The sequence below is a fragment of the Epinephelus lanceolatus genome, chromosome 8 (assembly GCF_041903045.1).
Source record: "Epinephelus lanceolatus isolate andai-2023 chromosome 8, ASM4190304v1, whole genome shotgun sequence".
NCBI classification, from domain to species: domain Eukaryota; kingdom Metazoa; phylum Chordata; class Actinopteri; order Perciformes; family Serranidae; genus Epinephelus; species Epinephelus lanceolatus.
In genome coordinates this window covers 13429720-13673512 of record NC_135741.1, presented here as the reverse complement: position 1 = coordinate 13673512, position 243793 = coordinate 13429720, and the positions used below count along the sequence as shown (strand labels likewise).

The following is a 243793-nucleotide window of genomic DNA, read 5'->3' as shown; positions in this document are numbered from 1 at the left end:
AATGTGCTCTGCTGCTCTGAGTATGATATCAATTAAAATATGGAGAGTGTGACATAGCAGCTTGTCTCCCATCCCCTGACTTAAGTTGGACTGTGTTGGAGGCTAATACAAGGCTGCACTGAGCTATTGTTGCTCTTTCTGGTGTTTCCTTTCTTCTCACACCTCCTCTCTCTTTCTTTCAGGAGCCTGCAGAGGAACCCGCTGGGTCAGCTTGTGACTTTCTTCCTGCTTGAAGGACCAAAAGCAGAGCTAAATGCACCCGAGTGATCCTGGAGAAGTGGAGAAGAGAGGCTAACTTTTCACCTTTGTTCTTGCCTTATGAAAGCACTCTGTGTGGACTCTGGCTCAGCTCGCCCTGTGCTGTTTAGTTACTGCATGTAGTCACTCTCAGGTGCAGGAAAAAGAGTGAAACACAAAGAGGAGAGAAGAAAGAGATAAAGAGAGCAAGGGCTGCATAATTAGTATTACCCAGTTTGTGTCAGAGCTAGAAACCATGAGAAGAGACTTCTGAAGAACAACTGTGCTCTGAAAAACATTGCGGCTAACCTTCAGGACATTTGTATGTGTGTGTGGGTGTATGTGCGCACACCTCTTTCATTTTCAAAGGACTTGAATTTGTATTTGGATGCGGATTTAGCCTTTCATTATGACTCTGCGAGGAGGCTTTGAGAGAGCGTGGATTGGCTGCAACAGAGGTGTCTGCTGCTGGGTGCTGCTGCTGCTGGCTTGTTATTTCTCGATCGCCTTGGCAGCCAAGCCCAAAATGCCAGGCCACACACACCTCAATTCAATACGCATTGATGGGGACATATCTCTGGGTGGGCTGTTTCCAGTGCATGCAAGGGGAAACGACGGCAAAGCCTGTGGGGAGCTGAAGAAGGAGAAAGGGATCCATAGGCTGGAGGCCATGTTATTTGCCCTGGATCGTATCAATAATGACAATGAGCTGCTGCCTAATATCACTCTGGGGGCGCGCATCCTGGACACCTGCTCCCGGGACACCCATGCACTGGAGCAGTCGCTGACATTCGTTCAGGCGCTGATTGAGAAGGACTCAACTGATGTCAAGTGTCTCAGCGGAGGGCCGCCCATCATCACTAAGCCTGAGAGAGTGGTGGGAGTGATTGGTGCGTCTGCCAGCTCCGTGTCAATCATGGTAGCCAACATTTTACGCCTCTTCAAGGTCAGTTTCTCCCACAGCATCTTACTTTACTTTTCTTCACTATCTTTCTCATCATGCTTTTAGTGCATGGGTATATTAAAAAGTTTCCTGCAGGATGTGGATCTTCCTATAGGCGACACAGTGTGCCACCGAGAGGGGGATAGCATAAAAATCTGTCCCCCAAACAAATTTAAAAAAATTATCCAAAGACCTAGAATTGGGGGTGCCTCCTCAGGCCCTGGCAATGCAGTCACCTTAAAGTCCCTGTGAAACCTGTGACATGCCTCCCAGTGAAATATAATATTTGAGCGGTGCACAGTTATAAGAGGGATTTAAATCAAATTTTTCTTATTTGAGTGAACCGCTAAAACATGGGCAGGCTTAGGGTGCTTTCAGACCTAGCATTGTCTTGCTTTGGGAATGATTTTGTTTTAAAGTTGTATAATTGCCTAGAGTTGGTTTGTGTTCTCACGGCAGCATTTACAAGCGGACCAGATAAAATGTGTTGCACGAGAAAGCTGCTCCTGATTGGTCAGAACTTCTATGTGGGAAAAATCCAGGAAGTAAACCAAACGTTGAAGAAGAGTACACTTGCAAGATAAATGTGACACTTTGTAATGTCACAATGGAGGGACAACTACGCAGGTTGATTTTAGCGCTGCTCATCGTGGACTATATTGCTGTCATTGTTCATTTTGGTCAAACCATACAGTTTGAAAACGAGGCGCGGCCCCAACTAGAAAACAATGTTTTGATGCATTGGATGTGCTGAATGTGCATATTAAGGCAGTACAGGAGGAGGTGCACATTAATAATCCTCCAGGACTGTAACATGCTCATGTTTAACCCAAACAATGTGTCATGTGACTGCAGTTGGTTCAGATCCAGGTCGGAACACGTTCTCACCACAAACGAACTGCAGTTTGTTTGTAACCGGGAGACCACCTCTTCAAGGAGGTCTCGGTCCGGTTGTTTAGGTGCGCACCCAAGTGTGACTGCTGTGTTCACACCTGCCCAAACGAACCGACTTACAAGGCAGACAAACTTGAGTTCGATTGAACCAATCCAAACAGCTATGGAGCTCGCTGTTAGTTTTGGAGGAGGACAGGAAAGAGATTAATGAATTAGACCTCCACCACATTGTTTTGAAAATGAAAACAAAGCTTTTGCCCACTGATATCCAAACACAAATCTCCTCCTATCTCTCTTTGTACTGCTCTGTGAGCTACTACAACCCACAAATAGTGAGGTGGTGAAGTCTCTTTGATTTTTTGAACTTTTGTAAACGCCCCTGAGAGCGGGATGAGTCATCAAACATTGAAAACCACTTAACCTGCTTTAACAGAAAGAGAAAAGACAGGAATTTTGATGTAAAAATACTTTGTTACTGATTTTTTTCCTAACATATATTTTGCACATAACAAGAGATGGGACCAGGGGAACTTGCCTAGGGCACCAAATGTGCCGGGTCCGGCACTGTGCAGGAAATTCCCCACAACATATTTTTGCAGATCAGACTTTTAGTTGAAAACAACATAAAAGGGGAACTTTGAATTTCAATCTGACGCTGCCTCCATATCACCACACTGTGACCAAAGTTCACTTTAATGGAATAAACATACACACACAAACACATACACTCTTCATTCAGCATTTGCCACTCTGTGTTCTTACTGCTTCTCTTATGACCTTTTTTTTTATTTTCCTCAGAAGCTTAAACCACATTATTTTTCTCCCACTGTCCAGAAAACTAGGCACTGATCATTATACCATAATTCTCCTCACTAATGACATTAATTTGCCAAGACTCCTTAGTGTTGCCTTCTTCTAATTAATTCAGGGAAGCCATGCATGACATCATGAGCTCACTGCGCCTGCTATTGGATATAGTGCATAAAATGAGCCTCAGTGTTGTGTTGGCTCAGCAGATGCAAATATAATGTGCAAATGAGAACAACACATAAACAATATATGACAGGACTTTTGTAATACCTGCTCAGGGCTGTCAAACCAAACTACAGGCCACAACCGAACTAATGAGCATAAGGACTGTGTCAAAACAGGTTGTCTCTTTTTTATAATATCCCAAAATCCATGGCAGCGGTGAGAAGACAGTGGTTATGTGTTGTAACCCCTGCTCTACAAACACAAATGAGGAACACTTACAGGCTCTTTAAGCTTGGAAAGACTTGATTTAATGAATCATCTGACTTAAAAACGTGCATGTATGTAACTGTTTAACCCATGTGTCGGATTGAATCAGTTGTGGTTGTCCTTTTTTACGTATACACTTTAAGAGTTTGAACAGGGTTTGACGAGATGTTCAGGGTGACTGTGATGTTCACATTATATTCTAAACAAGCCAAGTCAGCCCTCCATTATGCAAACGACAGATCGAATATGTACAAATGCTTTTTTCTTTTTTGCCGACAACTGATAGCAAACAAAGCCAGGGACTGTGTGATATTAAGTTGTTGTAAGCTGGTAAATTTACCACTTATAAGCAGAAGGCAGAAGATAACATTATCTCAGAGATCGACCAGGCAAAGCCTCTCCTCCTCTGGGCAGCAGCCTCCATCTCACTCAGACTCACCCTGGGTCTGGGTCTCTAGCTGCCTGTACAAGAGGGCAACCTGAAAGTGAGGAGTGCTCAATCTGCAGCTAAATCTGGGGACCGAAATGTACCAAGAAGTGCACGGCACACTGACTAACAAAGAAACAAAACCCAACTGATCGACTTGAAGGAATCTCAGTGGACTGAGGGGTCTTCGGCTGATGACTTGAATCTCCGACTCTCAGGGGTCAGCCCTCGCATATAACGTCCTCACCTTCCCTGTTCGTCATCCATTTAGCTTTTGGAAGTGGAGTGGCAGAGAACACTGCTAGAGCTTCCATTTATCTTCAAATAGCAAGAAATACCATATGAAGCCATTGTTCTATTCACACAGGTTTCATCTTTTTAAAAGGGTCCTATAGAAGAGGAAGACTGAATTCCCCGCTATTACACTGATTGTCTCTCACCTGACTGCCGCCATTCTGTGGTCGACTAACTGCTCAGCAGAGGCCAAGAGGATGAACAATACAATACGTCACAACACAAACCTGATTGACATGTCACATTTCAGCCAGAAGAAATGCTACATTCCTACATCCTTACTGCTCTTTAAAAGTGAAGAATGAACTACCTAACACAAGGCTGGCGTCGGTATCCAGCCATCACAAAGCATAGCAGTGCTTCCTCTTTATGCATTTAGCAGTGTTGCTCCGCCCTGCTAATTAATTAGCAATGTAGCTATATAGAAATCTTCCAATACACAATTAATTCACTATCACTACTTCAAGCAGCCAGAGTCGGGGATGAGCAAGGATTACTGAACACCCTCAGATAAGGGTGCTGCAACTGATCAGCCATCGATTATATTGCCTAATGTTCCTTATGAAATAGTTTGAAGGCTGATCAGAGGAGCTGATCAGATGACGCAAAACACGGTAAGCAAATTCTCTACATGCCGCTTTAAAGCTTCACTGACAAACTGTAGCTCACACTGAACATTCACTGTTACATTCATGGTTTACTGCCAACCTGACATCCAGCTCACCTGCCTGTCCCGAGTGCAGACACACGACTCTCACTCCACACACACAGACACACCGCACTGAACGCTTATGTAGAGACTGCAAAACACTGCTGTATTCTGACAGTGTTTACATTTAGTTGTCCAAAGAACTGAAGATACCCCGTGCATGCTGTGCTTCTCTCCTGGTTGCCAGCCGGCGCAAGATAAACCACACTGAACCAAAAGGAAATAAAAATTCCGACGCACACCAGGATACTCAGGTTGACACTTATTTTATTGTCAGTGGCATTTAAAAAACAAAAAAACCCTTTTTTTCAATGTAAGCTAACAATAAAAGAAGTGTCAACCTGAGTATCCTGGTGGGCGCTGGAACTTTGATTTCCTTTTTAGTTCACAGTGTTTACATTTAGCTTTGTTTGTCCTGAGTTTTGCCAACACGACCAGCACAGCATCTTTATATACAATATCATCTCTATTTCTCCAGAATTTGAGTTATTTTGTTTCTGCGACTGGAAATGCAGGGTTGATCAGGAGAGACCAGGGGCAACTGTATCAATTTCTGGTTCTGATATCATTCCTCAAAACTTCTTGAACTATTTGGATACATTTTTTATGAAGGTAACCTGCATCTGCATTTCATTTGTTAACAGTCATCAGTTGTTTTTACAAGTAATGTTAGAGTCATAACATTCATACACTATACACCTTTTACTCTTAGTAAACAGTATGACCTTTTTTGGTGGGCGGGGCTTAACTAGAGGCAAAACAATTCTCCACAGGCATTAGCTACCACTAGCTAGCAAGTTCTTTTGCCTTGTTTTAGACAATGTAGGAAGAAATATTCATTGCTAGTGCTGGAGCGCACTCTGGCACAAACTGTACCGTTCATGGTCTCTAGGACCATGAGTGTTACTTAAAAAAGTAAACACTGACCAACAGGACCAGATTGGCCGACCTGTATGCTCTCACTCAGTGGATGGATGATGTCACAGGAAGCTTTGTGGTTGATTACTATGCCAATCTTACAAAGGAGGACGACACTTGAATGGTTTCCCCCGGTTTGTTTTGTTATCGAAGCCAACGTTTGCAAACACGCTAAAAGGTTAGCGTTAGGGAGAAATCCAATGTTCCTCTTAATACCTCCCCAATTTCTGATGAAGTGGACACGATAACCCTTAATACACATAAGGTTATTCACCCCTACAACAGAAAATACTTTTTCCCTCACCTGATATGAAGTGGTGCACATGAGCATTTTTGAGGATCGCCTCCGTCCAGTCCTTTCATTTTAGCGCATTTAACGTTAGGTGTCTTTGTTTTTGTTGACGGGCAGTGGTGGCTGGTATGCAATAAAATTTAAGTTTTGAGCCATGACTTCTATTCTGGCTCCCAATAACACAACAAGATGACATATTAAGACTCCTACATAGCCTAAAGCCCTGTGGTGGTTAGTCGTGTTTTGCCTCCAGCTAATAAATTGACATCATTGTAAAGTCAGCCCTAAAAAGGTCTTTATGTCAAATGTCACATCTGTCCCAACCTGCAGGTGCGATTGTAACAGCATATGGGATGTGGAGCGCATTTTATTAAACGTAATACAACATCTAGTGCTGTTTACAAATATGTGTCTAAAGCCCGTCTCGTGTCAGAGGAAATGCTAAATATCTTCCGGTGGCACAAAATAAAACTTGCATACTTCAGCACTGCTTCTGGAAAAATCCCAGGGGAATCACTGCACAGACCTCCATGTCTTCTTCTGGTGACCTGTCACACCATCAGGGGAATGCATTATTATTAGTACCACTGAGCAAAAAGGAAGCTGGTGACATATCTCACACAGTCAGAGGCTGTCTCACTGCTCAGTGCAACAAACACAGTTTGGTCAGTGCACTGCTCCAGCACTCTGTGTCACATGCCAACATTTTCTCAGCCTGCACAGGACTGTTTTATATATGCACTGAGCCTGTGGGAGGTGTTTCCACAGCAGGTCATCAACAACCAGTCCACAATCACTTTCTGCTCAAGCAGAGGGTGTGAGAGACAGCAACACAGTTCAGGAAAGCCTTGACCAAAAAAAGACCAAAAAGTAATTATTAAACTATCCTATCTGTGCCACCTTTACATCTCTGAAAAAAACACAGCTTGCAGCAAAAACAGTCCGCACACAGGTCTCGTGACAGTGTTGAATGTGTATTTAGAAAGGCTCAAAACCCAACCCCAAATGTTCCACCACACAAGGCTGTTAATACTGCCAGACTTCTTGTGGAGGGCACATTAAATCGCCAGAGGAGTTTCTGTCCACTCACTGGCTTGCAAGACGTCTTCACACAGTTAATTGGCAGGCCCTCTGTTTGGGCAGGATTTTGCCAGTGAGTTGTTGTGTGTTCCAAATAGCATGCCAAATCCTGCAGTGGGAACAAATTATTTAGTTTTTGCTTCTTTTTTTTTGCTCTCTCTCTAAAGGGCATTGAGCTGCTCCATCCAAGACTCAGTGTTCTTGGGCAGAGAGTGAGTTTTGTGTGCGTATAGTGCTACTCAGATTCAGATAGGCCAAATAACTGAGATGAACTTAAAGCGTGCAGGAGTTATTCTCCCTCGAGGCTTAGGTCAGAGCAAGCAGGAATCCTTTCTTTTGATGGACAATGGCCTTAAAAGATATCTGCCCAGTGGGCCTGAACAGTCTGCTTGAGAGGGCCTTGAGCACGATGGACAAATCCCACTGAGGGACAGAGAAGAATGCTACAGGATGCAGCCACTTCACTCCGAGCAGGAAGCACTACATTTCAAAAGAGAGATACTAAAAACCACCTTTCTCCAAACCACTCATATTAAGAGATAGCTGACACGTACACTTTGATATTTGGAACTTGCACACGTAGCAGGAAACTCGAGAGTTTGTGCTTCAATTTCCTTTACTTACAGTATCGCGGATGGTCACGCAAGCATTGAATGGTCCGCACCATTGCTGGGCACAATTCTAGAATCTCAAGTATGTCTGTGACATGATACAAGCACTGTGAGGTACCGGGTGAGCAGCCATTAGCTGAGCATGTTCTGCATATCACAGTGCTGCAGCAGAATAACCATGAACTGCTCCTGTCTGACTCTCTGCATCAGCAGTGGGATCAGATGGAAGAAGGGAAAAGCGTTAAGAACAGGCTTTTAGGTAATAGAGTTATGTGCAAATGCATCCACCTCCAATGTGGATGGGTAAAAAAAAATCACAGGGTGTTCAGTCTCTACATGAACAGCTCACATCATTCCAGCTTTTTAAAAAGTAACAGGAAGTCTTGAGTCAGTGGATGATGAAATATTTCTGACACATTTCAGGTTTATTTTGCAACACCAACACGGCACGGCAGCACACCCAGGATAAAATGAGGATGGTAAACAGGCAGGTTGGTCCTAGCGGTGCTGTTTAAAAAATCTAACCCAGAAAAACCCAGAAAACACAAGCTTGGAAATGTAACACTGTGGTAATTGCACAACATAAATGTGTGACCCCACCTTTCTTTCTTCATACCTATAATCAGCTAAATCAGGGGAAGGCAACCTGCAGCTCCGCAGCCACATGCATCTCTTTAGCCTCTCTCCAGTGGCTCCCTGTGGCTTTGACAAACATTATATGGAAATGAATAACAGTTATTTCTTATGATTTTGATTTCCATAATCATTGTTGTAGGTCTGAAGTCATTCTTACTTGAGATGTCAACAGTTAACCGTTAATCAGTTAACCTAACAACCAAGATTACATGTCAGTCTATAGGTTCATTTTGCTACTCTGTAAATTACTGCACTGCGCACCACCCGGGTGTGGTGGGACGTAAAAACATACGGAAAAATGTAGTGCCCACTGCAGTACCCATAGGTTGGGGGGGGGCTAGCAAGCGGTGCCGCTCATTCAGCAATTACCGCTTGTCATGCCATCACGAACCAACAGCGTTCCTGTGTGCATTCCCTTGTGTCCACCCTTTGGCCTCCCCTCAGGTCGCCCTGGTGAGTAAGCAGCTCAATTTTGAACCGCAAACCCCCTTTAGCATTGTTAACTACTATTAGCTCTGCTGGCACAGTTAGCAGTGTGTAGTGGTGCTAACATTATAAACAACACCAACAGGGGTTTTGTGGCTAAAAATGTAGCTGCTTCTCACTGGGGCGACACTGGAGGTGGCCAAGATGTTTTCACATCAACGTCGTCCCTACACCGAGAGGCATTACCAGCAGTAATCGCGAATGAGCTGCACTGCTAGCTAGCTCCTATTCAAAAACAGACGCCTCACCATGCCACTAAGCTAAAATGTTGTATTTTATCTATTGCAGTATTACATATTGTATCTAACAGACAAGCCATGTCAGTGTGGCTTCATTCTTGGCTTGTCTTTGTCTTTCTTCCTTTTAAATTCTTTCTTTGTTTGGTGTTGGTTTTCATAATGTTACACCAAATGCCAAGTAGATAGCATTACTTGCAAATAAAGAAGCCATGCCACTCACAACACTGGTGGCAACCTTTGTTAAATCTTCTTTTGATGCTCATCCCTGTAGCGTTTCAAATAAACATTGTAGAGAACGGAAGCTTTTAAAGCCTTTAATTGACTTATCTTCTGTTTTGCACTCGACAACCGGAACGATTTTTCATGAATCACGCTGATAGGGAAACAAGAAGCCATGGAAATGTGATTTGTCTGGGGCCTAGAAGTGGCCCCAGGTGAAAAGAATATTACTGTGTTTAATATCTTTAATAATACTAATACCACCAGAGTCAGAAGATGACATTGCATGTGCATGAGGTAGACCCGGTGCTTTGATTTCTTGTCACGAACCTGATGCATATCAGCCCCTTGTTTTAGTTAATTTGTGCCCTTGTTTCTATAATTTTCTCTTCAGGATTTAATCTTCATGCCAACAAATTTAATAATGTAAACAAGTTGATAAAATGTTCCCACTGTGCTTAATTTAGCTCATTATCGCCAACATCCACCATCCTGTGTTTTACACAGTTGCATTATACTCCAATCTACTTGATTGGATTGTTTGATTTAATACTGGTGTTTTGTTCAGGTGATTTTTTTTTTTTTTGATGAATGAAACTTTTGCAGTAAAAAGAATCAATTTGTTGATTGATTAAATCTTACTTTGGGTAGCTTATCATCTTTCTCATAATTTTATGTCTGAGGAAAATGTTAGTATTCTCAAAAGCTTCATCTTTTTCCTCCATCATTAGGCCTTTCCATGCATGATCTGCCTCACGTTACCTGCTCACTAGCTTACTAAATTATTTGCCTTGGTGGTTTCTAAACGCAAGTGTTGCCATCACCTAGTAGCAGTGTTCTCACAATCTGACCACTTGAATTCCAAGCACATCATGTATACGACATCCCATGTCACAAGTTCCATTTTAAGGCAGTAACACATATGGAACAAAAGATACAAGAGACAACAGCCGAAGAAAATAAATCAGTCAGAGAAAAGTCCACCAAATCGCCTACTGAGTATTTCAAAAAACAAAACAAAACTCTGCAGCATATTAGGAGCCTCTACCACAGTTAAACTGCAACCTAGAGTGAAGTAAAGTGTATTGGACACTAAGGTGGCCGAGTTTTCATTTTGTCTTGGTTCTGGTGGAAATTCATGAACTTCCAGTGAGTTGGGAACAAAATTATACTCACTGTCTGGCAAATGCAAGTAATGAGTAACTGAAGCAGAGGGAGATGAGTTCAGGAAGCCTGGGTATATTCAAAATTAAATAACTCACGAACACAGATAAGAGATACAGAAAACAGATTGATGCTATTAAACAATGTAATAATTTCCTGGGGTGCAATTTCTCCTGTAAATATTTGTCACTTTAAACTTTTAGTGTGGTCTTTTTTAATTTTAGAGTGTGAAAGTCAGCAAGATCCATCAGGAAACTACTCTGCTATAATTACACACAATCCTCTATGCTTTGCCATGAGGATATTGACTAATAATTAATGCAAAGGTTGTACTCTCGTACGACTCAGCTCGGCTTGTCAGGCTCCGGCTCTTTTTTCTATCATTAAAGTCACATAAAAACGTGAGTAGGACGGGAGGGTTTCACTGCTCACCACTTCCTCTAATGACTTCAAAAGTCGGACTTGGCTTCCTTCAACCTCTCAACCTAGATTTCTTTTCGTCACCTTAACTGCTGGGTTGAGATGATGATGATGATGAAGAGTCTTTTTTTTGCATATAATACAGTCTCTAGATTGTTTTGTAGAGAATCCAGAACAATAATTAAAACATTAATAAGCTGTTAGGAGGTGTTTTGTTCTGATCAGTCGTTGCTTGTGTCTTCACAGTAGGTTTGCTGGTTTCTTGCAGCTCCTCTTTTCTTTGCATGCTGTTTTTCTTTCATCAAATTTTCATGTGTATTTGATGGTTTAATAAACACAAAGAGCTCACACATGAAAGCATATGATAAACACAATATAATTTTGGCAATGATGCTGTTAATGCTGCTTGCCTTCCTCATGAGAGAAGGAATTTGCTCCCTGACTGTTACTGGCTTCATGCTCGCAATTGTTTTTCAGCTCCTTACTTTTGGGCTTTTCCTTATCCTCCTCACAGTCTCAGAGTGGCTGAGGGCGAAGTGTTTGCTCAGCACTTCAGAGCAGGCAGGATACCGTCCCCATGGTGTGTCATGAATATTTTACTATATTGTTACGTAATTTACGCCCAGGGATTGGGGTTGAAAGCTCCCTCTTTGCATCCCCTCATCACTGGGTCCAGGCAGCTCGTCTGTTCTCATCAGTTGGGTTTTTATACTGCTATATAAGCAGGAGCAAAGTGCACCAGCACTTGTGGTAATTAGTGGTTGGTTGCTTATAATACTCAAGACAGACTGAGTGTAATTAAAGCCACGGGCTTTTGATTGTGTCTTATACATCACTGCAAACTGCCACCCTGACTGGCTTGAGGGATATTGCTGCAGCAGTCAGAAACTGCAGGAGCATGCACTGTTTCAGGTATCGAAGTTGACTTGCTGAGACAATCATAAGCTTCCAGACAAAGAGGGGGGTAGCAGCCTGGGCAACTTCCACACAGCAGCTCTCTAAATTAGGTACAAGCAGGCACAGTCAGTCTGCAGGACTAAGTCTTCCTCTGTGGAGGAGTGAGCTTGGAACTGTGGAGACAGATGGAGTGAGGAGAGCAGAGGTGGTAGCCAGGTATAGGCCGAGCGGAAAGAAGAGGGTTAACTAGTTGCCTGTTGTTCTGTCTGTGAAGAAGAGACCTTGCATCCGCCTCCCTCTTCTCTCATTAGAGACAGAGGCAGAGGCCCTCAGGCACTGTGCCTTACTCCCCCTCAGCATTTCACTGTGTTGAGACAGTGCTCTTATTGGATTACCCCATCAGCCTACAGTGAAGACACACTGAAAGCTTTAGAGGCTCAAATATATGCACACATCTGCCTTTTACTTTTCCGTGTTCATGGTCAATCTATTCATCTGGCCATAAAGGTAAATATCACTTTCAGTTAATGTCGGACCTGAATAGAAATTCAGCAGCATTAAAATAAAATGTATGTTAAATGTCACTGTGAAGCTACACAGATGTGTTGGAAGGGTTGAACCAGTGCACAGTGTGGCTACGTTCCATTTTGAGGCCATGGCATGCCCACTGTTTTGATACAGCCTAACTAGCTGTTAGCCATAGCATATATATTTGTTACTGTTAATGTGTTAGCACAAATAGTTGCCTATTTACGCCTCATTTCCACACAGCTTTGTGTACATATGTGAGTAAACCGGAAGTCTATTCATTCTAATGACAACCTTCATGATCTTCTATGTGGTTGCGAAACTCCTTCTTCTATTGTTGTTGTTTTTTGGCATCAGTTTGGAATTTGTCTTGAGTACTTTAAAAAGTAGATTTCGGACAGTTCGCAAGCACTGTGCCAGTGAGTTAGCATAAAAGTGAATTAGCTGACAGATTGTTGAATGTAATAAATAAACTTTTTTTTTTTTTGAGGTGAAAATTCAAAGGCATGTTTTGCTAACAATGTTAACATGCTAGCTTTGTAACATATATGCATGCATAGTGGATTGTACGTGTTTTAACAAAATGTTTCACAAAACTGGCTACACACCTTACACAATAGGGGTGTAACAGCTCACAGAATTCACGGTTCGGTCCGATACAATACAGTGGTGTCATGGTATGTTTTTCATCAATACATTCTCCGACCTCGCCACGTATTGATGCTTGGTCGTGGACTTTCCATGTCCACATATGACATGCAAGGTACCCTGGGCGTGTTGGTTGTTAACGTTGTGGGACACTGTGTCAACTGCAGCCTATTACATTCATTTAAAATCTTTTTTCAATGTACACTTCCATTTTCACAAGAAATGTACAGTCTGCATACTTTCACAATTCACACACTACGTCGCTACAACACTGCAAATTAACGTTTCTTCTTCAACAACAAATGTATGTGGTTACGTTAAGCAAACAAAGACACATGGTTTATGTTTAGGTAACACAAGCACATGGTTGGGTTTTGGAAAAAATAACAGGGTTTGGCTTTATATTCATTCGTGAACCAAATACCGGCCTCCCTGGTGAAAGTCGGTGATTGTTGGAAAGGTTCAACCGCCTGACCTTGTAAGAAGTTACAGTGTAGTCAGATAAACCCTGTCACCAGAAGAAAATGCTGGCATTGTACGTTTCTGCAAACCACGAATACTTTATCATATCAACATTTCTAAAGTGACATAGTATATAAGCCGACGTTTTCATCAGGAGGTGGAAGGGAGGGTGGATGGTATCACACCCAGAAGATGCCTGCCAAGCCGCAGACCCGTGTTTGAGACCAACAAACAACAAAACCACCTGTGATTTAGTAAGTCATTGCTATATTTCCAGCAGATTTTTAGGCACCAAACTTGGGTGTTGTACAGCAATCCATTGCTTTCATACCAGCGGAGATAGTACCATAAAAAGTGGTTGTTTTTTACTGAGACATTGCTGTGTTTCCTGCTGGGACTGTGCTCCTAATACCAGGTATTTTCAATCAAAACATATTTTCCTAACCCCAAAAACAAGAGTTTTTTTTTTTTTTTTGTGCCTAACCCTAACCACGTGTTAACCCCAGCATTGTGGAAAACAACTTTCAACATATCTGCTACATAATAATGTGCAAATGTAATGTATCTGCCTGTTGCAGAAAGTAGTAAAAGTAGTAGAAGTAATTTTTGTGCTCAATGGGACTTCAGTCCATCAGCGTGTAATGCAGCTAGACGCTACACACTGACTTGTTAGTGTTTTATCACAGCTGGACAGACCTTCCATGGTGTGTCCTGTCACCTTCACAGAGCCTCAACAACGTGGAACTGGGTGGTAATTGAGGAGAGAGAAAGGTCTGAACAGGGGAATTGATTCTGACTAAGCTCACTCCCATTCTGGGCTAAGTGTAATTTGGTGCACACCACGCTACATTAGCTCATTCAAGCAGCCCATTCCCTGAAACCCACCCACCCATGCCCAACAAACTCCCATGTACTTGCTCGAATCCAAACACCCAGAGAGTCCAAGCGACATGAACAAACAGGGAAGCAAATCAAAAAAATGCCTTTAAAACAAGCAGAAAGCAATTGTTTTCAGTGCGTTCACAGACCAGTGGGCTTCCATGTTTTTATCTGTGCCCCTCAACTTGACTTTTACAACTGAGCGGACCAAATCCATGAAGCTGTCTCTCTCGACCCCAGATTGCAGACGTCCCCCATCTACCATGCTCTGGCTACAAAGGAGCAGCTCCTTTAGTTCAGGATTAGTTCCGACTCGACTCACTTTGCCCACCCAAGCCCGGGCGGTCAATTCTCAGGACAGTCATGAGTGAAGGCTGCCCAGAGCCTTGCCTCTTTATTCTTGGCACTATTTTATCCCTCTTTCTCCTGCCGTTTGCAAATCCCTCTGCAGGCAATCCGAACCACTGCTGGTAATCACCAAGCACAGCGACAAAAAGCTACTGTGCGGCTGTCTCCTGTGCCTTCTCTTTCTTGATATGTTAGGTCTCACTCAAATTAATTTCTGGCATTTAATTAGTGTGCACTAGCAGGCCCACTGAGGGGATGCTGGCAGGAGGGGAAAAATGTCTTTTCTTTTTTAAATGTATGATTTCATTCTGCTCTGCATTGCTGTGAAATTATCAAAGCCAAGAGGGGACAACGAGGAGAGAAACATAAACACCAACAGGGTTTGCTTATGTTTTCTGTGTTGGAGCTGTCACTGTACCACAGTGGTTGCAATCCTCCAATCTCAAACATTTAGATCTGGTTCCCCGCTTTGACTTTTCTCTAAAAGTTTACAAAGAAGGAGAAAAAAAAGTATTTTCGGAGCAGAACAAACAGTGCACAGCCATCACATAGTTTCCTTGAAAAGAGCGTGGGATTAAAGGCTTGGAGCTGTCTCACCTGCATAATCTCACCATCAACCCAACAATCCATCACTGTCCTGCTGTGTTGAGGCTGTATGGCTTAAAATTTACTCAGACTTAAACAAAGGTTTGATGCCGCAAGGAAGAGAAAACAGAAAACCTCCAGTAGCTCAAGCAGATTTAAATTAGAAGTAATCAATGGAGCCATGACAGCTTCCGTATTGATTGTGGGAGAGTGATTTTTATTTTTCCTCAACTTGAGCAGTCAAAGTGACAGTGTCAGCTGGAGATAAATGACTGATGAACTGAGAGCTCAGATATTTATTAATTTCGGCACAGCAGTTTATGTGTTCAGCTCTTCACTAATAAATATAAAACACTGGAGCTAGGGAAAGGTCAATACAATAAAGATTTCATGTGGCCACTGTAAAGTTGCCTGAGATCTTAAAGGGATTGTTCTGTCAGCCTAATGCCAGCCGATATCCTCAGCCTACCCTGCAGCGGGAACAGAAAGAGAAAGTTTGGCCGCCTTCAGGCTAAGCAGCTTGGACATCATCCAGCCTCCCAGCACATGAGACAACATGGAGGCTCCCATGAGTCACTGCTGTGTCACACAAAGGGACTCGCTTTCTGGTCAGAGGCAGTTGGGATTCACCATGAAAACAACATCCAAGCTATAATTTTGAAATAAACACAACAGCAGCGAATTGATTCTATACTTTTAACATTTTGTTGTGTGCCAAGCACTGTCATATTGTAAAGGGATGGGCATTATGAATGATACAGTTTTCACGCTCCAGTAAAGACAGAAATCTACATTTTATTCCATATGCAGCAACTGATGTGAGAGAAAGACTGTTATTGTGGCAGTCGGAATGAGATCCTTTGCTATTTCCTCCTCAACTGTGTATTCAGTGGACCTGATCGTCCATACAATGAATTTTGCCACACAGCCCGACAGGAAATAGAAAATAGGTCTGTCAACCTATAAATCAGAGTATGGCTTCTAAGTAGCCTCTGTGTACCTGTGTCCAACACTGAATGTAGTAGGAACAATTAAACTATTACACTGCATCCACTTTGCATAATGCCCACTGTGATCTGTTGCTTTTGCAGTATAGTTTTGTTGTTTGGTTATATATTGTTTTGTATTTTTGTGTTCAAGTGAAACAGCTGATGTCAAGAAATGCAAGACAAATGTCTGAATTTCTTTCTGACAGTTACTTAAAATCTAATCAAATTGAGTAAATTAAAAAAAACAGGATAAATGTTTATCCACACCCACAATTAAAACTACAACAATAACTATAAATATATTGTTTTAAAAACCCTTTGAACTCAAGCGGATGGCAGAGTCCACATCACAACCACAACGACAATGACAGTGACAATCATTATCACTGGGATTACTCTCAGAGCGATCTGATGAAGAATACAAACCACAGAAAGCCAATTAAAATCCATCTGAATTTACAGGGTGTCACATTAAGCATGGCAGATGACATTATGTCATCATTGCGGTTCAAAAAAATTCACCCCTGTTCGATAAAACATTCTTTATAAAGACACTATTAAGAAGAAGGACATCTAGGATTTTGGGCTAACCTTCAGAATCAGTGGTAAGTGTTATCATTAAGATGAAGTGAAGAAAAAGGTCATTAATATTCATTTTCCTAAGCTGCCAACACAGCGGGAGCGCACATTGCATGCTTGCCGCCACTTTTCCACAATGTCATCGCTCATCAGCATGGATGCTCAGATCTTTAAAGTTAAAATCAACTTATCCTCATACAACGACAGGCTACAGGTTAGATTAAGGAAAAGAATCATGGTTGAGTGTCGTCATGTTACTAAATTAACCTACTTAATGTAAAGCTACCTACTTAATGTGGAAATGTACCTTAAAATAAGTCAAAGGACACAAACACCAGTCTTCTGGGGGCAAGTTTTATGTTTGTTTGACCCATGTACAACCCCAACCTGCCTCCTTATGTAGACTTTTGCTCTTTATACGACTTCCTTCTTTACTCTTGTCAGCGCATTCGTCACATGATGGCAGTCTTCACAATTATGTGGGTTTTATGTGAATTACTGGCTCATGGTTACTTGAATTATATACACTTTGGTGCATTATTTTTTTGAGGTATAAATACAAAGTGCATGAGAACAGCCTGTTACTGTTAATGTTATTGTTATTGGTCTTGGTGTGGATGGCTCACATACTGATATTTAGCAGATATAATGTTTACCATTTTACCATGCTATTATGCTAACATTCGCAACATTTGCTAGCTAAGGGTAATGGGGATATCATCATCAGTAGTAGTAGCATCATTCAGGGTGTTCTCACAGACGGTTCAAATGTTTTCCCACAAAAAGTAATGCACCCAAATTCATACATATCCCATGAATTTTGAAAGGCTGCAATCACGAGACAAATATGCTGACGGGAGTAAACAAGGAAGCAGTCCTGAGCGGTCTTATAAGATATTATAATAATCCATTCGAAACTGTGTAAACTTTGAGTCATTTTAAGTTACGTCCTTGCCTATTTCTTTTCCTAAAGCTAACCTCAATAACTTTACTTGCCTAAACCTAACCTTCATAACTTCACGTTAACTACATAACTGTACGTTAGGGATGTAACGTCATTTTTGGGGGGCTAATTTTGTAGGATATCACACAAATTATTGTGCATGCATTTTGTGTGGAACATCATACAAACCATTCTATGAGAAAAAGATGCATCATTAGTTTTGGAAGTATTTACTTGTTAAAAAACAAGTATTGGACAATTGAAATTTTGCCCTGATGATGGCACTTGAGGAAAAGTTAAGGGATCAACAAAGTCATATCAGTTCACCCTGAGGGGGACATGAACTTCTGAACCAAAAGTCACTGAAATCCATCCAACAGCTGTTGAGACTTTTCACTCAAAATCACAAATGTCAACCTCATGGCGGCACGTTAGGGAACTGTTTGAGAGCCATGAATGTATGGACAAAATTTTGTGCCAGTCTTTCCAGTAGATGTGAAATATTTCACAGGATAAGTAAAATCTGACCTGCCGTTGGTGCTGGAGAAAAAGTCAGTAAGGTTCATCCTTTGGGAAACACTGCACCAGTGTTCACTGCAATACATCCAATTGTTGTTTTTCAGCCTGGAACAATGTGGTTCACCAAATGACCAACACACAAACATTGCCAACCCTTGGAAAACAACAACTTAAAACCCACCAGAAAAGGCTGACAGCAATAGTCAAGCACTGATACTGGACATGAGGGTTTCTGTGTATCAGCAAGGCTGATAGTCATATTGCTTTTGGAGAAGATAAAGATAACAAGTACTAGCTGCATTTTGCTTTTAGGTATGTTTAATTCAAAAGTCACACATCTTTTAATTAAACAAATACAAACTCTATGAAATGCCAGAGACAACAATACCATCATTTCCCACAGTTCCATCTATGTGCAGCAGTGAACACCAGCACGACCTAATGAGCATAATGTGTCATGAATTCTACTGATGCTTTTCTACATTAATTCCATTGGTTATTTTGTCAGAAATCATTGAAATTGATTGACCTAATCTCACCCAGCGCCTTAAGAAATATTTAAAACAGGCCCCAGAGACATAATTTGGCTTAAAAAAAAAAAAAAAAAAGAAGTAGCTGTGTGCAATGATTAGGGTATTGATTAGCTCTAAAATATTTGCTTATCCTTCCCTTTAGTAAAGGCTTGATTTTAAGAGACGTGCCAAGAAAAACAATTACGTGGTTGTTTTTCAAAATACCAATGGATGTTGAAAAAGAGCTGACACAAAAAAAGACACATAAATGAAATGGTTGCAGCGACTGTGACAGCTGATATTTATGTATGCCAACAGGCAAAGATGAGATGAGGAAAAACAACTTTATAGAGGCAGTACACTATTCATCTATTCAGATTTTTTAAGCTGTTTAGAAACATTCAAACCCTTTGCTTCTTGATTTCTAAAGCCCCAGTATACATTTCTAATGTTCTCGCACCAGATGGTCGCACTCCTCTTATAAATTTGTTTACATTTTCTTCCATTATGATTCCCTTGAGCACTTCCACTTTCGGTTTCTATAGCAGTGCAAAGGTGGAGCGCTGCCATTGAGGAGAGAAACTATTTGCATGGCTTTGCTGCGGCTGCCATTTTATGAAGTCTGCTGATATTCAAAACCAGCGTCCAATGAGACTGGCTGCAAATACAGAGACAGAATACAGAGGCCAATCAGGCATGCTCTCCAAATATTTGCACACATTCACATTACCAGCTGGCAGAGGGGGGATCAATTCTCATTTACAGGCTAATTATCGTCTCAGAAGCTCCCTCAGTCGGTAAAAACATGATAAATCCTCACAGACTAGCTGTCTGTTTGTCACCACCCCATCACCTTGTTTCTTTAACCTGCAATCATTAAGCTATCAGGATTTGAAGACAAACACACACCTTGATATTGACCAAGCATCTTCGAGCTGGTGTGACAGCATGCCTCATTGCCTGACACGTCCACCTCGTCCTTCTGTGGCTGAAAGTCAGTGTTTGAACGGGTACAGTGCAGAGCTGGAGCACACTGCTATTGATCTCTTCAAAATCTGACATGTGGATATTAAACTTTAGATGACCCATTATGTAATAGCAGCAGACTGCAAAAAATGTCTGCCCTCCTTCTTGGAGGATAATTTCCTGAATAAATTTGTGTTATAAATGGTGTATCAATAATAATTTAATCTGTGCCAGTGTGGGCAGTCTGAATGATTAAAAATTCTGTAAAATCTTTCTACTCATGGCACCAACAGACATGTAGCTGTGTTGAGCCGTCCTGACAACAACAGTAATAAGAACAGTAATAAAATATAATCGTCATCTCTCATGAGGCCACTGAGCTGCAGATTCTTTGTGAAATCCTGTTCTCAGGAACCAGCATTTTGTGTTTTACGTTGAAGTAGTGTTTTGTATCCTGAGGTCGTGTGTATTAGTCACTGCTGATTTGTCTCATATAATACCATTTGTTACACAGTTAAACATGCAGTTTGCCCTGTGATGTAACATATCTAGTAGGTCATCTTATCTAATCTTAGTCGCAAAACATTATAAATGATGGCTTTGTAGTTTTCAGAATTCCCCTGAGTAATTAAGGATTTGACATGGGCCTCAATAATAAAAATGTCAGAGGAGTGTTTGCATAATTGGATCTTGTTTGTGGCTGTAGTACTGGAGGTGGTTTCTCATCCAAAGAAGAATGACGCCAACGGTTGTTTCAGCAAGTTCTCCCAAGCGTTTAAGTGGGAAAGCCCTCTTGCAGCCGCTGTAATTACGACAGGAGCAAACAAGGAAGTCAAGGTTGGTAGAGGTGATTGGTGGGAAGACAAAATGTTGTTCTTTAATGAGGCAGTCAGCTGTTCGTTTACCGTTTACAAGCACGTTTCGTTTTTTTTAAAAGCCTGACCACAATAAGTCCCCTTACTTTAAGGGTTCTATATGCGACATTCATTGCATTACAGCAGCAAACCACTATTTGCTATGTCAAGATACCATGGAGTGATGGCGTCCTGACCAGAGTGTGCGTTATAGTCTGAGCTTCTCTGTGATTTGTTGTAGTAAGCTGGTGCAGCCGAGTGTGAATGTCATGACATATCCCCTGCCGGCAATGCCAAATATGTTGTAGCATAAGGGAGGCTGAGACATGAGATTGCACATTTGAGGATTTACTCGTTAGAAAGCCAAACAATTAGTACATCATGACAACTTACAGTACAGTGTCTGACAAACAAGCAGTATCACTTGACACACCTACGTACAGCCTTCCAATACACATTAAAAGGTGTTCCTGTCACTTAAGCTACTGTTTTTCTATTTTTCAGACAACCTGCTCTGAGAACAATTGCTTCTACTCATAACCAAATTTGTGCCAGATCTTTTAGCTGAAGTCACATCAGGATAACGACAGTCTATATCCAGTCACGCACACCACGTATTACACAGTAAGAGTTTATGTCAGGTAATTTACACTATATTAGCTCCTTGCTGCTGCCTAATGGAAGTACAAAATCCCCAACCTCTGGCACCCCCTGGTTAACACTGTTTGCTCTGTCAGCACTGTTGCAGTTGTTGAGCACCATTAGCTGCTAGGCTCAGACACCTCCATGGTAAGAACCGTGTCCAGACAACTTATGCGCTCTAAATTTTGCAGAGAGCCCCTTTAAAGGAGGCCCTACTGTGTTTGCATCGTATGCTGTGTCATCAACATGTAAATAACTGCAAGTAGTTATTATACTATCATTAAATGTATCATTGATAAATTCCAGTACAGTATTTTGTGCTTTAAATACTTTTAAAACTTTAAAAAACTGTCACTGTCAGTCCAAAAGAATAAAGTTGACAAACAATAACAATCATATGTGTGTGAACACAAACACAGTTATAGCTCTGTTAGCACCGTTGTGCTGTTTCTGGAGTTAGCACCGCTAGCTACTAGCTGGCGGCTCAGCCACCTTAATGTTGGGAACCATGTCTAAATGACTCATATGCCCTGAAATTCATATAGAGCCCCTTTAATGGGAAATTTTGGTTTGTTTCAACCTGTCTCCTATCGTCCTAAATTTGTTTCAAGTGACTAGTGACATAAAAATAATAGTTAGCATGTTAGCTGTTAGCCTAGATACAGCCGGGGCGCATAGTAGCGTCAGACCTGTTAAAACGTAAGTGAACGGTTCATTCATTTATTTTATGAAAGATTTATAGAATAATGGCTGACTTTTTGCCAGACTTCGACTTTGTGGAGGAATTTGATTTTGCAGAGTTTGATGGCCGCCCTTATTTATTTGAGCCAGAATACACTGACGAAGAGCTTCGTGAAATTGAAGAACGGAGGAGGAGGAGAGAAAGAGAGGTGTAACAGGTAGAGGACGAGAGAGGAGGAATGGCTGCTGCAAGGCTGCGTAGCTTTGGAGATTGGTGGTGTACCTGTGAATGCTGTGCCCCAGTGCCCACAGAAGAGGAGTGCCTCTGTTACAAGGAATGGGACTGGTTGCAGCCTTATTTTCAAGGTCTGGATGTGACCGAGGACGAGACACCTCCACCTGGAGTATTATCCAGCTGGGCTTTATCTAGAGCTTGCGAGATATATTTCGGCTGCGCTTTGGAAAGCAGAGCTAAATGGTAAACAAACATGGCAGCACACCGGTAAGGTAAGACAACACATTTACATGTCGTTTTCTATATGTTCTCTGACATTTATCCTAACGATATGAGGCGGTCTTTGTGGAAAAAAGCTTGTTTAGTGGACTAACTTTGCACTTGAAGGTTGCCCGTTCACTTACGTTTTAACAGGTCTGACACTACTATGCGCCCCGGCTGTATCTAGGCTAACGGCTAACATGCTAACTATTATTTTTATGTCACTAGTCACTTGAAACAAATTTAGGACGAGAGGAGACAGGTTGAAATAAACCGAAATTTCCCTTTAACTACATGTTTGTTAATGTCCCCATGAAGAGAAGCTCCCTTAACATTCAAGAAGAAGGTCATTTTAACCAATTCATGATGGTTTCATAGATATAACAAGTTGTTTTTCTTAACCATGATGTTGTTGCATCATAAAATAGATATATTGTTTAACAGTAGCTGCTAACAGTTTTGGAAGGAACAGAAAAATGTTGGGGCATAGGACAAATGACAAGTTGGAGGAGTTGTTGCACAAAGTATAAATGTTACGAGAAAATGTTACCTTTTTTTCGTTTTGCCCTAAAATGATGTCTTTTAAGATACACAGTTTCAGACACTTAATTTGTAGGAATAATGGTTGTTTGTAAACAAGCAGATGATGCAGATAATGTATGCACAAGAGTTTCTGTCAGATTTCTTACGATAGCCTTCAGTTATTGCAACAAGCTCCCAATTTAAAACAACAAAATAAGGTTTTGTTTTGGCACAACAACGACTTGGTTAGGATTAGAAAAAGATCATGGTTAAAAGAAATCAACACTGACACATATGTTTTTAGGACACAAAAATGTAGATGCTAACTTTTTCATAGTTGGACACTGTGTTTCACACATACAGTACGGTGAATCTAGGCCACAGAGCACTAACAGGAGTTTTCATGTCACTCTGCATATAACTTTTTCAGGTTATACATATTTGACTCCTGGAGTTTCTGGGTCATTGCCAAGGATGCTGCAGTTTCCCATCTAAACTACTTTTAGTGCTTTCATATGGCATGATATCATCTCAGGGTGAAGATCTCTACCCTGTTGGGCTTCCTGATGAAACTCTATAAACTGAGACATGATCCACAGCTTCAGCAGTGTTGGGAGCCTCTGGCAGCTCACAACACTGCTGCACGCAGTAAATGAAATGTCAAGAGAGCGGCAGTTTAATCACATTAACAATGTGACATTCCTTATTTTGTCATGCATGACTTTCTAAATCAGGGAGAGGATTTACTACTCTTTATATTGCAACCTGCTGTCTTTGGTTTGACCCCAGATTTACTGTCTCATGTGTCTCAATGACACTGCAAAGTCAACAGTACAGATGGTAAACCCACAAGATCCCTTTGACCCCTGCTGGAGCGTGACCATTACTTAAAACCTGAGCAGTATTGACACGCGGATGAGTACAGTGAGTGGATGGACTTGCTACAAAGTCATTCAAAGGTGTTGTGCCATTAGATTTAAATGATAGCGCAGTTTGTGCGTGAGAAATCGATATCTGTGAATGAGCATAACAAATGTAACTTTCTAGAAATTCTGTCATTAATATGTGGGGAGAACAAATGTGGTTGATCCAAACGATTTCCATCGTGCCAAACAATCTGTTACGTGCCTCAGGAGTAACGTGAAATCACTTACAGTATTCATTCTTTGTGTTTGAATGGAAAGCATCAAGCGATGAATTCTTGCAGCACAGATTTATTCACATTATGTGAACCACACGAGAAATATTCTCAACATTTTTCCTTTTACTTTCCTGAATCATGTACAGTATTTTTGGTGCATACAAATGAGAAAGAAAAACTTTTTCAATAACATATTTCCTGTAAATATGGTAATATATCTTACAGTATAACTAAAAATATCCCTTTATAAGTAATCAAGGAGGGAAAAAAAGCTTTCAATAAGTACATTTAATTAGGGAATACAGGTAATTATGCCCAATGTGAGTATGAAACTTACTTTAGCACAAACAGAAATGAGTTTCAATTCTGCAAGTGTTCTACATAAACCCTGCAGATACTTTGGGTTTAATCAGCAGTTTTTATCTCCTTACAGCTCAAGAGAAAGGTCACGACAGGATAAGAAGGATACGGTTTACATCAATCATCTAATTTTGTCTGAAACCATGAAGTGATGTATAAAATTATCTGTAATTTGAACCGAGGAATAAAATGTTTCTAAAGCAGTCCTCACAGCAGCGGATGCATCCAGCCAGTCACAGCGTGTCTCCTCTCAAACAGATTACCTGTGCAGACACTGACGCTTTGGTGTTAAAGCCATTGCCATCGACCTGCCTGTGTACTGTTCTCTCAGTTAATCAACTAGTCAGTGTTAATGGAGGCATCAGATCCTGACACAGGCACCAGCAGTGAGTCTGCAGCTGCAGCAGAGTGCCCTTTATTTCCGTTTTACTTCACTTTTGTTAAATGTTTTAAGAGCATAAAAGGTAGCTTTGGTCAGCCAAAATGGTGGTGATGCTTTATCTACAGGAAAAATGATGGGAAATGAATTCTTAAAGCAGCCGTGAATGTGTTAGGTAGAGCTCAGCCAAGTTAACAGAAGAGTTTTTAATTGGTAAACAACAAAAGGTGGCAGATTGTTTTTGAGAAAGCTTTGCACATTATTCACATGTGCTTCATGCATGAATACATTTCCCAGTAATTTAATATTGCATTATAAACAATATGAATTGCATGTGACATGGAGGCCCATTATACAATTCCCCTTTGTTCTCCACACATGATGGAAACAACAGAAGGCATGTGGACTTTCTTTGTGCACTGAAAAATAAAATAACATTATGCTCATTTTCAGGTTCATACTTGTATTTACAGTTTCTATTAAGACATGTTTACATGCTTTAATGTTCTCAAAAATACATTATTTTCCTCACACCGTCTGTGCTGGAACACCTGTATTCACCCACTGTCCAACATGCTCTGTTTAGTGTCTGTTTAACACAACTAGACATGTTCAAGCAACAGTATGATTCTAAATCGTCCAAAATCGCGGATAAATTTAAGACAGTGGCAACCAATTTTACATGTTTGCCAGACGTCAGCATGTAGCTACATGTATATTAGCCGTGGACTTGCAGCTGGAGTATGACGGTAACAGAGAATAGCAGCAGTTTCTCCTCTGAAAAATGACCAGTAGAAGCTTCTTAACACAATCAGGGAGACATTTGGCAACCAAGTTTACATGTTTCCCTAACATTAGCATGTAGCTACATGTACAGTTTGCAGTTTTCTTGCAGCTGGGGAATAACTGTAACAGAAAAATGCTGCATTTTTTAGCATGAAAAATCACCAATAAAAGTTTCTTAATAAAACCAGCCATTAGTAGAAATATGATCAAAATCAGGCAGAAATGAACAACATCAGTGGGCGAGATTACATGTGTCCCTGATGTTAGCATGTAGCTACATGGACATTAGCAATGTACTTGCAGCCAAGGACTGACTGTTACAGAGAATAGCATCACTTTCTACCATGGAATATCTTGAATAAAAGCTTCTAAAGGTAATCGTGGAGAAATCTGCAACATTAGCAACCAAGATTTCATGTTTGCCTGACGTTAGCATGTAGCTACATGTATATTATTGTTGGACCTGCAGCCGGCGTATGAATGTAGCAGAGAATAATGGCACTTTCTACTGTGAAAAATAATCAGTGAAAGCTTCTTAACACAACTGGGGAGGAATTAACAGCATCTGCAATCAAGTTTACATGTCTCCCTGAAGTTAGCACATTGCTATATGTACAGTTTGTAGTTTACTTGTGGCAAGGGAATGATTGTAACAAAAAAATGCTGCACTTCTTAGCGAGAAAAAATTTACCGATAAAAGCTCAACAAAACCATCCATTTTCCAGTAGGAATATGATCGATAGTGGACAGATATTAACAACATCAGCAGCCAACACCACTGTTTCCCTGACATTAGCATGTAGCTACATGTAGCAGGGCAGGCAATGTAATGCAAGCACTTGTAGCAGTGTGCCTGGAGCAGATGACCATATAAAGAAATCTCACACATTATGACAGCACACTGTAGCAGAGTAGAAAAAACTTTTAGAAAGTGTTCAGGTCCCCTTCAAGGTAGAAAATGCAAAATACTGTCCACAGCTCTGTGAATTATCCTCAATAACTGGGTCAGAAAGACATGCTGCCTCTGTGTCTTTTAAAGGTAATTTTCCTGATGCTGAAATTCTAGTTTTCATTTCTATAATTATCATTACGTGACATACTGCATGTCACTGTTGCTAAGGGGAATGTGTTGTATATGGCTCAATATGGACCTACTGTGGACAAATTATACACAGCCGTATGTTTTAGCCTCAAAGGCAGAACAGAGAGTAAATGCATGTGTCCATCACCTGCAGCTTTAATGGATATCAGGGTAGCATGAGGCCTTCAATAGCCATGCATTTTTAAATGCTGTGTCATGTCATCAGATACAGTGCCAAGATCTAAAGATTTTAGAAGTCAGCTAAAAGCATTACTACCAGGAGTAAACCACGAACTACGACAGGTTTGTTAAAAATAATTAATCAATTGTAACTTTGCAGTAGTGCAACAACAGTCTGTAGAGTTTCATGATTTTCAGCAAATTTACTGATTGTTCTAAATATTTTATGCTGCCGTCAGTCTTTGTAAAAGCCACATCGAGAGTATTACACCTATGTTTCTTCTTATTTCCATTTGCAGGTCCTAAACATCAAAGATCTGCCTCAGGTGAAAAGCCTGGTTTGCTTACACATGGAGAAGTCGGCTGTCTGTTGGCATCAGTGTCAAAGCGCACACAGGAATGACTAGATTGAAACACTCAGGCAATCAGCCCGCACTGCTTACAGACTTTAGCTAGGCACAGCTTGATTTTGAGCAGGAGCGACTGCAGGCGCACTCACTCAGCCCACTCTGTTGTCTCATAACTGCTGCACACTGTGCTATCAATGCTTTTCACCGCCCCACTTCTCTTTTCTGCAAGTTAAGCTGAAAAAGGAGTAATGAAATATTTAAAATCCAACTATTGGGGTTTGCAGAGGAGTGCCTTTCTTCCTCTCCGAGTCCCAGAGGCGTTGCACATGTAGGTGTAGTTTGACCTTGATTTAATTCCAGATAATGAAACACAACTTAAGGTGGAGCACATGGGTAAAAAAAAGTTAAAGTGACAGTTCACTCTAAAATTAAAGTATTCCCTCTTACCTGTAGTGCTATATATCAATCTAGATTGTTTTGGTGTCAGTCTTGCAAATGTCTGCCTTCTCTTCAACATTATGTAATTGCTATTACATTATATATAATGCTGGATGTCATGACATAGTGTCTTCGTTTTCCATGACTTATAGTATCAGTATAGCAAATATGGATCTTATGCTGTGCTGTGTGTATTGTATTGTATGTATTTTTGTTGGACAACTGTCTGTAAAGCAAACTGCCCCTCAAGGATACTTAAGTTTTTTCAATCAATCAATGGCACTCAGCTTGAGGTGCTCAAAGTGACCAAAAAAAAAAATCAATTTGAAAAACTCAACAGCATTGTCTCTTGCTAGAGATCTTGACCCAGTCACTCAAGATAATCCACAGACCTTGTTGTGAGCAGTTTCATGAAGGAATCATTTTCTTTATACCAAAATATAACCTGATCACTGCACCAAAGAAAGCACTAATCTACTGCTAGCTCATCTATCTATCTATCTATCTATCTATCTATCTATTTATCTAACATTACAGCTCAGGTGTGGAGGATACCCTTAATGTTTACATCCCATGCTGTCATAAACACGAGCCTCTTGTTCGTGAGTAGATGCACACTTCCTTCGACTTGGTGATACGGTTGAAGGGTGTAGTTCAGTAGAAAGAAAATCGTTCCTACATAAAACCACTCACAACAAGGTCTGTGGGTTATCTTGAGTAACTATGTCATGATTTCTGGAAAGAGACATTGCTGCTGTTTTCATATGTTTTTTTTAATCACTTTGAGTACCACAAGCTCAAGATTCAAGATTTAAAAAACTTTTCCAATACCTCCAACACTCACAGTTTAGAGACTGATAAATAGCACTACAGGTACAAGGAAAATCTATCTATCTATCTATCTATCTATCTATCTATCTACCTACCTAGGAGGATACCCTTAATGTTTACATCTCACATTGTCATGAGCACGAGCCTCTTGTCCGTGAGTAGATGCACGCTTCCTTCTGTGCTGTTTTACGGTTGGTGGGTGTAGTTTGGTAGGAAGATAGTTCCTACATGAAACTGCTCACAACAAGGTCTGTGGATTATCTTGAGTAACCGAGTCATGATTTCTGGAAAGAGACATTGCTGTGGGGGTAATTTGGACAATTTGCTTTGCAGGCAGCCATCCAACGCAAATACATACAACACAATCTACACCGCATAGGATACCTATCTCCTATACTAACACCATTAATCATGGAACAAAAAGACACTATTATAATTTGTTTAAAAAACCAATAGCAGTTCCCTTATATTGGAGAGAAGGTAGACATCTCTACGGCTGATATCTCCAACACTCAGCAACTGACACCAAAACAATATAGATTGATAAATAGCACTACAGGTAAGAGGAAAAACATATAGGTTTGATTCTGGGATGAACTGTCCCTTTAAGATGTAAATGGTGCCTATTAGTTGAGGTAACATGAATGGACCGTCTCCCACTTGTTTACATCGATGTTTCAAGTGTTGTGACATCGCTGCCAAAGGATTCTATTGAACTGGTCTCTGTGGGATGGGTTGTAATTTGATTAAACAATCTATGCAAATTAGATGTAATTTGCATTACCTTTTGTGCAGTTCAGCACAGTTAGTTGTCTGCAATTAAAATCCTTTTGAACAGAGGAGATAAGGCCACCCCAGACACACGACATTCATAATACTGTGTCAGCCCTCAAAGTGGCTGAACAAGGGTTTAAACACTTAGTGATGTAATGTCCCTTTTTTTGTGAGGAGATAGTGAGAGGGTCTTGTTGTATAAACTATGTTGCAGTGTTCTATTAAAGTGATGTCATTTGACCTTAAAGAGGTGATCTAGTTTAAATTTAAAGAATCTTTTGCTTTAATGTAACCGCTTTTTTACGGTCTGTCATAGAAAAGAAAGAAATAACCCCATTAAATCTTTTTTTATTTAGGAATGGGGTCTTAATGGCTTGGTAATAGATAATTAAGTGGTACTAATCATCAGTTGCCTTCAAGTACTTAAGGGATATTCAGAAGGGACCCAAATCCCATAATATTAAAAGGACAGATGAAACCTACCCTAGATTCATTTCAGAGTTACAGAATGACAACACATGGTCTACATAAGTTTGAGTTGAGAAACTTGCCACTGGGATATGAGCCTTTAATAACATTGCAATGTTTTTCTCCAATATCAGTTTCAAAGCTTATAACTTTTTTATTTTTCTAACAATCCTGTTCATTTGATTTTGGTTATTCAATACACATCCGATGGGGTACAGCCAAAGCACACAGATCAATAGTGCAGTCAGAGGCTTTAGAAGCTAGCAGGATGAATGGATGGCAGAGTGCTTTGAATTATTCAATGGCGCTGTGGATTTGTCTCTTTTGCGCTGACCGGACTGTTTACGCAGCTACATTCAAAGGAGCTGTGACCGAGATGTTAAATATCAGAACAGATATCATTCACTCATAACTTTCATCTGTCCGAGGTCGAAACCTGGAAGAGAAATAACGCACCACTTATATTTTAAAAATATGTTTTCTCATGGGAGACATCAAATACATTTTATTCCAGTTAAAACACGTAGAGTGATATCACCACCTGTCCAGACTGAAAAAATGAGACTCCTGCCTTTTCTGCAAAACATGGCTGTGGCTACCCTGCATTCAGGTCTATTACAGCATTCAGTCAACACAATTTCCCCCTGATGACATCAACGTGTAAAGCACACCTCTAAATACCAAAATGGACACATGGCTCATCAGTGGATGAACTTTAATTTAGAGTCACATCATATTCTAACTCTGATCATTTGTTATCAATATTATGAAGATCAGTTAAATGGCAAATGGATCTGCACTTGTATGGCATCTTTCTAGTCATCTGACCCCTCAAAGTGCTACGAGTCACATTCACCCATTCACACACATTCACACACTGGTGGCCGAGGCTACCATACAAGGTGCCAACTGCTATTCAGTTTTTAACACACTCACACACTGATGGAACAGCCATCGGGAGCAATTTGGGGTTCAGTATCTTGTTGAAGGACACTTCGATGTTCAGTTTAAATATTTTTATGGGGCACCTGGTGGCTTAGTTGGTAGATCAGGCTTCCCATGTATGGAGGCAATGTCCTTGCCGCAGCCGCCGCGGTTTCAATTCCAGCCTGTAAGTCATCCCCTCTCTCTCCCACTTTCACGCTTAAATTGTCCTGTCTAATAAAGACAAAAAGCCAAAAAACTAATCTTTATAAAAAATACTAAGAAATAAATATTTTCATCACAAATTCTTCCTTCCAAATTAAAATCAATGATATAATCAATGATATTTTTACATATTTTAGAAAAAAAAAAGGACTATTGATCTACTAATTCATGTCGACTTATAATTTACTCTGGTGACAGCAGCAGCTTGTTGCAGCTATCTCCGTTATGTTTTTAATTATTCATTATAATTCGGCAGCGCTCCAGAGCATGCAATACGTTCAGTGCAGCATTTTTCAGTAGCAGTGTCAGCTAGTCAGGTCTCCTCAGCATTCGTGCCTTCAAGTCTCACAGCATACAGATGGCTTCATAACATTTCATTTTCGGGACAAACAGAACAGGATTCCGGAGCATTCGAGGATGTCATGAATTTTCCAGTTCTTCTAGTCACCTTAGTATGGAGGAGTCGCCAAGTATCAATGTTGTGCTGTAACACTCAGTTCCTACAAAGTACACCTTTGAATTCGACCTACTTAAGTGCCTTCACCATGTGTTAATCCTGGAGTAGATTTCGCACAGTGTAACGCATCCATCAGTGAACCGTTCCTCACTTAGTGTGTTTTAACCACCATTTAAAGTCAAGCAGTCATTGCTTCAGCTGTGGAAAGTACAGCTAAAGGCACAAAATGCACTCTAGGAAAGCAGGTTCAGAGGAAATAAGTCACCTAGCACCAAGCTGCTATTGTTCAATTGTTGAGAATTACCGATTGCCTGGCCCGCTGATTAGCTCGATGTGACCAGTGTTCAAAATGCTACATTAAATGGATAAATCTGAGCAGAAACACCAACAGGCAGTGACAGTGACTCATGATCAGACCTTGACCACCAGCCCCCCCATCCTGTTTTTAACCTGTAATGATGTAATCTCAGCCTGTCATCACATGCAGTTGTTGACAGCTACTCAGAGCTAATAGAGCGTCATGATCAAGCTTGAGGAAAAGTCAGGAGCAAAAACAAACACTCCAGAAATGCACAAAATGTATGTGTATATTCATTCCTATAGCCTTAATTATGGAAGTTTAGTTGACTAAGTCTTGAAACTGAAGACACTTGGAAATAGAAATAGAAAGAGTCTGACCGTAACTGTCAAAAACTGTCAATTCTAAGCTGCTAGTTACTACAAGCTACAGTTCTTTAGCTGCAGTGTGTAGGATGAAGATGGCAATGTAACGTGTCTTGATTGTAATAACATTTTAATTTAAATAGCGCATGCTTTACACATACAGCAACCTTCCTTCCTTGATTATTGTTCATGAATCTATGGAATGCATCCTTGATCTTTCACCTTGCCGATGATTGGTATGAACAACAATTTTTTTTTCTTTCTACATATTGTAAACATTCACAATGTGAGCAACAACAAGACAAAGTCACAGGTCTTTTCATTTCCTGTTGAGCTGAACAATCAGAGAGATACTTGAAAACTCAAACAGCTCATGAGTGGAGGAAACTTGAAGCTTTTGTATCTTATTAAGTGCAAATAACAGATCACATTTTGGAGCCCATTTTGTCCCTGTAGCCAATGAACAGCCATAAGTAATTTTCCACTTCTACAAAATGGCTGAAAGTAAACTACTCTGTAGTTGAGGAGAGAAACAAAATTGGTTTTAAGTGTTGGAGCAGAAGATGGAGTCCAAAAAGGCACTGAACAGATTAAATAAATGGAGCAAAGGAGCTGAAATAAATTCCAAACATTGTTGAATTAAAAGTTGTAATGACAAAGTAAATGAGGCCAGTTAGAAAATACAATCTGGACTAAATGTTGAATGTGATGAATGCATTACTCGGCTTGGCTGAATGTATGTATGTGTTTATGTATGTGTCCAAATGTTAGTCGACCAGAGAGGTCATTAGTCGGCAAGATTTCATTGGTCACTTAGTCACAGGAAAAATAAAATAAAGTGAAACTCTTTTAGGAGCTGCGCCTTGTCAAAATAAATAAAAACCTATATGACTGGACCATGAGGGAATTTAATTTGAAAGGACAGACACAGGAAGAGGCCACGCTCAGCAGTCAGACAGGAGTCAGGTTACAAACCAATCACAGCTGACAGGTATCTTTCCCTTCTTCTGTAAATATTCAGTCTGATAAATATGGAAAAGTTGATCATGTTAGTGCAGGGCTACCCAGAGCTTTACATCTGTCCCACAGATGATAGGCCTACACACTTAAAAACAGCTCCTGGAAGAAGATCAGCTCTGCACTCAAGCACCCAGCACCTGACCTTGTGTTTTTCAGGTGGATATTGACGCAGCGGCATGTGTACGACCCCTAATTTCCAGGGCTGGTACCTGCAGTTATTCCACAGGCTAGTTAATAACATGTCTGGCAGGAAATCCAAAGTGTGGGATCATTTTGAGAAGGTGAAGGACGAACCCAAGGTGATATGTAAACTCATCTTCATCGGTCGACTACAAACATGACATATCATCTGAAACATGGAAGTAGCTACATGCCCATTAGCCCAAAGCATCATTAACAGGCGGCTAGCACAGTGTGTGATGTGCACTTGTAGATAAAATATAGGCCTATATTAATGAAGGTTCATTAGTACGGTTTTGTATTTCTCTGTAATGTAGCACAGTGTTAACAGTGTTACTGATACTATTCTTTCTCACACCTTCAACTCAAACCATTGTGTTGCCCCGCCCAAAATATGTAATTAAATTATTACATTAATAAAGTATTCATGCTCTGCTTTAAAATGTACTGCAAAAATCAATCAATCATCATCTTCTTACAAATCTAAAATCTATATTCACTCTTATTAGAAAATAAACAGATTACCAGATCTGTTAATTCATCAAAAAATAGTTGCCTGTTTGTCCTATTACAGTTTCACTTGTGGTACATATGGTTTTAGGAAAAGGATCGTCTTCACCATCATTTTTTCTGCTCATGTGTTCTACAGAGGCACAGTTGTGTTTTTGTCCAGTTATCTATATTAGATGTGTTTCTGCCCAGTGCAAAGAGGAAATAAAAATTTGGGCATTAAATTTTAACACAAAGCTGGGGAAGACAGTGTGAAGAGCATCATAATGGAAACTTTTTAGCCCTGAGTGCAATAACTCAGTTATTTTATACACTGATTTTATGTTGCATAAGCAAACGGAAAGTGTTCTGAGCTCCTGTTGCATCCATATAATTACTGTAACGACGACTGAATATGTTTGATGAAAACCTTTTGAGAGATGACAGCAAGAGAGTGGACAGCACAAAGATGCACTTAGCTCTACTGAAGCCGACACCTGTTCCTATTTATTTCAAAAGACTGACACACGGCAACTTGTCAGACGACGCTCGGGGAAACAAGATCTAATTAGCTTTCGCTCCTTAGCCGGAAACTCCAACCTCGTTCTCCTGAATCCAAACCACAACTATACCTCATTTCCTGACACTCCACAGCAGAACAGTTATTATCAACTTCCACTTTTATTAGCTATCTGTAATGGCTCTTGACCAATTATAAAGTGGTCGGATAATTGGTTGCCTTGAAGAATGGGGCGACTCTCAATTGTTTGTCGCTTGAGGCTATCTTTGAGGAATTATTTGTCAGAAAAGAGAGGAGTGCAATAAAATAGCACAAAAGAGAGGAAACTAAAGTGAATGGATTTGAAGAGACGGAGAGTCTCCAGTGGTTTTAGGGGGAGAAAGGGCGCCACACTCACTGGAGCCAAGTCCTAAAATTCTCCTGAAGTGCTGTAGCAGCCCGTGAAATGGCTTCTTGGGGTCGTGTAACCCCAAATTGTTTCAAGAGGTTGTATATAATGGCATGTATTCTACCACCTCCTACTAAACCACAGAGCGATAATGGCAGGGAAAACATACAGTAAATGTGGGCAGAGTCTTGAGGCTTTGTTTCTGTTTGTGTTTATCAGGCATCCACAGATCCCTTCCAGTGTAGGCGTCTAGGGTAATGGATTAGAGTGCTGGTGCCAGTGATATCATGGTTGAGAAAGAACTGCATATTTTAGACTTTCTTTGTCTCTATGTGAGGCCTGTGTATTTCACTGGTGAGTTAGACTGTTACTGATATGCCCCCTGGCATGGCGGTCCAGTGTGAGTATAATTTAGTGCAACAACACTGGCAAACCCGAGGGTGTGGAAGAATGGTGGAGTAACAGGCCGGCCAGGGAGGATTTAACATTAACCTCACAAATATGGATTGTTTTGCATGCATAACGCAGCCAGGTGCACCAACTTTTAATAAAAAATACTACTGGCAGGTGCTATACACACTACCTGCCAACATTTCAGTGATGACTTTAGTTAAAACCGCATAAAAATATAAACACCAGATGTTTCGGTGCTTGACACAGTGTTGTTTGTTGTCATTGTTGGAAAGTGGCATTCATGAGAACAACTGCTGACCTGTGAATACAACCGAAACAAGCGAGCAAGTTTCTACACCTCATCTCTGAGTCATTCCTGTTTCCTCACCTCACTCGCACACATTTCTCAGCTGTTTACTGAAAGATCCCAGATCCTGTTCCATGTGTGACACATCGTTTTCAGAAACATGTCAGTCGAATTTTTCAACAAAAATGCAGAAAATGTGTAAAATTTCCACTACAGTACGTACGCCCCCCCTCGATCCCCGCCGCTTCCCCGAGTGCATGTTCTGTCACGAGCATTCATTGATAACTGACATCATCTGTCAGCCATCAATTTTAAAATGGGACCTTATGGAAGGAACAGATGCAAAGATGAAACGATGATGAAACAATAATGGGATGCTTACTGACATCTTATTCTTATTGATGCTTCCTGAAATCCTGAGATGCATAAATTGTTCCCGTGTCTCCAGTGGAAAAGTTGCACGGCTTCATCTAATATGTGATGTTGTCAGCTCGCATTCTGCGGCTTTGTTGAAGATATTCTCACATCTCATCAATATTATCTTCATGTCAGTATTACTCGCATCTTAGGCTTAGAGCCCGTAGCCTGCGCACACATCCGTGCATACTATTAATGAGTTGAAAAAGAATCCGCTCCATTGAAAAAGAATCTATTTAAAAGATGAAGGTGTTTTGAAAAAGAGCTGTGGGGTAGCGTTTACTATCCGTCTGTATAATTGCTTAGAAAGTAGGGAAGAACTCAGCAGGGACCTTCTGGTAAGAGCTCGCATGAGTCCAGCTCGTAGCCCCCCATGGCCTAATCGTAGCCCACATAAGTGGACACAAAAAGAAGCCCACGTTGAGCTTGTGGATGATCACTCACGTGACTCCTGTCTGTTGGCAGCATTAGTGACCCACATACAGTTGGAGCTGATGGACACATCTTTGTGAGCCAAATTTGGGAGGCCTCAATGGAGGCCAAATGCCAGACCATAACAAATCCAAACCCTGCAAGCATGTTCAATAAGAGAGACGGTTTGTCTTCATGTGTTCATGCGATTATTTTATAAATCAGTGCAGAGCTTAAATTCATGTCTCCAGAGTCTGTTGGGTAGGAAGAGCAACAGGTCTCCTCCCATATTTTACTGAGTTTTATTTCATAGTTTTGTGTCACATGTATCAACTGGTTACAGGCATGAGTGCTCAAGTCCTCAATTTGGACATCAGTATTTGTTCAACGTATGGAGTAATCACCATCATACCTCCCACATGTGAACATGACTTTTCTTCTTTTTTTTTTTGTAAAGATTATTTTTTGGGGCTTTTTGCCTTTAATGAGCAGGACAGAGTAAAATGGGGTGACACGCAGCAAATGGTTGCAAGCCGGAGTCGAACCTGTGACTGCTGCAGCGAGGCATCGCCTCTGTACACAGGGCGCCGACACTATCCACTACGCTACCGACGCCCCATGACTTTTCTAAAATGTGGTGTTAAAGCACTTTGAGTGTTTAATAGACTAGAAAGGCGCCATACAAGTGCAGGTCCATTTACCATTCCATTTAACGTTACCCAATGGTTATTAACGATTTAACAATGCAGTCAAGCCATGTCAGTGTCGTTGTGAGTTTGTGCAGTCCATTAATGGCTGAGTGTCAGATATTAGCAGCTGCTCATGCCAACAGAGCAGACATTGAACTGAGTGGGAGGAGAGTGGCTACGGAGATGATCTTTCGGTGCTGCATCTAACCTGTGTAAAGGCAGCAACAGAAAGTTTGCTGATTTACTCGATTACTCTACAATGATTTAATCCGAGGTACTTGAATATGGAAACTACTCAAAATGGCCACCTCTAATATCAGAATTCTTAAAGCTGCACTCAGAGTTTTGTTTTATTTCATTTTGTTTTTTGTTTTTTTGTATGTGGGTCTTTATTAACTAAAAAAACAGATGTTTTGGCCAACAAACACACAACAGTAACATATTATAACCTTATACGGCTGATACGTTAAGTAATGCTGAGCAAATAGTTGCTTATCTCCACATCCAGCAGACATGGAGCAACATTAGCATCTAATTTGAGTCGTGTTCTTGCAGCATGATGAATATTAAGTCCAGTTTGTACTCCCTTTTAGCTGTTTTGCTTTCCATCAGTGGTGCAGTGTAAATAATGAGGTGGGTGTACTGGGTAAACTGGCAGGTTACAGAGAGGAAAGTGGGTATAGTATCCTATATATTCAAATGGCTTTTTGCCTGATGGGTGGGTATACTGGGAATGGCCAGAAAAGAGGTGGGTATACCCTGTAGACCTGCGTATACCCTCTAACTAACTCATGAGATAAATATCTGGCTCTTTAGCTGCTAAATGGTCCATTAAGTTCACCACTTATTAGCTAACTGCTTTTTGTTGCTGGTCAGGTGGCGTGCAGAGGGGTTTTTAAAGCGTCTTCGGTGAAAACAGCTGCCTGTCGAAACAATGCTGATGAGAGCTGTGAGAGAATAAAAGCAAAGCGCTGAAAGATGCTGAAAGTTCTGCAGAGCTGAAGGGAAGCTGAAGAGCCGAGCAATAATTCTCCATGGGTAATATGAAAATATTGATTATAGCAGCTTTAAATTGGCAATGACAGGGTTTACAAAGAGCTTTAGTCATACTGTATCAAGCTTTGCTTTGTCTTTTAAATTGCGAATCAGTGCCAGAGCTTGGATTCAAAGTGGGCAGGTGCCGCTCAAATCTAATGCAGTGTATAATCATCCTCCATGTGTGTTTTTGCTTCTCTGGTAATTTGACCAGCGTGCAAATTCTCATAGACAAAGGAACAGTTGTTTCAACTCTTAAGTTAAGAGAAAAGACAAAACAAGATGCCATAGGCTTGTTAAAGTATTGTTTGGAAGATACTGATCTTGGCTATAAAAGAAAACAGTATGTTATACTGAAAGATATAACTGATAACTGAATTTTTCTCCTGCCTGTTCTGTCTCGACCACATTAAGAGAGAAAAGCAGACCATCAATATGTTGGTGCTCAGAGGCAGACTTGAGCGGATGGATCAAAATGAGACAGTCCGCAGTGGGTAAAAGGATTCAGACCTTGGAATGATAAAGTAGAGGCCTTGCTAAGCTTAACAGAATGAAAATGCCGCTATCCCTCGACCCCCCAGACCATGCATATGAGCTGGAGTTAAGCAAATGGAAAGCCACCGTTAATGCTGAACTAATTAACACGACACGACAGCAGCTCACTGCTCGGTAGTTGACTGGGATCATTATTGAATGAAGTGAGGTAGGAAATCACTACTGGCATTAACTCCGACTTAAAACAGCTGCTGTGCTAGCGGATGCTCAGAAGACTGAACACTGAAGTTATGCATCACCTGACCGAACAGTCACCAATCATTCAATTCAAATAAATCAATGAGGCGGTCTTTAAAGCCCTAACAGCATACACTAACTCTCCTGATGCTTCACGCCACTCCTGCTGCTTCTGTTTTTTCTCCTGCATTGCCACTGTAACTAATTAAGCTGCTGCCAGTGTCTGTCGCGACACCCGCTTAGAAGCCGAGAGTCCAAACTTGGATTACTTTAAGCCAATGGCCTTTCATTATATCAAGGCCTCACTCAGTCATAAAGTCCTGCTTCAGGCCTTGGAAACTGCTCATTATCCTGCTCCTTTCACCGCCAGCCACACATGCACTGGGTGTTAAAACACTGGAGCTCGGAGAAGAGAACACTTTCCCTTGAACTCATTAAGACACCAGGGCCTTAACTTCCAAAGGAATTCTGGACACAAAGATGTCTATTTACCAGAAAAGACTGCTGGGACATGCAGTCCTCTTACCCTCATTTAACCTACGCCAACTCTATCAGAAGGTTTAAGTCTGACTCACTCACATTTAACAACAGAATCAGAAATACTTTATAAATCCCCGAAGGGGAACTGGGATACATTACAGCTGCTGTCATATATAAGCAATATGCAGAAGCAATAATAGAAAAAAAAAGTGTGTAAAATATAGACATATAAATGTTTGTCTTTTGCTGGGCATATGTTCCCTACAAATAAAACATGCCAATGTTTTTAGCACAAGCCTATGGTACTTTACATTGTATAAATTAGCCTGGCAGCTAGTGAACTTTTCCTCTACTCATATGAAGCCAGGAACATTTAACAAAGGTAACGTTACAACATTCGGCTTCATTATAACCCACAAGTTTCACCGACAAAACAGCTGTCTTATACTAACACATTTTCCAAACAATTATAACATGCTAACATTATTAGCATAAGCCTATGGCATTTTACATTGTATAAATTAACCTAGCGAATAGCGGAGATTTCCTCTGCTCATATGAAGCCAGGATAAATCACACAAGACTTAAAATCTATTTTAGTGGAGGATTTATTGTCTTCACAATTTATAGTTTCTTATCTGTAAAACTAAAGTAAACAGAAGCTTCATTTCGTCTGAGGGAAATGGTTTCAGCTTACAAAAATAGACAGGAGGTCTGCATCACTGCAACATGTAGTTACATTTCTGGGGAGGTGCACATCAGGCTACAACTCTAAAAAGTGTTGTTGGAGAACTTTTGATCGAGTGAGCGGGGTGGAGCTGTGCCGAGAGTGTGAGAGAGGAGAGATGCACACTGGTATGCATCACGTTGCGCAACTTGACCCTTTATCGATATAAACAGTGTTGTCTAAATTTAAATCTTGCTTGAAAATATATCAATATATTGTACATAGTTGTTATATCGCCCAGCCCTGGTTGAAAATATAAATAATAAGGCAAATGGCCCTATTTAGAGCCTGTGTTTGGTTTGTCCATTTTGGGCTACTGTGGAACAAGATGGCGGACTCCATCAAAAGAGGACCTGCTCTGTATGCAGATATAAACGGCTCATTCTAAGGTAACAAAAACACAATGATTCTTATTTTCAGATGATTAAAATCTAAGGAATATATAGTTCTGAATATTATATATCTCAAGTGCTATATTGTAAGTGCTATATCGTAGGCAATTGGACTTGCTTGCGTTTCTTGAAGACATTTGCCTCTCATCCAAGAAGCTTCTTCAGTTCTGATGAGAGGCGAAACGTCTTCAAGAAACGCAAGCAAGTCCAGTTGCGTACGATATAGCACTTACGATTACCATGACCTGGATGACTGAGAATCTTCACCAATAAGTGCTATATCGTTTGCAGCTGGACTTGCTTGAGTTTCTTGAAGACGTTTCACCTCTCATCCAAGAAGCTTCTTCAGTTCTAATGGACTTGTGCGGAGTTGCAGGCTTTAAACTCTTTCTGGGTGTGAACCCTTACAGAGTTGTTAAGGTCACGTGAGTCACTGACCCATCCAGCCATCATGTGTGTCATTAGGGTTAGATGGGTCCAGGTGAGAATGGGTGTTAAGTCATCTATGGAGGGGTCCCAAGACTGCATTGTAGGTGGGTGATAAGTGGTATCATAGGTCAACTCCTCTGTTTAACAATCTTGTTCCAATTTGAAGTAGATGGCTTCTTTCATACCTTTGTCCTCTCTGGCAAAATGTGAACATGGCTGTCCTTGAAAGAATGTTCAGCAATGTTCACATCTCTGCACCAGTCCGTTAGAACGGAAGAAGCCTCTTAGATGAGAAGTGAAATGTCTTCAAGAATCTCAAGCAAGTCCAGTTGCCCTGGTATATAGCACTTGAGATTACCATGACCTGGATGACTGAGAATCTTTATCAACATTTATTATATACCATTTCTGCCAATGGATGCCCCTGAATCCTATACACTGGACCTTTAATATCACAACATCTCTACACAGACCTAAAAAGTGTCAGTCTAACACAAACACTGCAATTGCTTTACTTGCTATTAGTCTGGAAGTATAAAACTAAATAATTTCAGTACAAACTGAGTGTAAGTAAGACATCATGCTTGCACACACACAGTAGGACAGATTGCCTGAAACCATTTTAAATTCTATGTAACACCTCACTTGCAAACTTGCAGCTTAATATTTAAGCCCAGAAGTTGTCCAGAACTTTTCTCTTATATATAAAAACACTGATGCAATCTTAATCATCTGAGTGTATCCAGTAGCTGAGCTCATACCTCAAGTGAAAAGATTTGTAAGCATCCACGCAGAATTACAACATGCTTGTTCCATCACATATGTGAACAGGATGAAGACTGTGGTGCTGCACCTGTTGTTTGAGGCAAGGTGCTCCTTCACAATCAGGAGACACAGCTTTGTTTTGTTTGGGGTATTTTTTTGTATTATTGCAGCACTCACCACAGAATCTCACACAACTGCTTGGAGTCCTTGGGGGGGGGGGGGGGGGGGGGATCTTGGAGAGCGGAGCCCTTTCTGCCAAATTCAAACGTTTCTGAGTGAAATGGAGCATTGCACTTGTTCAGGCAGAACACTGCAATCATGCACTCCATCAGGCGATCAGTATTAGCTCTTACAGTCACCAATCACATTCAAAAAAGTCAATGGTGTGGTCCTCATAATCTGACAGCACAGACAGCACTCCTTTAGATGATCATTCAAGCCAATAAAACCACCACAAACTACGCTTTTAAAGAGGGCTATTGTCAAGTGGTCTTCTATCCTCATCAACTAGCAGGTGTCACTGATCTATAACTACTGGCGTGGATATTTTGTTGCCGAAAACACTCTTAACATCTGTACTCCTCATTATGGACACATGAAGTGGGTACTTCTCATTCATGCTTTGTGTGAAGCCTTTAGATAATCCAATCAGCTTTAATCTGTCAGTCATTGCCACTTCACAGCAGCAGAAATGTAGGTACTTGACTTTGTTGTGAATTGCTTTGCTTTGGACACTGAAAATATGAAATACCCTGATTACACAAAGGTAAGCATCGGGGCGTTAATTAGCCATTTGCTCCTAATTAGCATTGACATCCTTGTCACCAGCAATACAGCTTCTAGTGGTTCCAACAGCAGACTGTGTGTGTGTGTGTGTGTGTGTGTGTGTGTGTCATTGTGAATGGGAGGCTTAGTTTTACACTCATACAAGACGAACGACATCATTCAGGCACTGAAGTTGATTATTAATAGGATGTAATGTCTTGGCATGGTCTTAAGCCGTGTTCTAATTATGGATTTAATAAACTCGCAGTCTGTTTTGGAGCAGAAACTAAAATTACTGTCGTCTCATGAATAATAGATCTTGTTTTAAATACAGTATGCTTCTCAATTCATCAGCGGGCATCCAGTACACTTAAGAACATTCTGCTTCCACTAATGTGTTTTCTGGATTTTAGGACAACGTGTGAGTTATATTCTGGGAGAGATTTTTCTTTGTTTCATTTATGAAATTCAGAGAAAATTGCACAGAGATTCAGTGGAATGACTGCAGAAGGTGAATGGGAAGAACAGTACAGTGAGGCTGTGTGTGGATTGCTCACTGTTGATTGAGTTCATAGAATCAAAAGGAAGGGATACCCTTTTGATGAATCAGATGGGCTTATCCACAGATGAAGTATAATAAATTCAAATCGCTCCCCGCTTACCAAACAGAATATATGTTTTTAAATCCAGGAAGGAGACATTTTGTTTTCTATTCAAATGCTAATCTTGATTCAAAGTTGTTCAGTCGATCTGCTCCTTCATGAATGAAAGAAAAACACATCGAATAGATGGTGGTGCCAGAATACAGCCAGTAGACGGTACAGTGGAAAGTCTGCAGGAGATGGAAACTTCTGCAGTGCACACATGGCATGACAGGGTCAGTTTCAGAGTCACTGCACGTTCCAATACCCATACTACCATGCTATAAAGTATGCCAGCAAAATATTTCATTAGTTCCAATAGTACGCGAAAGACAGTATGCCAAAAATACCAGGATGTTATACTGTATCTTGATTTTGCAGTATGCAAGCCAGCATGCTCTTCTGGCTATTCTGACCCACAATCCTCTGCACAGTATATACCTCACATCGACTGAGCCACAAACAGATAACAGCTTTAGCAAAATCCTAAATGATTGAGTGAGGAGGAGAGGCGAGGGAGAGATGCTGTGCTGCTGCCAGAGCAGCCGCTGAATGAGTTCCCTCTGAGTGGTAAGTCACAAATAGATTCTGAGAAGTCCGGGGCTGTTCATAAAACATTCAGGACGCCACAGTTTATTCCACACTACTGAAGCTGCTCCTCTTTGTGGAACCACCACAGAGTCTGTAATAATTTCGCTTTCGGCCATGCTTGTTGTTGCCGTGGGTAACAGTATTACATCAATATGTCAACAAGACGAAATATTATATATGACTATACATATATATTTATATATATATATATATATATATATATATATATATATATATATATGTGTGTGTGTGTGTGTGTGTGTGTGTGTTCTGGTGAATAAATCCGCCCACAGACCTTCACAGCAGGAAAAGCAGAATTGTTGGAATAACCTTAACCATTAAAGTGGGCCAATAAGCCATAACAGTTAGCCAGCATGCACAATACAAGGACCCTGAGACTGGCTGAGATGAATGGAATTCAGCCCTCACTACGGTTATTTATTACAGTGGTGCTTTTCTTACCGTGTAATGTCAAAAGTCTGCTGCGAGAAAGGTCTACAGGTAATGAGAACCTACAGGACAGAAATGCCAAAGTTGCTTTAAGGGAACTTAGAAACAGTGTCTCCATTACATAGTGATGTGTTCTTCTGTGTTTCAGGGGAAATGACCAACGGGGAATTTCTAAAGCAGTTTGGTGGGTTTTATATGAAAGCTCATTTCTGTCAGTGTGATGAAAATATATAAATATATCTCTGTTCAGTCATTATAATGAGACATGTTCTTTAAGTAATGACTTATGTGAAAATAATGAGAAACTTTCTCAAAAAAATAAAAAAAAAGACTTAGTATCACAAAAATTATAAAAAGGTCTTACCTTCTCAAATTAATTTTAGGTCAAGTTATTTCAAATTACTGAGAAACTTTCTCAAAAAAAAAAACAACAAAAAACTTATTTATCTCAAAATAATGAGAAACTTTCTTAAAAATAATGACTTGGTATCCTAAAATAATTACTTAGTTGTCTCAAAATAATGAGAAACTCACTCAAATTAATGACTTGGTATCTTAAAATAATGAGAAACATTTTAAAAATAATGACTTGCTATCTCAAATTAATGACTTTATAAAATATAAAAAAACTTACCTCAAAATAATGACTTGCTATCTCAAATTAATGACTTTATTAAAAAAAAAAAACATATCAAAATAATGACTTGCTATCTCAAATTAATGACTTTATTAAAAAAAAAAAAACATATCAAAATAATGACTTGGTATCTCAAAAATAATGAGAAACTTTCTCAAATTATTTTAGGATACCAAGTCATTATTTTGAGAAAGTTTCTCATTATTTTGAGGTACCAAGTCATTTATTACTTAGTTATCTCAAAATAATACAAATCTTTTTTTTTTTTTTTAAATAATGACTTGGTATCTCAAGATACCATGAAACTTTCTCAAAATAATTACTTACATATTCCAAAATAATAAGTTAGTATCTCAAAATAATGAGAAACTTTCTCTAAATGACTTGATATCTCAAATAATGACTTGGTACCCCATAATAATTACTTAGTTATCTCAAAATAATGAGAAACTGCCTCAAAATAATGACAATTATCTCAAATCATTAAGAAACTTTCTCAAAATAATGAGTTAGTATCTCAATATAGCGAGAAACTTAAAAAAAAAAAATACTTGGCATCTCAAAATAATGAGAAATTTTCTTAAAATAATAAATTACCTCAAAATAGTGGCTTGGTATCATTAATTAATGACTTAGTTATTTCAAAGTATTGAGAAACCTTCTCATAAGTAATGTACTCTAAAATTTCCTTAGTTATCTCAAAACAATAAGAAACGTTTTCAAAATAATGACTTGGAATCTCATATAGTGACTTAATTCTGCAAAAACAATGAGAAACTTACTCAAAATAAGGACTTAATTACCTAAAATTATTAAGAAACTTCCTCAAAATAATGAGTTAATATCTCAAAATAATACAATGTCTCAATATATAACGAGACTTTCTCAAAAAAGTTAATTGGTATCTCAGAATAATGAGAAACTTTCTAATGCCTTACTTCAAAATAATGACTCAGTATCTTAAAAATAACGAGTCATTTGACAAATATTTTCATTATTTTGAGATATAAAGTCATTAATTTCAGATACTAACTCATCATTTTAAGATACTAGAACTTTTCCCATTATAATATATTTATTTTCATGACACTGGCGTAAACAGGCTTCCACAGATTTACTTGATGAGGACATTTGTATGACAGGAAGACATCCTGATACTCAGATGGTTATGAGGGAGATTGTCTACAAAATAAATCACTTCAGCATCAAATGCCATGCAAAGGTTGTTTCAAAATTAAGAATGTGCAGCTTGTTTCGTAGCTGTCTCTTTTGTCAATCTGAACTTTCATTTAATTACCTTCAAGCTCGGTGTGAGCAGTGTGTGAATGAAGGGACCAAAGGTACACAGTGACAGCTGCGCTCTGATGCTGGAGCTGCTCATCCAGCTGGAGAAATGAATGATACTCCTTATTGAATAAGAATTGATATGGTGTCATTTATCATGTTTTGACGCCTGCTCGTCATGCTCCTCATCTTTATTACCGTCACTCTAAAATATACCTGCCCTCGGCTCTGGACATCTGCTGGCATGGCGGCACACACACACACTCACACACACACACCCTCTCTGCTGCATTGGCATACGCAGCGGAGCTAATGTTTGCCTCACTAGGGCTCATTAAGCTGAGACGTAGAGTGAATATTGTTAGCAGCAAACACTAGCAGCAGTTGATTCTTTGAAGAAAAAAGTGGTCAGAAATGCTTTCGTTTCTCCTCCTTTTTTGTTCGCCTGTGCCGGTTGAGTAGCTTTACTTTAATTTATTTGTTTGTTTTTGTTCTCCTTCTCTTGTGCAGTAGTAAGGAAAATTAGCTGCAAGTCAAGTGGCAGTATCATGCTAACAGTCAAGTGGAATAGCGCAGTGAAACTAAATTATGTGTACACTGAGGAAGTAGGAAACACAATGCAATGATTTTGGGACAAAAACAAATTATTGTTTACTGTGTGTTAGGCCCATTTATCCTATTGTATTTGTAACTGAGCTTCTGTCTACATATTCTACTATATATTTAATCAACAACGAGGCTATGGAGCAACATCTCTGTTAGCAGCTCTGTGAGAAAAGCTTTGAGGCAAATTATAATGTGAACAACACCCCCATATAGAACATGCTGATGGTTGGCATATATAATGTTTAACAGGGTACAGGCACTGTCTTAGTTTAGCTTAGTTTGAAGCTGAAGATGCAGTACAGCTATGGCTGATGTGACTAGTTTTCCAGGTATTTCGGTCATAAACTCAAGTGGTGAACAAATGATAATATGGACCTAATAATAAGACTAGAGGAAAGGCTTATAACGAGGCTTCTTAACGCGGCATTACGCTGTGGTGGCACATGATGTTTTAAATTATGTCAAGGTGTCACAGTTGGGTTTGTTACGCACAGACTGTAAGTATGTAGTAAAGTGACATCAGTACATCAAGTAATGTCACGTAACTATGTGCATAAAGTTAAAAAAAGTCAATGGTGACTTTTAGCTTCACATGCAACGTGAACAGCTGTCTCCTGGTTGAAAGTCCTATGTTTCTTCGACCCATCCACAACCCCGAACTTCTCCTTGTGTGGACTTTCTTGCTATTTATATTACTTATGCGGTTGTAACAGTAACCACTGCCCATTGCATGACGTTGTTAAACCAGGGAGTTGACCTTTCGTTTAGCCCCGCCCCTTTGTGTTGGTCCGACAAGCCGTCGGAGTAAGCGTGGAGCCCACACTGTAACTAACTGCACTCCCTGAAGAAATATTATCATATTTTTTGGAAAATGAAAGAGTGATTCCAGAGAGAAGCAGACAGAGGGGTCTACAGTCTGTGTTTGAAGGATATATCCAGGATGTCAAACTGACTCAGCAGCAACAACAGGTTAAAAAGACAAAGATAGTTAGAAGCTAAAGCCGAACTATAGGCTACAGATCACAGTGTCAAAGTGAACCACCACATCACTGCTGATCGACACAGAACACAATGAATATAAAGGGAAACTTTGCTGATATTGAACCAGCTGTGTGGCATCACAGTGTGTGCAAATGAACAGTGATGGCTTCGCCCCTGTGTTGCTGCCAGCCCCCGGATCTACGCCGCCGGATGGGCAGGGATCTCCGGGGGAAGCCAAACAATGTTCCCCTGCCCAAAATGCGATGCCACACAGCTGGTTCAATATCAGCAAAGATTCCCTGCTTCCCTTCACTGGTTCCTGTACAGCAGGGTCGGCCTTTGTTTCACTGTTATAATCATTAAAAAGCAAAAGTAGCATGTGTATACATTCAGTAGCTAGCTAGCTAACCCTACACTTTTCAGGGTTTGATTTTGGTTTTGGAACAGGGAAGAAACATATATCTTTTTCCAACCTCTCCAGATAACGAGTATCATTAATACACGACGTGCCCCAGGCACAACATTTAGCTCCAAATCCACAAAACCAGCCTGAAAATGAAGGAAATCTCAAACTGCTGCATTAGAGTCAATGGAGCACAGCTGTGTTGTTGTCAGCCCCTGGTCTGAGATGGCCTTATACTACGTTATGATTGGCCAGTCTGTGTCCAGGAGCAGGAAAACCCCCCCAAAAACAAAAACTTAAGTCAGTAGTTCAGAATCTGTTCCATAAAATGGGATGCTTTGGATGTATACTGTTTTCATCTTTCAACAATGTTGTTATGTTCTTTTATATTTAAAACATAGTACAATACACATGCCAACACTTTGTTGCACCTTCCAGTGATGACCTCAAATCCCCAACTTTTTTCCAAGGGGTTTTTGGGATCTGAGACCCTTAAATGAGAATGTGTACCTTTAAAGTTCATCATTCATCAAGAATTTTTGTGGTGCCACAAAAACAAAAAAAATCTAATTTCCTTTGGTACAAACGCTACTACGCCTCCTCTCGCTGTGTCCCATCATTCAAACGGCAGTAAACAAGTTTGTCATCGTGTACAGTACTGAGTGTTCACCAACAAACTGCTACTCAAAAACAAAATGGCATTTCTCGTCTCTCGTTAATCTCTGCAGGTGTGGGATGTCGACTCATCAGTGTCATTGCTGGAACTTTTTTGGAATTGTTTCTTATGAGATCTTGTTCTTTTATGCAAAAATGCCTGCACACAGTGTTCCATGGACCACTCAGCTGAAGTTCCCCCACATCAGAAAACTTAAAAGACAAACGCCTGCTTGACACAACGGCTCTCAAGATGGCGGTCTCAGTATTTCAGAGGGTGTAACACTGTGGGGCATGGTACAGAGCTTATTTCACCAAATTAGACGCGATTTCATCACTGTTTACACACCTGGGGCGAAGACATGCTTTAAAATTCAGAAGGAGGAGTCAACAGACATACAGTAACCAGTCGGCTAATGAAAACATGCAGAATATTAAAGGAGGGGAGGCTTTGTGAGACGGAGGTGTGCAGAAAAGCTATTGTAAGTGCTGATGTTATTATTTAACGCAAATATAGACTGGCAGATTTTATTGTTTTTGACAAGAGCACACATTTTGTGATTCAATCATTTCCAACTAACGTCCCAATTTATCATCTGTACTGATCTCAAAGGAGACAGAAGTTACATGATTCCCCCTTTTGTTCTGGACAAATGCCCAGAGGAGCTACAACAATGACACTGATGAGCCGACATCCCGCACCTGTACGACCTAATAAGAGACGAGGAGTGACATTTGTTCTCCCAGACTTTGAGCAGCACTGAAGAGGCTGAATATTCAGTACATTGTGACAACATTGTTTATTGCCATTGGAATAATTGGACACAAAGAGAGGAGGTGTGGGAGCAATCCTGCAAAACAAAATCATATTTCTCGTGGCACCTGCAACCTTGCGAAAGCACCAAATCCTAAATGCAATAATTGTCAGCAGATAAACGAGAAAAATCTATCCGCGAAGTCTGAAGAAGGTGCAGTTATCAGAACAACAATAATGACTTGTTCCCGCACAGATAATCAGCTCATTTCCATAAATTAATGTTTCCCTTCTCGTTATTGATGACTGCATAGCAAGGTTCAACAAATGTAAGCAGTGCTGAGTTATGATTTGAAATAAATGCGCAGTCATGCACTCCAAGGGAGGGATTTATATTCTTTACCCTTCAGCAGAAATATCAGCAGAGCTATCATTTGTTTTTCTCCCCTCCCCAGTGCACTATTTACCAGCTGGGAGGAAGTAAATCTCTTCATCTAAATCAATTAATCAAACAACAAACCACAGTTTACCGAAGAAAGATGAAGCCCTCATAATCATAGAGTGTACTCAAACATGAATGCAATGGAAAAACAAATTAGCCTAGGTTAAATATTGCAACCTTAAACATGGCAGAGGAATAATGTTTATTTCTCGTGATTAGCATATTTGTCTAAGAGAGGACCGTAAAAAATCTGAGGTTAAAAAGTGGAGTCGTGACTGACCAATGCTTCGTGTATTTAGACACATGATTTAAAAAAGTATGTACACACATATATCTTTCATGCAACTTGCTGTGAGAAAAACAAATTCCCTGTACAGTCACACACATCATTAGGCTAAATATCTTTTCACATTCACACACCAGCAACAACAGCTGCAAACATACGGTGCAATACAAACAGTGCTGGAGTGTTTGTATTATGTAGCACCATTTCATCAGCATTAGACAAACTTAAAATTCAAACCTGCCAGCTCCATGTAGTGGCAAATAATGTTGGTTAAATACATGGAGACAGTGTTTCAGTCAAAGATTTACAGACAGCTAAGACAGAAGCACAAGTAGAATATTAATATCTGGATTCACATCGTACTTCTACACTTCAAAACTGATCAGCCCCTCACATTAGTAAAGAGGCCCCTGATGGCCATTCGTATTGTCCCATTTTGCAATGACAACTATAAAGCTCCTTAAACCTCCCACTATACAGCACACTGCCACTGACCCAAACCTCCCAGAGTTGAGAGGGGCCCTTGTAGCCATAGATGCCTCACTGTCTGTTAGCTGGTTAAAAGTTGTCTACTTGCACATTAAATTTTATTATATAGGGACGTCTCCACCAGTGTTTATTTTGACAGCTATTTTTGATTTAGTCTTAATCTTTAGAAGAAAATGCTCAATAATTTAGTCACATTTTCGCCATTTTATCCTCCTAGCAAAATCCAAAACATTTTAGTCAGCGAAAATTCATGACACTATAGGGGCCGTACACATGCTGCGTCTCTAACCGCCTAGACTCTGACTTATCGATCTCATTGTTAAGAAGTAGAGAAATAACTTAATTAAAGCCTGAATTCTTTCTTCATCTGCAACATGTTTTTATAGAGGTTTAAACATGTGTCCTCATGTCACAGAGTTGGTGATTTAGACCAAACTATCTCAGTCAGAGAAAAATCTGCTGAGTTCAGACTGCGTGCTTACAACACAGCTACACACACAGATTACCGAGCCTCCTACCTGCCTGTCAAACAGCTTCAACCCACAAACCTTTCCCAGTCCGAACTAAGTGGAGTCCTGCAGGGATCAGATGCAAAGTCTGGCAGCCAGTGGCTGCTTGCTACGCTGCTGTTCAGAGGCTAACGAGCAGAGCTAACTGCTAACAGCCACCGCTGCAACCAACAAACTCAGCTCCGCCATCCACAATCAGGCACACATGGCTGATTATTTACTGTTGAATTACAGCTCACAACTCGCCCGATGGCTGACGCTGCTCCGGTGTGGGTGTTATTGCTGGCTAGCAAAACATCCTGGCGCAGACTATTTACTGGAGTTTACCAGCCTGTTGCTCATGCGGCATTCGAAGATGATTACAAGCACGGCCGTTCTCGCCTTCATTCGTCCACCACTAACATTTTTGTCACGTCTCCTCTTGTCAATGAAAATGAAGCAAAGATTTCGTCACTGTTTTTACTATCAAGATGCATTTTTAGCTCATCATCGTCTCATTTTCATCAAAAGGTCAGTGATGAAAAAGTTTCAGCACAGTTTTTGTCAGCGAAATTAACACTGGTCTCCACAAATATTACCCATGGAAATTAGCCAAATACACGCTTGATAGACGTGAGTTTTAGAGTTCTTTGTAATGATGAGTTATTTTTCACCACAAAACATTAGCGTGAAGTAATTCAGTTCCTGTAAGCCTAACACAAACTCTCACAAACCTGTGAGTATAAAAATGACTTATTGCAATCAGTTACAAAAATTAAACGTGCTTAAAAGTGATTTTCCTACAGAAAACCACAGCTCTCCCATTTACTTGCATTTGTTTCCAGGCAGGACTTGCTCTCTCTCCTCTCCACATCTTTCTGCAATGGGCTGACACACTCAGTGCATCATCTACATATATGTGTCTATGCTTGTAGCTATTATATGACAGCTGGATACCATCAGCAGGCCTACTGTTGTACATGCAATCTTAGAATTAACGTCAGCACAATGAAACCAGGTCTCAGGAGGCGTCATTGCTTTGGACCCCCCAGAGATTAGCATGCACACTGTTTTGTATCTTTATAATAAACATTTTCACACACATATCTATCTATACATACCATATCCATGTAGCCAGCAGCCTATAGAAAACAGGACTCACTGTTACCTTGGAAACAGCCTGATGCAGATTCAACAAGGTGCTGGGTATGTTCCACAGGGATCTTGGTCAGTGCTGACTCCAGCAGATTCCTCAGCAGCAGCAAATTCTCACACATCCTGTTACACCTTATCGTAAAAGTGCTGTGCTGAACTCTGGGGACTGCTAGAGCCATGATCATAGATCTAGCCTGAAAGATACGGTATTTAAACCCCCTTGAATACCGCTGCAGTGCAATAAAATCAGACAGTATGTCCAAAGTTTAATTTCAGGGAAAAATGCATATTTGTGGTGTTCCCAGAAATTATTCAGAGCATGAAGTGCTGCACACTATGACAAACACTGTGGCTTCCTAAAGGGTTTTGGAGGGTGGCTGAGTCAGCCATGATGATAGGCAGAAACACCTGCTAGCCTAGCGGTAACTCATCTCCCTGAAGAATAGTGTAACATGTTGGAAAGGGCTGTTCTGACAGACTGGATATAGACTGGATAAACTGTACAACAGACTGAGTGAGCAGCATTAGCTAATAGTTTATTCAAACTAGTTAACACAAACTAGTGAGTTAATCCTTAAAACATAAACTGTTGTAGCTCATTATCTCTAAATAATTAAATTCTCTTATTTCACAGTTTACTCCCTCTCAGTCTGCTTATACACCTGTGTCTGACATTTGCTCCAACAGCGAGAGGAGGGCTGCATTAAAACTGACAAGGCACATTATTCTGCTGGAGGTGTCCCTATTAAAAGCTTGGACTGTGGCCATGAAGAGATAGACCAATGTTTCAGCAGCACCAAAATGGAAAAGTGGCTGATGGGATGCTACTTGATTTAGTGGCAAATGTCCATTCTTTACTTTGCTTTACTTCACTTTATTTATTTGACAGAAACAGTGCATTTTAATAACATTTCTGAAAGTATGCCAGAAAGACTCATTTTCATCTTCAGTCCCCAGACAGGAAAACATCATGAATAAAAGCATTGAAAATACAATCAATGATAGAAGCAGTAAAATATACAGATTCTGAGTGGTGTGGCGTTGTTGTACTGGCCCATGGTTCTTATGGACTGTATGTTTCTGTATGCTCCACTGTTATATTATTGACATGTTAATTATAACGTGCTGTAAACATCTTCTGCTTAGAAGTGGTGAATTCAAGCTCACAACAGCTTAATATGACACAGCCTGTGGTTTTGTTTGCCATCTTGTGTCAGCAAAAACTGAACATTTCCAATTTGTCATCAGCACAGTCAGCTTGTTTACTATAATACGTGATCTGATTTGACTGACATAATTCTGAGTCGGGTATAGCCCTATTGTATTCTGTTACAGTTACACTTTAAACTGGTGGTATTCTGCATACAGTAACTCTTTTAAAAATACATTACTTGAAGGGATTACTTCATTTGTTTTTACTTTATATGCTTTTACACTCCTAAGTGAATGCAACACAAGCTAGCATCAATTTGATTGCATTGTTTTCTTATTGGAATGTCCCAAATGGTCGCAAGCACTGCTGTTTCGAGCTGAACTTTTGTTATTTATCCCTGTCGCTAGCTTTAAAAGCTCTGCAATGGACGAAGAATGGCTGATTTATGAAACTGAATGAGGAGCACACAACAGCTACTCATTTAACTTCAAAAACCTAAATAGGGTGGCAGCTGGCTGGAGGGAGATCGCCAGGGGGCTTAAAGTTTTTGGTAAATAACCATCAATTAGCAACTCACTTGCTGTTGGCTATACTGTTTGTCATTCCTAGTGAATATCACAATATTAAACATGTTTTTAGTGCAACATTAGAGGCATGCCAATCAGAATCAACACATATCACTCAACAATAAGGGCATGCCCTCCACCACTTTTCAATCTCAGTGTCAATGTAAAGTTTTGGTACACTATTTAACAACTCAGCCTATACTTGATGGGCCATCTACTGCAAGATCTGATGACGTGAATTCTAAAGTTGCAAACAGAACTGAGTAATAATGTCACGATCCCAGGATTTTAAACTTTGATACAATACTAGTAATGAAAAAGAAAAGATGCTTGGTATCTCATTCAATCCCACAGCGAAAAGTAAAAAACAGTGCTAGGCACGCACTACTACTGTTCCCTTTTTACAACAAACATTAGTTCTAGAAATACCATGGCTCAGATTACTGGCCGTTCTGACATCCACCTGCGTGGTGCTGACTGCTTGTGCCTCTGCCTCCAGTCATGTAGTGGGTTTGTTGCTGGAGGGAATGCCGTAACAGCCCAGCCCGTTCTCACTTTAAACTCCTCAGATACTGCTGTTTTGTCTGTGATGCTGACGTCAGACACTGACGCACAGAGGATTCTTCCATGGCGGTATGAGTAGCACCGAGCACATCAATTTTAGAGGCAGCAGAAAATAACATAAATTGTCAAATATCACTGCTTAGTCAGTGGATGTCAGCATCAGACATGTCCAAAATAGATGCAGGAGAGTACGAAGCTTATCATATTTAGGTGCTGTCAAACCAAGAGTTGTCTTGCTTTGGTCTGAATCAGGAACTAACTTTGTCACAAAGTTGCATAATTGCCTAGAGTTGGTTCGTGTTCTCATGGCAGCGTTTACAAGTGGATCAGATACAATGCCTTGTGTGAGAAAGCTGCTCCTGATTGGTCAGAATTTCCATGCGGGAAAGATCCAGGATGTTGAAGAAGAGTACACTTGCAAGATAAATGTGACACTTTGTAATGTCACAATGGAGGGACAACTACGCAGGTTGATTTTAGCGCTGCTCATCGTGGACTATATTGCTGTCATTGTTCATTTTAGTCAAACCATACAGTTTGAAAACGAGGCGCGGCTCCAACTAGAAAACAATGTTTTGATGCATTGGATGTGCTGAATGTGCATATTAAGGCAGTACAGGAGGAGGTGCACATTAATAATCCTCCAGGACTGTAACACGCTCATGTTTAACCCAAACAATGTGTCATGTGACTGCAGTTGGTTCAGATCCAGGTTGGAACACGTTCTCACCACAAACAAACCACACCAGAGTTCGTTTGTAACCAGACCACCTCTTCAAGAAGGTCTCGGTCCGGTTGTTTTGGTGTGCACCCGAGTGTGATTGCTGTGTTCACACCTGCCAAAACGAACCGCACTCAGGGGGCAAATGAACTTGAGTTTGATTGAACCGAGTCAAACAGGGCAGGTGTGAAAGACGTGTAGGTCCACTGACAAAGCAATGGTATTTGACAAGTTGGGATGAGAATGTGTTAAATAGCCAAAGGTTGAGGACCAGCTGAAGTTCTTCCACTGTTGTTTCATCTGTGCAGCTTGGGTTGAAAATCTGATTGTGGATCTGTTTTTTCTCTAGCTTTGGTACTTAGATACTATTGACTGCATAATTAACGAAGATTGTTTTGTTTTAAACGTGTGACTGTAAAAAAAAAAAAAAAAAAAGTATCAAAACTGAGCCTGTGTTTGGACCTAAATTGTCCTCTGTGCACTTAAAGTATAATGTACTGAGATGTTACAATACTTGAATACCTTTTGGTGGCCTTCCTGAAAGCAAAGGTCTTGCCACTGTCCTCTGACCTCCTCAGATAATAAGGCATCCACTTGACGGCAGCTAACTGGATGTTTTTGCTTCACATACTATTAAAAACCCTAAACCTGTGGACCAAACTCCAAAATGTAAAACCTAAACTCCCCAGAGGGCGGTTGCTTCTGTGATCCAGATTTACAACAAATCCTTTCATATTTATCGGCATCTTGGCCATTGTTAACATTCCGACAAATGTCTCCTGCCCCTGTTTACTCAGTAGTTAATATTCATGAGGAGTGGTTATGTACACAGGGAACTCTGCCCAATAGAGAGGTGAGTATCCAGAGGGAGAGGGCTGAGAGCATGAGAGGGAATTACATAAATCTTTGCTGCAGTGGATAATATTATATGTTGTGTGTATCATTTTCTCTATCCGCAGTACTTACCCTCTTACAACAGGATCTGTCACTCTGATATCACACAGATAACATATCAAAAGGAAATGAACGCATGCTTTTCATTTCGTCTGCCCCGGGGATATTCATATCTAAAATAAAATTGCTGTAAGAGACCCTATAATACACAGTATGATGAAAAATGCTGAGAGAAAAAAAAGACTGTATTTTGAGTTGCAGTCATAGTATTACAGAAATTCAGATAACAGCAACTTCTACTCGGGCAATTCTTTGACTCAGCATGTTGCTGGAATTTAAATCTGTGGTGAAGCAGAGATCCAAACCTTTCAGGCAGCAGTGCAGGGACCCTGCGACTCCCATCATTTAGAGGTTTTCAAACTCACATGATTCTGTCTGGGAAGTCCCATTAGCTTGGTTATGCTTGGGATATGTAGCTGAGGGGATGGATGTCCTGGAGCCCAGTATGACACAGTGACGCTTTGATCCAACAGCTAGTCTCACTAGCCCTGGGTCCTGCTGAGTGTAGTATCAGAGCCACATACAGTAACTGTAAGGCCCTGGCTGCTCTCTGTCTCTCTCTGCCTGTCTGTGCCCTGTGGCTCTACACTGCTCCATGCAAAGGCAGGAATATTTAGAGGGCATCAAGGATCACCACGCGGTACAACAAACTGATCCTTCTCCTGACTTCACTGCAGCAACGTGTATTACTTTGAGATCACATGCTCACAGTGAGGTGTGAGTTTCAAGGGCAATTAAAATTACAACATATCTCACAACTCTTGAAATAAATAAACGTCTCAGGCTTCATCTTGCCGTCATTTGGGAGTTGTTTATTTCCTGTTTCTTTGAGAGCCCTTACCAGGCTAGCCTCTGTTCCACCAGCTTCTGTAACATTTATTTTACTGGTCTTCCCATATTCAGACATCTACTGCAATACCTCAACAGGACAGTTCACCCCAAAATCAAAAATACATATTTTTCCTCTTACCTGAAGGGCTGTTTATTAATCTATATTGTTTTGGTGTAAATTGCGGAGTGTTGGGGATATCAGCTGTAATGTCTGCCTTCTCTCTGATATAATGAAAGTAGACAGCACTCGGCTTGTGGTGCTCAAAGTGCCAAAAAAGTACATTTGAAAAACTCAACAGCAATGTCTCTTTCTAGAAAACATGATCCGGTTACTCAAGATAATCCACAGACCTTGTGGGAACTATTTTCTTTCTACCAAACTACACCTGATAATTGTATCACCGTGCGGAAAGAAGTGTTTTTAATTTGGAGGTGAACTGTCCCTTTAAAGTACTACTATTAGAAGTTAAAACCTTTTTGAACAATGTTAATCAATGATTACTTTTTGATTATGCTAAAAAAAAATAAACCCTATAATTCCAAGAAAAAATATTTTCATCATTATAACTTGTTTTGTCCATATCCATAATATAGATACCTATCTTTTAAAGTTGTTTTGTTCATATTTTTTTCCTCCCAACATTGTGTTTATTGGTTTGGTACCACAACAGCTCAAGGGCTAAATAATGCATCAATGTACGAGAATATAATCACTAATCAGCCCACCCCTCCCTCCCTTTAACCCACCCCACCATTAACCACACACGCACAACACACCCACCTACCCCGTCAGCTCTGACTGCTAATTTCTTGGAATAAATGAAAACAGTAGGATGTTAACAAAAGAAAAGGATAAAAAAACAAGATGGTTGCAGAGAGGGAGCAGATAACAGCCTTTGTGTATCAATTGAGCTAAAAGATGGAAAGAAAAAAACAACTATAAAAACAAACATGATGGTTGCATTCAATCCTTATTTTTAAGAGATTTCTATGTTACGGACCATGTCTCCAGAAAGGTTAGGAAACCACCCCAAATCTTTTTAAACTCTCCAGGCTTTCTGTTTAGGTTATCATTTCCTTTGGCACACATGACGTTTATTCATTAATCCATCTAGCAGGTGTAGGTGGTTGTTCATGTGCCACTAAAACAAGGTGTTAATGTTTTCAAGCTGTAATCTCTCCATTTACACCATACCACCCTCTCTGCCCTGCTGTTACTACAGACATGTTTAAATTAACCGTGGCCCCTCAACTCAACCTTAGACTCGCCTCTGTTGTCAAACTGTGACATTTCACCCACAGTGGTCTGGGGCTCAAAGGAAATAATGTACGTCAGATCGCTTTTAAGAACATAGTTAATCAGAAGTTAATCACATGACATAGTGTTGAGTAAGGGTCTGTTCCAAGGCTGGATTTTTACTTATTAGTGTTGTTGAAAAATTCAATGTGATTTTAAATTCTATATTTCATTCATGTTTCTTTGTTTCTCCTTTATTTGAGAAACATGTGCACTGTTATCTGACTGTTTTACAAACTTTATTCTGTTGTATATTAGAGGTGGGCGATATGGCCCTAAAATAATATCACGATATTTGAGGGTATTTTTGTGCTAACAATATTCTTGACGACATGACAAATTAGTTAAAAAAATTATTTAAGAACACAGAATTGCAACAAAATAAGTGATATAGTTTTACAGTTTGCCTTCAAATATTCAGTAAAAATTAAAATGATCTCTCAATTCTTTAGTTTGTGAACAACAACAGTAACTCAGAGTGAGATTCAGATTCTGTATACAGACAATACAGCTCCCAAACACAAAAAATGTCCCCTGGGATCTATATACATAAATCAACAGGTCATTTCCTTCTTTTAGTAAAATCCTAAATGATTGTTTTTTTTCCACCTGGACCTTTATGCTCTGCCATTTCTCCTCTAATCATCACGCTGTAACCTGTGACAGGCTGTGATGGTACCACAACTATCACACATTCACATAAATGGAGTTTTTTGTCGAGCCGCGAGCGTCACATAGGTTTATATTACCAAATGTTTATGACAAAATTACTTGACAACACCAACTCCTGAGTGCGCACTGTGGAAGAGGAGGGTGAGACTCAGTGCTGCTGCCAGAGGAGGCGCTGAATGAGCGGTAAGTCACTAAAAGAGTCTAAGAAGTCCGGGGCTGTTCATAAAACATTCAGGATGCCACAGTTTATTCCACACTACTGAAGCTGCTCCTCTTTTTGGAACCACCGCAGAGTTGGTGATAATGTTGCATTCAGCCCTGCTTGTTGTTGCCGTGGGTAACAGTACAACGTCAATATGTCAACAAGTTGAAATATCATGCGTATCGTGATATGAATTTGTCACATGATATTCAAAATTATACTGGTATATCATAAACAACATGATATGGCTTTCTATCTATCTATCTATCTATCTATCTATCTATACATAGTTGTCAGTGCTTATAGTAGTCAAGTGTTTGTAGTTTCCTTGTCTAGACTTGTTGGCTTTGTTTTCAGCTGTATGTCTATTTTGTCTATATACATTGAAAACAACACAAGACAGGGGTCTTATTCTTTGTATCTGCTGAAACACTTGTCAATAAAGCTGATTCTGATTCTACTTGAAGTTCACTGCAACACACCTGAGAGGTTCTGGTTTTACTTTAACTCTCTTCACTCCACAATTTAGTGACGAGACTTGAGAAATCACCATAAATACAAAAGCTTTAAAACAATGGCACCTTTTCAAAACAGATTTTTATAAAACACTGTATTTGCCCTAAATATATGATAAAAATATGTGTCTATAAATAAAAGGTATACAACATTACCTCCAACTTTCTTATTCTTTTTAAACACAGTAAGTTTCATCTTAACCCATAGCTGGTTAACAGGGGTGAATCTCTATGTGTATAACCTTGACTAATCCATAAGTCAAGCTGCAGTCATCTGCAACACATCCCTCTCTTAACTGAAATCCATTATTCTTATTAAAAAAAAAAAAAAAAAAAAAAAAAAATCCAATCCAGTGACTCTGCAGCCAGTCCCCTCCAGCCTGGAGTCAACATGAAGCAACTGTGAGGCCTGGGCTGTAGAAATGTTTCTGTCAATAGTCCATGCTGGGGCAAAATTAAAATGCTCTCTCTCCCCGTCTCTCTTTATGTAACTCAGATTCACTCACTCTCAGTTTTTTTTGTTCACGCCAACACTTTGCTCATTAAATAAGTAACCATATATCAAATTGGAATCTTGTGTTTTGTAATTACAGCTTGTGTCACTCTCATTTGTTCTTCTGAATTGAATGTATGAGGGACTGCAGCTTGACAGTGATAATAAAAAATAAAAAACTGTAGAAACCCACGGATAAAAAGACAGACATGATGCTGGTAAGTGCGCACCATTTTTGTTTAAATGTTAGCTTCACTTTTTCTCCTCCTCCTCCACTAATGGCTCCAAAACATCCAGCTGAAAGTGCTGCAGTTAAATACACCGAGCCAGAGAGGACCTGCTTAATCATTTAGGAAAAAACAGAAGAGTACTTTCTTGTTGGTAAGAACTGTAATGAAGTGCAAAACCCTCTTGCAGTTTTTTTTCTTTCTTTCTGGGAGTGTCTAATGAGTAGAGGTGCCCTACTTTAACAAAGAGTCTATCTTTTGCAGCGCACACAAAAATCCAGACAAGACAAATATAGATAACATAATTAAATCAAACAATGTGGAAAGAAAATAGGAGCTCAGTTAGATGAGGAGCTCAAAATGGTGAACTGGATACTGAACAGCAAAGCCCTGGAGACATTCAAGACATACAGTTAGAATGATTTCTGGGTGATGGGAGATAGTTATTTTTGTGATGCTCTGAGGGACTCAAATGTGGGTTTGACATACAGAGTTTTTAATTAACACTCACTCAGTGAGAAAAATGCATGCTTCATTCTTGTGTTTTATCTTCTAAAATGTGTATGTTCACTCTCTAATTGGATGAGTTCAAACAGAGTCAAATATTTGCCTATATGTAAATACCTACTCAGGTAAGTGAAGGCGTTTCAGTGTGGAAGATACTGGCAGGCAGTGGGGGAGAATAAATAAGTACATTTACTCAAGTGCAGTACTTGAGTACAGTGTTGAGGAGGGACCTGTGCTGTATCTATTTCATACTACTTTCTCACTCTATTCCACTACACTTCAGATGCAAATATTGCACACATATTGCACATTTACCTCACACCTTTAGTTACTTTGCAGATTCAGATTATTCCTATATAAATCAACTAATATATTATGATAAATTATTATGGGTATTTATTATGCTACCCATCAGCATATAGAGTAACTGAAATCTTCCTCCCCCTCTCTTTCAAACTTAGATCAAACAGTAAACCAAGATTATGTTACTGTATTGTGCTTTTCTTGCCAAAGATGTCTTCAGAAACATATTTCAGTGCACCGTTTAGCTGTAATATGAGAATTGTGAACAGCAAGTGGACGCCATTTTTTGGCCCACTGTTAAGCTGTTATTCAAGATTGGCTGCCATATTGTTTCCTGAGTAAAACTGCCCAAGCTCGCATTACATCACCCACCGGCTGTCCCTTTGTCATTTTCTGACCATACATTATTCAACTCAAATGTTATTTGTGGTCATATGTTTCATTTTGTGGTGCAAAGTTTGTTACGACGACCCTTGATGTTGGCTAATTAATATAATTAATGGGTCAGAAAACCTGTAAAGTGGAGTGATACTTGCATATAGTTAAAAGTGCCAGTGCTGTTATACTGTATATCAGCACTCATGGGATACCTCCTGTCCAATCACAGCATATCAGTAACTACTATTTGCTGTATAAAGATATAGTGGAGTAAAGAATGAAGTCACATGTCCTATGTTTGTGTTGGTGAATCTGGTAAGGAAAATGTGAGTTGAAATATCTTTTAACCCCCGTGTGAATGCTCTGTACATGTTTATGTGTGTATTCGTATCCTGTATCATTATTGTTCCTCCCCAGGCATTGATTAAACCCTTAAAAACTCAGCTCTGTTCAAAATTATGTTTTAGGTTCTCCCTTCATGCCTTCAAATGTCTTAGAAGCAACGCTACACCTTTGCACCATTTAGTATGCATGGTTCAATGATTATGTAAATAAGCCCCACCCCTTAGTCACTCTCCTGAGGCGTACCTGCTTACCCTCAACCCTGCTAATCAAACACACAAACCTCTGCTTGTATACTATAATAGATAACATCAGCCTTTGGCTCGACTACGTTATAAAACAGCTGATAATGTGTTGCTAATGTTAACAACACATTCCCAATCACCAGCTCTGTCAAGCTGCAGTGAAAGTGAAACTTAGCTTGCAACATACCGATACGCAGTGAAGCACAGCGCAACTTCTCCTCTGATAGTTGACAGGATTGGTTCTTTAGCTCTGTGGTGTAACTAATCCAGGCAGTCTGAAACTGTGTTTTTGCGACTGCCATTGGTACCAAGGGGGAAATGCTCCATGGTGATGACTGCTTATTTCACTAATGAAATGTCTTGCAGCATGTAAAAAACATGACCATATGTACATGTTAACAAGGCTAACAACTTGACTTTACTGGAGGGGGTCTTTAAATGTAATCATATATGATCAGTATAATGTTGAACCATGTTATCCGTCAGCTCCAGTTGCTTCAAAGAAGACGTTATAGTTCACGACAAATACATTCTCAAACACCTATGACTTTATATCTGATCACAACTGCATTGTACTGAGTTAGACACCATTTATTAAGGTTTACATGCTTTTTATTAACGGTAAATAAAGAGGTTTGAAGATGTTGTGAAACGTCTTTTGGTGGAAAGCGTGAATATGGGGGACAATGACTGACAGCATTTATATATACTTACACTAAGGATCAAACACAAGCTTATGTCCAGCTTTGAATATAAAGTATACCCAATACTAGGGGTGGAAATCACCAGAGGATCCAGGATACGATATTATCACGATACTTAAGTCACGATACAATAATATTTTTGCAATTTTAAATATGTTCCGATATGCTGAGTATTACGATAAAATATATTGTGGTTTATTTCCTTTATTCAGCTGTAAATAATGTCCCCAAAGAAAAACTTTGTCAACATCTGTTTTATATATCAAGATAAAGTTTTCAGGCTGTCCATCTTACATCAGCCATTTTTTGCAGCAGCAGCAAAATGCATGTGGACTAGATAGCAATTGGTTATATTATTCTAGTGGGCTACCTTAAGTTTAGTTTGTATTTGTAATATTAATTAATATTATTAATTAATTAATAATACATATGAGAAAAAAAATCGATATGATATTGCCACACACAAAAAAAAACTGCAATACTGTGCTGTATTAATTTTTTTCCCCCAGCTCCACCCAAAACCTATTTTCATGCTAAAATACTGAAGAAGAATTTGGAAACTCCAAGACATTTCTGAGCTCACTTCCTTGTGTCACTTCCCCGGTGATGAAATGAGAATTAATATGTAGCATGGCATTGAGAGACAGACTTAATAACAGATTACAGTGAACACCTGTAAGCTGCATGACCTTGATCACTGCCTCTTTGTGGCAGGTGCCATCACAGTTGTTATTAATAGAATAGCTGCTGACTGCACTCCAGCAGGTCGTCTATGTTGGAGGTATTCAAAGGCTCTGATCGCTGCAAACTAATGGCTTTCATTTGGATCTGACAGCTTGGTATTTGCAGGTCCCTCTTGAATTGATAGATTGCATAATTTGGAGTCATTTGTTTACCCAGCCTGTCTTGTGTGAGCTATTTCGCCTCCGTAGAACTGCAAAATAACATAACAGGAATTGGATATGATTAATAGGATGCGTTATAATGTTAAAGCCGATTCCTGTAAAATGATACTTGTGTGGGCTTTGTTTCCTCCCTGAACTCACAGGTTTTCTTGAATAAATGTCAAACGTCTCTCAGCATAAAGGCAGGTTAATTAAAAGTCCTGACATAAATATGAACATCAGGTCGAAACATTATATTAAAGGATGTGAGCTGATGATTCCTCATTAATATCAGGTGATGCTGACGTCTAGACTCGCCCAGGGCTGTTGCTGCAATGTGGTATCATCACACCAACTTGCATGGCCGTCTCCACACAGATGATAAGATAATCAAATCCCCTGCCCAAGTAGTCCAGAGGGAGTTTGTATATGATGGCAATCTGTGAGCATCTTTTGCAGAGAGCCAAGAAGCCTCGGCTGAGACATGATCAAAGAGATCCAAACTGTGCTACTGTAGGGAGGTAGAGGAGCATGAGTAAGGAGGCTTTTTTTTAATGATACCAGTCCTGTAAGGGTTGCTTACTGATCAGTATTTTTATGCTGTAATTGTTGATTTCTCCTTAGACTCCTTTTCATCCATGTGAGGAAAATCTCTGGAGGATAAATGTCAGAATGACTACCACACTGCCGGCAGTGGCACACAGAACAGAAACCCATAACCCAGACTAATGTGTTTTTATGTACGTCCTTCATGTCAAGGTAACCAACAGCATCTGGCTTTATGGGTGGAAAGAGACACATCAGGCCAGAGAGAACAGAGTCAAGTAAGAGGACTGGCAACATGACTGAGACTACACGCCAGTCCACAGCCCAACATGCTATAAGCTTCTCCCGAGAGAGCTGTTTTATTTTTTTGCTGTCTCCTGATATAAGGTGGTCATGCTGACTTCAAAACATCCTTTGATTGTGTGCACAACATACAGCATACAGTGTTGGAAGGGTTATTTAAAAACATATTATACCAAAGATTATTGAATACATGCCCTAAAATGTAATAAATAACAATTCTTTAGATTACTCAAACTAAGTAACATATTCTTAATACTTTGGATTCATTTTGGAATACTTCACAAAGTTTTTAACGGAACTCATCTGTGTGGGTCTAGTACTTCCATGCCATAAACACACTCCTGACAGGGTCCTGGCTGTGCATTTCCTCTGCCATCGTCATGTGGCTGATGCAAGAAAGCCTCATATGGATTCACCAATGTGTCCTAGCAGCAAGAGAGTGCCACTCTCTGTCCACACTGAATCCATTAAATATACACTCCATTTTTACGTCATGTATACAAGCCACACAGGCTCCTTATCAGCTGTGTAGTCAGCTGGAGGCAAAACCACTGAAAAGACAGGCGAGTACTTGCTATCCTCCTTTTTAAACAGAAAACATTTCTTTCTTTGTTTTATATTGTTTGTTTGTTTGTTTTATTTAGGATCCCCATTAGCTGTTGTACAGCAACAGCTATTCTTCCTGGGGTCCTTTCAACAGTCTTTACATTGTGTCAATACAGTTATTCCATTTACAACACATAATCGCACATAACAATACAGAAAAACAAAACAAAACATAAGACAATACACATACACGACAGCTCCTACAGGTCAGCAAAGGGTATATGTAACATTTACATATAAATATATTTCATCTGATATCTATATATGTATCATATGTGTAAAACAAAACTCTAATTAATACCGGTATTCAGTCCAACAATTCAATTTATAATCGATTTCACACATTAATCTCACATGCAATGTCAAAACAAAAACAAAATAAGTCTATGTTCTTCAAATTTCCAGTTTTTTCACTAACCCAATAACGCAAGTCAAATATTATCCTTCTTCATCAATAAGCATGACTCCTGTTTTCCTTGTTTCATTAGCTCACGCTCTCTCAGGACACATCACCCAATCAACTGAACGTTCATATTTTGCTGTTACCTCAGCAGATGTAATTTCAGCTTGCCTATTTACCAAGCATCTCTGGTCAATAGATGTATCCTAACTAACTTTTTGAATCTAATTTTACTGTTTTCTTGTGCAATGTGTTCTGGGAGCACGTTCCAGTCTCGCATAGCTCTATATATAACCATTTGTTTAATTGCGTTTGTCCTTGCTTTTGGTAATGTAAAACTTCCTCTTGTAGCATGTCTGGTCGCGTAGTCATGTCTATCTGAACTAAAAGATATTTTCTTATACAAAATAGATGGTTTCTTTGCTGCAATGATATTTTTAAAAAATACTAGTAATGAATAAGTTAATCTATTTTTAACAGGTAGCCAACCTAAGTAATTGTGCATTCTAACAATATCTGTCCTATAGCCACAGTGTAGCGCTATGCGAGCTGCCCTATTCTGTACTTTTTGCAACTTTGTTATATTTTCCAGTGTAGCACTAGACCATACTGCAGGACAATAGTCTAGATTGGACAATATTAGAGACTGAATCACTAGTTTAGTTGAGCTTTGTGACATAAATGCTGCACATCTTTTAACAACTGAAATACTGCTTCCCATTTTAGCAACCATTTTATTAATATGTTTTGTCCATGATAATTTACTGTCTAAAATAACACCTAGGAGTTTGGTTTCTTTGACCTGTTTAACTGATAATTCATTGTTGTGATATTTACCAGAAATGACATACAGTGCAGCAAACAGCAAGTAGGGTTTTTATTAGCGATTATTAACAGAGTTTAGCTCAAAATGGCAGCAATGCATTTCACGTGGCCAGTTGCACATTCCATCGCCGGTCTCGTATTCAGTTAGGACTATATGGCAACCTAAACACTAAATTCCCAAAAACTGCAGTTCCTCTAATGGCCACTTGAGACTGGCTCCAGAAGCCAGTCAATCCCCATAGACCTTCATGTTAAAATGCCCAACTTCACAGCAGCCTAGTACAAAAAACATTATTGGTCTCCAACATTAATTTTCTCCTTTTTGAGGACAGTACGAGGGTGAATTTTTGTATAACTCACCCATGTACATTTATTAAAGGTTTAAATTATGCAAAATTAGGGCGGGATGCTCTGACTGACAGGCTGTCTGCCAATAGTGTCCTCAGCTTCTCAGTTCGATCCACCCTTCGCTCCTCCACAGCGCCAGCCTCTCATCCAAATATGGTCACTTATAGTTCCCAAAAACTAAGATGACGACAGCCGAAATGACAAACCTGACGCTTTAAAACGGGAGTCCACAAACCGATGGATGATGTCTCTGTAGCTATGTCCATTATTTTCACGGTCTATAGTTAAAACATAGCGTTCAAGCTAGGGCTGCTCCCGACTAAGAATTTTCAGTCAACCAACAGTCATCATTTAAGTCCATTAACCGACTAGTCGCCTGCATGTTTACAGTATTAATATAATTATTTAATTATATATTCTGGGGCAGGGCAACACAATGGTTTGAGTTGAAGGTGTGAGAAAGAATAGTATCAGTAACATTGTTAACACTGTGCTACATTACAGAGAAATACAAAACCGTACTAATGAACCTTCATTAATATAGACCTATATTTTATCTACAAGTGCACGTCACACACTGAGCGAGCCGCCTGTTAATGACACTGTGGGCTAATGGGCATGTAGCTACTTCCATGTTTCAGATGATACGTCATGTTTATAGTCAGCCAATGAAGATGAGTTTACATATCACCTTGGGTTCGTCCTTCACCTTCTCAAAATGATCCCACACTTTGGATTTCCTGCCCGACATGTTATTAACTAGTCTGTGGAATAACCGCAGGTACCAGCCCTGGAAATCAACATGACTCCTGTGTCTGTCCTTTCAAATCAAATTCCCACATGGTCCCGTCATATAGGTTTTGATTAATTTTGACAAGGTGCAGTCCTGCGACTAAGCAACCAATGAAATTTTGCCGACTAATGACCTTTCTGGCCAACTAATGTTTGTTCAGCTATTAGGGGGCAGCCCTAATTAGAGCAAATAAAACCAAAACAAATACAGTAATCCCTTCAAGTACTCTACTTTTAAAAACATTAACTGTATTCAGAATACCACCAATTTAAACTGTAACAGAGTATGATAAATATGTAACGCCATTCTGTTACTCCTCAACCCTGAGCAGGTTTGCTTCTGCAGCAGATGCTGTGAGTCAAATTAAGTGTGAGTGACAATGTCAAAAGCAAAATTTGGTTTCAGCATCCTCCTCTTCTCTTTCCATGTTTAATTAGTACTCTATTAGGTCTCAAAGGAGCTACATGATAGTAACCATAAAGTGGATGTGATTAACAACTTTTTGTCTGCAAGAGAGTAAATAACTTTGCAGAGTGATACCAAAATATGCAGCATGGTAGTATAACATTGATGTGTCTATGGTTCAATAAACTGCACCTGGACATTAATTATCAGTCAAAAGATCATTATGGTTCCACACATAATAGTGTATAATGGTGGAGAGCAACAAAACAGTAGGTCCTCCTGTGTGTGTGTGAGAGAGGGGGAAATGATGCCTAAGAGAGATAACGCCAAAAATGACACAGTGCTGATTTCTGTTCAAACCAGGAACATGAGTGTGTGTAGATATCCACGTATGGGCACTTGGGAGTAAACATTCGACATGTACACAGTTTACCACAATGATGAAACAGTGAGATTCATCAACTGAAGAGTCACTGAACACATTTAATCAGGGTATGATAAAGGACCAAAAAAACGCTGAGTTTTCTCACTCAGTTTTGTACAAGTGTCCTCCAATCTGCAGCCATGCGATAAGAGACAGATGGATGTCTACAATAAGGTTGACAGATTGAGAGCACATACATACTGCCTGATGCAATCAAAGGCAATATATGTTTGTCTTTTGTCTCTGCTTTGCTCCCCTCCCTTCACAGTTCAAAAGGCAGAAGTAAAAGTACAAATAAAGCAAAAACATAAAATCAACACCACTTGCTCTGAAAGATCTTAGTCTCCTTCCCCTCATATTTGCTTTGGCAGTTTCCTCCTCATTTTAATGACAGATAACAGGCTGTGTGAGTGGCATGTGGTATTTCTTACCATTTGTTGGGAGTAGGCTGCCATATTCAAGCTGTGACACATTGCCGCTGCACAGTGAGGAATGTAATGTATTACTGCAACACAGCGGCATGCATTTCTGCTGAGCTGTAAGTGCATGCAGCCTCTCGTTACGACTGAAATTTATGTTGCTATGTAAATAATTAAAGAGCTGTGTTTGTTCTGCAGTGTTCAAGAACACGTGGAGAGCCAGTATCGCAGCATGAGCTGGCTTCAAGGATTTCATTGACTTTCAAGGAATGTGATCATTATTATGTCTTGGTGGCTTACTTTGGTCAGATCAGTGCGATGAGTGGGAGGGAAGTTAAAGCAGAGAGTGCCTGGTGGGATCAGTAAAATTGGCAAAGTGGTAAACTGTATAGGACCTTGATGGATGGCTCGGAAGAGGGATGCAGGGTAATATTTTGGGAGGGGAAATCTCATTTTCTCCAAGCTACCTTAAGGGAGCACTGAACTCAATCAAACATAAATGTAATCAAACATGTCATCGCTCTTTGTAGCCGAGGAGGGATGTCTCTGACCACGGACTTACTGTTCTCTCTCCCTCCCATTCTTCATCCCTCCCCCGTTCTCCCCTTCATCACTCCATAAACAAAGACACAACAGTCAGAGTGGTTAAGGTCACTGTGAGTTTACGCTGAAAAAGTGCACGAGGGAGCCACTTTATTGCTTCTGTTTGATAAAATAATTCTGTTTTATCTCAGTGACTGAAGCTCACATTAAATAAAATGACATGCAGATGCAGCTCACACTAAATAAGGACACTTACTCTTTAACTCTGAACCAGTGTAGTAAATTAAATGTTGTCGTGCGCCTATTCTTAAAGGGAAAATTCTCCTTTTATGTGGATGTCCAATCAGTGATGATATTAAGTATAGCCAATAAAAGCAATGGATTCTTCAATGAGTGCTAAATTGACAGAGAACGCTGAGGTGACAGGTGAAAAAACTGCGCCATCATTTGACGTGACAGTGACACAGTTGGGCCAGTAAGAACAAGGGGTGGAAATCTCCAGGCATGATTGTTTGATTTCAACACATGATTTATTTTTCTCTTCCTTTAAAATATAGCAGACTGTATTTTTGGTGATCGATAATTAAGCAAGGCAAAAAAGGAACATTTAATCGAAGCTGTTTTTCAACCACACTCATGCCATAGAACCACGGCAAAACACACCTCAAAGATTTTCAGATGGGTTTAAACACCTGAACTGTACTGTACAAATGATGAAAATGATCTATATCGCTTATGGAAATAAGGAACTCCGAACGGCACTCTGTCAGAAGACTCTGCTCGCAAATATCCGCATGGGACTAAGCTCGAAATGTGAAGCGTTGTCAATCATGAAGGGGTTCAGCCTTTTAGACAATTCCTCCAATCAGCATGCATACACAGAGCGTCCTCTACCGCCGGAAGCTGAGCCTCCCTGGAAGTGACGATTTTGTCGCATTCATCCAATGACCGTCTCGCTTTGCTGCATGAAAAAAACCTACTCAGCGCTGTCTCATAGGACCGATTGGAGGCTCCGCGTCCACCGTGCTGACACGAGAATGTATGACAGGGAGGTCGCATTTGAAAACTGGTGATAAACAGCTGACGTTTGAACATCATAGTTGTGATGTGAAACACATCCTAGCACACGTTTGATTCAATGTAAATTCTTATTTTAATGTAAATTTAATAGTGCATATTTGACCATTTCTTCTATGGAATTTCAGGGCAAATTCAGACTCCCTTATTGTCTCAGAGCAACTGCGCCTGCCCTCACTTTTGAACTGGGGTGCCAGTTGGACTGTATCCATCTGCGGATGCTCACACTTTTCCATTGTGGGCTATACATATATATGGGATATACACACGCCCACGCAGGGTCCAGCGTTTGCATAGCCTACTGTAATATCCCCTGAAAGAGTCTGCAATTCACGTTCTATTCAATAACATGTGGTCCGCATCCTTTTTATCTTAAAAAGTTACCTGCATTGATGAATGAATGAATGAATGAATGACTTTGAAAGCACCTTACAGTCTCCTGTGTGAAAAAGAGTAACATATGAGGCTCTGCCACAGCTGCTGTGTTATTTACATTATGCCAGCAGAGGAGCTGCGGGCAGCCTCTCTGATCTACAGTCAGTGTTACCTACAGTACAGCTGAGCTACGGTCAGTGTTACCTACTGTACAGCTGATCTACAGTCAGTGTTACCTACAGTACAGCTGAGTTACAGTCAGTGTTACCTACAGACTGACTGCTGACATGTCGGCGTCGGCTCTGTCCTCTGTGCCAGCTGAGATTTAAGAGCTGCTTCGATCAGGGGCTTCACAGTAACTGTTAAGATGTGCTGCTCAATATTATGAGAATTTTAAAATATACAGTAGTATCTTAGTTTCACATGTTCACAATGGCCCAAAACAATCACTCTAAAGTGCTGCCTAAATGAATTATTTGAACAGCATGGTTATTTTAGGATTTGCGGTCTAGAGTTGGGCTGTGGATCTTGTGTCAATGGGTCGTGTTGGGTTGCCTTACTAATTGGTCACATACTGCATGTCCCAGTGCCTGTTTGGGAGCAGGTCTTGAAAATCACACCCGTGCAGGACTCTGCCACGAGCTACCAGGTTTTGGAAGGATTTGAGGATTAGGGGCAATGCATCCTGGTACATGTAGGCACTGCTGGCACGGCTCAGTGAGCAGGAGAACTCAGCCTTCTTGGTCAATATAGCACACAGTGAGGACTTTACTGCTTCAGGTGACTACATTCACAATCAACACTGACTGGACATCCACATAACAGGTGGCGAATTTCCCCTTTGACATATTTAATGTTACAGAGCCTGCACAGAACATGTTTTTTGTTCTATGCCAACATGGCCAAGGACAGTATCAGTTACTGGATAAAAAGCTCAGACAGGCGGCTGCTGTCAATATCTGCTATACGTGCAACGCTTTGAGCACCTCAGCACCGAGCATACATTACATCTCTGGGGAAAACTGAACCATGGCAGCGTATTGATTAACGGGCACTCCTTTCATAAGACACTACTAGCACTGAAGCAGTTTTCAGCGCTCTCTGTAGGTGTGTTTGGAATATGTTGACAACTAGGCGGTGCGTGGAGGTTGCTGTCTCAGAACAGTGGTGTTGTCTTGGTGCTCACATTGTTGGACGGTCACAGAGCCTTACATCTAAGCCACCGTGTCCCCAGTTTCACAGTGAAAGCAGCCAACATGTGACTGGCTTTGACTGTGCAAGCCTGAAAGCATGTCTGAAAGCATGTGTGAAAACATGCCTTGGGATGGAGGGAGAGGTTTGATAAAAGCCCAGTGGCTGGACAGAGGGTAACTGTAGGTCAATGGGCATCATGAGGGACGTCATGTGGACTGGTCTGAAGGAAAACAGTTTCTCAGGCCCACTACAAAAACAGCAATTCATGAAGTGGTGTGTCTTGTTCACCAGTACATTTTTACCATATGTTAGAAGATAATAAAGCTTTGATCAAGCAGAAAAAGTCAGGCTCGACCCTACATTAACCTGCATAGTTTCTGCCTACGCTCAACCTGAGGCAGAACCACAGCAGCAGTTTTAGGCCCTGGTCTGATTAAAAACCCAAAGTATACATATTATAATACATATTATAACATCTATTACAAGCTAAAGTCAACAAAAGTCTTTTCAGTACCGTAACAGACATTTGTGACAAAGGTTGTGTTCGTAAACAGTCACTCCGATTGCCAGGCAGGGCATAAATGGACCATTTGTAAATTTAGGGTGCTGTTGGAATATTCTGTTTGGTTCAGAGAACCACACTCTTGGGTATGGCAAAGCATCCTCTGGAGACAGAGCAGCAGAGCACCAAACACAGCGAAAGCGAAACTTTACTGTTTGATAATTCATACAGAAACAGGAAACTCTAAAAACAGGAAATGGGCAACAATTCGACCTGATTCAAGCCCAGGCAAATATTGAGATATTTCAGCCTAGCTCAAACCCTGTGGGACGAGTCGGTGCTAATAACGTTGGACAGAGAATCAGAGCTCTAGAAGATAACTATGGCAAATATGTAAATGTAACTGGTGGACTCTAATGATGTCTGCCTTGTATAGATATAAAGAGGATATCTTCGGAGGCGTTCTCCGTTTATTCCTCTCCTGACAACAAGTAGCAAAAACGAAATCCTCCATCACACATAACCATACAAACTCCAGCCCCTACACAAGTTAAGCAACACAAGATTATGTTAGCATAAAATAAACTTATAAACATATCTCAACAGTGCTAAAACACGAAAAAATACTGTAAGAGCAATGTCACTTACCTCTCCCACAGAGCACAGTAGCAAAAGGGGAGAGGCTAGATTGGAGACACCCCTTCATAGGTGGGGTACCCCCAAAAGTGAACGTAGGGGTACAGAAACTGGGTATCAAGTGCTCCACATGCTGACTGTGGAGGCCTTAGAGTGTAAGGTAATAACTGAAACAAACAAAGTCAAAATTTCTGAGGATAACCAAGGAAGAATGGGGAATATTGTTTATCAGAATACTTGTTTCAAAGTAGGGTAATGCCTTTTCTGATGTTCTAAATCCAGTGGTGAAACAAATCAGCTAAAGCAAAACAAAAGTGATGTGTTCCACCACACAAATGAAACTGACGACTGAGAAACACGGCTGAGACATGTAGATACCTTGTTATACGTATGTGTCATGCAGCCTGATGATGTTGTCCTGACTAACTTACATAACTAGTTGGGTGGACCTTTGCTTTGCTAAAGAAAAAACACTTAATTTCAGTACATTGGTTGCTGTGTGGATTTAATCAGTGACCAGTCACTTCCATCAAAGTCTAACCACTTGGCAAGCAATCAACAAGCATGAATCAGACATCAGGCTGTGGCACTGTGGCTCCAATACTAGTTGTGTAATCACAAAGCCAGACTTCTGAAAAGACATAAATACATTCTCCGTTCAGTTTAACTCAGTGATTCCTAATGACATACTGATAGGTTGTAACATAACATGTTCCATAGGTTTCATTTCCTTACACTCTTGATTTTGTTCTCTTTTACGAAAACTGCATTTATAATTATATAAGTGCTTGTAGCAGTCCTTTAATGTGTCTATCTGTATTCATTCATTCTCAGCCTTGTGAAATAAAAATCTTCATATGCCTGTAAAGCTGCCACAAAATCCTGTTTACAGTCATGTCGCTCAAGTTTTCTTTTCTACCACAGGGACAAGCTGTAGCTACCTTGATATCGGCCTGAACAGACAGACAGACAGACAGACAGACAGACAGACGGACATCCTAGGTGCATTAAAGGGTTGTTATTTTCAACAGAGGGATGAAAATAAAGACAGAGGAACAGTCTTCATTGTCCTCAGTCCTTATAGATGCAGAGGGCCCTTTTCACTGCGGTTTGAGCTCAGTGGTTGTGTTTCCCCCCCAACAAAGCCTCACAATGAAAACAGATTTTTAAGAGAAGGATTTGCTCAAATTGCAATTTCCCAAATGCAGCCGCATGATAAATAATGTTTACCAATGGTCAATTACCATATCAAGGGATATTACTAGCTGAAGTGTAGTTTTGTGGAATGAATAGCAGAGGGAAACGTTCAGAGGTTCACACAAAGGTCCCTTCCATTAAGGATCAACGAGTTATAAAAGACTGGCAGGATTATAGGTTCTGATTTCTCTTGCAGATTTCCCCATTTGCTGATGGAAACGTGTCAAAAGCAAAAGTAATCCAAATACAATAATCGCCTTGGCTTTCATGACAACATTCATAGTTAATAACCCTGCTTTTGAAAATTATAAATGACAGACTGAGACTACCTCCTTATAATTCATGGCAGTGACTAAACAGTGTGGGACCCACACCACGTAATCAGCTGTATCTTTGACCAAAATCATGCGAGTAAACAACGCACTGCAGCTTCGTGGGTTTTATAATCTCTCTTGTGTGTGTGTGTGTGTGTGTGTGTGTGTGCGCTCTGTCTTAGACTGCCCACATACACCTTAGGAAATGCTTTGAATCACAGATTATCATTGATAGAGATCCCAACACCATGGGAGGACTATTCATTATTTCTTCTACACTTAGTGATTTCACGAGGACCTTTAACTCTTTGTAACATCCATCAACTACAGCAGAACAATGAAAGGCATTACTCATACCCTCCAGACACTTATCAAAGTATGGAAAATACTCTACTATTATTAAAAAACTGTGTAGCATGGTTTTCCCACATAAAACGTAAAAAAAAAAAAAAACCTCTGAAAAAGGGGGTGGAAGCAGATAATCTTTCTCCAACATAGAGTAATTCTGGATCTTCCCCATATTCACTGCTTTCTCCAAGACTCACGTAGTGCTAAAACGCAGTGCAAAGACAGGTCTGGCTATGTGAGACGAGCACTGTGCTGACTGGTGAAAGAGCAGTGCACATCAAGATGGCTAAATGTGGTGCAAGAGGAAACATCAGAGAGATTCAGCCACACATGTTTGAGCCTCAGTCAGATGCAGACTCAGATGAGGCATCAAAATCAAGACACGTACTGCTGCAGCCATCTTCCATTTGCAGCCTACAAGACACGCCCCCTACAAACCATGTCCACCACCAGTACAAGACAAACCCTCGATCTTGTAGTGAATAAGTATGAAGCCAAACATAGCAATAATCCACTTCGTACTTCAATATACAGGAAGACGTGATTCACCTTTTGAGTAACGGCATGTAACCCTTACCATTACCCCTACCCGAACCATAACTGCCTCTCTTTTAAACATACGACTCCATAGCTAGCTTAACGCTAACATAGCATTTTCCTTGGGGCTTCAGCTTCTGCACCGAGGGGCGAGGGGGTTAAACATGGACTGACATGTAGCTATGGTGGCCGAGTCATGTAGCTGGTGGGCAGGTCACCAAGCTCCTCCAGCCACACCTCTACCTACTCACCAAAATTGGCAACTCCTCATCTAATTGCCTAAACTTCCTTCGTACATTTGTACTTTGATTGAACAGAGATCTGACTGTAGCTACAGTCTGAGATCTTAAGACTTAGTTTTGTTGTCTGCTCCTTGTGCTTTGCTCCTCTCACTTGGAATAACCTTCAAAAATTGTTGAAGCTGTGTGCATTGGTCTCTGCCTGATTTTAAAGCTCTCATAAGTACAAGGATGAATGAGTCGGTTGGGTTGTGTCATTGTGCGTAGGTGTTTGTCTGTGTCTTTTATCGTGTGGTTGTTTGGCTGTAACTTTTTGTGTGCTGCTGTCTTGGTCAGGTCTCCCTTGTAAAAGAGATCATTGATCTCAACAGGACTTACCTGGTTAAATATGGATTAAATAAAAATAAATAAAACAAACTAGCAGCTATATCAGAATGGTAAGTCTAGTTAGCATCTTTCATTCGTTTATGTTGTTTGTTAGCTTGTTAGCTTGTATCTGGCAGCAGCTGACACAGTGTTAGCAGTTATAAAACACAATAATATCTGCTAGGATGTTGCAGTATGTTCACATTGGTCCTCCACATTCTACCATGTTTGCTGTCAAAACTTTCTCTATACAAATGCAAATGCAAACACGTCCGCTCTGCACTGGAAATTTCAGGTTTCTTTGTCAGCATTTGCACATTAGACGGATTGGCTTTCATATTAGTGACATACCTACAGTTGTCTAGCTTACCCAGGTACGTTTGAATCTCAGATTTTAGAGAAATGCAGACATCTCCCTCTTCAGTAGAGGAATGTGAAAACACCTCTCTAGTGACAAAATGCACAGATACAAGTTAGTAAAGTCAAGGTCAGATGTTTTAGAGGAGACATAAACATAAAAAAACACTTCCCTGAGTAGAGGAGATCTTTAAATGACACTTCAGTGAAGAGGCTCCTTAAAACACTGCATAGCATCTCTATTGGATGGCACATTTCATTTGGTTTAAGTATTGATAAGGCAAGGCTGTGACTTTGAGGGGATTGATTTTGGTTTGAAGAAAAGGTCATGTTTAATGACTTGCGAGTGCTTCATGCCAGCTTTGATCCATTCCAATATTAGACAAGTAAATATCAGACAGAACACAGTTTAATCAAAGTGAAAAAGGGATTTAATTAAGAGTTTTCTTTCTCCTCTAGATACTCCACAGTAGGTACAGACACTACACTGTCCTCAAAGAGTACAGGAACTGTGGCTGTTTGCAAGAAACTTTGTGTAAATCTCTTTGGTTGCATTTAGATGATACTAATGTCCAGACTGTGTAAGCCCCACTTATGCTACAGAAGGTAAAGTATGCAGAGTGACGAGCTCCACCAACTGCTGACAAAGCCTGTGACATGCTTTAGAGCTCAGTGGTCCCTGGTTTGTTGGGACTCAAAAACTAATTCTTGCTAAGACCTGCTTGTTTTGTGGCTAAAAATAGATATTGAACCATAAAGAAAATACACATGAAAGACAATCCCATCTCACTGTCTGACACCCGTGAATGAAATAAGCGACACCTATTTCATATCAATCAGACTTTTGCTCTAACTTAACTCTACTTTCCATTGTGCCATTTTAGTTTAAATCAGACAGACAAGCAACTCTAATAGGAGTTTATTTTTCATGAATCTGTATGTAGGGCAAAATAATAAATTCAACAAAACAAGAACAAAATAAAAACTTTTCTAAGCAGCCTTTTAAGTTTCCTTTTCTACCAATCTAAATCGACACTTCAATACATTCACAGTATCATCAGTGTATTTAATTGAATAAACCTCATGTTTTTAATGTCATGCCAACATTAATGTTAATAAAACAAATTGCAATGCAAATGCAGTGACCCGCGAAGCTAGTATTCTTTAGAACACAGTTATAAAACACACATTAAAGCCTACACTGAGTTTGTTTGTTTCTGTCTAATGAATGCAGAACGAAGAGTCTCCGAGCGACTTATAGACATGTTAATGAGGGCTGGAGGATATCAGTAAAAGCTCTTGAGTTGCTACCCGCCAGAGAAGGCACAGAAAAGTTGATGCGATAACCTTTCTTCAGGGACCGCTTTAGTCCTGTTGTGCACACAGGGTACAGAGGTACTTAAGGAGACTCTCATTTCACTTTCCTATTAACTGCCAGTCCCCTTGTCTCCGTCCTCCACCCTCAAGTATATTGATTCGTCACAAGAGTATAGGGCCTCAGACTAGGCTGAGATTGCCTAGGATTGGATTCTTTCAGACTTTTTGGGAATGGAGTAGGAAGGGTTCTTGTTTGTGATGTGAGGTATGGCTTAAAAATATGCTTGAAGTACTACAACATAGATGAACTGACCATCCAATACCATGTCTATTGTACTGCTTTGAGTCTAGGTAGTGTCTGATATGGTTTCTACTGAAAACAGATCAGACAGACATAAAACTGTCAGGACACGCAACATGATATGGCTTCTAATGACTCTTTATTCTGAACTCAAATATAGGCAACATATAGCGGACTTGAAACAATATTTACTTAATTACATATAATTAATTTACATATTTGTTTGAGGTCTGTTTTGGTTTAATTAAGACTTTTTCATTATTTATATTATTATTTATTTACAAATTATTATATTTTTTTTTTAATCATTTTGATGTTACTGAATTGAGTTTTGTTGGATATGCTGTAAAGCTGTCTGGGGCTGGGATCATTATGCACTGTTCTGTGTGTTGTGCTGCTCCTTGTTCAAACTAAATAAAAGGATCAAAAAAGGAAAGAGAAATAAAATCAACCACCAGCCTAAAGGCCCAGACTCATCAGAGAGTGGCGTAATAAAGTTCATCTGCAAGTCTTGGTGAATTATTTGTTTCTAGAAAATTAATAACGTAGTAGGGTTGCAGCAATACACCAAGGTATACTGTGATATATAAGCTGACAATTATCATATATAACAAAATTATTTCAAGTTTCAATCATAGTAATAAAACGTGTCTTCAACCAACAATAACCTTTCTGTTTTTATTCCTTTAAGGGTCATTCTGACTGATAATAAGATAAATTGTTTAATGCCGTGATACTGTGAAACCGCAGTCATGACCGAAACATTGTAGTCTAATAAATTTAACGTTTTTTGCAAGTGCAGACAGTGTGTGGGTGTTCTCCTTTTTGAAACCATGAAAATCTTATACTGTTGCATCCCTATTACGTAGTGACGAGTTACAGAGCTAAATGGTAAACTACTGTAGCTGTTGAGCTAATCGCTAACACACTTGCGGGGCAAGTCAAGACATGCTAGTGCTTTTCAGTCACAAGAACTCCCCTTTTGTCTTTATATTTTCTCTTTACTGTACTGTTCATTCAGTTCTGCCATTTTGTTTTCAGGATTATACATTTAAGTGGATGAAAAATGTTATCAAAGAGGGAAAAACATGGATGTATTAAGAGAACTCGATACAGCATTGGAGGTGGGGCCCCCACATTCCAATGAAAGTGTCTCAGTTGCGCATGTCACCTAAAAAGGTTAACTTCCTGGATATAAAAATACCTATATCCTGCACATTGTGGGTTCCATAGAGCAAGAACACTAAAGATTTCACAGGCAGAGTAGCATCTACTTGATAAGCCCTCCGCTAACTTGAGTGGGGATAAAATGATTTAATCATGCAGCTTTTCTAGATTTTTGAAATGTTATCAGTAGTGAAATGAGTCATTTTGCAGGGGTTGTGATGCTCAAAAGATGTATCCACTGATTCAGTCTCTTTCCCAATGTAAGTCTATGAGAAAAAGTCTTTTTGGGCCCAGTGGCATCACATGACAGACCCATAGTTACATGGTAAGGCCACTAGGTCAAATTGGCTTCATAGTCTGGTGCATTTGCTGGAGGATTGGGAAAAACTCTGAGCTAAGGAGTCTGCTAACTGCTGGCTATCTGTCAGTTTAGCAAGCTCGCTAGCTTGGTTGCCAACAGGGCAGTGGGTGATGACTTGTACCATCAACAAAGGCCTTCTCCATTTTAAAATCTCTGGTTCTCCATTCCCTCAAAGATCAACACTGTTAAGACAGCTTTCCATAGGTCAATCAATCACAAAACTGCAGGTCAATGTTCACCAAATTTGAACTTGAGGCAAAAATATATGTGCAGATTTACTTGGCCCTGGCAAACAAATCCAGTGATTGCCAAAATTCTATTGAAAGTGTTTGATTTTACCACAAACTGTTGCCACAAATAACAATGTTGTGATCAGGCCTTGATGTCTAGTCATTTTGTTGATTCAGTAAATGTGTAAGTAAGTCTGTCCATCATCCTGAGATTAACAGCTATTTTATGATTCTTGAGTTGTGACGAACTCTAAGAAACAATACAGCTATACCTGCTTCAACCCAAAAGGAGTTTTTTCTCCCCAGTCTTACTGGGTCGTCTACAATCAGTGGGAGTCACACAGAGATATCACAGACTTTCCATCATACCAGTGCTCTATTTATAAGCCTCCCCATACACCAGCCCTGCTCTCCAGGGAGGTCATTAATTTGCCTCTCTGTCAGTGGTATGCCCCACAAAAAGTCCATCAAAACTTGCAGGCTGCTTATCTATACAGCTACATTTGCTACAGTAGAAATTATAGCTGTGTGAATTCTCATTAGAAAGAAGCCTTTTAATTACCGTGTCATGACAAATGCTGCAGGAAGCCCATAAGACAGATGACCCTCTTTATTTTTGTTTCTTGTGTTTTAGTTTCAGACAAAATAAAATTATTCCATAACAGTGTTCACAGTGATATAACACTTTATATCTGCCTGCTCTGGAAAATAGGACAAAGCCAACTTATCAGAGCCCAGTGCCATGCTTTGGCTCCAAAGAACAGTCTGCTCAGTGTTGCCCAAACACACAGTGTTGATTTTTATTATTTTTTAATATCCTTATTCATTACTTCCCTCCAGTTCAAGTGCACAGCAATAAGATATGAGGGACAGAACAAGGTGTGGGTGCAGATGTTTTCCAGTGAAGATAAAGTGGTCTTAAGATAAATGTAATGCAGGCTGTGACTCTGATAACCTCGGGTTGCTTCTTGTGTGGCTCTTCACTCCATGCTCCTGTCTCAGCATTTATCAGCTGACTTCTATAGAAGGTTGACCCCTTGACCTGCATGAGCTTATATCGTGCTTTTCATTCCAGGCGTAGTGCCACGGTGGCTGTGAAAGGTGTTTAATGAACTGTCTTGTAAGGAGAAGGCTGTGCTTGCCCATCAGCACTCATCCCTCCTCCCTGTTTCTGCATCAGTTTCTTATTTACAGCCATATCTCAGCTGCTTTTTGCTGAGCTAGGGAGTTTTCCCTGAATTGAAAAGCCCTGGAGGGGTGAACAGTCCATCTGTAGAAAGATACATCATTTGTTGGGATTTGCATGTTACAGAGGAGAGTGTGAAGAACACAAAAAATGTGTGATACCTGATACGCGTATTGAATCTACCTGATTTTACACCCCGGATACCCACAAAATAAATCATATCCGAGAAAAAGGAAATGCTTTGTTGATGTTGAAAGCTAAATTGAATGGATGTAATGTAATACCCTAAAAATATTTTGGGTGAACCACATAATTGCATCTATTGGTCCGCAGCACAAGCTACTGGTCAATGGTTCTTTGTTGGAAGCTGCTGGGAGTATTAGATATATTCATTGTTGATTTATTCAGTATTGATCATTCTGCACATGAATGGAGGCTTAAAATAGAGAAAAGGATTTTCATACGTTCATTGTTGAATGACTGTGTGTTGCTAATATTCTTTCTCACAGTTAATGCATTTTTACTTGTCCACAGAGGGATATTCTTTGCAGTCAACTATCTTGATTTTACAATTACCACATTTTTTATTTGCTTCATTCAGAGCTCCACTGTACCGGCTACAGAGGAAAAAAATGTACCAGACTTTTTTAAGTGCATGCAAAAGCACGTAGAAGCACCACTTGGCTTTGTCTTGAAATCAGTTTGTGTGCAATTTACTGGGAAGGACTGCAATTTACTATAATTTGTTTTTACCAAGCATAAAAGTTACTATAATTTACATGTACTATTATAATTGAGTACACTGTAAGTCAAGAGAACACTGGGGACAGATGAATAGCGGCAAGTAAACAAGAGTGCTTTGTATTTGCTTTTAGAGTGGCTGCTTCCCTTTTGCGATGTGTCCTTTTCATGATTAATTTTTTTTTAGTCCCCCACTGAGACAGATTTCTTGCAGTCAGCTGTCTTGACTTTGCAATTACCAGATTTTTATCCTCATTTGGGTGAACTATTTTTTCTCTGTGTCGGATCGACATGTGGAATTTCCCTACCTGCAGAGCTCAAACTGGATCCTGACTGGGATAAATTTAAACTCAGAATGAAACTGTTTTTTGAAGAGGGCTCAGTCATGTATAGTCATGAATGATCTGGGGCTTCTTGTTTTATTGTATGATTCTGAGATTTGTGTTTTTAATGTACATATTTATTGTTGAGTTTATGTTTTGTACTGTCTCTGGTGTATTTGTTGATGAGTTTTATGTATTTCAAAGGCCCGTCGAGGGACAGGCATTGCAAATTAGCCTAGGCTATAAATGCTGTAGTGTAGGGGTGTAACGGTACACACAAGTCACGGTTTGGTACGTACCTAGGTGTGGGGGTGACGGTTCGGTACAGGTTCAGTACAACGGGAAAAAAGCAACAAAAAGTCACACGTGTTACACTAGCTTTTTTTCATTTATTTTGAACAGACACCAATTGACTGTATAAGTAAAAACCATCTCCTGTTATAAAAGTAAAAAATAAACAGAGTAAAACATCACTGCTCCTGCAAGCTTGTAAATGGCAGGGACCATAGACTGGCTGATGTGCGCACTGCGAACGGGGTGGGACACTGTAGCATGGCTCAAGCGCTTTCAATAAATACTTGAAGCCGGGCTCCTCTACTACGGCATATGAGCGCATATGTGGATATGTATATGCCAATTGCTTCTGTGATGTTTTTGGCCCTGTCTGTGTTCATGTCAAGAGGCTGCTTAAAAGCAGTGGGGATAAGTTGTTGCATACTACTCTCGCCACCAGACAATCAGAGATCTCCGCCTTTTGCCTTTCTAAAGTGTGTTTAACACACCGGCGAAAACGGCCGGCAACAAAGCAACGCCTCTTGCATTTTTGAAAAGGACACGCCTTCTCGGAAATGTGCGCTCCCCCTTTTCTCGTCCGCAAGGAAACAAACGCACAGAGAGCTTGAAAATGGATGCCGAGACATTAAATGTGTGCTCATCCGTGAAGAAAATATTTTTTCCAGCAGATGTCTTAGTTACAACATGATTGAGCTAACTGGAGTAGTTTCATGTCGTATCCGACAATGGGAGGCTTTTAACAGATGACGTCCTGATGTTAGCTTTGCTGCTAGTGTTAGCTGTCCCTGTCAGCTGCAGCCACTGATGCTTTCTAGACATTGTGATTTCCCAAAACTGAATAAATACCACACATAGCAACACAAAACTGCTTTGCTAGCTCAATCATGTTGTAACTAAGATATCCGCTGGTAAAAAAAAAAAAAATCACGGACCGTTTAATGAGTTATTACCTATTACAGACACTGCTAACGGCTAAGAAATAGTAATGTTTGTTCAATCATTGTGTTTATAGACTTTACAAACATTGGATTAGTCTAAACGGTGATACAGTGATGGGAAAAATGTGATATATATGTGCATATATATATATATATATATATATATATATATATATATATATATATATAGCTAAAAGCTCTGCTGGTTTTCTACCCGGAAGTATTTGTAAACAACAAGGCGATTCCCTCTACAGTCCAGCTGGACAGATGAGTCATGGCCTTGTAAAAGATTATGTTTGTTTCTTTTAGTTGGCGAGAATGCGTCGCCGCAAACGCGACAAACATCCACTAACTTTGACGGCGTTTTCTGCGAGCGCGGCTGAGCCATTTTGTACCGCTACACGTGTTTCTAGCGGGACTATGTTTACAAGCACAAGAGTTCAGCGAGCCACGAAAGGACCGCCCTGCAGATTTACTATTGGTTCTGCAACGTAGGAAGTTTTTTTAAACTCTGAAATTGTATCCGCCCATCTAAACACAAAATCAGGGAGAAAGTCATCAGTCTTTAGTTAAGCAAAGCGTCTAAAGACTGACTTGTGAGTCTAGTTGCACACAAGTTTTTTTTTTTCCTTGCACCAGTGATAGACATATCTGGGTGAAGCCGTCTTATATGCGTTAACATGTTTGATGTGTTTCAGTGTTTCCCCTACCATTATATTAGGGGGGCAGCCCTGTAATACTGTTACAGCCCTACTGTAGTGTGTTGCATTGGTTTTCGCATGCCAGTCTGTTGCTCAATTTTTCTGCTCTTCAGTTTACTGCACTGCGCCCCCTTTAGCATTGTTAACTTCTGTTAGCTATGTTAGTACTGTTAGCAGTGTCAGTACAGCTAGTGGTGCTAACATAGTTTACAATGCTGAAGGGGTTTTACAGCTCATAATGTAGTTGTTTATTCAACGGGGCGATCTGGGGGGAAACTGGAGGGTGGCTACCATGTTTCTGCAGCCACAGCGGGACAAGCTAGCTCCCACCTGACCCAGGAGGTGGGGAGTGCAGAGCGGCCAAGGCTTACATTAGCTAAGTAGTGGAGACTGGAGGGTTGGCATAAGGCACTGTTTCTGCATGTTAACACTGCTAGCTGTCAGTAAAATAAACTCAAAATAAAATAAATGATATATAAATTACAAAACATCAAAATTTCACCTCCTCTAAATGGTCAGTGCTTTGAAATGCGATGCTAAAGCTCACTGAGCCATACAAGCACCACACTGAAAGGAAAGACCTGTTGTATTTCATGACACTCTGTGTACTTCGCTGAATCCCAGCCCTCGTACATAGACTTGCCAATCATAGCATAGCATCGGCCAGCTCCAGCAAGGGTCCGAGAACATCACGGATGTGCTTCATAGATGCTCATGCAGTCGTTTCAGATTTACTTCATTGTCGAGCTGGTTTTGTGTTTTTGAGCTAAACGCTGTGGCTGGGGCACGGGGTAATAATGATACTCATTAGCTTGAGAGGTTTCTTCCCCGTTCCAAAACCAAAGTGTAGGGTTAGCTAGCTAGCTACTGAACATATAGCCTACTGAATGTATACACATGCTGCTTTTGTTTTTGGATGATCACAGCACTGAATAAAGACCTACCCTGCTGTACAGGAACCAGTTAAGGGAAACAGTGACACTTTGCCGATATTCAACCAGCTGTGTGTCATCGCAGTGTGTGCAGATGAATGGTGCTTGGCTTCCTCCAAAGCTCTCCGCCTGTCCACCGGTGTCAAGGGTCCAGCGGTTAGCGGCACATAGGAAGGCCGAACACTGATCATCTGCACACACTGCGATGCCACACAGCTGGTTGAATATTGGCAAATCTTCCCTTTATTTTGATTGCCATCTGTGGCGATCAGCAGTGATGTGGTGGTTCACTTTTACACTGTGATCTGTAGCCTATAGTTCGGCTTTAGCTTCTAACTATCTTTGTCTTTTTAACCTGTTGTTGCTGCTGAGTCAGTTTGACATCCTGGATATATCCTTCAAACACAGACTGTAGACCCCTCTGTCTGCTTCTCTCTGGAATCACTGTTTTGTTTTTTTCCAAAAACCTTACAAAAGTTCTTCAGGTAGTACAGTTAGCTAATTTGTGGCCTCCATACTAGCTCCAACAGCTTAATGGACATCACAAAGTTGCATTACATATTAACGGACATTCTAAAGGAAAGCCCTGAGATGGAGCCCAGATTACAGATTGATGTCATGCATACAAACATTTTTCTACATCCTCAGCACAAATCTGCACACAGCTACATTACTTTAGATGTTAACATTTCATCTCCATTTTCAAAGGCTGCAGAGTTTCCCATTAAGATAATGTATGTATAATATGAGGCCTGTGCGGCGATTACTAATAAGATATCTAGGGAGTGTCGAAAGGTTAAAATAATCAGATATAAGATTATGGGGTTGGTTAGAGTAATGATTATAATATCAGTAAGCAGCAGAGCTGCAAAATCATTGTTTTCCCTTTCCTATCTTAATGACTGGACGGATTACTAAATGAAATGTTGCAAGTATCTTTCCATAACATGTTAATTAATGAACAGAAATGTTTCACAAACAGAGATGGTGGTTTAGGATGTTCTCTGCATAATAGGAGGGAAACTGATTATGTTTCTTCTGATGTTTTTAAAAGGGTTTCTATGAGGCCAGTGATGTTGGCTAACTATACTGTAGCAGCACATACTGCTTCTATTCAGGCGTAACCACAAAAAGCCATCGAGAAGCATTACAGAATTAACCAAACATCCGAACTCCATACTCTATTAATCAACGAGCGTAGCAAGTGATCTTATGAAGACAAGGTTAGTGGTTTGTTCTCCACTGGTGCTTTTGAAGGCTGCGGCTGTAATAGGCAGCTCCCAGGTCAGAGACGCTTACTGTATGTCAAGGAACTGACCATTTAAAGCTAATGTTTGGACAGCTAGAAGTAGCAGAGAAGGCCCTGCTGTCTGAGGGAGCACTGCAGGGCTGTTATAATAGACAGCATTAGTTTCGGCTGGGTTTACCTGCTGTAATAAACTGGCAAATGACTGCATTTCCAAGTGAAACAGAATATTTCGGTGATGTATAATTATGAAACGGATTGAAATCAGATCCTTCAGATTTGACTCACTTAACAGTTAGCATAGCTTAATATACAGATACAGTGCGGTTGCCCTCCCTTACTCGCATTGTCAACCTCAAGATGTAAGCAAAATATTTCCTACCTGAGATCAAAACACACACATCTTACTATTACATTGTTTAAGTCACTAGCCACAATGGTCAGGTGTGGTTTTACAGTATATGGACAGAGTTAGCTCAGCACTCGAAATTAAGAAGATCCCGCTCTCCTGTGGATAATGAAAATAGAAACTGGTATGTAAAAATAGAGAGCCTGGAACAACTCTGGGACAGCAGAGAAAAGTAAATAAAGTTATTACATTTACAAGTCATGGAATATATATCATTTTTTGAAATTTCAAAAAAATGTGAGGTGACACCGCCCAGTGCAAGCTCTACACTTCATCACATGTGTGCTTATACACACAAAGTCAATCACAGAGATAGACTTAGACGATGAACTCAGCAGTGGTTATCAAATTGTTGAAGTGGCTGAATAACATCAGCAGCAGCAACAAAGCAAGGAAGCCCTCTGAAGAAAATCACGTTAACAGCCAGAATCCAATTTTAGTACAGGGAACAACTAGCAGAACTTCCATGACGTGAGTCAATGAACTAATGTGAATTAACTGGCATGGTTTACAATAAAACTACATTTATTGTGTAAAATATTAGTGTAATGTAACAAAGTAATAATACTTCATTTTAGTATTTCTGGAAGCATCTGTACTTTAGTTGAGCTTTTATATTTCTGCCAACTTTTACTATGACTCCACTACATTTCCAAAATAAAATGTGTACTTTTACTCCAATACATTTCCCTGCTACTCACTACAAAATAGCGAAGGAAGGAATAGATGGACGAATAAAGGACTTATTGCTGAAATTGTTTGAACTGAGATTTTTTGATTGGATTTTGGATAACTCTCAAAAATAAGCTCTGTGGCAAACAAACATTTATGATATTTACACGCTTTGCTCAGCAAGAATTAGAGGGTACGGAAAATTGAATTTTGTTCTTTAAATCCTTTAAGTTGTGAAAAAGAACTTGTTTTTCTTCAAGTGTAATGTATGCTGCATTTTTAAGGTGGTGTACATGTTAAGGGGAATAAACTTCATAATTCTCAGAATTATGGATGTTTGCTTTTAAATTAACAGCATTTACTTGTTCTTTACTTTTAATACTGAAGTACATTTAATATTACTAAATTACTTTTGATTTTTATGTATAGTAAAGTAATATTCTAATAGGTGACTTAAATTTCTGCCAAAGTCATTTTCTGGTAAGATATCAATAGTTTTTCTAAGTTTGGCTTCAAGGTACGTCATTTATCACCTGTGTAGAATAAAAAAATAAATAAAAAAAAAAGAGCTTTAATTTGGGGTATTGGTTGTTAAGTGTGGGATAGCTGATGGCAGATTCAGGACAGGTAGGGGACATAGCATAAAAAAAAAAAAAAGTACATTTTGAGCCCTCGATTTGACTTGCTATAGTTCATGTTTAGTCATCAAAGTATTTTAACATTTTACAGGAGAGGGATTATAATGAGCATTTTTTAACATCTGTTTGGAATATAACAAGAGACAGCTAAATAATTAACACGGGGCTAGAATGCAGAATATGAATTAGTTTTATACTGAGACATTTTTACCTGGTTTCTTCGCAGCCTTAATTGAAAACTCATTCCAAACCGACACCAAAAGAAACAAGTGATATCACCGCGCTGGCGAAACTATTTTCTCAAAAGAGTGTTTTTGTTCTTGCTGTATTCATCTGTTTGGCGCCTCTGAAGGAAATCTAATTTATATACCTCACATGGGAGCTGTTTTATATGTAGACAGCAGAAAGGGGAAAAAAGTGGAATAACATCATAAATAAATAATAGACCCTCTATTGTTAAAAAGCTTTGCGCTCTGAGTCTGGGCTCCTTCCTGAGCATTTAGGTAAGGATCAGAGGGACATACAGTGAACACCACCAGTAATTTAAGAGAGATTTATGGGTACAAGGACTGTGTTGCTGTGATGCTTTTCAGGCATTGCATATTCTTTAATATTTTCAACACCACAACAGGTCATGATTCTCATGGGGATACATTCAAAAGAATAAAATGACCCATATTGTCTAGAAATATGTACACTTAACCAACGCGCTAAGCAGAGAAAGAGACTCTCTTAAACAAAGGTTTTAGGTTGCTGCAGTGCAAAGCGAACACAATTAATGTAATGGTTTAAGGAGCAGGAAGTCGCCTGGAGTAAGTGTTCCCACATTTATGGAACTAAATTAGATCAAAACTATGTTGTTTGTTCCCCTAAAGATGTAAAAGTTGCAGCATACGGCATGAAGTCTACATTAATCTCTGATGATAACAACTTAGAAAATACAATGCACTGCATCACCTCATCGGTTATATCTGACCTCAGTGCAGCCTAGTCCTGCTGGCAGAATTATGTGGTGAATGATATAAGTTTCAAATGTAGGCAGGGAATGATAGAAACACCTGATGTGCTGCTTTATATGCTGCTTCTCCACTGATGGGAATAATTAAGTCAAAGCCCCATCCTGTTTTTCTTCTTTTAAGGCTTTCTGCTGGGGTTTACATTTCCCTGCTGATACAGTTTTATTAAGAGGTGCTTGGGCTTGGCTGCCGGCTTTATGGAACTGAGCTCCAATTTCTGCTCTTCACATCAACAACAACACTTGTTTACCTTGTCCACTTGGGACAAGTCTTCACGTTACACCCTGGATTCAATTTTGCTTGGCTTTTTAGTTTGTCTTTGTGAACAAAACAACCGGGCGGCAGTGGTCTCGCTCTGACCTCTATTTGTCTTTAGTTCTCCCTCTGAAATGAGCCTTCTATCCCCCTAGATCCTTTTTTTTCCTCTATGGAAATGGCTCACTGACACATTTTACATGTTTACCCTGAAGGTGAAAAACTGGCTGATCAAAGCCTGTTGGAAAGCTTAATAAAAACAATATGCTGTCTACAACAAACACAAACGTTTGAACCTGTATATATACGGTGCTCTCTGATCAACAGACAGGTACAGAGTCCACAGAGTTTCTTATTATCATAGTTTCAGCATACCTAATGCAGCAAAGTCGCCAGAAAGAAAGGTTGGCACTGGGGGATTTATACTTGTGTGGCAGACCCTACGCCATAGTCTACACACGTAATGTACACTTGTGTGGTGGTGTGACTGTGTCTGCAGTTACACCTCCAAAACACTAGTCTGCAGCAGAGATTTCTGTGAAGTGCTGTAAAGTTTTGATTCAAAACACACATTAAATATGGCTTACACAAGTACACAATTCGGCTTCACTATAACTCACATTATTCACATACAAAGCATTCATCTTTTGCTGGACACATTTTCCCCACAAATACAACATGCTAATGTTTTCCGAACAAACCTATGGCATTTTACATTGTATAAATTGGGCTAGCGGCTAGTGGACTTTTCTTCTACTCATATGAAGTCAGGGACAACAGCAACATTTAACAAAGGTTACAAAATTCAGCTCTATTACAACTCACAAGGTTAACTGACAAAACAACTCTAAGTCGACGCACAGCCTGATTGGACTTACAAGTATAAATTCTGCTTAGGCGTTTCCACAAACTATATTTTTGCATATTATAGGTATCTTATCAATGTCTCCAAAGTAACACAGGATGTAAGCTGACTTTGTCATCTGGAGGTGGAGGGGATGATGGATGGCATAGTTGAGACGCCTACCAAGCTGCAGACCACTGTTCGAGACCAACAAACAACAAAACTGGTTCTGGTCACTGTTTCTCCAGTGGCTTTTTAGGTACCAGACGTGGGTGCTTTGTAGTGGCTCGCCGCTGTTTTTCCACTGGGGATCCTGGCATGAAAAGCAGGTATTTTAAGCCAAATCTTTTCCTAATCATTACCAAATGGTTTAATGCCTAAACTTAACCACACATTAACCACAGCATTACTGAAACATAAAGAAGTTTCAACATATAAGCTACATAACAATGTACAAATGTAACATGTCTGTGGTTTACAGAAATGTACAATGTCACCACTAAATGATTAGTTTGCCTAATAATTTGGAAACAGACAAGATGGAGGACTTTTCAACATCTGAATTCAGACCTACTGTATCTGCACTGTATTAAAGAGGCAGCTGAAAAAGATTTAAAGAGACTGAATGGAAGTTTATTTAAGGTTCTCCATCCATTGAATATTTTATAGCTGTAGCAGCACTTGACTCCAAAATGGACTTCATGGGCACCCTCCCCTGGGTGTGTCTACTATAACCAGCCCACATGACCTCACCTAGCCTGGAAGAGAATCCCACTGCGTGCATGAAAAATGAGGAAAAATAAAATACATCATCTGCTCACGTGTGGATTAACACTCACTCAGAGAGCTGGGTTTTTGGAGCACCTCAAATGCACAAAAATATACTATCAAGCTGACTTTCTTTGTAAAGATTCAGTATTTTTCCATGATATTATATATGAAAGGTCTGGATGCACATATTATCATTCTCCTATAAGGGAAAAATGGCTTGTTCATATTTCTTTAAACTAATCACAACTGTATTGTATTAAATGTGATTTGATAAGCGATGCCCTGATGGTAAAGCCTGACTATACTTCAGCTCTGGAGGAGCTCATTGGACCCGAGAAAACCACAGACAATTTGCTGACTATATGTGACTTTTGCAGAACATTATTACGACAATATCACAGAAGCTCGTGTGAAGTAGAATGGATTGGTACATTGGTGAAGTCAATGTCACTAACGCATGCCGTTGGGTCTGAGTCTGGGCTTTTCTGAATTGTATTCACAAGTCATTTCATTTGTTGTAGAACAGTTTACCAAACAAACAAAGCAGACATGCCTTACAGCACAATCCAAATCAATGTCAAAACTTGCCATTTGAGCATGTAGGTTGCTAGCTTTAAGTCCTAAATAGCCGGCCAAGGGCAGGTTCATAACCACAGACTACATCCTGTGAGCCAGACTAGTCCATTGTCAACAATGTGGAGCAGTTCGATATGAAAGACACACTATAAATATATAAAAATTAACAAATCTATACCATAGATACAGTATACGAGGTATATCTTCCGTATAAGTAGCCAAAGAGTGTTGTGTTTAAAATACGTCCATATGGCTGAATATACCTCAATGAGCCATTCTTGAGTTTAGAGCCTCCACATAAACTTTCAAGGTTGAATGGCTTGAAAGTTGATGGCAACTTACCTTGATATATATACTGAATAAAATGTTTCTTTTAGAGGCTTCTTAGAAGCACAGTCATCATTAATTGACACCTCATCTTTCATGCTAAAGCAGAGAAGTTATCACCGTCTCTCTCGCTCTCTCATCTGCCTTCCCTTCGTCTCACCCGACTTCATTCCTGAAGCAGAATAAGTAGAGAGAGGAGGAAGGAGCGATAGTGAGAGGATTTGGGACATACCCTCAGTAAATGGAGCTGATGATGCCACATTTTGGGAGAGGCTCCCTGTGGTCCACCTGCAGGGAATACTTATCTGAATTCCCAATCACTTTAGATGTTGATGTCTTTTTCTATTCTAGATAAGATGAATGTTGTCACTTTTCTACATACAAGGTGGAACTCTGAATTATTCATGGAGTTCATATTTCCATATTAACGGATGGTATCATCTGTGTACTGTGTCTTACAGCTGTCAGCTACAGTGTATTTTCAAACTTCTTAGGGGGCACCAAAGTCAGAACATTTCAGGTTCTACAAACAGACTTTAAAACCTGAAAATCACTAAAAAATTGGCATTTTTTCATGTTTTTGAACAGGACTCTGCAGCCATGCTGGCAGCTCTGAAAGGCTGTACTTAGGCACAGCAGTGCTTTGAGCATAATGCTAACCTTGCTATGCTTGCATGCTAACAAGGTTTACAATGTTTTCACCATCTAAGTTTAGTATTTTAGCATGCGACTATTACCACTAACAACGAAGCACAGCTGAGGCTGGCAGAACATAAGCAGTGTCACAGGTATTTAGTCACACACCAAAGTACAGTGCTAGTCATAATAAAATTTTGACCTGATGATGGTACTAGATGAAAAGTCAGAAGATAGCCAAAGTTATTATAATTCATCCTGCGATTTCATGGCAATCAAACCAACAGTCGACTAATGTTAAGATATTTAATTCAAACCAACACTACCAGAGCTACAGGAAAAGTCTGGAGATTACCAAAGTCAGGAGGATTAATTATCTAGAGACCATAAATGTCTATACAAGATTTTATTACAATCCATCCAATATTTGTAGAGATATGTCAGTCTAGACCAACATACTGGTCCAACCGACCAACTGGCAGACAGATGGACTAACGGACTGATGGTGCCATCCCTAGAACCAGCATGGCTACACGCTAGTCTTGTCCCGAAATCCTGAATATATGATTTTCAGTTCTGTCAAAAATGCAGGTGCTCCTCTTTCTTTTTTTGTTGAGTCTTTTTTCATTTAAGAAACAAAGCACATGCAGTCGTCATGGGTGTTAAAAGGTCAAATCACAGTACATTTTTCAGTAACATCCTGGCATACAGTGTCACACTTTTCTCAACAGTGTTTATACACAATCCATTTCTCCCAGTATTTTGTACATTTTTCCATCTCAAGCCTACATTTGGTTTGTAATCCCCATCCATTGGGCCAATGTTGGAGGATCAACTTGCAAGCATTTGCGAGTTATGGCTTTCCTGCTACTTACCAAAAGTACCTTTAAAAAATATTTATCTTTGTGTGGGAACACTTCAGGTATTTTTCCTGAGTATAATGTAACAAATGAGTAGACTAAATCTACTCCAATTATCTTACGAATCTCAGCTGCAATCTCTTGCCAATATGGTTGTATTTTTGAGCCGGCATGCTGCTTTTTCTATTAAACTGATACAGAGATGCTGAATTGAGGCAATGTATTGTTGTGCACAACACACACCACCAGAGGTCAGGATCAGGAACATAATGTTTCTATAAAAATTCATCTCTCGTACAGTTGTCATGAACAGTAAAATTAGCTATACAGTGGAGACTAAATCCATTTTTGTACAATGCTGTAAACATGTTTATTTCTGCTGTAAGTTTGGGCATTTTAACATGGTGTCTACGCGAATTGACTGGCTTCTGGAGCCAGCCTCCAGTGGCTGTTCAAAGAACTGCAGTTTTTGGCACTTTTGTGTTGGCCTCATTTTTCAGCCCTGGAGGTTGCCCCTTCGATGGAGCAGGTAGCTGAGCTGAGACAGATGGCAACTGAGTGTGTGTGTGTGTGTGTGTGTGTGTGTGTGTGTGTGGGGGGGGGGGGGGGGGGCATATACGGAGCAAGACTTGTCTAAGTAGACTAACTGCATATTAGAAAGACATTAGTGTAAGCTAGAAGATGACATACATGCTACAGTGACTGCTGTCACCAGTAGGTCGGCTTTTACCTTTTTTATTTTCTTACACAAATACTGTAATATACTGTATAACCTGGTGAAATGTCAGAAAGGTATGAAAGTAGAAAAAAAATACATACTGCTGATGCCTATGGGAAATAAAGTTTTGCTGTTGTTTTGTTTTTTTACTTTAGTAACGGCACTGATGATCAGTGGTGATTGCTTTGGTGTTTCCCAGTCAGTGTAGGGACTCACTATAATATAATACCCAATACAACTGCTTCTGCAAAACTAACCACACAGAAAATAAAATATATACATGGAATGCAATACTTATTTGTTACCAGCTTAATGATTGCCTCCAGCCCAAACTGAATCAACAAATAGCCTTTTATATTTTGTTTCTGTAACAAACTTTTTCTTCACAAATATTGGAAAACTGGCTATTAAGAGTGCGGGTTACTGATGTTAAGAGAAATATTTTTCATGCAGTCCTGCTGCATTACAAAACATATCTCCTGCTACCTTTCCAGCACAGACATATAGTAATCTAAAATAAATTTCATGCCTATTATGCCGGAGGAAATGGAACTGGTTAAATAAGCCACATTTGAAATAAAATACTGTAAATGAGCCTATTTGAATGTGTAGGAGAAACATTTCTTTATTTTATACATGATATTTTTCATTAAGTAAGGGTGTGTGCTCAGGAAAATGTGATGATGGGAACTCATTATTTTTAATTACCTCCATCCTCTCGGTGCGTTATCACCAGTTTTACCGATAACACTGCTGCCTGTCAACACGTGCTTGTGCCTGCTGCTGGTGTTCATGGCGACTGCTGGCAAACTGGAGCCCTAAATACAAAAACTTTAATGAACTGGCGCAGGCTGAATTTCTTTTAGGTCATAAATCAGTGACACAGAAGAATGAATCAGGCATGTAATTATACAAAGAAATTGTGAATTGGCCTGAAGGTGGAGGAAAAAAACTGCTGCAGCGTCATTGGTTCAACCCCTGGCTGCTTCTGGTGGGGCTCCATCAAACAAAACTGGCAGTGCTCATTGGTGTGAGGCATTGCAATAAATTTTATGTAAAATTCCTCCAGAATTTATGGTTCGTATGCAGGAACATCAGGCAGCCCAATATACTCTAGATGGGTTGGGGACCACTGACCTCATGATGTTTAAGACACTTTTCAGATTGGCCGAGATCGATGAATAAAGTATGAATCTGACATAGCGTGCAAGACTCGTCCTGAATCTTCCCCAGAAATATTAAATCCATTCATATCCCAAGGCACTGTCGAGAATTTCCATTTTTCCCTTCATTGATGTCTTTTGAACCAATGCGGGAGAAAATGTCTGTTGCCTGGGGAGAGGAGACAGAGGAGGGCACCGGTTCAGAGATGTTGAATACAAAAGAGATATCCATTGTGTTAACTGCAAATACATTTAGACATTTCATTATATTTCACGTTTATTAATCATCTGTTGTGAATCTCCCAGAGCTCTCTAACAAGAGTGCTGCTTTTCACAGCTTAGTGATACTACATAAAACTGTCAATTGAGACTGAGAGGGATTTCTACATCCAGGTTTTAAAAGTTTCAATTGTATTTTGATCACACATTGTGTGCTTTTTAATGCTTGGGTTATGACGCTTATTCGGTATAACAGGAGGGAGGATCAGTCACACCTGCGTATTAACTGCACTGTTTACAACTTCGTTTCAAATTCTGTCGTAAACAAGTGCATTATTGTTTATGCAGTGATTCATTAATCACAAATGTCATTTAGTTCAAATCTCACAACACTCTCAACCTTTAGCTGAGATCATTTGCATGTTTAACGCAAGTAATAATTCAATTTGTAATGAGATAATTAATCACAGTTGCCACTGCCCAAATTAATGATTGCCACAGTTTAGGAAATAGAATAAGTGCTCCTGTGTAGAAACAGCACAGAGTGGCTTTCAGAATGGGAGATGAACAATAAGTGCCAGGGCACGTCAAATATTTAATTCAGCTGCATGAGTTTTTCGTGTCGCTCTGTTTTCGCTAAAGCAAAGTAAGAAAAATGAGCCACCTATTTGTGACAAAAGGTTGAAAATGAAATGGAACAGCCCACCCCTGCGAGAAGGGGAAATAAATTCTTATCTAGTATTGCCTGTCTGTTCTCTTTTCCCAGAGATACAAAGATTTATGCAAACTGTAACAATGCAGAAATGGCTGCTGGCTACTGTTTTGCACTGCGTTTGGTGTGTGTGTGTGTTCAATTGAATAAACGAACAGTGACAAAAACTGTTGTGTAGACTGGTTTGTACATCATATCACATCCAGGGCTTTCACAGCTGCAAAACTTGTAAATCAGGTCTTGGAACAGTGAAGTGGAAGAGGCCTGGGGATGTTTGGTGCCAGAATGCAAACCAATCAGTGAAACTGCTGTAAGTCGGGAAGAATAAGGCGGAGCTTACACAAAATCACCCGATTAATCAATTAAGCTCCAACCCCTCAAACATTCAAATGTGCTGTTCTCCATTAAAAATTAAGGCGCAACAAAGGCCAAATTATTTCCCTTGTTTTGCTGAAGGATAAACATATTCACATCAATTTTCCCAATAAACAATCTAGAAATTTCTACCAACCAGGTGTTTAAGACTGTTTCAGTGGGGGCGGCTGTGATTGCACAGTTGGCAGTTGGATCCCTGGCTCCTACTGTCTAATTCTGTTGTGATAATTACGTTCTCTGCTTATCATAGGACATATGGATATGACCTTGATCATTCTGCTGACCTCAATAGTGCTTGTTGGTTTTACATGTGTGTTTGTTTGCAAAAATTCAATTCAATTTTATTGGTAAAGCCCAATATCACAGATCACAGTCTGACTTGGACCCTCACAGCGGATTAGGTCATGTCGTCAACATTTTAGCCAACATGTTGTCAACATAAACAGCATGGTTTCCTGACCATTAAAAAACGTGGGCACAGCGATTATCCCGTTTGTGTTTCTCTCAACCCCTGCCAACACTTGAATGACGACAGAACTTAGCATACTGGTATGTAGCTGCACTTTTGGAGTGGTAGAGGCAGTTCTGATAGTCGTTAGCTTGCCAGCCTCTGACAAAGAGCCAAAAAGTCAGTCATTTGTAGTTTCACCCTCTAACAACTTCATCAACCATTCAGTTAATCCACCAGCAATCCGCCCAGCTCCCAGGTGCTGCCAACTGCAGCACACCGGTCGGATTATGGAGGTAATTGCGGTCTTTCTAAAGCTTTGCTAAGCTTGTTAGTCGCAAGAGGCCTCAATTGGTTTTGCTTTTATTCGTCAGATTTTCTATGGAGTCTCCAAATGAGTAATTCTGGCTTACTTCTATAATTTTATGTATGCTTTCTTCAATATATTAACAGGTGTCAATACTTTTTAAAAAAAAATAGGTTAATTTTTTCATATTCCAGTTCCAGTGTCTGAATAATCTTAAGAGTCACAATTTCTTTACTCTTTAAAAGGGTGTACCTGCATTATTGTGTTTTTATATTGATTAAAAATGGCAATAACAGAATTTATTGCAGTTATTCCTGGGCCAATCTATCGTCCAACAAATGTAGCTATCCTGACAGGCCTACTCTTGTCCGAGTGTCCTTAAAGGAATAGTTCAGCCACAAGGTAACCATTCATAAATCAAGTAGTCACACCTTGTTACCTCGAATCCTTGAATGTTTCCATGGAAACTGGCAACTATATGGATTTATTGTTGATCTGGAACCACACTTAACGACAGCAAAACTATATCAAAATATCCATTTACAAACTCTCATATATCTTGTGTAGTATATTTAAAGTCTCATGTCTCCAGTCGTATGCTGAGTACCTCCCAAACAGATGCATTTTTACTTAAAAGAATAAGTACTGGAGCCTGGCTTTAAAGAGAGCATAGATATGTTTCACTTTCAGTTCAGTTTTAGTTTAAATGTATGTTTGAAAATGTATGTTTTTTGGAAGAAGTGAGCAATGTGATCCCCAGTTAGTCAATAAATCAATATGTTTTCTGTGGAGGCATGCAAGAAAAACAATTGAATTCGAAGTAACATGGCATCTACTTGATTTACAAATGGTTATTTTGTGGGTGAACTCTTCCTGTAAGCATGACACTTAACCTGAACTTGCTCCTGATTGGCAGGCCAGCACCTTCCATTGGTGTGTAAATGTGTGTGAATGGATGAGAGTGAAGCAAACAGTTAAGCACTTTGTCCATTAAGGTAGAAAAGCATTGCATTAAATGCACTTAATTTAACATCTAAATTCATGTGTCACAACTTTTAATCTATGTCTGAGGCTCATTTGCTGCAACTCAAAGCTGTGGGGGCAACAGTGAAATGGATAACACTAACAAACAGTCATACATCGATGTTAATGAGAGGCCACCAACTGCTTTTTAAAATACTGAATGAAAGGATTTTACATTACAAATATGAGTTCCACTCAGGCGGACACATGAGCTGCAATTTTACTTTTGTTCTCAATAATTAAACTGTGAATTTAATATTCTTGGCAGTCATGAATTGAAGCCTTAAAATGAACCACGGCACAAATTGCCTTTATAGTCTTTTTCTAATGTGGTGGTTAAATTGCTGCTGAAATCATTAAGTAGTGTGCCTACTTTACAGAACAGTGAAGACAAGGAAAACATGATAACAGCAATAAACGTCTAGGGAAGCAGTCGACATTCATGTTAAACAGACAGTGTACAGGAAATGAAAAAGTGCCAATTTCCTACCTTACTTTAACCATTTCCTTGCTTTAATGTGATGGTCTCTATAATGTCTCCGATGAATCTCACAGAGTTCAGTTTGGCAGAAGATGCATCAAAGTCCTTTATTGAATACACAGCACATAGGAACATCTGTCACTAGCCGTACCCTGTAAACCTGACTGTCACACTTATGGATCCAAACAACATAAGTGCCAGGAGCTGTGTGAGGAGAGGCAAGCATGGAGTTGCTGAGATGTAGCACATTATTTTTAGTGTTTCTTGGTACATTCATGATGCATAATAACACTGCCACTATGATTGGCTTGTTTGATTAAATGTGTTCTTCTTCTGGGCATTTTTTTTGGATGGACCGAGCTGCTGTATGCAGAGGACATGTGGTCTGTGTCAGTAGAACAGCAGTGATGCAGCAAAGTATTTGGTCATTCGTTTGTAAATCCTGCCTCTGTTTTATTCTGTGGGTGTTACGAGCCACTTTTTGTGAACATTTACAACTAAAAACTCAATTTTCAGAGACTTGACTGCATCAAAGACATAAAATTGTAATGTGAATGTAACATGGTTAAGTGATAAGCTCACTAAGGGATGCCTCGCCAATTTGTTTCTGTTCTTTGTAATTTAAATATACATAAACAAATCCAGTTGTATTTTTAATCAAAACGCAACACAGCTCTCATTTTCATGTGCATGCTGTGAGTGCAGCATGCTCTCACAGCATGTAGTAAAATGATATAGGGGTGACCAACAGGATAAATCATGTATGTCTTCAACACCTTCAGCCAGAGGAGAAACTATGTCCAAAATCAGTCCCTCATTCAGTATTCCCTACATAACAGACACTCAACATTTTACTCCACAGTGAGCAGAAAATTGAGACTGAGACACTAATGAATCATCATTTTGCATCATCACTGACAGGTGTAGTGTTGCATGATGTTCCATGTTTGTATCTATCAAATGTGACACAAAGGACTGCTGGATTGGTGGTGAACATTTTTACCTATTTTACTATTATTTCTATAAACTAAAGTGCACTAAGCGGCAAATAAAACTTTAAAATTTTGTAGACTTTTTCATTGGCATTCTCTTGTTCACAAAGCTACCGTAAAACTTCAATTAAACACCCAGTCCCTTTTACTGGCCCAGTGTGGCTACACATTTTGATAAATAAATGTCTGTCTCAATTAGACGCCCGGTCTGGTTGCCAAGCAGTTCATTTTTTAATAGAAGTTCTTTAGATGTATAAAACCGAGTTGTTGGCAACCTGAAATTATGTGTCTGTTGCTCGATTACCCTGTAAGTTATTCATATTCCTTTAGTCCGTAACGGTCCTCCGGTTAAAAAGAATCAAGCAGGTTTTTCATAATAATTAATCCAAGTTGTAAGTATTGTTTAAACAGGATAAAGTGGTGTTGTGTCGGTATGCTGGGTGCTGTAATCCTCAAGTGCTGATGTGCTGTCTGTCAGAGCTAGGTCAAGTTAATAATTCAAAATAAACATGTCATCTGAAGCCTAATTTTATACAAGTAAAATTCATATCCATTTTAATTAGGCAAACTGATTGTATTTCCTGATTTTCGCTGAGCAACAGTTTTGTGTGAAAATAATTAAAGGCCTGTCCCAAATAAAGACCCATTGATTTCAGTGATTTAAGCAAATAGTAACCTGGGCTATTAATTGAAGTAGAATGGTATTCTTGGCCTACTTCCGGCATATTTATGCGTGTACATTAAACAAAAAATTGAAAAAGGCTATGCTCTCTGTTCACAGAACATGGTTATATTGTTTATACCAAGGGTACATACAGAGTTTGGCAAACAGGCATTTATCTATTTTGCTCCTTATCTGTGTAATCTTCTGCAGAGGGACTTTAAGTTGCATATAATCATCTATGTGCCACTGTCAGGGTGTATTTTAGCTGCTTTTTGTAACCACATGTAGTTGCCACTGAGGTTTTTTTCATATAGGACAAAATGATGAGGGGAGTATTAAAATATCTGATTTTTATTTTCCAGTCAAACTCTTTCCATAATTGACTATTGATTCCTATGTAACAGTTTGCACACAGATCTTCACATATATATTATCTTCAACTATAGTGTTTAATTCTAGTTCCCATTTCCTTTGGTGTTCCAGGTATTTTGTGAGACATTAGTTGAAAGCCTTTTATTTATGAGATACATATTTTTTATTTGGAAGGTATTTTTTCTGTGATACTGATAAAGTATTCTTCTATTTTATTTGGGCTTTTGCTGACCATCTCTCTTTCTTTATGGCTTGTGATATGGTGTCATATTTGGAAGTACCTGTACATATCATTTGGTGGGAGTGCAAGCTGTTTTTGAAGTCACTTACAGCATATAATAACATACCTTTGGGCTTTTCTTTGTAGTAATCTCATTTTGTGTTTTATATTGCTTGTTTTAGAGCTTTATATTTCTTCATTTTGTATTTTTGTTCTATGTTGTCTGTCTGTACCTTATGTTGCTGCCTGTCTAGATCAGAACACTCCTGAAGAAGAGGTTTTTAATCTTAAGAGGTTTTCTGGTTACAAAAAAGCTTAAATAAATAAAAAATAAGGAGTGATTGCAGACACAGATTAACTCTCATAGACTAATACTTAAGTGCACACAGAACATCCACACTTTTCAAGCAGTCAAGCTTTAGGAGAGTTGTCAGTGGACTTTCACTGTGAGCTGAATCTGGGAGCGGTGCCAAAGTGTTTTAACTCAGCTCTTAATGCCTCTCATTTGCTTCCATCCATTGAGAACAATAGGTGCATTTGTTGATGGTAATGTCTGACACTTTCTGTCTGTCTGGGGCTTTAGAGTCTCCTGAATCTATAAGGAATTAAATTTTATTAAGAACACAAAAGTTGAGGCATCTACACTGCTGATGTTGTGCTGCTGCCCAGCTGAACCTGCTGACTGCAGGGACGGACAGTTGAGTTGTTGCAGTCGTGTAAACTGTGCTCTCAAATCACTGTTTTGTGTTCTCAAAATAGTGATTTGTGCTCTCAATATGATTTGATATAGCTGTGAGACACCTGTTTTCAAGTTCTGTCTCTCACTCTTGGCCCCCCAAACATAGTGACAAAGCTACACCTTGATGAAAAACGTCCAGCAGCTGTAGAAGTTAACTGGAGTGCCTCCACACACTAAGTCTCCCAAGACTTAGGTTTGCAGTGGCACACAAACAGACCTCTCAAAAGTCATTAAAACATTACCCTCCTTGTATGTTGAGTTTGGCCTCTTTCACTTTATTCTCAATTCCACAGACTCCATAAAGTGTTAGATTAATAAACCTATTACATTCACATGTTACTGAATAATCAGTTTATTGCAGTTAATTATGATACATGTAGCTACCACACAGCAGCAGGAACAATACCAGTGTTTCCAAATTAAGAACGGGCTCTTTATTCCGCAGAGTGTCACAGCAAAGGGAACTTCATTAATCATTTGTAATTATTAATTATCCCTTCCCGGTGACAGGAACGGTCAGGATCTAATGGTAAATTACATCCTGTAGTTTTTCAACCCATCAGACAGATAAGCTGTCGCACAGAGACGCAAATCTTATCAAGTCAAATCTGTTGGAATAAAGCAGGCGACCTCAGGATGAGCTGAGCTCCATCAAATCTGTGAGACACGAATGCATCACGTTATGACAGATATAAAGTCAGTACACTCTGCGCCATCCTTAAGGGACACTTTGCCAGTTTTCAACTAGCTTTGCAGGGTTTCCCAAACATTCATTTATTTGTGGCAGCCCGTCACGATTAAAAGATCTGCTGCCACGTTTTGATTTTTGGAGCTGGAAGGTTCCTTGCACTATTGAAGTATATATACCGTGTAGTTGTTCATCGTATCAAACTCTTGATTGATAGTAGTAGAATGTCAGGTGCAGTGAAAGTGAAACGTCTCTATTCACTGTGCTGGGTCTAAAAGTTTGCTCTCACTCACAAACAGCTCCTCCTCTCATCCACTGATCTGATCTCATTAGATCTGATCGGCTCAACTGATCGATTATCCACCTCGTGACTCAAAAGTTCAAAAACTGCTGCTGAGGAAAAAAAAAGAAGGGTTCTGCCTGTGCTGCATTCAGGAACCTGCAAAAACCTCTGATATACAAGGACACACGGACATGGAAAAAAAGTAGAGCCTCTCTGTCTATCTCTCAAACTCTCTCAAACAAATACGAACCAAGATTCTGTTACTGTATTGCCGATTTTGCACCTAAAATGCCTTCATAAACATGCTTTAGTGTACTGTTTGGCTGTAGTGCAAGAATTTGTGAAGAAGCGGTGCTAAACTGTTTCCTGTATTGCTAAAATGGAGGCTGAAAACACTGAGCTCAAACAGTAAAACGAGGCACTGCTGATCAAATATGAACCAAGATTCTGTTACTGCATTTCCTGTTTCCTATTTAAGTATTTCCAGCAACATATTTCAACTTACTGTTAAACTGTAATTTGCGATCACATATTGTTTACTGTGGAAAAACAGCCAAGCTCTAATTACGTCACCCACCAGCGGAAGCATTTATTGTTCTGATGTAGCGCAGTACGTTAAGGTAATTGTAGGTTTTCTACGTCTGACGGAAAAACAAATGCCATAGCACATTTTCTCTGTTTCTCTGGTCACATAACACCAATTACAAAAGTAAGTGTGCCTTTCTACTGTACAGACAGACCAGAGAAAAGACCAGCTTTCCACCAGTGAAATACTTCTTTAACTTTCAGTCTCTGAACATTGAGATATCTTTTGTCACACTATATCAAACTACAACATCATCTGTTCTAATTCCTTTGTCTGATGCTGTCCATCTATGCATTTGTGCAGAAGAGAATAACACACTGTATGGAAAACAAAATCCATCGGCCCTGGTTGTGAGGCTGATAAACAATCTAACTGTCTATACTCTTTTGGAAAAGCTCTCTCGATGCATGCAACTTGGCATCGTGTAATTGCATGCGTATCAGGCAACATCATCGGCTGTATTCTTTTTAGGCTATTATTAGTAATTTGGGTTGTAGTGAGAAATGTTGTAGTGCTCGAGCCCTTCAGCAGCCACAGAGATCCTGTTCGCTCATTCAGTGGCTTTAATAGCTGTTTATTTAATGGCGCTTAATATGAGAATCAAGTGGCTGTATTTTCACCATTTTGTTACACTATTCATATTGTAAATATCTTAAGATAATGAGTGGGCTGCAGTTTTTTTCTAGGTCAAAAGGAAGGTCAAAGGACACATTAACAAAAACAACAACAAAAAAAATTAAACAAACAATATTAAATGGAGAGCATGAATTATTAAATTCAGAGGACGAATTAGTAACTCCAGAACACAAATTATTAAATAGTTTTTTTTCCCTCCATGTCACCTCCCCGGGCTCCGTACCTTTGTGTTGATTGAACTTATTATTTTGAGCTTGGCACGCTGGCTGCTGTGAACCCAATTAGCGTGTGGTTTAAGCAGGAAGTGTAAAGAGCTAAGCAGAAAGGATGAATACTAAGAGAGTCAACACATTAGTTAATAGAGTGGCTAAACATGAGCATTTAAATGACCATCGAAAAGTTATTTCACTTGTTTCTGAGCAGAGCATTGACTCAGTGCAGCCAGATACAATCTGTCACTGCTAATCCAGCCAGAATCAGTGATTACAGCCATTTCATGCCATGCACTAAAGCTGACACGTTATTGATCAATTACAGATTGCGGTCAGTAAAGTCTATTCATCTGGTGCACTATAACGACGCACATATCCATAGAAATGGGTGAAGGTTAGTGGGTCCAGCTGTATTGTTGGAGCCGCACAGTTCAGGGAAAATAGGTGAAGGTTTCCTGCATTCGTTCTGATCCGCTCTTACAGTTAAGCTTTATACAACATGAAGGACATATGGCAGGCCGGACGCAATACTGCCCTTCGATTCTCAAGAGACTATTCATCTATTGTAGAGGAGATTCCAGCACAGAGCTGTAAACAGGGAACGTTAGAAAGTATGAATTAAGCCTTGGTGATACCTTGCAGAGAGGCGGATCAGACCCTTGGCCCGAGCATCTGTGTGGAGCTTGCATTGTTCACTTTAGTCTCACCATATTGATCTTAGTAACAATGGGTTGAAAGATCTGAATGCGTTTTATGACTCAGCAGATTGGTTCTGCAGTTAGTCATACAGGGTCAGGCCAAGCTGGAGAGAAAGCAACTGCTTTTTTTTTTTTTTTTTTTAACTTGGCAGAAATGTAGTGTCTTAATGACAAGAACAGTGAAACTGTTGAGTTGCTGAAAATAAGAAAGCACATAAAAATTCCCTCCGGCACAATGGCTTGATCAATCAGTATGCCAGGAAGAGCAGTGTTTAATTATCACTGGGTAAGACTGGAAACACTGCAGGGATTCACTGACTGGAGGCTTCACCTTTGGATAACATCCAGTGTTATATTCAGCTGCTTCTTAATTGAATGGTGAAGACTACGCCGCATGCCTGAAGGTGCTGCCGGGTGTCAGCCTTCTGGCTCTGCGGGGCTCCTGTGAGAGCAAACACAGGAACTACATATGCCTTGAACTGAACGTGAGAACCAGGAATAAAACCTGCATGAGATTTAGAAACTCCAACACCATTATTAGGGTGACAGTTTCCCCTGAAGGAGGCAGGTGGAACTAAGCCCTACCCTTCTAAATTAACAGCCCAGTCACCAGAAGAAAATGTTGGCATTGTACATTTCTGCAGGCCACAATAACGTACGTATCATATCAACATTTCCAAAGTGACGGAGTACATGAGCTGACAGCGGATGGCATAAAATGAGACCAACAAACTATGAAACCGACTGTGATTCAATGAGTCATTGCTGTGTTTTTAGCAGCTTTTTAGGCACCATATGTGGGCATTTTGTAGAGGCCTATCACTGTGTTTCCACTGATAAAAAGTGCTTTGTATCGTTTATTTTAAATCAAGACATCACTTTTCTTGCCAGAACTGTGACCTGAAACAGGGTATTTTAATCTAAACATGATAGTTTCCAAACCATAGCCAAGTTTTTTTTTGTGCCTAAACCTTACCATATGTTGACCACAGCATTATTGAAACTGAAGTGGCACATTTACCAGATGAAAAATCTATGTATTTTTTGGAAGAAGAAGAAAAAAAAAAGTTTTCTAATTTGACAAAGAGGTAAACAAAAGTTGGCTTCTCGTTTCTAGCCAAGCACTGCTACTTTTGTGAGCTCAAATGACAACTTTTATAAGCTGTAGCTTGCAAGCTAAGCTAACCACATGATTCTCTAGCTGACTTTCTTAATGTTTCCAGTTGGCATGGAGCAATGTGAAAATTTCACATCACGATAATCCTGGATAAAATAATGGCAATTCATTATACTGATAATCATCATAACATTCTTAAAACTCCTGAGACGGCAATAAAACATACTGGAATCGATTCCCTTACTCAAATCTGGTCCCCAGTAGGATGCCAGGTGGCCTCCAAACCATTTTCTAATTCACAGTGAAAATAAACTGATTCACACTAAGCTCAAAACAGAGCTTGTTTACCCAAAAAGAAATGCCGGGAGGATGTCTGGACAACACAGCAGAGGTCCAGGCCAAGCCCCCTGTGTCCTTAAATCCTTAAAACGCCTCTTGCATACGCCATACCTGCAAGGGGTTGTTGTTAGTGAAGAAAAATCTCCAATGAGGTAATCATAAATCATAAAGTCCCCCTTCATAAATAAATACTAACATATGAGTCTCTTCTTTGTTCACTGATATCCACAGTGATGAGTATATTCACACTTATCCCAGTAACTGAAATTCAACCAGATCAACTTATTGTCAACTTATCGTACATCGTCCCATCCCTCATTTCCAGCTAACTAGTTTTACATTTAAAAGGGTCTTGAATATGTAGGCTATATGATGACTATAGTGTGTATATATGATACAATATAAAATGCTAAAACCCAGAGATAAAGCTACACATCCCAGACAAAAAGACAGCATATATAAAGAGCAAAATTGTTTTTGCATTGCAGGGTAAGGGTACATGAAGGGGGATTTTCTAATGTAACCTGCAACCCCACAGAATAATGTAGTTACCGAATTATATGCTCCTTGGCTTTTTAAGCAATGCTAAGTTACAACTAACTAATTAGCCAAGCATGCTAACGTTGCAACTTATGTTAGAGCAGACAAACACAACGCAGGAAGTCTTGTGAAGTATCACTCCTACTGCAGCTCCATGCACACAACTTGGGACAACTTGTAACTATGCATGGATTACAGTTTCTATGCTATGATTTGACAGTTGTTGTTCAGGGGAGCGTAGGGCGTAGGTTTTGTTAGCATACTGGGGAGTTTTGGTGGTCTTCTGCCAGAAAATTTTAAGCGTCAAACACTTAATTTCCTGCATTTTGGTGAATTTATATGCACCAATTTGTGCATTCCTACATTAACTTGTTGCGTAAATGTCAAAATAGAAGTTCTCTGCTACTTGTTTTTATTAATGCGGACAAATGCACATGTTGCAAATACTGAAGGGGACACAACTCCTCTATCCCCCGTAAAATCTACTCCTATGGGAGGAGGGGTTTTGCAAACAGTACTTTGGTATCCTTGGACAATGCACGGTCTTAGCTGAAAAACTCAGCTTACCACTGCTCTTGGCTTTAATGTCTCAGTTGTTGTTTTACCTTAAAGTAATTCCAGATGAAATATCAACACCCCACGCACAGTAACGGCAGCCCGAGTTAGTTCAATGAAAACTTTTCTGTTTTCACTGATGAAAAATATACAAGTAACATATTTGCAGGAAGTATTTACTGGAACATTTCCAGAGCCCGACCAAAGCTTTTGATTTTTCTTCCCCAGCAAACAGTACAGATGTACAATATTTCTGTACAGTTCTAATGAGCATCATTACTCCTGCATTGATGCAGTGCCAAATGAGCTCATTGAATTTTTAAAAAGGCACAGTTATTTAAAGCAAGTGATTTGAACATTAAATCTGCATCAAAAATCTGCTTGAGACTCACATCACAGCAATTAAGCATATTTCCCAAGCCCATTAGCAATTAAATGGATAGTGCTGGGGTGATGGGGTGCAGATTAAAGCGGCTCAATAAACTTGGGGTGGAAACATGGTGTACTGGTGAACTCTGTATGAAGTGATGGGGTCACAAAGAGCTCGCATCAGAGGACAGGAAGCTCAGCTGCTTTAGCCTCAGCCTGAACAGATGGTAAGTGCACACAGCTTCGCTAAAATGGAGCCACAAGAATGTTTATGAACAACCTCAGATCTTTACCACAGACTCTAGCTGTGAGTATACTGAGCCATCTTGAATTCAACTGCACTGTGCAGTTTTTATACGTCAAACCCCTGCCAAGATATTCTCTCCTCGCCTGCATATGGCATATTCTCTTTTCACATCACGTCTTTATTTTTCCTCCCAATCCCTGTTTCTTTTGAGTCTCTATAGGGGGATCAGAGAGGGCCTTCGCTGAGGAATTTAATTTCTTGAGTCAATGCTAAGAAGTGACTGTGTTCTATTAGAGGAAGCACACTGTTCAGGACTATCGCTGTAGTCCAGTGAGCAAGAAATCTCGCCAACACAAACATGATAAGCTCTGCCTGTCCCGGTTCTTGACAGAATGCTGAAATTGTGTGATTGTTACAGCAGTGAAAATCCCTCAGGTGAAAAATACAACACAGGGTTGCTTCACTGCTGCTCCCACTTGTTTGGCAGATATGGGACTAGACACGTCACGGCCGCACCACAATACATGACAGCAGCAAAATTAAAAGCACAAAAACACGAGATATATTTCAAATCATTGGGAATACATTCACTTAGATATTTTTAATGTGGTTGCTGACAAACATAACAATTTTTAAATCCAATTTTCAGTGACTAAGCTACTTTATTATTCCTCTAATTCAGCAGCTGAGCAGAGTTTTGCACCACATAGTTTAACCTCTAACAAAGTATTCTTTTGTCAGCCCTAATGAAAAACAGCTATTGCAATACAAGGTGATAACAGGTGCAGTAGTAACAGGTGCAGTCATGCATGACAGCAGGGATTCTTCATGATATCTTATCTGTGTTTTTAAAAAGCCCCTCCGGGAGGAGATTCAATAATGCTGATGGGTGTCATGGGAATAGGTGGCTGAAGACATCTTTTATACATGTGCTATCACCTCATATTTTATCCCAAGAACACGCTGTACTTACTTTGCAAAATTAACAGATATGAGCGCATATACCACTAAAAACTGAGAAGTGAACTGAAGGCGCAAATGGTTAAAGGGATCATTTTCCCTGTGCTGTGGTGCGCTAGAACACTGAAATAATCTAAAATGAGACATTATTAACACCTTCCAAACACCTTTGCACAACACAGCTTGCTCGATCCCGCCTTGTGACGTCAAAGCTGTGCCAGAAAAAATAAAACTGGTTCACACTTTCATTGCTAGCAAGAGGGAGAGGAAAACGGATGTAAAGGGAGAAAAGTTCTGCCTACTGTCGAGGCAGACAGAAAGTGAGCAAACTGTAAGTGAGGTCAGGTGTACTTTAGCCTGCTGTTACCACCAGGTGTTAAATCAACAAGTCGGTCGACTGCCGCCAGTCCGCGGGGTGCACACTCAAAACATGCCACACACCCCGTCAAGGTCCCTGTCTCTAAGAGCCTCCCGAAGGAACACGCACATTAAGCATGTCAGCCTCCAACATGGATGTCATTCGGTGCTCACAGCTCATGAGGCAGAGCAATTTGCACAAGCAACTCTGGCTCAAAACAAGACAACCGACGCAGAAATACACAGCTAAGCGTGATGTGCCGGGGACAACTGAGAACCATCAGTCCAAGAGGCTGACATGCAACATGCACATGGTCCATTAGCACACACACAGATACTCCTTTCCTGCCTCTTCTCTTCTATGAAAGGAAATCAAGTTAACAAGGCTGCTTTTGACTGGCATGCTCGCTGCATCACAAGTCACTACCTATAAAGCTGAGCACACACTGAAGCACAACGCTGACATATTACAATAAAACGACACAAGGGGACATCTTCGACATTCATTCATTACAAGCTCTGCACTCGTTCAGGCTTAACCCAGAGGACCCTTGTGGCAAAAAGAGAGTCTGCGTGGAATTACATGAGTTGTTAGGAGCTGTAGGTCACAGGTACAGACTGAACAGCTGTGCTCCTCACACAGGCTACAGCGTCAAGCAGGGAGCACAGTAGTAGCAGGATCACTGCACCGCTACAGCTGACCACATCAAAGGCCTCCGCTGTGTGAAGTGAGGAAGAGAGGAAAGGGACAGTTTCACTTCCACAGCTGTCTGTGTGCACATATTGGAGTAAATATTGGTAAAGTGAGACTGTTGTTGGGTAAAGTTTACTTTCCTGTCGCACTGCAGGATGTAAGTGCTGTAAATATGTCTGTGATTAGTTTCCCCTTCAAAACATTTTATATTTTTAAATCCAGATTCATTAAAAGCCTCTTACATGTAACAAATTAATGTTGTTCTAACTTGCTGCCGGTTTAAAGTGTTTTTCAGCTTATCTGTCCATCCACATGTCCCTCCATCTCAGTGGGATGCTCAAAGGTGACAGTGTTTGTCATATTCCCCAGAGCACTGCTGAGGTGCCATGACAAACAGTATTTGGAAAGGATGAGCAAAATTTCATTCAAGTGTCAGTCATCAGATGAAAAGGCACAGCCAAAGTCAGCTACTTTGACCTCCTTATTTATCTCTGACAGAAATGTGTTGTTGCAATTCAATTTCTATGGAGAGAATTCAGAAAAATCACAGAACTCGTAGCAGTGGTTCTCAAACTTTTTCATGTCAAGGATCCCTAAATCGATACAGATTGGGTCACAGACCTTTTTTGTTGTTAGATGTGATGAAGACCAGAATAGTTTAGTTTTCAACCAGGGATGTCTGCTTCAGTCAATTTTGCTTTCGATAGCCTGAAACCGGTGACAACATGGTGTTGCTGCCGTGCAGGGTGGCCCCCGAGGTCGCCCAGGTAAATAAGCGGCTTCACTTTGAGCCGCAAAACTCCTTTAGCACCGTTAACTATATTAGCACCACCAGCCATGGTGACACTGCTAATGGCACTAACAGATCTTGAACCTTGGGTCCCTGGAACAATGGCTGAGAACCACAAAGTTAGAGATAAAATGGTATGAAATTTTGATGTTACGATTATAGTGACCAAAGTTTTCATTGTTACTGGTATTATCACAGTTTTATCAAAATGAAAAAGTATTGATACACACAACTGAAGACCAAGTTTTATACTGAAAACCACAAATAAAGCAGCACTGTGCACTTTTAGTTTTTGTAAGCATTAAAAAAACATAGCCAAAGATGCAGACTCCAAAATTCTGGGCCAATACCCATGTTTAAAATAAAAATTTGGCCGATAGCAGATGCCATCATCATACAGAGTGCCGTCTCTTCTGAATATTAATGATTAAAAACAAACAAACAAACAAAACAACTTCATTACCACATAGCCGCCTTCTCAGTCAGATGCATGCTTTTCTTTTCAAAGATAAGCATATCTGTCTTATCTCTCTTCTCATCAAAGATGTAAGACGTAGAGCTGTACAGACACTCACTCAAAGCAAACGTGAAAACAAGGCACACATGCACATGGCACGCACTGCCGTCTCACATCATGCCAGAGTCGGTCCAGCCAGTGACTGCCTCTCTGAATCAGCAGCTAGGTATGCTAGCTACTGTTATTGGGGTTATACCTCAAAAAACTATCACAACACTGTGATAAGACAGAGAAACATCGGCCACAGACTTTGGCAATTATCGTCTTATTTGCTGATTGGCCAATGGCAGTCAACAGGGCGACCAATGTCAGCTGATAAACCAATGCATCCCTAGACAAAACCTTATCTGAAAACGGTATCAAATCAAAAGTTGCTAACTTCAGTCCATGTTGGAGAGTATTTACCATGAGTTTTTCAAAGGGTGGTATTCAAACACAGTTTTAGTATTAAAAAAATTTGAAATGGTAATACTAACCATCTGGGAATTTACCGCAGTTTATCATAAAGGTGGTAACTTACTGTAAAAATGATAAATGATTTCTCAGATCTTTAAACAGCAGGAGTGGCTTTAGGACAAGTCGTCCGCTCTGATACTGAACTGGGTCATGCACATTAGAGGATGTTCACCCACTGACTCACACGCAGTCAAACTTTATCCTGATTTAAAGCAGCTGCCACTTCTACATCTACTGCCTGACTTCATCAACCCTGGAGAATCCCGACCTAAAAAGAAAAACTTTATATCAGCATTAAAAAGTGTGTCCATATTTGAAGTTGAACCATGAAACACATTATTGAATGTCATAAATTCTGGTCAGTTAACTTCCAAACTGTGCAGCACGGAGCCCATAGGAAGATCACAGAAGCTATGACGGCCATAAATCTGAAATAACTTGAGCAAGCAGAAGTTGAGATTACGAACCAACCAGGAGGCGGCTTCTGAGAGACTTCTACAGTGAAACTAAGAACAGTTAAACCTTTAATAACGGCGGCATGTGAAGACAAGCGGAAATCTAAAAGCTGCACTCGCCATGGGAAGCTGTTTTCACATCTCATGAATGTATTTTCTAAACAGACTGATCAAAAGAATATTAATAACTATTTTAAGATTTTCTCAAGCAGTTCAAAAAGCTTGACCTTATCTTCCATCCTATCGAATTATTGCTTAACCTTTCACCTTATTGAGTTCTACTTTCATTCCAAACACAATAATGTTATATTATATTTATGGTTTCTGAGCACTTTCTATGAAACAATAATGGCTGTGCGCTTCCTGACAAGAACACTGGGTATTACTGCAGCTCTGGAGGCAGATCGCCTTGTGCTTTTATGTTTTTCAACACCAAATAAATCTCACATTATGTTAGAGACAAGTGTGAATTCCTGAGCAGATTAGTGTCGCTTGACTGGTGTGGAAAGTATACTTTAGCTACAGCTAAGCCTGTGATCATCAGGACTATTTAAAGCAACAGCGTGCCAACTGTGGAGGGCGAATAACATCCAAGGAGCAGTTGAGATTTCAGCAGATGTTAGGTGTCATATTATAATATGTATTTGGAAGGAACCTTCACTGTCGAACATGTAATTAATTTGCACATACATTCAACAGTGTATAACCACATCTCTCGCTCTGTCTCTCTTTCATCCTCTGCTACAGATCCCTCAGGTGAGCTACGCCTCAACAGCTCCAGAGCTGAGTGATAACACCCGCTATGACTTCTTCTCCCGCGTGGTGCCCCCAGACACGTACCAGGCCCAGGCTATGGTGGACATTGTCAAAGCCATGCGCTGGAACTACGTCTCCACTGTAGCCTCCGAGGGAAACTATGGGGAGAGCGGCGTTGATGCGTTTATTCAGAAGTCTCGAGAGGACGGTGAGTGTTTCTTCAAATACTCCTACAAGCCTCCTAGAGTTTGTTCAGACTGATGTGAAAGTGGTTCTCGCTATGTGAATCTCATTTTGTGAACCAGTGAGAATGTGTCCCTGTGATTGGACAAAACTGAGACTCTCAAATATGTTGTATTTGAACAACTTCCTGTAAGCAAACTCACTGTGAAAACAGTCCAGTTCAGTGATTTACTTTATTATGACGACATCTGATTTAACGTGAGGCATAATTTAAAAAGATGCAGGGTTTGTTTGTTGCTGAAGGATCCTGTGTTTACATGTTGGGATGTAAAGCTTCACTTACATTTGATTAACTGAATATGAAGAAGCAGCTTATCTAATTAGCTACTGTGTTGTCTGTAATTCTAAAGCTGCAACACGCTGTGGAAACTGGTGAAGAGATGAAAAATGGCTGAAACCGACAGCTGTCGATGATGCCTTTAGTTAAATCAAATTACTTTAGAAGCCAATCATGCCATGACAATAATGTATTGTATCTAAAAATATACACACAATTATAACGTGTGCGCTAAAGGCCTTTTTAGCCCGGTTTCCACCGAGCAGTACAGTACAGTTCAGTTCGGTACGCTTTTTATTTCCATTTCCACTGTGAAAAGTTGTGGATGGTACCAATGGAACCGTTCCATACCGTCCCCATTTTTGGTCCCCCCTTCTGTTGGGGTACCTAGCACACTGATCTGGTACTAGCCAGATAACCAGATATTATTATTGCAATATTCAACAGGGCCTGTGCAAAATGTTATGAATGGATTTTAAATTGACTGTATCAGTATGTTGTGTGCACCCATTCCCTAGCAAAGAGGCAAACTCTACCTAAAACACGTCATTTAATTTAACTTAAAAAACCTTCACAGGAACCTATTTGTCACCATTTGCATGTGGGAATTATGGTGTGTGACACATCACATTATTTTACACTATTTATCATTTAAATGAATGTGTTATTGGTGCTCTGATGTAATTTTAAAAAAAAATTAAAATGAATCTTTGAATAATTTTGTTAAATATTTCATGAGTAATAGTTGGTTGTCAATGTTATTTGAAATCAGTAAATAAAAACAAACATTTATGTTGTGATAAGAGTGATAACACATGTTATAAAGGCTATTGTACACAGATATATAAAGACGGGTGTGCTTTGAGATTTTGGCTTGTCCTTTAAAGTCCGAAAACCACTGATCTCGTCTTTTTTCAGGATATGGATATAATATCAATATATTGCCCAACCCTAAATTAAATTAACTTGAATTGCACTGTAAAGAAATCTTGTGAAGACATTTTACATCAGTACTTAAACAGTTTAACAATGTTGTAGAGATGTAAATGTTTAGTGCAACTTTATATATTTTTAATAAAACATAGACCGCTGGGCATGATTTATGCTGAAGTCTTAATTCTTCCCCTGAAATCTGACTTTGCACTCAGCTCCTGACTCTTGTCCCCAGGGAATACTTGTATCTGCTACACAAGTGCATAACGTAGACGCAGTGCTAATTGAATTTGATTCTCGAATATCAAGAAGCAGTGACAGTGTGAAAGTGAGGCTGTGGAGCCAGCCTGGAGCAACACGAGAAGATGGCAGTGTACAGTGTTGGGAATACAGTCAGTTTGGCGCAGATAGCTGCCGGCACACACTCAGTGTGACCTCTGACCCCTTCTGAAGCAGAATGTAATCACTACCGACATGTCCAGTACTCTCTGTGCCACTGCGTCCCTTTCTTTCCTGCCAGCTCTAAGCTGCTGCCCATCATCAGTCGTCCTGGAGAAGCACCAGCAGCAGATTACTCCTGCAGAGCCCTCCAGTCTGTCCAGCTCAGCTGCCTATTTGCCTAACAGCCCATGCAAAGGGAACTCAAAACCCAACACGACAGTTCCAGTATGATTGGAGCTTTTTCCTCTCTTTTTTTGTGTGGAAACATTCTCTCATTTAGCTCTACTTTTAAACACACTGGGATTTAATGCTAATTAAGGCCTAACCTTGCATAAAAATTGAAATATTTTGGTATGAGCCTTCCCAAATTCCTAAATTCCCATAAAAAGAACAGACACAAGGAGGAGAAAGCCTGTGAGTACTCAATGGTAGCAATGGCCTCTACAGTTTTGAAGAGGTTTAGATAGGTGTGTGGAAAATGATAATGAAATGAATCCCCTTCAAACTGGTGTACTTTTCTTCAAGGGCAAAAATCCAGTCTGTTTGATAAAAAGTTGGTTTAGTTGAGAGCTTGGTACCATCTATTTTTTTCCATGCAAACCACCATGGGAATTAAAAACAGTTTTACACAGATGCAGGTATCTGTGAAAGGTGGAAATCAAATATCAAATAATTGCGAAACAGTTAGTGGCACTACATAAAGACCACAAGCCAGATTTTTAAAACATTGAAATAAGACTGGTATGAGATCGGAAACTTTGTTATGCCTTAAAGGTCATAAGTATACAATGCATTTTAGGGATAAACAAAGCTGTGCTGCTCTGACTCAGATGAGTAACCCGCTATGCACAGATGTCTCTGGATCTGCTGTTTTCTTTTGCTCAAAATGTCTCACTCTGAGCACAGGTGAAGAATCCCTAAAGCTGCCTCCAATTCACTCAGCGCAGCCTTTCATTAAATCAAACCCAAACTGAGTCATGAATGCTTAAAGCCCTGCAAACTTCTCCTTATTCCACCTGTTCCCTCTGCAGCTACAGAGATCTGATACTTTCTGTGGGATTTTGTTGCATTTGGTGATGTCATTTCACAGCGTGCCTCCCTAGGTCGCAACCTAATTAGAAATGTTTTGTAAGCATCCCAGGAGGAGCTGCAATATGCTTGTTGTATCATGTCGGTCAGGGCGATACATGTATTTTTAGCATGGTGGTTTGGGTGGTATGGTGTACTCGGATTAAATAAGTGTTTTGGGGGCCTGATTACAAATGAAAAACTATTGTGAGTACATTTAGTTTAATTTACAAAGTATGTTTAGTAAATGCAGCTACTGAACACAGCAACTGTTTGTTAACTTTGGTGTTTCTGACTACATTTGAAATAGTTTTATTATCGTCTTATGACTTGATGTCTGAAACTCCTCCAACACCTGTGCATGTGCAACCATTAGAACTTCTCTGATTAAAGTATAAATCATTTAACTACAGTGGCCAGAGGGAAAACTACACTACAGCCGCCCAAAACATTTCCAAAACATGCTGCAGCTTCAAGAATGATGCCACTTCAAAAACACATACGAAAATCTAACACAAATCAAATATCTGCAAATGAGAAAAACGTGCTGCAGAAAGCCAAAACAAACACATTAACAGCAAACATGCTGCAAATACAGAAATGATATTAAGTCAAACACACACACACACACACACACACACACACACACACACACACCCAAGAAGAAATGCAACAGAACAATGCTGCATATCCATTCAACACAACAGAAGCTCTCCAGGCCACTAGGGGGAGCTCTAAGTGGAACAGCATGATTTTCAACCAGTCCGAGACCAAATGAGAAAGTGTTTACTTAGGAAGGAAAGAGGAAAAGTGGAGTAAACAGATGACAAAAAAAGTATGTATTTGACCTTTACATTTGGCCGTGGTCTTTTACAGTATTTTTTAAAAAATAGGGATAAACGATACGATCAGCATGTCATCAGTAGCGGCTGATATTAGCTTTGAAATGAACTATCAGAATCGGCCAACATGCTTTTTCTTATTATGCACAATGAATGAATATAACATACATTGAAAATATTGTATATCATGTCTCCATCCGCTGGTGGGCCATCACGATAAGAGTATGCATAATATGATGTTAATTCCACTACAGAAGAGACTTGATGATCACTAAAATTAGGTGGGGATCTATCGATGTTGGTATCAGTTATCAGCCAAATAAGTTGTCAAATATTGGCATAACAGATTTCGGCAAAAAGTCAAATATTGTGCATCCCGATAAAAAAGCAAAAGGTTTGCATAGCTACGTAAATCAAGCTGTTACACTTACTGCTCCCCCTAGAGGACAGTAGCACTTTACCGGAGCATTTTACTGTTGCATTTCTCAACAGGGCTGGTGCTTCCCATCTAGGGGGCATTCACAGAATGTTAAGGGGCGCTGGGAGAGTAATTTTGGAAGGGGGGCATTGAGTTGTTCTTGGGGGGCATTTTTGTATATCTGATTTTTAACGCAAGTTTTGTCCAACATGCACATTCTCACAATGTTATCATTAGACTAGCTTATACAACCATCATCTTAAGCTTTCCCTGTCAAAGATGAGGTGTTTCTTTCTACATCACTTGTGCACAGTTTTTCGTTGTATACTGTGGAACAATGTGCCTGGTGCATCAGGCACCTGCCACCTGCATGTTGTGTTTTTCCTTAACATCAACAGATATTTAGGCCATTGCTGCATTAAAATTGCACCAGAATGCAGGAAATGAGGTGTTTGACATTCAAACTGTCCTATAAGGTGCCTCTCTGATTGGCTGCTGCTTGTGATCGGTAATGAGACCTATTACAGTTTCAATGTCAAATTTCTAACCGTTCCATTTGTTTAACACTCATAGTATAATTTCTATTCACATGGCTATTTTTACTCCCCAGGAGAACAGTATAATCAAATCAGTTACTTGGCATTCAATTACAGTCTTTTTTTTTTAAATTTTGATATAACACAGAATGATAATCAACACTTAAATTCAGGGAAGATGATTAGCCTACATTTTAATTTAGGGGAAGTGGAAAGGGACCTGGAAAATGGATAGATTGAGAACCACTGCCATAAAGAGTCCATGGTACCAAGAAAAGCAAACATAAGAATGACAAACCGCCTATGAGTTGATGGTCTTGAGTCATGCAGCACTTTAAAATCACATCTTATGATGGTATATGTACACACACATGCATTTTACATATTCTTTTAATGGTGCATGGCAGCAACTCGTGATTAAATGTCTGAAATGTAAATTCACTCAAAGCTTACAAGTTGAATTTAACACAGTAAATTAAAGATGCAGACTAAAGAAGTAATTATGCAATGATGGTAACATACCAGTAATCTGATATCAGTCACATGTCGAAGTATGGCTCGGGGACATGTTTGACTGAAGCCTCAACATGTGTTTGTAAATTGCATGAGTCTCATCCGTGCCTGGTTTGATGAACATTTCCTGAATGCCACAAAGATTAAATCAAAGTCAAGACAAAGATAAACTACAAGAGGAGCAATCTCCTAGTTTTTAATGTCTCTGCACAGAAGGTCAAACATCTGTCTTTATAGACATTTGATGGAGTTCAACAGAGGAGAGACTTTTGAACACTTTCTAAAATTTTTACTGCCACTCGATTGAACCACCTGACAGTAAAAGACAGCATGTCAGGCAAAAAACTGTCAACCACGCTGGCAAAATCATTGTTTAGCAACAAACACTGCACTCTTTTCACTGCCTTACAACTGTAAACAAGAATCTAGACAAATATCTGTCAAGTCCTCACGCCTACACCTCCTTTAAATCTGACGAGTGGAGTGATTGCTGCAAAACATTCACATATGTCTATTTTCTATGCTGAGGCATTGTTTGAGTCCCGAGTCCTTTCCTTCAATTCAGGTTTTGATTGATTATACGACAGAGACACTGAGGACGGGCAGGCCGCTCTGTCAAAACCAAAGCCACAGGTATTTGGCTGCTAAATGGGTTCTGCAGTTGTCTGCTCACATAATAAAACAGCCAGATCAGAAGTGGCCAAATGTTCTATCTCATTAACCAGCCAAAGGCCATACTGAGCAGCAGTCTCACCCACCTAATGTCACAGCGGCCCCGTTTTCACTGTGTGGCTTTGTGAGGAGGGGAGCTGATTTTTGCTTTAAATGCAGATTTGGATAAGCTGAAGTAGGATAAGAGTTTTTGTAGTATAACATATTTTCTGGCTTTATTAAACAAAGTAATTATCCTTCCTTTGTGTTCAATTTCAGCAGTTTGTAACACAAGGTAAGGCATCTTTTGGTTGGTTTCACCTTCAGGAAATTCGAGGGTCTGTAGCACTCATTTCATTACCGTTAAGATTTGCAACTTTTTGGAGAATGAAAATGACAAGACAGACACACAGCACACAAATATAACTACTCCTCATCTTCTCTGTAAACTGTTGGCTAGTGCTCACTAGCTTGAACATGCTAACTTACTGGTAATGAAATAAGCACTTCAGACCCTGGAGTTTCCCGACAGAGTCCAGTTCTTACTTTTCACTGCTGTAATTCAATCCGCTACAATCTTTAGGGAACATTAGACTTTTATTTCCGATATGAAGATTGTACCTTGTTGAAGGGAACATCCTACCACTGAGCAGCAAGATCCTAAAACTAATTTCACCTTTTCCCACAGAGTGTATTTCAGTTTGGGAGGACTGAGGTCCAGCGTGTCATATGCTGTTTTCATGCAGTAGAGGCTGGACCAGAAGTCTATGCCGTGTTCACACCAGGTGCGAATAAACAATCTGTAATGTCAATGTAAAGACTCAATTAGACGCAAATTCCCACCGGGCGTCGCAATGGATACGAAGTGAATGACGCGAAATTTGTGAATTAAGCGACGCAAATGAAGCAAGTACAACTATTTTGCATTGTACGCTTATTTGCAAGAGTTAAAAAGAATCTGAAATTAGCATTGAGATCCTCTGGATGCGTATGACGCAGAGGACAAGGACGTTGATTCATCGATTCAGTGATTTGATGGGCATATGAAGCAAGTCAACACAAAATATTCTTACGTTCAAACTTGACAATTTGCATCGCGTTTGGTGTCAACACAACATTAGTTTATCAATATTGTTTCCTAGCAACCAAAAGCTGCCGATCAAAACCACTGACAGGTATGGTGAGTAACATTGGTTGTCTCATTATAATGCAATGTTCTGCTGAGATACCTTGGGTCGTAGCATTCATGTGGATGCTACTTGACACACCCTTTCCACCCAAACACTGTTGCAGAGCGCGTGAGCAACAACTGTTCAAGAAAGGCCAGAGGAACATGATGAAGAGCTCAAATTAGCCAGATCTCAATCTGATCAAGCATCCATGGGATGTGCCAGTACGCACTTGCAACCCACAGGATAGGGTTGGGTCAGTTTGAGAAAAAAAAAAAAAAAAAAAAGGTCTGGTTTTTTTTGAAAAACCGCATCAAGTCGGTAATACCGGATTTTTGCCACTTGGGGGCGCACTTGACTCATTTAAAATTAAAAACGACTATAGGACAACAGAGTGACAGTAACACGTTGTTTCTTTTACTCCTTACAAATAAATTTGCAGGTTTAGCTTACTCAATCAGTTCAAACAAGGGTTTCCTCCTTCGTCTGGCTCAAAGCCAAAGTGTTGCCATAGTGGCATATTCTTTTGATTGTCTGCCATTATCGACTCCCCGTCACTGTTAAACAAACTCCAGGCTACAGTAGAGGCTTCGGCGCATGTGCACTTGCACCCCCTAGCTCAGTCCCTGCCCCACCCCCACCCCCACCCCCCTCTCTCTCCTGCTCGCTGTGTGCTTGGCGAAGAGGCAGAAACGGGTGCTCACAGACTCGGGCGTACTATAAGCGGAGTGGACTCCGCGAGGAATGTCCGCAGTCATTCGGGCTTCCGTAGTCGAGCGCACTTCCGCGTTGTAGTTTCCTGTAAAAATGTCCATGCAAAATCCCCGTGATGTGAAAAATACATGCCAAGCAGTCTATTGTGTGACACTGGTGCGCAGAGCTTTGCGCGCACAGGGCTTGCGGACGTCTGCTTTTAGTCCGGGTGGACCTCCGCGGAGTCCGCTCCACTTACGTTCCGCCTGAGTATGTTTGGGCCTGACGTATGCGGTCCGGTCGGTCTCCAAAAAAAAAAAAAAAACCTGGTCCAAGACGGAGTACCGAACCAAATTGGTATTACCGAGAACCGACCCAACCCTACCACAGGACTTAAAGAAGCTGTTGCCAACACCCGGTGCCGGACGTCACGGGACACCTCCAGAGGGCCTATGTCCATGCCTTGACAGGTCAGAGCCAAGTCCGATCCAAGTAGGCTCAACCCTGGTGTGGGGGTACCAGCATGTCCCAGGCAAGCCTGATCAGATTGGGATCTAGGGAATTTGGAGGCCAAGTCAATGCCTGGCGCTCTCTGTCGTGTTCCTTTGGCCATACCTGAACAATACTGTGGTACGGCGTAGCGTACTGTCACTTTGGAGGACATGGTGGAGTGCCGCTGCCATGAGGGCGTGTAATTTCCCAGCCGAATGCTGCATTGTAACGAGAAGATCAATGTTATCCACTTCACTTGTTGGTGGTTTTAATGTTTTGGCTGATCAGTGTTTTCCTTGCATAAAAAAATGAGAATTTCAGCTCTGCTTTAAGGACTTTATCTTTGAGATTAGTGCCTTATTTGTTCTCAAGACATCTTAGCTGTGAAACAGATTGCTGTGTTGACCCACAGACCATATGGTTGTGAGGTCCTAACATCAACACACTGCAGCTGGTGTTTCTGTGGTAGTTTTACTCAGCACACTCCACAGTTAGTCTCAAGCTCATAAATGGATATTATGGCTTTTTTAAATTTGGCCTTTTCTACACAGCGCCCTGCAGTTTAATGTTTCTGTTTAAGGCTAGCTGGAGGACAAATGTACAAAATTTTGCCCATAATGTGATAAAAAAACAGAATAATCAACATATCAAACGTAGTCCTTCCATTTGGTGTTACTGTGTACCCATTTGCTTCCTGGCGAAAATGGAAGAGAATGAAATATTGAGTGTCTGATGTTCCACAGAGGATGACTGTTTTTTCAATTTTATATTTTTGATCAAATAAAAATTTTGATAACGTATATCAGTGTGTGCTGGCTACTGAGGCGTTGTGTTAGATGTTAGATGACACAGGGTCCTGCTGGTGAGAGAATCTGATATCATTTGATCCCAGCTCAGTGGGCTTTCAAGTGGAAACAGAATTAAGCTGGAAACTCACACAGTATTTGTTCAGACTGGCTGGACTTGAGTATCGGAACCGTGGAGCGGAAACAGTTTGACACTGGGGCAGTCGATATCTCAGAGGAGGTTGCAAATAACCTTTAGTGTTTCTGTGAGAGCGAGCATGAACTCAAGCTGAAAACACTGAGAGTATCAATTAAGACAATCCAGAGACTGCTTCTGATAAGACGAACTGATCTTTTGTACATTAAATCTAGAACAGGTTTAAGATGAGTTAAAAGACTTCTTTGATGTTTTAAAAATCATGAATGGTATTTTTGTTCCCTGAAAATACAGCATGCTGGTAGCAATCACTGTTGTCAGTAAAAATGTGTAACCACCAATGTTGAACCTCAAAATGAAGACAATTGTTTTCTTGACAGAGTTCTGATAATCCAGATGGTGTTTCTGACAAAACGTCTTTATTTTTCGAACACAGCCTACTGTAAGTAGATAAACGCTGAATCACTGAGTCACTCTCTTCACACTTGTCAACAGCCAGACTTCCTTAAACATGTACGAGGCTCTTAAATCCAATTGTAACAGCTTCTTTACAAATCTGTTCTTCAGTGGTGACAAGGATAACAAGGCGACGTTGCATTATCGTCAACATACAGTTTGTCATTATTTTAGAAATCTACTTTTTATTTTTTTCAGTGGATTTATATCTGAATGCTGCCTACGACTCTTTTGAATTCCGCTGACTTTAACATTCGTCTTGGATAAGAATTAATCTTATTTTCTATGATTAAAAAACCATGAAGCCTGTGGATATTTCCTCTGCAGCAAATGTAGTGCTGGTACTATGGGAGATGTGCAATCTGCTAAGAGGCGAAGATAACTTACATTTCAGTTCTGTGTGTGTGTGATGCCATGTTCAACTGCCTTCCAAGGGAGTGGGATTTTTGGCAAGCTGCTTTTTCTCTTTTTTTAAATTGGAATTTTGTGAAAGCCACTGGATATGTTTTGTCTGTGAAACAATAAATCAGTTGACGTCAAATTGAGTACTTGCGTCACATAGAGTTCTACCCATAATATGATACAGTACCTTGTAAAATAAGTAACCTGGCTGTTAAAGTGGAAATTTTATTGGTTGAAAGGAAATGCATCTGAGCTATGCTAGACTGACTGTGATATTCCTAGAGCTGCACCACCAGAGAGGCTAAAATGCCTCATCACTATCAAACTAGGCTACTTGCTATGGCGATTGTGCACTCCATGAATGTGCATAATTTCAAAATGAAATTCATTTTACGATAAAATGATTTTATATATGTAAATTTAAGTATGTTATGTCAGCTTTAATTGTCTGTAAGTATTAAATGTAGACTATGCAGGATCACTTATGACCCACCAGAGGTGTGAGGCAGTGCATTTATTTGCAGAGACTCTGCCCTCTGCCAGTATGTTCTTAGCCTGGGTCCAGATCTTTGAATCTGCCCACTCCACCAAGTTTGAGTTGACCGACTTGTCTGGCATTGTGAAAAAGTGGTTTCACCACAGGGGGACTCGATTAGCCAATCAACACCACAGGTGGGACAGATGCTGTTGTCAAGCTGTTGTCAAGTGGCGCACGGGAGCCAATGAGGAGAATAACAACAATGACAAGCGCTTCAGACAAGACAGATGCTACTTTTAAAGCTGTTACATATCAACATGTCTTCTCAATATCACCCAACATCGTAGTTTGTTTACTTTGCTCCTCTCCAAAACAGGTATGTTTATATGACTACGCATTAGTGTGGACTTAAAATGAAGTTAGAGTCAAGCAGATACGTGGGTCTCTATAGATTGGTTAGGGAAAATCCAATCCCCCTCCCCTACAGAACTTGGTGAGAGTGGACGCCATGTCCAACTGAAGATGGAAAAGGAGTGTAATGAGCTGACAACTCTGATATCAGCCAATTTTTCTTACTTTGTTCTTGTTTTGCTGTGTTCAAGTGGTGTCTGTACACAGAAACAGGTGGGACTTTATAAAAAGGCAGTAACCAGGTGCCAGACCAAGCAGTATGCATGCCTCTGCGCACTACACTAGTCAAGTTTCTCTTACAGTGTGCATGTATGTCTGTGAAAACATGGATGCTTCACACACACACACACACACACACACACACACACACACACACAAATCTGATTAGTGTCACCATTCAGTATCTGACCAAATGTCTCCCCTCCTGTCTCTGAGATATGACTGAGTAATTACCAGAAAAGTGTTATGTGCAGAACATTATGATGTCACAGTGAAGTTGACCTTTGACCTTTTGGATATAAAATGACATCACTTCATCATTATATCCTGTTAGACATTTGTGTGAAGTTTTGTCAATACTAGGGAAAGAATTCTTGTGTTCACAGTGACCTTGACCTCTCACCACCAAAACTGAATCAGTTCATCGTTGAGTCCACGTTAACGTTCCTTGCCAAATTTGAAGAAATCCCCTCAAGGCATTTGTGAGATATAAGGTTCACAACAATGAGACAGATGAGGTCACATTGATCTTGAACTCTGACCACCAAATTCTTATCAGTTTATTCTTCAGCCCGGGTGGTAGTTTGTGTCAAATTTGAAGATATTCCCTGAAGGTGTTTTTCAGATTTTGCGTTAATGAGAATGAGACAGATGAGGTCACAGTGACCTTGACCTTTGACCACCAAAATCGAATCTGTTAATTGTGGAGCCCAAGTTAATGTTTGTGCCAAATTTGAAGAAATCCCCGCAAGGCTTTCGTGAGATATCCCATTCAAGACAATGAGATAGATGAGGTCACAGTGACCTTGAACTTTGACCACCAAAATCTATTCAGTTCATCGTTGAGTCCAAGGGGGCATTTGTGTCAGACTTGAAGGCATTCTTGAGATAATGCATTCACAAGAATTGGGATGGACAGACAAGAACAAAAAAACATATCGTCTTCGGCAAAAGCTATCATCAACACAGAGGCATAAAAAGGCGAATAAGTAAGGTGGAACGCCAAAGCTCATTGACTTTCAATTTCATTTTTGCTGGTGATACTATTTACAAACAATAGCCAAAAATTCCTGCATAGTACACTTTTAAGATGATTCACACTGTTTCCAAAAGGAGGCCATGCAGCAAACAGCACAGTCATACCAAAACACAGTACAAACTACAAATGATATAGTCAGAGAAAGAAAGCATTTGCTTATTCACTGGTTTATTTTCACTGGAGGAGGAAACAGCAGAGCCAGTAAAAGATTTCTCAGCGGTGAGGATGCACAAGAGGGAAGAGAGGCATCAATGTTTAATGTTAGACCGTGCAGGCGTCACATTCAGAACCTGTTTGTATTGGTCTCCAAAGTGTTTCAGCCCCTGATATTCTGGCACGCTGAATGGTGTCATCATCAGGACAGTTTTTTTTAAAATGGAAATACATCAGAGATCATTCCACCTTCCAGACGCAGAACTGTTTTCAGAAAAGCTGTATTTCCATTTGGGTCATTCCCATTGTATAACATCTATCAAACCGCCCCTTGGGATTAAGGAGTGTCATTATGGAGGATGATTACAAGAAAAGAGGGATAAAACACTTTTTCAGAACGATGTCTTGCTGTTGTCACCACTGAAATGCAAGACTGTCCTTGATGCACAAGTCTCTGCTCCCTCAGAAGATTTCTTTCTGTTTGTGCCTCTCTCTGAAAAGCTGCTGTGCCTCCAGTGTGCTTATTAGAGAGTGTACGGTCCTCTGTGGTAACGGAAGCTGACGCTCCGTGACATTTTTTTCCCTCACCTTGTAAAAAGTGGTGGGATTTTTTTCTTCCCTCCAGTGGATACCGCGCACCTTCCTATTATATCCGTGTATGTAATCAAATTTAGTGGATTTTACGGACTCAGGTGGCGACACACTTTGAAATGAAAGTATTAAAGGAATTTATCTCAGGCACATGAAATGAAACCACAACAATTTTTACTTGTGTTTCTTGGCATTTCCTTTTCGTAGATCTGCACACCGGCTGTTAGGTACCGTGGGATGGATAATTCCAAATCATAATAAATCAGATGCTTTTTTCTCCTTAAATGACAGTTAAAGCAGAGGAGGTGGAGGAGGGCAAAGATAGCGCACAGAAGCACAGGGATGACAAGGAGAGATTATGCAAATGTTAGAAATGAGGGTTGCGTACTGCACCCTTTGTCATGAGGGAAATGTCAAGAGGAATGACTTGAATACTCATTAACCTGAAATGCCTGGTGGAAAGAAAATATTGTCTGGAGGAGAGGTTTCAGTAATATTTTTTAAATGTTCTGTTTGGGCTATACAAACAGTAAATTACTGATTATGTAAATGCACCTTATGAGCTCATGATACTGTAGCTATTAAGATATTACAATGATTGAGACAAAGCGCTATAGTCTGCGAAATGAACTGAATTGAATGTTTAAAGCCTTATTCTGCAGTGATGAAAGGAATTACCAGAACAATTCAATAAATAAGGTGTTATGCAAATGTGCAGCTTCAATAGAATTTCCTGTCTAATGTACTTTATTGTTCTTATTATACTTTGCGCGCGAGAAAGAAAGAAAGGAAGGGAAGGGAGGAAGAAAAGGAAAGGAGGCAGGAGTTCATGTCCCTTTGGCTCAGCATGTCAAACACAGGAAATCCCTGTCAGGGCTCAGACAGCTGCTCCTCCTGCTTCAGGCCTCATTGAGTCCTGATGAATGCTGTGTTGGGCTTCTGAGGGTTAAGAGAGACGTTCGGCGAATTTACTTTGACTGTGCAACCACCTGTACCTTTGGTATTTATTTCACCCATTACCCCCACACTGTTCGCCTGCTGGCATTATTCATACTACTGAACAGCCATCCAGTGACAACAGACATCAGAGCTGTGAGCGGTGTGGGAATATTGCTGTAAAGGCCAAAGAGCTGCTCACCTATTGCTGATTAAATGAAATACAATAGAAAAAGTAATGACTCAGACGTGTCAAAACAAAAGGAAGCATCTGAAGTAGCATTTTTTGAAGACTCTAACACAACATGTATTTAACTTCTGAGTTTAAAGGTATACTTTCCAGGATTTACCTAAAGAATACTGTAATAATGGGCAGCTGTGGCTCAGAGGTAGATCAGAATATCGGAGGCTTGATCCCTGGCTTCTCCAATAGACATGTCAAAGTATCCTTGGGCAAGATACTGAACCCCAAATTGCTTCTGGTGGCTGTTCCATCAGTGTGTGACAGCGTGTGAATGGTTACTGTGTAGCAGGTGGCACCATGTATGGTAACCTTGGCCACCAGTGTGCGAATGGGTGAATGTCAAAGGTAGTGTAAAAGCACTTTGAGTGGTCAAAAGAAAAGCGCTTTACAAGGGCAGTCCATTAATGTGTACGCTCATACAAAAGTATACACTTTCAATCAACAGACACCTGCCCTCTGCCTCATGTTCTTATTCTCTTCTCATTTTGCTGTGTTCGGGATGTTCTCGTGTTTTGGCCAATCAAAGCACTTTTACACAACATGTCACATTCACCCATTCACACACACATTCATACACTGGTGGTCAACGCTACCTAGCTTGTGCCACCTGCACACGAAGTACCACAGAATCTAAGGGTACTTAGACATGTGGACTGAAGGAGAAAGGGATCGAACCACCAATCTTTCAATTTGTGGACAATCTGGTCTACCTACTGAGCCCTTGTCAGTGGTGTGTAGCACCCAGCCAATAACAGCATGCAGGTGTGGTTGCGACTTTACAGAAAACTAGCGACCAGGTAGTAGCAGCATGCTTCCAAGACGAAGCTACAAAAAATGCACACACATTGCCAAAAGAGGTAAATATAGTGAGGTGAAACGCTAAGTGGCGCAGAGCTGGACTTTTTTCTGTTGGGCAGGTAGTTGACAGCAGTTAGCTTAGTAAGCTTGCTAAAGTATCAACTTCATGACAACAAAACCTATCAAATACAGGATTGCTTTTAAGGTTATTTTGTTTGATTTAAAACATACATGTTTTCAATGGCCTTTGGCTGTTTGTAGTGGTTTTAATATTTTAGTATTTCATAATCTTTTTCACGTATGTAATTGTTCTTAATAATTCTGTTTTATCTTTGTGCACATTTTATATTGCTATATATTTGTGTGTCATTCTTTTACTTTGTTCAGCACTGTGGTGGTTTTTAAATGTGCTATATATATATAAACTTGATTTGATTTGATATTAACACCTGCAAAGTGCTAAATGTAGGTAGATTTTCCATTTGGCGAGAAAATGTCGGAAAGCTATCTGCCACACTGGCGGATAAATGCTTGTACCAACATTGTCACATGATAAAACAATGCTGTGAATCTCTACCACGTTTTGGTTTCATTTACGGGTGTGCTGCTCTGCTGCTCCTCGGTTGTCAGTGTTAACCGTATGGGCCCTAGGCGTTTTTGGGGTATTTTTACTGCCTTAACTTTTAAGCTCATATCACAGTCATTATAAAGACTACATACACATGCTATATCTTGTTTTTTTTTTTTCAGGATAATCTGGGCTAACCAGATTTGCCATCATTTCATGTCCTCCTATGTGCCTGTATTTTATATTAATTTTTATATCAATGAAAAAAACAAATCTATGTGACTAAATTCTTACATTTTTACATGTATCTCACAATAGCAAGCTGGAAGAAGACATATTCTGCCATATATGAAGAGGGGAGACTCTCTGGAATCTGACAATATAAGAACAATGATGCTGGGACATTCTGTCACTTCACAGTTGTCCAAAACATGTGGTTTGTGCCAGGCGGACATGATTGCCAGTATTTTTTCATTATTGCAAGAAATTCCATTGACTCATTCGTCAAAAATGTGTTTTATCTGAAAGAAACATGCAATATTTACATCTAAGATCATAGAAAAATAGTCAACCAAGTGCAATGATGCCCTCCAAGATAATATTTGCCACTTTGTTTGCAGTAAACAAAGTTTGTTGTTGTTTTTCAGTTTCAGTTATATATTTGGGGGGGGGGGGCACCTGTCCCCCTCAATGTATATGGTGACTACGGCCCTGTCATGCATGCATAATTAGGCTACAGTTGTCTGGGTGCGCAAAGGTGAAGTGGCTGGTCTTGTCATACAAAGTTTGATGGAGTGTCAACTGGACAATATGGAGATGTTTGCATCTTGAAAGCCGGACTACAAATGTGGATAGACAGGGAGAAACACACGCAAGTCTAAGACGTGGTAAGATACGATATTCCTCACTATATGAAGTGACTGGTAACAAGATCTGTATAATGAATTGTAAAGAAATTCGCCAGGTTTTTATTTTGTAGACAATAAATCTGTATTTATAGCGTGATGGGATGACAGCACGATGTGTATGGTATCCCTGGAAAGCTCTGCTCCTGCACTTTCATGTGATATGCGTGGCATTTCTGTGCGAGCCTGCATTCGCGAGTAATCCATCCAACAGTAATGTGTGTGCAAAGCTGTATGAAAGCTCTGTTATTCATGATTTTAGTGTAACTTTATCATTTTTTTTCGCTATGAAAACACTGGACAAGTGCTTGGCCTTGTCGGAAAGCTACAATTTCGCTGTTTCACGTGATATGCATGGCTTCTCGCTATGACGCACGGTCGTGGAGAAAATCAATAGAGAAGAACAGGTGTGAATTTGGACGCACTATGCGTCGTTCGGGCCCATAGGGTTAAAGAAAAACTCACACAATAAAAATGTGTTTCTACATGTGTAAACAGTGCTGTGAAACTGACCGTCTTCTGCACTCCTAATTTTGCGACACTATAGGACATAGTAGCTGCTCTGCTAAAGTTACACACTAAGGTAAATAAATTTAAGGTAATAACACAGAGCCTCTGTAGTCTGAGCCAAGAGGGCAAACTCTGCCAACTCCTGTTGTTACCTTTCAAAATAAAAGCCCTAGACAATGTTCAATATACTCAAGTAATTTTCCGTCAGATTTGTTTGTATTCAACATGACATCTTCTTACCTGACTTAAATGTGCTAAAATAAATGTATATGTGACACAAAAAGGTAACTTAGTATTTTGGCAGTTAAAATCTGGTTAGTGAGTCAAAAACTTAATTTTGGACACTGCAATAGAAGCTTGCAGTGTACGCACAAGCAGTGTAGGGAGGAGGGGCAAAGTTTGAATGTTGTGTTTATTGAAAACACCTGCATAGTATACCTTTAACAAATGTAGAATAATAATTGACTAAACACAAACATTAACATCTTGTTTGAATTTCTTCATTTTATATCTCCACTTCAGTTACACTGCCATGCTGCTCTGGCCCATTTAGTACTTCTCCATTTTCCACTGTTCATTACCTTGTTTGATTAGCAGTTTGCAGCATTTTGCAAATGGTTTCATGTCTTTAAAACTGTCACAGCTACACTCCCAAGGATTGCTTTATGTTCCTTGCAACCACCTGGAACTTGGTTCCTCAGACAGTTTGAAAACCAATGAAGGGTTTTAGCTGCAGGTGTGCACAGAGAGAACGATTGTCAAGACTCTGTCACAGATCTTCTGTTTGCATAATGTGCTTTATCTCAATCATGTCTCAGAGACTTGCAAACACTGTACGACAGAATATCCCAAACTTTCCCCTCAGAACACAAAACTTATATCTGTGGGTTTAGTTTATCTGGCTTAAAGTTTGCCAGTTATTCTCTCTAATCCTTTGTTTGCATTAAATAGTGGGTTGAAAGTGTAGCTAACCTTCTTATCACATGTCAGACTGATAATCTAATCTGCAAACTGTGCAAATAAGATAATTCATGTTTGTAGTTAAACAATCAAGTCATGATTTACTGATGGAAACCCAGTTTTTCCTGGAAATATTTAACCTCGTCCTCTTGGATGCCTGGAGCTCTTCACCAATGTTTTGGCCCCATAACAATTTAACAAAGGGAGCGTTCATCTGAGAATTGATCATTACTGTAACTTGGAGAAGTTGTAGGCCCAGCAAGGCTGTTCTGGCCTCTGTGGGAGGCTTTCCTGGGGCCTGCCAGAGGCAATATTAAAGGTGAAGACACTTTATCACAAAATGGATGAACCTTAAAGTAGTTGGATTCTCCTGCAGCTTTGGGAACAGCCTTGCTGCAGTCTGATGGCAAGGCTCACTTGGAATGAAGCAAGAATGGGCAGTATTTCTGTTACATATATCTGAAACAAGTACACGAAGTACATAACATACAAGAGTGTTTCTTTATTTGTAATAAGCAGGTTTACCAATGCAGAAACAAACTTGCATCTTCTTCCAGTAATGTGATTTTGCATTGGTGTTCATTTGGACCTTTCTTACACAAGCCTCAAGAAATCTCCTTTTTCATTATTTAAAGGGATACAACATAGGATTGTTGTTTCTGTTGGTAAACATGCTTGCCAGCTAAAGTGAAAGTAAAAGCCAATCCCAGACTCACTCTCATTTGGCATTTTGTCTCGCTACAATGCCGCTTTTTTGCAGTATCTCTTGGATTCCTGCTGCCTACGGTCTGGCACTTGGTCGCTACCTTTTTAAAAAGTCCCACCTCAATTGAATGCTGTGGAGGTACAAAGCACTAAAGGCACCAAACACAGAAAGAAAGAGGAAAGTTAGAAAATACAGGGCAGAGTCTCTGCAGATAAATACTGCCACACTCTTCTGGCGGGCCATAAGGGATGATTGAGAGATTAATTCTGTATGAGTTTATACATTTTTTGTACATTGTATATCTTTAATGAGAGCAGTGAGGTATCCATATTGCCTGTTGAACCATTACTTCAAAGACAACTCTGTACCTACAGTATATCAATGTTTTTAAGTAATATCATCAGGATTAATTAATGTATCAGCAATACAGATATCACCTGTTCACTTGTTACTTTGTGAATGGAAGGGGAAGGAGACTTATTTCTTGTTGACTGCTGAATCTCGCCTCTGTCCCTTAGGCATGTTTTTGTAGCTACTTTGAATGATTTTTTCACACATCTTTGGATGTGTTTTACCAGCCAAAACAATTGTTTGTTTCTTCCTGCACATAAAACTAGCATGTCAGGCAGGTTAGTCTCCTGTCACCTCCGGGGGTGAAAGATGAAGCCAACACGGAGGTGCCAAAAACTGCAGTTCTTTGAATGTCTACTTGAGGCTGGCTCCAGAAGCTAGTGAATTCCCATAGACACCCATGTTAACGCAAAAACACCTCACTCCTCTACAGCCCCAGCCTCTCTCCCAAATACTTCTAGTATTTGCATTCCCCCCCCCCCCCCCCCCCCCCCAAAAAAAAACAAAACAAGACGAAACATTGAATCGAGGCTTCAAAACCAGTGAGTTACGTCATGCTAATCATATCCATTATTTTTACAGTCTATGGTTTCAGATAGGTGCCAACACCAAAGACACTCAGTTCATTAATAAAGTAAGAAAAGCATCAAGTCCTCACGTTTGAGAAACTGAAACTAGCAAATCGTTTAATCAATTGATTAACTGTTGCTGCGGATGCTAATTCAGAATTTTTTGTGTGATCACTAGCTGACCCTCATTAACCACCAGTAAAGAGGATCAATGTTAGTATCCAGTGAGGGGGCGATTGTCTCTCATATTGGTGTCCACCTCTGCTCTTGTGTCATTAGCTTGCCGAGAGGTGCTGTAGTCGTCTCCCAGGAGCAACATCATGGCTTTGCCCTGGCAGAGGTGTGCAACTCCAGTCTGGGCAGCAGACATTGCAGTCTGATCATCTCTGCCTGTAGCAGCAGTATACTGTATCTAATATATATCTTTAAGAGTTTATCCAATAGTATTAATTGGTCAGAATAGTCGGTTAACAGTTAAATGGTTAATCATTAACATTGTTTCTGTAATTCTGCCGAGTAGGAGTGGTGTAGTAGAATGCAGTCTGCAAAAAACAAGACCACACCAAAATGAGCTAAGTCGCATAGACTCGGGTGAACATTAGAACCTGAAGGAGTAAGCATATTTACAAAAATAAACTCTACTGGCCATTCATCCTGCAGCACCTCTTTGTCTGTGACCACACAGAAGTTGCAGCCGGCTGTATCAGCAGGTTACAATGAAGAATGCCGGAAAAGCCGAGGCGCTATTTATCACATCTGAAGCACTGATAAAGAAACTACTGTGATGTGCCAGGGGAGAGAAATAAAAGAGATTTAAATTCAGAATGTCAACCATTATTTCACTCATCTGCTGTCAGAAATGTATGCAAGCTACTGAAGCTAACATATCAACTGATAGAGCCTGACAGTCTCGCATCAAATACAGTTGCAGGGAAGTTTTCGGCAGCTCTTTGACAATGTGAGAATGTGCACCTTCAGGCTCGCTGCAGCTCGCTCTTCACCCGTGCCCACGCCTGATTAGACAGCACCATTAATGTTTGCTTTGCCTCATGCCAAGAAGCAGTATACACTTTTACACTTCAGCCAGGGTTTAACGTTTTCATCTTAAGAACTTTACAATGTGTATTCGCCATGGTAAGAGGAAAGTCTCATGGCTGTCAGGTGAGTCATGTTACCACAGTGCAGAAAAGCTCATTTCACAGTGCTTAGAGGCCCGTCTTTCAGTTATAAATCATTTGCACTAAGAAGGAAACTGTCACTCACTCATTTTGAAATCTAATTTATAGTTGCCCCAGAACCTGTTGCTGTGTGCCTCTATTTCTTTTTATTTTTAATTCAGGATCTGGGAGCTGAATAGACAAGATGCTCTCCAGCAAAACTGCTCAATGGCCGACAATGACATGCAGTTACTATTCTCTCTTGAAGAATATAAAAAGCATTATCAGAATTCCTGTGTATCAAGTGTGTATCCTCGGGTCAAACTGACACATTTGTGCAAAAATCTCTGCTATTAACGCAGCTCAGAACTTTACAGCTGCTAGAAAATAGGACATTGTGGGATTTCTCCAGCTCCTGCCGACACAGACAAATCATTTGTGCTTGCACCGCTGAGTTGAAATAATAGTTTCTAATGTAATGTCATGGTTGTCAATAAATAGTGCTCATCCCTCTTAGCAGCAGCCAGTGTTTCAGAGTTTATTTTTCAGGAAACAGTTTCACTGACAATGATAGTTACTATCTGTATTTTATCCGTGGTCTGATTGAAGTTCCTGACAGACGATATTTGGTGCTGATGTTCAGTCTTTTATCTGCAGTGTAAATTCTTTAAAATCTTTAAAGTGCAAACCAAAGTTCCTCTAAAATCGAAAATTAGCAACAGGATAAATTACAGGGTTCAACATAAGTGATGGCCTGATGGCCCAGGGACAGTAAACGTTTATACTGGGTACGTTGATTTGCTGTCACTGACCCCGACAACGAATAGGAGACATCAGCAATGTGTTAGTTTACAAGACACGTGACTGATGAAATGCATGTGATTCAACAAAATACACATGAGGATGGCATAATGCATTATAGGATGAGCTCTTAGGTCTTCCACCTGTTTCAAAGCAAGAGCATCTTTGCTCCATTGTTACCGCTACTCGTGAAAAAAGTCTGCGAACCGCCACACCGCCTACCTTAGCAGTGGGTGTGCATCTCAGAACAGTGACAAACACGCTTCTGACTAAAAATAGACAGTGGAAATGATCTGTTGATAGTTATACTGTCATCATACCCGAAACATTACACCTATTCCATCTTGTGAAAGGCTAATTGCATGAATTACATATGGTCTGGAATGAGTACAGTACACCTGAAGTGTCTAAAGAGCATCTGCATGCAATCAGAGACCCAGCAGCGCCTCTACTCCACTGTCTTCACAGCAAAAATACCTTTCACTGCAGTTCAAGGTCTACATCTGAACAATATGACATTAAAAGAGAAATAAAAATACTAATTTTTAACTCAACTTTTTTAAAAATTAAAAGAGCTCTGTGGACAGAATCCCTTTAATTTCTTCACCCTCTCCCCCATCTATCATTTTGTCATAAGGATCGTCTACACCATACACACGAATAAGAATACTGTATGTTATCCATTCAGACTGTGGCAAATTAATCCATTTCAGTAAATTAATTCAGTCAAAATAGTGCTGAAATACATTAGTTCCTTACTCATCTAAAACCCAGTATGTAATTAAAGTCAATCAAATCAGTCATACAGGATGTTGACAGCTGTAACTAGCCAAAATCTAATTTGAAATTTCAAACCTCAAAATGAGAACATGCTCTCAGTAAGGATACTCTGCAGTGGAGGCACTGCATATTTCTAACATGCACCAAACTGAAGGGACTGTGTGGGATGAATAATATGTACAAAATAACATGTTCTGTCACTGCTGCCCTCTTGCCCTCCATGAGCTTCCCCCGCACTGTGGGGATAAATCGAGAGTGGGACCATTTCCCTCTGGGGACTTAAAGCGTGCTGATATCAGAGCAGAGTTGCTGACAGATGTAATACCACAACTGGTTGCCATTTGGCTTAAGAAAATAGCCATGCCAACAAATGCTTTGAGTTGATCCATCAACTCTGAGGCCAGAGTGTAACTACATCTCCACCCTGCTGTATTCTCACATACACTTTCGCAGATTGTTAGCGGAGTCATCAATACAAGCTTGAGTGGATAATTCTTTGTTTCAGAGACCACGGATTAGACCCATGCAGTTCATAACACTCCATTTAACAAGCTAGTGCAGAGTACAACACCTGTTGGGGCACTAAAGTTGCTTCATTGCTCCCCTTTCCCTCCTTTTATTATAATAAAGGTAAGTTGTCAGCCTCAAACTAATTGCCACAGCTCTTGGTGCAAGAGTTTTAGTGAAACAATACCAGTAGCTGTGCTGAATTATGGGTAGTGGTTTTAACTTGTCTTGCTGAATTAGCAGACAAACACAAGTTCTCAGAGGTAATGAGCTCACTAACGCTACTAGGTGGGATAGATAGCCATCAGTCAGCTGTAGCTGTTTAAACTACAAATTTAAAGGCCCAGTGTGTATGATTAAGAGAGAAATATTGATAGAAATGGAATATAATATTCATAACTATGTTTTCATTGGTTTATAATCACCTAAAACTAAGAATCATTGTGTTTTCAAAACCTTAAAATAAGACGTTTATATATATATCTGCATACAGAGTGAGTCCTCTTCCACGGAGTCCACCATGTTGTTGGTACAGTAGCCCAGAACAGACAAACCAAACACTGGCTCCAGATAGGGCCATTTGCACTGGCCATCATAGTTCTCCTACAGGCTTGGCACATAGGTAACAATTCAGTTGGCTGCAACCTGCAAACTCACCGCTAGATGCCACTTAATACAAACTGGACCTTGACCACTTCAAATAAAAATCTGCCCTTTAAATGTCTAATGGTTTGGCAATGTTACATCAGATAGGTCCACTTCTTCAGTATCACTGATAACTGCAGCCTTTTAAGATCCATTCAGACCTAGAGTTGTCTTGCTTTGGTCCGAATCAGGGAATTGTTATGAAGTTGCATAATTGCCTACAGTTGGTTCATGTTCTCACGGCAGCATTTACAAGCGGACCAGATCAAATGCCTCGCCTGTTCTTGATTGGTCAGAATGTCGTAAAAATGTAAAAAAAAAAAAAAAAAAAAAAAAAGTCAAAATTCTTTGATGCAGCTTCTTCAATGTGAATACATTGTTGTGTCTTTTCTCCTCTATGACAGTAAACTGAAAATCTTTGGGTTGTGGACAAAACAAGACATATGAGGTCATAAGCTTGGGCTTTGGGAAACACTGATGGACATTTTCTGACATTTACAGACCAAACAACTAATTGATTAAATGAGAAAATAACTGACAGTGAAAATCATTGTTCGAAGCAGCCTTAATCTCAGGCACGTTCAGATTCCCAATAGCACAGCGTTACAAGCAGGGTCACCCGGTAAAAAAAAAACATCATCAGCTAAAGCTGCACTGCAAACTCAATGTCATCTCGCAAAGCACTGCACCAGCTAAATAAATACATGTGGCTACCTTGTGGCTTGAACACAGTATTTCTACTTCTACTTCTACTTCACCCTCTCATTAAAAGATTAAATTACTGTCACCATAAAAACTTTCTGAATCTGAATCAGAATCAGAATCAGAATCAGAAATACTTTATTGATCCCCGAGGGGAAATTATTTATGTTACAGGTGCTCCTTGCAAGACAGGAAAGATACATGAAAATATAAGAAATTTAAACAATAGTATTAACAAATATATAGTTAAATAAACAGGAATTCTAGATCAGCATAAACCTTCCTGATGGTTTTATAAACAGCCTTCAGACTCCTGGATCTATTACTCTGGTAACTGGACATCCTGGATCATATTTCATTGTCTCACTGGTACATGAATCAACACACCTCAACCAACGCAGCCCCTTGTATTTCTTTAACGCAGGGCCGCCTTTGGTCTAAACGCCTACTCTGGCCCCTTTTCAAACTCAGCTGTCAGTTGAACATGAACAACAGTCTGAAATAGACTGAAATATGTTAATGTCAATATTTTATTTCCAAGAACTGAAAGAGAGCAGATCCAGTTTTGTAAAAGATACCTGAAATCAGTAATAAATAACTATATTTAAAATGATACCCCCAAAACAGTCTAACACCTAGTACACAGTGAAGGTAAGATGAAAAAAAACATTTGTTGTGGTCATATGATTATTGATGGATCTAATGATGGGAATGATTGTTGAACATGCATTTGTTTCAGGTGTTTTCTTAGTAGAGACGGTGGCACAGTTATTCTACAGCAAACATATGAGAAGATGCATCACAGCAATCACAGACTTCTTTAATCCAATCTAATTTCACACATCACCATGCAGATGTCTTTCTTATTAACATCAGATCATCTCCCCATGAGTACATTTGAAACCCATTATAAATGACTACACAGCACGCTAGAAAATTGCTTCCTTTCATTTTGTTTCATCTTCTGCGTCTTTGATATCCAAATATTCGCCAGCACCACTCTCTGTCAATAACAGCAAAGCCAGTCGGAAGCACAGAGGAAGTGTGCGGCTAGTAATTAGGAAAATAAAGAACCAGAGAATACTGTGAAGTCTTGTATGTTCTCCGCACTCATTAATGGTTTCTTTACGTGTTAGAGGTGAAAAATGGATGTCCATAATCAGTTTGCTATTCTGTAGATTGATTTATTTTTGTAGTAACATTGCCATGCTTTTTATATTTAAAATTATTATATATGTTTTATTTAGTTATTGGGAAGCATTGTTATATAATTCCCATTACATTTCAGTGTTCTCAAATGTTATAGATACAGAATTGGGACTACGTATGGAGATATAAAAGCTGCTTCTGCATTGTAAATGTATTTGCTTGAACTACATGATACTTAATATGCTGTTACATGTTTTAAAGAAGCCTCTCACTGTTTTGGCTGACTTCAAATTCTAACATTTTGATAAAACTTTATTTAATCTACAGACATCCTGACATGTCTCTAATTGAAACGGAATAAATTAAAACATGCAGCACAAACGCTGTAAAGTTGTTTCAGCAAAAAAAAAAATTGAAACAGACTCCAGTGGTCTTTTGGGATGTCTTTAATCCTTATTTTGAGTAAACATAACTCAAATTATTTTTAGCCACATCAGCGGCATGGCTCAAGACTCATGCTTTATATTGAAAGCTTCCTCTCATATTTTTCTCTTCCTGTCTGTTTATGAATAAAAAGGCCAAATATGCCTTTCAATATGATGCAGACCAATACCACCACAATGTACAGCCTCACAATGCCTCCAGGAATAGACTGAAAACGCTCAACTGAGCATTATTAATAAGGTGATTCATATTGCTATGTTATTGCGTTTCATTACACAATGCAGAACTTTTTTAATTCCCTGGTCTGTCGGTATATATTTAATCTGCTCTACATACTTATTTACATCAGCAGAGCAAAAACGGAGAGCACGTGACGTGGGCTGCTCAGTGACATCTGAGTGATGCAGGGTGATATGGAATATATATAAGTATCTTAATATTTCTGGGTTATGCCACAATATACAATATATCTAGTTACTGTCATATTTTCTTTAAAATAGGGCTGGCACTATATCAGATTATGCAATTATCCAACACATTCTCACTCCGACCTCGTCACATATTGATGTTTGGTCATGGACTTTCCACGTCCACATACAGTGTGACAGGTACCCTGGGTGTGTTGGTTGTTGACGTTCTGGGACACAGTGTCAAGTTCTGCCTGTTACATGCATTGTCTTCTTTCAAAATACACTTCTGTTTTCACATGGAATTTAATGTTTACAAACAGTCTCTTTCAAAATAAAAGCCCTACGTTGGTACAACGCTGTGAATTGAAATTTTTTTCCTTAAACAACAAACACGTGGTTGGGTTAAGGAAAAAAGAACAGGGTTAGGCATTGGAATCTTACGGGACGTGAACACCGCTCTATTGGGTAAAAGTTGCTGTTTGTTGGACCCATCCACCACCCCTCCTGCCCGACTTTCACCGCCTTAACTTTCGTCCTTGTCCCACTGGGCACCGTCAAACTATAACGCCAACTGGCCATGTATAATGTCAATATTAAGGGACTCCTTTTCTCGTTAGTTTCTGACGCTGCAAGTCACTGCCTTAGTGCTGGATTTCAATGACTTCGGAGTGAGACTTGGCTCAATTATCAGGGCCAAAAGAGGTCGTAATAACATGTCAATCAGGAGAGGCTTATTTTAGAGTGAACAATAATTTCTAACAAAGTGCGCAATATGATGAATGTGAAGAGCTCTTTGGTGATTAGAACCCATTGTGACGTGAATATTTAGGGGTAGAGAAGCTGTGGTTAATTTAGGAATACTCCCTCAATGGAGTCTAGACACTGGTGCTGGAGATGTAGAGTGAAATGGCTGAAGGATGAGGATGATGCGATGAGGAGCTGAAGACTGGACGTGAATGGGGTTGGACCTACATGGACAACTGACTATGACATGATTGGCTCAGGGAGATCGTGGTACAATCTGGTTGGACTAACTTTGGGTGACGCCCATAGTCAGCTGATAGAGTAGAAGCCGGAGAAGAGCAGAGAATATTGTGAATAAAACGAAAGCGTAAAGAGATTCTTCCTGACTGAACTTTTGCTGAGCTTCATTATTGTGCTAACTATAGAAAATTATTATTTTTTTAAAAAATAATGATGCTCTTTGTCAAACTCATCTTCCTTCTTTGTTTATTGTTTATTTTGTGTCTTTTTGAGGCAAATTATACTTAAAATCCTAGTGTATGGAGGTGAAGAGAAAGTCTGTGACAATAACTGCACAAAATTGTACAAAAAGAGCAATTACACTTAATAAATAGTTAAAAGGCACCAGATGGCGTTGGGGGAGGGAGACAAACCAAGAAAAAAAGGAAATGGAAATAATTTAACAGGCACCAGATTATTTAGACAATATTATCGTGTGTATTATCGTGACACTTCGACTCTAAAATAATACAGTAATACTGTTTGATTTAACTCTTTGATGTGTATGATCAAACCAGTGTGATCATTCTAATAAGCCAATCTGAATGTAGAGGAAACAGTGCTCCTACATGACATTTTAGAGGACTTTAATTTTGGATTTCCATATCAGAATGTCCTGATAATGTCTAAGTGGTGGAGGTGGTGAACTGTAAAGGCAGATTATTCTTTGGCATTGTATTCTCTTTTAATTATTCACACAATTAAAATATTTTTTTAAATTACTCTTTGAAGGCAGTCCCATTTTTTTGTATTATCGTTTATTTCATGTATTATTTATTTAAGCATGCATTTATTTTAATTTATGTAATTATGGGTGAATTATGAACGTTCACCTGAAGGTCACTTTTATTTTGAAGTTCTTACACACTCTTACATACTGTAAGGTCTACGATACAAACATACAGCAAAACACCATGGGGGCCAATTTAAGGCTGGTTTAACAGTAGTGTTGTGCCCTGGGTGGTGTTTTAAGTGATGGAACAAAAACCGAACCACCTCCAGATAATAGACCTGCTGCGGCACCATCCTCCAATTTTAATTCATGCAAACACAGGACAATAATTGACCTAGTGTGTGTGTGCGGTGTGTGTGTGTGTGTGTGTGTTGGACGGAGAGCGAGTCTCCTGCATGTAAACAAGACCTGCTTTGAATGCGTAAATAAATTACTAAAATGTGCAAGGAATATTACAACATAACAACAAGGCCCACCCTTATATCTGAGAGGAGAGCCTCATTTTCCCAACAGTACATCATGGTGAACCCAGGGCTTATCTCATGATCCAGCCCAAAGCTGGTCTCCAATATTAACCTGAAGACTCAGCAAGTCCCTGACAAGTTATCCAGGCTGTGCAGAAAATGCACACACATACGTCCATGTGTTTGAAATTATTTTTAAATGAAGACACGTACACATATAGTGTGCAGTACATACACTATTTACACACAATTGCTATCAAGTGTTGTATAGGGGGGTTACAGATGTGGAAAGTGACGCACGTGCATAATAAAGACAAATTGCGATGACACATAGGTGGTATTGGGGTCATTCATCTTCTTCTCTTTAATATAAGAGCCATTCAGGTTTAAATAAATTGTAATCTCTACCTAATTTCAATGCGTGTACTCCTCATGCACATCATGGTTTCTACATTTGTGTTGTTCTTCCCATGTGGCAGGCAGAAGCAGGTCACTGTCTGTAAATTCATCCGAGCCGTTCTTATAATATTGCAGAAAAGACTGAAATTTGGTGGTTAGGGGTATCTTTGTGGCTCAGCAGTCTATAATAATTATAATGGGATATTATACCGTAATTGATCCCCTGAGGAGAAATTAATTTCTTTTTATTCCCTCAGCCCTGCACGCTGAGGTAAGAGCACAGAGTCGACAGAACAGCACCTCGGGGAGAGAGGGGGATTTAGTGTCCTGCTCTAGGACACTTTAGAAGGGGGGTTGGTGGAACAGGGGACTTAACCTGGACCTTTTGTGCTCAGGGTCACTCTCCCTAATGATTTCAGTCCAGTCTTTCACACTCTCCTCACAGTATTTCACTCTCACTCACCCGTGGCCGTGTTTCTGGTAAGTGGGGGAAATGTACCAGTGTTAAAACACAGCAGTCTTCCTGCAGATTATCTATGGAAACATTTTTGCTACGAGGGATGGTCAGGATTTCACCTATTCCGTTGTTTTTCTTGGCTAAAATTAATTCCATCCATTTTCTCTGCCTCTCAGGGGCCTGAGCGTGTCCCAGCATGCACTGGATGAAAGGCAGAGAAACATTGGACAGGTTGCCAGTTTATCGCAGGGCTCTGATCAACTAATTTGCATAAATCATTTGGTGCACAGTTGACTAAATCACAGGGGGATATTATTTATCTCCCATTTAGTGCTATCCACATCATCTTGTTTTGGTTCACAATATTTTTCATTACTTTGATCTCATCTGAGAGTATGTGTATAACGTGAACCGCTGTGATCACGCCGCTGAGGCTGAGTGATGCTGTTCTGTACATTACTGGTCAGCAGCCAAGCAGTATATACAGGACTATCAATGAATCGATGGAACAACACCGCCGTGCAAAGCAGATGGGAATTCAAAGCACTGTGCAGCTCAAACAGGCTTTCTAATTATTAACTGATTGTGTCTGTTGCCTAACAAATCACTTGCTGCCAAACTAAGTTGCAGCTGCAGTGTTGATGTTTTCATTTAGCTACAAAGAAAGTGACAATTTTTCAAGCCCACAGCGATCAAAAAATGACCACCAGCACTGTAGAGGCAACGTTAGTTTAGTTTTGGATCCCTGTATTTTCGTCACAGTTAATGTTCTCCAGCTGCAAATTAAGCCTATTTGTGTAGGTATTTCCACTCAGGGTATCCCAGTAAACAGGCTATTTATATACCTGCACCTTCCCCACAACGCCCACCACTACTTTTCACCATGCACAGTTGCTGTGCTGCGATCGGCCACAGTGCCAGGGAATATTTAACGTTTATGGTGGCACTGTCTCTCCCACGGGTGTCAAATGAGAAGGAATATTAATGTTCTGAGCTATTAGGAGAGCAGAGACTGAGGCTGACAATGGAAGACACGAGAGAGGAGGCTCGCAGTCTCCTCAGCAACGGATATTTTTAGAGGTGGTTTTTCAGACGTGGCTCAGATGTTAAGAGTGGTATAGGATGAGTGTTGGGAGAGAAACACACTGCTCATGAAGTTTTCAGCAGTATCTGCAGAAAAAAAGGATGCTTCACTTGATACAATAGATTTGACATTACCCTTTTCTTTTCATGTACAGATAATGTGCTGGGGGTTTGGCACGCTGCAACAGGTCATTGTGGAAATGAACAGCGAAATGTGAATATTAATTCATGTTTTGATAAATTGTTCACTTTGCAAATCCTGAAGCACAACCCAGTTGTTTAATTTGGTTTCACACAAACCAATGATTATTAGTCTGCACGGATAATTTTCAAGTAATTTTGATATATAACTATAATTAATCAACAGACCTGTACGTCTCTGGAGACACAAACAATAAAGTAGATGCTATTTCTTTCTTTAGGGCTGCAGCACATTTGTAATTAATTACTTTATAATTGTCTTTCTTTATGTTCTTGTGTTTATAAAGTAGCATTAGATGGGAGATGGTGGTCTGGTTCAGCTTAAGGGAAGTCTGATGAGAAGTCGTGTGCAGACAAAAGGAGGGGCATTCTCTCTAATCACATCCTGTCTGACGGCAAAATGGAATCCAGCTAACTGTTTTATTGAAAATCTGATACCTCTTAAGAGACTCGTTTCATTAGCTAAAATTAATATAAAGTTTGTAATGAGCAAGACCGATAATTACCAAGACCAATTAAAAGCCACTTAGGTTGTATGAAATAACCTTTTGGAGCAGCTTGGCAGAGCTGAATTAAAATATATTGCAGCATGTGAGTGAAAATAAAAGTGTTAGGTTTGGTTGTTTGTATGTATGCAGGGTTTGTATGTGTATAGTGATGAACAATGATGGACAGAGTGGAGTTAGTTACAGAAAAGAAAAAGAGAGAGTCATAGTGTGAGGAGGTAGGGATTGAGTGTCTTGGTCAGTAGCTGCTCCCTGTCACAGGATTTGAATTGAGGTCCTCAAGTCAAGGGACCATGTCGTTGACTATCCCACTCTTGGAGAGAAATGGGTGGACAGGCGCATGGATGAATGAGTAGTGTTAGCAATAAAACAAATTGCCGTGTCTACCCAACATCTAACAGAGTTACAACACTGGCCCCGTGGAGGGCCTCGTTCAGTGCCCCTCAACTCCCACAGGCCGGGTTCTTATCCCCCCTGGTCCTCGTGGCGTTCTCTCCAGAGGTTAAGCAATGCTGCAGCGTGCTGCTGGTGACGTGAGAGGAGGAGGAAAGGAAGGGATGAGTGCTCTGCTTCCACACAGCAGATGTTGGGGGAATGGGGGACTAAAGTACCAGTGAGGCAAAGACATAGAATCTAATGATTGATAGAGTCTCTGAGAGCAGAGAGCTGCTGGAATGCTGCTGCTGCTAAATTTCCCATGTGCCTGTCTGAGAAGTGTAAGTGTAATGACACAGAGAGGTAGACAGATAAACCTCAGCTTTAGTTTAAGGAGCCTCGACAAGCAGGGTTGTAGAATGGTACACAAATATTGCCAACTGTGAAATGGTTCACTTGCATATTTTTATAGATTTAGTAAAACTGCCTCAGCACTGTAAGGACACAGGCACACCCTTCACCCACAAATTCCATATCAATAACTGTGCCTGCAACATTAGTCTTAACACCAATCAGTAAAAAGAACAGCAAAGAACTAACACGATTTCCTCAACAACACCACAGCAGCTGCCACTTCTCGTGACCACTACTGCACATTAGGCTGAGGCTATTTTTAGTGCATGTATCATTAATTTGTCAAATGTCTCTTAATGTCTTAAACAGTGATAAATCAACCACCATCATTTTTTGTTTACTCTCACATCAATACATACTTTACAAAGTGCCTCGCACCGAGGATAAAATGAGAAGATCACTCATACAGGGAAATAAAAAGTGATGCATCCTATGCAAATTGAAAGAGTGATGAAATTGCGCTCACAGGGGTAATTAAAGTTGGGGTGGGCAGCAATCTGGAAAAGGCACACAAAAAAAGACAGAATGTGAAAATATATCCACCTCCTGCAGCACGTCCCTCCCTACCCTAAGCCCCTCACCCCCGCCATACAACCACAAGCATATGCACATGCTTTATACAGTGACCCAGTGTTTCCCATACATTGATTTACTTAATCTTATTTCATTGTAGAGTTGCCATGAAAGCCCCCCCTCGCCATGCCCTCTCTTTCTCTTTTTATCAGACCCGAATCAGACAAGAATTAACTAGCTACCCCAGTCCTTCCACCTCACTCCCCACTACTGTGGACTGTTTTCCAAGGAGGACAGTGGGCAGCCGCTCAAGAGGCAAACCCTAGGTCTGTGGGAAACCCCCCAAGCGCCAGGTGTCACAGCAGGCTGGTATCCAGTGGCAGTACTAGGTATAAGGACAGCAACAGAAAGATTTGCTGATCCGGTAGAGAGTCTGGGCTGCCTGGTCCCCCAGTTTGCACTTGCTGAACATAGGTTGCTGCGTCCGGTGGTCTGTAGCAGCGGGGAGTGAGGCGGACACTGTTATTCTAGCTAGCGTTAGCTTCATAGTAGGGATGGGCATCAATTTTCGATTATCGATGATTGATTGTTAAGGCTTTTGATCGATCACAAATAATTTTGATCAATAGTCGCAGTGTTTCCCCTACAATGCCTGGCATAGGTTCGGCAAGCCGCCGTGCCAACGAGACCCTTCCGCCCGGCGAGCACGGCAGCTCGACAGGCCTACAAGACCCCCGCCGGACCTATGCCAGGCAAAAAAACAGAAACAAACGGAGGCTCTCATCGCTCTCCAAAGCCTCGGCGGCTTCCCTTGAGGCCTCTGAAAACACTACGCCATTGAAAGACGGAGGTTTTGCTGAAAACTGAAGCCTGTAACTCTGGCTGGCAATGATTGTAAACACCCAGGGGTGAACTGCGCATACGCGCCATTCTTCCTCTTTGGCCCGGGGGGTTGAAGCTCAAAACTGGGGCAGCTGCGCTCTCTTGCGGCGACAGTCTGCACTGCACTCTTTTGTTTTCTCTCTTTTGAAATACTCGCTTATCAATTAATCGATAATTGATCGTTAATTTTTTTGATGATCAAATAATGAATTTTGATCGTTTGCCCATCCCTACTTCATAGACATGAACATGAAGCCACAGCTCTGAGCGTTTGTCTCCATTTAACAGAGGCTAACCTATTAGCAACATTTTCTCTATATCTCTGAGAAGCTTCGGCGATATTGACACGTGTTTTATAGAGTTCATTGTCAGACTATCCTTTAAATTCTCTTTTCAATAAGTCTGTCTTCCATTATTGGGTTGCTTTGCAGTGCTGGAAGTTGTTGCCAATGACAAAAAAGCCACTTTCTCTATCGGATTTGCTGCCATTAAATCAGGCTTTCATTGAAGGGATGTGCACATGCTACAGCCAAAAGGAACACCATCTCTCTGAAATGACCTGTGATTGGCCAAAGTCTCCTGTCACAGGCTAGATTTTCTAAAGCTTGAAAACAGAGCCAAGAGAGGGTACAGAAGTCGAGTTTCCATGTGCTCAAACAAACTCTTAGCCAGCAAACTAAGAGGCACTCCTACCTCCAACCAATATGACTGTGTCACCTTATCCTTGATCGGCAAAGCACTCACAACCCAGATCATCCACTCCACCAGTACTTTATCCACCCTTCCTTCTGGAGTCAGATATACACTACCCATGTGCAGAGGGGCACGTTGGAGCAAGAGCTTTGTTGCCACAGTAAAACAAGCTCTAAATTAGTAGCCTCAATTGATTTGAAATTCGTTTTTTGGTGTGTCAAGTGCCAATCCATGTCGTGTCTCCTTGTCCCAATTCTCTGTCTTTTGTGTCTGTTTATGGCATGGGTGCACTTGCCAATATCTGTATACTAGTGCGACACTTGTCCCCACGCACACTTGTATACTCCTTGAGGACAAATAAACTTTCTTTTCTCTCAGTCTACTTGAATTAAAATGCCCAAATGGGCTTCTTTTCCCCCAGTGACACACAAAAAAAATGCCTACCCCGGCAACCTACACAATGTTTTATTATTAGATTCTGTCCTTTCATGTTACTTTCCCATCTCCACATCATATCACCTTCGAGTGATATGACTGGTCTGAGGTAGGCGTGAGGTGGGAAACGACTGCATGTTTTTTGTTAAGATGCATCATTTATACATCTGGTCGCAGTTCATTAACACGTATGTTGCAATCTCCGAAACTCCAGGCTCGTGATGAAATCTGTGTTAGCTGCGAAATTCCAGTCAGGTTTAAGAAATGGGGGGAAAAAAGTAAATTAGGGGTTTACTGCAGCTGAGTTGGAAAAAAAACGTCTCGCTTGAGTGCAGAAGGAAACATCCCCCAAAAACAACACATGGGCGAGTATGCACAAAGGAATGAGTGTATCCTCCAGTGAAGGAGCTGCTAATCCATTAACCAGCCAAGTGAATGTAAAAGCCAGAACTGTTGTGTTCTAGCTGTGACATGCATGACCACAGGAAACCTATACACGCAGCCTTTCTGGAAATAAAAGACACAGCCACAGTGAAATAGCAAAATCATGAGTTTGAAGATAAAGGAAACATCATTAAATTCATCCACAATGTACAATCAGAACAATGTTGCAGGCCACTGACTGAAGCTCCTCACTGATTTAAGCGGAAGTGACTTTTTGTACCCATGAGCAAAGCAGCCAAACATCATTGTTAATTTAATGGCATCCCTTACTCTTTACTCATATTTCCAGTTTCCCAACCTATTAGTATCTGAGCCGGGGCCAGGCTTTGTTTTATGGTGTGAGTCTGGCTGCCATGGACTGAACTAGAGGGTATTATTCCTGCATTGATTGTTCATTGGGCTGGCTTTGTACTGGGTCACGAAAGGGAAATTCATTAGCATGCATATACTCTCTGTGGCATTTTGGCAGGGCTACAAAACAGTTATCCTGAAATGTTGCATTGGGAATTAAAAAGCCTTTGCTTGTTGGTAACCAGGGGACGTCGCCCACTGCCTTTAGACTTGTGTTCAATACCAGAGCATTTCTAAAAGGCTGAGGGCTCTGTTTAAACTGATCCCTGGGGAATTACTGTAGCTATTGTGCGGGGCAGTGCCTAACAAGCTAAACCCAACTAATCAATGTCACTGGACCATGCTATGAGAGCACCAGCATGTGATTTGACTGGTTCAAATGGATATTTCATCTTTCTTTTCTGTCTATCTTTCAAAAATGGCTAAATCTTCAGTCAAGAAGAAGAAGAAAATTTGGTAAATATGGTTTTTACTTAAGACTCAATGAAGTAACCTGCAAGAAAAATGACTTGGACCAAATGAAACCAGTTTTCAATTACAAAATTTATGTACTTCCAAAATGCAACCAAATTCCCCTGGTCACACTGGCAGCACCATAAACTGAATTGATGGGTCTCCGTGTCTCAAAGTTGCCCCTTGTGGTCCGAGGAAAGATTTTTTTTTAATACCTTGCATCCCTCATGCTGTGAAATATTGCACCTGTGAACATTTAATAGTGCATGTGTCATAAAAAGTCCAGAGGACTGAAAAAGATTTGTGTGGGTTAAATGAAAGAAGACGGAAAAAAGTTAAAGAGTCAAACAAATATTTCTAGTGACAGAGTGTGGAAAAGACACACCTGAGACTGCAGCTTTTATATGCATTAAACTGTTTGCTAATGAGATCGGTTCAGATGTTTAGCAGAAGAAAAGGCAGCTTTCTCTTCTTCTTAAGCCCATCTAATTTGGAAACTTCTCTCTTTTGTCGTCCAATTAGGTGGTCTCTGCATTTCCCAGTCTGTGAAAATACCACGTGAACCTAAAGCTGGAGAGTTTGACAAGATCATTCGCAGGCTGAGTGAGAATCCCAACGCCCGAGTGGTCATTATCTTTGCCAATGAGGATGACATCAGGTGAGTGCAGTGAAATCCTAATTGCTGTCAGTTAATAGAACTTTTAACCTGACTCACCTCGACCACTTTTAACCACCAATAGATACCTTGTTTTTTAACATTTAAATGCCAGTTTTCTTTAAAGGAAAACACACTGTTATGATACGTTGAAGTAAAGCTGTTTAAGAGTTTTCAAAATCTAGTAACGTCTGAAGTGATAAATGTTGTTTAGTAGTGTCTCCACCTCAGGCTGCCTCTGCAGCTGGCATTAAAATGTCACAAATGTCTCCTGTGTGCATAAAGATATTAAATTGCCTTTTCCTTGAGAAAAACAGCCTGCTGCCTGCCTGTTAATATTTATGAGTTATAAATGGAAGATATGATTATATTTGGGTGTATTCACATTCTCTTAAGCTTTGTCACTGAAGATGTCAAAGGTATTTTACAGGCAGGTGAAGTAGTTTTAGTCACTAAGACACCAAGACATGGTGTGGTGTGGAAAATAACTACAACCCAGTGGTGGAAATCATTACTCAAGTACTGTACAGATTTAAGGTACTTGAAGACTTCCATTTTATGATACTTTGAACATTTGAAGTGAAATGTTCTTCATTTATTTGACATCTTTAGCTGTTAGTGGCAAATTAAAAGTTAACATACGAATCATTGGCATGATCCTGGGTTTTTGTTTATGTTCATTCATCAATGTTTACTCCGTTTCCTCATTTATTTTGTAGATTCTCCCCTCATGTCTCATGTCTGGTTTCACTTCCTGTCTATGTGTGTTTTCCCACCCTGTTGTCGATCACAGCATCTTCCTTCAGTTTCGTTAGTCCGTCCCTCTTCCCAGAGTCTTCCCTTCACACCTGTTCTGTACTAGTCTTGTTTGCTCCACCCTAGTGTTTCCCATTACACCCTTGTTGTCTGCCTATCTCTATTTCCCTCCTTTTGTACGTGTCCACCTATTCCAGCTGTGTCTTGTTCTTGTGATTAGTTTTCTGTGTGTATATACCTCTGTGTTTCCATTTATTCCTTGTCAGTTCATCTGTGTTAATGGTTTTGTTCCCTGCTCTGTTTACTGCCTGGTTTCTTGGGTTCCGTTTTGGATTTCTTCTCCAAGTTTGTGTTATCTAGGATGGTTTTCAGTTTAGTTTTGGTTCTTCTTTCTTTTGGACCTTCAGTTACCTGCCTAGTTTTAGATGTTTTCATCAGCTTCATTGAACCTTGCCGTATGTTGCCTACTTCGCTGCATTTGAGTCCTTTCCTGAACTGACTCATGACAACCATACTTTTGCAAACATAGTTTTACTTTTCATCGATAATACTTCTAAACATTGTACTCAAGGAAAATTTCCAAATGAAAGACTTTTACTTGTAACAGAATTATTTCTGGACTGTGATCACTACTTTTACATAAAGGGACAGTTCACTCCAAAATCAAAAATACATATTTTTCCTCTTACCTGTAGTGCTGTTTATAAGTCTAGATAGTTTGGTGTGATTGCAGAGTGTTGATGATATCAGCCGTAGAGACATCTGCCTTCTCTCCAGTATAATAGAACTAGATGGCACTCAGGTTGTGGTGCTCAAAGCAGCAAAAAAGAATCAATTTGAAAAACCCAACAGCAATGTCTCTTTACAGAAATCATGATAGTCACGGTTACCAAAGAAAATCCACAGCATTGTTGGGAGCAGTTTCATGTAGGAACTCTTTCCTTTCTCCCGAACTACACCCACTAACAGTATCACAACACAGACAGAAGCGTGCTACTACTAGCTCACCTAGCATCACTGAGCTAGCTAATGTTACAGCTCAGCCGAGGAAGACGCCTAATGTTACGTCTTGCACTGTCACAAGCATGAACCTCTCGTCCATGAGTAGATGCAGGCATCCTCCTGTGCAGTGATAAAGTTGGCAGGTGTAGTTTGGTAGACAGAAAATAGTTCCTACATTATACTACTCACAACAATGTCTGGTATTATTTTGAATAACCAGGTCACGATTCCTTTAAAGAGACACTGTTGGACACTTTTTCTTTGGCACTTTGAGCACCACAAGCAGAGTGCCATTTAGTTCTATTATATTGGAGAGAAGGCAGACATCTCCACGGCTGATATCTCCAACACTCTGTGACTCACACCAAAACAATCTGGACTGATAAATAGTGCTACAGGTAAGAGGAAAAATGTATTTTTGATTTTAGGGATGAACTGTCCCTTTAAATAAATGATCTGAGTACTTCTTCCACCACTGATAATACTTTTGCTACACATTTTTTGTTGAGACTGTCAGAGAGGGGTTGAATGCACTCTGTTGCTGCTTATGAGGCCATATTTTATCATGGTGTTGTATTGAAATGCATTACATTGAACAGCATTTCTAATATTCTATCCACTCCCCTGTGTCCTTTCTATCTAACTAATAGACATCTAGTCTGTAGTCCCTATCTATCCTGACAACACTGTACGAAAGTACAATTAACAGTGTCCCTGAGTTCCTTGCGGAGACGCAAATGTATCAATTTAAATTCATTATCTGTTATTAAGATTGATCGTCTGCATCAAGAACTAGTTAATTAGTCAAAGGCTAAATCAACACACGCAGCACTGTTGTAGCTTTGCAAGGGAAAATGTTTCCCAGCAACCAGTTTGTAGGCCAGTGTATTCCTAGTGGAAGTGGGCAGTGATTTGAGGCGGTCTCTTGATGATGACCAGGGCAGAAGTCCCAGTGCTCATTGACTTAATCCGGTCCTGATAACGGGTAATAGTCTGGATATATAGTAATTACAGAAAGCCAGGGGGATTTCAGCACTGCATGCCTGCTCTATCCTTGAACCCAGCCAGTGTTAGCTGGCAGCAGTTTAATAAGAACTCAAAATGGTCCACATAGAAAGTATAAGGGACTTGAGCTGTTTGGATGGAGCCCTTTAATGTAATACTTATACTTATTATTTAAATAAGCTGCATTGTCTCAGCATTATGAAGAACAAAAGGAATACTGTTTGTTGGTTTGCCTTTCATATTCCAGCCAGACAGGTAGGTTTGTCCTTCGCTGTGTTGGCTCTGTGGGAAAACAACATGATTTCATAACATTAAAGTAAATTTAATCATCTTGTATCCTCTCCAGTATCTTGCGCTTTTAAGAATGTGAACATTTTATTGCTCCAGCTGATTTTTTGACAGTAACACATACTGGATGTGTCATTTTCCAATTATCACCTCAAATTTTAACTTAATTTAAAAAGAAAACCTGTCACCTGTCAAATCACTTTTTGTGTATCAGTTACTCACCCCATCTGACACTGAATTTGTGATGAAAACTGTTTTTCTCACATGCTTTCTGTGAACAAAGAATCCCGAAACATAAAAAATTCTTGATGAATTGAGGTCACTCATCAAAACATCTGTTTACAAACCCCCACAGAACTCGTGCACTATAATCGAAATCTGTTTTACCCAGTTGCATGCTCGGTACATCACCAGACAGACAGCCCTTTGTGACAGGGAACTGAACGGAAACTGAAAATAAGGATACTTTCACATCTGCCCTGTTTGGTTTGGTTCAATCAAGCTCAAGTTCGTTTGCCCCCTAACTGCGGTTCGTTTGGGCAGGTGTGAACACAGCAATCGCACTCGGGCGCGCATCAAAACAACCAGACTGAGACCTTCTTGAAGAGGTGGTCTCAGTCTGAACTGGAGCAGTTTGTTTGGGTTAAACATGAGCATGTTACAGTCCTGGAGGATTATTAATGTGCACCTCCTCCTGTACTGCCTTAATATGCACATTCAGCACATCCAATGCATCAAAACATTGTTTTCTAGTTGGAGCCGTGCCTCGTTTTCAAACTGTATGGTTTGACTAAAATGAACAATGACAGCAATATAGTCCACGATGAGCAGCGCTAAAATCAACCTGCATGTCACATTTATCTTGCAAGTGTACTCTTCTTCAACGTTTTGTTTACTTCCTGGATTTTTCCCACATGGAAATTCTGACAATCAAGAGCAGCTTTCTCACACAAGGTATTTTATCTGGTCCGCTTGTAAATGTTGCCGTGAGAACACGAACAAACTCTAGGCAATTATGCAACCTTGAAACAAGATGAGTCCCTGATTCAGACCAAAGCAAGACAACTCTAGGTCTGAAAGCACCCTGAATTTATGCTCTCTTCAAAGTCAGACATCACTGACACATCATTTTACCTCTCTGAACACAGGAGCTGCTTGTCTACTGCTAATTCAATCAGTTAGTTTGTGTTTTTGTGCGACTTTGCTGAATCCAAACTTTTTAAATGACCAAAGTAACACAACAACACAGTTTGCTATTGTTGAACGCACCCCCACTTTAATTTATCAAGAATTTTCTCTGCTTTTGAATTCTTTGCTCACCACAGGCAAGGAAGAAATACATTTTGTTAGCAAATTAAACGTAAGACAGAGTGAGTAACTAGTGTGTAAATGGTTATTTGGGGGGTTAAGTATTCCTTTAAGTTTCAGATAGTGTCAGATAAAACTAAAAAATAGGCAATAAATAACTTTGATTACAGGTACAGTAAGGTCGTCTTGTAACATAACAATTTTACTCACAGTAAAGACGTTAAGATGAACTGGGAACTGAACCTTGGCTGTAAAATGTAAAGTATACGCCCGTTCAGGACCTTGACACAGCACCTTCACTTCTCACTGTGCAAGACTTTTCAGCTTGTCTGTTCATGTTTCTGTTATGTAATCTTCTGACAGAGAAAATCTATTTCTCTCATCTCTCCTGCACGAAGCACATAATTGTATCTCACAACATGCTCATTTCTCTACATTTCTGGAGACCAGGCTCAGAGAAAAATCATTACCAATCAAACATACGTCCCTGGGGTCCAAAAAACTAATGTAAAGAGACATCAAGTCAGCTGGATGACTCACTGCTCGCCCACTCCACATATGACAGAAAACTGTAGTAAATATTTTAATATGGTTTACCATCCTTTATGCAACTCAAAAGTCTCATGCAAGATGTTAAAACAGCATATGCCACATCGAAGAGCTGCTGTTGTCTCCAGCACAATAAGATGCTTAATATTTATTTTTTGTTCCAGCATCTTTGGGGAGATGTGAGGGGTTGGTAATGCTCCACATGCCAGGTGGCTGTGTTTAAATTTTATGTTGCTGTGCTCAAGCTTTCTTGATGTAACTCTGCAGCTACAGCAGAGCTCGCTGGCAGTTTTTTTTTTACAGCTCCCCAAACTTACTCCCATTGGCAACAAGCCTGGACAAATGTGGCAGGGGTGTCATTCTGCCACAGCCAAGAAGAACTACTCCGCACTGGGAATGGATAGTGTGTCTATGGTGGCTTTTCAGTTCTACTAAAGTGCCTTGTGCAACACTGTGCAGACTCAGAATAGAATATTCTAGTAAGGGAATCACCTGTATGACAGCTACATGCCTTCTTTAAGGTGCATTTAAAATAGGAGCCTTCTTTCATAGTGAATACATCACTGCAGAAAATAAATGGAAATAGTGACAACACATTATAAACATTAAATGGTACTAATAAACACTGCTCTCTTTCTCTGTCCCGAAGGCGTCTCCTTCAAGCGGCTAAGAAGGCCAATCAAACTGGCCATTTCATCTGGGTTGGTTCAGACAGCTGGGGCTCAAAAATCTCCCCGATACTGAACCAGGAAGAGATGGCAGAAGGTGCTGTCACCATCCTCCCCAAACGACAGTCCATCAAAGGTATTCATAACACACATCCTAACTTGACCTTACAGAAGGCTAGTAATGGTTTGTTTTCTTACATCAGTGTTTCCCATACATTGATTTATTTGTGGCAGCTCGCCACAATATCAACATTGGCCGCCACATATTGATTTTCTTCTCTTTTTTACGTACTATTTAAAATCCAATAGCCAATAAAATGAATTAAATGAAAAAAAATAAATAAATAAACATTACTTTGGCTCAGCTGCTTTTTTCTGTCTGTAGTAACCACTGTAGCCTCACTCAGTATCCCGCCCACAGTACCATCGGATTGGTTACACATCACAAGTAACAGCCTATCAACACTGAAGGCTACTGTACCTCTGATGGAAGACGAAAGCAGACTGGAGCTGCTCTGATGAGCAAGCGGTGCTGTGTGTTGAACAGCAGGTATTACTGATGTTCCACTACACTACAGTTGCAAGAGCACCCAGTGTTTCCGCTGGTAATGTACTGCTGTTAGTCATAGTTACCGGATTTACCTTTAGTTATATGAAATGTATGACGCTACGAGATATGGGCCCAGGTGATTATAGTTTCTAAAAATGCAGCACTGTGAGGATACAGACATTTCACACACCAGAAGTATATAACACAAACCTGCAGCATTCAGTTTGTGCTGGACCCATTCATATGAGTCAGCCGTACTCTGTCACTTTTTAGTTTATACACTTCACAAATAAAACAGAGAATTACACAATAACACTAGGCTTCGTGAAAGAAAGGTTTTGTATCCAATCAAAACTTCTAGAATAGCTCCAAAATTTATACCAGTACTGAAAATGCCTCTAATACTGCCCAAAATACTAGATTGGGTATCAGAAAATACACTAGTCTAAGCCCCAATCCAATACTATGTGATTTATCAATACACTTAAAAGTAGTATCACACCCAGATAGTTGTTATTTAAAATATTTGGGTCAAACAATATACAAAAAAAATCATACGTAAGATAAATCTGAAGATAAATATTAGTAAAACCATTAAAAGGTAAAACACCTAACAACCCAGAGTCCTGTCGTTCAGTAGAGGCCTGCTGGTGCTGAAGTACCGAAAGACATGCATGTAACATGACTAAGATTCTTTTATCAGTGTCCACAAAGAGTGAGCTCAGTTCAGTAGAGTCATGTCCATATTTCTCACTGATAAGCGGTGCAAGAGGGCATACAAGTATATGTTCTTCATTTGGTATGCCAGTCTTGGAACTGGCACAGAGTAAAAGTTATTCTCAGACGGTCTTCAATGTATGGTGTATTGCTGGCAGAAAGTGGATGAACAGATACATCCGGATTGATGGCTTGGTAGGTCTTGTACAAGGGCAGTCTTCCCAGAAACCAATTCTTCTTCCCTGCTTTAAGACAGTAGCCTACACAGCAAGTTGTTCTGTGCATCCACTGGCAACTACTGTTTAAGAACAGCAAAAAAAGAAGTGATTTTAATGTTAGTCATTAGCAAACTGTCAGCAATATTGGCAATATTTATACTGGAAAGTCCAACCAATGAAAGGCAATTATTCAAAGCTTTAGTTTCAGGGTTATAGCTGTTTAAATTATTTTAAAGCAACTGGATCTGATCCCTAATCTTTATCGGCTGATAAGCAAGTTCAAGTATTGGAATCGGCATCAGGAAGGCAAAAATGGTAGCGGAACATCTCTAAAAACTTCATCCCCCACACCCAACCCATGGGAAGCTACCGCCAAAAATACAGTCTAATTCTGTGGGAAACACTGATCATAAATATTTTTTTCATTTTATAAAATCTTGATATTTCTGCCACTTTTCTGCTTGTTGTAGTATAAATGTGCCTCCACTGTTCATTACTACCACTGTGTTCTCCCTCTGACAACCACACTCAAAATGTTCTTGTGTCATTTCTGTTGCTGAACTTTTATATTGATTAAAGCACTACTATAATATATTGGGTATATTTCTCTGATGCCATGATTATATATGTAGAGATTCTGTTCATTTTTTACAAAGCTTACTTTATAAAGTGTGAATAAAGTTGTCTGTGGGTAACAGAATATGCACTCAGATATAGAATCAAATGTGAAAACTTAATAATCACACACTCCCCAATGGCTTTAGGCATTCTGCTGAACCAGGTTTATTAAAAATGTTTTTAAAATCTCATGGAAAGCATAATAATTCATGAAAGTCAGCACAGCAAAATGATAATGTACTTGTGGATCTTTTCAAAGATGTGACTTCATTTGAACTGTTGTTGTTGTTTAGCTAAGAGCAAACCAAAGGGAATTTGGGTTGCTGATGTGTTTGATTGCAGAGCTTCAGTTCTAGCCGGGGTCTCGGTAAATACTCGGCTCGTTTGAAATCATCACCAAAGTTATCCACGAGGACCGGGGCCCGAAAGAGTTTACATTTTGCTTAGCATATTTAAAGTTAAAAATATGATGGATTAAATTCTGACAGTGTCTTCTTTCTTTCAGGATTCGATCGCTACTTCATCAGCCGAACGCTCGAGAACAACAGGAGGAATATTTGGTTTGCAGAGTTCTGGGAGAATAACTTCCAATGCAAGCTCAGTCGACACGCTGTGAAGAAAGGATCTGGCATCAAAAAATGCACAAGTGAGTCCACGCTTAATAGCAGAGAAGGCACTGGGTCAATGGAAAGCACTCAATCAATGACCAAGTATATTGATTGGATCTGCTGTGAATACATCATGTATGTGTGTGTGTGTGTGTGTGTGTGTGTGTGTGTGTGCGTGTGTACGTGGTACGCATAGGTAAATGTATTTGTCATCAGGGAGAAAACAATCACACTCCTCTAATTTAGGTTAAATGTAATGCGCATGGATAAGTGAATGGGAGTCTCTAATTTCGTCCGGGAGAAATTAATGCTTCCATTACTCGTCTGTTGGCTACCTCAATTTGCAGTGGGCGACAATAGCAATCACAAAACTATGCCACCGCATGCGCTGAAAACATAATCAATAGTAAATCCAATCAGCCCATTAGAAACAAGCTTTCAGGTCGTTAAAATCAGTAGGCTCTCCGGGCCCGTCTCTCATCCCAGTGTGCAGTGCAACGCTGCATCTCAAGTAGTACTTCCTGACTGATTTAAAGCTGGTAATGTTTCCAGGCAATATATTCCTCATGTATGCCGGAGTATGGTACAACACAAAAACCTGCGCTGCCCGTTCTCTGCTATTTGAGAGGAATTGATTGGATTGTATGATTGCACCTGTCCTTCACTGGTCCAGCCTTGGTAACTAACTGCTATCAATCTCCAAGAGAGGGCAGAAATGTCACGTTCATTTAGTTTTGAATATGAATGAGAAAACTCCCACACACTGTCTCACTTACTGCTGGAATATTTATTAATGATGTTTTGGTCTTTTTCGACCTTCATCAGGTATTTAGGAATGCACCGTAACGGTTTCACACACTGTATATGCACATACAGGACCGCTCAATTATCCAATCAGAGGACCGCAGAGATTGGTTCAACTGGTGAACAAAACACCTTGAGCGAACACACACACACACACACACACACACACACACACACACACACACACACACACACACACACACACACACACACACACGCACACAGCCATCCAGGTTTGTGGGTGGAGAAAACATCAGACTAGAAAACAAAGTCTCACACTGTTATCCTACGTGACACATTATAGCGCATCACTTTATGGAGCATCAAATTATCCAAAGGTTAAAAAACAAAAAATGACAAAAGTATGTAAGGGTAAGATCATAAATCTTACAATAATAATATGGGGAAAAGCTTTGCTAGAAACTTCCAAGAGTACACATTTGAATAAAATAATAAATACTCTTGTTGTCTTGCCAACCAACAGCTTCTGCCAACCACCTGCAATTACAGTTCTGCGGACTTCCTGCTGAAAATATGGGTGAAAATCACGTCCTTTAGCCTTTCTTTGAACCATAATGTTGAATGTGGATGTGAACAGCACATATTGCCGAAGGGCCAGAATTTTAGTACGAGATTGCGGCATTATTTCATCGATTCATGGAAATCTAGCACTGTGAACACATTAATACTAAGGTCTAATAAATTTCAGCCAATGTTGCACAGGTGCAAAATGCGGTTTATGTAGGACTGGCAGGACAGCTGAATCAGACAGACAAGCTTCTGCCCTTCTGCCTGGATATTTTATTGCAATACTCAGCACATTGCAATATCGCAGTAATATTGTATTGTGACCTAAGTATCATGATAATATCGTATCATGGGTCCTGTAGTGATTCCCACCCCTACTACGAGCCCGCCTATACAGACAGGTTTCTGTGATGTCCACTCGAAGGCATTGAAGCATGATGGGCAGCTGGCAGTACCTAAAAGGACCAGTGCAAAGGGCAGAGCTAGTGATGTCAGGGTTAACAATGTTAATCCTCAGGATCCTCAAACACGTCACGTAACGTTGCTATGGTAAAGCTGTCCAAGCTAACAGGCTCAGAATATGTCCGTGGCTGCTCTCTTTTACCCACCGATGTTAAAAAACGCCAACTTTAAGTCCCCAGAAGGGTTGGGTACCAAAACCAGGTTACACCTCCAAAACACTAGTCAGCAGTGGGGTTTCTTTGAAGTTCTGTAAAGTTTAGTTGCAACAACAATTTCAAACACAAGTACACAAATCGGCTTCATTATGATTCGCAGCATTCACAGACTTGTCCTTATCTGGACACATTTTCCCCACAAATATAACATGCCAATGTTATTAGCACAAGCCTATGACATTTTACATTGTATAAATTAGCCTAGCAGTTAGTGGAGTTTTCCTCTACCCATATGAAGTAAGGATAAAACACACATAAGACTTAAAACGCTATTTTGTGAAGGCTTTATTGTCTTTGCAATTTATTGTTTCTTATCTGTGAAATGAAAGGAAATTATAGCTTTATTTCCACTGAGGGAAATGGTCGTGCCGTGTAGTTACATTTCTGGGGAGGTGCACGTCAGCCAATGGCGTAGGTACGGCGTCAATGCGATGCATAAGTGCAAGTCCTGCAAGGTACATACTGGACCAAATTACAATAGACTTACAAACTTACAAAGACTTTGGTGCCTCATTCTGGTGCCAGACTGTGCGTGTAGCTAGTGTATGCCGCGGTGGATAGAAAGAAAGAGAGAGCATGTGTGAGACTGCAGCAACCAGAGCAGAGAATATGAAGTTAAAGGCAGAGCAATGTGTGTACAGCTGAAGACAAAAGTTGGCGTAGAATAAATGTTCCAACTCCTCCAGACCCAAACCAAGCTTCCATGTCTTGCTTGTCATCTGTTGATTTAAGTGATGGGGTTCAGCCCCAAAGTAAGCCTCGTGAAATATTATTGTAGTTGGGTTAAGAGTTAAGTTAATTGTGAAGCGGTAATACACTGTCCAATTTCAAGTTTAAATTTGCCTTTGCAATAAAAAAGGCAATCTTTTTAATGTCACTGACCCTCGTTCTGTCTTTCTATTTTTTGTCAACTTTTTGGTTCAGGCACTGTTAAGGTATCATGTATCATGTAAGTACCATTGTAAAAGTATCGTAGCATCGGTACTGGCAAAAACCCAGACAATACCAAACACAAGTCGCCTCACACATGGCGCTTCTTATACAGCAGGGAAAGGGACAGAATAGAGCATGGAGGCAAGACAGAAGAAGTAGCCACCAAAAGAAAGACTAAGGACACTGATGCAGCTCAAAGAAATGACTACTAGAGGAGGAGGAGGAAGCAACAACAAATTACAATAATGTATATAATTCAGAGATTCCTGTGGGGAGCGATGAAATGCAATCAAAGCATAAGAACAGAATAAAGCAGAAGCAAATGTAGTTAAGCCCCTCCCCCGAATGGTTCATAAGAAACCCATTTACTGTATCTCAGGAAGGAAAAAACCTTTAGTCTCAACATTTTTTAGATTTTGAGTACAGCAGTTGCATGAATTGTGCTTGATTCTTTTCCTCGTAGACAGAAAAGCAGTCAAAAACAACAAGCTGCTGTTCCAAGCCTCCTGGAGATACTGTGGCGCTCTCATATTAAGATGTCAGTACCAGTAAAATGTGCGAAACAGATGGTATAGTAGCTCCATAGACCTCTTTTTCCCCTGAAATGACTTGTTTTCATTCGGATTATTAGATTTGGCTTCCTAATCCCACTAATAATGGACACTGCAACCTCAAAATGTCACCAAATACCATTAGAGACTAAACAGATGAAAGGACAGAGCTAAACAGTTAAGCAGAGATTTAACTGTCACCTCTCGAAACAACAGTGTGAGATATGCTTCCAACCGTCCACACTCTCAGGTTTCAGGAGAACACGTTACCTTGAATGATTTCTGTATTTATCAGTTGTCATGGTGGCTGCTCTTGGCCTAAATTGCTGCAGGCCCTTTTCTTCCTCTGAGTAGCCTCCAGGGCGCAGTAAATTTTTACAGGCAAGAGGTACAATCATTTCACTCAGAGCCCTTTGCAAGTACTATCACTATTCTCCCCATTGTTCCTTTTGTAAGCACCATCATTTCCTGTTCCCACCTCTGCTGTTTGTTAGTCAGTGTAATACTGCATTGTGCAGACCATGCATTATACATCAAGTAGCAAGTTATCTTTTAAATTACTGGGGAAATTTTTAACCTCAAAATCCTCTCTGTAGTCCTGTGATTATATTTTATAGCCTGTTGTCAACATTTTTTTAACAGCACACTTAATAAGCAGGAAAGAGTGGATTCCTCTCTGGAAAAATCTCTGTTCAACCACCAGGGACTGGAAAATGATATTCTTAAAGTACTAACATGATTAGATGGGCATGTAATTATTCTATTTGCATGGTATCAAAGCTTTTAATCACACAATGGGAGTCAGTGGCATCTGATTTATGTACCATAACAGCAGGGTAGTAAGAGGTCATATTCCAGGACTGAGACATTAAAGTGTATCTGACTTTGACAGCGTGGAAAACAACACAGTGCAAATGTATAATTCAGGTCCTATTGCTGCTGTTTTTCCCAGTGTTCATGTATCTGCTGCCCCAGAGGCCAAGATTTACTTTGTGGCGTCAGATGTACGATGTAAGCCCCGACCCACTGATCATTTCACTGCTCAGTGTGGATGTTTTCAGGGTGCAGCAAAAATACTATCTGGAGGACCTGGACAGGCCATAAGCTACTTACTCTGATTCTCCACATATGTATTATAATACACCCACTGTACTGCATTATACAGGACAAACCACAGTCAGTGTAATGCAATACAATACAACAACTCAACACATCATATTCCCAAAACTGATCAGAAAGTTAAAATAAAGACTTTTTAAAAACAGTTTCAACAAAAACTGAATATTGTGACCCTTCATGAAGGAGGATTTGTTGCAGGACTGTTATATTATAAGTGTTAAGGATGGGCATTAAGGTAACTTCAGTATTCGAGTGCTTGCATTAAATCATTAGAGAGTACTCGAGTATGGGATGTAAATTAGCTGACGAGTGCAATTTGGAATTGATTTATTCAACAAGCAGGCTTCAATTAGCCTACTAAGCCACAAATTGAAAGTTAACTTGAAGAAAATCAGTAAACTTTCTGCTGCTGCCACTAATGTTACAGCGGTTAAACACAGCACTGAAGGACCGTCTCCCGAGATGCTCTCCCCCAAGTCAGTTCACTATATGCCCCGGTAGCATGAGCTAATATAGCAGCAGCAACCAATGTCCCAAACAGAGCTGTTCAACAGTCCCAACAAACTCACACCAACACTGAAACAGCTCAACTCTGTCGTCAAACCTGTTAATAAACTTTAGATAACGTTAGTCGTGCGATGCTAACAGTTACCTACATGGCTGTGCATGTGCGTGCAGGTGGTCTCTCACCAACTGTTCGACACTACCACAGCAGTAGTCTTATGATGAACAGAGAAGGAGAGAGAAAGAGGGACAGTGGGGTGAGGAGGCTTGCACACCTCTGTCAACAAATGGAGTATCAGCTTTTAATTGTGGAGATACAGTAAAAACAGGCAGCTCTGCAGCAACGACACTATGTGTGAACAGTTGCAGCAGATAAGTGAGGAAGCCGTCACACGCTACTCACATATGCAGTGAGGCCCGGGTCTTAACGTACTTGGCAGGTCCCAAAAATGCTGATACCAAACGTACCAGCAAAATGTTTCATTTGTCTGCCGCCAAAATAGGTCATTTGCAATCAGGGCTGGAAATTAACACCCGCCAAGCGCCAAACGCAGGTAGGTTTTCTGTTTGGTGAGTACATCTTGGAAGGCTTTCCACCACACTGGCGAGTAAATGTTTGTACCGAAATAGTCATGTAATTGATTACTGTGCTAAGAGCCTCTGCTGCATTTTGGGGTCGTCTAAGGGCACACTGTTCTGCTTCTCCTCTCCTGTCAGTGTTGGAGTTTGACAAGCAAACACACACACACTACACTACAGATGTGTTTTTCACACTTCTTAACAATGCCACAGAACAGGCTTTCTAGCAGCCACGGTAAGCTAAGATCGGACAATTGCTGTTTGGGGGAAGGCTTTAGCGAACCGTAAATTCCAGTATACTACCTAGCTTGACTGTATTTCTCTAATAAAATGCAAAAAGAAACATGTAATCCATTTATGTTTGCAAAGTTAGGAGCATATGAATTAAGTCACATAACAAAAACAGTATCAGTTGACTCCTTTTTAGCTTCAAATAAGAAAACTGTGCCATCGAGTTGATAAAGTTTGCCAAACAACATGGTTCCTACAGCAGAATAAGCAGAACCCCAGAAACTCCTGGTTACAGGTACCAATTATACAGTTGAGGTTTGTAGGGAATACAAAAAGAAGTTTTACTCTCTCTCTCTGGTTCAGTTGTGAGTTGTATGCTGTGTTGAATCCAATAATTCTCAAGTTTGCTATCTGATCTGCTCAGACCTTTCACTGTACATCACACCATTTCACGCTGCTGAACCATAAAACATGATCCTGTTTTGCCGAGCACAATGAGAGAGAATCGGCTGATACAACCGATAACTTGTGAAAAGAGAGACAAATTGGCAATAATAGAAAAAACGACGCACGGTATCATGGCACGAGATTTCTCACCACAGCTGCATCGCTCAGAAATGAGCGGGGCTGACACATCAATCATCATTACTGTGGGATGAGCAGACGACTGCATAAAAGCACTCCAGGTGACTTTTCAATACTTTCTGTGTCTTAAAACATGAAACATACTACAAAGTGGAACACAGAGGAGAGCATTTTGCCAACAGCTATGTCACTTCACGCAGGATGTCCTATAATTAAAGTTTTCTGTCTAACTGGGCTTTTGGCAAAGATAAAATCCTCTGCAGGTGCTTTGCGTCTTGTTCACGTCATTTCAGGACCCACTGGAGTTCAAAATTTGAATAAAGCAAACTGGCTTGAGTCATTCTGTTGCTCTGCATCCCTGCAGACATGAGTCATCAAGGCTACAAGACACGAGCACATGCCTGCTCAATTGTCTGACGTGGATTGCTCACTGAGAACATCAAGGACACCACCTGCAACTAAGCAGCGTTCACCTCTTTGATTCTCTTGAGATGCAACAAAGATATGAAGGTTCACGTAAAAGATAAGCCAGACAGCAGCAAAGACATGTTCCCCTCACTGTGGAGAAATTAGGACTGACCTGCAGTGCTTTAGAATAATTACTCTGTATGATAGCAATGGAGGACAGATATCCCCATTTAAAAGTAATTTGTTATCCTCAATTTCTTACCTTAGACATTTCCTATAATTAATTCTTGTTTAAAGGCAGTTTGAGCTCATTTGCCATCCATAGCTTCAAGCTGCAACAATGGGTTCACTCCATCTGAGCGACTGTGTCTTTGGAGGCTGTGATGACAAGCACTGTGGTCTATTTTTGTCACAGGGATGATAATGCCCAATCTCCTTAATTAGAATAAGGAAATGGGAGGGGATTGTAATGGATGTCGACCAAAGTTTGCCAAACCCCTCACTAAAGCCACATTAGAATGCATTAGAATTGAATGCACATCGGTAGGTCCGTGTTACATCTGCTGTATGAAATGTTTATATCATAACTCTGCATTTTTACAAACACACCAAGGCTCTGACTAACCCTCCCACGATAGACCAGCCTACAACTACCAAGCAGAATAGCAATGCGCTACTGATTCACCTCACACATTAACACTCAACTCAAACTTATTAATAATCGCTAACCATGTGATGCTACAGTTAGCGATTAGCTGCTTTTTTGAGTCAAGTCTTTTAGAAGCTTGGTGTTGGATGTAAGCCGTTGCTGCTAACTAGCTGGCACTAACACTCTGGAGACGGTCCTTCAGCGCTGTGTCTTACCAGTGTCGGACAATTGCAGATCAGACCCTCGTTGGAATCTTGTTGTCTTCCTTTGAAACTGTGAAAGACGTCTACACCGTGACCTGGTTTGCCCTCTAGATAGCATGCTGCAGTTGTTGTTTTTCTTCTCTGTGTTTATTGGCAGCTCGCAAACCAAGTTTGAAGGTACATGTACCACCACTCGCTGTGTCGAGTGTGAAGATGCTGCCCTTGTTAAGTCATTGAGAGCAGTCTGGCTTCGTATTGTTGGCGCTAGTTATTGGCTATAATTTTTAATCATCGGAATACTGCATAATTGTAAAGATGTCCCATTATCAGTGGATAATTTATCGGCCATATATATATTGTGCATCCCTAGATTAGATAATTTAATACACATGACAAGGCCCACAACTTAAAATTATTTTCAGAGTCAATCAACTATTTGCTCTATTGAAAGTGCTGAAATGCTCACTTCAGTTTTCCAGAGCTCAAGATGACGGATTCAGATAGCTTCTTTTGTCCTGCCTACAGGCCAAAACTCAAAGACATTTACTATAAAAAAGGGTGAAAATATTCTTACAAAAAAAAAAAAATCAATTTTTAAAATAGTTGCCAATTAGTTGTTTAACAGTTACCCCTCCTACAGTCACCCATTATGTCGAAATGAGCTTTGCCCGACGAAAAAAGACCCATCCAGTCTGTTCCATCAGCTAAGCACATTATTAGCCCAGAGGCCCATAATTCTGAGCAACACAAAGAAAGAAATCACAGTGCACACAAGTAATAAAATCAAATTTTTTTCACCCCTCCACCTTGAATGAACATACACTGTGACCTGGAGCTGTCTGGATCATTGTGTTCTTTCAGAGTCTCAAGGTTTGCCATGATGAAAACTCCTAAAGCGCTGATGAAAAGATAGAGTCGCAAGGTTTTATCTTCATTCACATCCATGCTTGTTTTGCACTGCTGACTAACCTTCCAGCAGCACATCTCAGAATCCAGTTACCCTCCTTTGTATCCATCCATCAGCCAACTGGAGCCACGTTTGAGAGGAATAAACTCTTTAAACATACAACACGTGTCTAAACATGGATGTGTTCTAGTATTTCTTCAGGTTATGCAGAGGGATGATGTCAGATAAAATTAAACATCAAAGGTGCTACTTTTACTACTATTAAAGATTTAATAATCCACAGGAAGTGTAAGATCAAAAAGATTTGCAGTCATTTTTTCTACACAGATAATGAAAAAGTATTAGACACCTGTCAGAAATATAGTTGGAAAAAAATAATTGTGCAATTATATTTAAAGAGTTTGTATAACACAGGGGTTCTCAGATCTGGCACTAAGTGGCTTTGCAGACCAGTGGAGATGGTGGGAAGGTGGGGATGTATGTGACCAGACCGTCTACTTTAAGGGGACCTATTTTGCTTTTCCTTATTTCATGTATATATAATGTTACAATATAATGATTTAATCTTATGTAGACGTAATCCCTGTGAGAAAAACCTCAGGCTAAATACACAAGCTGATGTCAGCTCATGACAGATTTCTTCCCATGGTCATCTTCTCTGGGCATGCTACTGTGAGTGTTTCCTGCTACATGTAGCTACATGCTAATGTCAGGGAAACATGTAATCTTGGTTGCCGATACAAATTTCTCCCCTCCTGCTGGAACATGTCCTGTTGTTTAGAAGCTTTTATTGGGGATTTTTCACAGTAGAAAGTGCCGCTATTTTCTGTTACAGTCATTACCCCAGCTGCAAAGAAGGTGCAGAGACGTGGCGATACGGAAGAGCGAGTCAGAGCAGACTGGGCTTTTTCTAAAGGGGTTGCTTGAAGAGACAGGTGCTGAAAGCGAGTGTTTCAGACAGAGGGTGAACACAGGTGGTCTTGCACAGACAGTGTGAGGAAAATAAAGTTAATTTTGAACATTAAAGCATGTTAAATGTTTTAGTAAAAACCCAGTATGCAAGGATGAACCTTAAAATGAGTTTAATAGTTTTATCGTGATCCCCTCCAGACATGTTTAAAGACATATAAAGATAATCTGCCTTTAATAATACCTCTGTCTGATGGGTTTTCCATGTTATTTTCCCGTACATGATGAAGTAATTTAAAGTAGGTTCAGTCATTTAATTCAAATTTAACAAAAATAAAAGGAGGAAAAACACTCCTTGGTGCAGAGTATCAACAAGTGTTTCCTCCCCAGAAAGCCTGTTTTAATTATTGGCTGTGGTCATGCCAAGGATAAAGAGGCAAAAAAATGGCAATAAAATTACAAGTTCATAAATCTAAATGCAAAACGCTAGCCTTAAGCTAACACTACAGTCACTTCTCTACAGTCGGATAATCATCACTGTCACAGCTGTAGATTACTGGGTGTAGATTTTGCATCTGATGTGCATTAAAAACTGGACAATGAGCCAACAGTGGGTTTGCAGCATGACGTCTAATAGAGCCATATTATCAGCAGTCAGCATCCATTTGAGACGAAAGAATAGCAAATATTGCCACATATAGCCTTGAGTTTTTCTCATTCTTGCCTCCTTTCCCTCTCTATTTCCATCCTCATCTCCACTGAGTTACTATACTGTCAGAAAATGAGACAGCCGTTACAAAAAACACTTATAAACAGACTTAAAATACAACTTCAAATGTTCAGTCTACCTGTGTGGCTCACAAACTAAAATCTTTTTACAAGTCTTTTACAATTTTTTTTTTTGCAAGTCAAAAGCCAAAATGGTTTGAAACCACTGGTCAGCCTGACCTGCATGTCTGTGGACAGTGAGGGGAAACTGGAGAATTACAAGAAACCCAACTATGCAACCTTTTTACACAACTAAGTTTCACTCCCAAGTCGTCAAATACCGATGCTCAGTCAGTGGTTGCATCAGACACAGACGCACCAAGGGACTCTTTAGCGGCGGTATGAGACGCAACAGGTGGTGGCATTTTCTAACACTCCGAACAATTGTCTGCACAGGGCAGGACCTGGATGAGTCAAACAAACTATGGACTTTCACCCAGGAGCCAACTGCTCACTTCCATTGTGGAACCAAAAGACAAGGTAGCTTTATTTGTATAGCATATTTCATACACTGAGGTATTTCAAAATGCTTTACAGAGCCATAAAATAAAAACATTATAAAGGATACAGATTTACACTAAAAGAGTAAAGAGATAAAAAGGTTATTTAAAATGATTCAAAACGGTGTTTTAAAAAAAATTGAGAGGACATCTAAAAACAATTAATCTAAAAAATAGAGAATAGAAAATAAAAGATTTAAAGTGCAAGGATAAAGTTGCAGTGCAGTTAATTAAATAAATATTTGATTTAATAAAAGGCAGCGACACAGAAAAGTCTTCAACCTTGATTTAAAAGAAGTAAGAGATGAGTCAATCGAATCAATCAACTGAAGGTCAATTGAGTTATTCTCATAACAGCATAGTGTGCTTGTATATCTAGCATACTACTCTAGTGATGTATATCATGTAATGTTACCTTATGCTAGAAAGGAAATTACGTATTTTAAGCCAAACCTTGATGGTTTTTCTAAACCGAACCACGTACTTCTGTTGCCTCAGCCTTTTCTTACCTGCATTCTAATTCTGAAAAGAGACTGTTTGCATTTAATAAACAGAAACTCTACATTTCCTGTGAAAACTGAAAGTTATTATAACAAGACACGATGCGCGTAACAAGTGCAAATTGATACACCGTCCCAGAGTATCTTAAACTAATGCTGAAGGGTTACCTAGAGCATCATAGTTTGACATGTAGGGCCATGACCATGTGTTGGCATTTGACAAGTTGAGAGTGAGAATGTGCAACAATACTGGACCCTTTGGCTTTAGGCTGACAGGGCAAACCTCTGAAGCAACTTGCCATTAATGAGCCAAATGTCTTTGTATATTTATGCGTAAATGAGGGATGGAAAGAGCGTGGTTCAAAGAGCAAGAGACATTAAAACGAGAGAGGCTGTGACAGCCACATAAAGAGACAGACTGCCTGTCCACGCCTCACTTTGCCTGTAGCACACATTTACAGAATAACTGGCAATATTCAAGCTGCTTAAACATTCAGAGCCCTGTCACTGATGTTAAATTGCCTCTTCTTAGCGATCAAATACCGGGGGAGTATATAGATAATAACAACAAGACAAACAAAAACTATTCATCTGTTTATAGCTAGCCTTGTTAAAATGAAGTGTCTCGGCTGAGATAAGAAATGGCTGCCACATCTTACAAGGTGTACAAACAAAACCTGATTCCGCTTTATCACTGCCTCGTGTTGCTTTTTGTTATCTGATCAGGATGCACTGCGACGTCGTCTTGTATTGTGTGCTCGTCTGGCCACAAATGTGTGCATGAGACAGTGGAAAGGCCAGGCATTTGTTGAGCAACATGGAAGTTAACCTTAATTGAAAGCAGTGGAACAGAGGACTGAGATACGGCTCCCTTGATGACAGTAAACAGATCATTTAAATTAGATATTTATGTGTGATTATTACAAAATGTCAGGGCAATAACAACATTTCAGTAATTAGGAAACTGCCTGCAAAAGCACACTGTGGCCAATTTTCACTAGAGCACACCCATTAGCACACCAAATTGATTATGGCCACTTTCTCCACTTTTTTGTGTTACTGACATGAGCTATTATTCAGAAATACTCTTTCAAGTCATTCTCTGATGGTACACATGAAATTAGGTGATGTAATACAAATTACTCTATAACTTACAAACATTTTCCCCTCAAGCTGAGTTCAAAATCAGAAGGTTTAATTATTCCAAAAAAGCATCAACCTCCAAAGCACAAGAAAACAGACTGACTAAGACAGACCATCGACTGTGTTCATACAAATGAACCTCCATTACAGGGTGCCAGTGTTTTCTGTTTGACATCAATAAGCTCTTCAGACATTACCACAAAGAATGAGACAGTGTCAAATGTTATCTGTCACTTCAAGTGTCACTGTTTCCAACTACAAAATATATCATATTTCCAGGGGGGATTGGTTAGCAGCTTTCTAGAGGTATGCTGAAGACAAAGCAGTGCAAAGTGTCTCTCAAACAACTTATCTGTCGCGTTCACAGGAAATAACACTGCAGATAACTAATTTCAGATTCTGTGCATCTTCTGTAAATTGTAGTCCTCGTGAATTCATTGAGAGGAAAATAAGCAACACATTAGTATGAAGGTAAAGTGGTGTTCAAATTGGGTGTAAATAAAAGATGGTTCAAGCAGAGCACATGTGGAGTGTCTATATTTATACATTTTTTCATCACTGCTGTACCGGCACTAAAATCTGGGATAGAAGTGTTCCTGTTCTGCTAATTCTCTCACAAATTTGTTATTTTGAGCTTTAAGAATCAAGTTATGAAAGTTACATACAATAAAACACAATAGGCCTCATTCATATGTACAAAGAGATGTTTTCACTCTGGCCATAACATAAGTTTGCACGCAAAGTTAGTATCGTATTCATGACACGTGTGCCCAAGCTGATTTTTCTTTTACCACGCTGCGCATGCTAGTGAATCAAAATCACTCTAAACTATTTGCAATCAGCACACTGCCACGCCCCCATTTCTCTATATAAGGAAATATGTTGGCCTAGAAGTGTGTCATGGAAGTTTCCTCCCACATTTAAAAGGTACATCAGTGTTGGGCCATCGGTGAGTGTCTGTGAATGTCATGGCAGTCCAAAACAGCTGATGAGCTGTTCGTCTCTCTCTCTTTAACTCTTTGAACCCTGGAGTGACATCACTTTGCTTGTGCTGCTTTCAGACGCCCTTTGCAAGGATTTAAACCTTTGAATCCAGAGTAAATTGGAGTGATTTCTTTCAAAAACATGGGGGAAAAAAGGCAATTAGCAAATTGGTAAGAAATGTCCCACAGCTTGCAAAAAAAAAAAAACATTTCGAAAATTATTTAAAAAATTGGGAAAAAGAAAAAAAAACTAGGGAAAAACTATATTAATAATAATACATTTTTAAAATTATGTTACAGAATTATTATATTTTTTCAAACACTCTTTCCAGGTCATTTCCTTGTTTGTTTTTTTAATATTTCTTCTAAATTTTCTCTTTTAACTAATTTGTTGCTAACTTTTGGGGTCACTCCTTCTTTTCATTGCTTCTTCCCATGTTTTTAAAAGAAATCAAGCCAATTTTCTCAGGTTTCAAGGAGATAAACATCTAATGTCGGTCTCTGAAGATGCACTCTCTATTGTAGGCACTGACTGCAATGCCATCCTTAGCATGTGCTTGAAAGGAAGATCAGAATCTTTTATAAACCCTGGATGCCTGTTGATGATGTTACTAATAAAAATAATAATAACAATAATAATAACAATTTCATTGCACTAAAATAGGTGGGAGTAGCCATCATAACAGGCAGATAAAAAATAAATAAAAATTAAAACCAAAACTCCACTGTAAGCTTGGACTGGAACACTTAGTATTTATAGTCAGAGTTTTTAATTTTATCAGTCTTTGATGTGAATAAAAGAGCATGAATAAGTGCATGCAATTAGTAAATTACCAGTTTTAAATATTGTTTATTGAATCCTATTTAATGAACACTGTTTTAATAAACTACGCATTTGGTTAAAGGTTGTGTGTTTACATTTTCTGACACAGCCAAACCCTCATCATTTGTGCATACGCATTGGTCTCAGATAGTTCGAAATTTGTTGGCAGAGTACAAACAAATCAAAGTAAGAAAATATCGATGAATCCCAGATTTCTGACTAAAGCATTAGCATGCATGGTGTTAGCACAGATTTGTGGGTACACACTGTTTGTGAATGAGGCCCATTATGCGTAGATTTATAAATAATGACATGACTCAAGGACAGTTAAAAAATTTCCCACCTCAGATGTACTTGGTCAACTGACGAACAAGCAAATCTGCTGCAGCTGATACATTAAAGCATCCAAATTCAAACACCACGCTGACTCTGATGTGTGTTAAAAGCCCTGTTTAAACAAAGAAAATACAACACTGCTGATTCCATCTGTCTGTGAAGGTGATGGCTTTTGGTCACTCAGTTGTTACATTATGTTAATGTTCCTTACGGCTTCATTCAGACATGACAGCACATTTAATGAAAGAGCCACAATGCCTGTGCAATATCTGGCAGTAGAGAGAGAGCAGAGAACAGCTGTGAGTAAAAAAAACTGTTATGATAGCTGGAAGAGGACCATTATTTGATCTCTCACAGGCTGCATCACTGATGGATTTTAATGTGGCTGAATGATGGTTGAAGCTTTGATTAATAACCATCGTTGTGAGAGCGAGGCACACTTACCCCCACTTCTCACTGTAAATCCACTGATATGTTTTGATGATGGTAATGATAATTATGAATTTCATCATCAAGTTATCAGAGAGCACATTTTGCCACCTGTTTTATAAAGTATGACAGTTTAGAAGTATTGAATGACAGGACCTGGGACTCTTGTTTTATTCCTATGAGTCACATGCTGGATGTAAAGGAGTTGTATTACTGTGGGTTTAAATAAAAAAAAAAGAAAAACTATTTTGCACAGGTTATACCGTGAGGGGAGAAATAGTTTTACACACTGATCTGACAAGAGAAGAACCTCCTCAACAACTCAAAATTGGCTCTTTAATAGTGTTTCATATAGCATCTTAAACTGACTGCGATACATTTATGATGAAGCACGATCTCCATCTCTCTCGGTTAGACGTGGGTGTCGCTGCAGCCATTACATTGATCTGACAGCATCTACAGAGAAGGCTACAGGGTCCCACCTAGTGAGATTTCTGTCCTGACTTTAATGTAAAAGTGACCGCGGTGCTTATTCAGACGTCAGACAGACATGTTGAATTGCCATCAGATTAGTGTAAAAAGGTACATGTCTGAAAGGGGTGTATTTCAAGCTACTTTCAGCCTCAAGGTTGAAACTTTTCTAATCTTGCAGTTTCCTTACTGTCAGATCGTGCTGTTTCTCAAAGCGGTAATGGTGTCCTGCTGTCACTCTTTCTTCTCGACCTATCTGGCGGGCCATTGGCTAACAAAAGCATCACGCCGCTAATTGAAACCTTACTTGGCGGGTAACACATTTTCAAAGCAGTAGAACTGCCCCGGCTATGATTAATACACACCTGTCATAACTAACTACATTAATACTGAAGAATGATTAGGCCTGTCTTGCCGTGTCTTCCACTAACCCTCTACCACTCTATCACACTCTGCACTCTTGATTAATGGATGTGAGGTGGCACATGACGTTGCGGAGATAAACACTAAGAGATCATATAAACAAGACCTGAGAGCATCCAGAGAGGGCTCTCAAACTTACTGAAGCACATCTCCAAATTAGGTTTGAGATGAAGAACCTTTGTTGAAGATATTTTTAAGCATGTTAAAATCTTTACATGATACCTCAGAGTACTGCAAAGGCTGCACTTTTTATTGACATGGGCAGATTAGGACACGTGACACCAAAAGAGACTTGTTGAAGAGTCTTGAGAGGGTCTCATCAGTGATCGACGGGCCATTACGAGAAAGGCTGCACATGAGACCGTTTTTGGATTTGGTGAGAGGAGACTGTGTGATTGATGTCTAAAAGGAATGGCGTATAATCAGCAGTTAGCGTGCACGATTCAACGCCAGTCTCTAAATAAATTAAATATTGTGAAGAAATGATGGGTTCACAATTGAGTAATCAAGTGTCTTGAAAGGCTATCATTTGCTTGATTTTACACATCTAGCAATCATTGTTTGGTTCTTACATTTTTGACTGATTGTGGAGCGGCTTTTTTGTTCTGAATATTATGTCATTTATATCAAAAATTCTTGGCTTGATTGTCATGACTGCGACAACTTAGGCGGTAAAACACAGCATGCAAACATATATAAGTTAAACTAAATCGATGATTTTACCCGCTGTATTTTTTAAACTCATCAAGTCATGATTTTTGTGTTTTCTTTTAGACCACGAGCGAATCGGGAAAGACTCATCCTACGAACAAGAGGGGAAGGTCCAGTTTGTGATTGACGCAGTTTACGCCATGGCTCATGCTCTACATAACATGCACAAAGATCTCTGCCCTGGGAAAGTTGGCCTCTGCTCCAAGATGGAAACCATAAATGGCACACTGTTGCTCAAGTACATCCGCAATGTCAACTTCACAGGTGTGTACTCCTAATTCATCTGAACTCATCTGAATGTGAATACTGTACATAAAGTGGCAAGTATTGTTCAAAATGTATATGGTATCATCAGTTTACTTGTTCCAAAGCAATCTTAACTGTATAACTGCATCATTCTGAGGCGTTTGTGCGGCGCTATCTGAAGCAACTTGAATGTCCTATTTATTTTTGGGTTCGCCAACGTGCTCATGAAGAGGCTTTGTGAGTATACAGTGTTCTCCAATTATCAGGCTACTGAATGTAAATTACTCCCAGCAAGTAAAAGAGGCTGAGAACTGTAGGAGGGTTGTCAATCAGTGGCAGAACAGCGTGTTTTATCATAGTTGATGATGTGCAGGGACTGTGCTTTGTGAGATTTCCCGCCTTATCTTGTCAGCATTGAATTGCCCACGCAAGAGATCCCCTGCTTGAAGTGCACAGGCTGTGGAATTAAAATTGTACATAAATGAGAAGGAGAAGAGTGTTAACACACACAGCGCCATCAAAAACAGGCATCAGTAGTTTTCCACTTGCTGTTCTATGTAGACCTAGAGGGCTTTCACATCAGGCACACACCCTGGATCTGAGTACACTTGACCCTAAAGTCCAGTTTGTTTGATTAGTGTGAGCAATGTGTACCACGCCCGGGCATTGTATGCCTATCCATTCCTGAGTCCACTTGAAAAGGTGGTCTCAGAGCTTTGCCTGCTCTGCCGGTCCCCGTGGATGGTCCCCAAGGCAACAGTGTCCGTCTGCAGCACCCTTTTCTACACAGCAGCATGACAAAAATGTCACATAGATGATGATGTGAGTGCACTTGGATAAGGAACAAAATTACTAATGTGAAAGTTTAGCACCAGGGAGTAGGAAGAAGGGGGGACTATCAATCACTTGTACCGAATATTCAGATGCTCTTACATGTAATGTTACTGGCCAACACTCATCTTTGAAGAAAAAGTACAAGTTAAATACGTTTCTATACACACAACACAGGTCACATACTTGACCCTTGCAAGTTACTCTCTTTAAACCATCAGCTTATCACTCAAAATGTAACAGAGTGCCAAACTTTTGGCGTCCCCTCCTTTCGAGCCTCTGTAACTTTATCCAATCATTCTGAAAAAATGAAACGAGTTCCCAGAGTTTACTTTCCACATCCTAACAAATTGGATTGGCCACCACTACTAGAGCCAGACTGATAAATCAGCCATGTTGCTGTATCATCTTATGGCAGATATATCGTACCTGTGTATTTTTCAGCTGATAAGTAACAAGAAATTTTTAGTACAAACAGCCAAACTAGGTTTGAGGCAATTTCAAAAGTTCTCTCATTCCTGTTGTTATTACTAGCTGCTGCCCTTTCACTCACACATGGACTTGCTTCTTTATCGAGTTGTGATGTTTAACCTCAAGTGGCCTGCGGGTTAAAGGGATATGCTGTTCAGTAAAGGCGGCAAAAAACTGAAACACTGAAAAGTAGGACCACTGCTTTGGGTTTGTGTGCCCCCGCCAACCAGTCAAGTTGCAGGTTACTAATAAAACTCTCCACGTTATGAACAGTGGTTACATGAGCCTCAAAACCAGCCACAACTCAGCCCTGAGCAGAGTGACCGTCCTCTATTGACCAATCAACAGACTGCAGTGTTCACAGCTCCACCTTTTAGTACCAGATCTGTGTGCTAGGTACCCCAACAGAGGGGGGACCAAAAATGGGGATGGTATGGAACATTTCCATTGGTGCCATCCACAACTTTTCACAGTGGAAACGGAAAGAAATGCGTACTGAACTGATCTGAACGGTACTATACTGCTCGGTGGAGACTGGGCTTAAGTGCTCGACCGAAGTCTTGCTGACAACCTTACATGTCATCTCACATGGCATTAACCGCTGTTTTATCACAATGATGCAAAAACATTTCAATTGTGATAGTGTGCCAGTGTTAGCCGAGAAATTTTAGAATTCCACGTCATAGCTAAAGCTGCACCTCATTTTGAACTGTTCGTTGGTCACTGTCCTGCATGAGAACAACTAGAACATTTACTTACAGAACAACTGGACCACATGTGTATACAGCACCTAAATGATTTACACATTACGACAAAAGTCTCCTCAGTGGATTTTGCGCAGGAATAGCTTTGTTGACCTAATTGTTTTAGACACTGACATTGTTTCATCTTCCACTATCCATCTTTGATGACTGCTTTTGGAAATATTTAAGAGGATGAACATAATAAAATATTTAAAGAGTGCAGGAACTGATATAAAGAAGGTTGGAAGGTTATAATTAAGTGTCTCAACACGTGCATGATTCTACAAATGTAAAAAAAAAAAATTATAACATAGCAACAAGTAAGATGCACTTTTAAACTGTGAAAATTAATTATAGGCCTGCGTGTACAAGAATAGGTGCATACTTATGGAGGTCATGAAAGCAGCATGTGCACAACTTTAACCTGCTGGCTTCTGAAGAAATAATATTAATGTACACAGAGTGGGATCTGACTTAGGTCAGCGTTAGTGGTTGTAACGACTTGAGCTAATTATGCGTCAGATGAGTAGAGGGTCAAAGTGTTCGTGCAATCAAGCAGAATGCAATGCAAGCAGTGTGACGCAGTCTCAAATCTCCACCACCCTCACAGATGATTATACGGTAAAGGATGCATTTGTTTGTGAGACAATTATAGGGTGGGATCTTTAGGTGTGGGGCAGTCACACCACAGCAAGTACATGACAGGAATAATTTGCAGTAAATGAGCAGAGGGAAGAAACTTCTGCATGAAGTGAGACACTTGCCCACTGCTGCGGTATTCAGAGTGGCTGAGAACTGACAGAAAAGGAAACAAGTGGGAAGCCAGGGCTTAACCCAAACTTTTATGGGAAACAATAGCGTACAGTACATCTCAACTCGGCTCTGCTGGTGAAAATGTGCATTATCAGGGAAAATAAGTAGTTAGTGACTCCAGAGACTGTCCTCAAAAGAACAGCTTTTGTTTCTTGCTCAAAGGCCTTAGACGACCAGTGGTCACCCATTATGTCTGTATGTGGGTTTTACAAATGCTTAACCAATGAAAGGTATTAAAAAGTGCTTGTCACTCCATTGGATCCTCAAACTGTTGGCAAAATGTTATAGCTCCGCCCCACCTCCACTGAATTAAGTGCAGTAATTGAGCATCTTTGGTGCCACACAGAGCGGAGCAAAAGGTAAACAGTGACAAGGTAATTTAGTCTGACTTCTTAAATAAAGAATTGGTTGTTTGAATCAGTACAGCTAATTCTTAACTCAAAAACGCTCTGTTACTAATTGCCACCAGCCTGCTGTGACCTCCAGGGCTAGGGTATGCGCTAACTGAATTTGACTTGCTGGAGCCACCACTGATTGTCCATCACCGGAGCTACTGCCCTCTCTCCTCCTGGCAAATAGTCTCCTGGTGGCGGGAGTCAAGGCACAGGGAACACAGGGTACACTGGCTAGGTAGTTCTTGTCTCATTTTTGGTCTGATAAACAGAGAGACAGGGGGAGAAAGAGAGATTCTGGCCAAATGTTTTCAACTACAGGAAAAACTGAGCGCACAAAAAGCTGCAATAAACCTTTTAACCTGTAATTTGATGATAACGTAATGCAATGCACTTATTGCCTCAGAAAGGGCAATTCTAATCAGTGATGGACAAAGCAAAGTTCAGACCAAAGATTTGTGAAGAGACTAGTTGAAATGTGCAACTACTTGCAATGCACTGTTCTGCAACTTTCTAAAAACCTGCTGGCTCACACTAATGTAACTAGATGAGACAATGTATCATCTCTATGCAACAACTCTGTACTTCTGTTCTGATTTCCAGCTTTTCAGGCTTAATTTGTGGCTGAATATAATTTGTAGCTTCTTAAAATATGAATGAGGATAGTAATAGTGAGATAATGGCTACAGTTGCGTTTGTAGTAGTGATGAAACTACAAAAACATTAACAAAAGGAGCATCAGATGGACTGTATTCATAATAAATACGCCACAATGACACAAATAACCAGCACCAATTAATCAGTCAGTAAGAATGTGTATGTGTGTGGGTCATTTTCACTTGACCACTGAACCTCACTACAAGCTTACTGGCTGTTGAAATGGATGACGTGCTTTACGTTCTAAAAGCAGCTACTAGTGATTTGGCCATCTGAGTTGCAGGTAACACCATCGGCCAACTTCAGTCGAGCTCAGACCAACCAGTTCACACCGCTGCAACTTTTCTCTGCAACATTTTAAAATGATTTTGTAACGTCATGAATCATCTGAGCTGGGCCCAAGAATAAATCTCAATATTTACTGGTCAAAAACCTCATAACTGTATTTGATATAATGACAAATGCAAATATCCAACCATATATTAAGACACAGCACCAACTTTGACAGTGCAGTGTTCAATTATTTTTAAAACAAGTAGCGGTTTTGGGCATGCACGGTTTCTGCCAAACAGCAGCTATAGGTTATCTACCAGTGTGACACTACTGTTTGTTTCCCATTTTTCTACAGACTTTTGACCACTGTTTTTGATTAACCTCTAAACCGCAATCATATTCCCTACCCTAAACCAAGTACCGTTAGTAGGGGTGGGGGAAATTTCCGATTCTTAGATGCATCGCGATTCGGACGTGGACGAATCTGAATCGATTCACAAACGTCCATATTTCGATTAATTAGAGTAATACAGAAGATTCTAAATGATGCAGAACTAAGAAGCGCGGTACGCGTCATCTCCGGGACACTTTGGGATGCGCACCTGGAGTGGACACGCCGACACGCGCACAGAGGAAAACAAACATAGTTGACCGCCACCCACCTCGCCGTGAGATCCGAACAGCTCCTTCTAATTTAAAAGCAGACGTGTGGAAATACTTCGGCTTCTACAACGTTGACGGCGGAAGCGAACTGGACAAGAGCCACGTTATATGTAAGCTGTGTCGTGCTAAAATAAAATACTTTGGCAACACAACAAACATGAGAAGCCATGTAACTCGATTCCACCTGACGGAGGAGTCAGGGAGACGGCAGGCTGTTGTTGCTGCGGCTACTAGTGGCGCTACCGACCAGAGAACAATTGAGGAAGCAATTAGAAAGCTGCCACCCTCATCTGAAAAGGCCAAGCGAATTACGAAGGCCCTCGCGGCATTTATTGCCAAGGATTTGCGTCCTTATTCCATCATGGAAAATCAGGGATTTCGGGCACTGCTGCATACATTGGAGCCCAGATACACCATCCCATCCCGATGCTATTTCACCGACACGGCCATCCCGACACTCAACCATCAAACCAAAACAGAAGTCATGGCCTCGCTGTTGAAGGCAGGTAGGAACACAGTTACATGTGATGCGTGGACGTCTGTCGCCACCGAATCATTTGTTACTCTAAGTTAACTGCGCATTTTATCTTGTGATTTAAGATACCTGTTGTTACCTTTGGTTCCGTACAATGAAGTTGTAACTTTCCAGTTTGCACGCATTTCCATTTATATGTTTAATAAAATATAATGGAAATGAATTCAGCTGTTTCTTATTACAAATGCACTGTTTTTAAAAATTGCAAGTGTTGAATGCTTATTCAGTGAGACAAAAAGAATTGTGAAAAAGTGCATCAATATACATAAATTAAAGATGCATCAATAATCGTTTTATAATCGAATCGTAGCCCCTGAATCGTAATCGTTATTGAATCGTGAGGTGCCCAAAGATTCCCACCCCTAACCGTTAGTGCCTAAACCTAACCAAATACTAACCATAGTAGCAGCAGGTCAGAAAAATGCCAATTTTTTTAATGATCATATGTATATAAACAGTGCAAACAAACAACACTGCCCCGCTGAGAGGAGCACCAGATCACATATATGTATTATTCAACACATTATGGAAAGGGATGACAAACATGTTTTTGTTGGTTCGTATTTTGAGCATTTAATTTTGAAGGCAAAGCAAGTTTAAGTTTGACATGATTCTAAATGCACATCTATAATTTGGGGTGAGAGAAAGGATAAGGAGCTCACTTGCAATGCTCATTCCTCCATTCCACATGTCCGTTTTTTCAAGAACACAGAATGCAAAGGCAGAAATAATAATGATAAGTTTTGCTGTTTGTTGAAGGCACGCAAAAGGCAAGATGTGGCATTTACTTTCTCAGAAGCAGTTTGGTTTATAGATTCATGCAAGTGGGTTTTAAAGCAGAGACAAAGTAGCACAGGAACAAGGCAAACACAGATATGAATTTAGTATGGATGGATTTTAATAATGTAGCCAAGTTAACCTTTATTGTGGGGGACAATAAAGGTTAACTTGACACTTGTGTTTGCAGCAGTTAGTTTTCATTCCTAATGGATATTGAAAGGGAATTCTGCAGCGCTCAGCAGTGTTTTACTGTAGGCCCCGTCTTCAAAGTCAGAACATTGTTTACCTGCTCCAAGTGTGCTTATTACTATGTAAGCAGGTCAGTCCTCATTTGTGTAAAATAAAAAAAGAAGAAGAAGAAGAAACTGTTCAGAGATGTATCCTGAAGTCATATTTGTTTAGTTTGACAAGATAAATCAATTCTCCCAGCAATGGAGTGAAGCTTTAATGCACAGCAGGCTTGTGTTATAGAATTAAACTCTTTCTTTATGCTTTCTTTTATTCATGGTATTATATTACTGGATGGCCTGTCAGCACTGAAGCCACTGGGGTTACTATAGGGATGGCTAGGAAATCGATGCTGTACATTACCGGAATGCTGCCTTGCTGTTAAGAGTCTTTGGACACAGAGGAATTTAAAAGGTTCATAGGGAAAAAAACGGGAATGTCCACATGATCCCGGCGGATTCTGGGAATTGTCTACAGACGTCCATGCTGACAAAAGGAAAGAGGAAACCCATGCATTACAGATACTGTAGATGATACTTATTGACGCGTGGCATGAAGACTGTGATCCTGGTGATGCTGAAGGAAACTGCTGCTGGCTTTATTAATAAATGGTACTTAGTGGTTGTTTTCCTGAGGACATTTTGTTTTACGAAGTGACCTTGCGAGGCATAAACCTGCCAGTAAAGCTGTGTTGAAAGTGCTGTGATTAAAGGTTGGCTGCAACACTGGGTTTACAGAGTCATTTAAATCTGCCTGTTTTCATGAGGTTTGATTACTAATTTAATTTGGAGTTTACTTGAGGAAGCATTCGTTCTCAGGATCATATGTGTAAACTGCTTAGTAGTGGATCCTGCCTGTCCAGGGAACCAAGATATTAAGCAGCACAGCAAATCGTGAGGGTATGATACAGTTTGAGGGTCTAAACTGCTCCTGAGGTCAGCGCCATAAAAGACAGAGCACTGAAAAGATAATCAACCCCAGCACTGGCCCTTAACTCTGCCCAATTGAACGACTAATAACCATGTACGGCTCGGCTTGCATTTACAATAGAAATAAATTACAGTGTCTGACAGCTCAGAGTCTTGGTGTTTTTAAGTCGCTGCTTTGCATTTGCGAGGAAGGCGTGGTAATTCTGTTTTCTTTCACTTGTGTTGCTAGATTTGTGGCAAATGCATTTATCAAAGACACAGAGTGCACCGAAGCCACTTCGGCTCTTCTAAAGTTCAACAGCAGGATGTGTGTATTGTTTTGATCAGTTTTTATGCAACATTTGTAAACACATTAGATTTCTTGTGGCTTTGGCAAATGGCTTTTAATGGAGTGGGAGGGTCTTTTTTTTTTTTAAGTGCAACCGTGACATCCTGCAAATTGCTGTTTTGTTTGAATACATTATCAATTCTTAAGAGAAGAAAAGTAGAGTTTTAAATGTTTCTGCTTCAATAAACTAGCTTGGAAATCAAGGAGAAACATTAGCAGGCTTGGAATTTAAACTTGTCACTGTTGAGAAGATTTAGACAACTTTGATTTTAAGGTACAATAAAGCTCAACAATTTCACAGCCATTATGAATCATGTTTACATTCATTTGCTCGCATCTGATTTGTAACTGCTTGTTCATAACAATACAGTGCCTACACACTGTCCTGCACACGTGTCCTCTGTCGTCTCTACAGTAAAGTTGTGTTGAATTAGCTCTCAAAGCCATAACAGTTTTACACACACTGTTAAAAACCCAGTTTACCCACACTGGAGTTAATTTAACAGACAATTTTACTGTGACCATTTCATTTTGGGGGCATTTGGGCAGACTCACAGCTGATGACAGTAGATGATGTTTATTTGCTTCTGCGCTGGTGACAGTCGTGGCTGAAGTCATTATAATTGTGGGTTATCCATCCATCCGTCTGTCCCTGAACGCCTCCAGGGAACTTCTTCAAATTTGGCACAAATGTCCACTTGGACTGAAGAATGAGCTGATTAGATTTTGGTGGTCAAAAAGGTCACTGTGAGCTCATCCATCTCGTTCTTGTGAATGCACAATCTCAAGAACACCTTGAGGGACTTTCATAAAATTGGCACAAATGTCCACTTTGACTCAGAGTTGATTAGATTTTGGTGGTCAAACGTCACTGTGACCTCACAAAACATGTTTTTGGCTATAACTCAAGGATTTATATGCTAATTATGACAAATTTTCACACAAATGCCTAATATGATAAAATCATGAAGTGATGACATGTTATTTTGAAAAGCTCAAAGGTCACTGTGACATCATAATGTTCTGCAAAAACATTTTTCTAGCCGTTACTCAACGCCATCACTCAGGAACAGAAGTGGAGACATTTGGTCAGATACTGAATTGGTGACACTAATCTCCGGTGTCCACCTTGAAACTGCACTGATTGTGCAGATCTTCTGCACTGCCAGGTTGAAGATGTGTGTCTTACAAAAACAAGGAAATATGACCACATTACTCCAGTTCTAAAATCATTACACTGGTCACCTATCACAAAGAGAACTGATTTCAAAATCTCCCTGCCGGTGTATAAATCACTCTGTGACTCAGCATCCAAATACATATCTGACATGCTTGTGACTTACGAACCCTCTAGGACCCTGAGGAAATCTGGGGCCGGCTAAGTGACCGTCCCAAGAGTCAGAACAAAGCATGGTGAAGCAGCGTTTGTTATCATGCTGCACAAACCTGGAATAACCTCCCAGATGATGTTAGACAAGCTCTGACCACTTTTAAGTCAAAGCTAAATACACTCCTCTTTTACACTGCCTACTCATCCCTGTAATCACTGCAAACTTATTTTTTAACTCAGTTTTAAAGCATTTAAATCATTTTTGTATCTTTGCACCTCTTGTCTGCACTTTTGCTATTTTTAATGGTGATTTTTCAAAATTGTAAATAATTTAGTAATTAATTTTACCTTTTATATCAGTTGTTTTCTCTTTAGTCTTCTATTGTAAATCTGTATCCTTTTCATTTATTGTTTCTGGAAAGCACTTTGACTTGCCCTGGTGTATAACATGTGCTATACAAATTGGGGATGTTCCTGGCAACTAGTTTAGCTGTAATCATGACTAGTCGACTAGTCTAAAAAAAGGAAAGCCTCCAGCCCAGAGGTAATCATTTTGCGTCTTGGTACAAAAGCATATCTTGTGAGGTCATTGTCGTGATGAGCTGAATGTGGTCGCCCATTGCTCCAGTTGTGTGATTATAAGCCAGTTTGTTCTGACACAGCCTACATGCTATCTTGTTTTCATTTTCTCGATCAAAGTACTGCCAAACTGCAGTGGTTTTGCGAGAGGACAACTCTCCAATTTCGTGCTGTGTAAAAACTCAGTCTAGGGGGAGTGCTGTCTGACGGCTCTGTAGCCCCCACTAGTGGCAGGCAGCTGCATGACAGTGAAGCGGCCTTCTACATAAATAAAACACTAATTGGTTTTACTCACTGATATTTCTGGTGCTGATTAGCGGATGGTTAATCATTTAAAAGTCTAGTCACACGCATGCCTACTGTAATACAAATAAAGCTGGCTTGCCTTGAAGCATCCATGTTTTTGAATTTGGAGCTTGTTTGCAGTAGCATCCATATTTGAAACACTGTCATGGCAACACGAGTCTGGACAGACATGTATGTTAACTTGACTGGTTTGCAGAGGCACAAAACCAAAAGGCAGTAATTCTTGTTTTTCCCTAGACTGCATGGATTTTTATTCCTAGGAGTTATCATGTGCCGTGTTTCCTCAAATACCTGACCTATTAAACAAGCCATTTTTTAATTTTTGCTGGCTGTGCATGAAACTTGTAATGCCTTTTTGCAAGTTAAGAGGTGAAACTAATCGATTAAGGCAATCAAATTAGTAGAAACATACATCCCAATCAATTCCCTGTATTGCTGAGATGGACAAGAAAATGTTCATAATTGCACGACTGTCCGTTGTTGTCTTAGACATACCCTCTAGATAATGCAGCAAGATGATACTGATGCAATTAAATCCTATGGGTTTTGGTCAGACCTCTGACACACACAAATCTGTGGGGGGGTAGTAAATAAGTCTGGGCTCAAAGCCTGACTCACAGGTTTCCAACTCTGACTCACAGGTTCAAAACAAAAATCAATAGTGTGACCTATTCAAGGGAACAACACACTCAAATAAATAATTCTCTTTATTCTTATGACAAAGGAGAGTGTAGTCGATACTTGTAGAACACGAACAACTCTCTCCCAAATGCTGGAAAACACTGAGTCTGGTGTCCGGACATGATGAATACCCTCTTTCTGTTGCAGAAAAATGCACTCTTATCCATTTGATGTAGCTCTGGAATATAATGTACACAACATCCAAATATTGACTAGGGGCAATCCAAAACACATTTCGGCTGCAAGTTAACTAAGGGCATTTTTTTCACCCCTCACTTTTCAACCCCGTTTCAACATGTTACAGAATTGCTGAGTACTAGGGGACTGCATTGAGGGAGAGAAAGCAAATTTGGTCAGCGCAAATAGACAGAGATGGGTATGCTATTAATGGTCCTTTCCTCAGAGACGCTCTGCAGTGGGCTCTCATCACTAAATCTGTGAATCCTCGTTCCCTCACACCACAATTTTATAACAAGTTGTGAAGCTGGAGAGGGGGTTTGTAGCTTGGCTCAGAAACAGGAAGCAAAGGGATGAGAGAGACCTCAAAGTGGTAATCAAAATCAGTGCCGTCATTCGTTAGCACTCCGAGTGGGGACCTTGTGGATAACAAGCAATGGGGCAATAAGCAGAATGAAGGAGTGTGAAATGATATGGGAACATGAACAGACAGCAGCGCTGGCCCTCCTCAAAGGACCAGGACAACATGGCTGTCAACATCTATTTTGCTCCCATCATTAACACTATAACAGCATTAGCTTGAGGTCCCCTTGCAGTCTCATTTCATCTCAGAGCGTTATGGGAGCGGCTCGAGTTTGTACTGTGTTGTCCAAGCCTGGAGTTCAGCTTTACGTTACAATTTGCCCCTTAAAACAACAATAACATTTTGTTTTTTCATCCTCAGGGATTGCTGGCACCCCGGTGGTCTTCAACGTGAACGGAGATGCTCCAGGTCGCTACGAAATCTACCAGTACCAGATCACAAATACCACAACAGAGTACAAGATCATTGGCCACTGGACAGATCAACTCCACTTAGATGTATGAATATTTTAAATACTACTTCTACTCCTTATAAGCTTGACTTTTCTAATAATCTAAGTGCCAGATTTTTGTGCTGGTGATTGTGCTCGATATCCACATTAGACTTTGACAATCAGCCAAAGTGATTCATCAGACAACCCATATTTGGCTGTTTAGCATTTCATTACTAATTCAACTCATTTAGTCTTGACAAGAAAATACAAAAACACTTGGCAATAAAACCCCTTCTTAAGCTTCACTAACTGGAAAGATGAATGTTGTGACCATGAGTCTTGTAGAGAAGTACTGAATGGAGGACTGGAGGAGGAACTAGAGGAGGAACATTCCCCTTCATCAATTAGGACAAAAGCCAAAGTAATCTCAAAGCATACATTCTTATCTGAGTTCATTTCCTTCAAACAGTGCCAAATCATCCTCTTAACCATTAAATGTGGCATTTACACCAAATCTAATACACATAGCAGAACTTCATGTGTTTACCTTCTTATAACTTATCAGTGTTACCAAAGATTATGCTGAACGCATCATGTTTATGTTGGTTTTTATAGGGTAACAGCTGACAAATAAGTATTAATAATTAATCATCCTCCTCTGGAATGGCTTAAGAATTTATAAACACACAGGCTAACAAATGGCTTGGGTCAAAACAGAGTGTGTTGTACAGTATTTCCTCATTTCAGTCACAATTATGCCCATGTAAGAAGGTCTCCATAGGCGTAAATAGCCATCTTTTTGCAGTAACCTTCAAGATTCATGCTTCTTTATTGGTCACTGCAAATTCAGCATAGATGGAAGCAAAATATCATTCTCCATATACAACAGAAGAGACAGAGTTAAAAGAACCGACAAAGAAATAGCTAAAAGAGAGAGATATATTTTTTAAAATAAAAAGTAGAATATTCACAGATTACAGATAAGAAATGTAATAAATGGTAGGAAAGACAGTCTGAATAACTTTTTCTTTGGATTATCTTGTGACAGACAGACACAGGAAGAGGCTTGTAAACTTGCGTTTTCCAGGTGGTTAAAGACGCGGCGTGTGTACGGCCCCCTTATTTCCAGGGCTGGTACCTGCAGTTATTCCACAGCCTAGTTAATAACTTGTCGGGCAGGGAATCTAAAGTGTGGGATCATTCTGAGAAGGTGAAGAACGAACCCAAGGTGATATGTAAACTCATCGTCATTGGTCGACTACAAATATGACGTATCATCTGAAACATGGAAGTAGCTACATGCCCATTAGCCACTTAGCAAAATCATTACTGCTTTGCCGACAGCGTCATTAACAGGCAACACGGTCAAATTAATATCGTAAACACGCGGGCGACTAGTCGACTAATGGCCCTAAATAACGACTATTAGTCGACTAGCATAATTCTAAGGCAGGGGCAGTCGTACAATTATGCAATCAACAAAATCTTATTTTGACATTTGCCATTATTACACCAGTTTCGTCTTCAACATATATTTCAGAATCAACATTAATTCTCAGTTATTCTCAGACAAGGACATTTAAACTTAGTGATAGGCCAAGTTTTGTGACTACAACAGTTTGACCACTCATGACAGGCTTACACATTCTCTTGCAAGATGTCAAAAAAGTTAGTTTAGATCCATCAAATGAAAACTGACGTTTCATAAGAATTTCAAAATGTCTCTCATCACCCCTTCATCCATCGAAGCTTCGATTAATGGCAGATATTACTAACTGAAGCTTTGATGCCCCAAAACTGGTGTTCAGGACAGCCCTAATATGCACGGAGCACAGAATCTTAAGTTTTGCATTTGTTTACCTCAAAACTGCTTTGTTGTTAAAAGCCAAACTTTGTGAGGAACAATGACTTTGCATCTTCTTGTCGTTCTGCATCATTTATACACCAGGCCCCGGGCGTTCTTCTTTAGTTGATGCACGTACTGTAGGTATGGTACAAGATTATTGTAGACATCAAAATCCTGAGTTACTGCCGCACACTGATCAACTTATCAGCATCACCTGCATGGCAGAGATCTCCGAGGAAAATCAACAACGCCATATGGAGATTTTTTTAGACACAAAACCAATCACCTAAATCATCCAGATGTTTATTTGAATAATTGAATATTCCCTATCCCATTCCACACCCTATCTTACTTTAATAAGGCCTCTTAAGCAAACCACACTGTAATAAAAATAATACCATCAGTGCAACAGCACAGACACTTGATACTGCAGTGTTGAGACTGCAGTGCCACGCAGACTCTGTTTACTTATCTTACCCCCAGTAAGTGCAACATTCCTTGGAAGTAATTAAACGGCAAAGTTGTGTCCCGTTGAGTTATAATTCGATGAGTTTACACAATGATGTCTTGATAAAGAGACTGCTGCTTTCATGTGGCGAATATCCCATTTACAGTTTGTTCATTCGATCATGCACTCCTGTGTGTAAACTAATCTACCAAGTGTTAATTGAATTGTGTCCTCATGCATTATGTAGAGCGTTGTTTGTGTAACTAGTGTAACAATATGTAGTAAATTGTGTTCAAGTTTTTGCTGACCCTTAAAGGAACTCTTTAATTCTGATTATGAGCTTGTCTAGATGCAATAATACAGAGCAATTGCACGGTGTTTTTGGACCTTGTTTGGGTTTCAGGGGTGTGAGTATGTGACTAAAACAGTTTAAGTATGATTATGTGGAATCAACTGTTAATTTCTGCTATTTTTCTCTCCGTTCTTATGCTCTCCCCTCCAGACCACTGAAATGCAGTGGCCTGGTGCAACACAAGAAGTCCCGTCCTCTATATGCAGCCAACCCTGCCGCCCTGGTCAGCGAAAGAAGACAGTGAAGGGAATTCCATGTTGTTGGCACTGCGAGAATTGTGATGGTTACCAGTATCAGGCAGACACTTACACCTGCAAGATGTGTCGCTTTGATCTGCGGCCTAATGCGAACCACACTGGCTGTGATCCCATTCCCATTGTCAAGCTGGAGTGGAGCTCTCCGTGGGCGGTCATCCCCGTCCTTATCGCTGTCCTGGGTATCATGGCCACTCTGTTTGTGGTGGTCACCTTTATACGCTACAATGACACACCTATTGTTAAGGCGTCAGGTCGAGAGCTGAGCTATGTGCTGCTGACTGGCATCTTTCTCTGCTATGCTACAACATTCCTCATGATCTCCACCCCCGATGTGGTAATATGCTCCCTGCGAAGGATTTTCCTGGGCCTGGGTATGAGTATAAGCTATGCAGCGCTGCTGACCAAGACAAATCGGATCTACAGGATTTTTGAGCAGGGCAAGATGTCGGTCAGTGCCCCTCGATTCATCTCCCCAGCCTCCCAGTTAGTCATCACGTTCAGCCTGATATCACTGCAGCTCCTCGGAGTGTGCATCTGGTTTGGTGTTGACCCATCACAAGCCATCATCGACTACGAGGATCAGCGTACGGCTAATCCCAAATTGGCCCGAGGTGTTCTGAAATGTGATATATCAGACCTCTCCCTCATCTGTCTGCTGGGTTATAGCATGCTGCTGATGGTCACCTGCACAGTTTACGCCATCAAGACCAGAGGTGTCCCCGAGACATTCAACGAGGCCAAGCCCATCGGCTTCACCATGTACACCACCTGCATTGTATGGCTTGCCTTCATCCCCATCTTCTTTGGGACCTCACAATCAGCAGAAAAGGTAAACATTTCCTCTCCTGTGTGGTGGAATATTAAATAGATTATAAAATAACAAGGTGTGGGGAAAAATAAATCAATTCTTAAGCCCAGTCCAGACCAAAGACTTACGACGGGCTGAGTTGAAACTTGCAACTACTTGCAAAGCGCCAGTTTGCAATGTTCTGAAAACCTGCCAGTTGTTACCACTGAGACTGAGCGTACTGTCTCCATAGCAACGCTCCCTGTACTTGTGTTCTAAGTTTTGGCTTTTCAGGCTTATTTTGTTGCTGAAAATAGTTTGTAGCTTCTTAAAAATATGAATGAAGATACTGATAGTGAGATATTTACTACAGATGCATTTCTAGTAGTGATGACATGGAGAAAAAACAAACACAACAACCTGAGCTTAAAGTGGACAGTATTCATAATAAGTACACTACAATATTTTAAATAACCAGTATCAAATTATCAGTCAGTGAGTATGTGTGTGCGACATGCCCATATACGGCAAGCAGGAGCAGTACCCCGCCATCCGACACCAACTTATTGTGAGGACGGAGACTGGCCTATATGTCAGCAGTCATGGTGATGTAAATGAGACAGACTCAGGCTCCACAGGGACCAAATGCCGCAGCATTACGCCATGAAAAAATACAGGAGCAAGCACACACTGATAATTTGTAACTGACTATGCCAGTGGATTTCACTGCAAGCCAATTGGCTGTTAAAACAGGTGACATGCCTTAAGTTCTTAAACCAACCACTGGCAACTTGACAAGATGAGTCGCAGGTGACACCATCAGCCACCTTGAGTTAACGGACCAGTTCACGCTGCTTCAACTTTTCTACGAAATATTCTAAAACAGTTTTGTCTTGTCACAAATCTTTGGTCTGAAGTGGGTTTTAAATGCATAGCAATGCAGACATGGAAAATTTGGCATCCATTCATAAATGTCACTAGATATCGGTTAATAACATGATGTTGTCGAAAAAAGGCAGAACTGAACCTTGAGGGCAGCGCAGCACCCAGTCTACAGTACAAACATTGGCAGAGTTAGCCTTTAATTTGTCCTCACAAAAAGCAGTAGGTGTATGTAGGGCTGTACCAGACTCAGAATTATGTAATTTGAGTATTTGACTTTTTATTTTTTTAATTCATATGAAGTTGGAAAATTCGAACGGGCCCAGTTGGACGTTCAGTGAGACAGCAGCATTCATGGACTATAATGAACAAGCTAATGGCGCTAACAAGGGAGGTGCAACAACATTTTTTGCCAATGCTAGATATCAAACAAAAGCCACAGACTGTGTCGTATGTAGTATCTGTGAGCTGTAAATTTACCACTTCTAAGCAGAAAGGAGAAGATAATGTTGTCTTGAAGCCTTATGGTGCAAAGTTTCTCTCTGCCACTGCATCATGTTTGCAGCTGTCTGTACCAAAGACTACCACGAAAGTTAAGAGCATTCACTCCGCGACATCTGGGGACCAAAACCTCCCCAGAAGTATACTGCACTGCTTGACTTGGAACAATCTCAGTCAACTGAGGAGTCGCCAACTGACGAAGTGATAGTATATTCTAAATACTTTCTATGCCATCACTCATATACGTTAAACGTTAACACACAGTAACATGAACAAATAAGACCAGCTAACAAACACACACAGCAGAATTAAACAACTTAAACCACCGCTGTGGTTATGAAAACAACTCCATACTCAGTCTGTTTCACCTCAAAAACCCTGTGCCCGCTCAGCGTCTTGGCTTTCCTCGGCGCTGCTCTCCACAGCTGGGGACATAACGTTAATAACAACACAGCGGAGCACTCCAGCTCCCTCTCATTTTTATTATTGTCATAGAGGCAGAAGACTTTAAGGAGCTTTCACATTAATTAATTTGTTGATTAATTAATGCAGTTAAGTTTTTAGAATAAAAAGGCTGCGGACCATTTATCTTATTTGCCAGTTATGTTTTAAATTGTGCGTCAGTGGAATAAGGACACTAGGGAATGGTTTGGCACACAGTATACTGGAGCAAGACACTGAAAATTGTACTTCAATCAAGAAGCTATTTTAAATCAGACACCAAAGATTTGGATTTAAACCATGAGGTTCCCAAAGATTCCCACCCCTAAAATAGCCAATTAAGTTTTGCCCCATTTGTTTATTTCACAAATTAATTGTTTTAAATTTGGGCACAAATGCCAGTGCAGTCACTCAGCGTCCTCTGATTGTTCTGTATTTAGAAAGAGCACAATGGCAGCAAGTCAATTAAATTCACTCGTGCATGTTGGATGTCAGTTTCCATTTGGAGTTCTTTCCCATTTCCTATGTGCCTCATTGTGAAGAAAATGGCCACTCAAATTATGTTTGTTGTGTGGCATCAGCCTCTTGTGTTTGTGGATACCGCCACTATTCATCACGAGATGATGGGCTTTGTGCTTCACTGAGGGGATTACAAGGCTTTTAGAGCTGTCTTGTGAGGATAATTCATTCACCTCAAGTTCGCTTGGATATGTTTTCTTTAATTGTGTTTCTGCGTGTGTTTTTGATTCAGCCTCACTGGTTGGGAATACCGGGTAGTCAATCACTGCACATTCAGGCACACAGAAACAGATAACGCAGGTTTGTGAAGTAGCATAAAATTACCGTGGCTGTTGAGGCTCCTTGTCAGTTGAAAGTGAATCACAAATTACCTCTTTCAAGTGCTAATTTTGAGGTTGCTCAACACAGATGTACATTAAAAACCAGAGTGTGGAAAAGTTACACAACTGATAGCAATGGGAATGCTACTGTATGGCGCTGCATAATAACAAACTTAATAGCAGCCTTTAAATCGCCAACAGCATAAAAAGACGTCTGTTTAAAGGCAGAGTGATTCATAAGTAGGCATGGACATTAGGTGCTGTTAAACCAATAAAATAAAGAGGTGTTTTTTGGACAAAGGCTGTGTTTGTTCTCCTCAGTTGGACAAAAATACAGATGTAGTGCACCAGTAAAATTAAGACCATTATCCAGTTGCTCAAGCAAACTGTGAATCTTCCAAATTACTAACTGTACCATGGCAGCCCATTAACCACATTTGATAAATATAAATGCAAAATTGTCTGGAACACTGTCTGCACTTCCTCTTGCTTCCAGTCTCAGCCTGCCAAGTAACACTTAAAGAAAATTTCATCAGGGAGATCAAGAAGAGAGCATTGGGAAAGCAAAACACTGAGTCATGTTTTTAACTTTCCTTTGCTCTCTGTCTGCCGTGTTCGATTTGGTAAAATAAACAGCACAGCAACTCAAAACTCTGCACACACGGACACAGTTAGAACTAGCTTGTGGCAGAACCCAGACAATAATCTTTGCCAGATGTGTTTTCCAGAGATTTGGTTGTAGCCCTTTAGCACCGACAAGCAGCAAAGCTGTTGCCTAATACTATGAGGTTGCCCATCTGGTGACTTGACTCAATCTTCTCTGTACTTTGTTGCTGGTAAACTGTAGAACAGTTGGCAGGACACAATAGGTAGAATGGAATATTCTGTCTGCTGCTTTATCCTGGCATGGCAGTGCTCAATTTAAGGTTATCAGGAGGCATGTAAACAGCTTTCCCCAGAGTGTGCTTGATAACTAAGTCACACCATGCATGCAAACACAGCCAGTGATGAAACAGGCAGCCAAATATAAATAACCTCGATTCTTCAGTTGTATCTCTGCCACTGAAGAGAAGGTGGATGGAGTGAAAGGAGGAATCAGTCTCTATCTAACAGGGTTTCAATCCAGCCCAACTGGCACTTACACAGATTGAAGACTTGTTAGGTTGTTATCACAAAGGATAAAGGTCATATTAATTTGCGCCATGAAAAAAATACTGTAAAAAACACCACAAACCAAAATCAATTACAAGAAACACCCAATCAGGATTAAAGCTACAGTTTGCAACTTTTGTAGAATGAAACCATTACAATATCCTGGCAGTAAATGAGCCTGATAATCTGTTTTTTTTTTGTTTGTTTTTTTTTAAAAAGTAAATAATAATTATGTCACTCTGCCTCCTCCTTGTGCTCCTAATGGCATTTGCAAGAATCGACCGCAGCTGAAGGAAAACAACCAATCAGAGTCGAGGAGTCTCTAACACAGCTTTCAATCATGTCAGCCACTGCCCGTGAACTGTGGTCAACCTGTCAAACTAGGCAGCGCTGGTCCACTATGAACAGTGCATAGTGGTTAGCACTGTCACCTCACAGCAAAAGGGTTCCTTGTTCAAGTCCGTGGTGGGGGGTTCGAACCCTGGGGTGGGAACTCTGAGTTTGCATGTTCTCCTCGTGTCAGCGTAGGTTTTCTGCGGGTACTCCTGACTTCATCCCACAGTCCAAAGACATGCAGGTTAATTGGTGTCTCTAAATTGCCCATAGGTGTAAATGTGAGTGGCTTCAGCACCCCTGTGACCCCCAACAGGATAAGCGGTTATGGAATGAATGAATGATTAAATATGAATCAAGATTCTGTTACTGCAATGCCTATTTCTCACCTTAAATGTTTTCAGAAACATATTTGACTGTACTGTTTAGCTGTAAGATGAGAAAGTTTGCTCCGGCCAGTGGACGATTCTTTGTTTTGACTCGACTGTTTTCAACATGGCAGCAGAAATACAAGCTTTCTCACTTTACAGCTAAACAGTACACTAAAATATGTTTCTGAAAATATTAAGTAGGCAATGCCGTTACAGCATCTTGATTCATATCCAATCAGCGCTGCCTTGTTTGACAGTTTGACCGCAGTTCACAAGCAGTGATTGACATGATTGACAGCTGTGTTAGAGACTCCTGGACTCTGATTGGTTGTTTTCGTTAGTAGGGGCACTAAAAGGAGGCAGAGGAACATGATTTTTTTCTCATAAAAGTTCCCAACTACAGCATTAAATAAGGCACTGAAAAACTTTATTTAATTTTCCAGTTTACAGAGAAGCAATTTCTTTTTATTTCCCCAGATGGATTTTATCCAATTTATTCATTAAATATTGTCCTATACACAGCATTAAATATTAATGTGACTGCACAGAAAATTTATTTGTTTCATTAAAATATGACTGAAGTTTTGATATTTTACGGCCTACTGTGATCTGGCTTCTTTTAATTGTGTCGTGCCAATCCAAAGAAATGGTAAGTGTAACCAAACCAAAATAAAGTAAATACATCCTTGTCATAGCAGATATTCACACTTAGATGCACACACTAAGACAGCACAGGTGTTATAATATCATTAATGATTGCTTTGTTCTAGTGTGTCTGTTTGTCTGGTAGAAAGTGTCCCAGTAAACCATGACAGCATGACAGTGAGCCAGCATGCACAAAACCAAGCCCTGAAACTGAAGCAGCCACTGTAAATTAAATTTAACCATCGTTAATTTCATTATGTACACCTGCATTCTTCTTTCTGTTACATGTTTTGCTAAAAGAAACATGGGCAATAAAATATTTCGTAAATAATTTTAGTCCTCTATAATCAGAAAACCTGGAGCCAAAATATTGGAGTACAAGGACTTGGAAGAGCTGTGGAGGTGTGTTCCTGTTGGCGAGCTCTGTGTATAGGTAGGAACAGCTCTGGCAGCTGTCTGGACAAAAGATTTGATGCCTAATGACATAAAGGAGCAATCCTGCTTCAAAAAAACTTCATAATGGCCGAGTCTTCTGAGGTTCCTGTCCCCGGCCCTGTTCCCTCACAGTACCGATGGAGCAGATTGGCAATCATATCAGCTTGTCAGAGAAAATTTATGTCACCGGGGCCGATGGAAGTGGACAAGGGTCTTGGCTCCCCTCACAGAGTGACTCCACTCTGTACTCCAGAGGGGTAGCAATATTGTTCCGAATTCACCACAGGCCACGTGTAATCTTCTCAGGAGATTACAACACTCCCCCGCCTTTGCCAAGAAACGCTCGCATCGCAGGATGATGGAATACAATGCCCTATCACTCCCATTTTGCACTGACATCTTTTTTTCTCAACTGACATGGCTTTAGGGAACTTATTTTGTGGACGGCTTCTCTATAGTTTTAGTTTTTTATTACATCAACATATATCATTGTCACTGTAGGTCGTGCTATTTATTTCTGTTTACATCTTTGCTTTCCCTTTTGAACTGACTGGATGCCCTACAAAATAATCTACCGTACAAAGACATATAAAGAGTGCCACACAAATGCCCCCCTGAAAACTAAACAGTACCTCCTTTATTAGTCAGATTAGATTAACACAAATGAACATTTACCTACAGTTTAGATGGTCTTGGTGCTGCACAGGTTTATACAAAATCTATAAAGCATCTTGTCATGTGAGGATAAATGTCGTACGAGTTGACATACAAACAACATATGTCATGACCCCATGTTGGGAAACATAATTTATAACTTTTGACGTGCTTGTGGTTCAGAGCCCTGTGGGCTATTCCCATGCCAAAAGACTCAGTCATTTGTGATGTCTGCAAATGTAATGTCAGACAAAACCTCAGGCAAATCTCTTTGAAGGATGTCTGCCAGCTGTGTTTTCCACTGTACACTCCTCGCCTTGTGTTCATCAACTTCAGAGGATGTCAGCAATTTTGTTCCACGAGGCAAAGTCAACAGTTCTCCTCTTTCTCTGTTTTTTAATTAACATTTCTGACACTGGCGTTCCTTCAAATTCAAATTACTTTGATGATTTTCCACATTTGTTAATGGAAACACACTTTCTAAACTGAAGAAATCACATTTTCATATTTCATACGCATGTGTCGTATCACATCAAATATGATCTACCTATTACATATTTTCCAGCAGGTGCACTAACTCACCGCATTCCCTACATCAACAAATCAGAGATGGACCGCGTCTGAGCACTGGGATGATTATCATAAATGAAAAATCACTTGCAGGCACTTTTAATATGCTGTAGGATGTTTCTCTCTGCTCCATAGCTGTTGCCTGTAGCTATATATCTGCTACCCAGCTGTGAGCTGCAGCTGTCACTGGCTTCAGAAAGCACACAATCCTTATGCTGTTGTCTAAAACCTCAGGGTAAAAAACGTCTATACGCAGACTACATACACACCCATCCGGGGGGGGGTAGGGCACTTCTATTAGTTGTGTATCATAAATAAACAAACACAGCAATGAAAGATGGGTTCAGGAGTGATGAACCAAGCACATGAAAATAAACGAATATGAGTAAAGGACACTGTATGCCATCACCATGTCTTATTATGTGATACTGTGTGCTGTGCAAAGTTAAGTTCTCCTGTGTAAGAGGCTGTAATTTAAAATATTATCCTCTACTATACATATATTACTTGAGTAAGGCAGTGTCTGTCCTACATGCTAGATTTTGAAAGCCTTAGTCTATTGAAAGCAATACATCCTTAGCCATCACATGCCCCAGAAACTACTCTTATTCTTCTGCAGCTTTATTAGAAAATTGGCTTTCAGAAAGAAATATATGAATTTCATTTTCCTTGATGGACTCAATTCAAAGTGTGCAGGCTCTACAGTAAGTGTGCTCGGTTTAACCTGAGTCTCTATAACTAGAACATCACTGTCCATCACTCAACACACACTCAACAAATGATCCTGTTTGCTTGTGTCTCTGCTGTCTCTTCCATAATGCAGATGTATATCCAGACCACAACCCTGACCATCTCTGTAAGCCTGAGTGCGTCAGTCTCTCTGGGAATGCTCTACATGCCTAAGGTCTACGTGGTTCTCTTCCATCCAGAGCAGAACGTACCCAAGCGCAAGCGCAGCCTGAAAGCTGTGGTCACTGCAGCCACCATGTCCAACAAGTTCAACCCTAAAGGAGGCCTGAGGCCCAACGGAGAGGCCAAGTCTGAACTCTGTGAAAGTCTTGAAACACAAGGTTGGTACCACGCCTGATGGAGCAATAAAGAGAAGGGAAAGAATGAAATGTGCTCCACTGGATCTCAACCAGGAGCTGATTTTATGCTGATGCAATGAGCTGCTTCTGTGTAAAATTACAGCAGTTATAGAATACACATGTCTACTTGAAAATAATTAACTCCTTTTATGTGAACATAATTGATGCCAGTGTTATTTTTCACTTCAGCAGTTCTGGAAATTAGCAAGCTTTACGTGAGCATACAAGAAATTAGGGTGCCCATTTCAGTGCCAGCAAAAGCGGTGTTATATTGTAGCTTCTTTCTGAACACGAATGGATGACATAAACAGAATTGTGTGAATAATTAAAACTGATTGGGGTTATTTCAACTTTGCCTCTAGCTAGCATAATTTGGAGGTTTTCCCAATTGCCCACTATTAAAGTATTTAACTGATCAATGAAAGGTCAAACTAATGCTTATGACAGTTTATTAAAGGGAAAATTTGCCACCTTGTATGTGGGTGTCCAATCAGTAATGATGGTAAATGTAACTGACTGAAGCAACAAATTGTGTGTGCTATATTGACAAGAGAGCCATGGATTTACAAAGACAACGTTTGAGGTGGGCCTCACTGATTCCTATGAAAGCTGCTTAGTGCCACATGAAGCCGAAAAAGTTCGACTTCCAGAGCAGCTAACTTCTGCCAGCCAAGTCGCTTACTTCGTTTTTAGTTCTCAGCTAACTTGAATGGAGATAAAATTATTGGATCATGCCGCTTTTCCAGACTTTGGAAATGTTATCCAACCAAATGGATCAAATGCCAATGGTGAAACAATTCATTTTGTTGAGTTTGTGACGCTCAAAAAAATGGATCCACTGTAAGTCTGTAGGGAAAAGTCTTTTTAGGCCCAGTGGCATGATGTGAATGATGTAATTTGACTTTTTGGCCACTACAAAAATTGGCTTCAAAGCCTGGCGCACTTCCTGGGGACCTGGAGAAAGTGTGGTCCTCCTGCTTGCAGAGACGTCCCTGAAGTGCCTTCATGTACATGTGCATTGCACAAGAGCTACTGATGCTAACTGATATTAGCCTATAGCTATTACTTTGTCGGCCAAAACATGGCGTTACAGGACAAAAATACTTGCTCATTTGTTTCTCCAGTATGTCTTGATCCTGAAGGAGATTTCCAGCACATCTCCGTCCAACTGAATCTAAAAACTTTCATGCATACTAATGTACACATGGGCTCTCTCGAGCATGGCGTCAACACCGTCAGCATCCAACAAATCTGCCCACACTAAAATTTAGCAGAATGATTCAGTTTCTGTTGGCATCCGAGGGCATTTTGAACAAAGGCACCATTAGTCGGTGTTTGCTCTCGGCAGCACAGGTTCTGGAAGGTCCCACCAGCCATATCCACTTATGCAGCCGCAGCCTCAGCCACTCTCTGCTGTATTTCTTCAGCCAAAAAATAAAAACATACTTCTTCCGCAGCCTTATTAGAAAATTGGCTCTTGGAAGGAAATAGAGGAACTACATTTTTATTGATGGACAAAATTGAAACTGTGCAGGCTCTACAGTAAGTGTGCTCTCAGGATATACTCTGGCTTGAACAAATAAGGTCAGCCAAAACACTAAAATGTATCCTCATCCATAACATCATCTGCATTCAAATTTTGGGATGCCATTGTCGCTGGTGGAAACATAGCTAGTTTGCAAAACAAGCAAAGGGAACAAGAAAGTTCTATATTTGAGCAGCATTTAGGCCCCGATCACATAGAAAGGCGCGCCGCACTGCCTTTGTTTTTTTTAATTAAATGCCACTGGTTAAAAAAAATTTTAAAAAAAGGCTTGCTGCGCCTTTTTATTGTTGCCTGGCAACCACGAACTCAGCTCCTTATTCTAACCCTCCCATGTAATCAATCTACCGTTTATTTATTCATTTTAGTTATTTGACAGTAATAAATATCTAGTTCCTAAAATGTTTAGGCAGAGGGTACTTGCTGTAGCTCTGGTTGAGGATGAGAGGCTGTCAGCAAATAGTTTTTCGGGCAAAGAGAAATGCAGATCTGTGTGGGTACATGAGACCCTAAAAAAGAGGGTGGATCATGGGGAGCATCACCAGTTGGTCCAAGAGCTTCTCCTCCATGATGGATGTTACCAGACATATTTTAGGATGATTCGGGGGCAATTTGACAGCCTGCTGTCTATCCTCGTGCCGTAAGCTCTTGGTATCCGGCAACCACTACTACCAGTTTCTCCCTTGTTGTGTACCAACTGGAAAATTGTTGCCATGACACCACAGAAGGCCCACCTCTCAAATCATCCGATTGGACAATGGGGAAAGAATAGATGACATTTTTTCCACTGTGAGTTGAAGTTTTTTCAGCTCAAGTTGTTCAGAGCGCTCTGGCAAAAACGCCAGGTGCTTATAGAAACGCAGAAATGCATGTTGCAATGCAAAAACCACAAGCAAAAAGCTTCATTGTCATTATACATAAATACAAAAATGTGCTTCCAGCTGCTAAAATGCTTTCTGTGTGATCAGGGCCTTAGAGCACATCTCTTGGCTACCCTGGTGTGAAATCCCATAAGAACCAGCCTGTTCTTTCTTGCCTTAAACTACTTCACGGTTACGTCAAATGGCAGGGCTAGATGCAGAAGAACAACAGACTTTGCAAATGCAAACTCTCTTTCTCGGTCAATATAGCACTGAGGGATTCATTGTTCTAATCGACTACATTTATCATCAACACTGAATTGACATTCACATAAAAGGTGCCAAATTTTCTCTTTAAAATATATGTTTCACATATGCTGTACTGGAAAACAAAAAATGTGAGAGGAAGTTACTTTTCTGTTTCATCATCATAATCCTGCATTTTGAATACATGGAACAGAAAAACAGCTCCATTCTCACCAACTCTGACCACAATGGATTTGTGAATCAGGAGGTGTGACAGGGAGCCCACACTACTCTGATTTTGAAAGGGACTTCAGGGACGGGTAGCTCAGTGTTGGAAAAAAGGACATTTCAATCAACAAGATAAAGTGTATGAGTAGGCTGTCCCTGTGTGGGGGCACGCTTAAATCCAATCAGGCTACCCCACATGTTCTGATTACTGAAAGTCCTGATTTTATACTCTGACAAGCTGAACAGTATAGACTGATGTGTATTAGGACTAAAAAGCCTGCGCCCACACTTGCATGAATGTCTTTTTCAACCACAGAATGGAGTTGTTATATTTTATCCTATTATAGAGCCCATTTATAGGTGCTAATTCTCGCCCTCCGGTTTGAACTGTGAATCTAACAACTGCTCTTTGTGCTTATGTGTCAGACTGTGTTGAGGGAGGGGAGCCTTGTGAGGGACTTTAGACTCTCAGGTAACCTGATTAGACAATGACTTTGCCCTTTTATTACGTGACCACTTTTTCCTGTTAATTTCTGCTAATGTTCACCACGACGCCCGTGCCTGCCTATACTATGCACAAAGCATCCCGGCTGCCCCTGGCTAAAATACAGCACCCTGAATGACACGAGGCAGTAATCACGCCCTCACAAATCCACCCTTCACCACCAGACATTAAGTTGGAAAGACAATTTTGGTGTGTGTGTGGTGCTGTAAAATGGCCAATCAGCATGGTAAAGCCTGTTAATGTGGGAAGATGACACCACTCTGCCTGAGTGCAGGAGACAAGCGATAGCCATGTGTCCCCTGTAATTTGTTTCCCTGTTGACAAAAGAAGGAATTTGCAGTAATAGGACAACAACAACAATAAGAGTGAACAGAAAAAGACAGATGGGTCTGCCAGCTCCAATTCTTTCTGGACCATCTATTCTTTATCTTGGCCTTGCAGCACATAAATATTCAAATAAGGTACATTGATCAATGCTTCTCTTGGAAGAGATGCTTTGGATGAAATGGCGAGAATGCCGCCCCCATTCACACACCCAACGTGGCACTGACAAATATACAGAAACATTTACCATTACACGTCTCTCCTCTACAGCACTTGTGCCCCGACTCTGGCTCTCAGCTGTCTTCTGATTGGATTCATCCCCTCTGACATATTCAATCAGCCAAGGCTGCTGCGGGCAGATTGGCAGATTGGTAGTGTGATTACCACCACACCAAGCATGCTCACTGAGGACAGATTTATTTTAAAAAATGACACACACACACACACGTACGTGCTGACACTGGCACACAGACATATGTGTGCATACAAGCATGACTGCATACATGCACACAGGTTCTGTATTGTATGACGGTACATGGTTCACCAGAGGGTTGGGCTTGTTATGGTCACTGTGGTCTGCCCTCTGGTCATCTGTCTTATGTGTTTTATTCACAGCTGATGAAAAATTCCATGAAACATGAAAAGAATTTTAAAAAATAATGAGCACTGCTATCAAACATTGATGACAACGCTTACAGTGCCAAGTCAGATCACATATTGTCTAATACACTTTATGATTCCAAATGTTTTTGTAATACACTGACTGCTGCATGCTTTGCTTGGTGCACACAGACATCTCAGGTCTTTGCATGTAGGATAAGACTTGCATTTGAATGGTTACTAATGCATTTTATATCAGCTGTGATCTGCTTGGTGCAATTTAACGATATAATCAGCTGTGAGGAAAACCTTATGACAGAGGTTTCCCTGTTTTCATTAACGACACTTTAATAACAGGTACACTGATATGACCATTGCCACAGCCTATGAGTCTGACTGCATCTGCATCACTGTCTTGACAAATACTTGATGATGATATGTTTATACAATGTCTGCAATGTTACCATGTACACTAACATTTGATGATTTACTTGCAACAATCCACTGAAGTCTTTCCTAATGCAATGAGGTTGTGTAAAACCCATTTTTAGAGCTGAAACAATTACTTGATTAATCCATCAGTAACTATTTTGATAATTCATCGCTTAAGTCGTAATTCAAGCAAAAATCCCAAATATTTTCTTGTTCCAGCTTCTTAAATGTGAGGATTTGTCTATGTATTTCTTATTATTGTAGCTTGAATATCTTTTAGTTTTGGGGTTGCTCAGATGTCATTTTGACTTTTGAGAAATTGTGATGAGCATTTTTTTCACTATTTTATGACATTATGAAAGCTAAACAAGTCATTAACTAATTAGAGAAAACAACTGGCTGTACAACATACAGTAGTTCTTTGTAATTTGAATGCTGTGCAGCTTTTTTTAATGTTTAATAATTCTGTTAAAACCCTGTAATTCTGCACAGCTGCAGATTAAGACACAGTTCAGGCTACAGTGATATTGTTGGTTATACTTTTTGCAGACTTAGATTTTGGTGGCTGCCCAGGATTTGTTCCTGTTCCTGTGAAACAAACATATATGTAAATTTATTAATTACAAAAAAAAAAAAAAAGGTATAATAGTTCCAAAATTCCCAACATGTATTATCTGACAAACTATCATGTGTCTAGGTGACTTGTGGGAACAACAATTTTTGAAACTGATGAAGTATTGAGAGAGAGGGCTCAGATTGTTAACTTGAGTGTCTCACAACGTTTCAGACCATTCACTTGTTTCCGTCTGTTTTGTGTCTAAGTCTCGCTAAAGGAAAAGTCTTGTTCTGAACTCTCACGAGGTGACTTGTTGCAACAGGAAAATGGTGGAAACACAAGTAAGAGTTGGAGATAAGAGTGTTGGTAATAGTTTATTGTGTTAGAGCACAGGAAGTGTATCTTCCTCTTATCTCAGAGATTTTCAATGTCATGGCTGAATATTCAGCTGATTCTGACACTGAGAAAACCTCACTAAGATTTGAGAACAAGACTTCTCCTTTAGCGGGACATGCGAAAGGTATAGAAAAAGTTTTGATTTCTCTGTAGAGTCCTTCACTAATGTTGTAAGACTTTCATAATAAACGTGTAAGAGACAAAAAAAGCCCTTTTTAAAGCATGCAAATTGACGAGACACACCTGCCCTGAGTTGTTTCACTGCAGCCTGCTTAGCCAGCAGCAGCACTCTATCTCTCAATACTGGACCAATTTCAAAAATCTTCATTCACACGAGTCACATAGACACAAAAACACAGAAAATAAGGTCCAGAAAAATACAGGAGTTTCCCTTAAAGCAGTGGTTCTCACCTGGTCCAGCAATGAGGTCCAGATTTCCCCTTAGTCATTAGTTCAAGGTCCACACAGTTTAATATTGCCAGCATCATACTTGTGTTTGGCCATGTTGTCAAGCTACTTTGCTGTCTCTGTCAAGTAGCTGTCCATGAGTCACTCACTCTACAACAGGAAACCACACTTTAAAATAAAAGCTCTGTGCTGAAAATTCCCTGTACTTAAAAATAGCGCTGCAACGACTAATCGACTATGAAAATAACTGGTGACTATTTCAGTAGTCGACTAATTGGTTTGAGTCATTTTTCATAGAAAAGTACTATAAAGTACCCCAAAATACTCTTATTGCAGCTTCCTATGTTCAAATATTGGCAGCTTTACACACTCTCCCATGACATGAATTAAAACCCTTTGGCGTGAGTACGAAACAAGACATTAGATGACATAATTTTGGGGTTTGGGAGAGACAGACCGTCATTTTTCAACATTTTAACACATTTTTCGATAAAATGATTAGTCAACTAATCGAAAAAGTAATCGACAGATTAGTCGACAATGAAAATTATCGTTAGTTGCAGCCCTACTTAAAAATAAAGTGTGGGGCGTCGGTGGCTTAGTGGTAGAGCAGGCGCCCCATGTATAAGGCTGTTGCTGCAGCAGCCCGGGTTCGACTCCAGCCTGTGGCCCTTTGCTGCATGTCACTCCCTGTCTCTCCCCCCCTTTCACACTTGTCTGTCCTATCAAATAAAGGCTTAAAAATGCCCAAAAAAATATCTTAAAAAAAGAAAAATAAAGTGTCTTCTTTACAAATTTGACACGTTTGTGAGTCACTAGCAGTCCATTCAGAATTGACCCACGACCCATTTTTGTACCATGACCTCCCAGTTGGGAACCACTGCCTTAAAGCGAGTGGACTAGTAGCAATCTGACAACACCATAAATTACAAAAAAACCTCACTTAATGCCATGAATAACTTTATTAAAATTGACGATTTTTTGGGGGTTTTTAAAAATTCTTTTTTAGGGTGAAAACATCATAAAATATGACGACGCCTCATTTCAAACCCTAGGTAGAAGCTTAAAATGTGAAAAAAAAAAAAAAAAAGACATTTGAAACTGCCCTCATGAAAATAACCATTAGTTACTGCCCTGATTTATTTTAGATTTCTTATTGTGCATCACTGTAACAGTTTATCTTGAATCAGTCACATTATCACTGTCTTCAGCTTTGTAAATGAACTATTTCTATTTAAATGCAACACAAAGATACAGGAGATTGCATTCCTGTAAATACTGCTTCCACATACAACACCCTGCTGTTATGATTGGTTCCACCTGCACTCATTTGATGGAGCCATCCATAAATAGAACTTTCCATCAATCTGGACTTCAACACGTGCCCTGAAAGATTCACGCCTATTTAAATCTCACCCGCTGCATTTTTATTAACCCTCTCCTTCTTTCTCCTGCACCTTCACCTGCAGTGTTGGCTTCCAAGCAGACATACATAAGCTACAGTAACCATGCCATCTAAGCCAGAGACGAACAGTGGAAGCGGAGCCAGCGCCTGCCTGAGGAGAAATCACCTGATTCTGGGGAATACTGGGGGAAATACTGGAGGACTTCCAAGCTGCTACAGCGGAGAGGACTGGGGTGGAAAGATGGGAATTTGTCACTCCATGAAAAGAAAGGATGTCATATTTTTCTAGAGAATCAGGTAAAGGCTCAAATGCCAAATTTATGAGAAATTTGAAGAGAGGGAGGGAGATGGGAGATGTAAGGGAGATTGAACAGTTAATTTTCCTCTTCCCACCCTTTCTGAGACGCAAGTGAGCATTGAGCAGTGACGTTTCCAGATGCAGGCTGAGCGAACCACCTGGAGTCTACAGTATGTTTTCCTTCTGAAGTGTAAAGAACACAATTTCAGATCTCTCTGAGGCTGAACCGTTTGTCTCATTTCAACAAAAAAAACAAAAAACAAAAACAAAACAAAACAAAAAAAAACCCGGGGGGAAAAGTGTTCTGTTTGCGCTCAAGTCAAATGCAGTCGACAAGATGAAGCAGTATAAAAATATAGTCATTATTTTTTTGGTTACTGGTATTATTGGGGTTGAAAGCTGCAGTACTCTTCAAACTGTACATGCCTTACTACAGTACATTCAGTATTCCTACATGAACTAACCATATCTGAAACACCTGAAAACAAAGCAGGGGGTCATCCCAGGTTTTTTTTTTAATAAATGTTTCATAATGATGATGATGATGATGGTGATGATGATGATGCCGTCATCTTGGCAAACCTAGTGTACAGTCCCAGAGCATGCTTGTGGGAGCATCACGTGTACTGTGCTGTGTTGTCAACGTCTTTGGAATGCAACATTTGTCATGGTTGTCATTCACAGTGGAGATGTCATTTTGGACCATTACCCGCTGGGTTACCCTCTGCTGGATAAAGACTATTTTCTCAAACACAAAAATGAGCAAATCTAAAAAGCAAATTGCCATGTAATACCGTCATAGTTTACGCCACACTCCATAAATGTCAGCCAGGACTTTAAAGACTTGTTGAAGCGTACTTTAAAAACATCCCAGATTTATTGGCCTTTATTTATCACGCTCTTGTTAAAGCCTTTCAGGTTCAAATTACCCGATTTGTTTAACTTCCATCGCAGCTAACATTACAGGTAGAACTCTTGAGACAATAACAACACACTTCCATTTGATATTCCCTCCAATAAATTACATTTTTACATCCATATTATCCTGTGTTTTCTATATTTGTGTATTTCAATGTTTAGTGATATAGAATTTGAAACATATTCTTAATTTTTATAGCAGGTGAGCTTGAATAATAGCATATTTTGTCCCTAAACACTTGATTTGTGAAGGAGTAAAACAGCACATTAGATATATCATGTTTAAAGCCTAATATGATAGATTACATTGAACAGTATTACATGGGCACCTCTTGTGATTTATGATAGATGCACAGGTAATTTAGGATCCTTGCAAAGGATTTTTTTTTTACCCTTTTCTGGGTCATGAATTTTGAGGCTACAGTGGAAATGATTAATGAGAGTTTTAATAGTATTTTGGGTACAAAATTAGGCTCATGCAGCTACTCAGTAGAAGGCCCATTTGAAGAAGGTGCAAGCTCAGTTCCATCAAACAGCATAAATGTTCAAAGATAATTAGGTGGATGGTATGCATAGCACTCCCGAAAGGAGTGTTTTACCTTTCAACAGACCCAATACAGCCTTTTTAGGGTTTATAGCTCCGCTTAAATATTCTCCACAATCCCAGAGAACAGTATCATGTTAAATGTCAGATTTTCACATATAAATACATTAAAGGTCCAGTGTGTAGGATTAAGGGGGATATATTGGCAAAAACAGAATATTATATTCATAACTAAGTATTCATTTGTATAGGAATTGCTGGGGTTTTTTTTTGTTACTTTAGAATGAGCCGTTCATATCTACATTTGGAGATCCGCGGTTTTTGTTTCCCTAGGCCTAGATTTAAGGGGGAAAGAGGGGACACATCCCCTTCAACATGTGCATTCGTTCTCCTCAATAAAGAAATTAAAATAGCAGATTACTTTTATTTTGTCAAAAAGTAAGACATTTTGACTTTACATTTAAGCAGAAATAGCACAAATTGCACATAAACATTCACCAGAATTCAGGAAATTAAGTGTTTGATGATAAAAATTTCCTGGGGGAGGACCCCCAACCCACCATTTTACATGTGTCCTCCCTAATGTTGATACGAAACCTACACTCTTGGTTGTTTCTAGCCCAGAACGGACGAACCCAACACTGGCTGAGTAGGGCAGTTTGCATTGTTGTATCTGCCACCATAGTTCTCCTACAAGATTGGCACATGGGAGGAGTTTCAGTTGGATAAAATCTGCAATCTCACCACTGGATACCACTAAGTCCTACACACTAGGGGCGTCCGGTGGCCCAGTGGGTAGAGTAGGCGTCCCATGTACAAAGGCAGACTTGCTGCAGCGACCATGGGTTCGATTTCAGCCCACAGCCGTTTGCTGTCCCCTCCATCTCGCCCTGTTTCATGCTTAATACCCCCCAAAAATTCTACACACTAGACCTTTAAATAGTTGTTTAATTTAGCCAAACTATCAATCAATCTAATATCACAATAATTTTGAACAAATACTTCAATATCAATATTGTAGGGTCACAAAATATTTGAAATATTTGATAAACAAAAAAAAAAAACATCAATACTGTGGATAGAGTAAAGGCAAATAATAGAACAGCTAGAACGGTCTGGTAAGTTCAGAAAATTACATTACTTTACTGCAATATAGCCTTAAAAACCAGGAAAAGACAACACTTACAGTATGAGAGTATCCAAAATCTAAGACCATATCTCATCTCCTATCATTTTATCTACATGTTCCCAAATTCTAGGCCGAAACAAACTTTGTTGCATTAAACTTGCATCAAAAGACAGCACTGTTCATAGCATCCCACTAAGTATTAACACTAATGACTGCAGCTTTAATCACACACAAATTGATTTTCAGAGTAATATCGACAACCTCTCATTTCCAGATGAAACAGGGGGTGTACATCTGCTTGATAAATAAAGGCCAGTGCCTTCATTCTGTGCCTCATACCCATTAAACTACTCCTGCCATCCTTCCAGTGGATCTTTGATGGTGTTGTTTACGTTGCATCCATTACCTTTCAAGTGTACTCTGATCAATCACGAGGAAGAGAGGACTCAATGTACAATTTATAATTAAGTGTGTAAACTCCATCTCTGTCTCCAGTCTCTAAAGTATTTGTCATAAGCAGTAACTCTGGAGTTTGTCTCATTAAATGTTATCCTCAGCGATGCAAAAATATGTATGTTGCATGTCAAAACTCATAACAAGTCATGTGAACAATTTGAGAGAGAGAGAGGTGTAATGTCCAGAAGGAAAACTACTGCAGAGGATTATAAATAACTAATATTTTTTGGTTTAATCAATGATTCTCTCAGATTCAACAAAAGTCTAGGGTGTTGCCGCAAATGTTGTTTTTTCATCAGTTGATAAAGTATCGTTTGTGGGATTGTTTGTGTTTGTGAATATGAAAATTTACTGCTTTTTCTTTTTTGCCACAACCCCTCCTCCCTCCCCTTTATTTTTCTAAAAAACACTTTGTCTGTGTTACAAAATAGAAATATGTAAGTGCTGACTGAAATTAAGTGGCAAGTTAATGTACGTTATTAAAATGGATTGATCATGTCTGCTTTATGTACTGAATTATTTAAAAAAAAAAAAAAGAAAGATAAAAAAGAATTACAGTGCCTGGATATTTATGAATTATCTATAGAAAAAAAATACAAATGTGTAGAGCATGTTCATTTTTATACAAGATATTTCTAATAAAAGACTGTTTTGCTAATAAAGTGTGGCTGCTTCCTCTTATTTAGCGTGTTTCATTAGCAGTTCAATACACAATGGAGTATGAGTCATCTTCAATGGTAACAAAGCCTCTCCATATGTATCACATAATGACCTCACTCTTTTTCATCAGTAATCCTTATAACTGTAGCCTCCAAGGTGACACTGTATGCAGGACAAAGAAAAGGGCATGCTAAGTGATTTTAATTGTCGTAGAGATGCACGGAAATGATACTCATCCTTGGACAGACATGTGAACGAGCTATTAAATCATCAGTACCCGAGAACAGGTATTCAGATTTCTGTTCAGTCAGCCGATTAATCTATAATTTAATATACAGAGAATAACTTTAATAAACTATTTATTGTTTAAAGAGGTTACCCAGAGGAAAGAAAAAAATCAAAATAAGATGTCTTCCTTTCCAGCCTATTTCTCCCAGACATAACCGAGCTCAATATAACATCAATATAAGATTTTGACTATGTTCTCATACATCTTAATTTCAGCTCCTGAGAAACCGCCATCCTCTTGTCTCAGCTCATCCTAATTTAACATCTTAAAATGCTCTTTTCCCTCTCTCCCTGCAGTAATCTTTATTTGTCTCAATTAATCAGGTGTTTAGATAACAGTAAGATCCAAAAGAAAACTTGACTGACTTATTATAAATGAACGTTCACAATTTCAGGAATTTGTCTCTGATCAAATTAAAGTCTCAACTCTGTGTATTTGATCTGTTCTCAGAGTTGAGAAACGTCTGAGAAGCCTACGAGCACAGCAAAAGAACTCCTATTAGATTATTCTTTCACTCCTTATTTCTCCTAAGGGACGAAACAGATGCAAACTCTTCAATGGGTTCATACAGCATGTATACCACTGATATTGGTAAGGTGTCATGGCAGAAGCTTAGCGCCAGTTTCCTCCGAGGTTAACAATGTTAGCTTTGTCAGCACTGCTTTCATTGTTAGCACTGCTGGATAATGATGAAAACCGTATGGAGTTCTTATAAAGGTCCAGTGTGTAGGATTTAGGGGGTATATTGGCAGAAATGGAATATAATAAGTATGTTTTCTTTAGTGTATAATCTTGTGTGTGTATTTTTTCTGATTTAAATCACTGGGTCTGTTTGAGTTGGAGAGGAAGAGACCTCTGGGGGTAATCTAGCTCTCAGTAAAAACCTCCTGAACATCTGGATGTTAAGTTATTAGAGAACAAATGCAAGTACACATTGACAGGTGCTAGGCTAGCGGCCCATCTTGGACATGACGAACAATGTTGGAGAAAGCCTGATTTGTAACATGAAACTGCTTTATTCATTCATCCATCCATTTTCATCTGCTTATCTGGGTCCAGGGCCGGGTTGCGGAGGAAGCAGGCTGAGAAAAGTACTCCAGACATCCTTCTCCCAAGCAACGCTTTCTGGCTTCTCCTTGGGGATCCCAAGGCATTCCCAGGCCAGATGAGATATATAATCCCTCCAGCGTGTTCTGGGTCCGAGCTCCCGCAGTGTTTTAACCAGTTTAACTCACCAAATGTGTTTGATGTGGAGAGGAGTAGACCTCTGCTGATAATTCAGCTCCCAGTAGAAACCTCCTGAACATCTGGATCTTAAGTTATCAGAGAATAAAGGTGAGCACACATTGGCAGGTGCTCGCGGCCCATCTCTGACATGTCAAACAGTGTTGGAGAAACCCTGATTTGTAATGTGAAACTGCTTTACTCAGTGTTTTCACCAGTTTTAATCACCTGGTCCATTTGTTTTGAAGAGTCATAGACCTCTGTGGATAATTCAGCTACCAATTAAAACCTCTTGAACATAAAACGCTGAAGGAAGCTGGTTGCAATTTGCAGTCTTCTCCACTAGATGCAACTAAATCTCCTTAAATCTAACACACTGTTTCTTCAAGTCATTTATTCACCAAAGCTCTAAACATTTTAAACTTCAATGGCATGTTTCAGCATTTTCTGACATTTGATAGAGTAAATTATTAATCACTTAACTGAGAATATAATTGGCAGATTACTCATTGATGAAATTGATTGTTAAATGCATAATCTATTGTACTACATGTGTTAATCAAAGCCCTTATTGTCATAATGGCTTTTACAGAACGGTAAATTGAGGTGACATGAACAAACATGGAGACTGATGGATAACATGATCTATAAAGATTGGAAGGGCCACATTCAGATCACATACAGCATCTCAGCATTGGGACGGCCCAGAGCTGAGACGTGTACATCCCATGAAATAATCAGGATTTTCCAGCTCGTCATTTTTTACTGCTGAATCATAAAGCCATGTGATTTGCCAGAGGAGAAGCTGTTAGGAGGCTGGGGAAAAGTACTAAATTGGAAAGTAACATGAGGAAGAACTCAAGGCCACTATTGAGCTGCAACTTCTTTTTGAACGCGCCCCTGGGTCATTATATTGACAACTATGCAGAAACTGTCAAAAAATGAAAACAAGTCAAAGTCAGCACAGAATGACAATGCTGCCTGCGTACTGTGAGTTTCAACCGTAATCAGGGGAGCCATGACCTTAACCCTGGTTTAATGGTGGATCAATATGGTCAGCTACACCTGCAGCATAAGTCTCGAACAAATTGAGAAAATATCATACTATCTATAAAAGCTGACAGAATTATGAGCCACTGTAAATGAAAAGTAGAGCGAGTGAAACTATCTTTATAGTGCGTTTACTGCAGGGTTGGAATTGCCACCTGGGTGATCAGTGATACGGCACTATCATTAGCCTTGTGTTTTCTAAGTGAATCCCCTGCCCTGCACAATTAGCAACACAGCAGTATGTAGAAAATTGTATAGTCTCTCTTTCACTGTGATATATAGGAGACTTCCCGAGGAGGAAATGAACATTTTTCAAGTTCTAATAAAGTCTCTCTTCCCTGTTGCTAAACTCCCCAGAATACTGCAAAGCATTTCTGGGTTTTATTAGAAAAACAGGTCTCTCAAACTGAGGCGCTGTTGCTGTTTTGCTCTGTGAGGGCAAAATTATTTTTCTTTGCAAACCACTACGTAGTTTGTCAAAACCAATATGACTACAAGACTAATGACGAAAACAACTGGGTAACAAGGGACCCTTAACCTGCAGTATTTTTTGGTTTTGGTTAATAAATCCGCACCACCTCAGAAACATATGCATAATTAGTAGAGGTCAACCGATTTATCAGTCTGGCCCATTAATTGCAGCCGATAGGTTTACAAACTATCGTTATCCGATAATGGCCGATGGCTGCGCAGCCTCCAACAGTCATGCTGGGACGTACATCACTGACCAAAGCTTGAGAGGGGAGGGTTGTGCTGGGTAAAAAAGGAGGTGATCAGTGGGTACAGCTCCACAGAGAGGAGGTCCCTTCTGCTGTGTGACTGTGTCTGAGTGTACCGATCTTTATTTTAACATGTGCATTCATATTCATTAACTGCAGCAGCGGATGCAGCACTACGGCAAATTAAATTTTTTTTTTTTTCAGCCTGTCAAATATAAATTACAAATATTCATTAATTAGTAACTGAAATGCATATTTCAAATAAAAGTAAGAGACATACTACCCATTTGTGATCACTGCAAAGTCAAGGTAATGTTATTGTGTACCTGAGAATCTCTAAGGAAATTTTAAGGAAAATGAATAACACCAAAATACAAACAAACAAAACAATTTGTCAGTTAATTGTTCATTTTCAGACTGATATATTTATTTAGGTATTTATTACTTTGAGTTGGACATTCCGTGATCTAGATGTATTTATTCATCTAGGTATTACTTTGACTTAGATGTTCAGTGCAACAGTTTCCAATAAGTTTCCAATGTGGGGGTGATATCGGCCAATTAATCAGCTATCGGCTTTCTCCTGTTCCAAACTGTTGTTATTAAATCAGCCTTATCGATTGACCTTGATAAGTTAGCACACATCTCTTTTCAGTGTTAACAGCTGTGCAGTTGTCCTCTGGCATCTGTTAAGAGGTAATCGATCAGTAATCATTAAAGTCTTGAGCCAGGTCCAGCTTTACACTGCAATGTTAAAATGAAATATTTAACAGCCTCATAAACAACAGAGCTTTGTCTTAGTGTGGATTATTTAAGACAACATTCCTCAAAATTAGAAATGACTACCTGTATTTGACTAGATGAGGAAATGAATGCTGAGCAATGCTACTGCGACTGGACAGAAAAATCTAGCAGCAAGCAAGTAATCTACTGAGCTTACAATTAAATCTAATGAGTACGCACAAAAACGTGGCGTACGTCCTTTTCCACGGTAAAGTTCAGATGTATCAAGAGTGAAATGACCGCGGAAATGTGCGGTGCCTCACGCCAACTTCATGGCTGGCGTACGCACGTTTCTACAGCTGTTGATCCTTTGGCGACACTTAGAGGTGATGCTGGGAAACTGTTATAATAAATAAATGTGAAAACAATTAGTCCTCAGAGTGATGTGCACATCAGAGACACATGAACAATTAACACTGATGAACAATTAACAAACCCACGTGTTTGCAATTAGATGAGTGGATATAAAAGCATGCGCAAAGTGGTGCCAAAAATACCGTTAACAACAATGGTTGTTTTAGCAGTATTTGCTGCATTGGTTCCCAACGGCAATCCTCCTGGAACTGTTATGTACAACTGTACATTATAAAAGCGCCATCGCAGGATGAATTTGTTTTTGTTTCGATCAATGTACAGATCATATGTGATGCGCAAATGCAATTAACCAACATTGTGGCGAGGTGGCCTGGTTCAACGCACAATTCATTCTGAGTAACAGCATGGTTGGGAACAGAGTAGCTGGCACTGTGCGCGATGGGTGGCTTCTTGGTGAGTAAATAATTTATTCGTTTAATTGTCCTAATATTAATCCCCCTGATGCGCACTGAACATGTGCGCCCCCAAATATTATCCTGTCTTCACAGCATCAGTACTAGTCAGTGGTTAAAGTTAGTGACTTGCTGTTTTTTGCTGGTTAAACTACAGCTTCAGAGCTTTCTAACAAGCCCCTGATTGTCTCTGTGTGTAAAGTACTCATGTCAATAAACCCATGCGTAAAGTGTGACATTTCTTAATCAGCCACACCTTGCACTTCTGCATTCATTTACAACAATAGTATGTGATCCCTGTAAGTGGTGTATAAAATTAACAAATGGAAACTGTAAATCCAGTTCACATAATTATTTGTCTGCTTTCAACTGACCCTAGGCAACTCTCTGTTCAAACGGGGTGAGCTCCTCCTCTCCTGTCCCCCAGCCTGTTTTGGCCACACTTTGGCGGTGGGCAGCCCTCCTCTGCTTCACTTCCATCTTAATGTCGGACCACTTCTTTTTTAATTCTGCGTGTGTACGCTTTTCTGTCCCCACAGCACTGACAGCCTCACACACACTCTCCCACTCACTCCTCTTGCGTTTTGTATTGATGCTGGAGGACAGTGTGCCAAAAAGTACATCTTTGCGCGCCTCCACTTCAGTGAGTAGTGTTTCCAATTCGCATTCTGTGAAGATTTTCTTTTTTTCCCGTCTTATTCTTTTGTTTTAATTTTCTGATCGTGCAGAGAGGGGAATCTCAGGTGCAGGGTCATTTAAATATGATTTGCATATTTAAATAGGGGCGTGGACAGGGAGGGGTCGGGTACTCCAACATATGTGCTCAATTCCACGTTGATTGGGATGTACAAAAAAAATGTACTTGGATTCGTGCGTACGCGCTGATTCATACATCTGGATATTTTTGTGCATACGATGTTTTCTGGATTTAAGCGTACGCCATGTTTTAGTAGGAAATCCATGCAAGTCTATGTACATGAGGCCCCTGGTGTTTGGCCACTGGGATAAGACTCTCAGTAAAGCTGCATTCGCCACACCATATGCAGCCTCTTTAATACCCTACATTACTGCCATTGCATATTGTCATTTTTGTCATGGCTGGGGATGAGCAGCTCTGCTGTGGAAAATTCTCCCTGCAGGACACTGATTTACTTGTCAAGCAGGTACAGAGCCACTGTGACTGCAAGGAGGTCCCCAAAGGGCTGGTGATGTAAGACCACTCTATAAAGATGTAGCCAATAATATAAAGGCAACTTTAGCATTCTGTCTGAAAACCACTTACCATTGGAGACGTACAGTACAGGCCAAAAGTTTGGACACACCTTCTCATTCAATGCGTTTTCTTTATTTTCATGACTATTTACATTGTAGATTCTCACTGAAGGCATCAAAACTATGAATGAACACATGTGGAGTTATGTACTTAACAAAAAAAGGTGAAATAACTGAAAACATGTTTTATATTCTAGTTTCTTCAAAATAGCCACCCTTTGCTCTGATTACTGCTTTGCACACTCTTGGCATTCTCTCCATGAGCTTCAAGAGGTAGTCACCTGAAATGGTTTCCACTTCACAGGTGTGCCTTATCAGGGTTAATTAGTGGAATTTCTTGCTTTATCAATGGGGTTGGGACCATCAGTTGTGTTGTGCAGAAGTCAGGTTAATACACAGCCGACAGCCCTATTGGACAACTGTTAAAATTCATATTATGGCAAGAACCAATCAGCTAACTAAAGAAAAACGAGTGGCCATCATTACTTTAAGAAATGAAGGTCAGTCAGTCCGGAAAATTGCAAAAACTTTAAATGTGTCCCCAAGTGGAGTCGCAAAAACCATCAAGCGCTACAACCAAACTGGCACACATGAGGACCGACCCAGGAAAGGAAGACCAAGAGTCACCTCTGCTTCTGAGGATAAGTTCATCCGAGTCACCAGCCTCACAAATCGCAAGTTAACAGCAGCTCAGATCAGAGACCAGATGAATGCCACACAGAGTTCTAGCAGCAGACCCATCTCTAGAACAACTGTTAAGAGGAGACTGCGCCAATCAGGCCTTCATGGTCAAATAGCTGCTAGGAAACCACTGCTAAGGAGAGGCAACAAGCACAAGAGATTTGTTTGGGCCAAGAAACACAAGGAATGGACATTAGACCAGTGGAAATCTGTGCTTTGGTCTGATGAGTCCAAATTTGAGATCTTTGGTTCCAACCGCCGTGTCTTTGTGAGACGCAGAAAAGGTGAACGGATGGATTCCACATGCCTGGTTCCCACTGTGAAGCATGGAGGAGGAGGTGTGATGGTGTGGGGGTGTTTTGCTGGTGACACTGTTGGGGATTTATTCAAAATTGAAGGCACACTGAACCAGCATGGCTACCACAGCATCCTGCAGCGACATGCCATCCCATCCGGTTTGCGTTTAGTTGGACGATCATTTATTTTTCAACAGGACAATGACCCCAAACACACCTCCAGGCTGTGTAAGGGCTATTTGACCAAGAAGGAGAGTGATGGAGTGCTGCGGCAGATGACCTGGCCTCCACAGTCACCGGACCTGAACCCAATCCAGATGGTTTGGGGTGAGCTGGACCGCAGAGTGAAGGCAAAGGGGCCAACAAGTGCTAAACACCTCTGGGAACTCCTTCAAGACTGTTGGAAAACCATTTCAGGTGACTACCTCTTGAAGCTCATGGAGAGAATGCCAAGAGTGTGCAAAGCAGTAATCAGAGCAAAGGGTGGCTATTTTGAAGAAACTAGAATATAAAACATGTTTTCAGTTATTTCACCTTTTTTTGTTAAGTACATAACTCCACATGTGTTCATTCATAGTTTTGATGCCTTCAGTGAGAATCTACAATGTAAATAGTCATGAAAATAAAGAAAACGCATTGAATGAGAAGGTGTGTCCAAACTTTTGGCCTGTACTGTACATCTGTTAGGAGCTGGTATGAGACCATTTATCATCCGTCATAATAAATTAAACCAATTAGCAGATGTCTGCTATCATCACCTGATGTGTTGTGAAGGCACAGCAGGGACACTTCCAGACAGCTTTGCCAAAGAGTGCAGGGATGAATATTAAAAACCGGAGTTAATTACATCAGGAAATGGTTAGCGCCCGCTGTCCAGTGACATGTAGGAGATCCTGTTTAAAGTCCACATCTGTTTCTTAATGCTTATATTTCTTTATGAAAAGTTGTTACAGCCTATAAATGATAAGATGTGTTGTGTCATGACATTACAACTGACTTTATTTTGCGTCATCGTCTAGCCTAACAATCTAGTCTAACAATGTTGTGTTTCTAATATGCAATTAGCCTACTTAGACAAGTCTTGCTGGGTTTAAATTCTTGTGGCCCACAGGATAATGAATACATAGGAAATAAGTGCCCTCCTGGCTGGTGGATATAAACACATCACTGGGCAAAGCGGAGGTGATGTGTTGAACAAAACCATGTGGCTAATTAGCCTTTTTTGTAGTTGGAAGAAGTCATCTCAAAGTTATACGTATGTCGCAATACTCCCAGACAGGGGAAGAGGCATTTTTCTTTTTCCTACATTCGTTACATTATCCCCACCACTCAGTCACCATCTTTCTCATGTTCTGCCAGTAGAGACTGACCTCTAGTGGCACATGCTGTGCACTACATCACATCAATAGAGCATGTCCGTATCAGTTTAATAAAAAGAGGAGCATCTGTTTTTTTGACAGTTTTGTTTGGATTTCTAAATAGATGGTATACCATAATACCTTGATATTGCCGAAGCCTTATTCCTATGCTTTGTTCTTACAACATCAGTCGGGCTGCCTAAGTATTTTCCTGACCAATAGTCGTCATTTAGGGCCATTAGTCGACTAGTCGCCCACATGTTTACGATATTAATTTAATTATCAAATGATATATTTTGGGTGGGGCGACACAATGGTTTGAGTTGAAGGTGTGAGAAAGAATAGTATCAGTAACATTGTTAACACTGTGCTACATTACAGAGAAATACAAAACCGTACTAATGAACCTTCATTAATGTAGGCCTATATTTTATCTACAAGTGCACGTCACACACTGAGCGAGCCGCCTGTTAATGACACTGTGGGCTAATGGGCATGTAGCTACTTACATGTTTCAGATGATACGTCATGTTTGTAGTCGACCAATGAAGATGAGTTTACATATCACCTTGGGTTCGTCCTTCACCTTCTCAAAATGATCCCACACGTTATTAACTAGCCTGTGGAATAACTGCACCTACCGGCCCTGTAAATTAACGTGACTCTTGTCTGACTGCTGCCCAGGGCCACTACTGGCCACTTCCTGTGTCTATCCTTTCAAATTAAATTCCCACATGGTCCAGTCATGTAGATTTTGATTTATTTTGACAAGGCGCAGCTCCTAATAGAGTTTAACATTTGTTTTTTGTTTTTCTGCGACTAGGCGACCAATGAAATCTTGCTGACTAATGACCTTTCTGGTCGACTAACATTTGGTCGACTATTAGGGGGGCAGCCCTGAACATTGCTACTGTGAGATAGGTATTCTGGAAGGACTTTCGGGGACATTATCAGATAGCTAGCAGAGAGTGAAGGGAAATGCTTGGGGAAAGAGAATAAGGGGATGTTATGCAACAAAAGTATCCTTGACTAGATCTGAACCCAGGACATTGCAAATTAATCGTACGTGTGAACCCCTAGGCCACCAGGATGCCCAATTAGGATAGATTTCATGCCAAAAAATTATTAATAAGGAACATATGGACAAAAAATGACCTTGTGTATATTGAATTTGGCAAACCACCAGTGTTTGTCTGCTGCCAAAGACACTGTAGTCTCATTGACCTTTGTAACTTACTCATAAAACCAGTATGACGCTAAAGAAACCGGATGTCAGGTCTAATTATCATCTGATGTTAGTTAGACATCCTGGTTTGTACGCAAAAACACAGGTAACTCTTAAAGGGTTCCAGTAGATGCCGCACAGACTGTCTATGCTAAAAGTTTTATCTAGAAGTTGCTTCACTGGTGATATATTATTTCTCTCTTTGGCCTGAAAGGTGCCCTGTCTTCACAAAGGAAAAGCATTTGCACTTAAATCACGGCCTTTCTACCCACATTACCTCAGAGATGGATCTTGCACTTATGTTTGACTGAGAAGGTGAAATCAGTTCAAGAAGAAGGTGGCATATTCATACAGCACTATGTAAAAATTGGACAAGAACAGAATGTTACCAGTCTGAGTCAGAGGAAAAGCAAACTTTTTTTTTTCTTTTTTTTTTTTAAGAAGACAGGTCTAAGTTGGATGTTCTGCGTTTGGTTGCTTTGAAGAATATTGCACAAATACAAGAGTCTTTAATATTGTTAGAATTAAATGCCAGCCCCTGCTGAATTGTTCCTAGACCTGTTAACCCTACCTACCCTCTGTCTATGCTATTCACACAGTAAGCAATGAGATTCAGAATTGGATTTTCCCCTTCAATTCTTCATGCATGGTTTATCAGCCCAGGATGCAGCATTCTCCGTATCGTTTCCTACAAATTACCAAGAAAACGCCACATCTTTTTGAACATTTCCCCATTAAATGTAATATTACCATGTCGGCATTCCCATTGTGCAAATTAATAAGCACTGTTCATGAGATCATTTAGGGAATACATGCTGAAAATAAAAAGGTTTTCCTCATTTGAAATATTACTTTAATATTTCTACTCTGCTGCTCTAACCAGCGAGTGGGTATTTTATTTGTCCCCAGGAGAAAAGCATTAACTGTGGCTGAGGTGTTTGTTTCTTTCTGAATGTGGTGGAGATACTGCCCAGATGCTGGGGCTGCGGTGAGTGCAAATTGAATTTACCCCTGCTGGATCGTGGTGCATCATAAAGTACAATGTGCTGAATGAATGAGGTCAACAACAGTCTCTATGTGGTCAAACGCTTCACGGCCGTCCCTTTTTTCTCGGGTTGTTCCAACAGCTGTATGCGGTGGTCCATTAATCTTAACTCCATGCACATGTGTCTCACTCTGTGTGACTGATGCTGCTTCTGTCAACTAATGCTGGCAGTAGACAGGGGTTTACTGAGAGTGATGGAGCTAGAAGGCTGCAAAGCTCTAATGACAAAAGGAATGAAACTAGGCCAGTTGGAACTCCCTCTTTGCTGTGAAAGGCCGTACTTTCTCGTGACATAAATAATATATAAATGTATGTATTTTGAGTAAAAATATTATGTTTCACATCCCAAAGGACATCTGTTAAGAAATGAACTAATCTTTATTTATATATGTATTTTAATTTTTGCATAGTATCCATCATTCTGCAATGCCTCGATCACACTGTATGCATCCTACTTTGGCCAGTTTTTACAAACTTCTTAACGAGAAGGAAAAATAAAACACAAAATACTGCAAGAGGGGAAAAATCCTGGGTAGCACAATAAATCACAGGGACAACCTATGTGCTGTTTTGTGGCCCATTACAGCAAGCCTGTAGCAGGAATTTCATTTGGACCTCCCTTGACTAGCCACAGAAATGTTGTAATCACTATGAAATAATCTCACTGCCGTTTCTTCTGCTGTCTTGACTGTGTCCCTTCTCGAGTAAGGGAGACAATTATCTGATGGGAAAGTCGTGTTGAACTGTACGACACAACATAATGTCAAACACCTAAAATTAACCTTTGACACTGGCTGAGAGGATACAGTAATCTCTATACCAGCACATAAGGATTCTGGTGGTTCAGCACTGTGGTACGTGCTCCAAATGTCTGTCATAAAAATCCATCTACTCATCCCCACAGGCACCACGAAACTACACACAACAATTTGAAAGGTTATCAATGGCCCACAGTGTTCTAAAAGTGTTTTCAGAACTCCAGAATAGTCTGCTACAATGCATCGCCCATCCAGGTTTTGTAGGAATAAAACCAGTCTTCTGTGAAATATACTGTACCTGTAAAGACATTAGACCAATTAGTGTGTTTTTTAAGAACAGATGGAAATGTGTAGCCGGCGTTGTGTCACAAAGGCTGATCAATTCCATTAGTGTCTGTGTTTTTTCACTAGATGCTTTTTATTTTTGTCTGTTTTTGTTAAAATTGAGAACTGTGCAAAGTGCCTAATTGCTTAAAACTTAATGGAAAACTCAAAAATAATTTGAATCTAAAACAAATGAAATCTTGACACAGCACCTCTGTGACTAATCTGCATACTCAAACAGTGTAAGGAGGTATTATTCCTCTATGATAAATACAACCAGCCTAGAATAGGTGATTAACACGTACTCTCCTGTCATTTAGCTCTTCCTTTGGGTTTGAATCCTGATGGTGAAATGCCCTGTATGTTAAGTATCTAGAAGGAGAGGTGCAAAGACATAAAAGTTTCATTAAAATGCAACAGCGCAGATAACGTTCAGGTATTTTAAGTGAAAATCTGTTCTTGACAACCAGGTCTTTTCCTGGCCAAACATGTGCCCTCACAGGGTTGGATAACATTTAATCAGGATTACATTATCAGATTACAAAACATACAGTCAATAACTATAATCAGCCCAGATTAATCAAACCAGATTAACTGTGGTTTGATTTAAATAAACCCTTAATTCACAGAGTTAGATGTGAAAATATGCTGGTTTCCCAGTCTTTCTCTGCTGTCGTTGGCTGGCCGTTTAAAAGTCAAGTAACATTATTTTCACCACTAGCGGGCGCCATGTTTGTCAGTCTAGCTGCCTGTTCCACCCGTAGCTCTGACCTCCGGTGGTACATGATGTCCATTACATACAATACATACTCAATACAGCATCTCTTTATGGGTTGAATAACAAAAGTCCATTTCTGACGGCAGTTAGCATATCCTTATAGCCTTGTATACTGTTATACCTGGATCAGAGCATGGCTCGGGCCACCTGACTGAACCCGAACCGAGTCATAGACAGTTATAACCGAGCCCGGCCACACCCCGACAGACTTTCTGATTTTTAAGTCCGAACCCAACGTGAGCCCCACGCAGTATGTTACCTGACATAGTTATTGTTATCATGGTTACAGCTTGTCTATTTACCATGATCACACATGGACAGTATGCAAATGACCATCAAAAAGCTGCTGTTAGACACAGTCAAACACGCCGCATGCACACAGCACACCATAGCAGAACACAGCAATATGTCAAGTGGGCCGAACCCGAACTGAATCTGAGAAAAATTTCTCATTTGTTATCCAAACTGTTGGATAACAGTCGGGTCCTGTTGGGTTCCGTTGGGCTTGGGTCGGGTATCCACACTCTGACCTGGATACCACCAAGCATACTGAAGAGTACACACGTGTAGTTCGAGCCTATACTGCTTGAGTTCAGACAATTTAACTTTACTAACTGTAAATGCCAAATATTTCATTTAATACAGGTAGAAAAAAGAAGACTATACTGACATGAAGCACAAGAAATCACAATCTTTCCTTCATCTATGCAAAGAAAAGTTAGCCAAGATTTATCTAGGGACAGATCCCTTGTGCAACAGGTGTAGAACAATAACAGGATCCCTCATTAATACTTTCTGGACTTCTTCCCCACTAACTGAAAAAATATATATAGAAATGGACATCATGCAAATGTTTGTATTTTGGTATTCCACACTGCCTTTGTTGCCTTCACCTAACCATATACAACCCCACAGCAAAACTGGGAAAACAAATCAGTAAATTTGTAATGGTACAAATTGCAAATTGCCCCGCTGTGGGACTAATAGAGGATGATCTTATCTTAAACTAAGAAAACTAATTACTTAGAGGAAATAATAAAAATAATGCTAAATAATGTATATAATTCAATAAAACACCCTCTAACCAGTGGATACATATAGATCAGCAGATCTAAACCTAAATATTTAATGTGATTATGAGAGGAATATCAGTAACAAGCACTGCACTGAGCTCAGGAACAACAGTTAATCATGTCATCTGTATTCTTCTCTCTCTCCCAACAGTTTAAATCCCTACAGTCACCTGAAGGCAGCAGGACAGACGTGTGTGATAGATCAGCAGCCTCCAATTCGAAAAGTGCCATGCTACAGCGCAGAGTCATTACAGATGGCTGTCCACTGTGTTTAAATCATGTAACATGGAATTTGGACATTGCAACTACACCGTTAAAACAGCAGCTGCAGCCTGAAAGGATTTTTTTGTGTGTGTGTTAAAAGCAGAAGTAGAGGGCAAAACATCAACACTCTGATAATATTCACAAAAATAAACTACTCAAGCAGTTCATCTTGAAGGAAAGGCATTAACAGTTTATGCATGTCCCGAGTACTTGCCCGCAGGAAGAAGTGCTTGTTCAATTTGTCTGAACAACAGCATCAGCCTGCTTCTTTATAAATGTTTAAAGGGCTTGTGTATCTTAAGATGACGTGATATTTTAGCATGTGTACAGCAACTCTATTGTGATCATTCTAAACAAGTTGAAGAGTTTATGGACATGCTCCATCAAACAATCAGATGGAAAAAGTCTCCACACTGGAATCTGATAATTGAAATTCAAATGAGCACATATCTACTACAAACATTTAAATCACCCGGGAAGAAACTCATTATGCATAACAGCAGCCTTTTCCTGGACCTCAAATAATCTTAACAAACTGCATGACAGCATAATGGAACCCTATTGAGGAAAGATAAATATTCCATCAGTAAGACTCCCTCTTTAAAATTGCAGAGACAAACATGGCGTACAAGTTTGTGCAACCAACAAACAAAAAAGCTCCTCACTTGTCTTTCAAGATTGAAATCATATCAACACAGTGGACGTGATAATAAGATCTTGAGAATATACATAAATACAATTATTATTCACTATTGAAAATTCCCAAAACTGAGCCCTCTGAAACAAAGCTTTGAAATAAAAGCTGACTACGCTGAAGCTCATCATGAGAATGCCAAGAGTGTGCAAAGCAGTAATCAGAGCAAAGGGTGGCTATTTTGAAGAAACTAGAATATAAAACATGTTTTCAGTTATTTCACCTTTTTTTGTTAAGTACATAACTCCACATGTGTTCATTCATAGTTTTGATGCCTTCAGTGAGAATCTACAATGTAAACAGTCATGAAAATAAAGAAAACGCATTGAATGAGAAGGTGTGTCCAAACTTTTGGCCTGTACTGTATACATATATATATATATATATATATATATATATATATATATATATCCCCTTTAATGCATCGGTATACATAATTGTATGATAATGAGTCTATTCTGTTAGTTCAAGTGCATTTTGCCAATATCACTAATGTATTTTTCACTTAACTAAGCCTGTAAATGCAGGACTTCAACTTAAAATAGAATATTTTTGTATCGTAGAAATATTATTTTTATGCGAGTTAAGGGTTGAGGGTTGTAATACTTCTTTTCAAAGCTGTCGTACAGCATACAGACACAAACCTCATACCAACGCAGTATGACTTACACGTTACAGTACAAGGGGCAGAATCATGTGTACATTACCATCACTCCTTGCACAATAATAACAGCGTGCCCACACTGACAGGAAGATTTAATGGACGAGATCACAGGATGAGACCCCTCATTTATCTCCAAGTATGCACGAGGTTGTGTGTGTGTGTGTGTGTGTGTGTGTGTGTGTGTGTGTGTGTGTGTGTGTGTGTGTGTGTGTGGGTGTGTGTGTATCAGCTACTGTATGTGCATTTATGTGCATGCCAGGTGGATGAAAAGCCTGCGTATAGCCACACTGTCTGTGTTTGTAGATTTGCAGTAGTCTGTCGTCTGTGAGGAGATGTCAATCAAATGTGTACATGCCCCGACAGGAATTTAGTAATATTCTCGCTGCTATTTTTAACCAGTCTCCACAGCTGTTTGTGCTGTCTTTTTCTGTCCTGCCTCTCTGTCTGGTTTGCACATCATTATCTGACTGGAACATCCACACACACGGACTCACAATATTTAAGGCTGAGCCGACTAATATACTGTAAATTTGAACATTATTAGCATGCTTCATATGTACGCATACATGTCACACCAGGCTACCCCGTATTTTTCAAATAACACATGTGGCTATTGTGTTTGGTGTGTATGTGTATATGACTGCTGCTAGCCTGCTGACACTATTACAGCTCATGATTTAGGACTGTCAAGACTCTATGCCATTACTCTTCTAATACACACCAGATTCCCGGCTCGTTCCTCTGCTTCGCCTGCCCCACAGTAGGTATTTACGTGTTCAGTTAGCTGTGCTACTGAAGGGGCCGGCCCATATGTCTCCCTGAACCCTCTGAATAATTTAGCCCAACAGCCATTCCTATAAAAACCCCATCTATATTAATGAGCAGCCTCCAACCATTTGGATCACTGCATGGAGGTTGTGGTCCCTCCATCATGCTTGAGGTGTCGTAGAAGGTCCGCCTTCACCCAGACAATCCCAGGCAGTATATGTGAAGGGTAGATACAGTGTGAAGAGCTGGTCTGTTCAAATCTAAAATCACACCACCTCCCATTCATCAACACGCCTTTGCTTTCATTTGATGTCACAGGCAATCAAATTCTCCCTGACACAATTCAACCTATTGTGAGGCAGCCATTTTATATCCTTTATCAAAAGGTCTGGTTTGATCTATATTTTGAGCATTGTGATTGAGAGTTCACCCATGTAGAAATCAGGCTAACTGTCATGGCTGTGTAGCAATTTCTGTGGTAACTGACAAGAAATGTAATTATGTGTGTGTTGCCCGAAAAGAAAGAAAATATGAAATAGTCAGTGCCTGGACTGAATGATCAGCAAGGTTCATTATTCTGAGTTTTTATTTTGGTAATATATCTGGGCTCACTTTAAACAATTGAAAAAACAGTTGTAAATTGTATATTTGGACAAAAAAATGGTCTTTGGCACATATGAATGCCCTGTTTTGTCTTCACTTTATATTAATGGAAGCATTTCCTGAGCTGTCCTCATCGCCAACCCAATTGCCAGAATAAATTATAGAAATGTATCTTTCTGATTGTATATTTTACAGATATGTAACATTTGTACATTATTATGTAGTATATATTTTGAAACTTTACACTTCTACAGTACTGTAGTTGGTGTGTGGTTATGTTAAGGTACAAAAACCACTTGGTTGTGGTTAGGAAAAGATCATGCTTTGACTTAAAACACCCACATTTAGTGCCACAATCATGGCTGGAAATGTTGTCAATGTGTCACCCTAACCCCTTTGTATTTCTACAATACTGTACTTAATGTGTGGTAAGGTTTAGGTACAAAAAACACTTGGTTATGGTTAGGAAAAGATCATGTTTTGGCTTAAAATACCCACATTTGTTGCCGCAATCATGCCTGGAAATGCTGCCGATGTCATGGAAAGAAAAATATCTGGTTTTGTTGGCATAGTCACCACTGAAAATGCTGTTGATGTTTCACCCTAAAGGCCCAAACATACTCGGGCGGAACGTAAGCGGAGCGGACTCCGCGAGGAATGTCCGCTCCGCTTACGTTCCACCCGAGTCATTCGGGCTTCCATAGTCGAGCACACTTCCGCGTTGTAGTTTCCTGTAAAAATGTCCGTGAAAAATCCCCGTGATGTGAAAAATACATGCCGAGCAGTCACTGGTGTGCAGAGCGGAGTCCACGCGGTCGTAAAATCTGAGCTTTGCGCGCACAGGGCTTGCAGACGTCTGCTTTGAGTCCGCGCGGACCTCTGCAGAGTCCGTTCCACGTACGTTCCGCCCGAGTATGTTCGGGCCTTAACCCTACCCCATGTTGTGCCATCCACCATCTCCACCACCTCTTGATCACAAAGTCAGCTCATATACATATAATCAGAACTATACCACTTTTGAAACATTGATTTGATACATATGAATGTAACGTATCTGTGCTTTGCAGAAACGTGTAACACCAACATTTTCTTCTGTCAACTGGACTGTCGGTAGAGAAGTACCCGACTTGTTGTATACTGCGGTGAACACTGTCTTCTTGAGCTGGAAACAACTTGAACTTTTGGGAACATAAAATTTGAATGGAAATACGTTCAAACCAAAGACTGTAAATAAAGATGAACAGCCTGACAGATCCCCAAAAGTGAAGCCAAAACCTTTCAATCGCCCCCTGGTGGCTGGCTGCAGTATAGGTCATTAACTCCACCTCTTTCATGTTAGCAGATAGGACATGTGCCAAACTAAAAACTCAAAGAACACGTATAACAAATTTTGCACAAAGAAGGTTTCTGCTATTTGAGGTACTTTTTATCAGGCCAATGTAGCAGCTCCCCAAAAAGCTCTCCAAAAGTGAAGTCAAAACCGCTCAATCGCCCACTGGTGGCTGGCTGCAGTATAGGTCATAAACCTTGCCTCTTCCATGTTAGCGAATGGGACATGATTGGTTTCAATTAGTTATTTGATGCTATAAAAAGGGAGTTTGGCATCATGATTGACAGCTGTGTGTGCCAATCAGTGTGCTCGCATTTGGTCGGACAGGTGTTTGGATGGGAAGTCAATACTATGGAGATTGCTACTGCGCAGACTCTGATTCTAAATGACGTCACCAGTGCAAGATGGCAACATTCATATCTGGAATATTTTGGCTATATTTCTGTACCGTGGGAGTAACTGGAGACTAATGCTCATCTTTATATACAGCCTATGGTTTAAACCAGTGCTCTCCTTTTATTGTTCAGACAAAATAAAGGCACATGCTCTGGGGATGAATAACAGAGAGGTTCTTTTATCAAGACTACACAGAGTCCCTAAAACTTCAAGTGTCTTGCATTTGCTGGCACATTGTTTCTGTTGGTACACAAATGAGCACACATTTCCTCTGCTTGCCGTTTCTCAGTTCACCCCAGTGTGCTTAGATGTTCATTAAGATTCAAAATAAATAGCACATTCGGCTGAGATTTTCCCCCTGTGAAACATTCATAACTTGTCAAACATTTTAAGTCAAAAATGCCTCTCCACCTGCCGGACTGTTTGGTCATGGTCCAGCGGCGGGAAGTTAACACTACTCAGGGATCAATTTACTTTTCATCAGCACTTAGTTTGAATCATTAATGAGAGTTTAGATATCTCCTCTGTTTTGTCTGCAGAGTAGAACTGAGCTGGATTTCATTTGTGCAACTAATGTGCATGTCCAACACCATCAATCCTGCGACAGCGGAGGAACAGTACAAATTCTGAAATCTATAAATATGAGGGCTGTTTTGTTCAAGTAGATTCAGATCCAAGTAATTACTTTGGGAAAGTGGATGATATTTTTCATGAAGTGAGACACTGGTGCGAAATTAACTTCCTCTCTCATCTGTCTAATGAAATAATGTTGCTGCCTCAATTTGTCACTCTTCCTGCTTCAAACCTCTGATCCGGAGAAACAAAACACGAAGCTTTAACAGTGCAAATACAGTAGCTCTCTTATTTTCTTACGATTCCCCCCAAAAAGTTTGGGTCTTTACTTTAGAGTTGACAGAAAAACAAAGAACACAGCACTGCAAAAACGTCAGTGAAGGCTCTTAACACTCCTGCACTAATAAATCAGCCGTATTATTAGCTGTGACGTACTGCTGACGGATCAACAGATTTCCCCCATTGATGCTTTCATGATGTGTCAGGCTCAAACTATGCTTTGGTATGAAGCCATTGTAGGGGGAAATCAGCTATTGATCACCAGCAGTTGGTGAATTGCCTTGAAATGAAGATTAGAGAGCTGTACTGTGCAGAATTACTCTAACTGCCCTACCCTTTCAATCTCCCTCCCTCTCCCTCTCTTGTTCCAATAAACATCCAATAACACTACGCCATTCCTCAGCAGAGCATCTGCTGGCATGGCTGGCCATTTGTCTTTATGGTTAGTAATTCACTTACCAACGGGAGCGGTGTATGGCCCAAACTTTCATCAGCAGAAGTGTGTTTTTTCATTTGAGAGTAAATGAAATGAACATGGGAAATGAATAAGCCAAGAAATAAAAATGGAACAAAAAGAAAGATGAAAAACTCCTTATGGCCAACCATGGAAAAAAAAAATCCTCCTGGAGTGCTGCTGTATGGCACAATAATGGTTTTGTATATGGAGTAGTTATTCACTGTCAGCATGCAACAGCTTGCATGTAAGTTGCGTGGCCGGCATCCAGTGAAATGGTTTGCGTTCCTGTCTACCACCTGTCCAGTCTGTGCTATGCTGACATATCTATTAGAAGAATATGAGCTTGCCCTGGAGATTATTCCTCAATGCATTTTGTCATCTGCAGTCAGAGTAAAACTGCTACAATCACCATGCTGTGTCAACACGCAGAACGCAGTGCCTGGCTTTTCTTTTGCTGACAAAACCTACTATGACAAGAATCTCCTCTGCTGGGACGGCAGTATTAATCTACTCCCTGAACTCACACTGTGCCTAAATGCCTTGTGGAGCTTGTTGTAGCTTTACAACAATACAGATGGTCAAAATGGACTTGTGGAGGATGATTATTAAAGAGGGTGCGATAAAAGGAGGACCAAGCTAATGCAACAGAATAAGCAAAGTCAAAAAGGCTGCTGTAAGCACTGAAATTGGTGACCTTGCTCCACCAAAGATCATCTTTCCCCAAAAACGCTCTGTGGTTATCTTAAGTAAAATGTTTAGGCACAGTTATAATACATTATTAATGAGGACAATGTTTATCTTCCTCACTCTAAAGTCTGACTTTAAAGAGTATAGCTCTGCATACACATACTGTGTTTTGCAGCTATTAAGTGCACTGTAAAGAGGCTATTTTCTGTGGAGAGTGCATTTTCAATTTTTCTTCAATAGATTTGGCCCCTGCAAATCATTCAGTCGTGACCTTTTTTTTCTTTTATTTTGTATGGTGCTTCATTAAATGTACATCTCTGAAAAGAAACATAATGAGGCAATCTTCACTTTCAATAAATGGAAGCCATTTCACCTCCTTCATCCGCCAGAATGCAATGCCAGATGCAATTACAAAACTACAAAGACTAAAAGAGAGGAAATATGACACAGATCACTCTGTCAAGAGCAACTTGAACCTTTACTCTCCGTTGAAAAGGTGTATAAGAGTACAGGAGAATTACATTTGGTGTCAAAAATAATAGTAGATTAGGTCAGTGGATTGAAACTTCAATGTCTAATATGGCTACTTTTGACAGACGAACCAGTGAAGCATTGGTCTTTGATGGGAAGACACACCACTGGAGAATTACTGGGTTTTTTGTCACTCTTCAAATGTGTTCTTCAAATTAGGCAGTATTTACTGACAAAGACAACCACAGCATGTGATGAACCATCTATTTTTAGTGCATTTATTAGAGATATGTGAAAATAGTAACCTTCTCTACAGGCTTTACCAGCAGGAGGGAGGAAGTGACAATATTCTGATGTTTCTCAGCATGACACAATCTACCGATGAGTAATGTGTGGTAACTCTGTATACTGAAATTGCATACAGCGACAAAAGCAAATCCTGAGAAATAGATCTGATTCGATCTTCCAATTTCATGCTGATAAGCTGCAACCTAATCCCTTTAAACAGATATTAAAAGCAGGAGAAATTATTGCTCATGGCAACATAACCTTCTGCAGTCACGTACAGGATATGAGACATTTTAGGGCCTTCAAATAGAAAGATGTCGACAGAGGAGCTAAAATAAATATAAACTTTTTAATGAAGTTCAGTCAGATCCTTGAGAAATGTATTCTTGACTGTTTTTTAATGATCTGAGCTGTTACATCTTAATGCAAATATCTCATTAACCTTTTAATTCCAAATTTATACATCTCACATCTGACCATATTTAATGCAGTCACAGTTACATGTATTGTATTTGTATTTCTTATTATCATCTCTGTGCTAAATGTGTTGATTAATTTGAACTTTATGAATTTAGTGTTAATAATGTCACAATTTGCATTTGTGCAGATAAACGACAAACACACCAAATTGTGCAACAAAAAAAATTGGTGTATGTGAACAGAAAAAGTATTTTGAGCCCTGATGGTTTATCTGATGAATATTTAAGCCTTTACAGGAATAATTACAGGTGTTTCAGTAGAATATTGATGAAGCATATATTTGCAATTCATTTCAACTGCATTCATCCCATCTTCCTGTGATTTAGGTGTCCTGTGGTGGATCGAATGTACCATGAGATGTATCTCTTGCAATAAAAGCTAATGTCTAAATCTTTACATTTACTCAGCAGCTAGTTTAAAACCATTCAGTCCATGATAAAAGAGGGGTGAAGCAACCGATAAATCACTCTGAATTTAAATGCCTTGTATGAACAGAGGGGAAGAAATTAATGTAAAAGAAGTCTCCGGCGGCTCATTCTTACCTGCATTCAGACAACATGTTAAATGGCAGAGAAGGAGAAAAAAGTGAGATATAAAAAGGTGGGTTTTATTCCAGAAGGCCTTGTCTGGTCTCAGAAGGAGAAATTCATATTTATTGTTGTTCAAAAGGATATATGAGGGATCAGGAAGCTTTGGACTCCATTGTGTAGCTGGTGGTGGATTAGAGTGTGTTTGCAAAGCCTGTTTTGGCCCTGAACTCCAGGAAAAGATGAGGAGATGAAATGTCTCACCACATGTTGCAAAATCAAATACAACCCACAATGGCACACAAGAGGACTCCCACCTGGGGCTTAAGACAGCACAGCATGAAATGAAGACACACATGCCACCTAAGGCTAAGCACACAGAAGCAAAGAGATCTACTGTAGGATCAGATGAAAATAGATGTATACCTTGCTTAACATGGCTAATTTGGGTGATCATAATCTTGCACACTAATCTATGATAACTTCTCGTTGTCTGTGGCCTTAATCCATTCCTACATTACATGTCATCCTGGTTTACTTTTCATCTTTTACGAGCTCATTGCATCTGCATTTTAGAAGTTATACCATTTCATACAAAAATGTCATCAGCACTAATGACAAAAAAAGGATATATAAATGTATCCCATGCCACTTGCTTCCAACATGATATTATTTGGCATCTTCTTTTTACACGGTCTATAAAAAGGGTACAGTAAATTGAATTTCCTGTTTGTATTTTTTCATATATGTGGCTTTTTTTCTGTCCTCACAGATGCAGTGCATTAGGCTTGTTTGGAGCCAGAGCTTCTTTTATAGTGAATAATGGTTTTCTGCACAGGGAAAGAATCCAAGTCCTACCAATAAAGTGGTGGAGGTATATCATAGCCCTCATTACGCAGAGCTATTATGAACCTGCTGGTGCACAGTGCCACAAGACAGGATGAAAAACTGTCTCTCTGGACTTCCATTCCTCTGGCCCCAGCTGAACAATGCAGCCTTCCTCTCCCCCCCTTGATATCCTTTCAGCAGCCCCAATAAAACGGTTGTATATTCATGCTGTGACATTTTCTGTTTAGCTATAAACCATCTGCTCCAGGTCTGCGTAGATTTACTTATTTAGAGAAACACATGGGAGGACTTCCTGCCGTTGATTTGATATTGAATATCACATTTCAATGGAGGCTTTTTATTTTCATGAGACAGACAGAGACAACATTTTACACACTGTATTGCTTACCATTTTTAGAATCAATGATAGCATGTTCAGTATCATGGTTTTGAATATGTGAAATATGCCAAACATGACTGAATTTGATTTTGATGCTTTTAGCAACAGATTGTGCATCCTATTAACCTTGCATGTATTTTGTGCATCACATAGAAATCTGAGTCAAAGATGCCATACGGTGCGACTTAATTGAGCTTGCATGTAGCACTCAAAAATAAGGAATGTGGAAACACGTCCTCTGATTGGTCCATGATAATTCCCCCTGTGGGCAGGAGCTGTGGTTTAGCATATGTTCGAAGTCACTGCACATCCATGTTGGAGAAACTTTTGACATGTATTAGATTTTGTTTTCCTAACACAAAGTTTTCAGCCAAGAGCCCAAATGGACTCGTGTATCTAAATATAGCTGCCTCAACATGCCAATATATCTCAGGTTCAAACTATAACGCATAATAACCTAATGCATATTGATACAGACAGGAGTCCGTTGTTTTTATTAACAGCAGTTTACCCTTTGGTAAAGAGAGAAAAGGAAAAGGAGAAAAAAGAAAGCAAAAGCATCACTGTCATTAGTCCTTCAGAGCTCCTTATAAATCACTGGTAACAATTCAACCTGAATTAATGATATAAACATATTTCAGCCTAGCTAGTACACTGGCATGATGCTGCATAAACCAACATTAACTCAAAAAAATATGTTTTTTGCATTAGGGTTTTATAACTAATCTGCAGCATGTAGAACAGACCTTTCCAAATTATCGACTAAATAACAGGGCGCCATTTTGACTGACAAAAACAAGTTGTCAGATTGGTCTAATGTGCTCACCAATTCATATGCAGTAAGAACAAACCCTTGCACTAACTCTGGTTATAAATTCTAGATTGTATACTGTAGCAGTGTAACCTTACACAAAAGTCATGGTCTGGTACAACTTTGGTACAGTGGGAAAAAGCCCACATGCATAAGGGTATGTTTCTTTTCATTTACTTTGAACAGACAGCAGTGCAAGTGTCAGAGACAGACAAAATCCTCCTGCTGAAAACTCATGTAGCATTTTGCCCTTTGGCAACTTTGATAAACTGTTTCCATTATAAAAAATGAGAAAAAATTTTAGACACTTCTGTATAACGCTGTGCAAACAACTTCCCTAAAGGCAACAGGTCACAACAGGCTATAAAACTGAAAAGCATCTATCATGCTATGAAACTGAAAATACAAAAACACATAGAATAAAAAAAAATTAACTTGTGCAACTAATTCCACCTTGGCTATACTTAAACATTCAAAGCACTCAAACATAAATGATCTCAATGGTCGGCACATCTCCAAAGACATGCATGTTCATTGATGACTCTAAATTGTGTGAATGTCAGCATGAATGGTTGTCTGTCTCTATGTGTCAGCCCTGTGATAGTCTGGTGACCTGTCCAGGATGTACCCTGCCTCTGGCCCAATCAATCAATCAATCAATCAATCAATCAAACTTTATTTATATAGCGCCTTTCATACATCAAAAATGCAACCCTAAAGCGCAATGTCAGCTGGGATAGGCTCCAGCCCCCCCACAACCCCTAACAGGATACACGGTTACAGAAAAATGAATGTTGGATATGTTTGCATTCACAAAGCCTACAATGGAGGATAAACTCCAACACATGGTCCTCATCTTATACACAACCCTCTCTTGTGTTGCTATAGCTGACCAGGGACCCTGCACACACCAATACCCTTGTTTTACTAATGTCAGCATACGTGGCTAAAGACGTACGACTAAAAGTTTGCAGGAATTCAGATTCAGATTCAGATTCAGAATACTTTATTAATCCCCGGGGGAAATTGTTTTTGTTCCAATGCTCCGTGCAAAGTAGAAATAGAAATACAGCATGAATGGAAACAAGAGATAACGATGAAGATATAAATAAAATATTAAAGTAGACATTAAAATAAAATAAAATAAAATATTAAAGTAGACAATAAAATAAAATAAATAATAAAATAGTAAAGTAGACAATCTGAAATATATACAATATACAATGAAATGGTTGTAGCGTTATAAATGAAATAAGAATGAGTAATTATATTGTGTGTTTTGTTTTATAAATAGCCAAATGAGTCCAATCATCAAAGGGAGGAGTTGTACAGTTTAATGGCCACAGGTAAGAATGACTTCCTGTGGCGCTCAGTGGTGCATTTAGGAGCAATCAGTCTCTGGCTGAAGGTGCTCCTCTGTTCGACCAGAGCATTGTGGAGAGGGTGAGAGCCATGCTCAAGTATCGCCCGCACCTTCGACAGCATCCTCCTGTCTGACACTGCTGTCAAAGGGTCCAGCTCCACCCCCGCAATGTCACTGGCCTTTCTGATCAGCTTGTTGAGTCTGTTGGCATCGGCTACTCTCAGTCTGCTGCCCCAGCACACCACAGCAAACAGAATAGCACTGGCCACCACAGACTCATAAAACATCCTCAGCATAGTCCGGCAGATGTTAAAGGAGCGGAGCCTCCTCAGAAAATAGAGGCGGCTCTGTCCCTTCTTGTAAAGGACTCCAGTGTTCTTAGTCCAGTCCAGTTTATTGTCAATGAACACACCCAGATACTTGTAGTGTTCTACGATGTCCACGTTATGCCCCAGGATGGAAACAGGGGTCACTGGTGTCCTCGTTCTCCTCAGATCCACCACCAGCTCTTTTGTCTTTGTTGTGTTGAGCTGCAGGTGGTTCAGCTCACACCATGAGACAAAGTTATTCACCACAGCCCTGTATTCAGCCTCCTCACCCTTGCTGATACATCCAACTATAGCAGAGTCATCAGAAAACTTCTGAAGATGACAAGACTCACCAGCATCGCCGTCAGCTTGTCACCCAGTAGAGCAGGCCTGATGGTATTGAAAGCACTGGAGAAGTCAAAGAACGTGACCTTCACAGTGCTCCCCGGCTTGTCCAGGTGGGCGTATACGCAGTTCAGCAGGTAAATGAGCGCATCCTCAACTCCAATCCGGGGCTGGTAGGCGAACTGGAGGGGATCCAGGTGCAGCCTGACCATAGGCCTGAGCTGCTCCAGGACAAGTCTCTCCAGGGTCTGCGTGATATGTGACGTCAGTGCCACCGGTCGGTAGTCCGAGAAACCGCTGGGCTGCGGCGTCTTTGGCAGGAAGAACCCACACTTATGAACTTTGGTTCCACATTATGTGCATCAGTCTACATACCATGTATTCTGCGAGTTCTTCCCTGCACCGGTTCGTGACCCCCATACTAGGGTTGGGTCGGTATGAGAAAAAAAACAAAAACAAAACAGTCCGTTTTTTGTAAAACAAAACAAAACAAAAAAAAAAAAAAAAAAAGCATCAAGTCGGTAATACTGGATTTTCGCCACTTGGGGGCGCAATTGATTCATTTAAAACAAAAAACGACCTTAGGACAACAGAGTGACAGTAATAAGTTGTTTCTTTTATTCCTTACAAATAAATTTTGCAGCTTACTCAATCAGTGCAAACAAGGGTTGCCTCCTTCGTCTGGCTCAAAGCCAAAGTGTTGCCATAGTGGCACATTCTTTGATTTCTTTGAGACTAAATTGTCCGCCATTATCGACTCCCCATCACTGTTAAACAAACTCCAGGCTACAGTAGAGGCCTCGGCGCATACGCCCTCACACCCCCTAGCTCAGTCCCCGCCCCACCCCCACCCTCCTCTCTCTCCTGCTCGCTGTGCGCTTGGCAAAGAGGCAGACACAGGTGCCCACAGACTCGGGCGTACTATAAACGGAGTGGACTCCGTGTAAAAATGTCTGTGAAAAATCCCCGCGATGTGAAAAATACATGCCTAACAGCGCAGAGCGGAGTCCGCGCGGTCATGCTTTGCGCGCACAGGGCTTGCAGACGTCCACTTTTACCAGGTGGACCTCCGCGGAGTCCGCTCCGTGTACTTTCCGCTCCGCGTACATTCCTCCCGAGTATGCGGTCTGGTCGGTCTCAAAAAAAAAAAGAAAAAACCTGGTCCAAGACGTAGTACCGCACCGAATTGGTATTACCGAGAACCGACCCAACCCTACCCCATACCGTACCATTACAGGCCTGGTATGTTGTCATTGGTGTCACACCATTAAATAAGAGACACTGGGCCTCATGCAAGAAACGATTTTACAATACGGATTTTCTCTTACGTATTTTTGTTCGTATCCTTGATCTTCTCTTATTTTGTTAGTACCCATTGACTTTTGGGATTCACCAATGTTTTCTTATTTTTGCTTTTCTCTTAGGTGAGAACAAAATTTACGACTGGTTGAGAGCACTCTTACCAAGATAAGAGAAAATCATCCTGTTGTAAGAGAACAGGGTAGCTGATTGGTGAGTGATTTATGAATCTAAAAAATAGAAATGAAAAACTAAAAAAATATTGTGTATAAATATATATATTTATTATTTTTCTTTATAAATCTCAGCTTAATTGATTCTTGCAAGGTGACTGAGGTTATGCCTTCACCCCATAGCTGATGACCCCCCTGGCAAACCCCCGGACCAGGCAGGAGTGCTCTTACAATCACCGGCATGCACACACCCACTCAGTGGTGGAGCGGACAATTGGAGTGCTGAAGGCCAGGTGGATGTGCCTGTAACGCCAGTCCTGACGCTCTGGAAAATTAAATGTTTCCTGTGTTTAATTTCATTTAATAGTACCTCAATTTCATTATTGCTAAAGTTCTTCTTCTTTCTACTTCCCTTTTTCGGTGTCATCTCTCCAATCAAACTGAACTTAAATTACCGCTATATATGTATGTATGAAGCATATTTGACTTTGTACTTGACAGAACAGATGATAAGTGCAAGATGCTGAAAATACAGCATGTTTGCAAAGTGAACCTTTGGGGCACTGTCATCTACATCCAACATCAAACATCAGCTGTGACGCAACTTGGAGAGAGATTATGTACAATAATCTTATATGAGACTAAATTAGTTGTGAGCTTAGTTAATATCACATGCTGTAGGGTTCATAGGTCTAGTTCACACTATATAGCAAAACCTCTTCCTGTGCATTTGGGTATACAGTACACTTCATAAAATAATTAGAGGTCTTGCTTTACTCGATTTAATAATGCAGCATAGATGTATTTTCCCTCAACAGCCTATTTGTCATCATCTGTATTTGGGTTACATAACAAAAGCTGTCTGTAAGGAAAAAGGAGAAACTCATTTCCATCAGGAGCATCAGTGACCTCACTGTTTGGTGCATGATAACATAACAGAAGTTAAATACTGAAAGGGAATATAACATGGTTTTCTTTGCCTCATTATAAAGAAATGTTACAGTGTCTCTGCTGTGAGTGATTTAGCCTTTTTTAAATATTTGAAGCCCAGTATTCACAAGATCAGTTAGCGAACATGAATTATTTGGCTCTTGCATCTGCTCCCAACGATCCCCACCCAGGCACTGAAGCAAGTGCATATTTTTGTGCAGCTCTAAATAAATGCTGAGCACAAAATTCCTCTGTAATCAATATTTCAGGACATCAACATTGCTCTCTAGTTGTCACATTAATATAAATGCTATTGTTGCATAATGTTGTTTTCAAGTGAGGGGAAACACCAGAGGAACATGTGCCCATGAGAGATGAGTATTATTGTATTCAGGAATTAGGTCCCGTGCATCAGAGCAGGCTGAGGTCCTGTAAGGTCACAGCAGTTAAAATCACTCTTGCGTTGGCTCTTAGTCCCTCATGACAGAATCTTGTGAAGGGCTTTCTTTCACTTTAGCCTTATTACCCTACTTACTGCAGCTCTGAAAGTGTAACAGACAGATTGTGGCGTTTCAGTCAGGTGTTTGCTTTGTAAGGCCCTCCAAGGTTTCACAGTCCAGCAGCAGTTAATCACACAATGCGTGACTGACTGAACTGTCTGCGCTCCTCAGCATTTATTCTTTACATTACTGAGCTCTGACAGGCAGCTCTGTCCTCTCCACCCCTGAGGAGAATATTACTAATACTGAGACCACAAAGCATCTTCAGACTTTAATTCTGGGGCATTTTTAGCATACTAACATTAACTAATTAGCCTTGAACACAAAGTACAGACGAGACTGATGAAAATGTTGATCATTTTGCAGAATTTTTGAACATTTCAGACCTAAAATTTTAACCTGATGACGGCCGTAGATTTATAAACATCACTTAAGTGATTTAAGAATAGCTAATGCTCAAGTGTAATATTGCAAGTACACAACTGAATAATACCACATACATAAACATAAAACAACCTTGCTAGCTCAGTCTTATTGTAAATGGTATGGGCTGCATTTGTAAAGCACCATTCCTGTCATCCGACCACTCAAAGCTCTTTTACACTACGTCACATTCACCCAGTCACACACTGGGGGCTGAGGCTGCCACACAAGGTGCCACCTGCTACTCAGTAATCATTAACACACACTCGCATACTGATGGAACAGCCATCAGGAGCAATTTGGGGTTTAGTACCTTGCCCAAGGATACTTCAAAATACGGACTAGAGGAGCTGGGGATCAAACCACCAATCTTCTGATTAGCGGATGACTCGCTTTACCTCTGTGCCACAACCATCCGTAACTGAGATATCTGGTAAATATCTGGTTTTTCATCAAAAGATTATTATTATTATTATTATTATTATTATCATTATTATTATTAACCTTTATTTAACCAGTAAGATCCCATTGAGATTAACAACCTCTTTTTCAAGGGAGACCTGGCGTAGATAGGCAGCAGCAAGTATGAAGCACAGTTACAAATTACACAGATAAAACACAAACAAATAGTATTGAATTTACAAGCAGATTATGAAAAACAAGTACATGTAGTGGAGTCGGCCTCAAGTATTCTTAGTTTGGATTTAAAGGCGCTCAAAGAAATTAACCCTGTTAGTTTCCAGTCATTTTGCAACATATTCCATGCTGAAGGTGCAGAGAAGACAAAAGCCTTTTTACCCAATTCAGTACGGGCATATGGAACAGAAAGCAACAAGTAGTCTTGCGAACCAAATGAGTAAGGACCAGCACTTCTCTGTGCAATTAAGGAACAAATGTAGGAAGGCAGTAGACCAAGTAATGCCTTATATATAAAAGTATACCAATGACTGAGCCTTTGGGTGGCCAGAGCAGCCCATCCAACCTGAGAGTATAACTCACAGTGGTGTGTCAATGGTTTACAATTAGTAATGAACCTCAGAGAAGAAGATTAAGCTACTACATCCTTGATCTTCACATGTAAGCAAGTTTTAAGATAGCGCTGTGTCACCCACTAAGTGGCACAGCTGATGTGATCCACAAATTCACATTCACAACAGTTAACTCCAGAGCACCGTGAAACCCCAAAGTCTAAATTTATTGAAAACGATAGACGTAATCATTTCCAAATTTCACAACATGTTTTTATCAAACTAAACACTCTGCTTCAATCCATACATGTTAGCTTGTAGCCTTTCAAGAACAACATTACCAAACACAAAGGGAGGCACAAACCTGTATTAACGGAGCAGTCTAGCAGCAATTCAACAGCACCATAAATTATATTTATTCATCAAGGAAAGTTAATTAAAATTATAATTAACAAACAAATGATCCATTTTGTATCAGCACTGTAGCCCTGGTTTTTGATTCAGCTCTGGAAGTCACAGTGTCGCCCTGGAAGTGGCAGAGGATGTGTTGACATGTTGATATGATCACATTCAAAATATCTTGCTGACCAATCATATTGCCTGGTTGGCTCTTTTTGTTGTATGGTACAATCTAACTTGAGGGGAATATCAATGTCTGAACCAAAAATCACGGCAATCCGTCTTATATCTGTTGAGACTTTTCACTCTGAACCAGAACTGTCAACTTGCAGACGGCTGAAGAGGAGAAGTCAGGGGATCAATTTTAAAATCCAATGTCTGTATGAAACACTGAAAAGTATAACAATCCTACTGTCAAGGCAGGCAGAGACTTTCTGACCTCAATGGCCCACAGGTTGTATAAATTATACTTAAAACTCAAATCTGAACAAAAGGCTTTTTAGTATGTCATGTCCTACACAAGACTTTTAATTCTCAAATGAAATCAAAATGCGACTTTCGGATTTAAATACGTAGCAGCTCAAACACCCCTTTTTTCTTCAGGTTACTCAATTAACAAATAATCAACTTTTCTAGCTCAGTTCAGTTAAGCAGTTGCTGACTCCTCTCAATTTTAACATCCAACAGCAGCTCTATGATTTGTCATCAACAAATGTATCAACGTATTGGAAAATAACACATTTTCTGACGCTTTTACTGTCAGAGGTTTTTTCCAGCGATGGTGACACAATAACTTAGATTTATGTAGCTCTTTTTTACATTAGCTTAAACCCTACTAAGCAAACTCCTGCAGCAGGCAGCTATTTAATTGTGGCTGACTCAGAGCTCTGTGTGTACCTGCAGTCCAGGAGTTAACTGACAGCTCAATTTAAGCTCAGCAATTCTCCTGCTTCTTCTTTAAAGTAACTCCCTTAACAAGTGAGAATTATGAGGTGGATCAACACACCTAAAATCAAATCATATTCAATGTGTCTTAAATCAAGGTTCAAACCCAGCTTCGCTCTCTAGCATGTCTAACATTCAAGGCTTTACATTGATTTTACCACTGTAATGCACCATCACCACCATGAGGTGTGAAGATCAAAACTCTCCATGCTACTCACAGCCAATTAATTGTGACAAGGAACATGATTGAAATGCTAACAAGGGAGTTATCTTCACACTTGGGATCAGTCTTGCTGATGCAAACAAGTCTAACAAACCAGAATGACAATGAAAAGAGTTCAAGCTAAGTGGCAAAATACCCCAAAACATATTTTGTCCTGCATACCATACAGCCTACTCAATTATTTAGAGGTGGTGTTTATTCGCATGAATTAAATTGAACTGTTCAATCGTGTCTGTTGCTTCAGTAGCTGATTTACTCAGCAGACATAACAATGTATTACCCAGGCTCATCCAAGATCCAACGCTAAAGATGCTAATTTTATTTTATTCAGTAATAGACTGGATTATTTCATGGAGTTACAACTGTTGTCACAGAACGTGTAAAGTTCAGGGGCCAGATGCATAAAACTGTGTGTACCTACAAACGCAATAATAAGTATACACATTCTTGTCATCAGATATATAAAGCCGTGTGCATGTGGAAACAGTTTTAACATCCATTTGCATATCAATACATGTGCCCTTCCACCTCTCATTAGACATGTGCTATCCATCTCTCAATCTATATGTAATTCTTATGATATCAACTGCAGCTATCACAGCTAAAACCCTGTGTAGGCCTGGTCTGAAAAATGTGTGAGGTGCGCACACTGTCACTGCAAACAGTTAATGTGTGGGATGAGACCTACAGATGGTTTTTGTGTGTATACATTTGTCATGCATCTGGCCACAGGTATGTAGAGTAGGTGATGTTGTGTTTGCTCCTGCAATAAGCAATCTATAGTTCATGTTTCCTTTTTCCAAGATTAACTAAACATTGGAGGTCACTGTCAACCATCATCAGTCCTTTTTGGATAGTTTAAGACCATGCGGCCAAGTGTATTGCCAAGAATGTAGTTATAGGCTGTTTAAAATGTTGCTTTTAAACTGTATCTTTATTATATCAGATGCAGAATATTCGCCACTGAGCCTGCATTACAGATTAATAAATAAAAATGACATAAATTCTCAGCCTTAGCAAGATCAAGGGAGCAGGGGCTTCTAGTCCAAAAATGTGAGTCATACCTGTGAAATGTCTCGTGGAAGCATTTTATCCTGGACTACAGTCTATTGTGGGTAGATTAACTGGCATCGCTTTCCATTATACAATGCATTTTCTCCATGTATGGCTGTTGAACAACTTCTGTTTTTGAGAGATGTTTTGCAATTTAAGATATTACATCATATTTATTATTCTTTTTAACTTAAGCCCCCCTGCTTGAAAAAACACCAATATGATATCAGTCATCAACAATTATAAAAAATCTGAAAAACCTCTGAACAAAATTGACCCATCAATCCAAGGTACTTAACCAACAGTTGTTTTTGAATGCCAGAGTGGATTTGTCTTCTTGCAACACACACAGATGTGGTTGAACAAGTCTAGTGTATATGTTAATGCGCAGGATCAGACACGCTGGCTAAGATAAAAAGAGCTTAGTCAGCTAATGAATTCATTTGCTCTGGAACAACAGGATTAGCAACGTTGATGTTGACATCTCCAGTCACAATTACTCTGTCAAAGTCTGTAAATTGCATTGTCAAAACAGATTAGTAAACTCCCCTAAAGAATACAGAGTTGGGCCCCAGTAAATAATGTTTGGAAGACATAACATTTTTAAAATGAGTCTGTAATATATAAATATATATATGAATTAAATACAGGTCTGCTTTTGCCTTAATGGACCTTTGGTGGAAGGTATCCATGGTACAAATTAAACTGCATTTATTTTGACAACTGCAGCACCTATCTTACATCCTGTGCAGCGCAAACATCATTGCTAGTATCAGACCAATGCAGGTGTCATTCTCATAGCCAGCGCCCACGTTGTGTAAGTAGCAACTGTACTTGTGCCCATCTGTACGCCCATAGCCATGTAGGTCTTAAAATAAGGTGTGCTCCAGCACCATCTTGGCGTACCGCTAATTTGATGCAGCCAAAAGCGACTGCCCCATTGACAATTAAAAAAATGGGTCTAAAGTCAAGTTTCAAGAGCGCATTACGGGCAATAAGAGATGATGCTCTGATTGGTTGAATTCACGTGACACCTTTAATATTTAAGGGACTAAATAGAATCGATGTTTAACTAGTGGAAGTGGTTGGAAACACCCCAAATCCACTTGCTCCATATACTTGCCATGTATGCACTATAGATTGTTTAAACAGGGCCATAAACCTTTTCACACTGCCTTTGTTTAGAGAGCTGCTGCGATGGTAAAAGGCGCAAACCTGGTTTATGCTTGTATGACTTTTAGTGTACTGCCTTGTGTGTACACAATATTTCCTTTATTTAGGGCTCCTGAGGTTTTGTGTTGTCCTCACAGTTCAAAATTGAATTCCCTTTGGCGCTGTGTACCGCCCACATCTCTCATTTGTTCAACGATTCACACAGGCCTGGTGTTTGTGCTTATTCACAGCTATATTCCCCAGTTTAAGAAACAATCTGCCAATCAGAGCTTTGTAGGCAGGATAAAGAATGGGGACATCATCTCTGCGCATAGCTAAAGCATATAAGCTGGCGAGTTATAGATGGATATGTAATTTGCTACTTATCAACATAACAGAATACCCAAACATGAAACCCCATGAAACCCCATGAAACATGAACCCTCTCTCCAACAGAAATCGGCGAAAATGAAAACAATGTCAGGCTGAATGAATTTTAGAGCAATATAATGGCAATTTAGTGTGATCATCAGGCTATAATTCAAAAGCTATTACAAACAAACAACAATAGCAACGTTATTACAGTTCACAGGTTCAGTTTCTCTCGCAGGGCTGTGAAACACACCGGGTATTTTTACACTTCACGTAGACACCGAGCAAACCTGTGAAATGCTGCTATTAGCTCTCTCCCTTTTTCAACAAAACCAAGTAATGTTGGCAAGAAACAAGGAAAAAGAAAGGCTCCTTCCCAAGCTTGGCAAACCAGAGCCGTGGTGGAAATATGGGCTCCAACTGCTCAACTGACAGCAAATGAGCCACAGTCTATCAGAACCTGTAGGCCTTGCTCAGAGCGACAATAGCCCTCCAGTAAA

At 40.1% G+C, this 243793-nt stretch overlaps 1 protein-coding gene across 1 annotated transcript; it reads left to right on the top strand.

Moving 5' to 3' along the window:
* The first annotated feature begins 510 nt into the window (after positions 1 to 510).
* On the top strand, positions 511 to 205258 carry LOC117258649 (metabotropic glutamate receptor 4-like). Its single transcript, XM_078169872.1, has 10 exons — positions 511 to 1183; positions 112651 to 112867; positions 148717 to 148852; positions 154407 to 154561; positions 157034 to 157174; positions 173874 to 174074; positions 185497 to 185633; positions 188366 to 189301; positions 196906 to 197152; positions 204738 to 205258. Exons 1-10 carry the CDS (start codon positions 647 to 649, stop codon positions 204785 to 204787), a joined length of 2757 nt encoding a protein of 918 aa, XP_078025998.1. The 5' UTR covers positions 511 to 646; the 3' UTR covers positions 204788 to 205258.
* Positions 205259 to 243793: the final 38535 nt, after the last annotated feature.

Excerpts from the sequence above, each read along its gene's own strand:
- LOC117258649 (XM_078169872.1), top strand. The coding sequence starts at position 647 with ATGACTCTGCGAGGAGGCTTTGAGAGAGCGTGGATTGGCTGCAACAGA. Across the intron at positions 1,184-112,650 it reads ACATTTTACGCCTCTTCAAG|ATCCCTCAGGTGAGCTACGC; the intron begins GTCAGTTTCTCC and ends CCTCTGCTACAG. Across the intron at positions 197,153-204,737 it reads TGAAAGTCTTGAAACACAAG|TGTTGGCTTCCAAGCAGACA; the intron begins GTTGGTACCACG and ends CTTCACCTGCAG.